Source organism: Lepisma saccharinum, chromosome 14 (assembly GCF_977018435.1).
Source record: "Lepisma saccharinum chromosome 14, izLepSacc3.1, whole genome shotgun sequence".
Classification (NCBI taxonomy): domain Eukaryota; kingdom Metazoa; phylum Arthropoda; class Insecta; order Zygentoma; family Lepismatidae; genus Lepisma; species Lepisma saccharinum.
Window position 1 is genome coordinate 58,954,323 of NC_139242.1, and position 253,046 is coordinate 59,207,368.

Sequence of the window (253,046 nt, forward strand, 5' to 3'; positions counted from 1 at the left end):
GTTAACAGTTCACAGCAAGATATGACGCCAGGGGTCCCGGATTAGAATCCTGTCCTGGGCATGGGTGTTCTTTGTGACTGTCCTTTCATTAATTGAGGATTAAAAGTGGTAAACGTAAGTGCCAAAAGCGAAAGTGTTGGGAAATCGCATCGTTCCGCACATCAGCCCGTAAGAACGTTCACACTAGTGACCTATTTACACGCCCTTTGAACTACTTAGAGGGCTACCAGCCACATTTCACGTTTACCACATTATAAGGCATGGCACATTTCACAGTTTAACGTGGAAAACTGTGTTTGAATTATTGTGGCACTTACAGCGTTTACCAATTTTAGTCTTCAATTTCGTCATATCATGACTCATCCTCATTGTCGAGATTAACCAAAACTGGCAGAAAAGCAACGCAAAATAATCTACGCAATCATTTAATCTACAGTTCCTGTAGAAGAAATTTGAGGGTGGGTAATGCTTAGCAGCGAGAAATAAATGGAAACTACATGTAATGTTGCCACGTCGAACTTAATCCTCACGTGTCTTGTTGGTGTAATAAGCTAGCGTGGTTCAGTGATCGAATTGAGCTGCATGGGCCCGTATGGGGTAACAGTTCCGTATAGTGGAGACGGATTTCTTACTTTTTACAGATAATTTCCGTAAGTACGGTATGCGCCAAAATATACAGTACTGAATTAAAAAGACTAACATTACATTGTTGTCATCTGTCAGTTTATTTATCCTGAAAGAAACACTAACATACATACTATTAGCGAGTTATAACTTCCTTTTTACTACTGAGCTATGCCCCATCGACAACCGCACATGCGCGTTCGAGGTGCGCGAGTTTCAGTACTGTATATTTTGGCGCATACCGTACTTACGGAAATCATTTTCTGTAGCGTTGTTGAGGTTCGGTAATGTAGTTTTTATCCTTTTCAACACCAATACAGGTTTTCTTCTGGGATAGGGTTACCAGATCGCTGTAAGGGAAATGTTAGGACATGCTGTTCCGAAATGTAGGATATTAAGTTAAAATGTAGGACACAAAACATTCTCAATAAATAATACATATTTCTATGGAACACGTTAGAAAGCAGTTACAAAATGACACTTTTCAGTTTAAAAAAAAAATTGATTCTTAATTAATTTATAAATGCAAAATTTCAAAACTTGAAATCATACTAATTACGTAATGCACCTCTTACTACATGATTTAACTGGTGCTTCTCAGAGGAGACAATTTTTATCAACATTTCAGTTTAGTCAAACTATATTTATGTTAGAGTGGACAGTCAAACTCTTAAAATTATAGGGACCAATACCAAACACGAAAAAATAATTTCTCTCGTGAGTCTGTTGTGCTGATGGTAATGAAAGTACTCTCTCAACATTTGAATTATGACCTGTAATGACAAACAAATCTTCAGCAATTACTGTAATTTGAAATGGTTCCAGAAGTTTCATCTTGGGTAGTTTTTACTTCAATAACAGGGTGTATATCAAAATAACATATCCAGAATTCTTGACTTTTTGGACTTTTATAGACTTTTTTTCAGTTTTTCTTAACGTTTATTTATTGGACCCCTACTTAGGTAAAGTTGGAAATTAGTCATTAAGAAAATAAATATTTATTTAACGAAAACCCAAAGGACCATTTAAGATGAAAACTGAAGCTGAATTTAAGAAGAGAATTAGATCTTCTTGTATTAATGCAAGGGGTCCCGGGTTCGATACCCGCTGGAGGCATATAGTGGTTCGGATCCCACTTTCAACTGTAGGTCCAGTCCCGATTAGCCTCACTGTGCAAAAAGTGGACTTGAAACACCAAATCAATCAATCAATCAAAAAATCGTATTAAATGCATACTGAACTGTGTCTGGCAGACAAGCGAGGCTTTGGCGTCTGAACTCCGAGTCAGTATAAAATTATGTGAGGCTTGTGTCGGTTGTGGCTGTCCCTCCATCCATCTTATCTTGCCATCATTCATCCTCATCTTCGCGATTAGCTAAAGAGACAGAAAAAAGTGAAGTAAAATAAACTAAATCAACCAATCAATAGCAAAAATTCTTGACCACAAGAATAATTTATTGTTTTTTACTGACTTCTTGACCTACTTGTTGATTTTTAACTTTCTCTTGACTTCCATGACTTTCTTGATTGGCAGACACCCTGAATAACTTTGTTCTCTATACCCCTGCTTTATAATCAAATTATATTGAATAAGAATGGGCAACACCTTGTTCCATCAGTATAAACTCTAAGGCAAGAAATTCTGCTGAGGCATTGAACAGTGATGTTATCAGAAAGCTGTCCCAAAACTTCGTTCATTAATTGCTTCCGTTGTTCTTCTAGCAGAAACTTTTATTTTATTTTTGGGCAATGACTGAATCAAATTAAATTTCAACATTGAGTTTGGAAGCGCAGTCCAAAGACTTGTAACTTCCATGATTTTTTCCTGTTACCTATTTTCCTAATTAATATTATGTGACGCTCAAAATGTAGGACAATTATGATATTTTTCAAATTCCTCCCGGACGCCGGACATAAGGCTAAAATGTAGGACATGTCCGGGAAAAACCGGACGTCTGGTAACTTTATTCTGGGAAAATATCTCTCCGACACGGAATTGCTGTTGCTGCCATTTGCTTTCTGCACGTGAACACGATGTTACGTGTTTTCGCAAGAGGACGTGTCTAGGATGCGTCGTGAAGTTTTTTAACTATGTTTGCCTAACCTAACCGAACCTAACCTAACCTTACCGAAAATGGTTTGTGGGGCTAACGTCAATGGTTTGTGGGGTTATCGTCGATGGTTTGTGGGGCTAACGAGGTATTAGCATAATATCCAATGCGGCCACGAAATTAGGTATTTTTCGATGAATAAGGTTGAAACACTGCATTCACACTCCAAATCGACAAAACACTGCCACATCGCACGATGAACCAGTACGGTATCGCCATATTGCGTGTTAGAGAACCGACAAAAGGAAGAACAGTAAGTACTCGTAAATGTAAGAAATAGACATTATTTCCGTTAGAAATTCATTATGACACCTAAAGAAATGTTCCGCAATGCAGAATTGTACGTTAGCAATGTAAAAAAGTGCGAAATAAATGATTTCTTGGTGTCTCCACTCTCTCTCGCAGTGGTGGTAAAATAGAGAGAATAAGAATCGGTGCATTATTTAAGTTAATAAACCACACGCAAAAAAATATTGTATCAAAAACAGAACTGTGCAAGGAGCATATCGGCAGTAATTTATTTCCAATTCGGCCACTGAGTAATGCAATCTTATTTTTACTTGAACATAATAAAAATAACTTATGCTTCAAATATAATATAACCTCACTACAAAGCATTATTTTAGAAGTGAAAATTGTGACTTATTGCTGAGATTTTGTTTTACGTAAACCTTCATAATCATTTCACAACAGCGAACACATATTTCATATTTTGACCATTTTCAATTTTCAAAACGTGCCTACATTAGTCATATCTTGGTACCTGACAATCACATGATTATTAAAAGATTATTTTTCAATCATACAGTAAGTACAAATCACAAACTTGGTTGATTCTTATTAGGAGCGGAGCGAGAAGTTCTTTATATATATATATATATATATATATATATATATATATATAACCAAACCTATTTTTTTGCAAATCAATGATTTACCTGAACATTAATACTTTCACAGTCAGCACGTCCTTTACTTTAACTTTTAAAAACATGTTTTACTTGTTCGGCACACTCCTATCGCTGCGATCAGGTTGATCTCCATGCTAACCCCGCCCCCTTTTCCTAGCTACGGCTCTACTTAGAAATCTTTCAAGGGTTATTCGCAGTTTACACCAGGAATATGATTGTTATTAATGCTTGTAATAGTTGTTACTTTAATAAATGTTAATTAGGTTACCTCGCTCTTCTGCCACTTTTGCGTAATCGGGACGATGTGATGAAACTGATGAAGGGGAACGCAACCAAAACCCAGTGCAGATCTGGTCGGGACTGTGATGTTTGCTGTCTTAGGTTATATGATTATGTACATAATTCCTGAATTTAAATCTTCATTGTTAGATTCGAACGAATACGCATGTTTTAAAATGACCAGATTTATGAAATGAGCTAGATACGACATGAACATAGATAAGTTCCAAGGGGGCACTAGTGTACACAGGATTTTTCGGTGGGGGATTTGTAAAGTCTGTCTCTGTGTTCTAGGAAGTGGGGTGTACATTATAAAATATTTCGTAATTACAATTACCATTATTCTTCAAAAACAGAAATGGCAATCGGGGGTCATTTGATTTGATTTTTGTTATTTAGGGTCGCTTTTTTGTACTTTTGTTTAATTGTGACGATGGGGATGAAGGGACACTCGCAAAGAACACCCAGGCTAGGATTCGAACCCGGGACCCCTGACGTAAGAGGTGGGATTGGAGGGAGTACTGTGCATTCCACATTGGTAACATTGCATTGAGATCACCAGGGAATTGTTGTTGACCAACGCGCATAAAATCCTGCAAAATAATGGAGGGTTGGGTCGTGCTCTGTTTGTCTGAGGGCTCGTCCGAAAGGTACAAAGTACAAGTAGATACTTGAAGTATGGTCTTGACGGAAGGGACGTCACCTGGTACAGTTCGAAAGCGCCAAGAACAGAAGTACGCAGCTCGCAGCACAGATGGTTGGTGACTCGGTCACGTGATATCCACACTCTTTGTTCATTTGTTTAAAGTCGCGGAGACAGGAAGCCAGCAACACAGGTTAAATATAAGTTATGGGTCAGCAAGTTGTTGGTTAAAGTGCTTCTAATGTGTGGAAATGTATGTGTAAGAACATTTGATAATGCTATGTGATATCTATGGTGAAAAACAAGTGTTTAAAACGCGAGGAAAACAACGTGTCCTCAGTTTTATCTACTGATCGTATTTGGGTTCTCCAGTTGAAGTGCAATTCGGAAGACTTTCATTTCCAGCCCACGACTTCAAGACCGCACTGCAAGAGCATACTCGGAGGATGCTCGCTTGAAGTATGGTCTTGCACCTTTCGGACACTGCCTGAGTGTCAAGTGAATTTTCATATATTATACATTTAATTTTATTTGAATGACAACTAGTTGCTTAGGGTACCAATCGTTAAGCAGGTCTAAAGTAAGAGCGATAGATTCGTTGTAAGAACGCCAGAATTTCATACTGTTAGGGAGGGAAAAGGTTTTGCTTGTCCCTACGTCAAAATGGCGCGATAATAATAATAATTAAATTGCTTACGGAGGACATAAAGAACTGTTCTCCAATAACAGTTTGTCAATTGTTTTGTTGTGTGTGTGCAAGCACAACAACAATGTTGCGTCTGTTACCAGGGATTTAGTATGTAAAATTCCAGTCAGGAGCTACACGAGTGAATCTGGGTAAGGCATGCAAAGTTTTATTTTCAGTGTTACTATTTTGATGCAAGTATTCGGAAGGAATTACTACGATACGTGTATGCATGTCATTCAAGCATCCGAGTGGAGGGACTGAAGAAAATCCGTACACCGTAGTAATTGAGAGCGTCAGGAGTAACTCGCACGTACTGTGAGCTGCAAAGATAATGCCAGTTGAATTATCCATGACATTTTAATTCTTTTTTTCTCAGTGGAGCAACATAGCAGCACTACCCAAAGAACCGAATCGGAAACAAAGGAAAATAAAAAAGCAGCCTTCATAGCAATGACCCTATAAATAGAATTCAGGAGTGTGTGGCCCTCTATCCTCAAAAGTTAGAAATAGTACCATAAGTGGAGCAAAAAATTAGTACAAATTTCCGGGAAGCGCTGGAATAGTTGGTTACGTGTCCTTCCGTTTCGCCTTATTGCGTTTTCACCTCCCCCAATACAATTTCAAATGATTTATGTGACACGAACTTCCTAAGGCGAAATGGGATGTTCCGTTTCGCCTTACACACAAAAAATTTTCCACCTGGGAATATTATCGACTTGAAGGGTAATTCATAATGGGAGCGCAGAGCTTGTGATGTTCCCTACCTTGGCTCCGCACCAGGAGCACCGACTCGGCCAATCTCCCTCCGTGCGGTTCTCAGTCGGACCAAGGTTAGGTTAGGTTAGGTTCTTAGTATGAGGCCAAGAAAACACGGGATAAATTCACGTTATATCAATGTAGCATGGTGTTTTATTACATTGATAATAATGACCCTTCATGTCGATAATATTCCCTGGTGGGAAATTTTTTGTGTGTAAGGCAAAATCGGATATCCATGTGATAGTGTCACATAAAACACGCGAAATTGTATTGGTTAGCACAGCGGATTTGTAGTAAATCACAGGTCTGTTGTAGGTTTTATTCTCGCACCGGCAAAAATAAATTTGTTCACCTGAAGAACGTAGGCTAGTGTTAGAATAAGTATAGTTAAAAGCACTAGGCAATGGATAATATCCAATTAACATTAACATTCCATGCTAATGTAGAACCATTGGTCTGGAAAACTTATTCCCGCGTCTCTACTGCAATAGTTCCAAGTGAAAAACAGTAAGGCATGTCGAAAACGTTAATTCTAGAAATAATAGTTCCTCCATTCTTCGTGATCGAAAGTTTTTGCTACTTTTTATGGCTTACCAAAGTCTAATGGTGCTGTTTGCCGAGCAGACAGTTGAAGGGCGAAGGAAGCTGCTTGATATGGATAATAACGTACTCCAGATAACAGCTGTGGTGGAACTCTTGCTGATCTGTGTGGCCTTCAATCATAACTTTGTAAGCAAGGGAAACACTCGCCACTCAGCCGCTACACGGCTACGCGTTGCAATGGCATAATAACCAAATGAAAACCGAAGCGATAATGAAACTACATATCATAAAGCAGTGCCTATCTGTAGCTTGATGGATGTCATTTTAGTTCACCTAGGCAATGCTCCACGTGGAATAGAAGGATAGCATTAACGAACTTAAAAGACCACGGATCACAGCACACCCTAGCGGTTGAATGGGTAAGCTAACCTGATTACTTACACTACCACAGCGAAAAGTAAAGTAGTTGGACATACATTTGGATTACCCTGTGTGTGTTTGTGCGTGTGTGCCCTGATTTGGGCTATCGTTCCGGTAACTTCCGTCACGCCCAACCCCTGCCAAGAAGTAAGACTCCTACTTTGAATCGATTCCGAAAAGACGGGGGAAGAAAATCTTATTTGGAGCGAACAGGATGTTCGACTAATTTCCATTTCCGCTCGAGCCTCCGTCCACCTTGGGAACGTCATGGGAGACGAACAACGGAAGCTGAAGGCGAGTTCACTCCTCTCTCTCTCCCTTTGGACACGATCTATCTCAAGCAGAGACTAGATCCTGTTGTTACCTTGTAAACCAGGGGACACAGGTTCGATTCCAAGTGCTTCGTTGGTTCGGTTGATCTGATTGATTTGGATTTTCCTCGCTTTTATGCCACTTTTGGCTAATCGCGACGATGTCGATGAATAGTGATTAGATGAAGGGACAATCATAACACACATGGCACAGCGCGCTACGGCGCCAGAGGTCCTGAGTTCGAATCCCAAGCCTGGGCATGGGTGTTTTGTGTGTGTCCCTTTCGTCAATTTCTCGTCACTCATTGCCATTGGCGCGATTAACCAAAAGGTGCAGGAAAGCTAAGTAAACAAACTAAATCAATCAATCAATAACCCAACCAGGCGGATGAACTATATTCTCAACGTTTTGTTCGCAGATTACTTTCTTTTTAACTTCCCCCTTCGTGGCGAAACGCGTTGACACATGTTCTCATCACTCAAGTTGTAGGTGAATGTTCCTTCATTAATTTCATCATCACTCTTCAAATACCGATTAGCCTGCACAGGCAGAAAAGCGACGTAGAGAAGTAATAAAAATAAGTTACAAATCCTTTTATATACGGTGGTCACCCACTGTGTTCGTCGGAGATTTGGTTTTGGTTTTAGACGTGTAGGATTCTGGCCCTCCCGATTAGTTATCGCTGAGGAGCTTCGGTTGGAGAAAATTGCACGGTGTTTCGGATCCCACTTGAAACTACAGTGGCGTAAGTATTACCAGTCCATCACCATGGTCATGCTCTTTGCTTTGCCCAATAAGAGATTAAATACGTAATTGAAACATCGTCAAACAAGCTGTTGACAGGCTCTGCATCAGTATACATAAAAAAAATCTCTTCCTTAAAAGCACGTAAGATACAAGAGGAAAACTAATGAAAATAGTCGTGGACAATTTGCCGAGAAATACGTGTGCATCCCACTGTACGTTTAGTCCTGGTTTGCCCATGCAAGCATAAGAATGGACCTACAATAAGCTCAGTGGCGTATTCTTAGTCCAAACCCTGGCTATCTCACTATGACACGTGGTCCCAAGATATGGAGGAAGAGAGAAGACACGGCTCGCATGAACCTCCGAAGTTGTTAGACACACTAATTTTGCTCGCTGTTTACTCCTTCAAGGAATCTACATTGCCATCCGAACGGCAACCAGGTTGCCAACTCCTAAGAATTCAGGTTGCCAACTCCTAAGAATTCGGGTTGCCAACTGCTAAGAATTCAGGTTGCCAACGCCTAAGAATTCAGGCTGCCAACTCCTCAGAATTCAGATTGCCAACTCCTAAGAATTCAGATTGCCAACTCCTAAGAATTCAGGTTGCCAACTCCTCAGAATTCAGATTGCCAACTCCTAAGAATTCAGATTGCCAACGCCTAAGAATTCACGTTGCCAACGCCTAAGAATTCACGTTGCCAACGCCTAAGAATTCAGGCTGCCAACGCCTAAGAATTCAGGTTGCCAACTCCTAAGAATTCAGGTTAAGAAACCCTGGCTATCTCACTATGACACGTGGTCCCAAGATGTGGAGGAAGAGAGAAGACACGGCTCGCATGAACCCCCGAAGTTGTTAGACACACCAATTTTGCTCGATGTTTACTCCTTCAAGGAATCTACATTGCCATCCGAACGGCAACCAGGTTGCCAACTCCTAAGAATTCAGGTTGCCAACTCCTAAGAATTCGGGTTGCCAACTGCTAAGAATTCAGGTTGCCAACGCCTAAGAATTCAGGCTGCCAACGCCTAAGAATTCAGGCTGCCAACGCCTAAGAATTCAGGCTGCCAACGCCTAAGAATTCAGGCTGCCAACTCCTAAGAATTCGGATTGCCAACTCCTAAGAATTCAGGTTGCCAACGCCTAAGAATTCAGGTTGCCAACGCCTAAGAATTCAGGTTGCCAACGCCTAAGTATTCAGGTTGCCAACGCCTAAGTATTCAGGTTGCCAACGCCTAAGAATTCAAGCTGCCAACGCCTAAGAATTCAGGCTGCCAACGCCTAAGAATTCGGGTTTACAACTCCTGAGAATTCACGTTGCCAACGCCTAAGAATTCACGTTGACAACGCCTAAGAATTCAGGCTGCCAACGCCTAAGAATTCAGGTTGCCAACTCCTAAGAATTCAGGTTGCCAACGCCTAAGAAACCCTGGCTATCTCACTATGACACGTGGTCCCAAGATATGGAGGAAGAGAGAAGACACGGCTCGCACGAACCTCCGAAGTTGTTAGACATACCAATTTTGCTCGCTGTTTACTCCTTCAAGGAATCTACATTGCCATCCGAACGGCAACCAGGTTGCCAACTCCTAAGAATTCAGGTTGCCAACTCCTAAGAATTCGGGTTGCCAACTGCTAAGAATTCAGGTTGCCAACGCCTAACAATTCAGGCTGCCAACTCCTCAGAATTCAGATTGCCAACTCCTAAGAATTCAGGTTGCCAACTCCTAAGAATTCAGGTTGCCAACGCCTAAGAATTCAGGTTGCCAACGCCTAAGAATTCAGGCTGCCAACGCCTAAGAATTCAGGCTGCCAACGCCTAAGAATTCAGGCTGCCAACGCCTAAGAATTCAGGCTGCCATCGCCTAAGAATTCGGGTTGCCAACGCCTGAGAATTCACGTTGCCAACACTTAAGAATTCACGTTGTCAACGCCTAAGAATTCAGGCTGCCAACGCCTAAGAATTCAGGTTGCCAACTCCTAAGAATTCAGGTTGCCAACGCCTAAAAAACCCTGGCTATCTCACTATGACACGTGGTCCCAAGATATGGAGGAAGAGAGAAGACACGGCTCGCATGAACCCCCGAAGTTGTTAGACACACCAATTTTGCTCGCTGTTTACTCCTTCAAGGAATCTACATTGCCATCCGAACGGCAACCAGGTTGCCAACTCCTAAGAATTCAGGTTGCCAACTCCAAAGAATTCGGGTTGCCAACTGCTAAGAATTCAGGTTGCCAACGCCTAAGAATTCAGGTTACCAACGCCTAAGAATTCAGGCTGCCAACTCCTAAGAATTCAGGTTGCCAACGCCTAAGAATTCAGGCTGCCAACGCCTAAGAATTCAGGCTGCCAACGCCTAAGAATTCAGGCTGCCAACGCCTAAGAATTCAGGTTGCCAACGCCTAAGAATTCAGGCTGCCAACTCCTAAGAATTCGGGTTGCCAACTGCTAAGAATTCAGGTTGCCAACGCCTAACAATTCAGTCTGCCAACTCCTCAGAATTCAGATTGCCAACTCCTAAGAATTCAGATTGCCAACTCCTAAGAATTCAGATTGCCAACTCCTAAGAATTCAGGTTGCCAACTCCTAAGAATTCAGGTTGCCAACGCCTAAGAATTCAGGTTGCCAACGCCTAAGAATTCAGGCTGCCAACGCCTAAGAATTCAGGCTGCCAACGCCTAAGAATTCAGGCTGCCAACGCCTAAGAATTCGGGTTGCCAACGCCTGAGAATTCACGTTGCCAACGCCTAAGAATTCACGTTGCCAACGCCTAAGAATTCAGGCTGCCAACGCCTAAGAATTCAGGTTGCCAACTCCTAAGAATTCAGGTTGCCAACGCCTAAAAAACCCTGGCTATCTCACTATGACACGTGGTCTCAAGATATGGAGGAAGAGAGAAGACACGGCTCGTATGAACCCCCGAAGTTGTTAGACACACCAATTTTGCTCGCTGTTTACTCCTTCAAGGAATCTACATTGCCATCCGAACGGCAACCAGGTTGCCAACTCCTAAGAATTCAGGTTGCCAACTCCTAAGAATTCGGGTTGCCAACTGCTAAGAATTCAGGTTGCCAACGCCTAAGAATTCAGGTTACCAACGCCTAAGAATTCAGGCTGCCAACTCCTAAGAATTCAGGTTGCCAACGCCTAAGAATTCAGGCTGCCAACGCCTAAGAATTCAGGCTGCCAACGCCTAAGAATTCAGGCTGCCAACGCCTAAGAATTCAGGTTGCCAACGCCTAAGAATTCAGGCTGCCAACTCCTAAGAATTCGGATTGCCAACTCCTAAGAATTCGGATTGCCAACTCCTAAGAATTCAGGTTGCCAACGCCTAAGAATTCAGGTTGCCAACGCCTAAGAATTCAGGTTGCCAACGCCTAAGAATTCAGGTTGCCAACGCCTAAGAATTCAGGCTGCCAACGCCTAAGAATTCAGGCTGCCAACGCCTAAGAATTCGGGTTTACAACTCCTGAGAATTCACGTTGCCAACGCCTAAGAATTCACGTTGCCAACGCCTAAGAATTCAGGCTGCCAACGCCTAAGAATTCAGGTTGCCAACTCCTAAGAATTCAGGTTGCCAACGCCTAAGAAACCCTGGCTATCTCACTATGACACGTGGTCCCAAGATATGGAGGAATTGAGAAGACACGGCTCGCATGAACCTCCGAAGTTGTTAGACATACCAATTTTGCTCGCTGTTTACTCCTTCAAGGAATCTACATTGCCATCCGAACGGCAACCAGGTTGCCAACTCCTAAGAATTCAGGTTGCCAACTCCTAAGAATTCGGGTTGCCAACTGCTAGAATTCAGGTTGCCAACGCCTAACAATTCAGGCTGCCAACTCCTCAGAATTCAGATTGCCAACTCCTAAGAATTCAGATTGCCAACTCCTAAGAATTCAGATTGCCAACTCCTAAGAATTCAGGTTGCCAACTCCTAAGAATTCAGGTTGCCAACTCCTAAGAATTCAGGTTGCCAACTCCTAAGAATTCAGGTTGCCAACGCCTAAGAATTCAGGTTTGCCAACGCCTAAGAATTCAGGCTGCCAACGCCTAAGAATTCAGGCTGCCAACGCCTAAGAATTCGGGTTTACAACTCCTGAGAATTCACGTTGCCAACGCCTAAGAATTCACGTTGCCAACGCCTAAGAATTCAGGCTGCCAACGCCTAAGAATTCAGGTTGCCAACTCCTAAGAATTCAGGTTGCCAACGCCTAAGAAACCCTGGCTATCTCACTATGACACGTGGTCCCAAGATATGGAGGAATTGAGAAGACACGGCTCGCATGAACCTCCGAAGTTGTTAGACATACCAATTTTGCTCGCTGTTTACTCCTTCAAGGAATCTACATTGCCATCCGGACGACAACCAGGTTGCCAACTCCTAAGAATTCAGGTTGCCAACTCCTAAGAATTCGGGTTGCCAACTGCTAGAATTCAGGTTGCCAACGCCTAACAATTCAGGCTGCCAACTCCTCAGAATTCAGATTGCCAACTCCTAAGAATTCAGATTGCCAACTCCTAAGAATTCAGATTGCCAACTCCTAAGAATTCAGGTTGCCAACTCCTAAGAATTCAGGTTGCCAACTCCTAAGAATTCAGGTTGCCAACTCCTAAGAATTCAGGTTGCCAACGCCTAAGAATTCAGGTTTGCCAACGCCTAAGAATTCAGGCTGCCAACGCCTAAGAATTCAGGCTGCCAACGCCTAAGAATTCAGGCTGCCAACGCCTAAGAATTCAGGCTGCCAACGCCTAAGAATTCAGGCTGCCAACGCCTGAGAATTCACGTTGCCAACGCCTAAGAATTCACGTTGCCAACGCCTAAGAATTCAGGCTGCCAACGCCTAAGAATTCAGGTTGCCAACTCCTAAGAATTCAGGTTGCCAACGCCTAAGAAACCCTGGCTATCTCACTATGACACGTGGTCCCAAGATATGGAGGAAGAGAGAAGACACGGCTCGCATGAACCCCCGAAGTTGTTAGACACACCAATTTTGCTCGCTGTTTACTCCTTCAAGGAATCTACATTGCCATCCGAACGGCAACCAGGTTGCCAACTCCTAAGAATTCAGGTTGCCAACTCCTAAGAATTCGGGTTGCCAACTGCTAAGAATTCAGGCTACCAACGCCTAAGAATTCAGGCTGCCAACTCCTAAGAATTCAGGCTGCCAACGCCTAAGAATTCAGGCTGCCAACGCCTAAGAATTCAGGCTGCCAACGCCTAAGAATTCAGGCTGCCAACGCCTAAGAATTCAGGTTGCCAACGCCTAAGAATTCAGGTTGCCAACGCCTAAGAATTCGGATTGCCAACGCCTAAGAATTCTGATTGCCAACGCCTAAGAATTCGGATTGCCAACGCCTAGAATTCAGGCTGCCAACTCCTAAGAATTCAGGCTGCCAACTCCTAAGAATTCAGGCTGCCAACTTCTAAGAATTCAGATTGCCAACTCCTAAGAATTCATGTTGCCAACTTCAGAATCGTCAGTATTATCTTATTGAAATGAGTAAATTTGTTCAAAGTTTCTAATCGATTTTTCTTCTGTATGTTACACTCTAGGCTTCAGGCTTCACAGATACCCTAACTAGCCTGGAATATACGCTCCTGAATAAGCTTCAATTTTTTTTTTGAACCGATCGATACTCTCACCGATTCCCACCGCTATAATTAAAAAGTTGTTTAAAATATTTATTGATTGCACTCGAATTATGTGCATATTACATAAAATTGTTAAAATACATGTTATGTTATGACAAAATTCTGTTTTTAAACAAAACTGGTGCAAAATAAAAAGAAATTTCGAATTCAGCATCTGCGAAAGTGTCGCGCGACATTTTTGCAGAGTCCATAAAATACCAAAATGCAGAAAAAGTATCGGTCCGTATCGGTAAACAAATTCCAGCCATGGACATCCGCAGGATTTTTTTCAGGGAGGGGTAAGCCAATGGCGGATCTACGTGCCACACCTCATCGAGGATCAATTCTTACTTCCACTGCTCTATGCAAACTGTATACTGTTAATAGGAACCAAACTGACTTCCATGCTCCGGAGATTAGAGTATTGAAATATAACTCTAACATCCCTTTGATATGGTACAGTGCGATCCATTAGTATTGCCGTGCAAATTGTCCATGACTATTTTCATTAATTACATCCTGTGTGTTTTTAAGCGATGGATTTTTATGTATGCTGGAGCAGAAGTTGTCAAGAGCTTTTTCTTTAGTTTTCTTTTAATTTGAAGCTTTATTGGGTCAAATAAATTGCACGAACATGGTGATGGGCAATTTGCACGGTAATACTCATGGATCCCACTGTGCATTGAACGATGAGATATGAGGAGTAAAGTAAATTAAACAAAGAAAACAAAACTCAATTCTCTCAAGGGGTCTTGGGGGGGTTTGATCCCCTTTTGAAGTATATTGCCCAATGGTTCGGATCCAAATTTAAACTGTAGGGCCAGTTCCGATTAACGTATCATGAGCATAAAGTGGACCTGAACCAAAGTCCTAAAAATATTCTCGGGCCTGTTAAACTCGTGATAAAAGTCAAATCCTTTGAGTCTTCAAAGGTTAGTTAGACCCAAAAACCTGGCAGTCGGGAGGGGTGATCGCCCCTGTCGCCCTCCCCGTAGATCCGCGCCTAGGGCCAGCAAGGCATTTTTTACAAGGGAGGGCAAACAAGGCACAATTTCCCCCATAATTGTGGTGTTCCCTCATAAACATTGCTTCAATTTGAATTTATCATGTTTTGAACAATAATTAACATATATTATTGTGGCTGAAATCAAATTGTGCGTGAAATATGCAATTTTTGGTTGACTTTCATTTTCCAGGGGGGCGCCCCCCATTGCCTCCCTTCCGGACGTCCAGGATTCCAACGGATACATTCCGCTACTTATACATCGCCATTGCCCTACATTTTTAAAGTAAAAATTTGGAACTTCAGTGAGTACATATTGTAAGGGCCAGAAGAATTGTGTTTATGAAAAGCGTGAAAACGTTCAAAATCGTGATTAACAGGATTTGTCCAGTTTCCTTTAGAAAAAGTGGATATCAAGTTCCTATTTTGGAGGAGACTTTCAAAGAAGAAAGCGCCCCCTTTCTTAATATGCCTGAAGTTAAGGTAGGTCGGAGACGCAAGGTGGGAACATGGCCTCGAAATGGCGCACTGGGGTTGATGACGTAGAGAAGAAAAAATCGATTGCGTTGCACGCCGGTCTGACGTCACGGACACCTACGCGCGGGTGCGGACGTAGTTGCCCTAGGATGCAAGCCGTGTACTCTTTCAGTGACGTAATTTCTCGCATATTAGTGGTGCAATACATAAAGCTAGCAGCCCAGCTAACACTTGTGTAGGGACTTTTCGTGTGGCGTGGGTTGGAAACCCTAACGAAATTGCACAACACAACAATCTATCGTTATGAAACCAACACTTCAACAATTTTAAACTTCAACACAACCACAAAATCATCGGAAACCAACTAATGAATGGAGAATATGTAATAGCTGTATTTTAAAACATGCCATTAAGATCAGTTTTCACTGTTGCTCCATACAGTGTGAGGTTTCTACCCCTTATAAGTGTTGAGCAGGCCCGGATTTGGTGGAGCGGGGGCTATAGCCCCAGGCTTCTATCTGCATACGGTGCTTCTGCTGGGGAAAAATTACTTTGGAAAGGGTCACTAAGGAAATAAAATAAGATATTTGAAATGTGGTAAAAATATTTAAAATACAGCTGTACAATGCGATGCACAAGTATTACCTACAAGTTGTTCATCACCCTGTTTATTCTCTTTCCTTTACGCAATAAGATTTTCAGGAATTTAAACAAAAAGCAAAGCAAGCTGATGACAACTTCTACACCAGCATACCTCTACATAAAAAAGATGTCCTTAAATCTATATAGGATTCAAGAGGTAATTTAACTGCCGAGCGGTACTTGTGTATCCCACTGTAACACGAAGAGAAAAACCTTCGGATGTTGATATGCACTCGATCGCCGGGAGAGTGAATGACGCATTCAGCCGCTTGCATTGTTAACCTCCCCCTGCGTTGCCAAAACGTCTAGTGCTGACATATGCTCTTGCCTTCATCTTTATCTAGTATAAATATACGCATATTAAATATGTATAAATAAATAAAGCAAATGTTAGTTGTACTTGAATGCAAAACACGAGACGATATCCCGTTCTTCGACATATCGAAAGCAAATGAATGTAGCAACATAGGTACGAGCGAAGGAGAAAACAAATGACTGTCCAGTTTAGTTCGCCAGTTTGCCACGGTTCTGCTCATCTTGCTTAATCATCATCCAACACAGCTTCGCCTAAAAGTTGTAACTAAAATTGTTTGAGGGGAGAGGGGGTTCACATACGACGCATATGAGTATTTACCTCTGTAGACCCAGTTCTGGGTTATTAGCGCTGGAACATGTTTACACTTCCCGCGTCACACAAAGAGGTCGAAAGTGTGCCTGAAAATTCGCATCACCATAAGGTTCAGAGGCGTCTCGTGAACGCATGCGTCAATTGTGGGAAAAAGGACATCTTGCTCTGCGACGACATTCATGAGCATTTCTACATTCTAATTTCTTCATATAGGAGAAGTATTTATTTTACACGAGAGCGCTCAACTAAGCTTATATTACATTTCTTGGATCTGAAGTGACGCATGCATCAATTGTGGGAAAATAATTATTACTTTCTTTCACTTCAGATCCAAGAAATGTAATATAAGCTTAGTTCAGCGCTCTCGTGTACAATAAATACTTCTATATGAATTAGAATGTAGAAATGCTCATGAATGTCATCGCAGAGCAGGCTGGCCTTTTTCCCACAATTGACGCATGCGCAGCATGCACCGCATGCGTTCACGAGACATGATCGTTGATGATATGAAAATCTCGAGACTTTTTCAAAGCCCTCGTAACCTTAATGGTGGCTGAGTGTTTTGAGGTGTCGACTCACGAACGCTCCGAAATCGAGTCCCGACATTTCTTCGGGACTGTTACTTCATCAATTCTCATCGTCGCAACTAGCCAAGAGGTGAAGAAAAGCGACGTCAAGTAAGAAAAACATGAATGAAGAGAATTTCAGTGTCGATATGAAATTGTAGAAGATAAAAATTTCTGTGTTTTGACAGTCATTTTAAAAGATAATTTGAACTTGGAGTGTTTGTTAGCCATTGATTGTCCCACCCAAAGCCTTTCTCTATATTCCACCCACGTCGCTTTTCTATCTATTGGGTTAATCGCGACTATGAAGTTGAATGACGGATCAGGGGACAAACACATTGTTACATTTATGCATTATTAACAAATGAAAATTATATTAAAGAGGAAATAAAAAGTAGGCTTAATTCAGGAAATGCATGTTACTTCTCTCTTCATAAACTTTTGTCTTCTCGTTTAATATCTAAGAAACTAAAAGTTATAATATACAAAACAGTAATTTTGCCTGTAGTATTATATGGATGTGAAACTTGGTCCCTTACATTGAAAGAGGAACATAAATTGAGAGTATTTGAAAACAAGATCCTTAGGAAAATCTTTGGACCTAAAAGGGATGAGGAGACAGGTGAGTGGAGAAGGTTACATAATTTAGAAGTACATAATTTGTATTCATGTCCAGATGTTATTAGAATAATTAAATCAAGAAGACTTAGGTGGGCAGGCCATGTGGCACGAATGGGAGAGGAAAGAGGAGTTTACAGTATTCTTGTTGGGAAACCTGATGGTAAGAGACCTGTAGGAAGGCCAAGACGAAGATGGCGGGACAACGTTGAGATGGACCTAAAGGAAATCGGTAGGGATGGAAAAGAGTATATAGATCTTGCTCAAGATAGGGACAGATGGAAGGCCTGCGTTGCTGCAGCCATGAACCTTCGGGTTTAAGAAGGCTAAAGAGTTAGGTAGTTAGTTAGTTATGCATTAACCAGAGTTCGAACCTGAGAACCCTGGCTTCGTAGCGCGTTACATTAGCCACTCCGAGCGATTTTTAAATTATGGCTGCGTTTTAATTGATGACAGCTTCTAAGAGGTCCTCCCCGACGGCGTAGTGGCAACGTCGTCGCCTTGTAATCAAGAGGTCCCGGGTTCGATACCCTGTGGAGTGGTTCGGATCCTACTTTAAACTGCAGGTCCAGTCCCGATTAGCCTTACTGTGCATAAAGTGGACATAAAACACCAAATTAATCAATCAATGATAGCTTCTTAATTAAGCAAATTAATAAACAAAGAAAAACGTTAAAATTTCCCTGCAATTTGAATATTTTCCATAACATTTCAGCTTTTCTTCTTCAACTAACTTCCTTGCACTCAGGGATATTTTCGTCCATGTAGCAGTGTGCATAGATCAGTTCCAAGCAACTCGTCTGGCACTTGTTTTCGCAAGTTCTGGCTTGGAAGTTTCTTTGTGTCCATTACCCAGGTAGTAAATCCCGTGGAACGGGTCTTTCGTCTGCGGATGACGTCGTAACAGATGCTGGCCGACAGAAGCTCCGGAAAGGCAGCCATAAACTGTGATCGTCGGGAAATGAAGAAGGTGGAGTCGCCCACATAATCTTGCATGCTCGCCCGCTGATTTTTTTAACGGCTTTGGATAAGTTGGAATTTGAGGTTCGATTATACTGGGAAGTGTTCGTTGATCGACGATCAATTGGTCGGTTTATTTATTGAACGTCGTTTATTTGTGCCATTTCTTGGAAAATGCGACCGCTGTTGAAAGAAAGGAACTAGGAAATCGGAATTTCCCACAAGAAGAGAACAGTTTTCTTTGAATTGTCTAAACACGGGGCAACGGCAGTGGCGTGCCGAGGATTTTCGAAAGGGAGGGGTTATGTATACCTTTTCTTGGTAATCAGCCCTCATTTTGACATATTTTCCTACCTTTGACGTTCTTTTTTTTGTAGGAATGCTGGGCGAAAGGGGGGGAAATAACCCCCATCAACCCCCTCTTGGGCACGCTACTGGGCAACGGCAAACAAGAAATATACACTGTATAATCAATCTCTGGAGCAGACGAACGAAAATAAGTATCTGCGCAGATAGTGACGCGAGACGGCTCCACCAATGAACACGAGAGGAACGGGATGGCTTGGAGGGGGTAAAGCGACTGCGGTTATAGTCGACGCGCTAGCTACATTAACGACCGGCTGTCTTTGAAGTCCACGGAGCGCGCCCACCAGCTGCAACAATGGAGTCCATTAGTGGTGACGTCACAAGCAGACGACGAGCTGGAACTGAGTCTTCACAACGAGAGAACGTGTTTTCTTCCTATCCAATTCAATTTTTCTTCGGAAGGGGTAGCTTTAATTATTGTGACAACAGTTATGAAACAAAATTATGATGCGTATCGTACATCGGTGTAAAGATGAGATTTCGGAGAATAAGACTACACATCACACATACCTTACAGAGGATAAGGTAAAGAATAACCGGAGTAAGAAAATCATGCAGTTTCAAAACATTCCACTTCCGAGCACAGCCGAAGCCGACCCGAAGCTCACCCGATCTGAAGTTGGCCACGCTGCCGCTATGGATGATGGGAAACCAGCAGCCTCAGGCGAATGAACCGACGACGCCCATTGGCTGAGATTTCTTTTGGAGCATTCGCTTCACTCGACTTCCTACTCCATTTATTCTTTACATTCTCATCTGTAAGGTATATGTTATATATAGATGTATTCTCCGAAATCTCATCTTTACATTGATGTACGATACGCATCACAATTTTGTTTCATAACTGCTGTCACAATAATTAAAGCTACCCCTTCCGAAGGAATATAGCATTGAATTGGATAGGAAGGAAACACGTTCTCTCGTTGTGTAGACTCAGTCCCAGCGCGTCGTCTGCTGTGACGTCACACTATTGGACTCATCACATTCAACGCACAGTGTTGCCACACAACTACTCTCCACATCCACTCTACGCTACCTTGTACGTACCTCCGCACACAAGCACCTTCCTACAGTCTCCACATTGAAGTTGCAAACTACGGCAACAGCGTATCCATAAACATGTAACTGAGACTCCACGTGGAGTAGACGAGCAGAATGACAGCTGAGCCCATTGGCTGAAGGTTGAGTGTGATTGAACGAAAACAACTCGCCCGCTATTTATCCCCACCCACGTTTGTGGCGGCGGATTTCTTTAGTCTTGGACGTTAACGAAGGCAACGCGTGGACTATACCAGCCTTCCCAGCAGCGTGTACTGCTTCGCTCTGTCCACTCGATCCCCACCCCTTCTCTGCCGCTATGCGCGGCCTTGCTCCAGAGATAGGTGGGACAGGGTATAGTAGCCTTTATTTATTTCATTGATTGATTTGCTTTATTTTACTTCGCTTCTTTTGCCACTTTTGGCTAATTTGCGAAGATGGTATGGGTGATGATATGATGAAATTGATGAATAGACACAAACATCCATGCCCAGGCCAGGATTCGAACCTGGTGTAGGCTACCTGTCGTCGTGGCGCGATGTGCTAACAACTCCGCCACGGGGGCGTTTAATAAATTTTGCACGTCTAATCAAATGTGCAGAATTACTAAAAGAATACTAAAATTAGTAAAACAATTTGTTCCTGGTGAACAATACTTTGTGTGCAAATATTTTGTTACGAGAAAACTTTTTTTTTGTTCTTCCAAGCACCCTTTTCTCTGTTCGTGGCCTTGGTTAAAGGTAGTCTTAGTATTCGTCTAGAATGTCTCCTGACTTCTAACGCGTCTCTCCTATGGTGTAGTGATAACCTCGTCTCCTTGTAATCAAGGGGTCCCTGGTTCGATCCTTGGTGTAGATACACTCATCGGCAATAAAAATGCGACCCACTAGATCCTGAAATATTCGCTTCCCTACAAGGTGTTGTGTGTTGCCTAACTCTACGGCGGTGGCAGAAGTTGCAATGGAAAATTTGCTATTGAAATCAATTTATCCTGTAGAGTTAGGCAACACACAACGGCAGGGAAGCGAGTATTTGTGGATCTAGGTGTACCATTTTTTGCCGGTGAGTGTACATAGTGGTTCGACTCCCATTTTAAACTGTAGGTCCAGACCCGATTATCCTATCTGTGTACAAAAGTGGACTTAAAACTCAAACTTGTGACTTTTTCAAAGTAATTTTAACTTTCAAACTGTAGTGTTGACGCTTGGATGGTTGGTTAAACTAGGATAATGCCCCTCACCCCACACGGGTGTCGATAGCGGAGGATATTTCCCAATAATCTAGAAAAATGCATTATCCATAAGTAAGATATTGATATATTATACAGCACTCCATCAAGAAAACAAAATAAACAACGCTTATGCAATGCACGCGGGCCATCGCCGCACAACGACGAAATATTTTTAGAACGTGTAGAAGACACGAAAAGCCAAGGCGTCATTTAGAACTTACGCGCACTCCGAGAAAGGCAATTTTTAAGCTGTACTCATGCAACGATCCAACGAAACATTTACCCACAACCACAAGCGCATGCGGGAGAAGGAGCCAAGGACTACAGTCCCTCTCGAAATTGAAAAAATCAAAGTTTTCAAATGGAAACAGTATAAAAAAAAAAAAAAAAAATTAAAAAACCGATGGAAATTGCAAACCTGACCTAAAATGATGGAGGTTGAAAATGATAATTACGAAATAGTTTATAGTGTATCCACCCATACCTCTAGAACGCAGCTATGTTACAATTCCAACCCCCGAACAAAAATCCTGCGTACGCTTATGTCCACAACAAATGTATATAAGTAGACTGTAATTATTCTTTCTACTAAAACGTTCAAAGTAGGAACGCTAAAATTTTCATTATTCTTTACGTGAAACAAGTAACAGGATTGCAGTTACCGTTATTCAAAATGGTAACTGTTGTTTACAAAACTGGTAAATTTTCAATTTCTGAGAAAAAAGTGGATTTTTTATTGCTACATAGTAATCGAATTTCTACCCCTCCAAATTCCTCAAGAGTGGCATATATACGCAGTATATTTAATGTCATCGTCTTGCGCCCCCTCCCAAATAAATTGAGGTGGTTGTTGTAGTGACTAGTGTTGCTCACGGGACGGGACATGTCCCGTCTCGTCTCGTGTCGGAATGCCTTTCTCGTCTCGTTTTCGAGACGAGACACGAGACGGGACGGGACGGGACGGGTTTTGAAAAGTCTCGTCTCGTCTCGAATGTCTCGAAAAAATAAAAGCAAAATTTTTGATCAGTTGCAAATACTTGTTTGCTTGGAATAAAATATTTCAATTAGAAACGTTGATAAGCGTGTATTAAGTCAAAATAAGAAGACTATTCTAGAGAGAGGCATGAATGAATACCTAAACTTATTTCCTATATTCTTTCGAAACACAGCGTTACTCCCCATTTTTTTTTTTTTTTTAAATATTCCAGATTAATAACTTTATGTTACGATAGTACTCCAGATACTAATACAATTCTGAATAACATCAAGTAAAAGGGCAGGTAGAGAAGATGGAAGGAGGGGCCAAAGGATCGTGGAATGTCTGCGTCCGAGGTTTATCTTGTGAAAATAATCTCAGCTCTATAGGTTGGAAAGATAAACGGACCGACGGATATGGTTTATTTTTAATTTAATTTTTACATCAAAGGGTGTACAGAAGTGATTGTTATTAGGAAGTAGGAAAAGCATTGTAGGAAACATGGCAGTACAAATTGATAAGGAGTTGTTGGGAAAGTTATTAAGGAGTCCAATATATAAGCAAGACTAAGAAAAGGAGATAATTAGGGACAAATAATCTAGCATTATCCCACTCCGAACAGCTGAGAGCTAAAGAGGAGGAGAAAATACGGGAAATATGGAAAGAAATGATTTGGTGATTTTAGTGTTTACAGGGAACCACGACAAGATTTTATCACATGATTATTTGCACGGGTTGCGAAATTATTAGAATGTTATGGAAATTTCGGATATGTCTTTGTTGAGAAAATTCTTGTTGTTTCCCTCAGGCATTCTGCAGGTGGTTAAATTCGATTTTTTTACGTCCGTTTGAAGATTATTTCCATTTTTTTTATTTCTTTATTTCTTATTTAAGGAGAATACTATTCCTTGGATTGTAATAACGAAATACTGAGGCTGATATAGAATAGATTACAAATGAAGGAATTGCACCTAGTTCTGTATAATCGTCGTAGAAGGAAACTTTGTTCTATGAGGGGACTCGCCGGGTACAGTGGTAGCATCGTCGCCTTGTAATCAAGGGGTCCCGGGTTCGATACCCGGTGAAGGCAAATTGTGATTTGAACCCCATTTTAAACTGTGGGTCCAGTCCCGATTAGTCTTTCTGTAAATCAGATGAAGGAATGTTGTAGCTGTTCTTTTCATTCTGTAAATTTAGCCTTCAAGTTTATGAGCAAAGTACATGTAGTAACATTTTCACTCGTTATTAAACACATTTCACAAAGTAGTTTTATCGAACTTCAGAGGGAAGCTGACAGCAATGTCAGGGTGGTGGGAGCTTGTTTACGACCAGGGTGTATTCCGAGACTATTTTTCGCCGTTCCCCACTGACAAAGGTTTCGCTTTGAACAATGGACACCGTTGCTTCAGGGGGCAAACACCAAACATAGGGCGAGGTTGACCTGCAGTAGCGGGTACGTGCCATAAATCCAGGCCTAAAGTAGGAATGAAAGTTGATGCAAGGGAGGGGCAATAAAAATTCTGTAATTTGGTTTGCTTGCTGGCAGGAAGTTTTGCAGGAAAAGCTGAAAAGGAAAACGGCAGACTTTGAATGAAAGAGGGACAGTGAACACAGGTCCTTTGTATTATTCGCCGACACACAAGCTTCCATTTCGAAGGTGAGGCTATCAGCAGCGAAGATATTAGAGGGTTGGAAGCAGTGACGACGCCAGAGGGAGCAGGGGGACGCCCCATGTCAGACACTTCGCCCCCCCCCCCGGGCCTCCCAACTGAAGTTAATTAAATATCGAATAATAAGAGAGTTCATTTATAAGAGTATGACGATTTTCACCTTTTCAAAGTGGTGTATTCTGCATGATATCACTTTCCTGCTTATAATACCAACTTGATTAACAAATATTAATTTGCTTCGTCCAAGATTCGAGCGCCGACCTGGGCATAGGTGATTTCTCATTCATTTATGTCCTGTAATAGCCGAGATTAACCTAAGTTTTAACCAGTCTTAAGAACTGGGAAAAAGTGTTGAATGTGGATGATTTTAAAACATCACGAATATTTTCAGGACCACAAGACATCATCTGTAGTACGGGCAAATTATTCTAATCGTGGTCGTTAGTGACAACGCTAAGTATTAAAAGACATTCAAAGTTGATCCAAGATTTGGTTGGTTGGTTGATTTGGCGTTTGAAGTCCACTTATGCACAGTAAGGCTAATCGGGACTGGACTTATAGTTTAAAGTGCCTCCACTGGGTATCGAACCCAGGACCAAAGGTGATTGGAGAAAAACCGACACTACATGTCAGTTATTGTGGATTCATCGCGGTTTCTTACTATTCAGGGACTTGAATTTCGAGATGATGAGTCTGAGGTAAACCTTAACAAAGGGGATTTCTTCGATACTCTTGAAGCTAATGAGGGGATATTATTTGGAAATGTATTGAACGTGAACCTTAAAATGCAAATTACACTTAAAATTCGATTCAAAACATATCGCGGCCAGGTAAAAGAACGCTTATTAGGATTTGCCACTCTTCAATCATTAGATGCAGGTTCGCTCTTTCTCGTACATGTCAAAATCGAAGAACTTCTTCCCACGAACTCCATAGATGCCTGTAATTGTGTAGCATAAACATACGATGGAGTGGTAGAGTGAGAGTAAGTATTGCCAGGGTCAGAATATTTCTTGAATTCTGAAATAACTGTAACCTTTGTCTGATTTTTTATCCTGTGATAACATTTCCCTGAAAGGTGAAACACAAATCTTGCCCAAAACTCTTCAGCGTTACGAAGATGGTTGTCCTTAAAATCTTTGAAAAGGCTTGCTCGAAACAGGATGCTGGATGCAAACTGCCTCATTTGCCTGTTCTTACCATTGAGAAGAAATGTCAAGTCCTGGACGTACCAAAGGTGCGCAATGTGTTCTCCAAAGCACATTGAGCAGAATTCTCCTACAGGAGAAGTGCCTCACATTGTTTCTAATACTTAAGAAGATTCATTTCTTCCAACGTCACGTTTATTTTGCAAGAAAATTAAACTCTTCGAAGCATTATTTTCATCATTTATATTATTATCTTATAACTTAAATATTTATATCAGTAGTTTCATCTGAAGAAAGGCGATGAATTATAAAATTATGAATGTCTTTCAATACTGAAATAGGCCACTGGAGACAACGCAACTTACCAATAAAAAAGAATTAATGTCTTTATTAAAACGAATCATGTGGAGATAAACTCGTAATGAAGAAGTAAATTTAGGCTGTAAAAGTCCACTCTAAATAAAAGACACACACAAAACACCATACATGAATATAATAATAATTCTAATAATAATAATAATTATTATTATATAAGTATATATATGTGTAGTGTTTTCGGGCATTTTAATGTGACTACCCCCTTACAATATTTTGTTGCCCCTTTCCGCCCTCCCCCCCCCCCCCGTCACATTTCCCTGGCGCCGTCACTGGTTGGAAGTATATGTATTAGGACGAGGAAAGTAACATTAGCTGTTGACAGTGTTGCACCAAAGGACGTGATATGTGCTACTGTTTGTATAAATGATAGGAAATTTAAGCAAAAATTTATAATTGTTGAGACTTGAGAGTTGTTTCCTTCATTTGATCTTAGGAAGAGGTTTTCTGAGACAGAGTGGGATTATTTTACACATACATGGGAAAGGGTGGTTGTTTAAAGATAGAGACGTATTTTGCACATTTTTTTAAAGTTCAGATAAAACGAGAATTTAGCCTTACTGTTATGAAAAGAAATAACGCAGTACGGGGAAATAATAACTTCACATTTTTCGCACCTTGTGGGATGCTACACAAGAGTATTGCAGGAAGTCTATGAACGAGGATGAAGAAGGATATGTGAAATTTGACTTACCTGCGGGTGAATAGTTTATTCTAATATTCTTAAGGTTGATATTGTTTTTTTTTTTTAAGTCCACTTGATTCGCAAATAGGCTAAATCGCGAACCGACCTACAGTTTAAAGTGCGATCCGATCCACTTTGTGCCTCCATTGAGTATCGACGCGAGGACCCTTCATTACAAGACCTCGACGTTATTACTACGCCATCGGGGAGGCACCCAATCTACACAAATATGTTGATTCCAATAACACGTTATATGCATAATCTGATAATGATGCACTTTGGGTCCATCTAAACATATTTTTTTCAACTATAGCATGTCTAAAAGAATCATTGAAGTTGGGATTTTTATAACTTCAGGAGGCACGGTTCTCTAAATGTGCGACATAAAATTAATGCAGGTTTGCCTTCCATACATGGTGGTTTTGTCACGTTTCTTCGCTTCGTAAAACATACACTTTTGCAGGAAAGGCTTCTTGCATTCTCCTGGGGCCTTGCTCTAGCTAAACAAAAAATATATTTGTTTAGCATAATCGAGGGTTACATATTCCTGCCGAACTTACTAGAAAACAAGGTTTCTATTGGGATCATACTGCTTTGAATGACAGTATCAATGAAGTTTTATGTACCCTACTACTTATAATAATGAGCATAAAATATTAATCAGGAACTTTATTTTTCGTCAACTGGATGTAACATCTTTTTTTTTTAATCAGCAAATATTCAATTCATCACCTTTTTTGACATTAATTTTCTTGCCAGGACAGCTGTTTTTATGCAGATTTTGACGATCTTAACTACACGTAAGCTAGATATTAGCTAATATTTGTGCTGTTATATTACTATTCTTCTACCATCTTTGTAACATGTCATGCAATAACAATAATAGAATTGATTAATTTACATATTCAAGTGAATAGACCTATGAATTATATTAATGCATTAATTTAAACATTTGCTTAATTCTTGTATAAATGTACGATGGATAGACAGTTGTATGAAGCGAGAAAAGCCACAAGGTAGATTTCATAAGATACCCAGCAATCAGTAACCAACAAACTGCATTTTTAATATTAATGTCCTCATGATTAACGAACCTTATTTATTCTCACCACGCAATGGGTAAAATATTTGGATCATTATCCCACTTTCCGGAAAAATATTGTGTTTCTGCTACTTTTGACTTTTGTTGGCATGATATCCCGGATCACTTTTACGAGACGAGACGGGACAAAACGGGACGAGACGAGACGAGACAGAACCCTTCGAGACGGGACACGAGACGGGACAAACGAATATTTTCGAGACGAGACACGAGACGAGACAGCATTTTCACGAGACGGGACGGGACAGACCAAAGTCTCGTCCCGTCTCGTCTCGTGGGCAACACTAGTAGTGACGTCAGTCGATTGAAAATAGTAAATTCGTACCGACATGCTCTTAGTGTTACCGGACTTGTTTAATGTTATCTTCTTAAATGACTGATATTAATGGCTCGATTTAACAATGAATGATATGCACATCCAAAAAAAGAGATTCGGTTGTTTAGAAATAGCCTTGCTGTTTCATTAGGATTTTCTGCTGGCGTCTTTAAGATTGAAGGGTGTGAAGATAAACGCGAAACAAGATATAGTAGCGAAAGAAAAAGAGATAGAAACGGCATTAATGAAAAATGAGAAGAATTTGGCAAGTAGACTGAAGGAGGATCGAGGGGCTAATTTATTATCCTCTGGTTCCTGCCCTTCCCTTCTGTTTGTTAATATTTATTACTTGGGGAGACTTATTTATTTATACATAATATCTGGATCCTTCAAGAGGAGTTACTAGAATTTCGCTCACTGGAAATTTCTTATTTATAATATTTACACAAATTTTCCAAATAATGGACATTTTTACACATTTAATCATGCTTTTAATAAAAAGCACATTTTTCTTGTCGTTTCTACCTTATCTTCACCTTGTATCTCCATTTTTTATCTGTTGACAAGAGTTAAAGCACATTCATACAGTACATAAAGATTTAAATTTGATTTGCTTTATTTCGCTTTTTGTGCCACTTTTGGCTAATTTGCGAAGATGGGGATGAGTGATGACATGATGAAATAGATGAAAGGACACACAACATCCATGCCAAGGTCGGGATTCGAACCCAGGACTCCTGGCGTCGTAGCGCGATGTGCTAACCACTCCGCCACGGGGGCCGGCATAAAGACTTAAAGAATGAAAGCCCATACATTTTGTTCTAAACTCCAGAGAGAAATAATACAAGGATCAAAACACATCTGGATTGGGAAAGAAATCGCTAAATCGAGAGAAATGCTGAGGTTTTTCAAATATGCCCCGAATTCCGTGGCGGAATGGTTAGCGACGATGCCAGAGGTGCCGGGTTTAAATCCCCAAAAGTATTTTCCCATTCAAAGTAATTACTTAAATTACCCAAAATTGTAAGAAGATACTTTTGTTGGTGCCTGTACACGGGGACCCCAAATTTGCTTCTTGCGAGGGCCCGTAGACGATTTTGTTACGCCACTGTACAAAAGAGCGAAAAATGCTTTAGGTTATTTTTGCTGCTTACTACTTTTACACATCCTAGTGTTCACTTACGCACACATCTCCAAAACGTAAACGTAAACACGCCGATGGTTTCACTACTAGACAATAAAAACCTACATTGAAGGCAATTTTTTTTAAGACTTGGTGTGTCGGGGAACAAACTTTTACCAGCCTGGTCAAGCTGAGACTCTGTCCTTTAAATTTCTCTCTGTGTTAATCAGGAAACTGGGAAAGACAGATATTTCTTTATCGTAGCAGGAGGAAGTGTGTGAAAACGAGGCAGTTGGTGCAACGCCGCACGGCCTGGAAGCGAGTCGTAACGCAGCCAGGTCCAGCCAGCCAATTACCGCTGATCCAAAGTAAACTGAACGAAACGGAATATTATTTTCTGTTATTTACTCTTCCCTCTCTCTCGGCTGTTGCATGTGACCTCTGGTTAAGGAAGTCATGAAGATTAACGTCATGGATATCTTCGAACGTCCTTTATTTCAATTCGGAAGTCGGGGACTACGTTAAAAATGAACCAACGACCCATTAATACAACCGCAAACAACATTCTCCCTAAAGTTTTTGCACAAATGCCCAATTTTTGGTCATTTTGGAACTAAATTCCTCCGTATATCGCTATAAAAATGACCATACACTACCCAAAATTCAATGTATGGCGTATATGAATGTCCAATATGTAGAGGCATGCAAATTTCGTTTTTGACGAAAACACGAAATATGAAATAACATGCTGTAATGTTCATTTTTCATGTTTCTGAAAGATGTGAGGCGCATTTTTCTACTCTCTTTTGTCACGAAATAATGCGAAATGAACTGCAAAATGCGAAATAGACTCTTAAACACGAAATTTACCGTTTATGTACAGACGCGACACTTTCTGAAGTCGAAGTATCCTGTGAGTTATGCAATTCACGGAAAATTGATTAATTCTGCTGTAAATATTTGAGAAGCAAAAATGGAGCCCTTCATACAGGGATAAACTTAATATTCTGGTAACTAGATAAATGTGCTATTAGAAGGGGTAAGTTTATTTTGTGCAATAACTGCAGTTTTTAAATCAAATTTAGGATTATATTCACAATTTTAAAACCAAAATGTCATTTTATATAGCACTTTTGATGTGATTGTTCACCGCTATAACACCGAAATTTTATTTTATTTACCGCTTTTGAACCCGAAATCGACTCTGTTTTTGTACCGAAATTTTGCTCTTTTATTTACCAAAAATATGTGCCTCTACCAATATGGCATTCCTGCTGCGTTGCACTGTGGGTTGTATGTCATCCTCATCGTCGCGATTAACACAAAATATTGTTTATGTATTCATTTATATACATGGGCGTCCAGAAGGGGGGCAAGGGGGCCGTGCCCCCCCCCCCCCTGGAAAATGAAAGTCAACCAAAACTTATGTATTTCACACATATAATTTCATTTTAGCCACAATAATATGTGTTAATTATTGCATTAAGACGTTAAATTCAAATTTTAGCAATGTTTTTTTTTAGGGAACTACACTCTTTTGGGGGAAAATATGACTTGTTTGCCCACTGGAAAAAAATCCCTTCCTTGCCCCTCCCTGGAAAAAAACCCTGCGGACGTCCATGTTTATATAGGAACAAAACTAGGATTAGGTGCTGCACGCCCACAGTGTTCTGACAGAAAAGGTTCCGGTATTCTTCACAAGTCAACTTACCATGGCGACACCAACAATACCCATCTAACATTAATCATATAGCCTGTTAAAGAGGTACCAATACGGTGTATCGTTGTGTAGGAAGAAAATACCACACACATACACACCTACAAAGGTAAGAATAAAATAAGTCAGGAAAGCTGTAGTCAAATGTGTAAGCCAGCTTTCAGACCGACGTGACAGTCTTTAGAATAGCATTCACTGCGCATGCGCTGCCAACAGACCGAAGCGACACGGTCCATTATATTGAGAAACTTCCCAGTCCGAGCGACAAGCAAGAACACATGCAGCTTGCGTCACTTCGGAACGAAAGGTTGAATTTACTCCTGAACGTTGGTTCCAAGTGGCGTGTCGCTTCGCTGTGAAAGCTCGCCAAGTTTGAAGCAGTCAAGGAAAAAAATATTGACAAATTTGATCAGGTGAAAAACGTTTGCCACTACTATACTGTTGTTTTCATAAATTTTACACTGAAGGAGAGCAACAGATAATTGAGTAGACTGAAGGAGAGCAACAGATAATTGAGTAGACTGGAAAACTGTCCCAAGTTTCCGTTTCGCAATCATTATCTAGACAAAGGGAGAAGAAAATTATGCGAGGTCCTTTAAGCAAGGCATTACCTCGCCTTTGGAAGCAAATGGGGCAACAATTGTGGCTACAATACAAATGTGTCTGATAACGGCTTTTCTGCGATGCAGGTTAATTCACCAGGCAAGGGAAAGTCTGAAATTTCGAAAGCGAGTTTCCCCCCGACGCTCGTTCCATGTTTAGAGGAAGCCTCTAATTCGATCGCAATCTCCCCTTAGCCGATAAATCGCCATCGTGTTTTGTAACGCCGGGGCGAAATTGACAAAGGATCCGGTAAAGGATTTGCCAACCGAAGCTAAAATGTAATGGAGAAGCTGGAACATAGGGTAATAGTTTTGACGAAGGACACTGTGTGGGCGAGGATAGGTTCTCACCCACTCAAATACCCTACATACAATCAGGTCAAGAATAGTAGAGCATTTACAGCACACAGAAAGAGATAAAGAGGAAGAAAGATAGATGGGTAGAGAAACGGAGGAAGAAAAAGTAGGGTAACGGAGGAAGAAAAAAGAAAAGGTAGGGTAACGGAGGATAAAGAAAAGGTAGGGTAACGGAGGATAAAGAAAAGGTAGGATAACGGAGGATAAAGAAAAGGTAGGGTAACGGAGGATAAAGAAAAGGTAGGGTAACGGAGGATAAAGAAAAGATAGGATAACGGAGGAAGAAACTAACAGTAGGGTAACGGAGGATAAAGAAAAGGTAGGCTAAAGGAGGAAGAAACAAATAGTAGGGTAACGGAGGACGATAGAAAAAGTAGGGTAACGGAGGAAGAAAAAAGAAAAGGTAGGGTAATGGAGGATAAAGAAAAGGTAGGGTAACGGAGGATAAAGAAAAGGTAGGATAACGGAGGAAGAAACTAACAGTAGGGTAACGGAGGACGATAGAAAAAGTAGGGTAACGGAGGAAGGAAAGGTAAGGCAACGGAGGAAAAAAAGAAAAGGTGGGGTAACGGAGGAAGAAAAAAGAAAAGGTAGGGTAACGGAGGAAGAAAACAGAAAAAGTAGGGTAACTGAGGAAGAAAAAAAAGTAGGGTAACTGAGGAAGAAAAAAAAGTAGGGTAACTGAGGAAGAAAAAAAAAGTAGGGTAACTGAGGAAGAAAAAAGAAAAGGTAGGGTAACTGAGGAAGAAAAAGAAAAAGTAGGGTAACGGAGGAAGAAAAAGAAAAAGTAGGGTAACGGAGGATAAAGAAAAGGTAGGGTAACGGAGGATAAAGAAAAGGTAGGGTAACGGAGGATAAAGAAAAGGTAGGGTAACGGAGGAAGAAAAAAGAAAAGGTAGGGTAACGGAGGAAGAAAACAGAAAAAGTAGGGTAACTGAGGAAGAAAAAAAAGTAGGGTAACTGAGGAAGAAAAAAAAGTAGGGTAACTGAGGAAGAAAAAAGAAAAGGTAGGGTAACTGAGGAAGAAAAAGAAAAAGTAGGGTAACGGAGGAAGAAAAAGAAAAAGTAGGGTAACGGAGGATAAAGAAAAGGTAGGGTAACGGAGGAAGATAAAAGAAAAGGTAGGGTAACGGAGGAAGAAAAAAGAAAAAGTAGGGTAACAGAGGAAGAAAAAAGAAAAGGTAGGGTAATGGAGGATAAAGAAATGGTAGGGTAACGGAGGATAAAGAAATGGTAGGGTAACGGAGGAAGAAACAAATGGTAGGGTAACGGAGGCAGATACAAAAGGTAGGGTATCGGAGGAAGGAAAAATAAAAGATAAAGTAACGGAGGATGAAAGAAATAGTAGGATAATGGAGGATGAAAGAAAAGGTAGGGAAACGGAGAAAGAAAGAAAAGGTAGTTAAAGTGAAGAAGACGAAAGATAGAAAGGAAAATAAACAAAGAACGAGAATGATAGAAAAATATGTAGAAACAGAAAGGACGAAAGAGAGAAGGCGCATAAGAAATGGAAGCAATTCGAGAAGAGAGAATATCAGTAACCATGGTCATAGACCATTTAAACTAACTTCTCTGACCAGGCGAGTGAGTAGTATAATTAATGCTATAGCAAGGACAACAAATGATGAGCCCCCTCAGACAGATTTGACTACACTTAAAACAATGGCAAATCGGGCATATGCCCCAATCGGCCAAGTGTGGAACCCTGTCTAATCCAAGATTTTTGTAAAAATGCCCTGAATCTACAGTGTACAAATGATGAGCCCCCTCAGATTGATTTGCCCACACTTACAAAAGTTGCATCAGCCAGATTTTTGTCCATAAGCTTGTTAAAAATATGCTCTTCTTGATATTGTTTTGGATACACCTGAAATTAAGCCAAAAACCCACACCCACAAATATTTACTTCCGGTTTAAGTTCAATTGGATACCAGGTTCAATTTGTTTATCTAATATTAAAACAATGTAATATGCAGAGACCCTCTAGAATTGCTCTGTGACCCTCTCATTTCTTACATCATAAACATATGATTTTTCACCTATGAGAATAACACTACATATGGTGTCATCAGGTAATGCCTCATGGAATTCACAGATAATTTTAATGTTTGTCCTGTCATTAACCACAACTTGTTTTCTTTTTGAAGTATTGATTACAAACATAGGTCTCTGTGCTTTGAATTCATCTGGTGTGTAATACATGTCAGTATTGCCAGTAGTGACCCTTTTGAAGGATGTAAATGCTTCATATAATTTGAGGAAATCATCCTTGGACATGTCTAAATTATAATTTTCTCTAGGAAATACCTCATTTCTGCCATTTTTAAGATATATGTTCTTGATGTTGCAGCTATCAAATTTACTTGAATTTTTTTCCTGATTGTTGTGTCTTCCAGTCTGAAACAATAGCACCACAAAATCCGGCATGTCATATTGTATACTCGAGAATGAATTTGTAGCATCAAACTCATAATAGGTACCAGTTGCGGGCTTCTGTACACATTGATATGTATAAAATTGTAAAGGAACCTGTGGATTTTTTATTATATCAGCTTTGTATTTAAGAGCATAACTGGCCTCATATTCAACAACAGGGATTCTTAGCTCCATAGTCTGAATAATGCACTTGCCCTCATCAGGTAGGTTATTAGGCAGAGCTTCCCCTGTAGAGTTTATTGCACTGTACCTCATCAAAGCATTATTATTATTTGCAGCTCTTCTAAATGTGATTCTTAAACCACCTTCCACATAATATCTTTGTAATCTGAGAAGAATCCTGGCAACAGGCGCATGGGGAACAGTACAGTGTGGTTTTTAGATAATATCTTATCACCAGCCTCAAATCCACCTATTTTGTAGTAAGAAGCCTCGGTTTTGGATAATTTTAGTGTGGCCAAAGCTGTGGAGGTAATGCCGGGATAATCCACTCTGTTTATAACAACACCATGTTTTCTGACCTCAATTTCAGAGAATAGATGTGGCACAAAATTGTCCACCAATCTTATATTTGAATTTGCCGGATAATCTGTTCCATCGAGCTTTACAACATCAAATTTGATATATAGATCTGCTCTGTGGGGGTGTATAAAGCCATCCCCTACATCAAGATCAACCTCAATCTCTGTGTTGGGTTGATTTAAATTTGCAAATGTCCTCCTGTTTGGGGGGAATGATTGTAGCCCATAACTCTCAATATTTTCCATTTTTTTCTTGTATGTATTTTTATTTAAATATTAATCTCTATGATTGCAGTTGTTGTGGCTCCAGCAAAATCAACTAATTCTTCTTTTTCATTAGTGACCATCAATTCAATATAATCTATTCTATTATGGCACACAGGAAAATATAATGTTGGGGATGGATTGTAGATGATTGGCTCCATAAATTCAGAATTAGGTTTGAATGTTGCAATGATGCCAGTTTGTTTGTGAGTGCCTATGCCATTTGATTTGGTGATCATACCCTCTGCCACATTACAGTGAATATTTAGAGTCTCTATGGCTAAGAATTTAGGTATATTAATAGCAGTGTGTTTAATGGCGGGTTCAAGTTTTGTGTTGTTCTCAAATCCTAACAGCTCTCCTATAGTACCCAGATCCACTGTTTCTGTAGCAGATGCAATCTCTACTCTGTGAGTGACAGAATTTTGACTTAAAACTACACCTCTGGGTAATTGAGCATTTAAAGTAGACAGATTATACTGCCCTGGAGTGATGACAATTTTTTCATCACCAACTGCAATTTTGTTGTTGTGGTGTGTAATATTAGGGATCAAGTACATGCCGTAAAATGCTCTGAGAGCTATTGTTTTGGGATACACTATGTCATCATGTAATTTGAGTTTCAATATTGAATTTTGGCTGGTGAGATGGAATACCCCCATGATGTTTCAGATACCACAGGGCCTTTTGAAAATTGATGGTTTATTTATTTGAGACATATATCTAAGAACAGATAAACACAAATGTCCACAATTAACATCTTTGAAATTTTGAACACGGGCATTATTGTAATAAAGATTAGTTGATTTTAAATATTTTATTAAATTTTCAGGTGGAACACCTCCAAATGAATCAAACACAAATGCCTCATCTTTTAAATATTTAAGATAACAGATCCAGTGAGTGCCCTGATTTTTGAACTTATCCAAATTAACAATGCCACACTCTTTGTTGAGTGGTTGTTCTGGTAAAGAATCAGACATGTACACACCTCTAAAATTTTTGATGCCCAGTGGCTTGATTAAAGCTTCAATATCTTGGTTTGTAAGCGGCTCTTGTTTTTTTAAACTTATTCATGGCTCTCTTAACACCTTTGCCTTGTTTCTCAATGGCCAGGTTATGGCGCCTCTGCTAATCTAATTCTGCCTTATTTTTTTTTGGCATCTATTACTGTTTTTGCTATGGCAGCTGATCCCCCGGCCAAGCTCCCAACAGCCCCGAGAGCAGCTAAGATGGCAGGGATGGTAAATATAAATCCCCCCACATGTGATTTTTTTCTTGATTGCTGTAATTTTTTTAATTGGGGGGTGCTAAGCAACAATTTCATACCATGACCCTTGGCAATACAAGAATTTTTTTTCTTGCGCTGCTTTTTGGTTAGAAGATTATCAATAGTTTTAAGAGATTTGAGACCAGCATAAGGTATTTGATACATAACACCCTTGGCCTTCATTGTAGGTTTATTATATATATATTCACAACCCCCACCCCAATTTTTGTTTGGTGTTCATAGCTATGGTGGTTCCCAATGCTGCTATTTTTTCACTCAAAGAAGCATCTTTGCTTACAAATCTAGCAAATGCAGCCTCTTCTAATTTCTTGTCTGCAACATGTCTCTTGTCAAGATCAGAATGTGTGTTGTATGCTATGTCATGGTCTCTACAAGCAGCATCTAGGGGATTAACACCAGGATCACCTCTGTTTAATCTATGGTCCAATTTTGTGCCTGGACCACAATACTGATAACCTGGAATGTGTAGTTCAAATGGCAGCTTGTTTATAATGTCATTAACCAGCCCCCTACCCTCAGAAATATTCCAAAATTTAGGTGGTAGAGTATTAATTATTTTTATAAGATATCCAATCCCCTTAGTGTCATTTACTATAAAATTAGACAATTTTGTGCTTATCATGTCCATAATTCCAACTTTTTCATTGTAAAAATTGTGGTTGCCAGCATTTTCCTCCCCAGCTATCACCAATAACCTATCTACAAGTTTCCTGACATCATCAACCCACACAAATTCTTTAGGCAGGGTGTTGTATTGTTTGATTCCACTGCCAGTCTTGATCTGTGACCATATGGGCTTGATTAAATTATTGTATTTTGCTCCACTGCTAGACTTGACTCTTTTTTGTGTGGGATCATTGTTCTGGTATAGAGCATCTGATTTTATTAATATTTCTTTGTAATATTCATAATCTTGATCTGTATAGCTGCCAGGCCTTTTCCTAGTCATCAGTTCCCACAATCCAGGTGTGCCGGGGTACTTAACAAAAGCACCTTTTTCTCCAAGACGAGATTCTGAATATACAATCAGATCATCCCCCATAAATGTTACTCTGAAATTGCCAATTCTATGTATGATGCTACCATCACGCTCTGTGTCAGCATATAAGCCAAAAACCTCATCTTTGTTGTCTTTAGATGTGCTTAAATATTTTTGAGCAAGAAGACCCAATTCAATAGGATCCTGAGTAGCTTCAATTCTTCTAGGAGCAATAGGACTAGGTGTATGAATACTGGAAAGTGGGGTGAATGGATAATCTAATATGTTCCTAGCAGCTACAGGTACAAGCTCTGTGATTAAATTTTGATTTTGCTCTGTAACAGTTTTGATATTTTTACCTAATTCACCAATAGCATCAATTATGGGCTGTTCTGTTTGTTTGTGTTTTTCATAAATTCCTCGGTTCTCTGATTTCCATCCCTTAAATCTTTTTACAAGATAATCTCTTAATTTAAGATCATCAATGATTGGCCTTTTCATGTTTATTTATATATGTTTCAATGTCTAGAAAATTGTTGATTTTATTTCTATATTTGCCACTATTGGGTGTTCTTGTCATATCAATTGTGACAAACCCATAACTGTCCTGGTTCCAGCACCTGCTGCAAAACTTAGAAAAATCATTGTAGCTCAAGTCCCCACCTACATATTCATCATGTATGTGTTTGAGGTTGGTATGGTCTTCATGAAACACACATATAAAATTGCTGTTGTCTCGGATCAGTTGCTTCGGAATTTTTGAAAAAGTCTGTGCCAGGTAGAAGCAATCAATGTTTTTGTGTCGGCCCTGTGTAAAGAAATTTCTAACCTTGTTTTGATTATCCAGTATAATGTCATCAAACACAACAACAGAATTATCGAGACATTCATGAAGTGGCTTAACATCTGGTTCAAAAATGGCAATATCCAATCCATCATATAGCTTCATCAGCTGTTGATATTTTAATTGTTCCAAGCTCTTAGAAAAAACATACAAGTGCCTGTTTTTCCAGTCTAACCAGTTGGGTGCCAATAAAAAATTATCAACCATTAGTGTAGTTTTACCACAAGCAGATGGCCCAACAATAAGACATCTAATATTATCAGGCAGCAAGTTTCCATTTCTCTTATTCTGCTGTTCAGGTTCTGGCAGCCTCTTTATAACATCCCAGGTGTTCATATTATTATTTTGTTTGCATCGATCCAGCTGTGTTCTGGAAGTCCTAGCCATTTGACAAGTAACTTGTTGCCTTTTCTGCGGATGATTTTTTCTATGAGATATGTGTCAGGCTGTTTAGTTTTGCTGAGCTCTTCTTCATAGAATCGGCCTTTGAGAATTTCTCCTCGGTGATCTTTTATTATATATGTGTTATGGGTCTCAGGTTTAACTTGAACCACTGTAAATAATTCAGTGCTCCAGTTTCTTGTAAAGCCTCTTTTGAATAAGTGCTTATATTTACTGATTCTTACTTGATCACCCACCCTGTATTTGGCTTTTCTTGTTGTTGGCTGGTATCTAGGATAATAAGCAGTGCTGATCAATTTTTGCTCATCAGATGAAGTTACTTCAGAGGGTTTCATGTTGATTGTGGAATGGACCGAGTTGTTATATTTATGTAGAAGTTCTGGAAGAATATTAATCCATTTATAATTACCTTGGAGGGTAAATTGCTTATACATAAGATTTTTTAGGGTTCTGTTGAATCTCTCTACAATTGAGGCCTTGAGATCACTGTAACTCGAATAATGTTGTATTGCCTGGCTTTTAATAAATTGTTGAAACACTGAATTATAAAATTCTTTGCCATTATCTGTTTGCAAATAGCGCGGTGATCTTCCACTCTGATTGATGATTGTCCTAAAAGCTTCTGTAACGCATTTTCCAGTCTTGGATTTGAGTGGCACAGCCCAGGCAAATTTTGAAAATGTGTCTATTACAGTGAGTAGATACTTGTAGCCCTTGTTGATTTTGTCTAAGTTTTTCAGCTGTCCACTTGCCATCTCAATCAAGTCGCTCTGCCATAAATCATCTATGCCCTTTGTGACTACTGCCAGTCTCTTAAAATTATGTCTGGCTTGTCTGTGTAATTCATCAACAATAATTTGTCTAGACATAATATGTAAACAAGAATATTGCAACTATAGGGTGTTCAGCAGCTGATACTACAGGATTTTCTAAATATAATTTGTCCCCTATTTGTATATGAAATTCCAGAGAGCCATCATCTTCAACATAGGATGTTTCTAATGTATTGGGGTCTGTAAAATCCTCTAACTCTACACTGGTGATTTTTGCTTTGTTATCAGCATTTGTTATTGATAAGGTGGGGTAGTGGTGTGCCTGTGGTTGAAGCCAATATTTGATCTTGATTGGTCTCAATGTGCCCCCAACAAAAAATTGGTAATAAAATTGTGCAGGGGACATTATATATATTTTGCCTCCTGGTGTAAATGGAGAATCATATTCTTTGTTGGGGATGCTGTACAATTCAAGAATTACTGTATGTTTTGGATTCTCAATTATGCCTGTTATTTCTTTTTCTGCTGTGAGCAATCTACTTGTTACAGATTCAAGGTGCTCATTGATAGTCCTAACAACATCATCGTGGCCTGGCTTGATTTTTATGTCCACAACAAGTTTCTTGTATTGTTGCACAATTTCTTGTAGCTGGGTGGCAAAAACAGACAGAGCATTTGCTTGATTGGATTCCATGGTCCCTAGCTGTTGCTTGATATTAGCAACAATTTGCTGTAAATTTTCAACAACTGCCAATTTTGAATTTTGAGCAGTAAGATCATGGACCTGTCTTCTGATATCCTCAAACAGGGCATGCAGTTCATTAATATGTTGATTGGTTGGTAGAGTGGCCACTGTCTGTGTGAGTTGTTTGATCTCTGCCTGGATATTCTTGATATCTTCTGATTTCAATATGCGATTCACTGCTCTCTTAATATTTTTAAGTTCCTGTGATGTAGGCAGATTTGATACTGTATTTTGCAAAAATTCAAGTGCCAATTTTACATTGTTTAATTCAGAAGCATCAGCCACATTTTGCATAGCATTTTGGAGCAGGGCTATATCTGCCTGAGAGGGTGTTGATTGTTGTAAAATTTCAAGTTTTGTTTGGATATCATCAATCAAATGATGAAAATGAGATAGCTCAGATTCAGTGTTGAGGTTTTCAAGCTTTGTAATTTGTTGCTGGACACTGGCAAGGGTATCTACAATACCGGGCAGGCGGGATTCTAGAGATTCTTGTACATTTGTCAAATCACTTTGCACTGCTGCTATGGTACCTTCAAGATGGGTTATGGTACTTTGAATTTTTCCAAAATCTTCATATGTTTCAAGTTGCAGCTTAATGTTGGCAACACTCCGAGTTATTGCACTCAAAGCATCAGAAGATGGCAAGTTGTTCATAAAATTTTCAAGTGTCTCAATTTTTTCTTTAACCTCGGCTATGGCATTGTTCAGAGGGCCCAGATTAGGTATTTGGAGTGACTGAATCTGTTCCTTTAGAGTGGAAATCACGAGATCAAAATCTTCTTGTGATTTTATGCTTTTGACAATTGTTTGGAACTGTGTCTGGACATTATTTATCTGCTCTTCCAATTGTTGTTTCAATTGCTCAGAGTTGGTGGCCTGGGTCTTAAATTTGGCTTGAAGAGCTGCTACAGCTTCTTCTAAACTTTGAAAATTATCCAATGTGGCCAAATCAGTATATTTCTGAAGCAATAATTTAAGTTCAGAATCAATTTTAAGAAGAGGGTCCATGCATTGTGATTGCAAATTTGTAATTTCTAATTGAAGACTGGCATTCAGTGTGGTTTGTAAAGCTTGTAAATCACTTCTTAATTTCTTTACTCTGACATCAAGCATCAAAATCTCATCACTGTGATCTTCATGCCTTGTATGGCCAAATATATCATTAGGCATTTTTGATTTAGTAGTTATTTATTATTGAATATCTGATTCTTAATTCTATAAAAAAGGGTATAAGCTTGTCATATGATCCCGGGACCTCAATATATAAGCAGTCACCAGCAGAAACAGTATAAACAGTGCCAGAAATCATGTTTGAGTGCTTAATTCTATAAATATTTTTCCCTATTAAAATCTTGACATCACCCTCAGGAGTTGTAATAAATTGTAATTGCCCACCTACAGGTAATTGGTAATGATTTAAATTATTGTTAAATATGTACAATATTTTACCTGTTTTATCATCAACATCTGTAAGTATGCTGTTCAGATGAATAATTAACAAAGCACTTAGTTTAGATATTATATCAGAAGAGGCTTGTGGTGTTGGCAGGTCCATAATAGCTTGTTTTTTAAACCCAAATAAGTTCATAGGCATGTTTATTTATTTCAAATCATGCTTTGTAATTGGGCATTGATTGCCATTTTTCAAATCACAATGACCCCATGGTAAAGTATGTATGCCACATGATAAAATGCATCTCTTATCATCATGTGGGTCCAGAGCCACTTTTCTTACAATATTTGTAGTCAATAAGTGATCCACACTCTGAATTCTGGATTCTGATGTTCTGATTAAATTCTGGGATTTGAGGCAATCTTCATAATCTTTAAATTCAAGCTCTTTGTCAACAGTCACTTTGCCAATGCCCTTGGTTTTTTTGGCAACAACACCACTACATGTTTCAAAACTGTACATCTTGGCCCTTAACCCAGCAAATGCCACAATAACATCACCAAGTGTCTCATCTTTTAACTTGCCAGACACCTTTTTGTTGTGGGGTTGAATCTTTGTATGTTCACTGGTATCAAAATATTCAAGCAATGCAGGCTGTGCTATATCTTGATAAACATCTTCTGTTTGAATATCAAGAACAAAACTATCTGTGTCCATGTACATCAATTTTACACAATTACCATAAAAAGGCTTCAACACATCATAATACAATTTTAACATGTGTAATTTGGCCAATGCCAATATCACAGCCCCTACATAAATAGGTTTATCAAACTTAATCTTTGTTTTTTTCATGTTGAAAAGTGCCATATTTTCATCATAAATTCTTCTATAATTGAAATTAGGCTTTGCTATCAATTTTTTGCTCAGGCTGGGGTCAGTAATTATTTTAACATCGGTATGTTTTCTGACATTTTCAATAGTTTTGCCATACACAGAATTGACCATCAATTTAAACAAAGATTTATCAAATTAGCTTTTTGCAGATGTTCGAAGCTCTGTGTTTGTATTAATATATGACTTCAACCATTTTAAGTGCCTGAACCTCAAAACTTTGCCAACTTTGCTCACTTGGACACCATGATGCATCAGGAACTGGAGGTTTTTGTAATATATGACATAACCCTGTTTTGGCTCCAGTGTCATCATGAGCTTCTTCTGTTTAGAGCCAGGTGAGCACTTAACCTCAGGAATTGGGGGCAGATCAGAAAATTTGTTGTGTAAATTATCTGGAATTGTCAGATCAACCTCTAAGAAGAGGCCATAGTTACTGTCATCAAAATCCTTAAGATCTTCAATATTGAAATCTTCAACCCATTCAAGCCCTGAATATGGCAATTTATCCATCATAGCGTAACCATAGAGGCTATTGGCATCTACATACAGTATATAATTTGATGGCAGTGCTGGATCATAATCGGGAATATATTTATTATTTGCTCTGGCATATCTCTGAGAGCATTGCACCATGCCTCCTCTTATACATTGCTCCATAAACAGATACATGTCCTGATCTTGGATCAGATCCAATTTTATTTTAGTGTTTAAAAACATTGCAGCCCATGCTAGGCCTGGGGCACTGTAAAAATACACTGGGTCCAGCTCATAATTTTGCATTGATGATTTTCTGAATGCCTGCAGTATATCAGCTAAGAGAGTGACATCAAGTTTTAAATATGCCATGTGATAATCACCAAATGTCTGGCATTTTAAATTGTTCCACATCAATTGGGCATGGTGATAATCATCATCAGTGATTCCAGATCCTCTGATTTTGCTGTAAAACTCATGTTGTGGTGGCAGAGAACACTCATCAAATTTAGAAAAATCTGTAACGTAATCATATGGATATACACCCTTCCGCCTAATTAATTTCAGGTCCTGATTTGGAAACAAGGCACATGTGATTTTGAATTGATCATCAGATAATTGAGTGGCCAGTGTAGCCAGGCTAGCAGATAAAATTCTGTAGGAATCAAGAAATCTTAAGTGAATAGGAACACCATTAACTTTAATTATTTTGCTAATAGCAATATATTTCTCATCATTTTCAGCTAAAATATTTAAATTCTGTTTGTCAAACCCCTCGTACCTGATCAAATGATGAAAATCATAATTGGATGCCCCATGGCAAAATATGGGGACAAATTTTGGTCTCTGGATCTTAATATTACAGCTATTACACAGGGCCATTTTGAATTTACCATCTGTATGAGAATGGTGTTTCACCTTGATTTTTGTATCTGAAAATTCAGAATCACATTCCGGGCATTTTTCTGCATTGTTGAAATCTTCAATCTATTTCTCTGTTAAAGGCAACATAGGTTTTGATTTTAATAAGATATTAGATGCTATGTCACGGCACTCAATTTCTATTCTATGTGCAAATTTTTTGATGGCATCTGGTCCCATGTGTGAATATTCTTTACTAACAACACCATCCTGTACAACAACATAATAAAAACTAGAAGGTTCATGTAGCTGGTACGGTGTAATTGAAGATTCTTCAGGATCTGGATTGCAGAATGCAAGAGGTTTGAGATTTGATTCAAAATCACAGACTATATATGCTGGGTGTTCCAACAAGGCTTCAAACTTTTTGAATTTGCAATTTTCACTTGGCATTGGCATCACCATATGAACAGGTTTATAGTTGCCACAGTATTTCAGATGCTCAATTAACTTCTTTTTAGCAATTTCTGCATTTTTTTCCCGAACCCCATTCACCATTTTTTGACCATCAAATACAGTTAAACATCTTCTGCACAACTTAAATATTCTATTAGATTTGTCTAGTTGTGTTCTGACTAAAGCTTCAAGATTATGTATCAGAGTATAATGATATGTGCCATCCCCTTCAATTAAGAGCAAATCAATTGGAATAGCAGATTCATCATCAAGTGTACTGATTCTGAGAGGTGCTATCAAACAATTGCCACGGCCAGTAGAACAAATAAATACATTAATAGATAATTGTTTGCCATTGATATGCCTGGCCTTTTTTTCAAATTTATCAATATTCTGAACAGACATTGGATATTCTAAGCCCTTCATTGCTTCATTAAAAATATGTTCATGCTGTTTATAATAACTTATTCTCTCAGGATGCCTTAAAACTGGATACAAAGCAGCTAAAATACACCACAAAAAGCATTTATCATCATTATTTTCTATGTTAACCACGGCTCTTTTGTTTTTAATATTAGCAGGTAATGGCAGATATGTAGATCCTTGTAATGGGCTGAATTCAGAAATATTAACATATAACTTGTGTGGAGATCCGCATAGGCTCCATCCAGACTCTTTTGCCGCAAATTCAGAGTGTTTAATATTCAATTGATCTATCAAACTGCTTATTATTTTGTCTGAATTTGCATTTGAATATACAGGTACAGTTTCTGTTATGTGGGGCTGTGTAAATTTTGTGCCATTTGGTTTCTTATATTGTGTAAACAATTTGAGGGACAGCTTATAAGAGCCATTTTGTGCATTTAGAATTGCCTGCGCATCAGGATTTACACTGTTCAAAAAATTCTTAATACCACATCTTGGCTCTGATACAAACCGATAATCTCTTAATTGGCCATTAAAACTGCTATGGATAGGTGGTTCATAGCGTGGCTGCTTTGCAGGTCCAGCATTAACAGGTGCTTCATGCTTTCTTTTCAGACCAGATGTAGATGGTTGTGGGGGCAATGTTGATGACTGTACAGAACAAGAGCCCACATGTCTATTGAAATATGCCTTGCTAAATATTTTATTGCATTTATGACATATTTTAGTGGGAGTTCTGCATTTGTCTAGAAGACAATTCCTTTGGTGCCTGGCCCAATTGGGGGCTGGATATATTTTTTTTGCATTGATTACAATGTTTTTGATTTGGCATTTTTATTATTAGTTTATTATATAAAATTTCTTGGGTTTCAAATCAAAATTCTATGCTTAATAAAAAATATCAGTTGGGTTCAGCACTGTGCTTTGTATATTTTGTATGTGTGTATGTGTGTATGTGTGTTAATATTTTTGGCTTTGGTATTTATATAAAATTTCTTGGGGTTCAAATCAAAATTCTATGCTTAATAAAAAATATCAGTTGGGTTCAGCAGTGTGATTTGTGTGTGTGTGTGTGTGTGTGTGTATGTGTGTTAATATTTTTGGCTTTGGTATTTATATAAAATTTCTTGGGGTTCAAATCAAAACTCTATACTTAATAAACCTATGACAGGTTGTCAAAAATTCTGTATATTAAATCAAATAGATTTGTAATTCAATTTATACAAATCTGCAATATTTTTGTGTTTAAAAAATATGAGCAGCACTGCAACAACACACCCTTTCTCTTCAACAGCTCTCACAATACTGGCTGATATGCAATGCAAAATCTCTTTATATAGCCTAAACACGGACCGCATTGAAAATATCTGAAACAATAAGCCAATCAGAATATAACACATCATCACATTATGTCATAACCAACCAATCAGAAAACAACACGTGTCTAATAATTTATTGCATAATATTGGATAATAATTTGTTGCACAGCATGATGCAATATAAATAAACCAGAAATAGGCCACAACTTGGCCACAAGTGGACCAGAAGTAGGCAAACCGGAAGTGAACCGGAAGTGGACCGGAAGTGGACCGGAAGTGGACCGGAAGTAAATATGTGTGGGTGTGTGTGTATGTATGTGTGTGTGTGTGGGTGGGTGTAGGTGTGTATGTGGGTGGGTGTATCGTGGCCTAGTTTTAAGTGTGGCCAAAAAAAATATCAAGAGGGGCATATTTTTAACAAATTTATGGACAACAATCTCACAGAAGTGCCTTTTATAAGTGTAGGCAAATCAATCTGATAGGGCTCATCATTTGTACACTGTAGTTTCAGGGCATTTTTACAAAAATCTTGGATTAGACAGGGTTCCACACTTGGCCGATTGGGGCATATGCCCGATTTGCCATTGTTTTAAGTGTAGTCAAATCTGTCTGAGGGGGCTCATCATTTGTTGTCCTTGCTATAGCATTAATTATACTACTCGAGTGAATAGAAATGGGAATGTGGTAAATATTTAATCACCACCTAGAGTAACACTTGTAGAACGTTCGTTGATACATAAGAAACTATTCTCCGTCCAATGTAATTACGAAGGCAATACAAACGAGAGCACGTGAGTTGTGAGCGTCCGTGTTTGCTGATTCTTAACTAGTTCATATTAAGTTCTCACCAAATGTTAATTATAGTAGTATAGTTCAATTGTTTATCATACGTAATACATTCCTATCCGCAAGATCCAATGCTTCCCATAGCATTTGTCAACGACTTCATTCTCAGAATAGTTGACGTAGAAAATATTTGGAAATTGAAGTTACGTAAACAGTACAGAACCTAATGTGCGTTGCAAAATTATAAGAACGGTACCGCAGATAGCGAAATGGGGAAAACAAAAAGCAAACGGAAAATAAAAACGATGGCCACGGACACAGATAGACGTGTGTATTATACGAAAGCAGTTACTGTTCGCGCAGACGGGTATATGTACGAGCAAGTACGAAAACATGGCACATGAGGTCGGCCGAGTGTTGCAAAATGATAAGAACGGAGCCAGGTAACGTCTTTCCCGTCACACCAGAGGCAGCGAATGAACACGTGTCAGCACGCACCAACGGCAGACAGTTGTTAACAGTGATTTGCCCAGGAAAGGTGGCGAGGAAGTCGTGCGGGCAAGTGTAGTAGAATTGGCCGTGGAAAAGCGTTGTCAGAACGTGAAAAGGCCAGATATTGGCTTATAAAGAAGAGTGAGTGGTTGTGAATGTGATCGCACGTCGGCTTGGGCGGAGTGCGTGTGTGGTGAACAATTATCTGCGATTAAGGGAACAATATGGTATAAAGAAAGCGCCGGGAAGGCCGCGAAAATTAACGCCGCGGCAGGAACGTTCTGTTGTGAGGAAGTTGGCAGCTGGGAACACATCACTTGGACAGTTGTCTCGCGATCCGAATATGCGTGTACATAAATCCACGCTCTGCAGGACTGTCAAACGGTGCAATCGTCTTCTCTATCGCAAAGCCAAGGTACAGCAGCGACTCACTGCACAACATAAAGATCGGCGAGTCGACTGGGCCAGGACTTACGTGACGTGGAAGGAGGAATGGCGGCGTGTCATCTTCGGCGACGAGAAAAAATTCAATTTAGACGGTCCAGATGGCTGGCGGTATTATTGGCACGATCTACGCAAAGAGGAACGGATCTTCTCCAAGCGACAGCAAGGAGGGCAGTCTCTAATGGTGTGGGGTGGCTTCGGATATCATGGCACCACCAACCTAGCATTTCCTACGGGTCGTCTGAATGCACCAGCATACCAAACCATACTGGACGACAACCTATTGCCTTTTGCTGCACACATAGCTGACACCCCATGGGTGTTCCAACAAGACAACGCCACAATACACACGGCTGAATCCACTGTAATGTGGTTTCTGGAGAAGAACGTCTTTGCAATGGCTTGGCCTGCTAATTCTCCAGACGTTAATCCTATGGAGAACCTTTGGGGTATTCTTTGCCGAGCTGTATACGCCAATGGTACCCAGTATGACAACATCCACGATCTACGACATGCTATTGTTGCTGCATGGAACGATCTCGATGTTACTCTGTTGCAAACACTCGTGGATAACATGTGTGATAGAGTTTTCCGTATTGTGCACCGACAAGGTTCCTTTATTGGCTAATAAGTGATAGTGTTCGTATCATTTTGCAACGGTCGGAGTGGCCTGTTTTGTCTTTTTTTCTAAACTGTACATATTGCCCTTGTTGTCACATGCCTGTTACTTTTCAGAACCATTTGTGTGCTCTTTCTGTAATAATATAACCATTGATTATATGTTCGTACTCTTATTTTCGTTACTTTGTACACTTTCCCACAGCGTTCTTATCATTTTGCAACGCACCTTAGAAATACCGCATTATATTTGACATTTTCCTATTTTGCGTCTCATTTCTCCCAATTTGGTCTAATCGCGACGATGTAGATAAAATAATGATCACATGCAAAGAAACACCCATAGTCAAATCCGGACTAGAACCTGGAATATTCTAAGCGATGCTCCATCGTCAAGATCTGTAAATTAAATAGCATGCTATCTGAGAACTTACAAGTCTTCCATTTATCAAAAAAGTTAAAGTCCGTTTTATACTCAGATGGGTTAATCGGAACTAAATCTACAGTTTAAAGTGAGACACGAACCACTATTGAATGTGCCTCCACTGAATACTGAAACCTGAACCCCTTGATTACAAAGCGACAGTGTCGCCACTACACCAAAGAGGCCCAAGCTTTCTTTTTCGAACTTTCAGATTTGTTATTCGTAATGGCCACAACTGTATAGCTAGATTTAAAACCTCTTCGGATGAAGTCAGCAAATTTTGTAACTGAGAAACGTTCATCCGAGGATTTTGCAAGTACAATTACATAAATCATTCTGTCTGCTTTACCAAAACAAATTAACACCACAAAATAGATAGTGCGGGGTGTAAACACAGACATTTTATTGCACGAAGATTGAAAACAAGGCCCTTGATGTGCGCCCTGTTGCCAAATCTTCCTTTCTCATCCCCGAGAGGGGGTGGACTCTTGAGCTTGACCCAGTTTCGCTGACTGCGCGGGGAAGGGAACAAAACAGACACTCTGCACCTGACGAACCCCCGTTCTACTTCTCCTACCCTCTGAACCGCCAACACCATCTGGTGGTGCCTTTTCTTGCTGGATTTGTACTTTTGTAACTGGCACAGGTGGCGGTTGCATATGTGATGCATGCGTGTTGACAAACAAGGTTCGACCTCTCCTTGTTTTTCTCTTTCTTCCCTCCTCCCTCGTAGCTGACAGAGCGCTGCGCGAACCGGCAACATCGACCGATCAGCGTTGCCAACCTATTAACATGTCAAAACCATAAATTCGTGTCAAAATAACCTATCTTAATGTCGTTAAGCCAAAACTATTGCACGAATCCCTGATTGATTGATATCGTTTATTTTACTTCGCTTCTCTGACACTTTTCACTAATCGCGAAGATTATAATCAGGGCCAGGCTTTCTTGTTATTAGCGATAAACTTGAAATGTAACTGAGCTGACTGATTTACGGTTGTAATTTTGTCGCGAGTTTTAGCAAAAAAACATCGTTTCTGCGAACATTTTCATTTTTACGATATAAACGAAAAAATGGCATTTTTTACAAATTTCTTTTTAAGAAATATATTCGGTTTGAAGATGTTGGCTGCAATGGAATGAGAAATCATTTGGAGAGGCACATTAACCCGAAACTTACATTCCACTTTTTCTAAAATATAAATATAACTGAGTAAGACTGATTTTCAGGTGAAGTTTATTATTTACTATTTTTAAGCTTATTTTCCATAAATGTTGCAAATAATATGCCTTGTATAAAATCATTCATTGATTTAGTAACATTATGTATAAGTGCATGGCATTAATAATTACCACGAAATATCACGAAATTACTGCTGTATTTTTAACTACCGGTATATTTCAATTTCAATTTCAATTTCAATTTCAATTTAAACCATATACATTGGTATTTGGAGGGTTCAGTACAGTTCACATAAAAAAAAAATATAATTACAAAATTTCTATAATTTACAATCTAGATATTCACTAACGCTATAATATTCCTTATTAACTAATAGTTTCTTTAATTTGTTTTTGAAACTTGTCATACTTTCTGCTTTTATATCATTTGGTAAATGGTTGAATATTTTAATTGCCATCTGTTGGGTCCTTCTTGAACTAATGTTAGCCTGGTGAAGTAAGGCTTCAAGAGCTGTTTATTTCGGGTGTTATATGTGTGTTCTATTGAACTTGAAGGGAGGGTTAATATTTTGAATTTCTTAAACAACGTTTTGCACGATTCCCTAGGCTTCATACCTGCTATAATTCTAATAGCTTGCTTTTGTTTTCTAAATGCTTCTAAACTTGCCGGTGAGTTCCCCCAAAATTCTATTGCATAATTTATTAGTGAATGAAACATTGCATAATATACCTAAATTAGTGAATTTGTTTGAAGTGTTTGTTTTAATATCCTCAGTGCAAATATTTTGGAATTCAGTTTTTTAACAAGTATTTTTACGTGGTTTGAGCAATTTAGATTTTCATTTATAGTAACTCCTAAAAATTTTGTTTTATATATTTTTCACGAATTTTTTGAAAAATTAACACAAAAAACCCGGCCCTGATTATAATGAATGGTGTTAAGATGAAATTGGTGAAAGGGACTATACTGGCCCCATGGGCGGACGATGGCTTAATTGTAGACGTCACATGGCAGATGCATAGTAATTTATTGATGTTAACTGACAATTTATTGTTGGTATTGGAGGCAGCGCTTGAAGTGAATAATGGTAGCTGGGGGAATGTTTGGTCGAACCTTGGAGTTAGCTGGGTCATGCTCCTATGGTTTAACATGGGGACAATGAGACAGCTGGGGGGATGCTTTGCGAAAATGTTGTTAGCTATAGAGCGACCACAAGGAGAAGAAGCTTCGGCGAAAAGTCTCTGCGCACCTTCCCCTTCTTCCGTTCAGCTCGGGCCATAAGGAAGCATGCTCCACTCTGCCCCTCCCCTCCACGCGGGAGTACGATGCACAGGAGTCACGGGTCTGTGCAGGTTCTCAGGGTAGTTTAACTAAATTCAGAATCCTTTTTGAGAACAGCTTCTGCGTTCAGGACGGGAGAGATTTCCATCCTGAACTCGGGGAGAAGAAAACTCTCGCACGAGTAGCGTGTGAGACCTGCCTAACAGTAAGTACCCAATGCAGACCTGCTTGATCCACCGCAAGAAATGGACTTCCGTTTTTGTGTGTGTTTGATTACTTTAAACCGTTTTTCTGTTTCTACGTGCTAATCGCTACGATGGAACGAATAATGAGTTGATGATAGAGGTGAGGAAAAAGCAGAATTCAACGTTCAAGATTTACCCACGATTCTAACCTAGAACCCCTTGCTGTTAGGCAACCGGTGCGTCAAAATGGCTATTTTAAATTGACCTCGGGATGTAAGGTGTGATCTTTTCTAAAGGTACTCTAGTGTCAACCTTAGCACATCCTAGACTGCTATCTTGCACAGTAAGGATCTCAGACTCCGTGTCGTCACTATTCATCCTTTTCTTTGTTATTCGTCAAAGGTTGCAGAAATGCAACATGTTAATCAACAACAAATTCATATCTTTTGGCAATCTTGAAAATCAGCAGTGCAATGTCACTTTGTTGGTAGAAATGCACCAGTATTAATTGTAAAATATACATTCGGTTCCGGGAATCTGTGAACCAACAATGCCGCCCATTACGGTGGAGGAGGGGAGAAAACTAGTGTGCGGAGCAAAGCAGTGCGCGCTTCTGGAAACGGCTGGTAGCTGCAGCCGCGTTTTCCCCTCCATGCATTAATTTCCCCTCTCGTGCGTTCATTGGTCGATCCCACTTTAAACTATAGGTCCAGTCCCAATTAGCCTTACTGTGCATAAAGTGGACTTAAAACACCAAATAAATAAATCGATACCTCTCGAATCCTACTTGCGCAGAAGACTTGTGTTCGTTCGCTTGCTCCAGAGGTTTCCTGGACAGGGCGTAGGAGCTTGTAATCCCTGTTTACCAGTATACATTCAGTGTTTATCTAGTGTACTTAATTGTATAAAGGCTTTGTCCGAAAGGTACAAAGTACAGACTTGAAGTATAGTCTTGACGGAAGTGTCGTCACCTAGTACAGTTCGAAAGCGCCAAGAAGACAAGTACGCAAGTTCACAGCTCGCAGTACAGATGGTTGCTGACTAGGTCACGTGATTTTCGCACTCGTTGTTCGTTTGTTTAAAATCATGGAGCTAGAAAGCCAGCAAGTTGTTGGTTCTTCTAATGTGTGGAAATGTATGTGTACGAACATTTGAAAATGCTATGTGATTTCTATGGTGAAGAACAAGTGTTTAAAATGCTGGGAAAACAACGAGTACTCAGTTTTATCTACTGATCGTATTTGGCGCTGCAGTCGAAGTGCAATTCGAAAGACTTTCACTTCCAGTCCACGACTGCAAGACCATACTCGGAGGATGCTCGCTTCAAGTACGGTCTTGCACCTTTCGGACACGGCCAAAGTTAGAATATGCGTGGGAATTGACGACAAATGTTACATATAAACCAGAGCTCTGCTCACTTCCGCGTAGTACACCGCGGTAACTACTACTTGCAGGCGAACGAAGCTCTGGCGTCTGGATCTACTGCCAATATAATCCTCTGCAGGGCTCTGTTATCCATTTTGTGTCGAGCTCCCCTTTACAGCCTCCGTGTCTAAATATGTACAGAGCGATCACAAGGAGAAGAACCTTCAGCGAAAAGTCACCGCGCAACTTCCGTTCAAGGCGGGCCATAAGGAAGCGTGCCCCACTCTGCCCCTTCCCTCCACGCAGGAGTACGGTGCAGAGGAGTCGCGGGTCTGCGCAGGCTTTTTACCTTGTGGTTCCACTATAAGGAGGATTTAGTCCTCTGAGAGAGAGATTTTGATTTTAGTTATGATAAAGGGGCTGAACACCGTATAATGTGACTGGTGCAAATAACCCAAGTGTTGATGCCATAGGCACAGACTCCATGGGGCTTGGGGGAGCTCGCCCCCCCCAATGTTAATGATGTGGGTGCAGAGCCCCTCAAATAATTTTGCTTAAGAGGATCTAATGTATTATTTTGCTTCTCTTGTAAAGTTTACTCTGAATTGTGCAACATGAACTTAACTTTAAATACACATTTGAAATGTTGTAGACCATCAAATTTGGGGGGTTGAGACCGCTAAACCATTGACTTTGGGGGCGGGGGGCTATGAACGGAGACAGCATAACGAGGTGATGTGACAATTATGCCAGTATGTTGTATAGTGAATTCTGAACAATTTGAAGTCGTAAACACGACTTTCAGGCAATATTGATATGTACGATATTTAGTTATCCTCGAAATCTCTTCCTCTAGTCCAAAGAATAGGGGGAAATAATTCTAAAGTCTTTGAGTTTATTTAACACTGGCTTGCAGTAAAGTAAGCAAGGAAAGCTTATGAAAAGTCTGTATTGCGAAAGCGGGAACGGCTATGATCAAAGGCATTATTGCTAAAGCACGGCTTACTATGTGTTTATTTATTATTGCAAAATTAAATTTAAAAAGTAAAATATTGTATCAAGAACAAAAAAGAAACTATTTGTCTGCGATTTGTGTTAGCATTTCTGTAAATAATTAAATAAAACTGTTAAATATTATAAATATTCGCTATTTTTATGGGTACGTCAACACTAAGGTTCTTTGCACCCGTCAAATGTTCTTTCTTTACAAGTCTGTTGCGGACATTAAAACACACCCATGCCCTCGCCGGGACTCGAACCTGAGACCTCCGGATCAAAGCGAGTTGAGCCGACCACCCAACACGCTCGGCTACCGTTATGTTGGCCTCTAAATGTAAATACATAGCCTACTTTTAAATAAAAATGTTAATTGTTATCTAAAAAACAAATGAGCAGACACACGTTTTTCATGTTACATTTCATTTGCATGAGGTATATAATAGCTGCTTAAAAACTGCTATACGAAAAAAGGGAGGGAGTGAGTTATTCATTCATTTATTTCAGTGATCAGAGCCGCCCCCCCCCCAATAATTTTGACAAGTCGGCGCCCCTGGTGATGCACTCCAAAGAAAATGTCAATCATTTCAGAGCTCTGGTAGTTATTGTGCACGTACGATAATGGTAGTGCAGTTGGCAACACTGCTGCCGATCCTCCCTCCGTTGCGCGATTCCTGCAACCCCCGTACGACCGTGAGCGCGCGTTCGCTTATCTCCATCCAAGCTGTTAGGTGCTCCTTACAGTTCCAAAGGCTCGGTTGCACCGGTATGCGAGTCCCCGCCACACTTTCCGTTCTCGAGGGATAACAAGTGTGTGTGACCTCGACGTTCACTTGCTTCTTGCCACGATTCCGACAGGATTTGAGAAAAACTTCTCGATTCTATCTTTTCTTTCTCTCTCTGTCTCTATCTTTCCCCCCCCGTTTCTGCAATTTGCTATGTCAGTGCCCCGTAACAAGGAAAGCGAAGAGCAAGATGTGGTTGGAGACCTCAAAGGTAAGTGTGCGACTGTAGTTCGTTTATCCACCCCGTTCGTTGTAGGTTCTGTTACGTCATCGCGTGAACGGCGGTTCAATCACCGCCATCTCTGACTACAAGATGCATTGTCGACAATTCCGTTGGGTATTGTTCGTATGACGCGGATATGAAAAATCAACAATCAGTTTAAAAAAAGAAAAAAAGACTATGCGATGTGTTTCCACCTCCTAGTTTAACCACAGGAGACTTATTTTAGAGATCGAGTGTTGAGGGCCGAGCTCCGTTGTGAAGTGGTTAGCACAGCGGTCCCGAGTTAGAATCCCAGCTTGGACATGTGTTCTTTGTGAGTGTTCTTTCATCAGTTTCATCACAACTCATCCTCATCGTCACGATTATCCAAAAGTGGCTGAAAAGCGACGCTAAATAAAAAATATATAAAAAATCGGATATTGAGGATAACCCCTTGAGCACCAATTCTCAATAATAATAGCAATAATTATCAAGGGGTTCCGGTTCGATCCCGGCGAAGACATGTTGCACTGTGGTTTAAACTGTAGGCAGTTCCGATTAGTCTATCTGTACACAAACAGCACTAGTGACTTATTAATTATTTAAATTGGCTTGAATTTCCAGTCGTGTGTTTTCAACCTACAAACTACATTGCTTACATAAATATTACTCCCTTCACCTTTACACATCATTTGTCACTTCTTGCCTAATTACTCAGAGCTCATTACATGACCTAAGGCAATTCGAAATGGGGTAAATGTTGTGCTGTAGTAATTGTACTGAATTATGAAGAAACCTGTCAATCTTGAGCATACATTATTTAATTGCCTAGAGTTTTGAGAGAGTACTTCTTCTCTCGTTTCTAGATGAACCATTTCTTTTTTTCCGGTGGTGGGGATCGAAACTACGACAGGCTTCTTAATTCACTACGAATCCGTTGCGTTAACCAACTACGCCACGCCGCAACATCGAATTCATAGTAAAATCACGGGTCTGTCGTAGGTTCGATTCCCAGCACCGGTGAAAACGAGAGAAGAGGTGCTCCACTCTCTCGAAACGAAGTGTTAGAATTTCTATAAAAGCGGATAATGTCCAATCAACATAGCATGCTCACAATGAACCATTGTTACTAACATTCAAAGAATTTTCCAGACGGGACCCGTCATTTTGACCCTATTTTTATTGAAATTTTGGCAATGTTAATTTTGCTCCACAGCTTCCATGTTCTGTGACTTTTAGGAACTATTAGTGCTCTAGTCTTGTGTAAAAAGTTAAACTTTTATCTCACGTGTGAAGGCTACTACATTGGATTACTACTATAAGTACGATGAGCCGTCATTTTGACGGGTACAGTTTTTATAGGTAGATACATCTGTTAGCAATAACGTATTCTAAGTTTGAGTGAACCTTATTTCATCTTTGTTCATTGTTGTTCGTCTAAGGGACGCATTTTCAAGTTGAATGTTACTTCAGGTGTTACTTCTAACTGTGAACATCGCAATTGTCCGACTACCATTGTACCCGCCCGAACATGACTTACTGGATCGTGATATAGCTCATTATCTCAGTGATTTGTCAGATGTCGAATCTGAGGGAGAAAACAATATTTATGAATATGATGAGTGCGAGTAGATAATGACAATGCCGGAAGAGATGTTCGTTACATACTAACGAACTTGTCTACATTTATTCTTCAGATGTGCAAGATGATGGCAATACATCTGCGTGTCGGCAGATTGGTGTTTTCTCCTTTATTGATTTTTATTGTTTTTGTTTATTTGACTTTGCTTTTGTGCAACTTTGGGCTGATTGCGAAGAGGAAGATGAGTGATCATATGATGAAATTGATGAATGGACACTCACAAACATCCATGCCCAGGCTGGGATTCGAACCTGGAACCCTTGGCGTCGTAGCGCGATGTGCTAACCGCTACGTCACGGGGGCCGGCGTCTCCTCCTTTCCAAGTGAGTGCTCGTGTATTTCTAATTTTTGTGATAGAATAACGTAATTATATTTTTGAAAAGCTCCCACGAATGAAAAGAGCATACGTAGTCTAAATAGTAAGAAAAAAATGTTTCTACAAACACAGAAACTTAAAAATAAATAATAATACACCACAAGTAAATAAATAAAATACACTCATAAATAAATAAATGAATAAATGGAATAAATACAAGAATACACATACACACCATGATGTTGACAGGCGCTTTATTTATATATTTATGTACAGAATATATTTAATTATAATTTTGACAATGTTAATTTAACTCCACGTATTCCATGATTGAACTGAATATGAATAACATGGTCCTTCTGACCAGACAATTTGTTCTTTTTGTGACCCTCTATTAGCCGCTGCAGGAGGCAGAATTTGTAATGACTGTTTATAATGATGTGAAAATAAAAGAAATAGAGAAACGCAGGAGTTGTTTCATGCTCAGAATAAAAGCAGTGAATAATATTCCATGAAAAAACTGTACCAGTCAAATGACCGTCCTCCTAGTGTTAACATTGTCGAGTAAGTAAGTGAGTTTTTACATAGAAAATAACGAAATGTGATGTTTGTGAACATTGCCTTGGTGTACGCAATCGTATAAAGTAGCCCTATTCAGAAGCGATAACTGAGATAGTTATTGTCATGTCGTTGCAGAAATGATTGTTCTAACATTACCCTCTCGAATTTGTGGCCTTTCAAAAAAAAAAAAAAAAACAAGAACGATACCAGATCTTTAGAAACTGAACTGAGAAAGAAGGAATCGTCTTTTAAATCAAGGAGAGCGTCCCTTGTTCATAGATAGGTTATGTTTTGCTCGTCGCAATTCGAAAATTAATCCATCAGTCGCAACTATGGGGCTGTATAGCGTGGTTACATACATTCATGATAAAATTAAGTTTTCAGAGAGTTCGTTGCATCGAAACGAGACATCAAAGAGAAAAAGTTTGTTAAAATTGTTTGTCTTAATGACATGTATACTCGTGAAAATTATTGCGGCGACAAGCTACACTATATTATATCTCTAAACTCGAGACAAAATCGAGACGTTCTCTGTGATACCAAGACGCTAACGAGACAGGTGTTTATAAATCGACACGAGAACGACATTTAACGTTACAAACGAGACCGAGAACGAAGTACTTACACACGAGAAGAGACTGCAAATCTCGCCCGTTCACGATAAGTGGCAAAAAAGCGAAGTATAATGACGATAAGCTATTTATGTAAGCTCAGTTACGTACGATTAGAATAATTAAATCAAGAAAACTTAGGTGGGCAGGCCATGTGGCACGAATGGGAGAGGAAAGAGGAGTTTACAGGATCCTTGTTGGGAAACCTGATGGTAAGAGACCTGTAGGAAGGCCAAGACGAAGATGGAGGGACAACGTTGAGATGGACCTAAAGGAAATCAGTAGGGATGGAAAAGAGTATATAGATCTTGCTCAAGATAGGGACAGATGGAAGGCCTGTGTTGCTGCAGCCATGAACCTTCGGGTTTAAGATGGCTAGAGAGTTAGTTAGTTAGTTCAGTTACGTACGAGCACAATGTCTTTGACCTTCGTTAAAAAAAATGCGTGACTGCATGGAGGAGTGGTTGCAGAGCACCACGGAGGCAGAGTTCCTAGGTTCAAATACTGGATAGAGAATTTTCTATCCTTGCGTTCCTTCCTCTCTTTCACCCATTCATCGTTCGTTTCGATCAGCGTAAAGGAGCAAAACCCTCCCCGGTGGTGTAATGGCAACGTCGTCGCCTTGCAAGCAACGGGTCCCGCGTTCGATACCCGGTGGAGGCACGTATGGTGGTTCGGATCCCACTTTAACATGTAGGTCCAGTTCCGATTAGCCTTTGTGTGCATAAAATGGGCTGTCAACAAAAACTCAAAAAAGCAAACTTGAGTAAAGGAGTGGAAAAATAATGAAAAATAGTGAATCTTAGAAGTACAAAGAAAAAAAATTGTGACACGCAAAAAAAAAGTATGTTTTCATTTCACTTTACATTAAGATACACCTTGAGCAGTCACCGTGAAATTTACAACACGCTCTAACACTCTGCCAGATAAATTACAAAAACAGTACGCAACCTTTTATTTTGTTCAAATGTTAATATTTTATCACAGATAACTATAGATAATGATTATAAATTACAGTTATGGGCACAATAAATATATTTTTAAAAAACTAATTCATTAAAATTACATTTATTAGGGTAACTATATAATATATTCGAACACAGTCATGATAATTTTTTTACGGTGGTTGGATGGCAGCGGATATTGACGGTTTTAATAACCGACCACCGGTGGTTATCGCAGCACACTAATAAGCCAGGGATCCCGGATTCGAATATCGGCCTGGACATGGGTGTTCATATCAGTTTCATCACATCATCTTCGCGATAGCCCAAAGGCGGCAGAAAAGCGAAGTAAATAAAACCTCAATAAATCGGCGGTCTCAAATCGTCATTGTTTGTCAATGCTTCTTAGGTCAACAGTTTACAGTGTAAGCTAATCGGGACTGCATCTACAGTTTAAAGTTAGAATGGAACCGTTACGCAGTTTGGTCCTACCGGAAATCAGGCCGGTACTCCTTGGCCACAAGACATTAGAGTTGTCACTACGTCATCGAGGAATCCCAAATTAACTATACTACTTTCTTTTCATACTACTTAATTTATGTGATATTCGTGGGTAGATTCGTTTAACGATATTTCTCCTTTTACTATCGCCGACCTCGGCGCTACGACGGCAGGGATCCCGGGTTGAAATTCCGGCCTGGCATATGAGTTCTTCGTGAGTGTCCCTTCATCAATTTCATCACGTCATCACCAATTTTCATCTTCGATTAGCCAAAAGGGGCAGAAAAGCAACGTAAGATAAACAAAATCAGTCAATCTATCAATACTTTTGCTACCACGAGAGTATCGGTGATCTGAAATTTATTGTTGATACTATTTTCAATACAGAAATATGTACATAAATCGTGCAAAGGTAAAGGGTACGTATGATTTACGCTTTGCAGATTTATAAGGGTGACAGGTTTGTCAGTCGATTCTTTGATGAAATGTTAACAAGAAGTCTTCAATTAACACGAGAGTAAATGCCGATCGCCAGTGGCTTTCATATCTAAGGAGTATTCGCCTTCTCTTGACATCCAAAAATATGGAGATCCGTCGTTGAGATGTTTAATACTAATAATAATCGTTCAGTAAGCCATTGCAAGCGACAGCTTGAAAGAAAATTATCCACCCCTGGAAGAAACATTCATTGATCCACCACTGGTGTTACATCTTGCAAAATCAGTTTGCGGTCAACACGCAACGATATTATGGATATCTATTTAGTCTCCGGAAAGCCGATACTAAACAAAAGAAAAATAAATCAGGTCTCCGTTGTCGATTAATTTTTGCCATGGTTGTGGTTCTCGCAACCGTCATATCAAATCCCCTACCGTTCGTTTTGTCACGGAGCATCTTGCATCTTTTTCAGTTTGAAAGAGAGCTAGAAAAACTTCCCCCAAGAATGGAGCTACTTTCACACATTTGAAAATACATAGCGAGTTTCCACGTTTTGTAGATAGTATTTCTTATGACAATTACTTTGTTTCATGTAATGAAATTATTCGTTTTCGGGGCAATAAAAAAAATTATGTCGCGTAAAACTTCAGTTTACTTAGAGCTAAATCTTCATATTTGCTAGTTTCTAAGATTGGCAAATCACTTTAGATCAGTGTTTCTCAATTGCCGGGCCGCGTCCCGGTACCGGGCCCAGGTGTTAATTATACCGGGCCGCGAAAAGTGTTCCTGAAGTTTGCGACCAGCTGGAAGATGACCTTTTTCGTTCACCAGCTATAAGAGGAAATTCTTTCTCTCCAGCGATCGCGAGAAATCGAAGCCGCTGAGAAGAGACTGTCACCCGTGCAGTCCCCAAATATGAATTACAACCGTTGGGTCTTTCTCGAGTTAGGACCAGAAGGGTGAAGCTACTTGCAACCCGACCTGGAAATGACCTTTCCTAAGGGGTTCACCAGCGATAAGAGGATTAGTCGTTGTATATTCTGTGATTATGCCATAGTTTATTAATTAATATTACATTTCAAGGGTACATATTAATTAACGTGTAAAGTTAAAAAGAATTGAAAATGATATAGGAAAAAAATTGTTGTGATCTGAGCAGACTTTTAAAAAAACGAATTTATCGGGCCGGGCTCACGAAGGTTGTGAACCACTGCTTTAGATTGACTGTCTCTCGCAGCCAGACACGTAGATCGAGTTAACTTATGTAGCCTTGATTTATTATTTGGTAGGCATATCAGTCCATTACAATTTGTATTAGTAGGCTTGTAGTTACAGAGATACCCATATTTTGGACAGGGACGAATGGACAAAGCCTAAGGCTTTGCTGATAAGTGCCTTTAAAGAGTCGTTGCTTTTGCCAGTACGCTGGTGATGATCAATGTCAAGTTGAGACGTGAGACTGAGAATTATTCTGCATTGTACTGGAAAATTATTGTTGTTATTGCTTCTCGACATATTAATCTGCCCCACCGCCTATGATTGGGATGCAATCCACATGAACATTTCGAAAATTGTACGGAATTCTTTCGGTTTAAAGAAAACTTTGTAATGAGAAGAAAGTCTTGGCGTGAAGTGGCCTTCAAAATTAAGAAAATATAAAATCGAATAATAATAACCCGCAGCGCAACAGCCCGTGAGAGCCTTGGCTTACCTACCGACTGCTGGTCTCCCTCCCACACTGTTCCTCCGTCACCTGTTGTAGCGTGGAGATCGTAGACCAGTATTGGGGTGACGGGTGGTCAGCCCGACGAACCCCCAGCCAATATAGGTCTTCTCGACCGGATTACCGCTCACTCATTCGGAGCTTCCCAATTTCCTCACGATGGTGGGTTGCCACCGGCCCTATACGTAGGCCGAATAAATTCCGACCAGAGCCGGATTCGAACCTACGCCGTCCCGCAGCGAACGATCTTAAGACGAGTGAACGCCTTAACCCGCTCGGCTACGGAGGAGGACATAAAATCGAATCATCCATGCAAAAGTTAGATTATAACCGCTTGTGGTCTACATGCAGAAATAATAATACTATTATTGGCCATTATTATTATTATTAACCTCAACTAGACGAAAACTTTAATAGAAAAAAACTATAAATTTATGTTGCTATTGTTTTAAGTTCACTTATGCACAGATAGGCTAATCAGGACTCGACCTGCAGTTTAAAGTGGGATCCGAACCACTATGGGCCTCCACTGAAGATCGAACGCGAGACCCTTTGATTACAAGGCGACGACGTTACCACTACGCCACCGGGAGGCCCAACTACAAATTAATGATCAGACCCAATATCTGTTCCAAGGATTCAGTGTTCTATCGATTTCTGTATTGAATTTTTAGTTTTCGCGAATTATCACGTTTTTGCAAGACCTACGTAGGATGAATCGTTTCTCATTGTACACAAAATGTACCTACTGTTTTAGATCTAGAAAACAACATCATAAACTAATATTCGTGCCAAGCATTTAATGAGAATGACGAGACTAGAAGCATTGCAATGGTATACCTGTTCTGATTTTATGAACTTTTTTCATTATATTTATTAATGTATGTTACTCTTTTTTTTTAGCTAACAAAACATTTAAATATTGTTGCCAACCTTTGTGGCGAAGTGGTTAGCACAGGACTCTACGAGGCGAGGGTTCCGGGGTTTCATATCCCTACATAGGTGTTCTTTCTGAGTGTCCCTTAATCATCATCTTCGCGATTAGCCCAAAGAGGCAGAAAAGCGAAGTATTTAAACCAAATCAATCAATCAATTTAAATATTGTTAAGTGTTGATTCATTGATGAATTTGCTATATTTTACTTAGCTTCTTGTGCCAATTTTGGCTAATTTGCGAAGATGGGGATGAGTTATGATATGATGGAATTGATGAATGGACACTGTCAAACATCCATGCCCAGGCCGGGATTCGAACCCGGGACCCCTGGCGTCGTAGCGCAATGTGCTAACCACTCCGCTACGGGGGCCGACTGTTATGTGTTGAGACTGCAATCGTACGTTATCGATTTCACTGATGACATATTTGTATCATACTTACAAGTTTTCATTTTAAACGGGAATTGATATATTTGTTCTACAGTATTGAATATGACATTGTAAAGTGGAATAAAATCTTCCCTCTCTGTTGCCTGGTCTCGGGTTCGATACCCGGTGAAGGCGCATAGTGGTTCGGATTACTTTAAACTGTAGGTCCAGTTTCGATGAGTCTTTCTGTGCATAAAGTGTACTTAAAATGAAAACCCAAACCCTATTTTTTACCAGGGGTGCTAGGGTGTATTGGAGGTAGGGAGGAATTTTGTGACATACCTGCTTTTTTAATTCGCACCCTGCTTGTCGCTTACGCAGCACACTAGCACGTGCCTCGGAACTTTTTGAACGTCCCTTATCAGAAATTGGCTTCGGTGCAAACGGCGTGTCCTTAATTACTCCGAAACGTGAATGGGACTCTTCATCCCAAAGAAAAAAAATCCGCGGGCAACCAGTCACGTTCCATCTAGCGATTTCTCTCTCTCTCTCTCTCTCGTGCATTTGGTTCTAATAGCGCATCCGTCTTTCCCCGCCATTTCAGATTTTGGCAGCACGGACCGATTCTTCTTGGAAGGTTTGGATTCGACGCGGCCTCAAACCATTTGGAGTCCTTCCATATCTCTTCAAATAGACACGCGGAATCATATCCGATGGGATCTGCACGGTTACCACCCAGAGGGAAGCACTTGCGCCATTCCAAGGTCGCATCGCATCAACTGTTTTCCAGTTTCCGAAATTAGGTCCTCCATCGTGATGGCGGAGGACTGGTAAAATCTTGCACATTTACTTCAGAGCTAAAGTTTAATTCATTTTACGTTTTATGGCTTTCAATCCTCGTAAGGCAATTACAAAACATTTGATTCTTCTAGCTTTCGAACTTAGTTCCTCTTTGTTCGTCTTTACTTCCTCTCTTCTTTTACTGTTTTTTTCCCTCTCATTTTCTGTCTGTTTATTCTCTCCTTACGGATCTTCTTCTGTTCTTCTTCCTTATCTCATCTTGCCTGAGTCTATTGAATTCTTTCTCTCTCTCTCATCTCTGTCACATACTTTCCGCCCTCTCTCTTGATTTCCCAATTCTTTTTTTTTTCTCCTCGCTTTCCTATTTCTTCTTATCTTCCTCTTGCTTTAATACCCCTTTCTACAGTGTGTCCGAAAAGTCACGCAACCTGGTGTTTACGACCGTATAACGGAATAACGAAACTGAATGAGAAGAAACGCTTTCTGCCAAGAGAATGCCCTGTATATTGGAAAATTTAGAGACAAATATATTTAAGAACATGCATGTTTTAATAACAAATAAGCAAATTGTTGCCAAAGCCGTTTTTTTTTTTTTTTTGCAAATCGTGTGTATTGATGCACAGAACTCACTGAGGTAAATTATTGCAACATTTTACAATACCAATGAACAATTTGGATGGCCATCTATTGAATTTGACAGAAAAATAACTTTGACGAAGTTTCTATTTCTGCATCTCTCTCTATCTCTCTCACACACTGGTTAGCTAAACTCCACCGCCCCTTGCAGCATTGACGCTTGTCTGCCACTAATTCCTGTTTGCAGGAGAATGCTTGAAACAGATACTGCGTCGGATGGTTATGGCCCGTTTCGCCTTATCCCGTTTCGCCTTATTGCGTTTTCACCTTCCCCAATACACTTTCTAAGGCGAAACGGGACATCCCATTTCGCCTTACACACAAAACATTTCCCACCAGGGAAATGAAGGGTCATTATTATTAATGTATTATTAACCTAACCTAACCGACAGGTCAATGGGAGCCCAGGTAGGCAACATTACAAGCTCTGCGCTCCTATTATGAATTACCCTTCAAGTCGATAATATTCGCAGGTAGGAATTCTTTTGTGTGTAAGGCGAAAGGATAAGGCTAAATAGGATGTCCCGTTTCGCCTTAGAAAGTTCGTGTCACATAAATCATTTGAAATTATATTGGGGGAGGTGAAAACGCAATAAGGCGAAATGGGATAAGGCGAAACGGGAGGACACGCGTCGGATATCCGGTTTAAGTTGGAAGCGACCAACACGCATATCTCTTTTCTTAACTCTTCATTCATTCATTCGCTTAATTAAGAATTTGTTCATCGCAGGACAGATGTTCCACACAAGGTGGGTTGATTTGAATCAGGTTGATGTTTTTTTTTTTAAATCTCTGATTTAAGTCACTTGAAAAAAATAATTTATAGAATAATGTACATAAGGATTTTGTAGATATCAGAAATACTTTTGATGAAAGTGCATTAATCTTGTAATCATTTAATGGTGTTCATTAGGCTCTAAGAAAGGAAACAAAAATATATGTACTGATGGGGTGAAGCTCATACGAAAGGAAACTGTAACTGTAATATGTAAATTGTCTTGATTTAAAATTCAATAATTCTCATAGGCAAAAATTGCAAACAATTTGTGTATAATAATGTACAAAATACTAATCATGTTAAACAGTAAATAATGCCATTATCATTAAACTGTAAATAAACATGACAGCTTATATTTTGCAAACTATCTTTAAAAAATCGCCAAAATTCAGCTACAAAGAATATAAAAATATTTTAAGTTACAAGTATAGTGCATCTAGAATGTTATATTTTTATTAGAAGAAGAGCTACTGAAAACACTCAACAAACGTTTCCATAGTAAATTCATACGTACAGTATCAGAAACAGAAAAATCAGGAGCGTATATTCTAGGCTATGTGCGAAGCCTGAAGCGTAGAGTGTAAAATACAGAAGAAAAATCGATTAGAAACTTTGAACAAATTTACTCATTTCAATAAGATAATGCTGACGATTCTGAAGTTGGCAACCTGAATTCTTAGGAGTTGGCAACCTGAATTCTTAGGAGTTGGCAACCTGAATTGTTAGAAGTTGGCAACCTTAATTGTTAGAAGTTGGTAACATGAATTCTTAGAAGTTGGCAACCTGGCTGCCGTTGGGATGGCAACGCGGATTCCTTGAAGGAGTAAACAGCGGGCAAAATTGGTGTGTCTAACACGGGAGTTCATGCGAGCCTAGTCTTCTCTCTTCCTCCATAGCTTAGGACCACATGTCATAGTGAGATAGCCAGGGTTTGGACTAAGAATACGCCACTGAGAAAAATATATATTTACATATTTTTTTTATTTATTTTAATCAAACTGTTCAAATATTTTACAGGGCCGTTTACCAGAAATAGCCTTTCTATTTAAATAAATTTCTATATATATGCTGCCAAAAACCATTCAATCTATTTTAAGCGTGTTTTTAAAAAAATATTTAAAAAATCGATTTAAATAAAAAAATCATCAAAAATGTTTTTTTTAAAAAAATAAAAATCACGATTTTTATTCACCCTGGTTCACACGTAATACAGTTAAAAAATACTGAGCCACTGTATATACACAATTGAAACATGGTTTTCGGTCTGATTCAATAAAAAATTCAACCTGTACCAAAGTTAACACTAAAGGAATATGCCCATGTCATTTAATGATGCCATTTCATTGAGATATTCAGGTGTAAGGAGTGGCCTTTCCAGAAGCCGCTCAACATCACTATCATGTATTGTTGCAGACTAACGAGGCTCTGGCAGCTGGACTCACAAATGTGTCCATGTGTGTTTGTGACTGTCCTTTCATCAATTTCACATTATTATTTTTCATCCTTTTCTTCGGGATTAGTCAAGCATGACAGAAGAAAAAAGTAAAATACAATTCAATTGATCAGTCATTCATTAAAATATTATTGCAATTTTATAATTGAAGAGTTTCTATGTATTGTACGTTAAATCTGGAGAATATCATGTAAAACGGTGTGTTATCCCTTGTTGAAAAAATGCATCACTTTCCATGTGCAGAAACAGGGCTTCCCAAATGCAAGCATCATAGGAAAAAATCTAATTGATATATACGTTTCACAATAATAGCACAACAAACCTATCCATAAGCAGTAACTTTCTAAAATCATACTCCCCTCTTGGCCTTCTACGCCGTTGTTATCTTCTTGCAACTTTTGAGCGAAAGAATTACTTTTCAAGGTGCTAGACACACGTTTTCACCTTGAATGTTTACGAACTTTTGAATGGTCCAGACTATTGGCTGACAGCGCATCTGCAGGGCTGTCACCGACTACCACTGCTGTCAACTCCTTACAATTTCTTCGCTTTGCCAGGAAATTCGTGATGTTCAAATGTCTGCCTTATGGTCAGACGTCACTGCTGATTCACCAGCTGTAACATTTCGAATCACGTCAGGCGATCTTGTAAACAAAATATCCATATCCTTCTCAAGTCACACACATGCTCTCCCTCTTGCTATTCCTTGCCTTCGCTTTTTCAACTCTGTTTCTTTTACTTTCCTAGCCCTTACAGCGCAAGAGGAAGAGATAAGTAGAGGAAAATGTCTAAATATGGGCCCCCCTTTTTATGTTGTCATTTTCGGAGGAAAAAAAATATATCAAGCACCTGCCTTTAAAATGCATAGAAGGTCTCCATTTTTTTTTAAAAAAAAGAAGCAATTTCCAAAAAATGGTAAAATGATGTATTTCAAAATTGTGGTCTAAATATGGGCTACTAGTAGCAATATCACAAAAAGCAATTAAAATTTAGAAAAACAGTCAGTTATCGCTAAAACATTATAAAATTCATATTTATGAATAGTCTGTTGTTTTGAATATCACGCGGAATGGGAAAAATCGAAATTAAGAAAAACATCCAAATATTTGTTGAAAATGTGATCTCAACATTAGACCTCATGTCCTAGCCCATATTTAGACCACCACGCTATTTTTCTTCTTCAATTTATTTTCGCTCTCTGTGGTACATATTTCGCAAACAAATCATGGCATTATAAAAGCCCATATTTGTTTTATGTACCGCTAATATCATTACCTATACAAAGCAGATGTGAATTCAGAAAACGCTGAGTTAAAACATACCTGCAAAAAGTTTTCGGAGGTCGCAATTCTATAACAGCGTCCAAGGCCGAAACTAACCACCACAGATAACCAGTTCCAATAGCCTCTGCCAGGCTGCAGCACTCGGGAGCGCTGATAACTCCAAAACCCATATTTAAACCTTCGCCCATATTTAGACCTTCTCCTCTACAGCTCAACCAAGGCGGGAAGAACCATGGACTAAAGTGGACAGTCATTTCGCTTCCTCCTCTAGTTTTCCCCTTTGCTTGTGCCTGAATGCCCCCGTGTTGCCACTTTTGTAGCTTCCCCACCGTCAAGAAATGAAACAGCGTTAAATATTACGTCTCTAATGTCGCTACTTACGGTATCCCCCTTGATGACGCTACGGACACTAAGAATCGAACAATGATGATGAGTTGAAGAACACCGCACATTTTCGCAACCCAAGGGCAGGATTGCATCGCCCGCTTTTGTTTCGCTCGTTTGTGTCACAAGGGTTTTCTTACCTTGATTAGGCTGTAAGGGATAAAGTCTAGAGACCTTGAAGGCCATCTCGACGGTCGAACCATTTGTTGCAGAATTTCCGATCCAAAATCTCTGCAACAACTTTTTTTTAAAAAAATCGCTTATTCATGAAATCAAATAGAAAGAAGCAATATATTAGAATATACAATTATTCAGTGACAAACACACACAATAACCCCTTCAATAAAAAAATTCAATGAAAGTGTGATATTTTTTTTGGTTCACCCCGTATAATATATACATTGCAGATTAATTTTTGGTCACCCCGTATCTATATACATTTGAGATTTAACAATTTCCCCTTTACCATTTTTTTTTTTATCTTTCGGCTTGACATCCATGTACGCAAGGCATATTGGGTACGCCGTGCCATGCTTACGACGCCAGTTTTACAACCGCCTCGTATATCTCAGTTTTTCGCCCCACTCCTCGAAGAAAGAAAGACGTATTGGCTTCCTTTGCCTTTTCTTTTTCTTTCCGCTCTCTTGACTCGAGAGCGAAGCCGGAACGTGTTTATCGACTCCATAAACCTGAAAATGAACCACTTAGGCCTATCAGATCGCCTCGAGTGTCTCTACCCTTGTTTAACGTATTCAGCAGCGACTGTTTGGAGGAAAGGCCACCAGGCGGCAGCAGCGGCGTTTGAAGAGATTCGCCAAGGAATGGGATTAATTTATGCAGAGACGGACGCCTCTGCTTTGCTTCAACGGAATTTTTTGACTCTGGTAAAATTATCGAAGGAATTTCACGATTTGACAGCCCGCGAACTCTGGCAGGTATGAAAATATCCCTTGCATCATTGACGACACTGGAGAGATGGTGGTAAAAGGGGAAGGACATCTTCCTGTCGACCAATTTTACTTTTTAGCTTCGACCCTAGCAAGCATATCTTGTATTATTGCTGAGTGTATTACTTTATTTTTCATATCTTTTCTTCCGCTTTTTGCTATTGAAAATGAGTAATGTTGAAATTGATTAAGGGAGAACACCCATGCCCTGACTTGGGTTCGAACCTGGAACCCCTGGCGTCGTAGCGCCTTCAGCGCACTCAGCCACGGAGGTAGTTTTGCATGGTATATAGGGGTATATTGACTGTGACTACTGTCCACTTCCCCAGTCATATGTTCCCAGCGTATCGTACCCAAGGTATTGGGTAGAAGGGACAAGTCCTGCATAGCAGGAAACAGAGACGAATGCGGAATAAGCAATTAGGCAAACGTTTGGTTATTGACTTGAGAGACGGGTATGGAATGAGCGTTGGAATCGACAGGGAGCGAGGATACGAGACAGAGTAAAGATCGCGGATGGTGAGAGAGAATGGAAGTGGGGAACAATTATTGGACAGGGCAGATTCTTACAGGGAGGTCAGACATGTGACAATTGAGAGAACAAGTGTGGAAATAACCTTCATCTAATTATGAGGCAAGTACGCGTAATATCCTTTTCTAGATAAATCCATATCGGTTCAGTCATGGAGAGTACAGAAATCTAATTATTGTACATGTAAGTTCTTTTGCCATAACTTTGAATGTAACTTCTTGCATTTATCACATTTAGGCCAAGCGAATGATAACCATCTGAAAGATGAATGATGAATAACTACATCACTCAATACAATCTAAAGGTCTCTAGTTCGATCCCAACGCAGTATTAGCATTGCGTTACGCTAGTGTCGCTGCTGTTTTGCGTACAAAAAGCAATGTGTATCACCATGAACATAGGCACCGACATTACTATCCACAAAACTCCTCAAAAGAGGAGTTTTTGCTCTTCCAATATTGACGCCAATGAATGTGTGTGTAAAATATAATAGTCTTCATTTACTAGGTACGTCAATTTTGCTTCAAGTTTATTTCATATCTTGAGTTTGGGTTTTTAAGTCCACTAAGGGAGGTTGGACCTACAGTTTAAATTGGGAAGCAACCTCCATATGACTTCACTGGGGATCGAACGTTGCACCCATTGATTTCAAGGAGACGACGTTACCACCACGCCATCGGGAAGTCCCTCATTTGAAGTCAATTTGATGATCATTAACCATATCTAACATATGATACTACCAAGATTTAAGGTCATATTTTCACAGGATAACGCCCTACATTATCAGATGTCACTGCCAACTATGAAACTGCTGTGTCCTAATGCTAACAGAATTCTGGGGAACATGGCGGGCTTCAGCCGCAAGTCTACATCTGCAAGAAATGGGCCACAAACTAGAAAAAGAGATATTTGAAATGTAAAAACATTGTAAAAAATACTAACAATCTGGCATAACTCGACCTAGAAGTTAGAACTGAAACTTTACACTGTACGGAAGGCCTCACGATGTTGTTAGTCTCGGGCCTACACCGTGTGAAAGTTTGCCAGTCTTATACGGTGACATCCTGTATATTAGTGCCGAACACTTATAGATGTTAGCTGGCGTTTGGAACCTCCCCCTACGCTTGAATCTGCGTGTGCGACCTTTCAACTGGCAGCTAACTTCGTAAAACGTCAAAGCTTCGTCTTTGTTTTTAAGGTGATTCAATTGTTTTCTCCATCTGGAGGGAAAGCCATAAACTAATTTCCCTGCTGCTGCGCACAATGGAAGGAGCGAGGTGTGTTTATCATTAGCACCAAAGCCAAGGCTTGCGATCCATCATTTCTGTAAAAACCGAAGGAGAAAATAAAAAGGGAGGCTTGAAAAGTATGGCGTCTGTGATGCGCTTTCAGGCATAGCTTCAGACCAAGGGGCGTAGCCACTGGTTGGGCGGGTGAGGGTAGGCTTTAACTCCCTCCGAAAAAAGTATTTCATATCCTCCTGGGCCCTCCAATAGCCCACTTCAAAGTTTTTAGTAACAGCAGAACAATGGTCAAACGCATGTAAAGGGGTAAAGAGATAGGCATTGAGGAAAAGAAATTGAATTAGGGAAATAGAGAATAGGCTATATTAAGAAACAGAAATAGAGGAAGTACAACGTAGAGATAGAAAGGAGAGGAAATCAGAAAGAGCTGAAGAAAGAACAGGGCTGGAGAAAGGAGAAAGAAAGAAGACAGAGCTGGAGAAAAGAGAATGAATGAAGATAGAGTTGGAGATAAGAGAATGAAAAACAGGGCTGGAGAAAAGAGAAAGAAGGATAGAGTAGGAGAAAAGGAAAGGAAAGAAATAACTTGAGAAAAGAGAAGCTGAAGAAAAGAGAATGAATGAAGACAGGTTTGAGTTGCTGTTTTAAGTCCACTTTATGCACAGTAAGGCTAATCGGGACTGGACCTACAGTTTAAAGTGGGATCCGAACCACTTGTGCCTCCACCGGGTATCGAACCCGGGACTCCTTGATTACAAGGCAATGACGCTACCACTGCGCCATGGGGAATGAAGACAGGGCTGGAGAAAAGAGAAAGAAGAGCTTGAGAAAAGAGAAAGAAGAGCTTGAGAAAAGAGAAAGAAGAGCTTGAGAAAAGAGAATGATTGAAGACAGAGTTTGAGAAAAGGGGAAGAATACGCTGGAGAAAAGAGAAAGACAAAAGACAGGGCTGGAAAAAAGAGAGGAAAGAATAGGAGAAAAGAAAAATAAAGAACTTGAGGAAAGAGAAAGGAATGAAGGAGAGCTGGATAAAAGAGAAAGAAAAAACTTGAGAATGAATGAGCTGGAGAAAAGGAAATAAGGAAGAGCATTTTATGTTTATGCAAATAGAAAATAGCTATACAGAAGCAGATCCGTGCCTCGAATAGTTGTCCGACAGAAGTAGTAACAGACAGTGGCAACCATGAATATGAACTTTGCGGTTGCACACTTACAGGATAAAATGTAGTTTCCAAGGGCTCTTAGCTTCGAACGTGCAAACACTTTTGACCCGTGGCATGGAAACTTTCTGCACTCGCGAGAAAGTCTTCTGGACCAAGAAGCAAGGGCGTTTCTTTTAACGAGAGACTGACAACCAGCGACGGCAACTCCCCCTTGCGGCGGCGTCTGGAAACTGAAAGCGGATCTCCGCGGCATCGTCGCTGTCACCGATGTATCTACGAGCGTTCTTGGAGCCACGAGGCACAGCCCCCCCCCCCTTCCTCCTCCACATCGATTTACATCCCAAAGCGGGTTATTTACATCGGGCCTTCGAACTTGATGGTTCCCGCTGAAAACAATATGGGCACGCCCATAATGACGTGGATGGTGCTTGGGATATAACTCAAATTTCCTCCCAAGAATAAACTGACCGCGTCGGAAATTCTCTCTCCATTCCTACAGACTTCTATAAGAATACCTTACGTTTTTTGAAACTTAGATGCTGTTTTCATATCATTCAATCTTTGCAAGTATTGTCACATTATTTAGTGAAATGAAGACACCTTTAAAGATGCAGTGGCGCAACAGCCTTATAAAGGCCAAAGCATGCCAAGAGGCTTTTTTCACTAGGTGACGCATGATCATTCCATCGCCGCTGTTATCTGGCTTTCTAGGCCGGACTCTGCTACTTCCTCAAGCAGCTCCTTAAGGGCAGGAGGAACAGTTTGTGTCCAGCCCACCACAGACCTTTCCAGACTTCGGATTGCACGGAAAAACACATGAGATGAAAGATGACACGTTAAAGATTTGATTGGCGGGCGGAAAAGTCGAAACTTGAAGTTGTTGCGTTTTTTTCTCTTCGTAAGGAATACATGACATTCTGAAAATTCTTATATTTTTCAAGCATCGTATCTATAGCTTAATAATAAACTTTAAAAGACGCTTCCACTTGCAACATGTACTCCATTGAGCAGTGCCCCTTCCAACGTTATTGAAATAAAACAGGTGATGCGAGACTCACTCTTCGCCTTAATGGTTCTCACGATTCTGTGTAGCACTGAACACGGTTGGATGTATCGTGCTGAAGAAAGATTTATATTCGCTTCTGTGTAATTTCCTAAGGTGATAAGTGATAAACCGACAAGTTGTTGATGCATTACAGTCCCGTGCGAATTAATCGGAACAAGATATTTTTATGCATTATAAGTCTCAAACTTGACTATAGTTTCATGATGATGAATCTATGACAAATTGTGTAATACAAATTATATAACAGAAAGAAGAACATATTACCTATTAAGAAATATTACGAATATGTAATTTATTGTTTCTGAATAGTGTAATTGATGAATTAGGGTATAAGTACAAAAAATACATAACGTGTGTAGTTGTTGTATTTCAATTAATTCGCACGGGACTGTAGACTTCATTTCTGATTGGCCTACTTTATTTGAAATATTTTCTCAACTTTCATACATTTATTAGTGGGCGAATTCACACACACGTACAGTTCCGTGCGAATGAATTGAAATACGACAATATCTACACACGTTATGTATTTTTTGTACTTATGCCCTAATTCATCAATTACACTATTCAGAAACAATAAATTACATATTCGTAATATTTTTTAATAGCTAATATGTTCTTCTTTCTGTTATATAATTTGCATTACACGATTTGTCATAGATTCATTATTATGAAACTATAGTCAAGTTTGAGACTCTCTCATGCATAACAATTTCTTGTTACGATAATTCGCACGGGACTGTATTACTATTGTTGTAATCCTACAACATGAGTACAGTTTAGAACAAACAGTTTTACGTACGATTCTTAGGTGGAAATAATCTCGTGCAGAAGTGTAAGGGGCCGATTTTTAAATTAACTTTTTCAAAAGATGTAAAATATGTGTCACAGTGCAAGAAAATATTTCCAATTTATACTGCTATAAAAGTACGTGATTACTTTACTTGCAGTTGTGAAATATTTTAATTTAAATAAATTATGCCCTTGAATTGAGGGATTTTGCCCATCCGTTTTTCGCCGGCAAGCTGCATGGTTTCAGCCTTTGCACGGACACACGTTCGGATGGTACAATAACCAAATGAAGGCACTGTATTATATTTATTTAAAATGCTATCGTGTCATACGTTTCGAGAGACTTCTACTGTAGGGTTATAGGGTAAGAGCCCCGTAGCCAGAATTTTATTTCGGAAAATGCTTATCCCTTATCAGCAGTCGGCATCTAAAGGCGAAAAAGTTTTGAGGTAGAAACCCTCAAGATGAATTTCTCAGTATATTACAAATTATTATACAAGATGTTTAATCATGTTAAGGAGGTAAAATTAATTACCGCTATGCACTATTTATATTAAATATTTGTAGGATTTCAGGGGGGTTTCACCCCCCGAGCCCTCCCCCTTGCTACGTACCTGTAGGGATCTAGTGTCCCTGCTTCTAATGTACAGATGTGTGCCGTGTGACAAAAGGGTGGATGTATTGAACAATTACAATGACGGTAAAAGTCATGGAAAGTTGGTCTTTCACGGTGTATGATCCATTACATGGAACTAAATCCTTTTGTTCTACCGTTCTTTTATATAATTACCATATATACGTGTCTGAATACATGACATAGTTATTATTAGGTCTAGGATTTTGATGTTCTTAAAATTGCCAAAAAAATGACCTTTAAAAAATGCATTTATGACCTAATACTTTCAAGAAAATAAACTTAGAAAAATGACCTAAAAATTCTGGAAGATTTGTAAAACAAATTTATAAACAACTACCAAGATAAATTCAAATTACAAATTAACGTTACAGTATGGTAGTACAAGTAAGAAAGTTCACTTTTTGTCATCTTTTACACTTTAAGTACCAAGTTGCAGTACACAACGAAAATCATACGAAAATTTTCAAAAGTGAATGATTGTCGGTTTTCGGACAAGAGAGCCTTGTACACGGAAAAATGTCTCTCGCCTTCCACCGACACAAGAGGAGCGTACTTGAAATGAACAATAGCACTTGCTGTTAAGTCACTTTTAATTCCATAGAGTGCAAATTGCTTTCCTGACAAAATGTCCGATACAGAGCACAAAACTTTGTACCCGTTGTTTCTTTTTAACAATAATCCTTCTGGCGACAATGTATTTACTGATAGAGGGGGAAATCACATTGTTTGAGCTGAATTGTAACACAACAGCTTGTGTCAACAATACTGCACAGAATTTCTTTGTTCCTTCAAACACAGTCATTCACAACTGCGCTGAAGGCAATGAGACGAGAGTCGGGAATCTCTCTCCTTCAAAGGGTTACATTTGCATGTAAAATGCCCCTTCCTTCCCAAAATGTAGAAATATGCATAAAATGACTTTTAAAAGGCCGAAAAATGACTTAAACGGTTTAAAAAGTTTAAAAAATTAACTTTACTCCAAAAAGGGTCAAAAAATGCAAAAAAATGCCCCAACAAAGGCATCCCAATTAATTCACTTACGTGTAAAACACATTTCTATCTACTTATGCAATGTTTCTGCCTTACCAAAAAAATATGCATTTGCATCAACATCCTAGACCTAGTTGTTATTGTTTACAAATGTTTCGAACGAGATAGACTCGAGCATTAAATCGCGTTATCATCTCGTTTCGGCCTCGGTAACAATATAATTCTACGCAATGAATCTGTCAACTTTCACGCGCGGATTTGAGTACCCAAATCACACACAAGTTGACAGTTCGAAATCCAGATACCGCATTTTATCAGGCTCTGTGCACTCCCCTCGTCCTCTCGTGAGGCCTTGCAGCACCAGACCAAATGCTTCATTCAAATCGACGAACCTTGTCAATTCATTAACGCCGCTCTGCTCCCGAAATTTTACGCTGACTCAAAAACTTTTCAGCAGCTGCTCTCCTCGCCCATCCTTCGCAGACGGCACGAAGCGTGGCCGAAATCCAGAACATTCCTTCCTCCGAACCTTTTTGCATGTTTCAGTTGATTAAAGGAGGAAAAAATTATGTGAAAAAATAGAAAAAAACTGATCCGGATTTCAAAGAACCGCACCGCCGGCACATCGGGTCCCCAGATGGCGCAGGTTTCGAACCGGAAATAATGCACCGATTGATTTCGCACGACAGGACGTGGCTGTTAACATCGGCTTGATTGCAGACGAGTTTTTGCAAGCTCTCTCTTTTTTCTAGCACTGAGGTGCATTATATGTACGAGGATCTAACGATTTTGTAACCGGAACACACAATTTACTCAGTCAGTTGCTTCATTGTAGCCTAGGGGGAAAATCAGGTGGTTAACCAAAGTTCAACTGTTTTCGCAACACAGACACAATTTGGTGTTTCATGCTTTTTCATTAGTATCATTGTTTCGAGGCTATTTTGTCGGGTTGAACCCACTGTACTGTTGTGTGTGCCCTTTGCTTTTGCTTTTGTGTACGAGTCCTCCATGGTCTATTCTTGCCGACCTCGTGGCGGAGGTGTTAGCTCAGCGCGCACTCTATTCTTGCATTTCTTTTACTTTGCTTCAAGTCGTTCGTGTTCGTGCTAATTTACTCTTCCCACTTTGCATTCTCAGTCTGCCTGTCTGTCTCCCTTTCACTGTTTTTCCAATTTGATTTCTTTCCTCTCTGTCCTTCTCTTTTCACTTTGCTTTCTCTATCTCCTTTTATATTTCCATTTCTTTTTCTCTCTCCATATTTCCACTTCACTTTCTCTCTCGTTCCAATTTGTTTTCTCTCTCTCCCTTTGCTTTCACTTTCTCTCTTTCCAATCTACTTTCTCTTACTTTTTCACATTCTCCATTTTGCTTTCTCTCTCTTCCTTTCTCTGTTTCTCAAACTTCCCTTCTTTCTTTCTCGATAATCCTTTCTTTCTTCTCAGTTTCTCTGTGAACCATCTCTTCCTTCCTATGCTTCTCCATCATTCTCCCTTCTCTGTTTCTTTCTATTGCTCTCTCTTCTTTTGATTCCTTCTTTTGTTTCCCTGTATTTTCTAGCACATTTTCTATTTATTTCGTTCTCTAAAAAGAACTGAGGCACGAGTACCCGGCTATTCCCTTAAGAGTCGTCTATATCCTCCTGGAGTTGACTATCTCTGACCTCAACGGTTATGAAGATACAGTGACCGTGAATGTCCACCTAACTCAGAAGCTAAGATAAGGATGAAAACATACAACAAATACATGTTCTCCTGAAAAACCAAGAAAACTGAGATAACCCCTTTATATCGGTAAGGGAGCTTCTCTGATGTTGTGGTAACTCTGTAGCATTATAATCAAGGATTCCTGGGTTCGATCGCCGGTGAAGGCACATAGCAATGCGATTCTTAGTTGAAACTGTAGCCAAAGCTCTATTAGACTAATACGCATAAAGTGGACTCATACTTTGACACATTTGTCTCTGTATCGACGAAATCATTATTCGCCAGCTCAAATATTTGTTCAGATATTATAACAATTTAGTAAACGGTATCAGGCATTTTTGTTTGTGGTTGTCAAGAAAGCAATGCAGGTTTTCTTTATATGTGTAATTCAAACATTCTACTATTTCAATGAAGACAAATTGTTCATTGTCATATTTATTATTTTATTTTACTCCCTGTGCATTTGTGACGAACGGGAGTGATACTGGATGATATCTGCTTTGATGGAGCATTTCTTTCAATTCCCGAACCACACATTGCATAATATAAAGCCAACAATGTGATAGACAATTTGCTTACCATTACACTTGCCACCGGTTGAACGCCTTCTGATTGGTTTACAAGCTCGAAATATAGCCCGTAGAGTACCAATCTCCTATCGCCCGTTATGTTATAAAATTCATTTTTGATTTCGCCTGCCAGCATTGCTATATCTACAGACGGTAAAACTATCAAAGCCGGGAAACGGATTTCTTCAAATTTACAGAAGAAAGTACTTACGGAATTGAGTTTCTGTGTAATTTCGGAAGGTCGTAGAAGTGTTTTCTCGCATTTTTCAATGTATTTGGCCGCTAATTCATGTATTTTTCTATAATAATGTCCGTCCGATGCACGAGAGCTGTTGCTTGCATTTCCATCCATGTACTTGAACCGGATGTTGCGAGCATCTGATGACGTAATCCCCGGTAAACACACAGTTTTTTCACTATATTGCCCAACCTAAAGCAACCTAACCTAACCTTACCGTGATGGTGCGTGGGGCTATCGTGAATGGTTTTTGGTGCTATTCGTGGATCGTTATACGATCCATAATTCTTTTTGGGGCTATGTGTGAATGGTTTTTGTGGCTAAGTGTGAATGGTTTTTGGGGCTATGCGGGAATGGTTTTTGAGGCTATGCGGGAATTTTTCTGTTAAAAAGGTTGAAACACTGCTTTGCCATTTGAAACACAACGCTAGTCAAGATTTGCCCGCCATTTTGCGTGTTCAGGAAGCGAGAAAAGAGCGAACAATAATTACTCGATATGTCGACAATAGATACAAATTTCGTTAAAAAAAAGCGAAATCCCTTGTTAAACAATCTTTCGCATTGCACAATAGGTAAGTACGAATGTCAACAATTACAGAATAAACGAGTTACAGACATTTCCCGGCTTTGATAGTTTTACCCTAAAGACATTTCATATAAGGATGGTACCGAGGCGGCATTACAAGAATCGAGATGAGACCGACAAGGTCTTGCTAGGATCTAGACGAGACCTATATTTTTCATCTTTTCATATATCAGCTTTACTTATGAAAGACTCGTCTCGCTTCGATATTAGCAGTAATTTCGTAAGAGCACCGTGTTGTATTTTTCATCTTTCCACATATCAGCATTTACTTAAAGGAATTTTTGGTCAAATTCTCTCAACACACTGATCTAGATCATATATATATATATATATATATATATATATATATATATATATATATATATATATATATATATATATATATATATCCGTAGAAACTCCAACGAGAATTTACATCCTGTTGGATCCACTTTTGACATTCCACTGTAATTGTTTAATTTTGTCCGTCAGAGCGTTTTGACATTTCCACTCTTAATTTCCTCCCGATTCTTCTGCTGTCGCAAACTGTCAACTTGCCGTCAGGGTTTTCAACGGACGCGGCTGTTGATTGCGCTGGCAGAATTGTCATCCGCTGGAAAAAAAACAACTCCCTTTCAATTTCATTTTCTCCTCCGGGGTTGAAAACTGTGGCTGGCTGCAACACTGCTTCGAACAAAAGGCTCCGTGCTTGGTGCAAAATTTATGAGCCGCGTCGACCGTACAGTTTGGTGTTGTCGCCGGGGTCAAAAGCATTGCGGCAGCGGCATACGAACAGGTAATCCAATTTTAATGATGCAATGCGTTAGATAAAGGGGAGCATTCGCTCAGTTCGTGAAAGACCCTCAGATTGCAGCCAGATAAGGAGATGGGTGGTGTGCTGTTTTCGTACTTTATCCACACACCCCAAACTCCCTCCAAATGTTTCCAACACTCTTTCAAATTGTTTTACAAAATCCCAATTCATGGTCATTTTGGGGCCAAGACGGGCCTAGAAACTATATTACTTACGCCTGTACCACGGCAAGAACAGGGCATTTTCTTTCTTTCGTTTTGCAAGCGGAAATCTATTAATGTACTATGAGCACATTTCTAACAACACTGCACAGAGTTATACAAAGGTGACCACACATAACAATTCCATTATAAGTTGTGTGTGTGTGAGATACATTTTTCCGGATTATTTGGAGCAACGCACCCTTCCATCCTTCTACTAACGACTTTCATGTACGTAGGGCGTCTCCATCTTCATAATGAACTAACGGACAATAAATTGAACGAAACGTCAAGAAAACGCATGGAACAAGTCGAGAAGTGTTATTTTGAACTTATGTGGGTCACTGCTGGAGAGCAACTTTTCTGTCCCACACGCGGGTAAGTTAGGTGAGATCGGCTAAGTTACTCAGTATTGCCACCTTAAGTTTTAAGCCGAATAAACATCATTTTTCTTCCAAGGAAAGAAAGTTGCATGAGCAGGTTAGGCCAGTGACTGTTCTAGACAAAATGGATTTTAGGGGGGGCTGTCACATCTAATATATGAACTACATTCGATCGAAATGTGCATTTTTGAACAAAATAACATGTATTCATGTAGTTTTTCTTGGTTACTTGGATCGAATGTAAGTTATTTCAGTAGTTCCTTCTTCAAGCCGATAGCACATTTCGTGCAGCTCCACGAAATGTGCGAAAATTAAGCGCGACAACTTAAGCACTATAATTTTCGCTTCGAAATTTGAGCACAATTACTGTTTACCGCGCCATGAAAAAGACACTCACCTCTTTCAACGTGGAAACATTAACATCTACCCATTTTCAAACTTTCACGCTCTTTCCTCAACCACTCTTACACTTTGCTGAAACCGCTCAGCAAACAAAAATGTCCGAGTATACGTACTATTTTAATATCACTTTCAGATCTCTCAGCCTTTGTCGATTAGCATTGTATCAACACTGTACGTAGATTTTGTTGGGCAACGAACCATGATTGTAGCTATCTCACGCATTCTTGATCGGGTATTCAATTGAGGAAAGAGAACAGTGTAAGCAAATCTCCGTGCTTGTATCCATGGTAACGACCCCTGATTTAAAAGTTTGAAGCACTGAGCAAATTTCATTGGTTGCGTCGTCGAAGGAGATTGTGTTTTGCATGGTCTGAGGAAAGTTGCTCTGAAGCCACGCTGTTGGAGCACGAAATGCCGTGGCATCCCTTCAGTTATTAATGTAGAAGTTGCCTTATTGCTCTGCTGAAAACATGAGAAGAGGAGGCAAGCTTTCTTAAGCACAATGAGGAGAGATGACAAAAGTCAGGAAGATGACGAGACCTTTCCTTCTCGGTTGGACGCTCGTCGCAGAGACCGGTGCCTCTCAAGGGTAGGGCCACTAGTCGTCGAGATCGGTGCCTCTCGGTGGTTCGTCGATGAGATCGGTGTCCATTCGGCGAAAGGAGCGCTAGTCGTCAAGACCGGTGCCTCAGGTGAAAGGGGCTCTCGTCGTTAAGACCGGTGCCCTCTTGTGGTAGGGGCTCTCGTCGTCAAGACCGGTGCCTCTTGTGGAAGGGGCTCTCGTCGTCAAGACCGGTGCCTCTTGTGGTAGGGGCTCTCGTCGTTAAGACCGGTGCCCTCTTGTGGTAGGGGCTCTCGTCGTCAAGACCGGTGCCTCTTGTGGAAGGGGCTCTCGTCGTCAAGACCGGTGCCCTCTTGTGGAAGGGGCTCTCGTCGTCAAGACCGGTGCCCTCTTGTGGAAGGGGCTCTCGTCGTCAAGACCGGTGCCCTCTTGTGGTAGGGGCTCTCGTCGTTAAGACCGGTGCCTCTTGTGGAAGGGGCTCTCGTCGTCAAGACCGGTGCCTCTTGTGGAAGGGGCTCTCGTCGTCAAGACCGGTGCCTCTTGCGGTAGGGGCTCTCGTCGTTAAGACCGGTGCCCTCTTGTGGTAGGGGCTCTCGTCGTCAAGACCGGTGCCTCTCGAGGGTAGGGACAATATTCGTTGAGACCGGTGCGTCTCGACAGTATTTGTACTATTCGTCGAGACCGTTGCTCTCTCGGGGAAGGGGCGCTCGTCGTCGAGACCGGTGCCTCTCGAGGGTGGGGGCACTATTCGTTGAGACAGGTGCCTCTCGGCGGGTCTCGTTGTCGAGACCCATGCCCTATCGGGGAGGGGCGCTCGTCGAGATCTGTGCCCTCTTGGGGGAAGGGGCGCTTGTCGACGAGGCAGGTGCCTCTCGGTAGTAGGACGTTCGTAGTCTAGAGCGGTCCCTCTCAGGAACTGTCAACACAGAGACCAAGACAGACGTCTGAAAATTCGGAATAAGTCAAATAATTACTGTCTGAATCTCTCTGGAATATTGTTGGAATGTGAAAAAGAATTGAAGTATGATGGGACTGAAGTAAATGTCTTCAAGAATAATGAAAGAAAATAAGAATATTCTTTAGAAAGTAAAAGAAAAAATGTTTAGAAATTTATGTTACGTTGGGCTTAACAAAAAAAATGAATATTGACTATTTTAATTCCAAGTCAGCCGTGGGTTGAGAACATCATTTCCCTCAGCTCCACGAGTATAAGGAAATTATTTACCCAAAATTCCCGTGACCGGGTAGCGTTAAAGCAGCTTCGGGTTCCTCTGTCCCCCTCCCTTTTTCTTAGCGTCCAATGTGTGCGTGACGCGCTCTCTCGTGTTTCCAATCCTGTCGCGACAAGCTGTTCGATTTTCTTGCAAAGCCGATATCTCGGTTAAGTATTTCCGGCACGTGGATGAATGAAAGAACCTTTTGGACCTAAAAGAAGCAGAACTTTTGTGCAGTCAAAGCAGACAGAGACGTTTTAGGAGCTAAAACGTCTATTCCTTACAGGCTCATGGGGAGGGGGGAAGAGCCTGAAACACCGATCGCGCAAGAGGGCGTGAGATCCTTCGTTGATCAATTTCGTCCGGCAAGCTCTCAACAGACACGACAATCTGGGACAGTAAGAATTAAATTTTTGACTTATGTTATTGCCCTCCGAGAAAATGTTCCTCGGGAATGTTAGCCTCTGATGTTGAATTGTAGGTCAAATCATCAGGTCACTATACGTTGTATAAAGTAGTTGGTGGCAACTCGCTGAAGGCACTATAGTCGCCCAGGGACACAATGAAGCAACCGACAGCAATTCATTGGAAATAACCTTCCCAAACTGGCTGATTTTTCTTCTCTTAAGTTTCGCTGTGGAGTATCGTTTCCGGTAACACTTTCATATAGTGGTGACGGATTTCTTACTTTTTACAGGAGAAAGTACTTACGCAAATCATTTTCTGTAGCGTTGTGGAAGTTCGTGAATGTAGTTTTGATCCATTTTAATGCGAATGCATGTTGTTTTCTGCGAAAATCTCTGTCCGACACGCTGTTTCTGCTGCCGCCATTTGCTTTCTGCACGAGAGCACAATGTTCCGTGTGTTAGATGACGTAAACCCCGTAGCCAGTGTTTCAAACTCGCCGTGTTTTCACTAGAACATGACGTGTCGAGTATTTTTTTTAACTATGCTTGCCTAACCTAACCTAACCTTACGGAAAATGGTTTTTGGGGCTAACGTCAATGGTTTTTGGGGCTAACGTGAATGGTTTGTGAGGCTAACGTCAATGGTTTGCCATATATTAGCATAATTTCAAATCCGGGCACGAAAGTACGTATTTTCCGGTGAACAAGGTTGCAACACTGCATAAATCGACAAAACACTCTCACAACGCGCAATGAACCAGTACGCTACCACTATAATGTGTGTTACAGAATCGAAATAACGAGTAACAGTAAGTACTCGTAAATTTAAGAAATATACATTATTTTGGTTAGAAATGCATTATTTCACCTAAAGAAATGTTCCGCATTCCAGAATAGTACGTTAGCAATGTAAAAAAGTGCGAAATACATTATTTGTTTGTGTCACCTCCATAGTAAAGTAGTACCAATATCGCGTTTCCTTGCACTTAATTATTTTGCTTCAGTCTTGAAGTGGTTACTGCTTGTTCCACCTTGTCCAGTTGTCACGGGCTGCTAATTTAATAACTAACTAATTAACTCAATTAACTCAACTGAACTGAGCTTAGCAACGCAACAACGAAGAATCTCTCGCCTCACCTGCTGGGCGAATTAAACATTACATGAAATATAATACGGTCAGGATAAGTGCCTAACAGTCGGAGTTACCGAGAATAAACCTAGGAGGATTTGATTTTAAATACCTGAAATGACGTTACATAATACTACGGTGTTTCTGAATATACATATATATTAAAGCACAGATAAATACACATTACATCTTGCCCTCTTTCACTCGATCTCACATTCATTCTCTCATTCTATGGCATATTGCGACAATATGAAAAATACAAAGGTTAGATTATTTACTACTTTGACCATACTCTTGCTATGTCTTGGCTACATTGCCTTTTACAATTTATCGTTTAGGATTTTAAGTATAAAGTGAATAATTGTTCCTTGTGCGAACCCCTTCTATCTTTTCTGAAGGTATAAATATATTCAATAAACTATTGTTTGCTGTTAACATAAACTCTCATCTTTAACATTTGATTACTCCGCCGGAAAACAGATGTCTAGGGTTGCCATAGCACTGATTTAAGTTAAGCAATGATTTAATTTACGCAGATTCGCGGTAGATAGTCGTCATCTTTCTCACACACGCACATGGTTGGATCTTACCTTCGCTACATTCCCTCTGACCTGGGTTGGGTGAAAGTGGTCCTACAGTTCTGGAAGACATCTGCACTCCAGGGTTGCACTTCGCGGTTATCCTGGTTGACGAAAGTGGATCAGTCGGCGGCTCCATCTGGCCTCATCGGATCCTGGCTTCACTCGTTCACTGTCGACTCCATACGACAACTTGCGCAATAATAGGTCAGTTCTTCGCGGTCACTCGTAAGTACAGATACGTGACTTGGGCGATGAGACGAACATACGCGATGAGCCATTCGCGGTTTCACATGGATATCAAATGTTATTAACTTTCACTACTTTGGACGTTGTTTCGGACGATTGACACAGGTGGACGTGTCTGGCGTTATTCTCACATAACCACACGTATGTGCACGGATGCGTTGACGGCAAGGGGAGGACGACCCCCTGGTTCTATATTCTGCTCTACTCCATGGCTCTGAAACACTCACTCGTGGAAAAACAAATCCAGACCTCGAGTCTGCTTGCAACTCGCAGCTCGGTCGCGCTTAGCTCACACTCCGGTGGCGATTGTAGGCAAAACTGTGCAAAACTGTTCCAAATCATCCCTTTTATTCCAGATTTGAACGTAGTGACGCTGTACCCTCTATGATCAGGTGCTTGTTTATTGTTTCTGGTGCTTTGACCGTTGTCCTCCTATCCTGGCCAATGCTCACTCAGGTCCTTAACCCCTGGCAGCAGCCCCTCGCGCAGAGATTAGGCTAACTCTTCCTCTTTTGTATTCAGTCACGAAAAGCCAGAACAACTCGGTAGGGTAGCTTCTCCCTTTCAATTCAGTTATGAATCTTTAATAATTCATAACTCCCGTAGTTCTGTTCTGATTAGGCTCAAATCTTGAAATCAGTACTTTCATGATGTGGTCTTCCGCTGGTTAAAATCTCATCCAATTCGGTCCATTGGTTTAGAAGTTGCCTTTTTCTTGCTATTCCCATAAGAATGCATGTAACTCCGAATTCGGGCGGAAAACGGTGGTTGAGCAGGTTAGTGCTGGCTAAGGCAGTTCGCTAGACACCTGTATTCGCGACGGATATTAATATTACAAATTGCAATTAATTCCTACTAACGGGCAATTAGATTAATTACTTGTCACTCAATATTTGACCGTTATACAGTTGTCGCTTGAAGTGCTTGTCGGTCTAGTTTTGGTCCTGAAAAGTATAACACCTTAGTTCTTATCTCTGGAACGGGTACAACTTACAGGGTTTCACTGATCTCTTCATCCGGAACTCAGATGAACGATGCCTATTAACCTACGATACTAAACCTTCCCAAAGTTAAAGGTAATAATTCAGTTATTTTTATCTAAATATGCGTTGGAAAGGCACTGGATGACTGCAGGGTGTGTACCATTCAAGAAGTAAAGAAATCAAGTAGGCCAAGAAGTCAATAAAAAAAATCAAGGAATTATACTTGTAATCAAGATTTTTTGCTATCACAATGACTGATTAAGTTTATTTTACTTCAGTTTTCTACCCCTTTTGGCAAATCGCGAAGACGAGGATGAATTGTGGTAAGATAAGATGGATGAAGGGCCAATCACAAAGATATAGGGAAGACAACACGAGCCCCACATAAGATTACACTGGCTGCGAGTCCAGACGCCAGAGCCTCGCTAGTCTGCCAAATACATTCCAGGATGCGTTAATAGAAAAAGCAAGTCTAATTCTCTTCGTAAATACAGCTTCAGTTTTCATCTTAACTGGCCTTTTGGTAGGAGATTTTCATTCAAGAAATATTTATTTTCTTAATTTCTAATTTCCACCTTTACCTAAGTAGGGGTCAAATATATAATGGTTAAGAAAAGTGAAAAAAAAGGTAAAAAAATGTCATGAAAAAGTCAAGAATTTTGGTAGACAATCTATTAATTAATCTCACCAAAATATTAGAATAATTTACATATTGATATACATTCATTTTATAACTAACCACAATAATACTCATCAAATAACATTAATAATAGCATTAATTACAACGTGACAAGTGACCCTCTCTTTTGCTAATTTATTCATTGGGTTGAATTAATAATCCTGATTTGTCCTTTTAATATAATGGAAATTATCAATTCTTTGTGTCTGTGTTATAGTCCCCCCCCCTTTTTGTCTGAATTCACGATCATTCGGACGATACTTAAGAGGGAAGGCAATATGCTAATACTGCTTCTAGCAAAGGAAACTAGAAGTAGTGCTGATCTATTAACTACGAGACATAAATCAAACAATCACCATACGTGCAGATAATTCCTGTTCCTTGTTGACCACGCCTGTCACGACAGGTTTCCACTTAAACAGGTAGCAACGTGTAGGGAAGCTGGAAGTGGAGTAAGTGATTCAGAATACCTTACACTCTAACCTGTCTGGATGGATGACGTAAGAACCAAACCGCCATTTGTCGACTTTTACCGACACTAAACCTTTATAAGACGAGAGGCTAACGACGGCCGTAGCAACTTGGGAGATATATGCTAACATATAATTGCAGAAATGAGTTAATTTACGTTTTGTTTAATTAAGCTATTATATGCATGCGTTACATTATTTTTATGTATTTTTTGTTATTTAGCCTCGCTTTTATGCCACTTTCGGCTAATCTCTGTGATGAGAATCTTCTTCTTTTTAACTGTCCCTGTCAGCATTATCTTGTCAACTTTGGACATCTTTATTGTTTTGGATTTGTTTTAATATTTTCTTCTAAGATTGATAGTTAGTCTCTCAAATTAAGCAGATCACAAACATAAAACAATTATTATGAATAATTAATTTTTTTTGTCCTTTTGCTGTGCGTCCATTTCGATCTGCAGCCGAGAGATCGGGAGAAACGTGGCGGGCGGCGCTGACGGAGGTGCCGACATTTGCGGCCTGTAATGCCCGCATATTTTTATGGACATATGCAGACATTTATATAAATATTGCAAAACTAGCACCAACCTGTGTTATAAGAGTTGTTCAAAGTGATGTCCACCTACATTCACACATTCCTGGCATCGTTTGATGAAATTTTGATTCACACGCAAAAGTTCTTCTTCCGTAATTCTTCCTAGTTCTGCCCTTATATTGTCTTTTAGTTCGTCGATGCTATGAGGGTTATTTTGGTAGACTCTATTTTTCAAGGTTCCCCACAAATAATAGTCACATACGGTAAGATCTGGCGAACGTGAAGGCCATAAACCTCTTGAAATTATTCTGTCATCAAACACCTCCCTTATAGCGTCCAAAGAATCAGCGGCGGTATGGGCTGTGGCCGAATCTTGTTGAAAATACCCATATTGTCTCTCATTATCTGATAACAACTGAAAAAACGGCGCGAGTATTTGTGTGCGGTACCTCTCTGAATTTATTGTGTCTTCAAAAAATATAGGCCCTATTATTCTTTTGGCACTTACAGCACACCACACACCAATTTTTGCATCGTGTAACGGAACTTCGTGTATTATTCGGGGATTTTCAGTGCTCCAGTATCTATTGTTCTGTGAACAAACATGACCACGCAAGTGAAACCATGCCTCATCCGAAAAAAATATTAACTGTGGATCAACAATACCATCTACAATATTCTGCAAAACCCAATTACAGAAATTTACTCTACTTACGTTGTCAGGGGGCCGTAATTCTTGCACTATAGAAACTCTGTACGGTTTTAATTTTAGTAGCTTAGTGGCTGTATGTGCTGATGATTTTGACACGCCCATCTCCTGTGAAACACGGCGTAGAGGTTTGTTTGGAGAACGTTCTAACGCTGCACCAATTTCATCGAGTTTTGCTTCGGTTAGAATCCGTCGTTTTTGCTTAGGTGTTTTAAAATTTAACGATCCAGTTTTTCGTAATTTAAGGACAAGACGTCTAACCGTATCTCTATGTGGAGGTGAAACGCCTGGGAATTTCTGTACAAATTGCCTACACACGTCTCGACACGAGTCTGTTTTCACGTAAGTGTCATACATAAAAATTCTTTGTTCTAACGTGAACCTTGCGGCTGGCATTCCAATCGTCTGATTGACACAACACACATACACACTGCAATAACACAAACAAGTAACGGCAAGTAACCAAGAATAACACTCTTACGCACAGTACGAAATTAACACGCTCTTGGTTTACATCTGCCTGCCACTATATTCACAGCTCTGTAGTCGCGAAGGAACAAAAAAACTTGAGCTAGGAGATTTCGGATTGCAAGGAAGCTCACGAACACCATTAGCTTTTAACGGTTCGTCTGCAGCGTAATCTTGATACAGTGTTGCACATTCGAAACCTCCAAACGATCCCCATCGACACAAAACTCTTTCAAGGATATAAACTTAAGCAGGACGTTACTGGTCAAAACTATGATTAAAATGTTTTACAGAGTATTATCTGTGGCTCTTAATATAATTTCTAAAGCGTATTTATTTGTGTATATAAGGGTGGAACTTGGAAGAATTACAGAAGAACTTTTGCGTGTTATAACACAGGTTAGTGCTCGTTTTGCAAGATGTCCACAAAAATAAGCGGGCATTACAGGCCTCAAATGTCGGCATCTCCGTCAGCGCCGCCCGCCACGTTTCTCCCGATCTCTCGGCTGCAGATCGAAATGGACGCACGGTGTATATATATATATATATATATATATATCACTTTATATTTCCAGTCTACATTTCCGAGCATATGCATACAGCATCCATATTAATGAAGGGGATAAATCTGTTAGAATGGATGAGAGTGATATTGAAAATGGAATTTTTAAACGTTGTAAACCTTTGTAAAGTATGATTTGTTGATCTGAAAAAATTGGACATTCTAGAAATAAATGTTGAGCATCAGGATTATTATTGCCACATTTACAATTTTCTTGAGTTTTAGTATTTATTTTTGCTAAATGTGCTGGAGTACGTACATGTCCTGTTCTTAATCTATTAATAAAAACTATGACTTGCCGTGGGAGTGTGTATGAATTGAACCAAGGGACCTTGGATCTAAATTCTGCAATCCATCTATATATATATTGCCCACAAACTTAAATTGATCCTTGCACCATTCGTTCCATTGTTCCATAATTTTGATTTTCACTCGTGGTAATAAATCCGTACACATTAATCTATTGAGACTTATGAGTTGTAAATCTCTGGCCTGTTTCGCATATAAGTCCACTCGATCATTTCCTACGTTAATATTATGTGCTTTAACATAACTGAATTGTATGTCAATGTTCCTTTTGCAAGCAAATCGAACTTGTTGAATAATTAAAATAATAAGATATGATTGATGACATAATTTGGGATAGGATGTAGATAATGCTTGAAGATCACTCATCAATGATGAGGATGATTTGATGGAATTTTATGAAGGGAAACTCGCAAGAAAAACCTATTGCCACACCGGGATTCGAACCTGGAACCCCTGGCGTTGTAGAGCGCTGAGATAATCACTCGGCCACTAAGGTCAGCTACATCGATGGCGAACCTCGAGTTCTTCAGCATATTTTATTAAATAATAAATTGTATTTTGCTAAGACAGGCTTCCTTCACTGAAATCGAGAGTAACTTTTGGGACATCCTGTTATTTCATCTGCGCATCGTCGTCATCACGGTTAACGTAGAGTAACCAGCAAAATAAAACCTCTAATATGGAACTGAATGAAAGGCATATATTGACTCCATGAAGACTTGAACCATAATGACTGAACTGACCAATTTCTGGCAACATTACACTCCTCAAAGTTAACTCCCGCCCACTACTTCTGGTAGCTAAGCGGCGTCCGGTGCTCGCGGTTTGTTACAGTTTGTTTGTTATCTATCGCTGGCGCGCGGCCAGGAACCCAGCGCGCAGTGTATCTGCAAGTCACGTGACCGAATAAAGCTCTTTTTGTTGGTGGAAGTGCCCGACGTCCTCTCGTTTATTCCAGAAGGCTGCGAAATGTCACGGAAGTTTGCTTTCTTTCTTGTCAAAGCTAAATTCCAGCGCCGGTTTAATGTGACAGATATACGATTATTATTCGCGTGAACAGTGGCGTACTCCTGGCCTTTTATTGGGATGGTGGAGCATCCTTTGTCTTGCTACGAGCTGATAAAAAAAGAAGCGAGTTTACGATCGGACTGCCATGTTTCTGAAACGGATTCCCGGAACGATTCAAATAGTACCATTGCATGTGAATGTATTGGCCCTTTTTTGTACATTTTCTCTGATAGACTGAGACTGTAGTAGCTTGGTACGAGCCAAGTGACAGGTTCCGTGTTCTTTGCACACACTGGCTCATCCCCAACCATCCTGGAACACCAGGGCCGTATCAAGGTTTGTGGAGGCCCCTGGGCAAAATGTTTTGTGGGGGCCCCCCATTTTTTATTATTTTTTACTAGGAGCTTTATTAGCTCAATATGTTAACCACCAATTTTCAGCAGTTGAAATGGTAGACCTGATTTTAGAATCAGTAGTCATTCACAATCGAACATATCGCAGATAGGTTTGCAGGGAGAATAGCGCAGTAAAATAAAGTTACAGGACGAAAATTGTAGCGCTATAGCAGCAGTAAAATTCTGCGTCTAAATGTGGCTGTTTGTCGTTCGTATGCTTCAAGCCAACTCTTCCATTCGAGTCCTTGTACTCATATCTCCTGAGCGACAGGTACATGTAAAATTGTAATACTGATCTCTCTTTCCTAGAACTTCCCAATAAAACACTTTAAAATAGTCACAAAATCTCTTACCGAACTACTAGAGAAAGAGGTATCAACATTTACACAAAATTTTCATGCAACATTTCAACATATACCCTGTAGCTAAGTGTAGCTTAAAGTTACGTGTCCTGTAGTTCACTGATGCACCGAGAGAGAGCTCTAGTATCTACACATGTTTTTCCCCTAGAAAAACTCACAGTTCTAATACGATGTTATTAACGAAATAAAGTTATGTACTTCGGAGGATTATTTATTATCTTAATCGTATCTAAGAATTGATTGTTTGAATAAGTTTGCCTTATTTCCACATCACAGCCAAATCAATCCATGGTATAAAGTATACTGAGCTTCAGATATCTACAAACAAATCGACTGACAGCTGTGTTACAATTGGATCCAGAAGAGTGTAGATATACGACAATATTGAAGTTTTTATTTTATTTTTAAAATACAACTTCTTATGTATTTTTTCACAAGCATTGTCACCTCGTTAAAAGGATTTTTTGGCGGAGGCTCTTCACAACTTCCCTTTGGTGGAGGCCCCGGGGCAATTGCCCCAGTTGCCCATAAGTTAATCCGGCCCTGTGCAACACCACCCTGCCTTGACGAGGATTTGAATTTACACTCTCTGCCACGAAATTAGTCGGATGGTAGAATTGCACTGTTGCCACATCTTCGCTCGCAACTGGGTTTGTTCAGACCTGTAGGACGATATAATATTGTTGTGCAATGAGTCGTTGCAAGAAGAAACTGGCAAACTGCACCATCATTTGTTGGAAAGTGTCGGAGACGACAAGTGGCAACGATCTGTTCGGACTAGATGTCGCATGGTAAACGTTGCCACATCGTGTGCACGAACGGCCGATTCTTTACCATCGCACTCCTGCTTAGTCGTGTAATCCCATGGGCGCTGGTTTAGCAGCGCGGTACTCTAACATTCCGCCGCGTTGGCAGAAGAAAAGGAGGGAGGGAGGGATTTGACTTCCACATATTTTTGGCAACATCCAGCATGTTGTAAATTCTAACGTAGCTAAATTGATCACTTGCTATCAAGATAGTTATGAAGGCTTTTACAATAACTAGCTCGGTGGTAATACATCTACGGCCATTTGTTTTTCGGTGCCATCCTTATGATCTACGGAAGTTACTAAAATGTTTACCACCGGTCTTCTTGGCAAGGTGGTTAACACAGCGCGTTACAACGCCAGGGAATCCCTTCATTGATTTCATCATATCATCACTCATCCTCATCATCGATAAGCCAAAGGTGGTAGAAAAGCGACGCCCAGTAACAATAATCAATCAATCAAATGTCAACCTCTATCATCCACTCTCAAAACTGCAGGTGCGAGGCTCGGTCGTCTGGATCCACAATCCTCTGCATGTTTTCTGTTCTGGGTCCTGACATTTTCTGATTCATCCATTTCATCCAATCAGCATTCACCCACATCGGCGTGATTAACCAATAGTGGAAGAAAAGAGACCTATTTAAGTGCCTAATTATTCCAAATTTTGCCGACCTTCGTGACGGAGTGGTTAGCACATGGCTCTACGACGCCAGAAGGCTCGGATTCGAATCCCGACCTGGGCATCACATCATCACTCATTCTCATCATCACGATTAAGCAAAAGTGGCAGAAAGGAGAATTAAAATAAACCAACTCAATCAATCATTTCAACTTTGATCATACAATTTAATTTGAGAGTCTTTTCCGTAAACTTTCAAGAGTTTTTATTTCAACGAGAATAGCCTGTCCGCACTCTTAAACCTTGATTTGAAAAAAAAATGACGTAACAGTGACGTAGACGAAAAATATTATGGCAGAGTTACGTGGACGTCTCGGAAAGTTTTGCTGGCTTTGTGCTGTCAACCGACCTCGCAACACGGGAAGTGTTTTAACGAATTTGTGCTGTGGTGCTTAGAGCGATGCTTCTCAATCTTATTTCTGCCTCCTTCTCGTAAACATTTACCCCTTCTCTTCCTTGTCAGTCCCAAACCTTCACAGACAGTGCAAGGTGCAGTTTGGCATAAGGACAGCTCACAAATCGCATTATCTACGGCGTGTATCCAAAGTTGGTTTTAGTACACATTCCATACAATTATGCTTTTTCATGGAGGGGGCAATATGTAACATTGTAGTAAGGAAGGTACAGGGGTACATTGCACTCCCTCAAAGTTTTAGGAGAGGGTACAGCACACTCCCTAAGGCCATCAATCCATACTGTAGCCCTGAAAATTTGTCTGGCAAGTGCAAATACTTGCATTTGGTAGAATTATATTTTTAGTAATATAAAACATGTTTTTCGTGCTAATATTATCTCCAAAAAGTACACAATTCCTTTTAGGAAATAGTGTTCACATAAATGAAATCTTGTCATGATTTTTGTGAATGACATTTGAAGACATTTCAATTTCAGAAACTCGTGAAACTGAACACGATCTCAGCTCATTTGAAAGCTAAGGAAATGGAAAATTCAAATGAACCGAGGTTATGCTCTCTCGCTTCAATTTCTTCAGAGGATATACCGGTATTTTGAAAAAAAAATAGCAATTTTCAAAATGTGTATAGTGTTTTGCTAGTGAAGTCACATAGATTTCGCAAATTTCATAAAAATCCAAAGGATTTGACGTTCAATCGTACACCGATTCCTTATTCTCTTTTCCCCCCTCCCTCCCTCCGCCTCTCTCTCTACCTCTCTTTCACACACATGCTCACACACACAAGAGTTCTGAAGTGAACTTAATGCCCACCCCAAAAAAACATTCATCTCTCTCTCTCTCTCTCTCTCTCTTTTAAAATTTCTCAGCACTCCACTATTCCCACTCATTTTGCCTTGACATTTCAGGTTGTTACATTTTGACAAACTAATAAATGACAATATATTCATATGAACCAATTTGATACAATCTGAACTAAATGAATAATGTTAAATAAAAACAGTAACTAAAAAGACCAGGGTAAGGCAGAAATATAAAAGTTTTCATTCTCTGATCCTGAAAAGTTCAGAAGACGCATTTAATAATTCTGAATTCTTTAAATTATTTAAAATGTCCTAACTTCTGCATTGTTTAACTCCAAGGTTGATTCCCCTTAACTTCCCAGCATTCAATTTCTTTCAAATCTTTAACTTAACAATTTTCATGATAAGAACTTTGTTTTTACATTTGCCTTAGTGAATAAGGATTTGAATTAACTGTCTACCGTTACAATAATTTGAAACACTGTCACATTACTATCTCGCACGCTAACATATCGTTAAAATTGTATGTTGTTCTTTTAAGTCCACTTCATGCACAGACAGGCTAATAGGGACTGTACCTACAGTTAAAGTTGGATCCGATCCATTTTGGGCCCAACGGGTATCGAACCAGGGGTTAGAAGGCGACGGTATTTCCACTAACCTAACGGGGAGGTGTGCACACTTTTTGAGTGGCCTATTTTATGATTTAAAAAAAAGCGAAGGAACTAAATGCAAGGTAAACGATTGGAGCTATTTAAAAAGCAGCAGCTATGCATTCTGGCAGTAATGCGTCACACGTTGGAGAAGAAATGACAGGGACGAAGTTTCACCAGGTGTCGCTAGTTGCCTGTGTGGGTGGCAGAGTTGCCATTTCGTGGCATGTAAAAAAAATGACACTCGTGAACATTGATAATTACCAACAGCCTCTGACGTCTTCGATGTAACTAACGGCGACGTGGGTGCTGGTTGCTTTAGTAATTTTACAAGATGATAAGATACTTGCAGTTCCCGTCGGCTTTTGTTTAATTTTGTCAAAGAGTGTCGTATAGCACAAGACTTTAACCCTGAAGAGATGTCTCTCCTTCTCCTTTTTTGTTTTTGTATCACTATCTCTTCTTCCCTTCTTTGTTTTTGTATCTCTGTCCTCTCTCTTCTTTGTTTTCGTATCTTCCTCTCCTCTCCCTTTGTTTCTGTATCTCTCCCTCCTCTTTCTCTATCTTTTTGTATCTCTCTCTACTCCCCTTCCTTCTCTTCTCTTCTCTCTCTCTCTCTCTCTCTCTCTCTCTTTCTCTCTCTCTCCAATCCCCTTCTTTGTTTTTTTCTCTTTCCACTACCCTTCTTTGTTTTTCTCTCTCTCCACTCCCCTTCTTCTCTCTCTCTCTCTCTCCACTCCCTTCTTTCTTTTTCTCTCTCCACTACCCTTCTTTGTTTTTCTCTCTCTCCACTCCCCTTCTTTGTTTTTATCTCTCTCTACTTCCCTTCTTTGTTTTTATCTCTCTCCACTCCACTTCTTTGTAATTGTCTATCTTTGTTTTCATATATATATATATATCCTCTTCCCTTGTTTGTTTCTGTACACCCTCTCCCTTTCTGTGTTTTTGTATCTTTCTCTCATCTCCTTTCTTTTGTTTGCATCTCTCTCCCCTTCTCTGCTTTTAAATTTCCCTCTTCTTTGTTTTTAGTTTTCTTTCCCTCCGCCCTCTTTGATTCCATATCTCTTTCTCCTCTCCCTTTTTAGCTCCTGTATCTCTCTCCTCTCCTCTCCCCTAACCCCTCTTCCCTTTCTTCGTTTGTAAGTCTCCCTCGTCTCTTATTTTTGTTTCCATGCCATACTTTGTGTTTGATTCTCTCCTTCCCTTTCTTGTTTCTTATATTTCTCTAATTCTTCAAAACCGAGACAAGAACGGGGCAAGTCTTCCCAATTCACGAACACGAGATTGCCATCTCTTGTCTAATCGCCATCCCTAGATGAAATATTAATAGAAGTCTAAACAAAAGCACATCAATCCTCCGACCGACTGGATTCCAGAGCCTTCGAACTCCAGATTGCTAGACCAAACGTCAACGCTCTTCAAAATCGTGTTCTGAATCGGAACCTGAGCTCTAAGCACTTCATCACATAGACAACAATTCATTTGCTGGTGTTCGTCGTTATGGGACACGTTGACGGAATCATGTAGTAGACATTGAACAATGCAGTTTCTGAGTGGTTATTTGATCAGTCAGGTTCACCCAGTCGCAAAAGAAATACCTAGGTAGTATGCGAATTGTCCATCACCATTTTCATTCAGTCAGTCTGTTTTCCACAATGTGATGATCATGGATTGAAATAGAAGCGTCAATAAGCAAAGGACAACATCTGTTTTACATCAACAGAATTCCATAGTTTAAAACAACACAGGAAGTGGAATTAAAAAAGGATGAAGAGTTAGTGATGGACAATTTGCCTATCATTATTCAGCTTTATGATTGTTACCCTAAAAATAATTAACATTATCTTCTTTCAACCAAGATGTCCTGCTGCACGTTTCTGTGATTTGGATCCATTTTTTTAAAAAAATCCTCGATACCCGGTGGAGGCACATAGTGGTTCGGATCCCACTTTAAACTGTAGGTCCAGTCCGGATTAGCCTTACTGTGCATGACTTAAAAACTCCAACTCAATCAATCAATCAACAACACGATTAGCCAAACAATACAAAAAGTGGACTTAAAAGACTTTCCCAAAATTTCCCTCGTCGCGATTAACCTAAATGGGAACAAGAGCTACGTAAAATACAGAACTGGATTCCGGCTATTCACACCGTAACACAAACTTGGAACGCAACTCCGCCCTCTTTCGCGACCGCAATTTCCGGGACAGCGGGTCTGAAATTTCAGTCGCTTTCTGAAGCAGCTCCTCCAGACATGGAATTCCAGGAGGCCGCCTCCATTCCGCGGCGGAGGTGAGCGAAGGAAGGCCCGATTGTTTCCGCAAGGGAAATCCAACGAAGAGCTTCTCGGCCGGGCGGACAATTTGCGACGGGAGAGCGCGGTCGAGAAGGCTGCCAAGGGAGGCTGTCGGGCGGGATATAGTCACCGATAAAGGCTACTGAAGCCGCAGGAAAGAAATCCATTGGAGCCTGACAAAAAAGTAAAGTTTTCTCTCTCACACTCTTCTTCCCTGCTTCCCCCTTCCTCTTCTTGTTTTTGTAACACTCTCGCATCCACTTCTTTCTGTTTTGTATCTCTCTCCTCCTCTTTGTTTTGGATCTCTCCTTTCCTTTAATGTTTTGTCTTTCTTTCCCTTTTTCGTTTTGTCTCTCTCCTCTCTTCCTTTGTTTTGTCTCTCCTTCCTTCTCCTTTGTTTTGTCTCTCCTTCCTTCTCCTTTGTTTTGTCTCTCTTTCCCTCTCCTTTGTTTTGTCTCTCCTTCCTTCTCCTTTGTTTTGTCTCTACTTCCTTCTCCTTTGTTTTGTCTCTACTTCCTTCTCCTTTGTTTTCTCTCCTTCTTTCTCCTTTGTTTTGTCTCTCCTTCCTTCTCCTTTGTTTTGTCTCTCCTTCCTTCTCCTTTGTTTTGTCTTTCCTTTCTTCTCCTTTGTTTTGTATTTCCTTCCTTCGCCTTTGTTTTGTCACTCCTTCCTTCTCTTTCGTTTTGTCACTCCTTCCTTCGTTTTGTCACTCCTTACATCTTCGTTTTGTCACTCCTTCCTTCTTCGTTTTGTCACTCCTTCCTTCTCCTTTGTTTTGTCTCTCCTTCCTTCTCCTTTGTTTTGTCTTTCCTTCCTTCTCCTTTGTTTTGCCTCTCCTTCCTTCTCCTTTGTTTTGTCTTTCCTTCCTTCTCCTTTGTTTTGTTTCTCCACCCTCTCTTTCTTTCTGTCTCTCTCTTTCTCCTTCCATTCTTTGATTTACGTCCCTCTTGTCTCCTTTGTTCTGTGCATATATCCTCCCCTCTTTTGTTTCTCTTCTTTGTTTTGTCTCCTCTAATTTGTTTTTGTCTCTCCTCCTTTTGTTTGTTTTATATCTCTTCTCTCAGTTTCTTCTTATCTCCCTCCCTCGTTTGTCTTGTATATCTTCGCCTTCTAGATTCTTATATCTTCTATCTATTCGTCTCCCTTTCTCCCTCTTAATCAAAATACCAAATCTATCTACACACATTTATATTGTTGAAGTAAGTTATTGTTAATGATACATCCGTTCCTTGATTCATCCAGCCAAATCATCGCAAGTTTCTCCTCCATTTGACTTACGCTGGATTGCTTTCTTCAGTATATCTTCCACCCTGCTTCTTTCCACCACCCCTCTCATTGCAATTTTTGTCCTCCCAAATTATATACTCTCTTCTTTCGTGCGTACATTCTCATCTGAAGTATCTTTATCTTCAGTTTCCTATCTCTTCAAATAGCCTATCCAGAATTACCTGTTCAAAAATTAATTTGGGCTCCACACAGTAGTGCAGCTGCTGTAGTCCAGTTGGTGTGACGTCTGACTGCCACATGGGAGATCTGGGTTCGATTTCCGGTGAGGGTGCTGCTCAAGTGGGAATTCTTCGGACAATGTCCCTGGGCTCTTGGGTTCACGCAGCTTCCAATCAACCCGGAGCTTGGTGCTCGTCACACAACTTCAGTATAGCCGATATTAAGAATGTGTGGAACTCCACCTCCACAACCTCGTATGTGCATTCATGTCACCGTGCAGTGAACATTGTGAGTTGAATATTTAACATATTTGGTTCTTTTTTTTTTAAAGAAAAACACTCATATTGCGGTTTCAATTCCTGAGGGCTTTTGGGTAGGCGTAAATTATGACGTACAGAGGGAACAGAACGTTGTAAGTGCACCGGAAAGAAGGAGACTTCGTCGATCACGTTCCTGTAGTGTGCATACGAGTATGGGAGTTCTTTCTGGCATTCAGAAGTGTAAGCAAGTTGCTCAAACTTGTCCTACAATAATGCTTCTTACCTCATACGAATGTTAATTTTATTGATAAATACTTATCTAAGAAGAATGCCGGCCCCTCTGGCGGAGTGGTTATCACAGCGCGCTACGATGCCAGGGGTCCCGGGTTCGAATATCGGCCTGCGCATGGATGTTCTTCGTGAGTACGCAAGGGGGGGGGGAGAGCTTTTGAAATATTATGAAAAATGCTGTGGAGAAAATTGAAAATGGCCAATTTATCACAGATCTACGACAATACTACTACTAATACTACTAATACTACTAATAATAATAATTTGAATTATTATTCCCATGCAGCATGGAGTAAAGCAGAACATTCCAAACACACGCGTCTTCAGAGTGAATGCCTTGAAAATAAACACGAATTCTTGAAAATAAAATATGAGGGCACCTATGATTTGAAAGAGAAAAAAATGTTTTTTTTTTATCTCAGCTGCATCAATGTTCAATGAACATGTCTTTTTTTGTGTGTGTGTGAACAATGAGCATTAACTAATGAAAGTTCTTGGTTCATTGTAAGCAGGTAATGTATAGACAAAAGCTAGGCGGACAAGAAAACACAGCCACCAGTCCACCTTCCCATTGTTTACACCGGCACGTTCTAATTTCTGAATTCAAACGACAAAAAGCTTAACTACTGTAAAATGTTTTGTTGGTAAAAACAGCGAAACAATCCAGATATGAAATATCGTAGACATTTATGCGGGGACAAGAGCTGAAAAATTCCAACCAATTCCGGGAATCGAACCCTGATCTCCCGCGTGGTTGTCAGACACCCAACCGACCAGAACACCGCAGCTCCTTCGATGACTTCCATACTTTGATTATTTCAATTTATTTTAATATATTTTCTTCTTTTTATGGATTTTCTTCACACTTTCACCTCGTTGAGTAGACAATTATTTCGTAACAAGGAAACAAAAAAAAATGCTCCTAGAATTTGTCAAAATCGAATGACTAGAAACTAATTTCATTCTATTGCTTTCATATATACTATATTTATGTAGATCTCTACTACTTAATAGTAGTAGTGGTATTAGTAGTATTATTAGTAGTAATTCAACTAATTAATAAATAATAAATATTATTAATTAATTATGATTATTATTTAATTAAAATATTTAAAAAAACATAATGGTAATATGAATTAGGATAAAGCTTTAGAAATAACCGCCCCCTTGATGAAATCCTGCGTACGCTACTGCATCGTATCATCATCGTCGCGATTAGACAAAAGATGTAGAAAAGCGACGCTAAATAATAAAAATCAAATGATCAAATTATCTAAGAAGAATTTTCACATATGCGATACCAATGGGGATATAAGCCAATATGTTAGGTTATGTTGCACGGACGCCAACTCGTAGAAATAGACTTCACCACGGTTTTCTCCAGAAACGTGCTGTGCAGTTGTTTCCGGATTCAATCCTACAATGCATACAATACGAAGCGTGATTCGCATTGTTCTGCCTTTATCGCTTTGTAAGCCATGGAATATGCAGATCGCGGTCTTGACTCCGCGCTGAATGTATATTTGTACGGCATTGTTTCGCAAAATTGCACAGTCGGGTATTTAAACAAGCGATGACGTCATTTCCTGTTGTCAGGTGCTGCTGATGACGTTCCTCTTTAAGCCCTATTAGCTGTGTATGTATGACATTGTTGATAACGTCTCGTACATTGTTCCTGAAATAGGTTGTTTTTACAGAGCTTCAGGAAGTAAACGTATTTTGCACCAAACGCCGCGATCCAGAAATGTGTTTCATTACACGTTATATTATTAATATCCTAGTGAGAAGGCTATTTTACGGAATCCAATGGGGTATGAGCCCCTCGTCCCCTCCACAAGAGCAATACCAGGCTCAGTGGCCTAGTGCGTTAAATTGTCGATTCTCGATCTTGCCATTGAAGTTCGAGTCTACACTTAGAGAACTAAATGCATCATACCGATTGATGCACCAGAATGCATCGATTGATGCACTAAAGTGTGTTTTATGGCTTCTTCAAAGAATCCGATTCACATTTGATGCATTTGGGTGCATTTTTGTATGTCGTGAAAGAAACACCAAAGTGCATCATTTGATTCAAGTGAGGATTTATTTCAGTCGAGATGCACTTCAATGCATCAGTTGATGCGTTTTGATGCACCAGAATGCATCTTCTTTGATGATGCACTTAAACGTTTCGTCTGAGCTACACAAACTCTGTAATGAGAGAGAGAAAGAAAGAGTGAGCGAGAGAGAAAGAAAGAGTGAGCGAGAGAGAGAGAAAGAAAGAAAGAGTGAGCGAGAGAGAGAAAGAGTGAGAGAGAGAAAGAAAGAATGGCAGAGAGAGAGAAAGAGAGCGAGAAAGAGAGAGAGAGAAAGAAAGAGAGAGAGAAAGAGAGAGGGAGAGAAAGAAAGAGAGAAAGAGTGACAGAGAGAGAGAGAGAGAGAGAGAGAGAGAGAGAGAGAGAGAGAGAGAGAGAGAGAGAGAGAGAGAGAGAGAGAGAGAGTTCTTCTCCCTTTTCATTCTTTTCCATCTATTTTCTCTTTCTCTTCCTTTCTTTCTGGAAGAAAGATAAAAGAAACAGAGAGAGAGAGAGAGAGGAAGATCCCTTCCCTCATTTCTCTCTCTCTCGCTTCTTATTTAGAGAGAGGGGCGATGAACAAAGAAGGAAGGAGGAAGAGTGGGGAGGAAGAAGTAGTGGTTTCTTTTCTCATTTCTTTCTTTATCTTTCCCTTTTCTTCTTGTCTTGTTTCTTTTCTTCCATATTTCTTTGTTTTCTCTCCATTATTTTCCTTCCTTGTCTCTTTCTCTCTCTATTAGTTTAATCACGCCTCCTCATCATAGTGATTACTTTAATGGTTAGAGAGGCAACTGATAATGGAGCACTGTTAGAACACCACCAATGCCCACGACATGACTCGAACCTGGGATCATTTGATTCAGACACGGCGACCTTACCTTGCACCATCAATCCATTGCCTTGTCCAAGTTTACGTTTCGCGAAAACGATCATTCGAGATGAATTTCCTGGGAAACGACCCTCTTGTTTGCTCTTGCGGCTCCGATCCCAGGATACTAAACGCGCAACACGCAATAAGCGTAAGTGAAGGGGAAAAGCTGGTGTTAATGTCCTCCGCTTTATTACACGCGAGCGTGACCTTTTGGGTTTTCATTGAGACCCTCTGCCTTCGATTCCACGTACAACGAAAGCAGGAGGCCGGTGCGTGGGCGGTCGAGCAGGGGAGTGGGTGTTCTCTCCCTCGTCGCTGTCGGAGCCCGGGTCAGACATGACGCAACCGGGCGAAAGCGTGTCTGGCTGGGGTCCAAGGGAAAATAGGAAAACAGGGATTCTCTCGTACGGATTATTATGGATTTCAACAATGGTGATATCTTCAGGGTGGAGGAATGGTGTGTGGGAGGAACGGAATTACCAACAGCGAAATCTCCCTCCAGAGTGAGGGCGAAATGAAACAAACTTCAAGTGGAAACTCGATATACGTACCAGCCAAAGCAGGTGGAAACAGAAAGCCTTGCCCATTGAGATGAGGTGGAAACTGCCTGACTTGACCCCTGAAGAAGAAGGGGGAAGCTGCCTGATTTGTCTTCTGGAGAGGAAGTGGAAGCTGCCTGATTTGTCTCTTGGAGAGAAAGGGGAAGCTGCCTGACTTGTCTCCTGGAGAGGAATGGGAAGCTGCCTGAGTGGAGAGGAAGGGAAAGCTGCCTGACTTGCCTCCTGGAGAGGAAGAAGGGGAAGCTGCCTGACTTGTCTCCTGGAGAGGAAGTGGAAGCTGCCTGACTTGTCTCCTGGAGAGGAAGAAGCTGCCTGACTTGTCTCCTGGAGAGGAAGGAGAAGCTGCCTGATTTGTTTCCTGGAGAGGAAGGGGAAGCTGCCTGACTTGTCTCCTGGAGAGGAAGGGGAAGCTGCCTGACTTGTCTCCTAGAGAAAGGAAGGGGAAGCTGCCTGACTTGTCTCCTGTAGATAAAGGGAGAAGCTGACTGACTTGTCTCCTAGAGAAAGGAAGGAGAAGCTGCCTGACTTGTCTCCTGGAGAGGAAGCGGGAAGCTGACTCACTTGGCCCCTGGAGAGAATGGAGGAAGCTGCCTGACTTGGTCCCTGGATAGGAAGGGTAATTTGCCTAACTTGGCCCCTGGAGAGGAAGCGGGAAGCTGACTCACTTGTCCCCTGGAGAGAATGGAGGAAGCTGCCTGACTTGGTCCCTGGATAGGAAGGGTAATTTACCTAACTTGCCCCTGGAGAGGAAGCGGGAAGCGGTCTGGCTTGGCCAGCGGCCACTGAAATGAAAAAAAAAACTAACTAGTAGACGATGTATATTGTTTCATTATATCTTGACTTGGATCCCTGGAGAGGAACGGGGAACGATATCTTTGATCAGGAATCTGAAATTAGAAAAAGGATGTAAAGGCACCGCTTTCCGAAGACACCCAAATGTCAACGCCCCTTCCAAGTAGTACACCCTGGACTGCAATTTACAGAATAGCGAGGCTCTGGCGTCTGAACTCTCGGCCAGTATAATCCTCCATGGGGCTCGTGTTATGTTCTGTCCTTGTGTGTTTGTGATAGTCCTTTCATCTTATCACTTCTCATCCTCATCTTCACGATTAGCCAAGAGTGAAAGATATGCGAAGGAAAATAAAGCAATTCAATCAGAAAATTAGAAAACATGTAAACCTGACACCCTATCTTACGCACTAAATATTAACATATGTGAACCAAGGAAAAATATTTGAAAATCCGGAAAAAGCTTAGGAAAAATTATTTCAATCCCGAGCACATTGTGATGGAAGGACCAGTCAGTGAAAAACACAAAAATCCGCAGCATAGTTCGTTAAGAAAATGAAGTTAGGTGTCTTACCTCAATAGGTACGGAAAGTCCTAAATAAAGAAGGGAATTAGCCCAAAATCCTATTACTGGAAAAACGTTCCTCCCAGTATGATATGATGCATAAACGACCAATAATTTTACCAAGTAACATTAATGGCTCATAAAACTTCACTAGTGCCTATTCCAGGAAATTAATCGCGCAGTAATGACTCGTATGTAATCAAATTTCGTTAATTAGCGTACCCCTCCCGTGGAGAATTTTCACAGCGCATATTTCGGAATCTAGGTTAGTTGAGTTGAACTTGAGGATTCGTAGATTTGATTAAGAAACTCGAAAATCGTAGAATGTGATTTTTCGTTTGAAACAATTGCTACGGAAGGCTGGTTCCTGTGCTTTCGGTTTCTTCTAGGGGTCATTCCATGTCAAATCAACCGACAAAAGTTGTTTTTTAACCTTTAGGATTCAGATCTTTTAAATTTTTTCTTTATACGTACATTGTACTTGTGAAGAGGACAAAAACTGCCAAATTTCAGATTTCTTCGGTTCTTACTTTTGAGCAAAAATTCCAAAATTTGACGACATTTTGAAATCTTTAATCAGCTGTAGATCAAAAACTATTTGGCCTAGAGAGATCAAATTAGTGCCATTCTCTTCTGCTTTTAATCAGCTTTAATTTGAAATGCAACATGACTGTGGTATTTGAATTTTGTGTTCTTTAAAAAAACTTGAAAGAAAAGTAGCTATTTTTTAAAAATCTCAAAAACACCATTTTTAATTTTTTTAAAATAATATATCGTCGGTAGGATGACAACGACGTATCTAAATTATTATTTTTTTAATTGAGTTATTGGCATATTTGGGGTCGTGCCGGTGTCTTGCATCACCTGACGAAGCGGCGTAGCTCAAATCCAACTAATAAGGAAGTTATGGATATTTTTTAATTTGGCGTATCTCAATTTGTTAAATTGATTGATTGATTGATTTGTTGTTTTAAGTCCACTTTATGCACAGTAAGGCTAATCGGGACTGGACCTACAGTTTAAAGTGGGATCCGAACCACTATGTGCCTCCACCGGGTATTGAACCCGGGACCCCTTGATTACAAGGCGACGACGCTACCACTGCGCTATCAGGGAGGCCCTCAATTTGTTAAAGAATTTGGTACGATATAGCGGCGTTTCTTGGGTTAGGTCGTTATGACACACAAACAAAATCCTAAACTGTATCACAAGTTGGCGTATCTCGTTTTGTTTTCAGTAGCAAAATGAAACAATAGGAGAAAGTACTCACATAAAGAGAAAAAGAGTGATGCAGAAATGTATATTTCAATGTTTACAAATCGGCGAAGTTAAAATCTAACAATAGCTGCACAGTCTGACAAAGGATAACGAAAGCAAGAGGTAAAATGAACATTGACGCCTTTTGTTGAAGGAATGTCAGATGTTTCCTAATACAGAAATATATTGGACTGTTCGTAAGTTGGAAATATCACAATTCAACAATAGCGACACAGTTCTCCGAAGAAGCATAAAAGCTATATGTTAAATAAACTTGTTTGTAGGCTCTATTAGGCAATATCCGACAGTCAAACAATTCTCAAAGCTTTCAACTTGACTCCGATCATTTTGCGATCGGCCACCTTAAGAAGATGGACGTCTTAGTACTCTGGGAAGATGGTTCATGAAATATTGTTTCGTCAATAGAACGCATGCGCTTGGAAAGAAAAAGATCATCGAAGCTGGGATATCTGTAAAATTTTACTACCCTCCAGAAAGGAAGTGGTACAAAGGGACTGTTATTCAAACAGTTAGTGAAGAATCTGCTGTATCATCTGTCTCAGCTGCTGGGTACGTGGAAGGTATATCATCCCCTACGCAAGAACAGGGCGAGAGTGACTGATATCGACAGTGAATTATTTGAAGATGTCTGTGATCTGGATGATTCTGATTATGTGACAGGAAAATCGCAACATTGTGAATCAAGAGGATGTAAGGATGCAGTCTTCTCCTCGTGTTCCAGGTGTCACATCCTGCTTTGCTGGGACCATTTCTTCAAGATAGTGATTGTACATTTCACAAGAAAAGGGTGCTTATTGACAATACGAAATGCGAGGTAAACAAAATGCATGACAATTCTTTAATACCTGAGAGCATTGCCATCACTACAGACCACATTGCAACAAATCCTGAAAATTTTGATGTCGACGGTTGTAACGTGGCTATGAATACATCAGTTCAGCTACAGTTTTGTAGGATTCTTTTCTCTGCATTGATGTGTAATATTAACAGCCGAGAATATAAAAGAAATTGTGCTGAGATATTTTGCTGTTGCTGTTTCTTGATAGGGGCAGGTGGAAGGCTTGTGTTGCTACAGCCATTGACCTTCGGGTTTAAGAAGGCTTGAGAATTAGTTCATTTGTTAGCTGAGATTTTTTGATCCACATCATGAGCAATACGAGTTATACTCTGACCACAGTGTCGTCTCCAGATCGCTAAAGCAAGTAGGATAAATCTTTGTCCCATCTCAGCTTGTATCCGTCATCCAACTGGCACGAATAATCCGTCCTTACATCGTGCACACAATGCAGATGGAAGATTTTCTAGATTTTAAGGCACTTGATGAAGATCTGAGGCTTTTCCAGCTTAATAAGACTGATGATGGTGTTATGTTTACTTGGAAATATATTCCTGAACTACGATTTGAGATAAGCAAGCCGAACACTATCTACATGAAATCAAGTTTACTGCAAGAGGATATCTGCGAGTATGCCACCTCAATTGAACGAAAGACCTGTGAGTATGTGGAATTAATCGTTAATGTGTGCTGGTCCTTTTTTATCATAGTTTGATAGTGACTGCTAATTTCATGTACACAAATTATCTCTCAATTTTGTGATATTGTGTTTTTTGTTTTTTACTTGTACTTAGTAGTGAAAAGTTTTGTAACTTGTCTATTGTATTTGAAACGTAAATCTAAAGAACTTTAAAATAAAAATAGCCATTCACTTTGAAAAGAATGATAAAACAAATATTAAAAAAGATCAACCACTCAACTTAAATTATGGTTTTAACATGGAAGTCAACAAATTTAGCAAATTTCGCGCATATTACAATACAAGAAAACAATTTCCATAGGAATCCACTGCCGTCCTATTATGAAATCTTGCTCACAAATAGTCAAATGGTGTCTTCAAACATATATTAGTATTTTCAAAAAAAATTAAAAATGGTGTTTTTGAGATTTCCAAGTCTTTTAAAAATTACAAAATTCAAATACCACAGTCATGTTGCATTTCAATTTAAAGATCATTAAAAGCAGAAGAGAATGACACCAATTTGAGCTCTCGAGGTCAAATAGTGTTTGATCTGCGGCTGTTTAAATATTTCAAAATGTCATCAAATTTTCGGATTTTTGCTTTCTTGAAAGGCAATAACTCAAAAACTAAGAGCGGAAAAAAACTTAAATTTGGTAGTTTTAATCAACTCTACTGGTACTACCACTGCACCAAAAATTATCAATTTCTTAGATGTCAAAGTTCAGACCGTGGTTTATTTGGCATGGAATGACCCCTAGTCATAAATCCTACGGATTTTTCTTCGTGCAGCTTTTCATCTGCACTTATCCTTCTGAGACTTCGCTTGGTAGCTTTTTTTGACGTCTTGAGCGACTTGTTCCATGTACTCCTTCCAATCTCTTGCGTTTCTGCTATGGATGCAAAACTCTAGGCCAATGGTTCTTCACCCGTGGCCCGCGGACTTCCAAGTGGTCCGCCAAGGCTTGAAGAAACGTTACTGGTTTTTATACTTGTCAAGGTTGGAGGAAAATACACTCTCAATTATTAAATAAACCAATTAAAAATTAAATGCTTTGCTGGGGGAAAGACTGGAACAATATTTTCATGTATTTTTATTAATATTAGATACTTTGACAATACAAAACTTCATATACAAAATATAATTATTATAAAAGCCAAATTTTTAGATCGTCAATGGTGACCTCCCCGATGGCGTAGTGGTAACGTCGTCGCCTTGTAATCAAGGGGACCCGGGTTCAATACCCGGTGGAGACACATAGTGGTTCGGATCCCACTTTAAACTGTAGGTCCCGTCCCGATTAGCATTACTATGCATAAAGTTGACTTAAAACAACAATTCAATTATTCAATTCAATCTACAACTTGTAGATCGCCAATAACCCCAGTGCATTGCTTGTCGTTAGTTGTGTTGAGTATTGTATAATTGTAGTAAAAACAGCTTGATAAGCAATATTTGATGCAGTTTAAGATTTCAAATATTAAGTACTTGCGGTTCGAAGCCATAAAATGTTTCCAAAGGCTGGTGAAAAGTTAAGAACTGCTGCCATTGGTCGCACGAAAAGTTCCCCAGAGGTGGCATACAAATCTATTAAACGAGTGGTTTCTGTTGTATAGCTCGACCACAAGGAAAAAAACCTTCCGTCCAAAGCGTTCGCGCAACTTCCCTGCCGTTATCGGTGTTCGGGGCAGTGTTGCCAGGTCAGATTTGAAAAATTCGGGAGATTGTTCCTTGGAAACCAGAAGTTCTGCTACAAAATCCGATGATCTAATAGAAGAGGATGAACGACGTTCTTGGGGGGAAGGGCGGCATAGTTGTGCGCACTGGGGGGGGGGGAAGGGGGAGTGGCGCGCATTGTTTACGGTGTAAACGTCACAAATACGTTTGTAACAATGGTGCTAAACCCAGCACCCTGTGTTTGGCGAAAATATACCGAAGATCTCCATTTCAGGAGTGGACATGTTTCAAACAAAAGAAAGTAAACAGCCCGAAGGAACCGACCAACATCTTTCATCTCTTCCGCATTTTCCGGTTAGAGGGTGCGTGGAAAACACCCTCAAATTTGCCCTTTCTCAGCATCGACACAAGGGGTTGGGATGCCTCTATTATCGCGAAGAATTTTTATGACAGGAAATGGTAGAAAGTTGTGTTCACAGATGAAGCTAACGTGCCGCCTTTCGTTGTCGGCGATTTTCCACAATCTTTCAAGTCGAATGCTAACAATAACAAATCAATTTGCCTTCTGATGGTGTTCGTGTGCAGCTATCGATAGGGGTGGGCACGCGTCCTGCACCATAATGAAAAAATGCATTACGTATGTGAAATATATTTGGTGAATTAGACAGCATGTCTTCCTCAATAATTCAAGATAGCAACGCTTATGCTAGGGTGCCACCCATCCTCCCCAAATGCTAGAAATACACACACACACCCACAAACACATACATGTATAACATAATTTGCCCACGCTACGAAGTCAGTGTTTATACCTCGTAAGGCAAGGACGTTTCACTGTGTTTGTGTCACTTCATCCATTTCATCAGTTTTTCATTCATCCATATTGTCGTACTTACCCGTAGAGGCACAAAAGCGACGTAAAATAACTAAAATAAAAATAGAGTTTAGGGTGGGATAAAATACAGCCATCTAAAAATAGTAATGTAGTAAAAGTAATTAAATAATGTCCTAGCACAATTGAGTAGCGTTTGACATAATTTCACAGTTCAAACAGCACTTTTCAGGACTGAGTGGAGTTCCACTCCACATCTCCCCTCCATGTTCAAGTAAAGATGAGCAGGAAACGTGTTTTTGAGCTGGCCGTCGGAGGTGCCATAGCAATAGTTTATTATGGAATCCTACCGAGAAATCAATAGGTCTGGCAACACTGACGTTGGCGACTCTGAAGGCTTCTTACTCCTGTCTTTTTCCCCCACCTGCCAGCGCGATGGGGTCTGCGCAGGTTTCTTTCCTTGTGGTTCCACTATAATAGGCAAGGCTGTTATATGTTTTTACATTAACATGGTTAATGAATGAATTAATTTATTAAAATTTGATGGGTTCATCAGCACACATGGCAATTTTTCACCCTTACACGAGAAAAGACCCGTGATAAAGTTAAAAGTGCAAGGATGTAAAAGGACCTGCACAGAACACTTTAAGAAAAAGATGAGACACTACAAAACTTTCTCACGAGACAGTATAAAAGTCCGTGGTTCTAAGAAAGCTGAAACCGTTAATTAAAAATTGTAGTAATCTCCCAACATGGCATGACAAGGAGCCAGGAAGGGGAAGGAAAGTTTGAGAACATTATAATTTGCACATTCAATACTGAATCATGAATCTGAGCGCACGATTGGGGTTTATATATGCGAAAAATTGCTGCAAACCTAACCTGTCGTGGGGCTTAGAATTGTATAGTTATTCATGCTGTTATCAGTTGAGCTTTTAAAAGGTAACTCAGGTGCAAGAATGAATTACTTTTAAACCAATTTTGTATTAATTAAGAAATTAAATATTTTAAGGTCATATTTCAAAATGTGTAGTTTTATCTTAGTTGCGTTCGTGGCTTTCTTAGATCATGCGGTATGCGCCAAAATATACAGTACTGAAACTCGCGCATCTCGAACACGTGGTTGCGTTTGTCGACGGGGCATAGCTCCAGCTCCACGTGTTTCCAGTAGTGAAAAGGAAGTTGTGTTGTGCGCAGTTGTTGTTGGAAATGGGTCTCTCGACGGAGGAAAAAGTATTCATAGTTGAGCATTATTTCCGCTCATACGGAAGCGGTCGTTAAGGTGGGCCGAGTTTGACAAAGGTGACTGGTCTGTATGCAACCCAAATGACAATCGTCCACTCCACATGCCCTAACCTAACCTTAGGTTTCCTGACAGTTATGCAACCCAAAAGGCACGATTGTTATTTGGGTTGCATATAGACCAGTCACTATATTGTAACATGTCTTATACTTTTCTTCATCTTTTCATTTCAGTACTGTATATTTTGGCGCATACTGTATTTGCAAGCAAAAAAAAGTGCCTCCTGAGAGAAAGGGGCGTTGTCTGAATTAGTTTGTTCTTTCTGCCCATGGCATTAAGTAAGTGAAAATATTAAATTTATTAATACCTTATAACATCATTAAGCCTTGTTTCCATGATATGAAAAACTCAATATGCTGACCAAGGCAGTAATTTATTTTATTATTAGCCTATGGAAACAGCGGGAAAAGAATGGTTATGAGAAGGGGGAAGACCACAGAAAAGATATGCAAAGTGCTTAGGAAAGCGGGCATTAAAACTTACAGGAAGGGAGGAAGAAGCATCTTTAGAATAGCGAAGAATGCAAACAAGAAAAAGGAAAACAGAGAAGAGGAAGGGATTATCTACGAAGTGAAATGTAAATTGTCAGTGTGTGTGTACATAGGAGAAATGAAAAAGAGGCTGAAAGACAGGTTGAAACAACATAGGGATGATGTACGACTTAAGAGAGAGAGAGAAATGCAATATTTAAACACACGAGAGAAACAGGACATGACATAGAGTGGGATGAGGCTAAGCAGATAAGAAAGGAGAAGAGATTGCTAGTGAGAAAATGGAAAGAGGCCAAGGAAATAGAGAAGAAAGGCGAAGAAGACGCAATGAACTGGAATGGGGGACTGAAGATGAACAAAGAATGGAAGAAGGTGTTAGAAAGAATGGAAAGGACAAGAGAGAAAGAGGAGAGAAGAAGGAAGAATAATGAAGGAAAAAGAGCGTGAGATAAAGAGTACAATCACATTCTAGATGGAAGTAAATATGTTTAGCCTTTTAGGTGAAAGTACAAATGACAAGGGAAAGTCACCTGCTAGAATATTCCAGAACAACTTTCTAATAGTCTGGTGGGGAGTAATGTTTGTGTATATATATCGTCCTGTTTTGTACCTTGTTACATTTGTACTTGGTGCAGAGTCTGAAGAAGACCTTGCTAGAAGGTTGAAACCTTACGTTTAGTTCATGTTTTATAATAAAATAAATTACTGCCTTGGTCAGCATATTTAGTTTTTCATATTAATACCTGTGTAGTTAAACGTGATTGGCCGACCGGTTCTGATGACAACCACACGTAACAACGTATATCCTAACATGCAGCAGTCTACGGCCTTGAACAATCCCTGCGCCTCGAATTTACTGAACATGTTTCTGAAAATGTGGTTAACTATTGAAATGTAATTACTGAAGTTGCTTCTAAATACTGACTCGAAATCTTCGTTACGCCAGCTTGAGGATGCTTATTAGTGGAGACCTGAAGCGTGGGATTAGGGCATCGTTTTGCGAGAGGAACGTGGAGAATTCTGCGTATGCGGAGACGGGCGCTGTTTTGTTATTCCCGGAATGAATCGCGCGTGATGACGCTTCACGGCAGAACGCGTAGGAATCCACCAATGCAGATATTCCGTGAATCGAGAAGGGAACTTATTCATCACAAACCAAATATGCCATTTCGTAAACCATATTCTTACAAATATCACACGTTTATGATCACGTACTTGCGTATAGGATAACGGTACGTGTCGCCTTGAAATCAAGGGGTCCCAGGTTCGATTTCTGGAGGAAGCACATTGCACACACAGTCCCGATTAGCCTATCTGAGCATGAGAGTGAGGAATTTAAAGCGAACTTTCGCGACAACTAAATAGATTACCACAGCTGGTGATAAAAATGCTACCATTGGACGTTTAACCTGGGAAAATGGACACATAGGGATTCCACATTTTCTGAATCGTACGAAGATATTTTCTTCGAAATTTCTGTGTCATGGCCAATATTGCTTGGATGAAAAATATTTGCATGTCAAAAAGAAAGTAAAAAAAAAGTGCTCCCCTGTGCATAGCACCACGCCATGAAGGCGTATAGGGGTGTTGGGGTAACACCCCACACTTTCTTGATCCGGTCGTGAGTGGAGGTGATCTGTACAGCATCACGCCCCTGACCGCCTTTACCCCCCAGGGTTTCCCCCAGGTACCCATGTTATTCGACGCTGGGTGGGCGCCGGGGCCGCTTCCATCGTTAGAAAAGTTGTTAATTTAAAGTCACTTTTCTACATTTAGGTCCAGGCAACTTGAACCTACAATATTACTAAACCATGAGTGGGACAATATTTTCGTTCAGCCATCGACAAACGCTGTCAAAAAGGATCATAAAGGTAAAGTGCTCCCCTGTGCTTTGCACCACACCATGAAGGCGTGGAGTTAGTGGCCCCCACTTTCTTTGCCTCGGCCGAAGCTGGGGGTGATGTGATCAGCACCACGTCCCTGGCCGCCTTTACCCCTCAGAGTTTCCTCCAGGTACCCACTTTATACGACGCTGGGTGGGCGCCGGAGCTGCTTGAACAGGCGGCAAGAAGGATCATATAAAACAAGAACAAAATAATATTTCTGATGAAGTTTGTTTTAGGTCCACTATACGCTCACATAGGCTGATGTGGAATGGACGTGGAGTTTGAGGTAGGATACAAAACACTGTGCAGAGGTCTGCCGGGAACCGAACAGTGAACCTCTGCATTTCAAGTCCACACTACACTAGCGAGAACCCCCTAGTAATAATAATTGGAATTTTCTCAACATATTATTATTACTAATACGTAGGAATTTATTATTATATTATTTATAATTTAAAAAATAATGTGGCACGTGTCGATGATAAAGTTTTAAAAAATGCCGAGTGAAAATTGTCGCAGACTGTCTCAAACTCGAAACATTGATGTTTCGTTCCAATCCTGTAACCTAACCTTCAGTACAAATCTTAGCTACGTACTGGATTGACAGTTTAAATTGATATTCGAACCACTGAAATATAACTCTTTCATTGACAGAACACGAGAGTACAAGCTAAATAATTATCAATAAGTGTCCATAGTGAAAAAGGCTCAGTCTTCTCTTCTCTAGAAATTCCGTATTATTGATCCGAAATACGAGAATCGGCAAATTTGTACATTTGTTTTCTGCTCATTCTGTTGAGTACATTGCTCCTAAATTGTGAGGTTCATACAAATGGTCATAATGTAACGACAAGGTTATTGTAACATCTAAAGCTTTCCAAGTGCCTTCTTAACATTGATCTTTCGGAATTTTCTTGTCATTGTGGAACGATGTTATCGTTGTACTGTTAATCCTTTTTGTCAGGCAACCCAACCATCACTGTTCTCAGTTGGGTTGCATAGTGCACAGGTGGGAATGCATTCTTTTCTACACAAATGCTTTGTTTTAGAAATATGATTTTGTCCACTTCATGCACAGAAAGACTAATCCTGACTGGACCTACAGCTTGAAGTGTGATCCAAGTCTCCATCAGTTATTGAACCCCGTAACTCTTGATCACATGGCGAAGGTGTATTGACTGGGAAATATAAAAGAGCGTCTCTCTGTCTCACTTTACTCTTTGTTCTGTTTCTCCCTCCCACTTTCCTTCCTGGGCCTCTCCGGTGGCGCAGTGGTATCGTCGTTGCCTTGTAATCAAGGGGTCCCGGGTTCGATACCCGGTGGTGGTTCATAGTGGTTCGGATCCTACTTTAAACTGTAGGTCCAGTCCCGATTAGCCTTACTGTGCATAAAATGGACTTAAAACATCAACTCAGACTCACTTTCCTTCATCCTCATTTCCATCTCATCCATTTTTCTGCGAGCCTAATTACGGTATTCATTCTCTTTCTCTGTCAGACTGTCCTTCTGTCTCTTTTCTGTCTCTCTCTTGTCTTTCCCTCTCTCTCTTTCTCCTTTCTTTCTCTCTGTCTTTCACTCACTTGTCTGTTTCCCTCTCTCCCTCCCCCTTCTCTCCGACCATCTCACTGTCATTCTTTCTCTCACTTTTCTCTTTCTCTCACACCCCCTACATGCACAAGTTCTCTCCGTCCCCACTAATTCTCTCTACGTATGTTTCTCTCTCCGTGTGTCTCAATTTTCTCTTCGTCACATCTCTCTCCCTATTTTACCTTGTCCCCCTCTGTTATTTTTTAGCCTTCCTCTCTTTCACGCCCCTTTAACACCACCGAAAATCCAACTGCACGCAAGTAAAGGTAGTGCATGCATCTGCTACTATATCGGTCGTGCATTGAGAATTCCAGTAAATAGCTTGACTGTGCAAACGAGAAAGAAAACTGCAACTTCCAAGCTGTAGGATACGATCAGTGAACAGTAGTGCTTGGGATGGACATTAGAGTTTCCCGTGGACCATTGTTTAGATGTTGAGGAACGATCACTCTTTAGTTCACAGAGATGTCCGGATGCCTGAACGCTTACATGAACATTTCTTCTGGACCGTCCCGACTTGGATCGGTGCCAAGGAACACTCTGAAATCGAAGCTGGGGGTTAAGAAAGCTGCTCCAACCGCAGCTGCAAAAAAAAAGGTCTTCTTTCAAATAAAAAAGAAAGTTTCAATCCAGTTCCGTAAAAGAAAATGGCTGGACGCGTGTCAGCGTTCGTAATGGAAATCCATTTCAGCGGAGTGGAGAGGGGAGATTTATCAGATGGGTTCTCGGGGAGGGGAGAGTTATTTCTACTGGGGGCCAAATAGAGCAAGCCTTCAAAACGTTGCGTGCGTGAGCCAGAGCACTTGTTGATGGAAGCAGTAAACGTCCGGCGTGCTCGTTAGATTTCAGTCACTTGAGGAAAGTTTTACTAGATTCAGCAGTCCGTCCACTTTAAGAAGGAAGAAGTTGTAAACAAATGCACGTGACAAATCGCTTCTTTCCTATTGGTTGATTCCGATGGCAACTCCTGCGCAGGCTCTTTTTTCTCTCAAGTCTCTCTGCTACAAATGTTCATCTTTTACAGTAGATACAATTTTGATGCATTTAAATAAAACGTAGGCCCTTATCGTGAAGACAACAATAGAACTCTTGTAAATTGTCAAAACATCTAACACTGTCGCATCTAATTGCTTTTCTCTTCGTTCTCATCTGTTTCGTGTCTCATACCGTCATATATGGACTACAAGTGTCAGGGGCGCTGGGAATATACGTATTCTTCATTTACTTTTTAATTATTTTTATCCACTTGGTTCGTATATTTTGTCCATTTATAATCAATATCCGCTTATTTCTTCATAAACGTTATATCTCCTACCATATATACCCATTGTATAAATTAGGTAATTTTGGTGCTTAACATTTGATGTCTTACACCTCTCTCTTCTGAAAGCCCTTCACCTCTGGCCCACAATGTAAATGAAATTTGTATACTAATATACTCTTTTTATCAGATATTTGTAGATTAAACGCCGGATTACTGTACAGTGAAAGACCATTGCCAGCAAAACGCAACAAAGCTGTCAACACGATTTTTTAAGTCTGCTGAAACTGATGTGGCATCTTAAGTGTATCTGCCACCATCATGAATTAGTTTCTTCCCATCTCTAAGACACATTCAGCATATACAGTCACTGAAAGTGAATCAGGGGGCAGAGGTATGCAAATGAGAAAACTGATAGAAAAATATCTAGCACCAAGATGTCCGGCACCAAAATGTCCGACTTTCTTCTTTGATGCTATTGAAATATTCTCTCTCTTATTTTACAGTTTTTCCTTTCTCTTCAATATATTCTTTTTCATTAACGTCTTATGGTCTGGTATTATGCGTGGGTATCCCCAGGAAATTTGAAATTTTAGAGATGCGTCATGTTGTTAATACAAAATTAACTACGCAATAACAATAATATTAAACAATAATTATTATAAAATTATTACTGTTATTGTATATTTCTCCAGAATTTATTCTTTTCTGCTATTCCTTTTCCTGTATAATGTATGAAATTTTCATAAACGTTACTTTCTTCATTCTTCCACTTTACCTTTAATATTGATTTTCTTCTCCTGCTTTTCCTTCTCTACTCCTTTGTTTTTCTCGTATCCTCCTTCCATTTATTCTCTTGAATCGATTGTTTTGTCATATTCATTATTCTTCACGTCTATTCTTTTTCTGCGTCATCAATGCATATTGACGAAAACGTTTCTAATGCACCCAACCATGTACTGATATGATGTTCTGATTTTGCATGAATATAATTCGCTCCTTCTGGCGGTTCCCTATATATCGAAAATTTCATTCTGTTTATTGCACAGGTTCAATTTACTACGTAGGTCTGAATGGTTGATTTCATTATTATTGACACATTTCTTACCTAACGTGTGTGCTTGTATGAATTTGCCAACCTGTTTTGCATGCAGAACAACCATGAAACTATTGTTGTAAGCCAAGAAGGTTCTAGCCCTTCGTTGGGCCTCCCAGATGGCTCAGTGGCTTTGTCGCTTTGTAATCAAGGGGTCCCGGGTTCGATACCCGGTGGAGGCACATAGTGGTTCGGATCCCACTTTAAACTGTAGGTCCAGTCCCGATTAACCTTACTGTGCATAAAGTGGACTTAAAACACCAAATCAAACCAATCAAATCAAATCCAGCCCTTCGTGAGTGTAATGCTCTGTGGGTGAGGGGAGGTTTTATCCATGTTTGTTAGTCATAATCACTTTCATCTATTTCATATAATCATCATCATCGCCGCGATTAGCCAAAAGTGATAAAATATCGACCTAAAATGAAACAAATGAAGTATTTTTTTTAGTAATGCTTGTGTGGCCACTTAGGATACCTCCGGGATAGAAGAGATGAACTGAAATCGCTTTTCTATAGGTCGACACAAAATTGTTCGGGTCAAACGATTGGCTGGAGAAAAACAATGAATTAAATGGGCAGTTGGAAAAGTACAAATTGTCGTACAGTGATATCTGATCATTCCATCGAGTCTCATTCCTTTCTAGACCGGGATTGCTAATTCTTTCGGACTCATTACCAGAGACCAGGTGAAGACTGGCGCGATTAATCTAAACAGACCGATTAACGAGACGAAATAGGCTATATATAGTTTAACAGCGAACTATTACAGTTATTAAAGTTTCTCAAATTTTCACGAATACTCTAGACTTTTCGAGAAAGTCACTTGCAATGATCTAGAATATTAAAGTTTTTGCATTGAGACGCGGCTGGACCATTGACCGACGCCAGGGCAGCTTATTTTATTTATTATTATTATTATTTTCCCAAATATCATATCCTTGCGTAAACTCGTTACGATATTCTAAAATCTGAAAAATTACATCTGTTTAGAATTCCGTCTAGATATTCTCAATAGCGTTGTAATCAAGGGGTTCCGGGTTCGATGCCCGGTGGAGGCACATAGTGGTTCGGATCCCACTGTAAACTGTAGGTCCAGTCCCGATTAGCCTTACTGTGCATAAAGTGGACTTAAAACACCAACTCAGTGCATCAATCAAAAGATATTCTCAGTAGTTTCGTGGCTGCGTAATTCACGTGAATGTTCTAGACGGAATTTCCAAGCAGATGTAATCTTTCAGATTTTGGAATATCATAATGAGTTTTCGCAAGGATATGAAATTTCAAAAAATAAAAGTTGCCCTGGCGTCGGCCATAGGTCCAGCCGAGCTTCAATGCGCTGACGTTCCAAAGTGATATATTTTCAGAATACGAAATTGATTTATCATCTGCGTTCATGAGTGTGGTGCTAGCGTGAAAACTAAATTTCGCGGCTGAATGTTGAAATTTCAGTTGTATCAACTAAATCGGAACGTTTTGTAATATTTTGTCCATCATAATTTTCACCATTTGCCTACATGCTGCTTTTCAATCGGTTTTCTCGACCTTCATTGCAAGGTCTACGCCGCGAAGCCTCTGTGGATCAAAATCGCACTTTGATTTCGCAGCGCAACTTCACCGACAAGCACGCTCGCAAATTCTAGGTCACCGGAACTGATTTCTTGCTCCTGAGGGGATGGAGGGAAGCCCGCTATGGAAATGGGGACTTGTTTTTGTATCGCGATTCTCTGCTCGGTTTTGCCCCCCTTGGCATTTCCAGAACTCATAAAATAACGCCTCGGCGTTGCAGTACACGGCTCCACCTCGGAGTGAGCGCTGGATGGAGTAAGAAAAACTGGTCCTGTCGGATGCTGCAGGTGAGAGAACATATATTCTCATCTCCGGGTCTTTGGAGCCTCATGCTGTATCAGTTCGTTACGTACACCGACCCGCTCACATACCGCGGGGTTCCCTGTTTTCTCGATCGATTTTCAATGGAGCAGGAGCATCGAGGGGTGGCCGTGTCGTGCGCATGCGCGGTGTCGCTTCTCATCAAGGAACACTCTTTCTCTCTCGCTCATCTTTCAGCGCTCTCGTTCCACATTGCCAAGGCGGATGCGACGAGGAGCTCGAGATAATTCCCAAGAGATGGCAGCACTCGTGACGAGATGAGAAGGAAAGGGGGAGGGTGAACGTAACTGTTTGGTCGTTAATTTGTCGGCAGTTAATAATTTACACAGGCCGTCGAGTACGGATCAAGTTTCTGCCTAGGATCTGCACTTCTTTTCCTTCATCACCGTGGCGGATATACTGGACGCTGAAAATTTATGTGCGGAAATTTATGCAAGAATCTGTTGACGAACTACATAGCAGAGACTACCGCGATTATCGCAGATTTGTCGTGTTATCCTCTCGAGTTGCAAATTCAAATCTCGATATTCATTTTCATCTGAAAGGAAAATACCCAGTCTACAATATAATACATGCAATATGGTGATGATTCTTAATGAATTGATTAAGTTTGTTTTAAATCCACTTTCTGCACAGTAAGGCTAATTGGGACTGGATCCGAACCACTGTGGGCCTCCATCATGATCCTTAATAAAACACACTGAATATGTTTTACAATAAAGACACACAGCCTCTCTGTAAATAACAGAGATCTGAAGATCGAGACTTGCTGTCTGTCAGTGTCTCGTCTCGTTCGAGATTTTACTACATCAATAACATAAATTTTAATGGAAACTTACACTATAATAAAAATTATAGATATTGTACAACTTGCAAAAGCAACTGTTTTTACTTTATTTGAATAAATGTTATGCGCGCGCGCTCCTACACACAAACACACACACATATACATATATGAGGTCACTGAAAACTTCTCGTCCAGACTCCCCTTACCAAAATATATATGTAATGTTGTTATTGTTGCTTTATAGAGTTGTTTCATAGGGTAATGTTTCAGTTCGCAGGATCGTAACATTTTTTTCATTGAAGGAATTCTGACGGGATGTGGAAAGTATTCTGCTTTTGCAGGACAATGCTCCCCCCCCCCCCAATGCTATTTTGAAGGGTTTAGGGTTTCAGTTCATAGACCATCCACTCTACTCACCAGATCTTGTTTCAGGTAGTACGAAAATTTAGCAGGGATTCAGATGACGGCAGCCACAGGGACCAAACAAAATAATTTATTTGGAAGGGTTAGAGAAACTTGAGCCACAATGCGCCAATTGTGTTGAACGTCGGAGTGAATATGTGGAATAGCGGGAAAGTTTTCATGGTTCTCAATGATTTCCTTCCTGGCCTCGCCGAGAACGTGTGTGTGTGTGTGTGTGTGTGTGTGTGTGTGTGTGTGTGTGTGTGTGTGTGGGTGTGTGTGTGTGTGTGTGTGTGTAATTATTTCAAGACCAGTCCAGGTCGGGACTTTGCCCTCCCGGTTCTGGGTGCAGGTCGGGACTTTGCCCTCCAAGTTCCGGGTGCAGGTCGAAACTTTAGCATGCAAGTTCGAGGTCTGTGCTTTCTCTTCATTATGATGCCGAGAACAAGACGGGTCTCCTTCTTCACGAGACGAGAAAAGATTGTAACATTCTGTTCTCTCAGCATCCCCTATAACCATGATCATCATTCACTACGGAAATAACCAAACATCTAGAAACCATGTGTAGCCCAAGCGGCGCCTATGTCTAAACAAATATAGGATACTCTCTGATGGTTTCAGACAATGCGACACGGTCTAAACGCAGTGGCAACATAACCGTAACGCAGCTGTCTTGGCTCCAATCGACGTTTAGTTACAAATCAATTGTCTGCAGTGCATCTGTTTCCTTGTGTTTCCAAGGGTTTCCCTAATGGAAATCGACGTGCAGTTTGGGCTATTTGTTGAATCCATACCAGTGTTGCCACATGAAGGGAAATTCGGACCAATATTTTGCCAATATTTTCTCTTTTGCAGGGAAATTCGGACCAATATTTTGCCAAAAGGGAAAAGGGAATTTCGATGAAAAATACCACAATTTCAGGAAAATTTTAAGACATCTGACTAAATTATTACAGTATTTAATGTTAAGTTTCAGTTCCATATTCACATTTTCTGTTTTTTTCTGCTCTCTTGAATATAGCCTGAATCGATTTATATTTCTGTTAAGTACGTGGCTTTTCTGCACCTTCGGATAATAGTAACGATGAGGATTAACGATTAAATGGATTCCTGACCAAGATCCAAACCTGGGACATCTGGTCAGGAAGCGATAAAAGTGACATATATGTGAAAAATTTAACATTTTGTATTCACACGGACATGGACTAACGGAAATGCTGCTTCCACCACCACTAATAATAATAATTACAGCTACTGCTACTACCACTACTAATATTTATTATTATTGTATGATTTGCTTAGGTGAATGGAAAAATTGGTCCAAAAAGGGAAATTTTGCCCCTTGGGAAGGGAAATTGTGCCCTCATACTGTGGCAACACTGATCCATGCCGTTAATAAAGTCTTGCGTAAAGTTGTCATGTCAGAGATTTGAAGCAAGGAGTGCCTTGTGTGGATGAACCTTCAACTCACTACAGTTCAGAGCATTTGTGGCTATGAACGGGTGAAAGCCTCGTTGATAATCTAGCCACATCGACAAAGGAAGACAGTCAGATAGCTGTAACCAAAGCAACGTTGTCGAGTGCCTTTTGTTATCTGTCGCCATTATTGTCCCACCTGTCACTAACATATGTAGTGGGCTGGAAGAGGATTAACATGACATACTGATTGTGCGTGCATGATTAGGTGTGTCACTACAGGTACAAAACGCTCGCAAGTCCATATGTTCAAGCGGATAAATTTTTCATTGCTCCAGCGTTTACGTCATTAATGTGAAAACATTTTGTTTGTTGAAGTAAATATATGACATAGTTTCTTCCTTGCTGTCTTTTAATTTGTGCGTAACAGATTGGATTATTGTGAAAGTGTACAAAGATTCACAGTTTAAAATAAAAATAACACTTTTCTTTCTTGCGACAGTCACTGTCTTCGATTCAGTGGCGGATTACGGATTTCCCTCTGGGGGAGGGGGCCGCTTGGCTTCTTTTAACTGTCGTCGGTTAGCTTTATTGGATTTTTTTGCTTTGAAAGTCGCCTCCGAGTGATGAATGAAATTGTCGAAAGAACACCCGCAAAGGAATACTCCTGCCTAGGCTGGGACCTGAAACCCGCAAACTTTGATGATGCGTGAGGAGATCACTCACGCACACAATCATTGAAGCGTGTATCTTGTGTCCAACGTGTGTGTGATATGATTGGTTAAGTCTCGGTAATTATAAGCATACTTTGTTCAAAATGTTTACATTGTTTTTCCATGAACGGGATACATATTTATTTTTGGGATTATCAGAGTCTAATTGTCCTACATTAGCTCCAACCAGTGCTCGAAGTGAAGGGTGGGGGGACGTTCTATCAGCCCAGTTAAGAAAAACTTCTTTAAACTTCCCCCAGCTAGTATAATGTTCATAACCCCCCCCCCCCGACTTACTGCATTTGTCTCCATGTTGATACAAGAATCCCCCCACCTGTTCCAAAATTCAGCCAAGCACCTCCACAGCTTGGAAGTTCCAATTGGAGCACTGGTTTAAACTGTAGCGAACTTGCGTTAAAAAATAAAGTTGGGTATGTGTGATATAGGAGCTTGTACATGGATGTACGCAGTATTTTTTTCCAGGGGGGGCAAAGGAGGCATATTTTTCCACATTATAGTGATGATCCCTCACAAAACACTGCTTCAGTCTGAAAAATTATCATGTCCCCTCAACTCGCTTATACTAATTAACATAAATTACTGTGACTGAAATTAAATTATGTCTGTAATTTTTAGGTGGAAATTCATTTTTCAGGGGGGGGGGCCGCGGCCCCCTCTTGCTTCCCCCTCCGGAAGCCCATGGTGATATACGTATGTACACACACATCACTCTTCTCATGGGCGCCCGGAGAGGTTGTCGGGCGTAAAATGAATATCAGCCTAAAATTATCTTTTAACCCATACTTCCATTTCAGTCCCTGTAAATTGCGTTAATTAAAAAAGACTGCCGGCCCCCGTGGCGGAGTGGTTAGCAGTTCGCGCTACGACGCCAGGGGGGTTCGAATCCCGGCTTGGGCATGGATGTTTGTGACTGTCCATTCACCAATTTCATCATATCATCACTCATCCCCATCTTCGCAAATTAGCCAAAAATGGCACAAGAAGCGAAGTAAAATAAAGCAAATCAATCAATCAATTAAAAGGCCTGATAATTGCAAGTAATACTATTACATATTGTTGCAGGAACACGATAACCTTAAACTGAATCAGTGTTGTGGGGATATAATTCCTTGGCCCCTTTGGGGAAAATCCTGCAAACGTCCTTGCTCCCCCTCCCCTATCTTTCTCTATCACACACACACACACACAGTAAGTAAACGCGATAACAGAAAATTTACAGTGATATCCCTGTTCCACTTGGCTAGGTCTCCTGTCAGAAATAAAAGCTTGAAAAGAGCTGGAATTAAAGCATACACTGTTCTTTGAAGTCTGAAAATAGTTTCAAAACTGCCTTTTTGCAGGCGTGTTTCACGTGCAAGTGCGAAGATAAACTCTTTCTGCCGCTCTTGTGTCACGCAACGTACCCTTCGGTTTCAACCACGCCCTCCCGACGGAAATCTGACCAGGAGCCACGAACGACAGCGATTAATTCAGTTTCCGAACAACAGGTGGCAGGATGGAAGCTTGTAACTTTCAAGAACGTCCCGCGCGGCTCATTTAGCAGGAATTCCTTAGCGTTTTGGGATCTGAAAGTCTGCCTTCTTTCTCGCAGCCGAAAGGGAGTATGGGAACAGGGTTTCCTTTGATCGCCAGAATGTGATTTCTCCTCGTCAGCGCTCGGCGGATATAATTTCCTGACAATTCACCTGATGTTTCTATATAGGTCAGTGTCAGGTGTGGAACTTTTTACTCCACTTCGGTAAGGAGAAAGGAATTCGGTGGTTTCGCAGTCAAGTGAATTAAATCGTAGGGAAGCTGACGTGAAATTACGTACCACCAAAATACAGTTAAATCTCGTCAATCCAGAATTCAACATAGCCAGAACTATTGAATACTAACAAAATTTTCAAGGTCAAGTTCTGTTCGTTAAGAGGGATTTGGAATTTGGCGAAGGACACCTTGAAAAATGGTTAAATTTAACATTGACCTTTTTTTTCTGCTTGTTGAATACATGGTTCTAGGATAAAAAAATTGTAAAACTAACGTGAATGTCGCAGTGCTTTATGAATGTTTCATTACAGACACATTTATGTAATGTCAGTTTGGCAAATATGCCAGAATTGCAAAAATTTAAATTTTCCATAAGGAAACATGTAAACAAAGAATGAGAAAGTGATTTGTGGGTAGCATAAACAAGGATAGCCTTTATGATCCGTATTAACGTAATGCTAAATGCTTTTATGACATGGCTAGAAAGGGTGGTTCTTTCAAACGTCAATTGCACAGTCAAAGATTGTTATTTTTTTAAAAAAAAAGAAACACACAAATCCCGGCAAAAATTAGGACTACAGCAGCCGAATTTCGTACAAGTATATATAGTTCGCCACTTGGCCACTAGATGCCTCTTTCGGAAAATTGCCTCGGGCAATTTCGATTGAAAACGATCACCATTTAAGGTTTCGGGTTCGACTACCGTCCTGGGTCCTATTCATCGGTTCAATTTGTTACATTTTAATATTGGCGATCAGTCATAATAGGAAGAAAAGAAATAGAGCATTTCTTAAATTTAATTTGATTTGTTATTTAGTGTCGCTTTTCTGCCACTTCTGGCTAATCGCAACGATGAGGATGATGTGATGAAGTTGATGGACACTCACAAAGAACACCCATGCTAAGGCCAAATTAATTTACGAGTGTGACTAAATAGTTCGCAAATGTGTTAAATTAAATCGCAAAGACAATACATTTTTTAGACAGAAATCAATGTAGGTATTTGTTGGACTGGGTCGAGTGAGCTGCACTTTTTTATCATAATATGTAACTTCGTTCCGGTGGTGCAATGTAATATTAAGCAAAACAGAAATCCGGAAAGAATTAGTATTAGTTAGAAGGATAATGCCCACTTGTAGTTCCAAAATACATGTGGGTAAGTTAATTTAAGTCAGTTGATATTTTTGCAGCCACTCTGTTTTTGCTTCCCCGACCCGCAAGTATTCTGCGAACTTTACGACCACCCCTCGTGCAGTGAACCGGTAACGAAGCGTTATCATCCTCTGCCTTGGGAGTTGAATTCAAGGAATTGTAAATGAGAGATTTTTTTTAAGTAACAAACCAACTCCATTACAGCTTCTATTGGAACTTTGATGTCACCGACGTTTCCGTAATTGGGACACGAGAGCTGCACCTGACAGGTGGCGCCACAATTCGATTAAGCGCTTGGCATCATGGGAAGCGAATGACGTCTCCAAGACCGTCTCTCTTTCGCATTGTACCAAAACGCCATGTCCCCGTGGCGAAACTGCTTCGGTACACTTCGAAACAATGGAAGATTGCTCGATGATGTAATTTAGAGGTGAGCGTGGCAGCTGTTAGCTCAGTGGGGAGATCATAGCGTAACCCGCCAGGCTTGCAGTTGATCTTGTAGCTTTTCCTTCAATTTGCGGTTCACGAAAGGGGCTACAAGCTGCAGTCAGTACAAATACAGCTACATTTGTAGTCAATTCTTGGACCCTCCAAAGTGCAAAATGTCTATGTTCTTCGATAGAAGTTGCCAACATGGACGCACCCAGGAATTTTCTATGAGGTAGGGTGGTCCAACTAATGAAAAACATGAAAATAAAATGGTGTGGTTCCTATTCTCAAGCAAGAATTTTGGTAAGGGATGAATTGAAAGTACTACAAAAGGGTACAAAATTGATAAATGCTGCTGTACCGTTCCAAACAGCGATTCCTGTTATTTTAAAATAAATACAAGAATGAAATTTTCCATTATAAATTTGTGGAAAAAAAGTAATTTTCTGTGTAGCAAGATGTACCAAGGTGGGTCTGATCCCCATAACCCTTCTCTTCGGTGAGCCCATTAATGGCACGTTGTACGTTTAGTTGTAGTTCGTCAGTCGATCTCTGTAAACGGTTTCGTGAATCGCACTTGACTAATATTACAGACTGCAAAATAAAGCTACACCATAGTATACATTGATAGTTTCTACGTCATCTTTTGACGTGGTCGTGGCCTAATTGTAAGGAGCATACTCATTGGCCGAAAATTTGGCCACGCCCACGTCAAAAGATGACGTGGAAACCATCAAACTATACTACTCATAGTAGCATTGATTTTGTAGCCATTTTTCATGAATCTTACTTCAGACAGATTGTTTTTTATATTCCATTTACTTATTTCGCCTTATTTTCCATGGAGAAGGCTGTGAGAGCCTTCTCTGCCACTAAACCATGGTTACATGTTACATCTACAGTATCTTCATTGGAATAAGTATATGTATATACAGAATGAAAACATAACGACAAGGAAATTCCACACAAGATAGTACAAAATAATTTCATACATGGGAAAATAAAAGTACACACAAAAAATCTAAACCTAGACAAAGATACACACACGTGCGTCTCATTTCGGAAATATTCGATTAAATATTGCAGTTTAGAGTGCCATCACAAATAGTTGACGGATTTCAGTGTCCTTTTCTTCAATTTGTATGAATATTAGATATAAAGTAATTGGATATTGCTTGATAGGAAATACCTTACTTGGCTCTTAAAAATAGACAATCGGGGACACATTCCGGATCTCTAGGTGCAGTTGTTCCACAAACGGACAGTGAACACCGTGAAAGATTTTGTCTAGAAATTCGAGTTGTGAAGAGAAATGAACAGCTGAGATCCCACGTGTGATCTGGTGTTGAGGTCAGAAAGGACGGGAATCTGCTTGAGATATAGATAGGCGGGTTCTTTAAGGTCTTTACTTTATAGAGTATAGTATGATTGTGTAGATTCGATCAAAGTAAGTTGAGTTGTTCATAGAAGGAGAATAAGCAATCTCTGTATTTCAGGTCGAACATAAACTAAACTCAGGCGTTCACGAAACTCACGCATGGGCCAAACCCCAACATGGGGTATTCTCATCGTGGTCAGTCAATATGAAAACTTGAGAAATATCCTTCGGACTAAATTTCATTTTGAAGTTTCTAGAAATGAAAAGTAAAAATATGAACGAGTGAACATAAGACTGTCAAATTACATTCTCGCCTTACTGAAACGCTACAGGCCCGACTTGCATATGCATATCCCAAAAAAATATACAGATTAGGTTTGTGTGAGAAATCAGCACGAAATTTGCTTCTTGTAACGCAACAAAATTAATGTTATTATTTCAGAAACTATATTCAGGCTTATTGGCAATTAGCAATAAAAATGTGTGTTTATATAAAAATCATTATGGAATCCTCACTTTAGTGAAATATATTGCATTTAAGCGTGTTTTTGTAGTAAAGTAAGTAATTTCCTTCTGCTTCCTTTCAGCTTTCCACCACCGGGATTTGAACTCGAGGTCCGGAGCGAGAAGCCAAAGTCCCGGAAGGAGCCTGGAGGCCCGAAACCACAGCCCCGTCAGGGAATGGAAGAAACAGGTGGTCATAGACCACGGGGACAGCCAGCTGCTGGATGGCGTCTGTAAGTACATCTCTCTACACTAACACGTGATTTTCATTGGCTCTGCTGGATCTTTTGTCGACCTCAACGAGACAGTTTTCCAAATTCCGTCTCCTTTCAAAATTCCTCTGATATTCCAAATTGCTTAGAATTCTTTCTAGAGTTATTTACCTGAATCTTCATGGGGTTTGATTTCGTTCTTGTCTAGATATTTGCCATAGTATGCTTACTTAACCATTGCGAATATCTAGAAAACAGCGGAAGCAAACTCCATGATAATTCACGTGAAGACGAAATTCTAAGCATATATATATATGTATATATTAAAAATGTAATATCATAGCGCATTTTCGAAAGGAGAGGGACTTTCTCTCGCGTCGGTCAAAGGTCCAGATGACCCTTAATGAAAATTATTAAAGCACCGTAAAATAATTGCAGCACGTAGAATACATCAAGACGAACTACTTTTCTTATTAATATATGTATTTGCATAATCCTTTTGGTAACATGCGTATCTACAGTTCAAAAATGCCGTTTTTTTCGATGGAATCATAACATCGAAACGAGGCCTCACCGAACAAGACGTTATAAAGAAAATATTCTTGCCTTGATGTTCTCTACTCTTTCCGACAGTGTGTTCGTGTTGTACTGCGACACCGTATATATGACATTTCCTTCAAATTCCTAAAAAATATATATTCTAAATAGTCATTCTTACATAAGTTGGTGTCCAGGAATTTTGTCGAGGTGTATACTGACTGTATAGAGGGAAGGGTTACGAATTGTTAGTTTTTCTTTTCTTTTCAGTAGTTAACACAATAGGTGTGTTTCACCTACGTCACAAAGTGTTGCTTTGTGGCTTCGAGCAGCCATGGTTGAGGCCAGTTCTTGCAAGCATTCGGAATTCAAGCGGGTGGACGGGAGATACTCATACTAACACAGACATTCGCAAGTTAAAACAAACGTGCAGTTGGTGCAGATGTAGATAGACATTACCTTGCAAACGACAAATAAAATTGGCCGCAAACATGGCGACTGTGCGCATCCTGGCGTCACAGGAAACCCACCTATATTTTATCATAGTCGTCACATATCTGACCTTTTCTTTTTTTAATGGAACTAAAATTTTCAAGACAGATCTTGCACTGACACATTCTTTAGTCAAAAGATCATGATTTAACTAGAAGAGCAAATAATAAGTTCACATGAAAGACTCGAAAGCATTTGCATGATGCCTCTCAGGGTATGGGGTAATATCTCTCTGTTAGTTTGTCAAATAAAAATCAAAGTTAAGTTTGCACTAAGAAAAAGGAAGTCTATTTTACTTCTTTGCAACGAAATACTTATATGCGTAACATATAATCCATTTCACTCAAAGAAATTAAACTTCTTATAATTCAACTTGATCACTCTATTCAAAAACAGAGCCCGAACTTTCAAAGTCAAGACAAAACACAGTCGTAATTGCCATGGCAACAGCTCTTAACAAGATAAGTATATACAGGTTAGTCACTATCCTGACATTATCAGTGATAGGTAAATTACAGAAATTAAGATTAAAGAACAATAAACATTTGTACAAGAGAAAAGATAATTAATATCAATAAATATTAGTGCAATGGAAAAGGACGTGTCAACTGATAGAATTGTAAAAATTTGCAATTTTGTTTTTGGATTTTCTGGAATAAAATTGTTAACTATCTCAATTCTGGAGTCAATCTAGAAGTCTTCACATAGGCTTCTTGGGACATCCCGATAACGCTATCGTCTTGCAATCAAGGTGTCACGGGTTTGATACCCGTTGGAGTCATATAGGGTTCGGATCCCACTTTAAACTGTGGCCCAGTCCCTATTAGCCTATCTGAGCATCACGTTGGCTTAAACTTCGACAAACTTTACTGTGATCACATATTTTGCTGCGAAATACACATCAAAGTTCTTCCGTAGATAAAGTTAAATATTACGTACCCCGCCAAAGCAACGGCATAAATTAGCCAGCAAATCAAGGAGCGATAGATGCAAGAGAGAAAGTGGGGAATTATTAAGGAATTTCTTTGTGCTCTGAAAACTCTAAGATGATGACGTGAATGCAGCCTTAAATTATTCCCGTCTCCAATACAACGAACGCTCTGCCCTGGGATGATTCGGGGCTTAACTTCCCCTTCCGGCCCGAGACAGAAGGAGAAATTCCAGACGAGACTCTTCCTCTGTCCATTGTCTTCTCCTCCTATCAGCACTCCGATCCCGTCGCAACAGAGAGACAATCTCCTCAAAGAGCTGGCCGCATTGTTCTCTATCTTCTTCCGTCATCACTCATCTTCCCATAATTCCAAGCGCGTCACAGAGCGTACAAATTATATTCCCACCCCCGCCTGTCTTTTTTTCTTTCTTTTCATTGAATGCAATTCAGGTCTGGAGTTTGCAACACTGATTTACTGTCAGCTGATCCTCTTAGTAACGTTTGAGAACTTGAACTTAAATTATAACTCTAAATAAGGTTATGAAAATGTATTTTGCATCGCTTTTCTCTCTTGCTAGATAAGTAGTAACATGCTTAATGGTACTAGAGCATTCACTGACATTCGCTACGAGACTCGGCGTCAGAGCTCGTCTTTCCAGGTGAACGGGGTCCGCGACAGTCGCTAGAGTCGGCTATTAAAATTAGTTTTCATATTGTGTACTAACCTTGACTACAGAAGTTCCTGAAAATGATGTCCCTCTGCTGCAACACATTCCTGGCATCTCCGAAGGAAATTGGCATTTACACGTGCAAGTTCGTCTACTGTAATTCTCCCGATTTCTCGTACAATAGTCTCTCTTAACTCACGGTTGGTGTGCGGATTGTCTTTGTATACTTTATTTTTTAGATTTCCCCATAAATAAAAATCGCAGGCTGACAAATCGGGGGACCTAGAGGGTTTTTGAAACACCCGTTTCTTGTGAGAGGCGGCGGATAGATTTCCGAGGAGACTGTTCTAACCTTTGTCCTATCTCATCGAGTTTTTCCTCAGTAAGTAGACGTGGGTTTTTCTTTCCACTTTTATTCAGAACTGACCCTGTTACTCTAAACTTTTTTACGAGGTTTAATATAGTGGTCCTATGTGGAACGGGAACACCAGGAAATTTCGTTGCAAAACGTCGTCGCACTTGTCCACAATTCCTCTTTCCGAAGTAACACTCGACAAGATAAATCCTTTGTTGTAATGTAAACTTTTGTGGTGCCATATTAAGCCACAATCTTCAACACACGGACACGACAGAACACAACTTCCGAGGGAGGATTATACTGGCGTCACTTCAACGTCAACAGAAAGGGAAAGAGAGCGAAGGCAGGGAGAGCGAGAAAAACACTGTAGCGTGCGACTGTCGCGGACCCCGTGCACCGGGAAAGACAAGCGCTGACGCCGGGCCGCTTGCCGCCGAGTCTCGTAGCGAACGTCAGGTAATGCTCTGTAGTATTACACCCAAGACCACTCGAACCAGGAACCTTTGATTGCCAGAGCATTTTGCAACGATTTAAGCGGGTGATAGATGGAACGCAAACAAAAATCTGTGCCTTCCGCAGAAATATAACTATAGGGCTTGAAAGTTTATGACCTAAAGAATCTCAAAAAATGACCTAGAAATAACTTTCGCTCTGAAAATGAAAGGTTAATTTTTCATCAATTACAAGAGAGTAGTTGAATAATTCGATAAAACTAGTTGTTTGATGGTTTAAACTACTGAAGCAAAGGAATAAAAGCGATTAATTGCTAATGTAGTTTTCTTCATTTTTACTTCAAGGTTACATAAAGCACACCGCAAGGTTTTTCCTGTATAAGTCATTCACCTATCAGAGTGGACGTTACACGACACAGTAGTCAGCCAGCATCTGAAAATACGGTTATATTTCGCGTACATCAGATTATATTTTGTTTATATTGTGATTAATTTTACTTTTAAGACCACAGATTAAAGCGATAATATAGAGGCCAGCAAATGAACCTCAAAGTAGGCATCACCCGAAGTTTGCTGCAGAAGAGAAACAAATTTACCACAATTAGTGATTTAATGCATTGCCAAATATTTCAGTTAAAAATAATATTCTGTTTATCCATTGACTTTATATTTGATTAATGGTAAATTTGCTAAAAGGACCATGTCAGGAAATTTAAATATGTAAGTTATGCTAGCAAATGCGTTTAAAATTCACGAAGCAACAGGGAGGGAGAAAAATGAGCCTCAACAATGAAGGAAAATGCAACAAAAACGGACAAAAATAATGAACAATGACCTAAAAGCCAAAACAGGCCGAAAAATGCAAAATAAAAACAAAGTTTTCTGGTTCTAACTGAAGAAAAACGGACTGATATCAGGTTTAGCATTCTTTTCAAAGCCCAGAAAAAAGGATTTTTCATCAATTTTCGAGCCCTAATCACCGAAGTGCGATATAGCCCTTTTCGCCTTAGTAGCGACCATCGAAGCAAATGCGCATGCGCTGGCTGGACGAGTCCAGTGACAAAGTAGGGGTGGAACGGATAAGGGAAACAGATTGCTTTAAAATAACGTTACGAGTTATAAAAGCCATAAGAAACACATTAGCGAGCGATAATAAATAGAATAAAAGAACTTATACAAATGAAATACTGATCTGAAACGTACAGCGTTATTTCGTTCGTGTCTGCCTACTTCCCTATTGCATATAGATTCGTCCTCTCGAGCTAGGCCCGTCTTCCTCGTTCGGACAGTACATATGGCCACTACATCATCCCATGGTTGTCGAGAGGGGGGTCGAACTGGTCCGTCTACCCCCCCCCCTGGAATGGGCATCGTCCATTTCAAGTTACAAAAAAGCGGAAAGCTTCTTATTTTTATTGTTAATAACAGAAAGGAAGTCCATTTTGTTAGTATTCTAATAGAATAACCGAAGTAAAATGAAGTAAAATCTGTCTTAGATCGAAAAAATTGAATAAAAAATACAGGAACCAGGTTGTATTACCATATTCAGCAAAGTAATCCAAAAAAAATTAATGGTTCCACTGTTTTGAAAATTCCAAAAATTATAGTTATTAGGTCACACAACATGTGTTGATTAACAGCAGCAAAAAGGATCTGATAAATGATGAAAGATCTTTAAGAGGCCCAAATATTGACTCTGACCATATATTGGTGCGAGTAATCCTAAAACAGACTATCCGTGCAATGTATAAGATAAAATCCTCACAAAATAGCAAATGGGATAAATCAAACCTGCAAAAGCCGAAAAAAAATGAAGGAATATGGAGCAGTATTACATAGAAAATTGAAAAATCTCCAAAAAAGCAAAGATGTTAATGAAGAATGGGGTAACATACAAACTACGATAAATGAAACAGCTAAAGAAGTTATACAGAAAGAAAAAAAAATCCCCAAAAAATGAATGGTGGAACGAAGATTGCAGAAGGGTTATTCAAGAAAAGAAGAAAGCAAGAGAGAGAGCAATGTATATAAAGACCAAGGCCAGCCAAGAAATATATAATGTAAAAAGGAAAGAAGCTAATAAAATGTGTAGAGATAAGAAAAAGAAATGGTTGACTGATAAAATAAGACAAATTGAAATGAATTTTAAGAAAAATGAGACAAGAATTTTTTTCAAAGAGATACAATCCTTTAAACAACAGCAAACAGTATCGCCAATGATGTGTAAAGATACAGAAGGTAACATCATCTCAGAAAAAGCACTAGTCCAAAATAGATGGAAGGAATACTTTAGAAAGATTCTTAATAATAATGTAACAAGAAGTATGCAGGCACCAATAGAACAGGATGACAATAATCAACATGAACTACATCCTCCATCTTGGAAAGAAATAAGCCACATAATACAAAATCTAAAAACAAATAAAGCTGGAGGATCAGACAACATCCCTCCAGAATTAATTAAAAATGGAGGGAGAACATTGAAACAGAAGTTGCACAAGCTGATATTAAGTGTATCGAATGACGATAAGTTACCAACTCAATGGAATGAAGGTATAGTGTTCCCTATTTTCAAAAAGGGAGATAGATTAAATTGTGATAATTACAGGCCAATTACACTTTTAAACATTGCATATAAAATATTGGCTATAATACTAAATAAAAGGCTAATGGAAAGCACTGAATACAAATTTGACGAATATCAAATGGGATTCCGAGCCAACAGATCAACTATAGATAATATATTCATAGTAAGACAGATTTTTGAAAAAAGCTATGAACATAATATTGGACTCTATAACTTGTTTATAGATTTTACCCATGCATTTGACTCGGTGCACAGAAATAAAGTAATAGATGCTTTAAAATCATATGAAATACCATCTAAACTAATTAGACTAATTATGTTAACCTTAACCAACAATAAAGGAAGAGTCAAAATAAACAGGGAACTGAGTGAAGAAGTAGAATGTGGAGTCAAGCAAGGTGATCCCTTATCTGCAACTCTGTTTAGTATAGTGATAGACTCTGTATTGAAACAGATGAAATTGAGAGGAAACATATCAACAAGATTAAAACAATGTATTGCGTATGCCGATGACATCCTTATAACAGCAAGGACAAAAAAGACATTAATAGAAACATTTGAAGAACTAAAAAGTGAAGCTTTGAAAATGGGTCTCGTAACCAATATGCAGAAAACGAAATATCTCAGATGTATAAAAGGTAAAAGCAGATTACCAGACCTAATTATAAACGAAGAGAGAATAGAAGAAGTGAGATCTTTCAAATATCTTGGATCAGTTGTAAATAGCGACAACACAATTGAAGAAGAAATTAGAGAGAGAGAATTATTCTGGGTAATAAAGCATATTTCGACAACTTACCTCTATTTAAGAGCATTCTAATATCTAAATCTGCGAAATTCAGACTGTATCATAGCATAATAAGACCCGTAACTACATATGCATGCGAAACTTGGACCCTCAAAGATTCCTGTAAACAGAAACTCTCAATATTTGAAAGGAAAATCTTAAGAAGAATTTATGGACCTCTTAAAGAACCTGATGGAAATTGGAGAATACGAACTAACGAAGAACTCAACAAGTTAATCAGGAATGAAAATATCGTAAATTTAATAAAATCACAAAGACTAAGATGGTTGGAATGTCTGATGAAAGATTAGTAAAAGAAATACATAAATGGAAACCACTCGGAACACGAGCCTTAGGTAGGCCAAAGGAACGATGGAAAGATGAAATAATTAAAGATTTGAAAGACATGAAGGTAGAGAATTAGACGAAGAGCATCCAGGATAGGAAAAAGTGGAGAGATATTGTTGAGAAGGCCAAAACTTTCAATTCATGAAGTTGTAGCGCCTCAAGAAATAGGTCACACAACATAAATCTTATGAGTAAAATTTTCCCCAAACTTTTACAGCCTATTCTTAATGAGGTATGCACTAGTTAATAACAAAATACAACGACTGTGAATTTCAGTACACTAACTGCATGAAATGTAAAAGAAAAATAATAATAAAAGTTGTACTGTCATCTTTTGGATCAAGTACTTAAGTTTCCCCTCTATATAATAATAAAAATAATAATTTGGAATAAAATTTGTCTATTTTTATTTATTTATATTATTTATTATTGTATAAAAGCAATTATATTTTAATTTTTATGTACTTTTTATTATTGTTGTTATTAATTCTACTATTTAAGTTTTATCACTGGCCCTACCCCCCCTGTAAACATTTAATCGAAAGTGCTCTAAAATGTTTTAAAATAATGCTGTAAATGTACAGTGGGATCCATAAGTAACACCAAACAAATTGTCCATCACCATATTCACTCACTTTGTTTTACATAACGAGAGTTTAAATACGAATTGAAACAAAACACGAATACAAGCTGCTGACAACAACTGTACCAGCATACATAAAAACAAATTTCTTAAACGCCTAGGATACACGAGCAACAATCAATGAGAATAGTCGTGGACAATTTGCCGAGCAACACTTGTGCATCCCACTGTACTAGTTTGCATTGAATTCAATTCTTTATTATTGACCTTTCATTTTAAAAAGTTATATCCCTTACAATGCTAAGCAAATTAGTTTTGTTCAAATTTATTGTAGTTTTATTCTTAATAATGGGAAGACGCTTAAGATGCAGAGTTAGAATAAGGGAGAAGGCAGCAACAGAAAGCAGAAAGGAGGTTAGCAGAGACAAAAAATCGAAGTAGTGCATTGGGATGGGAGAAGTCACCTGGAAGATTGATCTCTGAGAAGAAAATGGAGGTTTCTATTCGACGGGAAAAATCCTCGGGAAACTTTTCTGCCAGTCAAGAGAAAGCTAGATCATTCTCACCGTGAGTCTCCTGCCTTTATGCCCGGCTTCACACTGACACGGACTTCCCCAAAAATCCAGAAACTTTCTTTTATGCGGCGCGAGCCTGGTTCCAATGAAGGGGATGGCAGATTTTTGAAAGTTCCGGAGACAATACAAGGGGCTTATATTCCTATTCATTGAGGCTATTGAAATGACAGGACGCTTCTTTTGAAGGATAGGGAGGAATCAATAGCGAAATAAATTACCCCCCCCCCCCTTAGCACCAAAACCCAGGAGATCATGTTTTTTTTTCCTTTCTCAATTATCAAGCAAGTGCATCCTATTTTGTTGTTCTACATTTTCCTCTTCCATTCTAACACTCTCTCTCTCTCTTTCTTTCTCCCGTGTTTTTCTCTTTCCTTCTCTGTCTCCCTCACTTTCTCTTTTTCTCTCTTCTTGTCCTCATTCTTCTCTCTCTCTCTCTCTCTCTCTCTCTCTCTCTCTCTCTCTCTCTCTCTCTCTCTCCACTATATGGCTATATGTTCATAGAAATTACAAGTAAAACGATAAATATTATCAATCTCTTAACACTTCGCAAATATAGAAAGTAAAAACAATTGTTCCCTGTTTTTCGAATAACCTTATTTGATTGATTGATTGAGTTGGTCTTTTAAGTCCACTTTATGCACAGTAAGGCTAATCGGAACTGGACCTACAGTTTAAAGTGGGATCCGCATCACTATGTGCCTCCATCAGGTATGGAACCCGGGACCCCTTGATTACAAGGCGACGAAGATACTACTGCGCCATCGGGGAGGCACCTAACCTTATTTGAATACAACAAAACAAACTTAGAAGGCTAGATCCGAAATTAAAAAGGAATCTCCATTGTGGAGAATGTGCACCAGTTACAATAACTTGCTAATCAAGAAAAACACCATTGACATCTTTTCTATGAACCTAAGGTACTTCAGTAAACCCACTATTAACACAATGGCTTAAGCTTAAACACATAAGTTCGTATTTAAATTGTAAAATAAATATTTTTAATATATTTATATATATATATGGCTATATATATACATATAATTTCTACTATATTACAGAAATATATGTAATTGTAATGATTATGTATCCTTCATATGGGCTCTGTAATTAGGTATGTACCTGTTGAGTTCAATAAATAAATAAATAAATAAATTATAATGTGATAGTTAAAGTGTTGTAAATTTAAAGGAACAATAAAAGGACAAGGAAATGAGGCTCGTTTGGCGACACCTTGGTCAATCACTGCTTGAAGTTAATCATATACACTCTCGCAGAAAAAGCTGTTACACTGAGGCCTTAGTAAAACATTTTGAGAGGAGAAAAAAGAAAACAAGGAACGAGAGTCATTGAGAAACTAATTACAAAAGAAGCCGTGCTAAAACCTGTCTGGACAGGACAGCGTGTGACGTCATTGTATTTCCCCGTGATTCTTCAGCAGAATTTCGGCGCCTCCGAGAGGAAAAAAAGCTCAGGTTTTCGCAAAGATCTCGGATGACGCATCTATAGTGTAAATCACCAACCCTGAGACCTTCTGTAAACAAACCGTCTCACCGATTCGATGTATCACCGAACACTGAGACCTTTCCGTACGCATTGAATTCACCATGTTGAAAGTGGCACTACTTGCTGTTCACATGATTATTTTTAGAAAATAACTAATGTTATAAAATATCATTATGTACACAAATCTCTAAGCTCATTGAAAGTTACAATGCATATTCCTACAAAATTTTCACACTTATCTTGCCTTGATATTTCACCAAGTTATTTTACGAAGTGCACTATATTTGGCGGAACAAAAATCGTTATTAGGATGCTTGTCAAAGTTTCCAACCGCAATAAATTTACGAACTTTCTTTGTCTTGTTTTGATCATCATCATCAATATATTTATTGGACTTACAGCATTGCATATGGCTGTTTATGCCCATTATATATTTTATTTACATAAGATACAATTTACATAAAATCTACAAACAAATTTCAAATACACTCCTATCTATATCAAACCTTAGAAATATACATTACCATGTTATATCATTTTGTCAAAAAAAAAAAATGCAAGTAAAATATATTCAATTCGCATGCAATTTATGGGAAATGATTACTGGTGCAAAGAGTTAACCATAAAGGTGAAGCAATAAGTACAAAAGAAAGAGCATTGGGTTTAAAGTGAGACGTCATTTGCGGCAGCGTATCCCATACTACAAATTGGTCGTTGTTTTACCTTACGTAATGAATCCTGTAACAACGCTGGATTTTCGTGTGGATTATTTTACTCTATGAGTTTGCAATGCTTTCTGCATGCACGTGGTTTGTTTACAGAAGGTCTCAGGGTTGGTGATTTGAACTTTAGGTTGCTGCTTTCACTTTGTGTACTACTCGCAGAGATTCCGAATAGGCAGGTCGATCATCTAGATATAGGTCGCGTTATTTTTAAGTATCATACTCTTCCCGCTCGCTGGCGGGTTTCAAGGGCAAGCGACCTCGTAGGTGGCAGCTTCGCGCCTTGAACTTCAGCTTAAACGAGCTCGCTGTTTTGATTTTAAACTTGGGACGAGGCAAAGATAGCCATTTAAAAATCAAGACAACAACGAGACAGTCATCTGTAAAAATCTAAACGATATAGAGGATCTCTTGTACTCCTACACTTTAGCAAATCAGAATTAAAGTGTATTAAAATTCTCTCTCATGACATTTCATGCTCAAGGTCCCGGGTTCGATCCCCGGTCGGTTCAAATCCGGGAAATTTTCTAACGTTGGAAGCGGCCCCGGCGCCCACCCAGCGTCGAATAACATGGGTACCTGGGGAAACCCCTGGGGGGTAAAGGCGGTCAGGGGCGTGATGCTGATCACATCACCCCCACTCACGACCGGATCAAGAAAGTGTGGGGCGTTACCCCCACACCCCCTATACGCCTTCATGTCGTGGTGCTATGCACAGGGGAGCACTTTACCTTTTTTTGCCATTTCCCTCACTTTCTCTCTCTCCTCTCAGAATTAGCTTTTCTGCAGACTAAGGCGTTTGGTTAACTCATTATTTATATATATATATATATATATATATATATATATATATATATATATATATATGTATGTATGTATTTCAGTAGCGTATACTGAATTCAAGATCTGGGCTATCTCACTATGTCACGTAGTCCTAGGCTATGAATAGAAATAAATTTACCAACTTCTAAGAGATCAAGTTGCCAACTCATAAGAAATTAGGTTGTCAACTCGTAAGAAATCAGGTTGCCAACTCATAGGAAATCAGGTTGCCAACTCATAGGAAATCAGGTTGCCAACTCATAAGAAATCAGGTTACCAACTTCAGAATCACCATTATCATCTCACTTATATGAATAATTTTATTTACAATTTCTGATCGATTTTTCTCCTGTATTTTATTCTCTACCCTTCAGACTTCTGACCGCGGTGGCTCAGTCGGTAACGCGTCTGACTACCATGCTAAATGTCCCGGGTTCGATCCCCGGTCGGTTCAAATCCGGGAACTTTTCTAACGATGGAAGCGGCCCCGGCGTCCACCCAGCGTCGAATAACATGGGTACCTGGGGGAAACCCTGGGGGGTAAAGGTGGTCAGGGGCGTGATGCTGATCACATCACCCCACTCACGACCGGATCAAGAAAGTGTGGGGCGTTACTCCCACTGCCCCTATACGCCTTCATGGCGTGGTGCTATGCACAGGGGAACACTTTACTTTTTTTTTTACGCTTCAGACTTCGCCTAGATATCCTAGAATATACGCTCCTGATATATTTATATGTACGAGATGAAAAGACTTTGTTGGATTTTCTCTTCAAGACCAACAATCAACCTCACCTTCACTCTATTGCGTCGTAAATAATGAGAAATATTACGACACTCGTTTATCGAGTGTTTATATGACAGAAAGACTGGCATATTTAAAGGAGGTGTGAGAGATTTTAGGAATTTGATGTCCTGCTGTGTTTTATGTTTATCATCCTACTCTTTCTAAGTAGTAGTATTTTTTTTAGCAAAAATGAAGAAAACAACATGTCATTCATTCCTAATAATTAAGAAATTATGCTGCTCGTGAACAATAGCTTGTCGCCTACTTAAGCAAATATTGGACTTCTCCCATGGTGTTGCGGCTAACTCTGTCGCCTTGTAATCAAGGAGCTCCAGGTTCGAATCTACGTTGAGTAGTGGCTCGCGAGACCTTTGGCCCGCGGCAGTACAGTCTATTTCGAAATGTCCTCTCCTTTTGAAAAACAGCTTTGATATTGCAAGTTTTGGAGCCTATTGATAACGTCGTCGCCTTGTAACAAAATGTCTCAGGTTCAATACCCGGTGAAGACTTTACTGTACGTCAAGTCCCAATTAACCCATCTGCGAAGAAGTGTACTTAAAACAAACTTTTGATATTGAAAATTCTGAAAAATTGTATGTTTAGTTTTTCTTTAAGTAAATTTTTAAGTTGTTTTGCTTTCGCAGTTGTATCGACATCTGAAACAGAAATTAGTGTTGGGGTGCCAGGATACTTTAACAGATGGATGTACACTCGCTTCACTTAGTACTCCGGCAGTTTGTTTCTTTATACAGCATATTTGCAGAAGATACAATTCAATCTACATTCTACATGTGTGTCAATATACGCTGTATAAAACACAATTTATTACTAACTTCGGCAACCGTACAACAACAACAGTAAACCACACGAAGATTCACTTGGAAGCTTCAGAAGGAATTCTCAACATATGTATTTTATCAGAATTTGGAATATCATATCGGGTTTTCGATTACAGATGAATTTTCGAAAAAAGACTTCGCTAACTGAGGCTAAAGCCAGCTAAGCATGAACTTAACAAGCTTGGTCAAATATTATAATTCTGTTTTACCTGCTTAAAGGTAAATGTTTTTTTTTTTACACTGTCCCTGTAATCCATGGAGTAAGGCCACGCGTAACGTTAGAAAGGAGGAGAGAGCGAATAGGCGGAGCAAAGCAGTGCGCGCTGCTGCAAACGGTAGGTAACTAAAGCCGCGTTTTCCCCTCCACTACAGTGACTGGAATCTCGTGAGGAAGCGAACGAAAGCAAGACTCTGCGCTAGTAGAGACTCGAGAGCGCTCAACCAATGAACGCACGAGAGGAGAAGTGAGTGCATGGAGGGGAAAACGTGGCTGCAGCTGCCAGCCGTTTGCAGCGACGTGCACTAATTTGCTCCGGCCACTAGTTTTCTCTTCTTCTCCGTCATGCGCGGCCTTGCTCCACAGATTGACACAATGTGTGTGTCTTCTGGCCTATACAGTGGGTGCCCAGAGCGGTTTCCCGTTCGCGCTTTCCTTTCGCCCCTCGTAGTAATCTGCACGATTCATATTAAGTGTACAACATTAGAAGATGTCATATAGATGATAACTGAATCGTTGTATTTATTCTCTTTTCAGCTAGAGTGACGTCGCCCCCGCGTGCCCCACGGACCCCCCGAGGCGGGTCCCTTCGGGAGCGCGAGCGCACCAGGTCGGTGGAGCGGCAGCGGAGATTCTCGGCACACATCGTCGCCCGACGTGAATCCGTGTACGGAGGCATCGATGCGGCCATCCGTCGGCCGTCGCTGGCGTCCGTGGCGGAGAGGGGCAACTGGGGCAGTCGCTGGGAGTTCCTGCTCTCCTGCGTAGGCCTCTCCGTGGGCATCGGCAACGTCTGGCGCTTCCCCTACCTCGCCTACCAGAACGGCGGCGGTAAGTACACTCACTTTCGATGCATGACGTCACGAAAACAATGTTCTATCATGGATATCCTGGAAAAGGCAGGGAATTTAAATTTTCAGGAAAATTCAGGGAAAGTTACTGTGTTTCTGAAAAAAAATCAACATTGTAGTAGTGTATTAAAAGTAGGGCTTTTAACACAAGAAAAGAGTGTACACAAAACATTTTTAATTTGTACCAGTACTTACAGTAGAAATTATATATTAAATACTCAGGTACCACCGTGAATGGCCAGCATTATTTGGGAGTGATAATGTTTGTATGCCCGCATGCTAAGTGTCAAGAATGAACTCAACAATAGCAACTAGCTTCTCTTGCATAATAACACAGCCTTGCACCTTGCACTGCCTGTGAAGCAGTTGACCTTGAAGGGGATCTGTGTGATGGAACAACCTCCATATTCGCCAGATTTGACCCCAGTACAATATTCCTTTTCCCAAAACCCAAGTGTGCTATGAAAGGTGTACGTTACAACGCCATGACTGGTATTAAAAGTGTAGGACTTCCATTGCGTGGAGTCAAAGGGAGAGTACTTTGATTAACATAAGTTGAATTTCCATACACTGCTGTTTGTTTTCACATACTGACTGCAGTTTCATTACTTATCGGGTAGACTCCGTATAGTTAAGGAATCACATGTTAGAGTTAAGTGTAGTGGAATATCAGATTACGTTATGCATTTAAAACAAATTTTGTCTTCTGGTTCACCGCAGTTGTTGGTGAGCATTGCAGAGAGTATTCTAAATTGTGCATCTTAAATACGATTTGAACTTGTGCACTATTTTTGTAATAAATGAAAACGCGCTAGTGTCAATGTTTAACATGTGAGTTATGGAACAATGTACATTTTCTGATTTAGTGTTTCTTGCTGAGTGACTTGGAGCTAGATGATAAACGCCGTAGTTCGGAATGCTCACTCGACGGAACCTATCTGTTCGAATTCAGGGGCAGTCAAACCCTCATCTTCTCCCCAACATGATTTGTTCAACTCCGTGGGCGTGCGTATTGCTACGCAATAAAGGACCCGGGTTCTTCAGAGTTAATGGTTATCATTTGTTGTTGCCGTGAAATCGCCAACAATGTGGAATGAAGTGTGAGCTCTTTACGATCTTGATCTAATTGGAAAGTATTTGTTCTGGGAAAATCTCTATCATACCTGCTCGAGCGTGGGCATTTATGTCGAAACAAGAACCGGATGTCATAGTGCTTGTTTTACGGTGGTGTCTTTCATTATTGGATTGCAGGGTAAAGAGTATGCATGCAAGGAAATGTATTCCTCTTTTGAAGGCAGATACACACATTGTTGACAACAATAATAAAAAGTAGAAGAAAACTTTCAATAATATAACACCACACATGAGAAATATATTTCCCACTCTTCACAGTTCCCAATCAAGACGAGAACTTTGAAGACGAGGTCGAGACAATTGGTCTTGTTCGAGACTTTTATATTACTTGTTTGTGTTAATTATAAAATCAAAACTTGTGTCACGTGGTTTCATAGGGCTTTTAGCGTTGAAACGAGACATCACACAGAGAAACTTTAGTAAAAGAAAAGTTGATTGCCGTATGATCTTTATAAGCTGTGAAAGTTTGTACGATGACTGGCTTTATATATGTTCTTATAATAGATATTTCTTGTCGAGACGAGAATGAGACAGGTAATTACAACTCGAGGCAGAACCGAGACTTCACCAAGTCTCGTCTTCATACCATCCCTAATTACCTTAGCGCAACACTGCATAGATTTTCGTGGGTAAGTTCACCTTACGGCCAGATTGCTTAATGTTTACCAACCTTGTAGTTCCAATAAGCGTACACATTTTCTGTACATTACAGTTCAGTGATACTTTTCCGATGACATAAGAAGCAGAATATCACATTGTCTTTCGGGCTGGACCTACGTGTATTATTACCGACCTTTCAACTCTGCAGCTAGACGCAAGCAACTTTGTTTTTTGCCACAATGTCGATACTTTCGCTCCACTGATTTTCTAGCAACGGAGTGACGGGAAGATTGAGTACTTCCGCCTAGGCACGACGCTCGCATAACGATTTGAGAACATAAATCACGAAGATGATTGGTTCGCGTCTCCGGTTAAGGAAACACGATTCCTACCACCAGCTAACGGTTTAATTCCAGGTTCATGTCACCGGGTCGGTTATTTACACCTCCGGCGGTAAGCCACGTCGTGCATAAAGTGGTGCTGTTATTCATTTATAGCAATAATAATAATAATAATTGTGGTAATAATAGAAAACTATAACCCTTCTGGTCAATGGAGACAAGCTTTACAGCTTCAAACTCAGGACTGAAACCAAAAATATCGACCATACGAGGATATACATCTATACATATATATAAATGAATCAAGAACACCTGTAGGATAACGAATATATATACGTGTATTCGGTAAAAATAAACACAACAATGATAATATAACACATTACTTGTACATATCCCCTCGCTCTCATTCCATCATGCACACACACACACACACTGCAGGGGTGAACACAATATACCATTACATGATAAAATATCTAACCGCCTCTTTGGTTTATTTCCCGTGTACCTTCGAATTTGAGATTTCTATTAGCCCCTTAGGCTTGCTTTCAATGTAAATAAGCGCGGCTAGCGCTCTGTCACGTATGAGACGCGATTAGCTAGGCGTCATAATTACCAAAAGTGAATAATAATTCTATGCCATTAGGAAGGCTTGCTTGCTCAGTCTAATTTCTAATGAGTTCTGCCTGAGAAGTGATTTCATAGAATCCATACAAGGGGGACCCAAAAGAAACCAGAATAGTTCTCTGGTGGGCATGCCCATTGTAGTACATGCTTCCGCTGCTTGATGCCTCTTGCATCAGTCTGCCGATAGGCATCGTCGAGTGAAGTCGTGGTACCACAGAGTAAATGTTTTTGTTAAGCGCCTCTTGCTTGTTCATCAATTTTTGTGATGGCTGAAAGTTTTAACAATGTTCGGCAGCTGTGAATTTTTTTTCTGTTAGGGAAAACAGCAGGGGAAATGGTTGTAAAGCTTGAAACAGCTTACAAGGGAGCTGCTCTGAGGAAAACACAAGTTCACAAGTAGTTTTCCTGTTTTAGGAATGGTGAATAGTCACTTGCAGACCAAACTTCCTCAGGCGACATGTTAAGATGATGCTGATTTCTTTCTTTCTTTCTTTTTTTTTTATGCAAACAGCATTGCAACTTGTGTAGTAGTTGTGGTGCGTAGTGTGTTTGTGTTTATTTTGTGTAGTAGTTATGCTGTCTAATGTGTTTCAGTTTGTCTTGTGTAGTATCGGTGGTGTGTATGTATGTGTCTTGTGTTGTAGTTGTGCTGTCTAGTATGTTTGTGTAGTAGTTGTGCTGTCTAATTTGTTTGTGTTTGTCTTGTGTAGTAGTTGTGGTGTGTTTGTGTTTATATTTTGTTATAGTTGAGATGTGTTTATGTGTGTCTTGTGTAGTAGCCGTGCTGTCTAATGTGTTTGTGTTCGTCTTGTGTAGTAATTGTGCTGTCTAATGTGTTTGTGTTTGTCTGGTGTAGTAGTTCCTCCATTCATATTGGGGGTTAGGCGTAGAGCTGACAACTCTGCACTGTAAAAAGACATGTCAAGAAACAACAATATAAGGCCATGGATGTTCCCAAGGTAAAATATTCCGGAGGTAAAATAGTCCCCCGTTCGGATCTCCGGGTGGGGACTACTTTGGGAGGTCTCTGGACTAAGGATAAGATCTACATTAGGAATAAGGATATTAAATTAGGCACCTGGAATGTTCTGAGCCTTTACCGGCCTGGGGCATTTCAGTGTACAGTTAATGAGATAGTTAAGTATAAATTAGATGTAGTAGCTGTCCAGGAAGTTAGGTGGCCAGGAGAAGGGAATTCTAAAACTAAAAATTATACTTTTTTCTATGGTGGTACTGAAAATCATAATTTTGGAACAGGCTTTTTTATAAATAATAGAATTATCTCGGCTCTTAAAACAGTAGAATTTATTAATGATAGGATATCATATGCAGTTTTACAGGGTAGGTGGTGTAAAATTATTTTAATAAACATACATGCACCAACGGAAGATAAAGATGATAATATTAAAGATGATTTTTATACAGAGTTAGAACAGGTCTTTGATAAATTTTCTCAGTATGATATGAAAATTCTGTTAGGTGACTGTAATGCACAGATTGGCAAAGAAGAGACATTTAAACCCACGATTGGTAAAGAAAGTCTTCATCAATTAAGTAATGATAATGGTATAAGATTGATTACTTTTGCAACCTCAAAGAATTTAATTGTGAAAAGTACCACTTTTAAACATAAAGATATCCATAAATATACCTGGTTTTCTCCAGATGGTAAAACTCATAATCAGATAGATCATATTCTCATTGATAAGAGAAGGCATACTAGTATAATTGACGTTCGTACACATAGAGGTGCTGACTGTGCCAGTGACCATTATTTAGTAATTGCTAAATTAAGAGAAAGACTCTCAGTGATAAATCATAAGCAACAAAATCTAAAAGTTCTAAAATTTGATACAGGAAAGTTTACTGATGAAAGAATTAAGAAAGATTACCAAATTAAACTGTCAAATAGATTTGATGTGTTGCAGGATTTAAGTGATGATGAAAATATAAATGAAACAGACGTAAATAAGAATTGGGAGCACATACGTAATGCAATAGAATCAGCAGCTAAAGAAAGTATAGGATACCATAAACCAAGAAAAAGTAAGCCATGGTTTGATAACGAATGTCATAATTTAATAGAAATAAGAAATCAGGCTAGACTTAGGTGGTTAAATAACTCTGATGATACAAATCTAAACAATTATAATAGAATAAAGCGAGAAGTTAACCGCACATTTAGAAGTAAAAAAAGAGATTACTTGAAAAGCAAAATTAACGAAATTGAAACAAACAGCAAAAATAAAAATATCAGAGATTTATATAAAGGTGTAAATGAGTTTAGAAAAGGGTGGCAACCTAAAGTAAACTTGATAAAAGATAAAGACGGTGATTTTCTAGCTGACCCAAGCGATATTCTAAATAGATGGAAGAACTACTTTAATGACCTTTTAAATGTCCATGTAGGAGATAAATCAGAAGTAAATGAAGTCCACACAGCAGAACCTTTAGTTCCAGAACCTAACTTGACTGAAGTTAAAGATGCTACTAAAAGGCTAAAGAATAACAAAGCACCTGGCATTGATTTAATACCAGCTGAGTTAATTAAATATGGTGGAAATTCATTAATATGTCAAATTCATAAATTAATTTGTTTAATATGGAATAAAGAAGAAATCCCTCAACAGTGGAAAGAATCCATAATTGTTCCTGTGTTTAAAAAAGGTGATAAAATGAACTGCAATAATTACCGTGGAATTTCTCTACTCTCAACAACATATAAAATATTATCTAACATTCTTTTAACAAGACTAACCCCATATGCTAATGAAATTATAGGTGATTATCAATGTGGATTTAAACGTAACAGATCAACTACAGATCAAATTTTTCACATCAGACAGACACTTGAAAAAAAGTGGGAATATAATCAAAATGTCCATCAGCTATTCATTGATTTCAAAAAAGCATATGATTCGGTCAAAAGAGATAAACTATATAATATATTAGTAGAGTTTGGAATACCTAAGAAGCTTGTTAGTATGATAAAAGTATGCACCAGTGAAACAGAAAGTAAAATTCGTGTGGGTATTAATATGTCTGACAAATTTACAATTCATGATGGGTTAAAACAAGGAGATGCATTATCTCCATTGCTCTTTAATTTTGCCTTAGAATATGCTGTTAGGAAGGTAAAAGAAACTAAAGAAGGACTAAAATTAAATGGTGTGACTCAGTTGTTAGCATATGCAGATGATGTAGACTTACTGGGGGATGATGTGAATACAATTAAGAATAATGCTAAAATATTTTTCAAAACTGCTAAAGAGATAGGTTTGGAAGTTAACAAAGAGAAAACTAAATATATGCTTACAGGCCGAAACCAAGTGTTAGGTAATAATCAAAATCTAATTATTGATAACAACTCATTTGAAACAGTTTCCAAATTCAAATACTTAGGAGTAATATTAACAAATGAAAATTATATTAAAGAGGAAATAAAAAGTAGGCTTAATTCAGGAAATGCATGTTACTTCTCTCTTCATAAACTTTTATCTTCTCGTTTAATATCTAAGAAACTAAAAGTTAAAATATACAAAACCGTAATTTTGCCTGTAGTATTATATGGATGTGAAACTTGGTCCCTTACATTGAAAGAGGAACATAAATTGAGAGTATTTGAAAATAAGATCCTTAGGAAAATCTTTGGACCTAAAAGGGATGAGGAGACAGGCGAGTGGAGAAGGTTACATAATTTAGAACTACATAATTTGTATTCATGTCCAGATATTATTAGAATAATTAAATCAAGAAGACTTAGGTGGGCAGGCCATGTGTCACGAATGGGAGAGGAAAGAGGAGTTTACAGGATTCTTGTTGGGAAACCTGATGGTAAGAGACCTGTAGGAAGGCCAAGACGAAGATGGAGGGACAACGTCGAGATGGACCTAAAGGAAATCGGTAGGGATTTAAAAGAGTATATAGATCTTGCTCAAGATAGGGAAACATGGAAGGCCTGTGTTGCTGCAGCCATGAACCTTCGGGTTTAAGAAGGCTAGAGAGTTAGTTAGTTAGTTAAATCACGAAGATGCGTTTCTACAATGACGTACGCCTCCGACACCATGCTAGGGATATAAAGAGAATTGCTTGTCACGAGAACACTGTTTTGCGAAATGATATGCATTAAGGGAACGCGTGTAGTTTATTTTGAATTATAATTTCTATAATTGAAATCGACTAGTTTGTGTCTTCATTAGTGTAGGTCACCGTTCTATATCTGTACTAATCGTTATGGTTATGGATGGCACGTGAATGGGTTAATATGCTGATAAGGAAACAATAATAAAGATCAGGCCCTTAGCGAGGGGTATTCTAGGCTGAAGCCAAGGGCGACATTGAAAGCTTTCTTTTTTTAAATACAACGAAGCCAGAATATGCGACGAAGAAATTTTCAATTGGCAGAGGTAAGCGGAGATAGAAAACATACCAGGTGTTACTCGACCCTTGTTCCCATTCAAGATTTTTCAAGCGATGAAGTGAGGGTCACCACGTGAAAATATGTCACTATTCAATTCGGTACATGGCGCTCCCTGTTCGACCGCGTCACGAAAAGATCTCTATCATGAATCCTTTGGATTTATGAGGTTGATGCTAAGTTACAGACTTACCCCGTATATAGATATATATTTTGCATTATGCCTACTGACATTCTAAACTTGCCGCGAAATTGTATTATTTTAATTATTATTCTCAACTTTTTTCTTGTAGTCTTATATTCTGATAACACACTGCTGTAATTTTCTGTTTCCCAAAGTAGTAGAAACAGTATGTTTTTAAGGATGCTCTTCAGATACTAACTGAAATATTCTTAAATATGTTAAATTTTTCTTTTTTTAATCAGAATGCGAAATACAAATCTTTAAATATAATCTGCCGATTATACAGTGCCTTTCACGGCCGAGTCTTCGGCGTAGCGGCGGCTATTACACCGGGCAGCGAGAGCGCGTCTGCCGGCAAACTGGATGCAACATCCGCGTAAATGGAACCACTAGCTATGTAATGAAATAAGCTCATACAATTACATTGACAGTCACAATTAAAATGAGCACGTACATTGTTACAAGAGGTGTTGGAAATGTTGTAATCCTGCTTTCACACATTTACGGCATTGTTCAAGGAAATTTTCACTAACACGTATCAGTTCCTCTTCCGAAATTGCTTCAATTTCTCTCCTGATATTTTCTTTCAGTTCTTCTAATGTACGGCTTCAGGTTTAAAAGCTTGGTTGCTCCCCATGCAGAAGTTATGAAAATGTCTTGTTTCTTGTGCAAGGCGCCGGAGGGATTTTTGATCATACTTCAAGGTCGTCTACTTTCTCCTCATTAAGCACACGCCATTTTACCCTTATCTTCTTATCAAGAACAGACCCTGATTGCGTAAATTTGTTCACAAGTATCCGAACACTGTCTGTGTGTGAAACTGTAACATCTGGGAATTCTGCTGCAAAACGTTTTCTAACTTCCTTACAAGAATCCTGCATTAAAATGAGTTGTTTTTTTTTTCAAATTGTACGCATAGCGTCGTATTATTGGATTGCAGAATAACCCCAGCAATACGTAAAATAAAACAAAACAATCTAAAACACTTGTTAACATCTTAACACTTCACAAACACGTACAAACTGGATAATGAAGCACTGACGCGTCCATTAGCAAGGTCAGCGTACAGCTGTGGGTGTAAATGCCGGCAGACGTCCTCCCACCGCCCGGCGTGTTAGCAGCCGCTTCACGGAAGACTCGACAGTGAAAGGCACTGTATTTAAATTTATTTTATATTATATATTTATATTATATTCTATAATTTTATATTAAAATATTATTTTCAATTTGTTCTTTGTTTCCTCATTTCGAAATTTGTATCATGTAAATATCACAAAAAATGGTAGAATCGGAAAATATTGAGGACCCACATAAAATGTCGGGGAGGGGGGGCGCCAAACTACAATCCTGCCAAGGGCGCTAAAATGTTTAGTTACGGGGCTGTTAAAGATGCAGTAGCACTGATGAACACAACACTAACAACAGTTCGATGGCGTGCCCAGGAGAATTGTGGGATACACTTCTGGGCCGTGGAGTTTGTGTAGAAAATATTTATACGTATGCAAACGAGTTTTTTTCTTGGCAGTGTCAAATTTCTAGTGTTATATACAGTAGTATTTAACAAGGGTTTCCCAATATCCACTTGGGGTGTAAGGGGTGAGTGACCGTTTGTGAAGACGCTCAAATGTCAACCTCTCTTTTCCACTTACTACATCCTGGAATGCATTTAGCAGACTAGCAAGGCACTGGCGTCTCGACCCACAACCGGTATAATCCTCTGTGGGGTTCGTGATGTATCGTTCATGTATGTTTGTGATCACTGGCGTGCGCAGAGGGGAGCTGTCTTCAAAATTTTTAGATGAAAGCAGTTAAGTCTATTGTGTATCCCACCCCCTCTACAAAGCAGGTATGTTATATCCACTTTTTACAATTGCAGCTCCCACCGAAAAACATTTCTGCGTAGACTAGTGTTTGTCCCTTCATCGATTTCATCTTATCATTCATCTCCATCGTCGCGATTAGCCAATACTGGAAGAAATACGAAGTTAAATAAGTTAATCCACTGTATCCACAATGTTCAAATCGTGGTTAAATAATGCACTGACTCAGGGTGAGAAATCATTGAAGATTGGTGGGGGGAAGGGAGATCTTAATCTACACACATACACACACATATTTATATATATAAAAGGTAAAAAAAAAAGTAAAGTGTTCCCCTGTGCATAGCACCACGCCATGAAGGCGTATAGGGGGTGTGGGGGTAACGCCCCACACTTTCTTGATCCAATCGTGAGTGGGGGTGATGTGATCAGCATCACGCCCTGACCGCCTTTACCCCCCAGGGTTTCCCCCAGGTACCCATGTTATTCGACGCTGGGTAGGCGCCGGGGCCGCTTCCACCGTTAGACAAGTTCCCGGATTTGAACCGGCCGGGGATCGAACCCGGGACCTTGAGCATGGTAGTCAGACGTGTTACCGACTGAGCCATATATATAATACATATTTATAATAATAAATATACAAGTAAATTAAAATTTAAAAATATTGTTATTAGAATAATTATTATTATTAAGTATATATATAAATCAGATATTTAAAAAGTAGCAACCAAATTCCTATACTGACTGGTTAAGGATGTCAATAAATTACAAAATAGTTTAAGTATTTTTATTATCTTTTAAGTTTTTGTTTAGTTTTTGCTTTCTATTAGTATAAATCAATTAGATTTCATAGTTATATTTGTCTTGCATTGTTATTTTACATTTTTTATGAATATATTAGAACATTTGTTATTGGTGTAAGATCTGTAAACGGTCTCTTGAATGAGGGAGAGAGAAAGTATGTAACACTCACTAAAACACATTACTTTGTGTGTGTTTTCGATACTATCCTTAGTAAAGGATATTTGAAGTAAAAAATAATTGCTCACCTTTTGTTTTTATAACAAACACTCTCCCCCGGGAAAGTTTGGTGGGGGGATTTTTGAAGCCAAGACTGTTGTAGGGGGAAATTCCCCCTGCCCCCCCCCCCCCCCCAGGATTTCGTACCCTGCACTGACTACTTGGAAAGGATGTCGAAACCAATTTGCCTACAGTTGTAAGAGACTACGATGATGATGATAATCAAATTATTTTTTCTTTCCTTTTCTCTCTTTTCAATGATTGGAATTTTGTTGCTGGAACAGATGTTGATTTGTTGTTTTAAGTCAACTTTATGCACAGAAAGGCTAATCGCGACTGGACCTACAGTTTAAAGTGGGATCCGAACTACTGTCCCATGTACCTCCACCCGGGACTCCTTGATTACATACCACTATGCCATCGGGGAGGCCACATATATATTTTTTAAATTTTTATTTATTTATTATTATTTTTTTTTTATTTCAAGTCTTGAACTTCACGGGGAAAATCAGATTGCATGGGCATGGAGAACTTTCCTACTACTATATTTGTCATTGGTTGTACAGCGGGATCCATGAGTATTACCGTGCAAATTGTCCAGGACTATTTTCACTAATTTTTCCCTTACATCCTGTGTGTTTTTAAGCGATGTATTTTTCGGTATGCTGGTGCAGAAGTTGTCAACAGCTTGTTCTGAGTTTTCTTTTAATTCTTGAAGCTCTTATTGGGTCAGATAAAGTGCACCAACGTGGTGATGGATAATTTGCACGGTAATTCTCACGGATCCCACTGTACAGTCACGGACACTTCTGAGTTGTTCCCATTGAAAGTCAATGGGGTTGTTACATCCCAGAAGTACCCATGACTGTATCATGTCAAATTCGGTTCATCATCTACCTTTCCACAGTCCTCTTCATTGGTATGTTCTCTAGCCGCATAGGAATTGGTTAATAAATGTAGCGAGCAGTTGCCAGTTCACGGCACTTGGAAATCTAGAACGTACAAACCGCGCTCACTACACGTTCCTTGCCCCGCCCCCCACGAACCACCACAGAATGCCATCGCTGACAGCGTCAGCTAAATCACCTACAAAAGCCCCCCCTCTCTCTTGTATTCAGCTAATAGGCATGACGTCATCACCTCGTGTTGCCATAGAGATGGCCACAGTGGTTTCCGACAGCACCAGCGTGTTGTTTTCTTCCTCACTCCCCCCCCCCCTACTCTTTTACGAGGTCCAAATTTATCCTCCTAATCTTACTTCTCTTCGTCCATTTTTATTTGCGTTTGTCTGCGAAACGATTCTCGCTCGCAAGAGTTTCCATTGAATCCCGACATGTTCGGTGGAGGCAGGTTTGAAGGTTCGCTGGGCTGAAACAACCAATTTGAGCCTGTGGACGGTGACAAGTTTTTCTCCTCGTTCGTTCCTGAATTCCATTGCTTCGCGAGAACGAGCTCGTACCTTTTCCTGTGACGTGGCTAACGAAGTATCGAGTAACGTAAATTCGCACAAGCGTGCCTAGTTTTGTTCAAATTAAGTGCCTGTACCTGAAATTCCAGTGTTTCCAACTTCAAGCTAACTAAACTACGTAGATGAAAAAATTATTTCTACCCAATTACCTCTCCCCCGATTTCTCACCACATTTTAGAAAAATGCACATTAACAATAATATTGATCAATATAATTTACTGAGATAACGTTAGAGTGATTTTGGACAACAGAACACAAAACGTCATATTGGATATGACTTGCATTGCATAAACTTGAATTGCATAAGCAAGCGATAGTACACTGTTATTGTCTACCCTAATAACTTTTTTCTAATTCATTACATTATTGTTCTCCCGTTATATGATTTTTATCTTCATCAGTGCTCACCTTTGCATTGTTTTGTTTAGGTAACGAACACATTTGTTTTTCGTGTGATATACAGTGAAACCCCGATTTTACGTTTCCGGATCATTCAGTCTTCATGGTCCCAATAAAGAAACATGCCGTAACATTTCCCAGCTTTCTCTTTTTCCCTCATTTTAAGTTTTCGAACGCATTGAACTATTTCATTGTTTCAATATGGTTTCATTTTTATTTTTGTGATAAGTATTAGCCGAAACACGTCTAGTAAGTAAATACCTTTCTATCCTTTCTTCTTCACTCTTTGGCTTACTTCTAGTTGTATATCTACTTACCTTCTCATAGTCCCACATGCCTCCACGTAACGTCATTATTCGTAAACCAATGATCGTTCACTATCCTCGATGGTCCAACTTATATTTATCCAACCTTGGTTACAGATTATATAATTAACTTTATATATACGTCGGGAAAGGAATTCTGACAGCGTGGTTCATTCCCAGAAGCGTCTAAAGAAAGAGAAACACGAGAAGAGTAGAAGTTTCTCGTCGTGCAGGATCAGTCACCGCCTCTTCAGATATTAATCTCGTCTGAGAGTAGCAAAACGTACTCTGCTACTTTGTACACCAGTGTTCGAAGTGAAGAGTGGCAAGAAATTTCCTCTCCTAGAGTTCTATATTTCTAAATTAGTTTCAATCCTGGAAAGGAAAATCCCTCCCCCCTTTCTGAGTGTTCATGTACAATCTTTGTTTTTTTTTAGTATTCATCAATACTTTTCATTTTTGTAGTGTAAAAGTGATAATTATACCGTACGACTGTCAAATATTTCTGAAAAAAAAAACAAAAAAAAAACTGAAATCTTGGAACTGTAATGTACCCTTATGTAAAATTGTAATTTTAAAACAAAGATGTACTACCTTAAATAGTAACTTTATTTGCTATTGTTTTTCAGAGTAGCTACTCACCGGGAATTCATTGAATTCCTAGAATTATGCGTGAATTTTTCTCTGTAGACTTGAAAATTTGCAACTTTTATTAATCCAAATCCCATTGAATTGGCCTGAGACAAGTTTTTCACAGTTTACTTTTGACTTTTATGGAGGAAGGAAAATAAAACTAGAAAATACAACAGAATTCTCTCAATCTGTTTGCTTTGTTAGTGTCCCTTGCAGAACAATCTGTCTGACAGACGGATAAGATAATTTGAAGTTGATTAGGTAAATTTTAGTTTGAAATTCTTGTATAATTAACGATTTTTCTTAGGTTAGTATATCCCGTAACACGTATGACTTGTTTGTAGATGTACTTTAATTCGTTTAATTGAATTAGAATTTTTGTATACTTGTGTAGGTGTGGGTGGTGTAAGATACATACAGATCTTTTAGAAGGTGGTACAATTCATGATTGTACTTCATCTCCCTGTCTTTCCTTCTCTTAGTGGTCCCATATTATTCCTAAATTTGCTTCTCTCAAATACGTCCAGATCTATCTCCAATTTCTTCAGCTTTCACCTTCATAATATGAGGGGTGCATTAAATATAAAATGAATGTCATCATTAAAAAAACAAAAATCATTGCTTTCAAAAATGGCTACATATTTAGCAGACAGGAGACATGGACATACGGGGGGGGGGATCTAATCGAGCGGGTTAAAAACTTCACATACCTGGGGGAAACACTCTCCATGACAGGGAGCTAGACACACCACATAAGAGCAAGAAAAGCTAAAACAAAATTTACAATAGAACAAGTCATAAGGACAATAAATAAGGCACCTCAAATGCCTTTCTCGGTCATTCAAAACCTCTATTCATCAATAGTATTAGGTACATTAAACTATGGAGTAGAACTGTGGGGGTTAAGGGGGGACAACACAATAATTGGCATACAAACCGAAATTTATAAGAGAGTAATGGGCGTAAGCAGAGGCACGGCCAACTGTGGGATTCTCAAGGAATTGGGACTGAACAGAGACGCGGTACAAGCACGGAATAGGGTTGTTAAATATTGGATGCGATTATCAAAAGAGGGCCAAAATACGCTAAGGGGACAATGTTTAGAAATACAGACAAGGGAGGAAAACGTTTACAGCTGGGGTCTGGAAGTGAAAAATCTCTTATATAATAGCGGAATGGGTTGGGATGCCCCCCCCCTTCCTATAAGCAACAGAAAATCAAATCAGATACAGATTACTGGACATAGACAGACAAGAAATAATAGCAGACTGCCAAACAAAGAGCTCAATCAGGGAACAGATAAGAGTAAGAGAATGGGGGAAAGCGAAATATATCAAGGTTGTGGAAAAAATTAGAGGGGCGCTGGCATGGTTCAGATTAGGGGAATGGAAACAACTAAGAAAGATAAACGAAGCAGAGGAAACGATATGTTCTTTGTGCGATGGGGAGGAGACGGACGAGCATATCCTACTGAACTACCCTTCTACACGTGACCTAAGGGACAAATGGATGAAAAACTTAACAGGGAGGGAGGTGATAGAAGTGGTAGACGACAGAAAGGAAGCGGGGCAGCAAGTGGGGAAATACCTGTGAGAAGTAAGAGAATGGTGGGGGAAAGCTATTAGAGAAGGCAGCGAAATGAGTGATCATGTTCCAGACGAGCCATCTTTATAGTGTAAGTGTGTGTAAAGTAAAATGTATGAGTTTTTTGGTGAGAGTGCAGAAAAAAAGAGAAGGGGCGAGGAAGAAAGACTGGAAGAAGAACTGTTGAGGGAGGGGAAGAATGTGTATATAGGGGACAAAGTAAGAGACAGCTTAAAAGAAAACTAAATGTAACAAAATATTGTAGAAAAACTCAAAACTATGTAGTGCGTACAGCCCATGGCTCGAACAAAAAGAAAAGAAAATATTCTATTCTAAAAAAAAGAAGAAAAATAATATATATATACGGGCTGCTTCAAAATAATATGAACGATTTCAACTCCTTATATTTTCTTATTTTTTGTGCAAATTGCTTTAAATTTTACATGTAATTCCTAAAACTGTCCAAGTTTTTTTGATAAAATTTTGAACACAGTATCTCTCAAATGTTCTATGTGAGCCCCCTTGTTACCCTGCAAACATCAATTCGGTAATCCAATTGCGCCCAGATCTGTTTCAACATGTCTGCATCAACAGTTTGCACTGCCGTAGTAATGTGCTTTTTCAATTCATTGACATCTGCGGGTAGAGGTGGTTTGTACACAATGTCTTTTAAATGTCCCCGCAGAAAAAAAAAATCACAGGGGGTTAAATCCGGGGAATTTGGTGGCCAACGTAGTAACTGTTGATCATTTTGAGTAGATCGCCCAATCCAGCGGTCTGGCAGTCTGTTATTAAAGTAATTTGTAGTAAGCATATGTAGGAATGTTTGTTTAGTGACAGTTTCTTCGTGAAAGAAGTACGGACTGTACACTTTGGTAGATGAAATGGCGCAAAACACATTAGTCTTCAGTGAATCACGCACAATCTTCAACGATTTGACGAGGATTCTCAGTCCCCCAGATGCGAACATTTTGCTTGTTCACTCTTTCTGTCACATGGAACGTAGCCTCATCACTGAAACAAAGTTTGTCAATAAAATCATCACCACCACTGCATAACTCTAGAAATGACTCACAAAAATTTTTGCGGGACGTGTGATCATTTGGTTTTAAATTTTTTAACAACTGCACTCGATAGGGATACATCTTTAAACGCCTAGTACTACGCGCCAAACAGTTGCTCGAGGCATTGTTAGCTCTTGACTCACTTTCCTTATAGACTTTTGGGGTCTGTGTTGAAAACTAGCTCGAACTCTCTCGACATCTGCCTCAGACGTGGACGGTCTATAACCACCATTTTTGGGGGGGATCCCACCCTCCCTGCAAGGCAGCGCGAAAGGTGCTTATTTAATGGCAGCACTTCCTCGTCATGTCGCAGTGTTGTTCACGGACTCTTCTGGGTTTTTATGACGATGGCGCTTCCAGAGACCATCCTCCCTAGGCCCTGGTAACACTGCTGTTCCAGTCCGGGATTGCTTATTTGAATTTGCCTTATTCGCAGTTAACCATCATACCTGATGGCCGTTCGTCATCCACCGTCTACGACCCGCCCGGTAACTGACGTTGACTCTGGGGTAGGAAATTTATATTTGTATAAAACTATCATATTTAGAAGATCCTTCAATCAATAATAAAAAAAATCCCCCTCAATCGTATATGTACAGTCACAGGCAAAAGAGGGGGACATCAAGATCCTGAAATACTCACTTCCTGCAAGGCGTTGTGTGTGTTGCCTAACTCTACGGCGATAAGTAACATCGTCATAGAGTTAGAAAGTACTCATAACGTCCTACAGGGGAGTGCGTGTTTCAGGATCAAGGTGTCTCACTTTTATTGCCGGTGACTGTACACACCAAAAAGTTGACTAGTCAAATGACGATCTGAGACAGTCATATCCGCTGCCATGCAACTGCTGTAAAAAATGACCATAACTGTTTATAAAGAATCTACTGCAATTACATAGTCATAATTAATGTAATTTTAATGATTGTTTTTTTTTAAATATACAGGGTTATTCAAAACGAATGGTACAAAAGTAAAGTTAATTTATTTTTAAGTGAAAAGAGATACAAAAGCAATTCTGGTTGGAAAGAAAAAAGGATGGTTGTAAATTTACCTGGGCAATTACAAATGTTGGATATGAGCTCCCTGGGTAACACGGCAGATATCAAAACGATAATCCATTTCTTGCCAGAAGCGTTCCAACATATCCTCGGTTATCAGCTCCACTGCTTTAAATTATCCAGGTCCTGCGGTAATGCAGTGTCTATGTGGTGGTCGTTTCTTGAATTTCGCACGAAAGTGTGTCTGAACTGCAAATTCCATTACGCAATATGCTTGCTCTTTAACCTTCCTTTCTTCTATCCCACCAGAATTGCTTTTGTATCTCTTTTCACTTAAAAATAAATTAACATTACTTTTGTACCATTCTTTTTGAATAACGCCGTATATTTATGTTGCACCGAACTCTAAGATAGATTCATTATTTACTTTTATGCATGATAAAATATTCAAATTTAAATAGAAATGGTTGCGTCCTGTCTCTTTAAATTAACAGGCATACTGTTAGAAGTTAACGGTAGAAAAGTGTAAATTTTACGGTAACTTCTAACACTAGTGGTGCGTAAGAAGCAGGTTCCCAAAAGGAGAGTCGAACATCTAGTGCGCTCCTCAATTTTCATTGGTTGTTTCAGGAACTCCAGAATGTTATTTAAGAACAGCTTGTTATTCCGTCCTGTCAAGGATGGAATTAAGAGCGGGAAAACTTTCCTTCCTGATTTCACACGATCCTGAAGTAAGAAAGCTGGAGTTTTAATCCTGAATTCAGGACTGAAGTAAGTACAAACCAAACACGCGGATCACTTTGTTCACTCAACGCTCGGATATAGTACCTCAAGGAACGAGTTCTTTCCTGTGCTTACACCATAGGCATCCAATTACAAGATCTAGAATCAATTCATAAAATACATTTATTTGGTAGTTTGTGTCTCTTTGGGAACCTGAACTACACTAATGGCAGCATACGGGGTCAGGCGCATAATTGCTTGTCATTCGATAACTGGTGTTGACAGGTGAGTTGACGCAGCTCCCTGCCTGTCATTGGTACCGAGACATCCATACAGTTGCACGAGAATTTTCGCCATCGGTTTTCCTAACTGAGAGTGTGAATGAGAAAGTTTACTGGAAAACTATACAATGGACAAACACGGAACTTGGTCTTGAATCAGAATATCCTGGAGTCAGTTGCAGTATACTTCAGTGGGCTGCTAAGCCAACTTTTTCATGTATGTAGATATTGATGCAAATTTTGAAGTTGTCGGACCTCTGTTCCTGTTTTACTTGCATGCCTGCATTCGTAATTTATTTCTATTATATCTAATTTATACGCTCCTCACAAAAATTTGGAATATTGTTATACGAGGGGTGGTCAACAAAGAGTGACACTGATTTTTTCTTCTTGCCCAGCGTCCTGTATCGTTACATGTTTGTAATGTGCATATTGAACAATTGTGGAGTTTCATACATAATACCTAGAGATTGAAGCACCATAGTATCCATTGTTTCGCAGCAACGCTTTTTGTTCTACGGCCTGTATTTCGAAAAACACACATTGGAGGCGAGGAACCGTATACAGCAATCAAGTTCACACATATCTCTTTGGTGATGGAGGGGAAGATTTTCTGGAATCAGTTATTCCCACCACGACAAACACCAGCACCACTACGACCCAGAAGGAAAACAAGCCAGCACGGTATGGAAATTGCTAGGGCCTCCAACATCGAAAATGCGAAACTTGTTCCATCTGCAGGTAAGGTGATCATCACTTTTCTTTGGCTGTAAGGAAATGGTGTACCAGCACACAGTTCGCCCGCACACTACCGTTAGAGCAGAATACTACACGTCAGTGTTGGTGACGCTGAGGAGACACATTGCAAAGAACGATCACAACTTCATCGGAATGGGTGGCAACTTCATCATGACAATGCACGACCTCATGTGGCAAATCACGTCAAAGCTAGGTGACCATCGTTTTGCGGACACTCAAGCAGTGCTGAAAATGTGAGGCGATTCTCAAGGAGTCTCAGTCTTTGGTGATCACCAGCCTTCGTATTAGGCACAAGTTTGGAATATTGTTATATTAGGTAACAGGCGATAGGCACGGTGGCATATGTTGTTGAAAACACAAAAACGTCCAGCAGACAGACAGATACCATGGTTTGTTGCATTCCAAAACTGTGCCTATCACCTAATGCCTAATATAACAATATTCCAACCTTTTGTGAGGAGTGTACATGAAAAATACATACAATAAATAAGAATTATTGCTGTAAACCAGGCCAAATTTTCAGAATACGCCATTGGTATACTTCTAGCCCAGTCAATGATGGAGGAAAAGCGACAAATGTTGGGAATAATTTCGTAAAAGCTGAATTTTATGGCGACAATAAAACTTGTATCGTTTTAAAGCTTATAAATTAGGTTACAAATTTTATTCCAAACAATTTCCTGTCACTTAATTATCCAAAAGTCGCAATGTTAAAACTAAAAAAATAACTTTTTTAATATCTTTTAAAAAATTACGGCAAAATCACTGAAACTAGAGAAAAATCTAAATCTTTTTTTGTAGTGCATCTAATGAGGATCAAGGCTAAAAAGTATTATCTGCTTATGAGTTATGACCATTACTTATGGAGATATTGGTTGAGGAGGGGTGGGATTTTGCACTCCTAGTAGTGGTCTAGCAACTGACCAAAATTCAACTTCTACCTACGGAATTATTCCAAACATGAAACCTTTATTAACTGGGCTATTCGTATTCCTGTAAACTTTTGGTCCCAAAGTTCCTCTGCTCTTCACTGCATGTTTTTCAAACGCCATTGGTTTATCAACTTTTTCGTTTTTATTCTTCTCGTTCTGCCAAGTGCTTTTATCATCAGGAAGGGGAAAAACAGCGAAAGCAGAGGAGTAATATTTAACATTCTATAATTTTTTGACAGAGAAGCAAGGGATGGAAGTTATTCATATGGCAACACGGGGGAACTCGGGCACAATCAAAGGGGAAACGAGAGGAGAAAACAAATGACTGTCCACTTTAGTTTGCGAGTGTACCGAGGTTTTCCTCATCTTCATGAAGCTGTGAAAGGGCGCCAGCCTGCTAATTTTCCACACACAATTCAACATTTTTATGTTTTCATAAATGTTCTTTCTAAAATGAATATTTAATTTTCAGTGGCGCATTCTGAAAATTTGATCTGGTTTATCGGAACAAGCTTTATTTATTATATGTTTATTATACACCTCCTATACTAGATGAGTTAAACACAATACAAATAAAACTCCAATGCAGGAATACAAGTAAAACATAAAGAGAAGTACCTCAACTTCAAACTGTCTGACAAACTGAAAGACAGGTTGAAACAACATAGGGATGATGTACGACTTAAGAGAGAGAGAAATGCGATATTTAAACACACATGAGAAACAGGACATGACATAGAGTGGGATGAGGCTAAGCAGATAGGAAGGGAGAAGAGAATGCTAGTCAGAAAATGGAAGGAGGCCAAGGAAATAGAGAAGAAAGGTGAAGAAAACACAATGAACTGGAATGGGGGACTGAAGATAAACAAAGAATGGAAGAAGGTGTTAGAAAGAGTGGAAAGGAAAAGAGTCCAACCACATTCTAGATGGAAGGAAATATGTTTAGCCTTTTAGGTGAAAGTACAGTTGACAAGGAAAAGCCACCTGCTAGAATGTTCCAGAACAACTTTCTAATAGTCTGGAGGGGAGTAATGTTTGTGTGTATACGCGTATATCGTCCTGTTTTGTACCTTGTTACATTTGTACTTGGTGCAGAATCTGAAGAAGACCTTGCTAGAAGGTTGAAACGTTACGTTTAGTTTGTTTTATAATAAAATAAATTTCTGCCTGGTCATCATATTGAGTTCTTCATATCATGGAAACAAGGCTTAATGATGGTGTTATATTTTTTATAAAAAAAATATCCCTCTTTTAACTAAAATTGAATCTAGATTTCCCTGCATCAAGGCAATCTCCCTTCATGTAGCAACACTACCTCTGCCAAACGTGGTACAGCAAGCAGGAAGGAACAAGCGGTTTTCCCCTGCCAACGCTGTTTGCAGCTGTTGACCTGACCCCTCGCCTTACAATTGGGGAGCAAACCCGGTCAGAAGGGTGCAATGGGGAATGATCAGTGGCGTATATAAACCAGTTTTTAAGTTATTTAAATAATTTGCTTCAATTCTGGTTTAGAAGCTTGTTTTAATAGTTTTCATAATGAGCAATTACCAATACTTATATAAAATGTGTAAATATATGTGAAAAAGTTAGTTTACCGGCGGTAAACGTGCTAACACGGAGAATACTGCCAATGTTCATTTGCTACGGCGCTTTTTTTTTTTTGCCGGTAAACATTGTCGCCGCTGAAAATGTCATCAAACACGCAGTGGATCAATCATTGAACACAAAACTTCTCTGTTCTTTGTGTCCTAGCAGAAATGCAATTAAAACAAAGGCCTTATCTTCGACAAGCGGCAGCAGGCGGCAAGCGCTTACAGGCAGGCAAGAACGTTCTGAACATTTCCTGCGCTTGCACAGAGGGCCTGACAGACAAATATCTAGTACGAGGGTAGTTCTTCAGGGAGGCTTGGCTGCCGGTGCCAGTCAGGGCCAGACTTAGGCCTTGGCCCAGTAAGCACGAATTTCGGGCGGCAGAATTAGCCTTCCGTATATTTTATTTTCGGTTCAGATCTTCGAGATTAGTGACCGTGAAATTTATTTCAAGTGGAAATTATAAGTTGAAGAAACAGGACGAGATTTGGAAATTGTTTCGGTCCCTTCTCGAATTGTAAACGCTTGTCTCGTTCTCGGTCTCGTCTCGAGATATAGTCTCCATTCATAAACATTCGTCATATCTCGATTTTCACAAGGTCGTGTCGACCTCAATCCCCAGTTCAAAGGCAAGCTTCTGGAACACTTCCATTCCCAGAGATAGCCACACCTCTGTCCAGTAGAGTTAAGATAGTTTCTCATATCGTCGCACCAATGCCAAAACCACGATTGTGCTAAATCTTACTTTTGAAACAAAAGCGTTTTAATAATTAAGATCCCGGATAAAACTGGTTTAACATTTGAGTAAAGTTTGTCATCAGTAAAAGATATACCGTAACGTTCCTCAAGGGAACTGGTTCAATATTTGAGGATTATTACGATACATACTTATGACTAGGATTAGGATTTTCAAGACTTAGCATATTTGTTTTGGCAAAGATGATGTACAAATTCATATTATGAGAAAACTAATTATATCAGGGTGCTTCTTAAGGGCATGTTTTGGCATATTTAGCCATTTCTGCGTGATAGAGCATATTTTGATGGATTTTCGGTCATATTTAGCATATTTTCGCTTTTTCAAGAAATATGCAGTCATTTTCGAAGTGGATTCGTTCTTACTCCCAGGCTCACTCGAGGGTTTTTTTTTTGGGGGGGGGGACTGCAGCAAAATCTTTTTAATTTTCATTTGAAAATTTACAAAAAGTATTCATTGTGCATTGCAACTCAGGCCCCATAAAGTGAACTAAACATTGTATGTATGTGAAAATATCTCAACATTTATATATTAATGTTTGAAACAGTCCAGTTATAACGACATATTTTTAAAATTATAGTGCATATTTTGTACAATTTTAGGTCATAAGACCATATTTTATTTTGCATATTTTGGTGATTTTAGGTCATAAAAATCCTAGCCCTATTTATGACTATTCATGTAAGTTAGCACAGGAATCTATCAACAAAAAGTAGTCAGAAACTGAACTAAGTGAAAAAGTCGAAATTTGCACATTCGTGTTTTTTGGCATTGGTACGACGATTGATAAACTTTGAGTCAGAGCAGATAGGCTAAGCGGGACAGGACATACAGTTTAAAGTGGAAACCGCCGGGAATCGTATCCGAAACACCTTGATTACAAGGTGACAACATTATCCACTGCGCTATCGAGATGGCCGTTTACAGAATTCACTGAAATTTTTATTAAAAAACTTTGTTCATATATTTTTTTTCTTAATTTTATGGTACATTTTCCACACAGTAATGTTTGTGTAAAGTTTTTTTTTAAAATTCTGTGGATAACTCTCCAGACACCCAGAAGTAGCGCATGTTGCCCTTATCTAGGAGGTGGGTGTTCAGTTTGTGAGTCAAACACCAAACGCACTCGCCAAAGTGACAGAGAAGGGACGTAAATTAACAAATACAATACAGAAACTTGTCCCGCTCTTTGGGGTGCAAGGGGTGAAAAGTCAACCTCACTTCCACGTAGTGTAACCCGGTAACTGCTTCTTGCAGGGCAACGAGGCTCTGGCGCCTGGGTCCACGGCCAGTTGTGTTTGTCCTTGTGTGAACCGAGTGCCCCTTTGCAGCCTCTGTTTTTAATTGATTGATTTTGGTGTATTTTACTTCGCTTTTCTGCCACTTTTGGCTAATCGCGAAGATGAGGATGAGTGATGATGCAATGAAATTGATGAAGGGACACTCACAAACAACCATGCCCAGGCCTGGATTCGAACCCAGGACCCCTGGCGTCGTATCGAGCTGTGCTAACCACTTCGCCACGGGGGCCGGCTCTGTTTTAATATGTAAGGATATTTCACTTCTCAGAGGCAGTATAATTTTAGTTGTTTTAAAGGCGTTCAATCAATAAATAGTTTTAAGGATTGTGTTAGGAAGTTTTTAAAAGACTTATCTTATTTTCTTGTTAGAGGCCTGTCCCCAATTTGTTTAAGGGGCTTATCCCCTTATTGGGTGAGTGGCAAAAATAGCCTGTGTGCTCAAATGCCAATACTATAAAAATCAACCAATCATTGTTCCGTTCTTGCGTAACATACCCCATCGGTACGAGTAGAATCCTGTCCAGACTTGTCAGAACTTGCTTCTAGATTTTGTTGAGAAAGAGGTTTTTACGCAGGATTCTACTCGTACCGATAGAGTATGTTACGTTTGGTCTAGTTTGTTTCTCAAAAGGTGTCAGTACTGTCTCTAATGTAAATATTTGCATTTCTCAATTTTACATTTAAATTTGTATCTCTTTTCTCTAGTTTCTCGTTAAAATTCTCCTCGCGTTTTCCCAAAGCTCTTTGGGAGAGGAGGAGGTTAACCTTGTTATACATCTGGCTCACATTTTCTTCCGGTTAAGCTTTCCTCTTCTTTTCACCGTTGCCCATTTACCAGCCGAAGGAAGAAGCTTATACCTCGGACGTTTACGTATGCAAGTACCTGCGAACACGCTTTCCGTTTGCATTCCGCCAGCATCGCTTGGAGGAAATAATTCACGCGCGCAAGCAGCCCTCCCTCCCTTCCTCGTTCCACCCCTTCTTCGCTTGGAGCCCGGCCAAACTCAAGGGCGAATTTTATTGATCCGAGCGATTGTGGGTGGATTTCAGCTGCGATTCAAGCAACCGCACGCATATTTCGCGGAAGATGGATCATTCCTCGATGTCCTCCAAATATGGTTGTCGCGATCAGTAGCTCGGAACTGTCTTAAACTCGTGTAAGAAATCAAAAAAGGTCTTGTGCCCGGAAGGTAAGAGAGGGGTTTATGTTAGTAGGTCACGGGGTCAAAGAGTGTTGAGCGAGCGAGAAGTTGAACGCACTGAGGTGGCATCTGCAAGTTAGGGTAACTGACTCTCGCATATTTCCCGGAAACTCCAGTATTGTAGTTAATTTTTTTGGATCCTCACGTATATTTCTTTAACAATCAAGATGGCAAATTTGAATTCCGATACATAATACTCGTCTGGCGAGGCATACAAAACTTTAGTTGCAAGATCTTGCACGTTTAGCGTTCGGTGAGCGGAAGTAACGTCATATCTTGAAGTGGTTGATTGATGCTCGATGCTTACCACACTTGATTGGTTGAGTTGGTGTTTTAAATTCACTTTATGCACAGAAAGGCTAATCGGGACTGGACCTACAGTTTAAAGTGGAATCCGAACCACTGTCCCCTGTGCCTCCACCGGGTATCGAACCCGGTACCCCTTGATTACAAGTCAACAACTAGATACTTACTGAAGTATCAGTGGGCAAATAGATAGAGATTAGGATTAGGAAACTCAAATTTGTATTTTCTTTATTCTGTATCGTGACCTATCTTCTATATATATAAAAATAGATGTATGTGCGTGTGTGTGTGGGTGTGTATATTTGTTTGTTCCGGCATAACTCTCGAACGCCTGGAGCAATTTCAACCAAACTTGGTATACGTATCAATTGCAATCTGGAAATAATATTTTGGGGTAAGACACCCCTGGCACCCATAGGGGTGGGTTGGGAAGGGGTGACGTAACAATAATCGAGAACCACCGATATTAAATTCCGCGCAGACATCCGTGAGTCTATGCAATCCGCACAACGATAGTGTTTCTCGGGTTGTCTAACATTCAAGCTGTATTGCGAATGCAATCCATAGTTTTCATGGCACTCCCATTGATGTTCAACTCCAAGCTCATCACCTATCGGCATGGTGGGTGAGAGGGGGTGAAAAATAAAATGCCACAAATGACCTAGATTAGTGTCGAATCCATAGTTTTCGTAGTCGCTAAGCTAATTGATGACATTCATGAGCACATTTAAAATTAGTTACATTTTACACTATAGTTAGAATTCATTATTTTCCTGTCTAACACAAGATTGGGGTAAAAAAATACCCGGGCAACACCGGGTAATCAGCCAGTATATTATATAAAATGTAAATTAATTATTTTTACTAAATATTTTCCATTGATGATGTAACGCCGCGCTGCTAAAAATGCGCAAAACTTGTAGCTACTAAGTCTCCTTTAAATTCACGGCTGAAAATTTGTCAGCCTACCACACGTCCACTTTTCACAACCTTCGTTTTGTTTCGGAAGGTTTTTTTTTATAGCAGTATCGAGGAACGTGAGTTTTTAAGCCCATGATTACATCACTTGTACCCAGTGTGTAAATTAACGTTTCGCTTGGGGATTACGATTCACATTTATATTCATTGATTTGATTTGTCTACATCACGTTTCTTCCATTTTTGGATAATCGCGAAGGTAAGGATGAGAGGTGATGAGATGAAATGGTGAAATGACAATAACAAGCGCACACGGATGGGACACAACACCGCACCACAGAGGATCATACTGGCTGTGTGGGTTCAGACGCCAGAGTCTCGTTAGTCTCCAAAGAGTACTACGTTGAAGAGAAGTTCACATTGAGGTTGTCTTTAGACAGGGTCACCCCTTACCCCTCCCTCGCCCCCCAATTTTGAATTCAGGTGAATTTACAACAGGGGTGCCCACAGGGGGGATTAAGGGGCAGGCTGCACCATAATCAAATACTATAAAATTCAACATTTATATATTTTTCCAAAATATATGAAGGGCCAGGGGGAAAAACGATGAATGTTCATTCGAGACGATTTGCCAGGAAATCAAAAACAAGTATTTCTCTTTCATAAATACGTCAATATATGCCAAAATAATAATGCGTTTTTCAGGCACTTCTCACCGTTTCCCAACCAAGGCCGTTCTCATTCTTATAGTACAGCTTTTGAGCTATCAGATAGCACTGCGATCTCAAAATGGGCGAAAAATCGACATTCATCGTTTTTCCCCCTGGGTCTTCATATGTAAAGAATTTTACACCTTAAATGCACCATATTTAATCCATTAGATGAAGAAAATAAAGTGTCTAAGGGTATTATCGAAGGGGAGGGGAGAAATATCCAACTCTTACATATTGGGCTTTAATTGACACGTGGGTTGGGGGGCATGAACATTGGGGGGAAACAGTATCCAACTCTAGGTCTTAGATTATGGCGGGTATTTTAGTTAAGGGGGATTGAGAATTAAATTAAAGAGGGTATCCAATTCTTGTGTATTACTATTGTCTTAGACTGTTGCGGAAATTCTGGTGTGGAGACTGAAAATTAATTTTTTGGAGGAGGCAACATCCACTCTTCAATATCAATATTAAGTCTAAAATTGGCATGGACATTTTGGTGGTAGGATTGAGAATTAAATGGAGCTCTTGATGAAGTGTTGAATCTTAGATTGTGAAGGGATTTTTGTAGTGGAGAGAGAGAGTTCGAACATTAATTTTTGGAGACTGTATTTTGCGATGTGGTAACCACACGTTTTCGACCCCGAACGTGCCAAAAGAGAAGCTGTAAAGACTAAATATCTCGGGATCCTAAGAATGTATTGACCAAAGAAATTAATTTAAAAAATTTCTTGGTCGCTTCGCTCGTAATTGTGTGTTGCGAGCATGTGTGCTTGGCGCTTTACTAACGTGAAAGTGAAGTTTTATAGAACAGCTGCATTACAAGACGTAAGCGATATTCTCGATATTCATTACTAACACGCCTTCTTAAAATATAATGCTTAGTGTTGGTATACTGCTTAATTTAAAGCAAGTTCATCATTTGGAACCAAAAAATATTATATCGAATCCGCATTTCTAACTTCTTGTCACAGGAAAATTTACTTTAACAAGTTAAATTTGCACTGAAGATAAAATTCACGTAATTATTGTTATGCATTACTAAAATAATTATATTTACCCCCAAGAAAACGGGGGGGGGGTGTTCTTTGAAAGAGGAACCGTATTATTTTATCGCCCTGAGTTTAAGATTCTAGCTAGGGTTCTGTAATGTCTCGTGAAACAATAATTAAATCGGTCATACGGCTGGAGCATGTTATTTGGTTTGCCAAGGTTGAATTTTCTACCTTTATCTTAAGTTGTGTAACAATTTGTGTTAAATACTCAAATTATAATTTTTAGAAACTCACTCACAAGACACTGTTTATATGCAAATTTACATATTTTAATTTACTACGTTTAACCAAACAATGTGCTAGCTTTAAGTTTTTTTCGAAAATCGAACAATTAAAAAATATGGACAGTTTAACATGGTATTTCATTCAAATAAACATAAATTATTACGTATCATCCAAACTACTTTGGGGGATTATGATGAACGATTTTAGGGGAGGTCTTGAGTGATGAGCACCTCTGTTTAGGGGGAGGAGGGGCGGATCAAGTATAGTGTTCAGTAAAGCTAAGAAAAAGTTACTTTCGGTAGACACGCTGTCGTAATTAAATACTTTATGCGAATTATATGATTTGGGGAGATGAGCCATTGGCCTGGGGGGGGGGGGCACCCTGCGTGGGCCAACCATTTTCAATACGGTTGAAAGAGATGGTGAAATATAAACTGGAGGTTTTGCTCGATATTGCAAAGCCTTTACTTAGCTCAATGAGCGATCGCCCCCATGGTCCCCTTCTGGATTTGCTCCTGATATAATAAAAACTAAACCAAGAGTCACTAATTTTCCCCCAAAATTATATTTTCCGAGCTTTCACTACACCACTATTCTCTACTGGTTATTAATTTTCACGAATTGTTGTTGCAATTATCCGTTTATGTAGAACCAATTAAATTTACATTTATCTTTATAAATAGATAACCGACATCGCTTCATCTATTCTATCTTCTTGTGTATGGTTTTATGTGAGAATGATGAAATGGGGAACCTTGAAATGTAGATTTTCCCACCTCATAAAACGTTATTTCTTTAAGTTTAATAATATACAGTGGAACCCCGATTTTACGTTCCTGGACTTTACATTTTCCAGCATTACAGAGTCCATTTTACGTTTTTCAGGGGACTAAGCCGAAAAAACTTAAAATGCGGGAAAATGTAACACCCGGGAATGTAAAATCGGGGTAACACTGTACAGCCATACTTCATGGTCCAATGGAAAAAATATTATAAATTTTTTCCGGATTTAACTTTTTCATCATATCATCACTCATCTTGATCTTTGTGATTAACCAAAAGCGAAGTAAAATAACCAAATCAATCAATCCAAGCCATTGACAGCAAATTGATGTTAGCAGAACAATTAACACTTTCTACTCTAAGCTGCTGTAATTTATTCACATATTTTCTTTTCATTCTAGGAGCATTTTTGATTCCCTACCTCATAATGCTTGCACTAGCTGGAAAACCAATGTACTTTCTGGAGCTTGCGATTGGTCAATTTGGAGGCGTTGGGCCAATTGCCTTGTGGAATTGTTGTCCGATAGCCAAAGGTATGTAAACTGTATAACTACTCTTTGAGGTTCATGAACCCAGTGAATTATTGGAGATGTAGATGAGTGATAAAATAATATAATTTATGAGAAAACCTACATGATTTATTGATAGTAAACTCCTCCTTTCTGTTTCAACCCATCACATAATTATATTTTGTAATTAAATATATTTCTTTTATTCGAAATTTTTTTACAAACTTTTCAGATGCAGTAAAGAAATTAGTTTCTATGTTGTTGCAAGAATTTTTGCTTTGGTATTATTTTCTGAAAAGAGTTGTTTTACAAAACATCATGCAGCAGTATGATAATCATCGCTTTGCTCATTGGGGGATGTGGGGGATGCTATCGCCCCATCTAAGAAAATTCTAGCAAAGCATCCCCCAGCTATTCCCAAACTCGATCAGGTATCTCGCAGCTAAGAATTTCCACATTGAACACTGCCTTTGGAGGAAATACTAGAGTTTAACTTACCACAGGTTGGAATACTCAGATTAGCCCTGAAATTGCAAAAGGGGCAGTAGATAAAATGATTTGATTTGATTCATTTCCATCCACTTGATCATACAAGTACAAATTGCACTATGATGTGGGATAGGTCAATCACATTAATGTCTAATTTCGAATATAAAGGAATTAACACATACTTATATCTATTAAAGTATTAGAACAATATCATAGAGAAATGTAAAAACCATAATTCTTAGGCAAAGTTACAAGGTAATGTAATACTAAAAAAAGGGGGGGAAAGTTTTAAAGGAAATTTCCATTAATGGAAAATGTTATGTAAGTAATCTTCTGTACTATAAAACAAAAGTTTCATTAGCAAAGTTCTTTCCTTTCATTTTAAATTTAATTGGATTGTGATTCTTGTCTTTCTCTGGCAACTTGTTATATAGCTTTACACCTTGAAATCCTAGACCACTTTGTGTTTTGGATGTGTGGACAGTTGAAAGGTGGAGGGAGTTATGCATCCGAGTGCTGTAATTGTGTATATTCATAAATTTTTTAGAACATTTCAGAATTTCTATGAATATAACACAATGTTTCTAGTATGTACACACATGAAAGAGGTAATATTTGAAATTCACTGAAAGATCGTTTTGTTGAGCTTGAGAGGGATTTTTCTTCATTATTTTAATATCCGTTTTTGCCAAATAAAAACAATGCTAGCAACCTTTGACCTATCTAGTTACTGATAATTAGGATTCTGCAGTTAACAAGAACCAGAAAATGATTTTGAAATGGTTCTCCTGCTTAGTCTTGGTATTTCACTGGTTCAGAATGCTTCCTTTCCACAGGTTTGAGCCCTCTTATGGTCAAAGTTGTTTGAAATATAACCTTTATTTAAAATTAATGTTTTTTTCTCTTCTTACAGGTGTTGGCTGCGCTATGGTGACAGTTTCATTGATCGTGTGCATCTATTACAATGTAATTATGTCATACACAGTTTTCTACATGGTCGCTTCCTTCGCTTCCGAAGTACCTTGGAGCAAATGCGACCCCAGCTGGGCAGACATGGAGACATGCTACGTCCGTGGGGGCACCTCAGTAAGTAGTTAAATACCAGGTATTTACTTATTTGCTCAAAATAATGTACAGGTGACTCAGCTTGCGGGGCATGATCAGTTCATTGTTCCTTTTGCTGACATTTCAGATGAGACTTGACTTTCTTTTTCTTTTGTTTGTTTATAAAGCAGTTGCTCCCTAGTTTTTTCAATCAAACTCTGAATCAAATTCAGAATTTCCTTTAACAAATTTTGACAAATATATGTATTTCTTTCTATCTTTAAAATCCTTAAAATATAGTGCAGTGACAGAAAATAAGCTAAAAGTAGCAATATTTTGTCAGTTATAATGTCAGCTTCATTAGGGAGAGGAGGAAATGAAAGGAGAAAACAGTTTGCACCTTTGCACATGTTGCGACAATTCATCAAGTGAGAAAACTGTGTTACCAGTGTTCTTTTTCAAAACTCTGTTTTCACACCCTTCACAACACATTAAAAAACTAATGTGGACATGTTTGTTTTCTTACTTATGTCTCTCAGGCATTTAGATGAACAAGCTGTAAAGAAATGGGTGATTTTTCCATTTCTACTGCTGCCTTGGAATGTGTCAGAGGCGCAACCACGAATTTTTGTCTGGGGGGGGGGGGGGAAGTACCAGGATAAACGTACCAATAATAATAATAATAGTAATAATAATTTTAATAATAATAATAATAATGTTAATAATAATGCTACTAAAAATGTTATATTATTATTATTGTTTTTGTTATTATTGATTTGCTTTATTTTACTTTGCTTCTTGTGCCACTTTTGGCTAATTTGTGAAGATGGGGATGAGTGATGGCATGATGAAAATAATGAATGGATCCATGCCCAAGCCGGGATTTGAACCCAGGACCAACATTATTATTACTATTAGTAGTGGTAGTATCAAAGACGTTATTATCTCGTAAATTACGCAAAAAGGGGGTACGAGTTTGTGCTAAAGCATTTGCTTTATTTGAATTATTTTCGTAACACGTTCAATTTCACATTAATAACTGAAAACAAGCACATAAACTATTTTTGAAGGCCAGAAAATGCTTGATAAATGCATTCCAGATATAATTCGTTTTTACATGAGAAAGTTCTGCAATGTTGAAAGTGACTTTGTCGGAAATGTGTTTTAGGGGGGGAAGGGGAGGCAAACATTGACGGCCAAGTGTACCTGCAGGGGGCAATTACCACCCAGAACTTCAAATTTTATGCAAATAAAAATACTTTTCTCATTTACTTGTACATGCATGAGATTGATTGAACCATAGTTGATTTTTATGAATGTCCTTGTGCTTTTCCACTGTGTGTGCTGAATTCCACTCCCCTGCTTCTAAAAGTGTATATGTAAAGGCCACCAATGTTTATATCCTGCCAAACTGTTACTGTTCTTAGCATAGCTGTTGACTTTGGGGATAGCACTGTCTTTCCCCCTCTCTCCATTCTAATACTGAATGAAATTTATTTTTCAAAATATGCACAGTCCCTGAGAGAGTATTATGTTCTAGAGTTTTTAACCCTGGCAGGGAATTGGGTGGTTTGCATCCTTCACAAAATTATATTCTCTATGCACTTATATACCAATGATCAGTTTGAAAATAAACTATTAGTTTATATATGAAGTAAACGTTAAGGCACCATGGACATTCTGCCTCTGCTAGCAAAGACTTTTACAAAGTTCTTCTCTTTTGAAGAAACTGATATGATGTTCCAAATTATTAGAAATTACATTGCTTAGTTAGTATTCCTTTAGGACATTCATGTGATTCACTTTCGCTGGTCTACATCTATGATAACAAAATAGGCTTAAGATTTCTAGACAACAGTATACATGCTACAAGGAATACAGATGTAATTTTTCAGAAATCAGGGGTGCAAGGGGTTCCTTCCACGTAGGCGCCCAAAAGTCAACCTCACTTCCACGTAGTGCACCCTGGACTAAAGACTCATGAGGCTCTGGCGATTGGCACTATGGCCAGTATAATTTTGTGTTTTGTCTTGTTTTTTGTCCTTTTGTGTGCTGAGTGCCCGTTTGCAGCCTCAGCTTTTAACAGAAGTTTAGTTAAACAATGTTAGAGTTGTTATTTGTAATGATAAGGGGCTGGCCCCCGTATAATGTGACGGGAGCAAAATAGCCTAAGTGCTGACGCTCCCAAAATTTTAAATTCAATCAATCAATCAATCAGAAATCAGAATATCTTAGTGGTTTCTCAAAAGGAGAGAAATTTTGAAATAGTCCTTGCTAGTACAGGCCAAAAGTTCAGTGCTGCCTTAAAAGTATCGGACATAATTGTAAGGCAACTGCCAAAAAATTGCAGTTTCCAAGTAAATGTGGTTAAGATCTTGTTTGATTGATTTATACTAATACACATTCAAGCTTAGTTTCCTAATTTCTGTCATTCTTACAGCAGCACAATGTTAGTGGATCAAACAGCACAATTGTTGGTGGAAGAAACAGTTCAGCAGGAAACATTACTATCAGACAAACTGCAAGTTTACAATATTGGGAGTAAGTATTTGCAATTGCATGCTTACAGCTGATGTTAACTTTAACACCAGGATATTAAAATGACTTAGTTCTATCAGCAGATAACCAAGACTCTCACTTCAAATAAGTATAGTTCATTAATAAAAGCAGACTAACCTTTGTTTCATGTAATTCAATTTTTTCTCTCAAATCTTGTATTTCTATGTGCACTTAAATTCATGAAAATTGAAAGTGTTGCATGCTTATAATTTGAAATATAATTAACAGAAGGTTCAGTTGTGTAAAAATATATAAAATTTGTGTTTGTTTTTAAGTCCACTTTATGCACAGAAAGCCTAATTGGGACTGAACCACTGTGTGTCTCCCCAAGGTTCAAACCCAGGAACCCTTGATTACAAGGCATTGGCATTACCACTATGTCATCTGGAGGCTATATATATATATATATATATATATATATATATATATATATATATATATATATATATATATATATATATATATATATATATATATATATAAAATGAAGTAAAAGAGGAGAGAGGAAACACTCACCAGATGCAGAAAAACTTCAAACTTTTGCGGTAGCTACTGCATCATCAGGAGTAGAAAAAATACTTGTTAGAGAACAGCCAGTCTGAAAAGCTTGGTGGCAGAGGCTGGACAGTTTGTGAAGGTGTTCGTTGCTATGGTCGTTTGTGATGGAATGGGCTGCATGCCAGAAAGATTCAATTTTCTGGTAGCAGTCACCTGGAGTCAACACAGGGATTTTTGTTAGGCATTGGATGGACAGGGACAGTTCCTGGGTGTGATTAAGCTGGGATTGGAACATGGTATGGGTTAGCTCAATAGCAATGTCTTGCTAGTGGGAAGATCGTGGGTTTTATACTTGGGTGCATAGCGGAAAATAGTAGTTTGGGTGTGAGGCTTTTAGGTGTTAGGCCTAATATCAAGCATGAGTGCAGGAAACGTGCATGGGACATGGCTTTGGCATGGGAAACAATGAGGGATCGCAGGCAGTTCAGTTGAAGTGAGTCGTACTCGAAAGGATTCATTCCAAAATCCCTAACAAAAATCCTTTTGTTGACCCCAGGTGACCGATTGCTACCAGAAAATTGAATCTTTCTGGTATGCAGCCTATTCCATCACAAATGACCTTAGCAACAAACACCTTCACAAACTGTTCAACCTCTGCCACCAAGCTTTTCAGGCTGGCTGCTCTCTATCAAGTCTTTTTTCTACTCCTTTTGATGCGGTAACTACCACGAAAGTTTGAAGTTTTTCTGCATCTGATGAGTGTTTCCTCTCTCCTCTTTCATATATAAAAGCCATCAATATTTTGTTTGAACCTTTAACTAACTCTCTAGCCTTCTTAAATCCAAAGGTTTATTCTTGCAGCAACAGAAGTCTTCCATCTGTTTCTATCCTGGGCAAAACCAATCCAATCTTTTCCATTGTTACCAATTTCCTTTTGGTGCAACTCAATGTTATCCATCTTCATCTTGGCCTTCCTACAGGTCTCCTATCATTAGGTTTCCCAACAAGAATCCATAAAATATTATTTCCTCTCCCATTCGTGCCACATGGCCTACCCACCTAAGTATTTTTGATTTAATTATTCTAATAATATCTGGACATGAATACAAATTATGCAGTTCTAAATTATGTAACCTTCTCCACTCACCTGTCTCCTCATTCCTTTTAGGTCCAAATATTTTTCTAAGGATTTTTATTTTCAAATGCTCTTAATTTACGTTCCTCTTTAAATGTAAGAGACCATGTTTCACATCCATATAATACTACAGGCAAAATTACTGTTTTGTATATTTTAGCTTTAGTTTCTTAGATAGTATGCAAGAAGATTAAAGTTTATGAAGAGAAAAGTAACACACATATCCTGAATTAAGTCTGCTTTTTATTTCCTCTTTAATATCATTTTTATTTGATAGTATTACTCCTAAGTTGAAAACTGATTCAAACAAGTTGTTATCATTAATTAAATTTTGATTATTTAGTTCTTGAACCTTTTTATCTACTATTATTGCAAGAAGCCTAGATTATTATTTTATTGTACTTTATTGTATTGTCAAGTTTGGTTTCTTAATTAGAAGATATCCTCCAGGTACATGCATTTTCTTTTCCAGAAAGTATGTTTTAAACCTGACGGATGGCATTGAAAATGTTGGAACAGTAAAATGGGACCTAGCCCTTTGCCTTTTATTTTCATGGGTAGTTGTTGTTCTGTGCCTTGTAAAAGGCATCAAAACATCAGGAAAGGTAAGTATACTGTTTTTCAAGTGTTTTAAATTTTTACACACCCGTTTGAAATGATACTTAGCCGAGTTTCAGAAAGTAAAACCCAGACTAAAGTTGAATAGCTCTCAGGTTATACTTATACCAGCAATGATGTGCCCAGCAATTCTGTGATGGTGAAGAATATAATCATAAAAGGGGTATGCCTTTTTTTTTACTTTGTAATATATTTTACTATGATAAGAGAATATTACCATTGTGATAGTATCATGAAAAACACCCTAAATTTCCTCATATATATATATATATATGAAGCAGAGAAGCAAGTAATGAGGAAAGAAGAATGAAAGCTTGGTTTTTATTATAGAGTTTAAGTTGTAGGAATTTCAATGTGCTTCTTCACAAGTCTCGAACTGTACTGCCCTTTTCCTTTAATAAAGGAAAATTGAAATTGAAATTGAAATTGAAAATATCAGATGTTATTTTTTCTTTTTAGGAAAGCTACATTCAAGGGGGGTGGGATCCCATTAACCTGGGCATGTCAGTGCATACTAGGGAAAGAAACATATTCATCTCTTAAAAAAGAAATGAATATGTATTTGCAAAGGGAGTGTTACTTTTTTTTTTTAAAAAAAAAAAAAAAGATTTCTAAATTTTTAAATAATGAAAACTTTAAATTGTATTTGTTGTATAGTTTGTAAAGTTAGTAATGAGAAAGTGCAGCTTTAAATCGAACTTGGAATCTCTAAACATTTTGACTGTAAATGTATCAGTTAATAGCAAATAATTGAAAGGAAATATACTATATTCATTAACAATGAATGATAACAACTAACTTACCCTTCTGCATTGTTGATTCCTCAATTTTATTATTATTATTTATTTTCAGGTTGTGTATTTTGCAGCAACATTTCCATATATTATTCTGTTCACACTGTTAATAACTGGCCTTCTGCAAGAAGGCGCAATGACGGGTATTTTATATTTCATCACACCATCATGGGAGAGGCTTTTAGATATTCAGGTAAGCCTTAAATATAGTTTCATACAACTGTACTTAATGTTTGTTTATTTCGCACTTAGAGCGATAGTGCTGAGAAGGGAGAAGTTTGAATCACTTAAACTGAAGGGGTTGAATAGATTTCAACCAAATTAAAGGACCTGTGAAAATTTTGCAGTGTACATGCTGGACAATATCGTGATACAGCAACAATAATAATTAGTGCACAAATTTTATGAAGGCAATAGTTTTTCCACATTGTAATTTATATTTTGCATTATATTTCACAGTATATTAAACATATTAGTGTCAAAATAAAAAAAATACATATTTTGTGTAATTTCATAGTTGAAAAATTCCTAGAAATTGCATAGGTAATTAAATTACAATTATTTGAAATTATTTTCTTGAATCATTCAACATTAAGAAGAAATCACAAACAACAATTTCTTTACAATTTATCTTCCAGGTATGGCGAGCAGCTGCAGGTCAGATGTTCTTCTCGTTAAGCGTATCAATGGGAGGTCTAATTATGTACAGCAGCTATAATGACTTCCGGAACAATGTCTACAGGTACTTGTTTTCTTCTGATCCCAGTAGTTGTCTAACAGGTAGGTGAAGGAGCAGAGGTGTTCATCTCTGTTTACGGTCCTTCACAGCCAACTTTCCTGCCTCCCACAGTTTCTCAAATTGCTTTCTTCTTTTTCCCTGCTTCTCAAATTCTAACCAATGAAAATGCTATTTTAAAGTCATATTTCATTCACAGATTAAATCTTGGATTATAGATCAGTATATCACTTCAAATTAAATATTTGTTCCATTACTAATGAGAAAGAAGCACTTAAATCTTTACACCTTTCATCTGTGTTGCCATAATAACCACAATTAAACTAGTTTAGTATAATCATTAAGTAATTGTTCTCAGCATATCGACCATGTGATTTCTGGATAGAGTTTGTAGTTTTTGAGAGTCAATGTCATACTCATCTTCAGATACTGAAGTGGTATTAGGTTCCAATGTTATGATGCCTATCATACTTGCCCAAGCAAGTATCTTCATGATTTGTTACTAGGAAAGCTTCAGCATGTAATTTTAAATAATGTTCTATATTTCTATATTACACAGGAATGCTAGCAAATTGCTGAATAAAATAGTATAGTAATTACTTTACTCTTATTTTTGTTGTAGCTTTATCTAATTATGTCTAAAATTTGTTACTACTTAAAAATACCATACTGTTACTTATAATGAAGTCTAAAAGGCATTGAGCTGACAACTTCTGCTCTTATTTGTGTATTGTTGTATTTTTCATTTTAAGTACTGTATTTTTATATATAGGGTGACCAACATTCCTGTATTTCCCGGAATCTACCACATTAGAACTATTTTTTTTGGATCCTCCCGGCTACCGTATTGGCATTCTATTTCTCCCATAATTAAGGCTCGGGTGGACCTTTGGCTGCCGCCAGGGCAGATTGTTTCAAATTTTCCTCTCCTTTGAAAAAAACGCTGTGATATTTTAAAATCTGAAAAATTATGTCAGCTTAGAATTCCTTCTGGAGCACTGACGTGAATTTCCCTGTAGTTTGCTTTCACTGTTGCGTAGATATTATCAATAGTTTCGTGTCTACGTAAGTCTATTAAACTATTGATAATATCTAGATAACAGTGAAAGCAAACCACAGGAAAATTCACATCAGTGCTCTAGAAAGAATTCTAAGCTGATGTAATTTTTCAGATTTTAAAGTATCACAGCATTTTTTCCAAATGAGAGGAAAATTTGAAACAATCTGCCCTGGCAGCGGCCATAGGTCCACCCGAGCCTTAACTACCAAGATCGAGAAATTTCAACTCATACCGAGTTTGGCAAGCCATACTAAACTTCAAGTTGATTGCGAGTTCTTGCATGTTTAACCTTTGGCTGGCAGAAGTGACAACATATTGTGATCTGTATATTACATAAAATGTAAATTAATTCTTTTGTTTAATATTATTCATTCCGTAAACATTTGCTGGAGTGATGCCTCACCACTAAAAATATGCAAAATTTGTTGCAACTAAATCTCCCATAAATTCAATGCCGTAAGTTTGAAATCTCCCTTAAATTCATGGCCAAAATTATGACCTAATTATATACTCAGAGCAGGCATGTATCCAGAGGGGGGGCTTGAGCCCCCTCCGAAATTTTTCGATTTACACTAGATAAAATGAGGTTTTTGGCTTGTGTGTGTGTGAAATAAAATATTGTGATTATAATTTAAGGAGAAATATAATTATCGAGGAAAGGCGGAGAATGTTCTAGAACCCTGAAGGATAACCCTGTTATTGATAATATTGTATGTAAAATTTTCTTGCTCTTTCGGTGTTGTCGCAACGAACTTGATCATTATTTAAAGATTTGTCAGCATTTGGAAGTTGCACAACAAAGCACTGTTGAAGGTAGTGCCATGAATCAGGCGATTTGTTGCATTACTACAAAAAAAACGTTCGGAACATTCTAGACTATAATATGGATATAAATACGCGTATTCAATTTCACAGTTGGTCTGTACAACAGAATAATTCAATAAGACTTCACGAGTAAGTGTGACAGTCGATTAGTGATCAGTCAGTGTCCATTGACAGTTTTATAATATGTAGATATTTGGGGAGAGGAAGAGGACTATTGACATTTTCTTGGAAAGTGCTGAAGTCTACCACTATTAGTACAAGTTCGGGTCCAAAGCTGAAGACATTGCCGACAGTGTAGTGCTAGTTTCGGGTCATGAGCCGAAGAGATCGAAGGTCTCTAAAGTAAATATTTCAGCAGTAATGGGCTTTGGAGCATCATTTTTTTTTTAAAAAAAAAAAAAGGAAATAAGCTGCACAGATCGACTGAAAATCTAAGTTTTGAGTGACGATTTATTAGTGACCGGACCAAGTTTCGTGTATGCAATCAAAGAGTTTCGTGGGTTAAGAAAGGACTTTTAAGTCAACTGATTTGGAAAAACACTCAAACACTAACTACCACAAAGGGGCAGCCATGAAGGCCGAAAATTTTATGAATGTCGAGAAGAGAAAGCAAGATGTTGCATATGAGGAAATTTTAGTGGAAAAAGCAAGCTCGACCATGACTCGAAAATCAGGGTCTCTGGCATATACCGTGCCATTCTTTGTTCTACCAAGTGAGCTACCGAGTCACCCTTGGCTTCGTTTGATCTTTTGCTGTCGCTCTAGAGCAATGGCATGGTATGCCTGGTGGAGTTAACATTTTCCGCTAAAATTTCTGCATAGCACATCTCTTGTGTATGCCCAACCGTAAGATGTTGCCTGTTTAATTAACAAGCACAGAATAAGGAGATTTAATAAAACTAAGGAACATTCCCACCAGTTGACAAGATATTTTCCTTCTGTGGTCAACACGAGCTGCCGTTTCAAGGTGACAATGAGATTGACCCACCAGGTTTCACACCGAAGCTACAAGCTATACGTGTCGCTTGAGGATTTCACAAATCGAACACAGGCTTGTGCAGCCTATCGTACCGCTACGGTGTGAAAAGTTTCTGTTGATTGGGTCACTCATTGCAAACGACGTGTGTGTGCCTTCGGTCTGAATTCTTCCTAAATCTTGAAGATCCAAGTCACAAGGATAGAAAATTAGGATTTTTGTTAAGGTTACGTTTCTAAGGCAGGCGACAACACTATAAAGGATCATATCCAGACCTGGGAGAACACATTCGAATGGATTGTCCATTGCATAACAGCTTCGTGAAACACACACACACACACATACTGAGATCGTTTCGGCACAAACACAACCTTCGTACATTGCAACAGAGGAGTCGAGTGATAAAAAATGTCCCGATATCACGTTCTGAAAGGGAAAAAAAAGAAAAAAGAAAAAACAGCAGCTTAAACAGTGGCAGATTTAGGAGACAGTTGCTCTCCTTTTTTGGCCCCACACTATGGCTTTGTCTACTAAGAGAAAGTAAACTTTTCTTGCCTCCCCCCCCCCCACCGTTTTGGAACTGAATCGCCACCATCGACCTTAAACCTTGTGAGGTTCTATCTATACCCCTGTAAAAAAAATGATGTTCAGCCCCCCCCAAAAAAAAAGAATTTCTGGATACATGCCTGACTCGGAGAACAATTGGTAACTCATGATCGACAGTTTGGTAATCTCTGGTATATACAGTGGCACCTCAATTTTCACATTTTTCAGGGGATCAAGGTGATAAAGCTTGAAATGTAGGAAAATGTAAAAATCAGAAAACTTTTATATTATATTTCTTTATCGAGATCCTGATGTTTGAATGTATAATGTGGGAGAATATAAAATCCATGAATGTAAAATTGGAGATCCACTGTACAAATGTAAAAATGAACATTACTGTAAATTACTTATTGATTGATTGACAGCCTCCCACTTCATCACAAGGTTATATGATAATTATGGCTGTGTTCATATAGGTTATATCATAGACCTAGTTCAGTTAGTTAAATTCAGTTAAGTTAAATTGAGAATACTATTTTGATATCAGCAAGTGTACGTAACTATAGGAAAGCTGATCTTATAGTATTATATATCTTATGGTAAATATTGTATATCTTGTGTATGCAAGCTTGTTTATGCATGGTTTAGATATTTAAAACTCAGAAAATATTACTTGCTTGTATTTAATTTTTCAGTCAACTTAATCTTTAATTAAAAAATAAATGTTACTCCCTCTGTCCCATAATTATAGTCCGGTATGCCAAAATGGTAGTACAGGAATGACAGACAAAGAGGCAGATGGAAAGCACAATTTGTACTGATCCTTGAGTAATAACGTTGTATGACTCATTCCCGTGTTTCATGTTCTTCTTCTGTATACACCAATGTCACAGTTTGAATATCGGGCAATTATTATGAGACAACAAACAAAGGTGTACCAGACAATAATTATGGGACAGAGGGAGTATTAAATTTAATGCACAGGATAATAGTAGAGTATTAGAGACAAGGTATTCTGATACATGATATAAGTAAATGAAAACAATGAGGACTATTATAATCTTAATTTTTCTGTTCTTTATAAGCTTATTCCAGTATAATTTTCTTTATACACTGTGAATACAAATTTACTAATTATTATTTTTACTAATTAATTAAAAGTTATTTTGTATAATGTAAAACCACAAAAAATATCCATCTTGTTGTTCATGAAATCTGAGATATTAAAAGCAGTGGTGAGCATGTTAAGCTGTCAACTTACGATATCACCATTACAGGTTTCAGGTTTGTGTTCTGGCCTTAGCATGGGTGTTTCTATGCAAGGCTCCATTTATCAGTTTCATATAATTTAATAGCAAAATATAAGCAGTGAGAGATCCAGATTTTATATCAGTTTTTTTTTATTATTTGTGCAAGTGTATACCTTGGACAACACTAACTGTGATCAGTGCTTGAAATCAGGAGGGACGACAAGGAAGGGGGTGTTATCACCCACAATTATGAAAAATTTTAAAAAATGCCCTAGCAAGAATAATATGCATAAGCACTCCCCTTCCCTTACTGCATTGTTTCCATGTTGATCCATACAAGCATCCTGCTTCCTATCTCAAAATTCAACCAAGCAACCCCCTCCCCCCATCTAGGAATTTCTACTTCGAGCATTGTGATATTATTGTTGTGGCCACTATAAATTAATGTGCAATATGTTATGATAGCTGTAGTTTATTGTGTAATGGCATTTTTTTAAAATCATTCCAGAGATGCCTTGGTGGTAAGTGTGTTGGACACAATCACAAGTATTATATCAGGCATGGTCACGTTTTCTATTCTTGGTGCAATGGCTCATGATCTTAATGTTAAGATCGATGATGTTGTCAAGGAAGGGCCTGGATTAGCATTTGTTGCTTACCCGGAAGCACTGCTTCGTTTGCCTGTGCCACAGTTATGGTCCGTTATGTTCTTCCTCATGTTGTTTGTCCTGGGATTGGATAGTGAGGTGAGTAGTTCAGTGTGCATGTGTTAAACTAACCTTTGAAAAACATAGCATAACTCTGCCTAGTGAAAAACTTGAACTTAACCAATTGAAAAGCTTATCATAGTTGTTCGAAAACTTGACACAAATAATATTCCGATACAAGAAAATGTCTTAAGTCTTATGCTGAAAAGTATACTAATATTCACAATGATTATTTTATAACAGGTAATGTTTTACAAACTTTTGATTTACGAGTACATCATCAAACCTAATGAAATTGAAAGAAAAAAATATTTTTGATTTCATTGTTTGCTGGTCAGTTCCGAGATGGTTGTGTGTTTTATCAACAACAAACAATCTCACAGTTGCCAGGTCTTTTGTTTTGATATCCAAATTCTATCATTATCACTAGATCTTACAACCAAGATTATGTATTTTCTTGATTGTTGTGTTTTGGTCAAATAAAGATTCCCCCCTTCTCTCTCCCCCCCATATATGCATGCATGGGCATGCACACACACACACACACACACACATAATCATTATTTTAATGTGATTCTCTAATATTCCTCTGCAGGGCTGGAAAATTTGTCCACATTTCATACTCATTGTGTGCATGTTCAAATGTATATTCTCACACCTTTGATGGACCTAACCATACTTCTTTTAATTTCAGTTTGCTTTGCTGGAAAACGTGTTGACGAGCGTTTCTGATGAGTTTACAGTGCTTCGAAATCAGAAGTTGGCCTTCTGTGTTGTTACGTCAATTATATGTTATTTCATAGGATTACCATGTGTAACATATGTAAGTACAAACAATGCATATTAGTTTTGCAGAATTCATCTGAGATTCTAAGCTCTCATTATGCATAGTGATTAAAAATTATCAGTTTCTGTGGCCTATAATTTTCAAACTGGAAACAACAAAACAAAACTATCCAAAGAATATAAAAGTAAATAAAAAAAATTATTGGCAAAACTGTCGCATTTGTATCACATATATTTTTGACATCATATTTCAAAACTTCAACATGTTTCAAGAGCAAGGGATTTTTCCAAATGAAATCTGTTAACACAGTGCAGTGTCATTACTAGGGCCCGGATTTATAAGCACAATCAAACCGTAAAATGAGCAAGTTAATAAGCACAAAAAATGAAAAAAATAAGCACCAAAATAAGCATAAACAAATACAGGAAAATCTGAAAAAACATTAGTTTATTAGATATCTTATCTTATTCAAAGCTGTTACAGTATGTAAGGAAGGTCATCCTGAGATTTTCTTGTGTGAAGCTCCTGTTTCTGTCAGTGAAGAATGATTTGTACAGTGAAAATGTTCTTTCCATGTAGCAACATCACAGGCACATGTGAAAAACACCACAGTTCTTCTTCGGTGAATTCCTCTTCAATGCCTGTTTCTTCACCAGAAATATTTTTATAAATTTGACACAAGTGTTTTGTAACCGGTATTTTTCAGTAATGCCTGACTGAGCTTGTCGGACACAATTTTAGTGACACCGTGAGTTTCTGAAGACAACGTTACCGAAATTTCATCTATGACAGAAAGCGAATGTTGCAATGGACTATTCCGAGCTTTCAACTGTGTTATAATATCAGGTAATTTGGAAAAATGATTTTGGATGTACTGTATCTTTTCTTGGATGCCGTTTCTCCCATGCGGCAATTTAGAAGCATTGATCTCGTCATCCCAATGCCGTCGTGTGATTGAAATATGACAGATTTGGGTAAAATATGTTATTTTAAACCAAAATCATAAAATAAGCAAGCATAACAGTTTCCTCCAGAAATAAGCATTTATAAGCACTTTCAACCTTAGTTAAATAGCTCATCAAGGTATGTAATACGAAGTATAACCTTGCTCCTTACCATTAGAAGTCTGGAAAAGAATATGCATTTCGTTACAAATCCAGGCTCTAGTCATTATACTGAATTCATGTCCACTTTCGGATAATGTTATCTGACATTAGATACAAATAATGGGGAATGATCTGAAAACTTATAGGCCCCAGAAAGCCTGATATTAATCTTGAGGCACTATGTATTTCTGAAACATTTGTGCTGTTTTCCACATAATTTCTCAACAACAAAAGCACATAAGCACTTTGTACCATGCTTTACATAGTTAAAAATAAAGTTTCTTTAAAATGAGTTTAACAATTGTATCTGTGATTTTGCTTTGTTGCAATGGCATTTGTTTCACTCTTTAGCAAAGCCAACACAATATCATGATAGTAGATTCCATTTATTTTATTTTCTAAATGCAAAATATCTACTTGAGCAAGCACAAGGTGTATAAATTTTGATTTTCTTTTAAACTTGGAAATGTTTTTTTTTTTTCATTTCAGGGTGGTAATTATGTCTTGACCTTAATGGATGTTTATGGAGGAAGCATTGCTGTATTGTTTATAGCTGTTGCTGAATGCATAGGATTGATGTGGATTTATGGTAAGAGGCAATCTGAACTATGGTTTCCAAACATTTAATATCCTCCCTAAACTAGGTAACTTAAAGCCGATTTTTCTCCCAATACATTTTCTGATTTTCATACATATTTGTATCTGTAATTGAGAAAATATTATTTTTCCTGCTTTTCCCATGGCACCATGTTTATTATACTGTTCAAAATACACATACAGGGAAATTGAAAATGATTCATCCAGTTTCAAATGGACATGTATTTTGAGTTTGCATCAGAGTGGTGAGTGAGTGGTACATCAATGTACAGGGAAACCACATGTGTCTTGTGCATTGTTTGCTGAGGGTTCATATCACACACATTCAGTTTCTGAAAACAAGTTGGGGAGGGGGAGAAAGTATGTTTGCCGAAACGGAATATGAGAGAAATTTCACTTATGTGCTCTTTGTGACTTCCTTCAGTGATGCCAGCAACACTGAAGCCATCTCAAGTGCCTGCAAAGCACCAAGGGGATCCACCAATACCAATCCAATGTTGCATTGAAAAAATTGTGAATAGCAACAAGACGTTCAGGTGAAACCTTATTTTACTGGAAAGGTAGTCAGCAGAATCTTTGTTTCCATAATCTTTAGACTCTGTGAAAGTGTCATGTGGCGTTTTTGCAGACAGAGACAATCTGACTCCGGAAAAGTATTACTTTGTATTGGTGATAAAATTTGAACTGATAATTTTGAATGCCAATACAACTGGTATTGGATGATATTAATACATTGATATTGGTATTGAGTCAGCTCTATATGAAATTTTGTTGGTTTTCATTTATTTTAATACCTATATCATTCACAACTTTGAATTGAATTATCCTGTGCACCATTTTGTTACTGCTTTCATTAATCTAATAAGAATGACCCATGGTGCAACAGCCCTGGAGGGCCTACCTACTGACTGCCAGCCTCAATCCCACATGGGTCAGCAGAGGTGAGTGATCATCCAACCATTTACGAGGGGACATGTGGTCAGCACAACAAACCCCCCTTCATTGTTGTAGGTTTCCATGACCAGGTTAAGCTACTCGTTCGTAGCTCCTCAATTTCCTCACGATGCTGGATGGACCCCGGTCCCATACACTGGCCGAAATCTCAGGAGAAGAGTTGTTACACTTCCCCCTGGAGACTCGATCCAGAATGCATCCCATAGCTGAGCCCAAAGACTGCTGCCTTAGACTGCACGTGACTTTCATTAATATAAAAGGATTAATTTGTATGCCATGGTTTTTAATTTCTAATATTCAGCTTCTATATCTAAGGTAAAACCTATCCAATTCATATGTTAACTAAGGAGATGAATACATAATTCCAGCTTTTCATGAAATATTTGCTATTTTATGTTGGATCAGTAAAATATAATTACTAGTTCCAGTAAATTTTAGATTGATAGTTTATTGGTAAACATTTCACATTGATCAATCCTTAATACATAAGAATAGGCTACTTGTGAGATGTTCAAATTAATGTTATTCCTACTAAATACATGGGTTGGAAATTTAATAGTGGCAACTATTTATTCTCAAATGATAAAAAAGATATACTTCTGTGAAACTTTTACAGCCCTTCGATGTGGTCATCGGCATTGTGTACAACCATTGCCAGCGATGTGGAAGTCGTAGTATTTCTGTAGCAGTGCCTGTTCTGTTGCTGGTTTGAATGGAGTGGTCTATTGCCTGAAGAATCTCTGGAACAGTTCGGAAGCTTCATCTTAGGGATCAAATCAAAGCCACAGGGGCTGGTAGAGCATCTGCCAGCCCCATCGAGCTATCAAATCAACCCGAGCATTGTCCTGCAAAATGATGGGAGGATTAAGCAGAAAGTGTCCCCTCTTCTTTCGCAACACAGGTCGTAGGTTATGTTCCAAAAATGAACAGTAATACTGCGCATTGACGGTCTGTCCTGGAGGTACAGCAAGAATCACAAGAACTTTCACATTAGTGGGATTCTGGCTACAAATTTTAGACCGCCAACTCCAGCGATACTCTATTCCTCTAGTCACTGCTCATGTGCCTAGTGTTGGAAGGAAGAGTCCATTTACTGGTAGGTAGCTTAGGTATCAAACTAACATGTGGTATAAGCGAGAAGCACCGGTTCAGTTTCATGGCGTATATACAGCAATGTTGCCACTATTAAATTTCCAACCCACGTATTTAACTCTGTACAGGCAGTCTTATAGGATTGTACAATTTGTTTTCAGGACTTCAAAGAGTCTGTGATGACATGGAGTTTATGCTTGGTTCAAGACCTGGATGTTATTGGAGAATTACTTGGGGATTCTTTGCCCCTGTCATTCTGGCTGTAAGTATTTGAAGTTCACAAACATTAAGAATTCCATGTTGATGACCTGTCTCAGCAATTTTTATGTTGATGATTCTCGTTAATTATGCACATTGCACATTGTCTGCTGGTTCTCGCTAATAAACAAAATTACAGAACTTTGAATAAATGGAAGAGCTGGAGTGGACTAGTCAGTAGGGTGTCTGACCGTTAAGAGACTTAGTTTGATTGCTGGAATGGAATCCTAGATGGGAATTTGTGTGAATGTCCCTGCTTAAGCAGCTCTGGGGCTTACTCAGCCTCTTATCAAATTGATATTACCTGAGGTGAGGTTATCCACATGACCTCAAGAATGGCATGGTGACATGCACAGGGAATAACATTACATTCCTGAAGATTGCATTGTTCCATTGATTTTGAGGCTAAAGGATCTAAAGGATTCAAGCATAAGATCAATTACACAGTCTTCATCTATGGTTTTGATTGAGAAACTTTGTACCCTACCTTTAAATCACATACCATGACATGGTACGAGATATAAGAGTCAAGTCGGTTCCTTTCTACATCCTCAGCAAGTGATGCAATAATGCAATATAAACATTTAGCAAAGATTATTATTTTTGCAAAAAAAAACCCTGTCATTTGGCTACAAATGGAGATAAATGTTTGTACTTGGTTTTCATATTCTTATCATAGTATATGTATTTCCTTGAAATCATTTTCCCAAGCAGGTAAGAACTACAAACCAAATGAATGCTGAAGGGGTACAGGAGGTTCACCCCCCTCTCCCGAAAAATATAGTCGAAAAATTAGTACTGAAAATAAAGGATATGCCATAAAACCAGGCTTGAATCCCTGGTTGAGCCTCAAATTTGTACTAAATTATCATTAAGTTAACATTAACCTTGTGTAACTAATTGAGTTTCAAAACATTTCAAGTTTATAGCAAATGGTTTGTGAATGAAAAGTTATATATTTAATTACTTTCTTTCATTTGCAGGTAATATTTGTTTATTCGTTAGCAACGCATGCACCTCTTAAGTATGAAGATTATGATTATCCAGACTGGGCAGATGGAATAGGTTGGGGATTGGCCTGTTTATCAATGTTGCAAATACCTATATTCGCTATCATCATAGTGTTCCAACAGAAAGCACCAACTTTAAAAGAGGTGAGTTTTCTAAAGTAATACACTATCATTATTTGTATATTGTGTTTTTGTTCAATTTAGCACAGTTTTCATATCTCTCTGGGTTAATAGCAACAATGTTTAAATGAAATTTGATAAAGAACACTCAAACCCAGAATCATCTGTGAGATATCCGAGTACTAAATGCAGTTGCATTGTCATTTGTATTTGGTAATAAAGTATCATGTTTTCTGTTACACTGCACATGTATACACAAGGGGAAATATCAATAGCTTTCAATTTTGCTGTTATGTTGCTAAACTGATTAAAAGAATGGAAGTAGTGTAATTTAATTAATTAAATACAATAACCTATCCTGGTCAAATCTGCAAGGGATATCAATAGGACATCCTTTGCATATCCAGATCAGATATTGATATTATGGATATTCATGTGATATCTGGTTTTCTGGTTTATGTCTACAGATTATACAAAAAATTGACATTAATGCTTTGATATCCTTGGAAAAATCTAGTCATTCAGCAAATCCCATCATGCGTAGGCTCATTGTCTGACCCAGTGAGTCACGCATGAATGTTATACAAGATAAATGTTCCTTTTCTAAGAGTCTTTCCAAAATATAATATTTTACAATTCAAGTACTTGTTAAGATTGAACATGTCTAGTGATGTGAAATTGTTTTCAATTTATTCCATGCAGTTTCATTTTATTTACATTTATGATTTTGTAAATATATAATTGGGAAGGCAAAGATCCTACATTTGACATGAAGCGAGGGGAAAAGTAAGTAAAAAAGTAAACACATACAAGAGTCATTCAGAAAGTAACTTCCGTTTGGATATGAAAGAAACACCAGGACATTGTGAGAGTTTTTATTATATACAACTGAAAGAGACAACTCTAAGCTATTTTTCTACATAAGCACCGTTTCTGTTGAGACACTTATCATATCAGCGAACAAGGTTTACAATACCCATGTCAAAGACATCTGCCGCCTGTGCATTCACAATCTTCTGGTGTTTCTTTTATACCCAAACGGAAGTTACTTTCCGAATGGCCCTCGTAAATAATAGTCTTCCGTGAGAAATGCTTCATTAACATTAAGTTAATGACTTAATCTGCAAGATTTATGATTTATCTAAATACATTAGTTTCCTAATAATACAATGGATAAATAATGTTTGAAGTAATCTTGATAGCTTCATTACAATCAAGATGGTATCAATTTTATTTATGTTTTACCTGATGAATATTGAAACACTGAACTCTTCTATATTATTTCGCGCAGAAAATTCTTTTATCAATTCAACCAACTGAAGACTGGGGCCCATCTGACTTGAATCTCAGGGACAGCTGGCTGGAGATGGTGGAGAGAAGACAACCCAATGTGAGGCTCAACTCATTGAGGACACAAAGCGGTAGGTTTCCGTTAAAGGTGATCTGTAACAACAGGTCTCGTTGAAACCAGCCCTTTGCTAAAAACAAGCATATTAGTTTTTTGTAATTTCATTTCAATATCTGCTGTAGACATAACATGGTTGTTTTATTATTATTATTATTATTATTATTATTATTATTATTATTATTATTATTATTATTATTATTATTATTATTATTATTATTATTATTAACATATCAGTATGTAGAAACTGTAAGTGAAGTTATCAACAACTGATTGCGAAAAAAGATAAATTTGAACATATACATTTTCCCTTATTTATGTATTGCATAAAGTTTTGTTAATTAATTGTAACAACTTAAACATTGATAATCTTTGAAGAAACCACACCATTGTAAATTCATTTAGTCTGGTGAAACAGTACTACTAAAATCTTCTTTGTTTACTTCATTTGTAATGTTTTATCAGTATTAGGCAAAAAAACAAATTGTTAGTCAAAATCTAAAGAAAAAAAAGCAAACAAAGTAACAGCATATATTAAGTGGTGATGGGGAACAGAACTCCTCCTTTCCTTCTGGAGTTCATTTACCTAAAACAAATATGGTGACATAATTAAGTTGATATAGTTTTGTATTCATAATTGCTTTAATTTTTTCTCAGCAGCTGACACCCACCTGAGAAATTTCTGTGAGACAGATAGTCATGAAATCAATAGCCAACTCAAATATTTTCGTTAATAACACAGAGCTGGGTTTTTTTCCAGCGTTATTCAAAAAGAATGGTACAAAAGTAAAGTTAATTAATTTTTAAGTGAAAAGAGATACAAAAGCAATTCTGGTGGGAAAGAAGAAAGGAAGGTTGTAAATTTATAGCCTGTGGTTGTAGTTGACGTAAAATCTGCTAGAGGCGCTACTTGTTGTTGATAGCTAAAATGGCAACAACGGAAGGTAGAGCAAGCATATTGCATAATGGAATTTGCACGAACAGGGGCAGTTGTTACAGTTCAGTGACACTTTCGTGCGATATTCAAGAAACGACCACCACATAGACACTGCATTACCACAGGACCTGGATAATTGTGGAGCTGATAACCGAGGATATGTTGGAACTTGTCTGGCAAGAAATGGATTATCGTTTTGACATCTGCTGTGTTACCCAGGGTGCTCATATCCAACATTTGTAATTGCCCAGGTAAATTTACAACCTTGCTTTCTTCTTTCCAACCAGAATTGCTTTCGTATCTCTTTTCACTTAAAAATAAATTAACTTTACTTTTGTACCATTCTTTTTGAATAACCCTGTATTAGAGAAATTTACGTATGTGTTTTTAGACCAGTATACCAAGACAAACCTATAAATGATTCTTCAAAATTAAACCATGGAACATAATATTAGCTTCTCCATTATAACATAAAATTAACTATTTTAAATATATATTTTCCAGGAACATGTATTTTCTAAGCTCTATGTTTCAGATCAGTTTGACGTGCAGTTCGAGATGCAGAATTTTAAAACTGAAATGACAACACAATAATGGTGTCAACAAGTCACTGAAATTGACAAGTAATGTGGTATTTTTATTATATTTTGTGTTCTGCACAAAGAAGTCAATGTTCATCTGTATTTATTCCACAAATATAAAAAAGTTAATTTTCTTCAATAACGTGTAGTTTGTATATGGTAGTGTGGAAGAAAAAGTATCTAAATCTTAAATTTCTTTCTTCTGTTAGAATTGGACGATGTGTTTGAAGACAAACCTTCCAATAAGAATGCAGGTGATGCTTTGTGATATGAGGAGAACAAAATATCAGCAGTGTAACCAACCGTTAAGACTGTACGAAATAATCACGGTAGAAACTGTAAATAGAAGAATATCTCTAGCGTAACAAATGAAGATAAAAAAAGTTCCTGAGCGCCTTCATAGATGACGAGTACATTGAAAGTGTACGGAGTTTTCCCATGCAATATAACCTTAATAATATACGGACATAGAGAGCAGAATGTAGCAGATGTCGTAAGAAAAGGAAGTGATGAAAGACTGTAGGTGGAATGTGCAATATGGAAGGGAAGTGGAAACTATTCTCAGGGATACATATATTATTATTGAACATCAGCTTTTCCAATGAGTTTCTCATGTGAGTGTTACGTTAAATTTTTTGAGGAATGTATGTAGTAATGGTGGTGGGTTTTGGTAGATTTTAACCAGTTTGGTTATTGGAGGAGAGATCTTACGATGAAACTAGAATTGAATTGATAAACACACTACTCGCTTGGTATGCAGTATTAAGTGTTCATTTAAATCTGATATCCTTTCCAACTCATGATAGCCTAGTGAGGTCCAAAAAATATAGCACTAAGAGCAAATATTGATTTCACTTAGAATAAATTGATTGATACTGGGAAAAGAGCATGGCACATTGGCAATAAGAGTGTAAACTAACATCCACATTCTATCATTTATCCACATGATTTTCAAGTTCATTATAGATTACAGAAACCTATAATTGTTTGCTCACAGAAGATGCATCTAACATATGTGGCCAAATTCAAACACGAAAACGAAATATGAGGTGAAACTGCACTGTGATCAATATTTTGCTTGCATATTTTTGTTTGTTATTATCACTCCATTTTTATTAATGTGATGTTACTATGTTGAAACTTTAGTTTTCTGTCAGTAACATACGGAAACTGATTCTACATCTGCATTCCACTTGTAGATGGGAAACTATTGGTCTAAGCACTGGACTCGTTCAGTTAGCTCTGTGCACTTGTATCAATGTTCACATAATGCAGATGGAGTGTAATATCTACATTTTTGGTATTGGCCAGTACTAATTGCTTTCTGAACCAGTAAACCAGTGTTTGTATAGATTGCCCATGACTGGATGCTTTTGCCGTTTCATTTTTTGTTCTCACTAATATCATCAGTCATGGTTCCATTCATTAATTAAAGAGACGAATGTGTCATTCAAATTTTTTATAAAATGTTGGCTATTTTTTGTAGATCAGTACACTATCAGTTAATGATATCACTCAATTTTACATTAGTACATTCCCATCAAACGTAGAAATTTCAAGATCTACATGAAAATTCATGATGGAATTAAATATGTTCCTGCATGAATTATAATTGATTGATTTGATTTGTTTTATTTTACTTCGTGTTTCTGTCAGTATGAAATATGAATTAGGTTGGATGTGCATTATTTCATTCGGGATATAGACTACCCAAATGTTATTCCTACCTAGGTATGTATGACAAGATTATTTTATCCCCAAAAGATTATCCACAGTAGTCCATGTCACCGAGCTTCTTATCAGATAATAACAGATGGAATTAGTATGTACTGTACATTGATTGAAAAGGGTGAGAGTATATTTTGACAGCTATATACCATCTTGAAATAGTTACAACAAAAGAACTACTGTATTCAATTTAATGTTAGTAAAACTGAGAATAACATTAAAAATAAGATTCCACACATGCACACTAGTTTCTTATATCTGTCCAAGCCTACGATTTCAGTGTTTTATGCAATATTATGCAGATGGCAACACTAGTGTGATTGATTTCAATAAGCATCTTCGTGACATTAATGCAACTTCACACTTTATTACATTCCATTTCTAATTTATTTATTGAGAAAAGAATCTGACAAAAATATACAGGTACAACAATGAAATAAAAATGTGTGAAATTCTTTCTTAAGATAATAAAAATACTAAAATGTAAAGATATGAAACACCCATATTTTGACTGCCATATTGGTTTCCTTAAAATTCACATTATTTTTGACAATTACACTATGTATTTTTTAACTAAGTTCATTGGAAAATCATGATGGCCATTCTAGGGCCATAATAAAATACAAGTATAATTCCTGGTTTCAAAATTAAAGGTTCCAACCTTACGTATTACCGCCTCTCACCACCCACACATATACATATATTGACAATATAAAAGGTCTGTTTGATTCTAATGTATCCAAAATTCTAATTCAATTCAATTAAAAGTTATATATACCATAGACATCTAGCGCAAGATTGGAAAACTAGGTTGATAATGCACAACCTTCTTGAGGGAGCGTAAGCATAGCAAAGAGCTAACTCATAGTTCATAGTTTGTTTGGATTCAAGGGAAGCGTTGATGGAAACCACAAACCACTAGGGGAAAACTAGGCGTATTTAATGTGCTTGTTTCCCTATTCATTTGGTGAGGGGGTAATAATGACAATACAGATGATTAGATGAAATTCAAGTATGAGGCTAGCAAAGGAATATCCATTCAGCACTCCAAACCAGGACCCTTCATAGCAAGATTGTGCAACCACTTAATGCACCAAGGCAGCGCAGCATGTATATAATGTCACTTAGGAGCCAAGAAATGAAGTGAAGCATATGTGCCCTCCATAAAAAGGTACAATCCTGGCTTTCACCTAGATCAACTAACAGGGAAGGGGGGGGGGGGGGGGCTTGAGAGCCTCCCCGATGGCCTAGTGTTAACGTCGTTGCCTTGTAATCAAGAGGTGGGTTAAATAGCTGGTAGAGCCTCATTGTGCAGTAGCTCGGATCACACTTTAAATCATAGGTCCAGTCTCGATTAGCATATCTGTGCATAAAATTGACTTAAAACATCAATACAAACAAAAAAAAAAAAAAAAAAAAGAAAGAAACAACCTTGATTCGGAATTTTAACCCACAATCTACCACATACAATTCAGTCATCTGAAACATTCACTTATTCACTAGAAAGGAATTGGATTGAGTGATTTGGTTAATTTTTACTTTGCTTTTTTGCTACTTTTGGCTAATTGCAAAGAGGAGGATGAGTGATGATATGATGATGAAGGAAGTACACCCATGCCGAGTCTGGGGTTCAAGCATGGGACTCCTGGTGTCACAGGATGCTGTGCTAACCACTCCAACATGAAGGTTGGCAGCAAGAAATTGGAATTAACAGAGTAGTACACTCGGTGGCCATGTGGTTAAATTAGTGTTTTCTGGGTTCAAGTTGACCATTGTTGACAGAAAATATATATAATATGTGATACTAAACCACCACCACATAGAACTGAATTTCATTACACTTTGTTTAAACCAACAGTATGATATTTAATGTTACTGTTTTATTTATATTTAAAACATAACTGAAACTAGCACAATTAATATTTGAACACAGCAACAGAGAGCAATTTGATACAACTCTTGTAACATACAAGAGAAACTTATTGGAAAAGTGTTGCATTTTTTAGTTCAGAAGTTTGTTGTCTACCCAAATGAGTGACACTAGATGTTTTACATTTCTTAGTGGTTGTGAGTATTAATGTGTCGAAATGTTCCACGGTGTTGTGGGGGGGAAAATGTTGAAGTGGTTAATTGTTTTTATTTTTTAGTATGTGTGCTAAGGAATGTTATTTCTTTTTTATATACCAAGGTGTTTGTCTCTAACAGTTCATTGGCTGAGTAAAAAAAAAACTAATAAATGTTGAAATGTTGCTGTTTTCGAAAGAAAGAGTTTCAAATAGGGTGTAGAAAAAATGTATATAGTTAATACGTTAGTTTATGATGCTGGATATAAAATGTATTTTAGAAGTGAATTGATACCAGCATCAAGTGTGTTGAATAATTATATAATATTGTGCATTAGATTTATACGTCCATGTCTGAATATTACCAGTATGGTATAGGGATACAAAGGAGTTATTGGTTTAGTAATTTTTGTTTTAATTAATAACTTATTTTTTATATTTACAAGTTACATGCTAAGATTCAAAGTCTTATTGAAAAGGAGTAATGACATGCTAAAAATATCAGGGTGTATTCATATTGCATGTGCAATTAATCAAAGTTTGCATTAAAGTTTCTTGCAAAATGCCTTTAAAATGTTATTGTTAAGGTGAAAAATGTCCCAATCAAGGTAAATTCGTATAGGGGGATCCATCACAGTTCATGGATAGTCATTGGTGTAGTTGTAATGACAGCAACTGAGAAACATGGGTTGATTTATATAGAACTACATGCCCTATTTGTGCATGAAAGTGGACTTAAAACTCAAACGAACCAACCAATTGTCAAGGCATATAACATCATACATATCACAAAACACTTTTTCTTACCATCGCTTGTGCATGTATACCTAAAGAAATTAACTTGACAGTTGTGTGAAGGGAGATCATCAATTCTTACAACTTTACTCATATTTCAATTTTATTTATTGTGAAATTGTACCAAAATAATATCTTGATTCTAATGTAAAATAATAACTCTCTCTGAATAATTAAGAAGATGTTGTGCAAATTTTTTTGTAAATCAAAGTTTAACAATGCATTGAGAACAAAGGCCTGCCAGGTCACTTTACATTTCGTGGTGATATATAGTCAGTGAACTAGTCCCATTGCTGGCTTTATCTTTCTGCTACTGTTCCATTAAGTAGGTCATCGGCAAACACTAGGGCAACATCAAAATTTTGGAGTTCCCACCAGGTATAAAAACCTGAGACCACTCATATTAAGGGCAAGAACTTTAGCCATACAGGACCCCCATGAGTGAAGTACAGAGAATTAATTTTGCATGTGTTTACTACTTGATGTGAACCGAAATGGAGATTTGTGAAGCTTAATTACAGTTTTATCATTTATTTGCACTCTTTGTCAATATTTTAAAGGTATTTCATTGTCATTTTTTGATTCTAATGCAAAATAAGAACATTCTCTGAATACTTAAGACCTCAGCTTGCATAAGTACACTGTTCTGCAACTTCTTAATATAAACTAAAGCTTACACATGCCACATTATTCTCGTTTCCCCTACCATTTACCATAGCTTGTATAGCAGGTATGCATGCAAACCATTAGTTACACCTCTATTAAAAGGGTGACCATAATATTTTGACCCAAAAATGGGACCTCTCCCTCCCCCTCTGGAAAAATTGGTTAGGCCTAATTATAAAATTATTGTTATAATTAATGTATTATTATTATTTATTAAAGGATGGATCGCATAAATGATGCATCACAAACAATAAGTGAAATATGATCTGCCATTGTCAAAAGGTATTAATTATTATAATCTCGGTGTGACTTATGTACACAGTGTTTCTGCTCCCTTCTGATCGACCTTTGATGTTGGTTCTATGCTAAAATTGAGTAATACCAGAAGTATTTAGCAGAAGAACCAATCTTCTTGAGAGCAGCTTTATTTTTCAACAACCATTTAAAATCTGCCCGAAAACCTTACTCCACATACCAGACACACAACACGAGATTTGTCTTTTGAGTTTGACAAGACTTAGGAATTTAAACTCTTGTTGCAGGTCCGTATTGCAACTACATGTATGCTTCTTGGCCATCCTTATTCACTGCTCTACTGTGGAACACAAACAAAAATAATACAATCTTTTTTAGCATGAAATCTTTCTCAAATTTAGACTTTGTTTTCGAGATACTCCTAGACTTTTACAAAATGGGACAAATGGTGGATTTTTAATAATATTGATGGGACGACTGGGATATGCCTCTGAAAGGGGACTGTTCCGGTCAAAATGGGACGTATGGTCACCCTATCTATCAAGTAATTAAACAATACTGTACTGTGACAGAGTTCTGATATCACTTTCTTGGTATATGACCCTGATACATTACACTGTGAGGAACACCCAGAGATTTCTTGAACCTCTGAACCCTTTCGGTCAGTACATGCTCAGTTATATTTTAGCATTTTATAGTGTTAGAAAAATACAAGTGCATAAATATTGATTTGGGGCTTTTAAACTGTTGACAGAGCAGAAACTGGACGAGAAGCTGCTCTTAAGCTGAGAAGACAGTGTGAAGTTGAATTGAGACCAAAAAATATGCCCATATCAGGAACTTAACTTGCTGGAAATTCATAGCCACTCTACATTATAGTCAAGTGGTACAATAGACTCATAAGAACACATTTCAATTCATTCAGATCCTACTTGTATTAAATAAACATTTGCCTATACCCATAAAAAGTGAAACTAAAACAATAAAAAAGTCACAATTACCTGATTGGAAGGTTTCCCTGTAATGAAGCAGTCCTGTGTTCAAATCCAAGTAGGAACACAGTGATTTGGATTCCATTGTAAACTGTGGGCCCAGCTCGAAATAGCCTATCTGTGCATAAAGTTAACTTAAAAAGACTCATACGTACCGAGAGGATGCAGCCTGCCTTGTCTATTTGTGCTGCCTTGCACATAGCATACTCAGATGTTTTTCATAAACAATGTCCATACATAATGGGTGAAGTATAGAAGTACAGGTTCATGTATGTTGAGGTCTATCTGTATTTACTTTCCCAAGAGATAACAAATGGCACATTGTGGTACAGTCACGGACACTGCCAGCTTGTAGGCCTCCCCGATGGTGCAGTGGTAGCGTCGTCACCTTGTAATCAAGGGGTCCCAGGTTCGATACATGGTGGAGGCACAAGTGGTTCGGATCCCACTTTAAACTGTAGGTCCAGTCTCGATTAGCCTTACTGTGCATAAAGTGGACTTAAAACACCAAATCAATCAATCAGCTGCCAGCTTGTAATGAATACTGACATTCAATATATTCATTACAACCCGGCAGTGTCCGTGACTGTACAAAGAAACTCAAAAGTATGATCTATATGTATCACAGTAAATTATTTACTTTTCTGCACTATGAGGCTAGAAAATGAAAACCTTTAATACGTACTTCAGCTCCATCCGTGTTACATTTTCATAACACATGAATAAAGTTCAAATTCTCTGTACATATCTTAGTGTATGACTACATAAGTAACATATTTTTTAAAATGAACATCAAAATTTCTGATCTTTTGAAAAAATTAAATTATTTCCTTTTAATGTGAAATATGCCTCAAAAAATTACCTCACAGTAGGACCAAAATATGTCTCTGAAATATATTGATAATTGTAAGTGAAGTTTAATGAATAATATCCTTGATTGATTTAAACACTGATCGAAAAAATTCTCAAGTTTAACTTGAGAATAATCTATCACCATTAACAACATCATATCAAGAGAAAGATTTCCAAGTCACAATTACATAAATTTACAAAAGATATAAGTTATTGTTATCACAAAACTGTATTGACAGGATGACAAAAATATCTTGTAAAAAGTTAATAAAATCAATACTGAAACACAGTTAAGTGACAGAAGACATGAATGTGTCATATAAATATCTGTAACTAATGCCTCTTGCAATGCATATGCAGGCAATATTTGTAGAAGTGAAAAAAATAACAGTTAAATTTGTGCCTTTTGTCAGAAACTGTAATATTCAGTTAGCTCATTGTTTACAACTGCAGGAGGATGTTTAAAAGAAAGTTGAACTTAGTCTCGTTTAGTGTCTGTATATCCCAGTAAAATATGCGCACAATTTCTCAACACGTATATGCAACTGGATGAGAGTACATTATATGAAATGTTAGCAACAACTGTATAATGTTTGCTGTATCTAACGTTTTAGATTTTAACATCAGAATACTGTAGATGTAAATTATGAAAAAAAAATGTTACACACGTTCTGTTCTGTAAGTCCCTATACCTCTTGAAAATAAGCACGGAAGAGTGAAACAATGAAACTGGTAATAGTAAATAAAATGGTTTATTAGGCCTATAACATAATGCCTTTAAAATATTAAGAAATATAATTGATTGCTCAAAGCAAATCAACCCCAACATCAGTGTGGGCACCATCATTCTCTGGGCATAGGTTGATACATTACCAAGTATGATGATTCATTCATCATAACATCTGTGGTGTGATGTTGCCAAATACACTGTTTGCATTTGTTCTGGCTCACTCTCTGCTTTGCTATGCCCCTAGTGGTATAGGGACAGCCTGATCAGTTTGAGTCATGTTTATCACATTTTACTTGTAAACAGGCCTGTAGCCAGAATTTTATTTCTGGAAGGGCTCATACCTTATCAGCAGCCACCATTTAAAAGCGAAAAAGTGAGGGGTAGAAGCCCTGAAGATGAATTTCTCGGTATATTACAACTTATTATATTACAAGATGTTTAATCCTGTTCAGGAAGTGAAATTAATTACCTCTATATATTATTTAAATTAGATCTTTGTAGGATATCTGGGAGGGGTTTCAGCCCTGCCCCCCAAGCCCTCCCATTGGCTGTGTGCCTGCTTGTAAATCACAAATGTTGTGCAGAATCATAATACAAACATATTTCTAGACTATCTGAGATCTTAATGAATTGAATCAGTAACAGTACTACTTCCAATGATAGTTTTGCAATATTTCCTTTCAATAACCAAACTTCCGATTGCCAAAAAAAAAAAATCTTGTTAAAATACATAGAATGATTATGTGCAACCTTATGCAAATAAGTGGAACATTAAGTTTTTACCAAGGCACATCTATTTTAAGTTAGGATATTAGATATTTATATTATGTTAGTTTGAGTGTAATGTTAGAGATAATCTTATCTAGTTTACAAGAAAATATTGCGAATATTTATTGAAAATGTATTTTACTATAAATGAGTGTCAACTTCAAACATTACTTTTTTTTTCAAATAACTTTCAGTTTCATAAAATTGTACATAAACACTGGCTGCATTTCAATTATTATTTCAAAAAAGCCAGTGTAATGGTTTTACAACAGATTTTTGTTAGTAATTCATTAAAAATACTTTGTTACAGGTGTTTGTGTGTAGGAACTATCATTAATAAAATTAAACTATTGACCTTCATGTGGAAGATGAAACATAAGAAATGAAAATGAAACAAACAATGCACGCTAGTAATAAATATATTCATCTACTCTTATTTAGTTTTATGCAACTAATACCGAACACACAATTTTACTGTAGAATAATATTATGTTCAATTTTATAATGCTGTTTGCACTATTCTGCGAGAGAGAAATTACGTAAAATTAAGAAGACTCTAGGGTAATTCAAATATTGCACTGCTCTAACTTTTATGAAATACGAAAAGAGTAGAAAATAACATCAAGGTTATGGGAATAATTTAAATTTGTTTTCATTGCTGGCACTCCACACATAAATATCTATAATTTAATTAATCAGCAAAAATTTTCCCAGAATGACAAAATTATAAGGAATTATATTTTTAAAAAATACATCACATAAAATAAAAGTGTTGTAACTTTGGTAATGTTCAGTTAAGAGTTGCTTGTAGGTGTAGAGGATGAACCAAGAATTATGAAATTCTGAATCAGTAGTGAACATGAGAGTAAATAAGCACTGGCAAAAAAAGAAAAATCACAACATTGAAAATAAAAAAGACAAAGTGCAATGATGAATGTTATATTTGCTTTTATGTGAATTTAAATCAATTTGCCTAATATAATTAGAAAATTGGCAAAATCAACGTATAGAACATTATTTGCTTTGGAAGTACAAGATTAATATCTGTCATCTTGTATCTCATCTTAATATCTTAATCTACATCAATCCTTCTAATGTGTATTAAAAAGTGGACAATAATATTAAAAACACTTTGTATTTTAAAAGTGTACTCTAATTGTTAAGAATATCAGAACATTTGATAAATGCATTTTTCATCTTATTGACTATCCTTGGGTTGAAACAACCAATTGCTCAGTAAATAAAATTTTGTGAGAAGACAAAACAAAGAGAACAGTTATACACATACGTTAAAATATATATGATTGTCTAAACCTCATGTGAAATAAAATTATTTTTATCAGAACAGACATACTCATCTGTTCCCATTTGAATACTGTAATGTATCCGGTCAAAACAAAATATTTTGTTCGATGAGATAAAGAACGGTTTGATGAAGACTTTACACATATATCAGATTGCGCCTTGTTCACAAAGTGAAACATGTCGGAACACGACAGTTGATCATTGAAGGTTAAAAATTTGTTCAATTCTCAATCAAATTTTAGAAGAGTTGTTTTATGAAACAAACTAATCTGTGCCTGCTTGAGCTTTTCCTTTCAGCTGCCAAGCATGTGACTTAGTTTTTGTGCATTGTTTACACTGAAAGAGGGATACAGGGTGTACTTACTCAAATTTCTGGGAGCAAATACAATACCCCTAAAGGTATCAATCAAAAATTCGTGTTTCTCCCTTCTTTAGTTTATTACAAAATGACACAGGCAAAACATGTGATAAAGCTTGTTTTGAAGCATAATAAGGCTAATTTGGACTGGACATGCAGTTTATAATCTGTATCCTTCCTGTTTTATTGAAATTATTTGACATTGCTTTACTACCCGAGTTAACCGCAACAATGAGGATCAATGATGAACTTGTTAAATGGGATATGGGACAAACATAATGATACATCCATGCCTTATCCAGGGTTCAAACCTTTGGTCTCTGGCTTTGTAGCACATTAAACTGACCAGCATAGAGACTGGCCATAGAGTTGGATCCGAACAAAAATATGCCTCCACTGGAAATCAAACCTAGTATCTCCTGATTCCAAACATTAATTAATCATTAGACTGGAGGAGAGAAGGTTACATAGCAAACAGAAAATCTGACTAGTCTAGAAGGCGGAATGGGGGTTATATGTGCTGACCACACATTACCCTCTCACAAAGTCGCTTGACAGGCCTTGTCCCTCATTGGGCTGTTGAGTTTGGTTTATAGAAAATTGGAAATAAACCACTGACAATAACATAATAATTTCTATTCTCAGTCTCATGATATAAATGCACTGCATATATTGAATTTTATAGTTATGAGTAAAATACGATGATACTCCTCATTGTTATTCTCATTAACAACCATATTGGAGGACAGAACATTTATCATAAATTTAACATGAATCTTACTAACAAAATAGCCTCCCAATTTGAGTGCTAGTCAAGAATGAAAGAGTGAAATTTGGGCATTGTATTTGCACTACAGTCAAGAGCAAATGTAGGTACAACAAGCTCTATTAAACGTGACTATGAAAACAATTGCTTTTACCATATGAGTGGTCACATATCAACCTACAGTAACACATTATTAATGATGGAAAATGTTAATTGCATATTATAATAAATAATGTCAAAGTGTTTAAGAAATAGAACAAAGGTATTCGAAATGGTGATGAACAATGTTATATTTAAACAAAGCTTGATAAATATAGTATTTTTTTTACAGATAATATTCTGGTAGTAATGCATTAAAGTGATATATTTTGGACTCAACCCTTTCAGTATATGTTAGGATGTTTTACAAGTTACTGGACATAAGTAATAATGAAGAACATTAAGAGAAAAAAGTTGTGAAATGAGAGAATTGTATGTATATAAATATTATTGTGTAAATATAGTGTTATATTTGAGGGTCTGCAAGATTAGTTTTGGAACATGTACAAATAAATTTAACAAGATGACTCAATAAAAACTGTTACAAAATATAATACATCAATTGTTTTTTTTTAAACTTAGTGAAAATGCAAATGTAATAAGCACTTTTTTCACAATAATTAGTTGTTCTTTTACAAATAGTTACATGCTTCTGCATGGAAACTCAAGTCTTAGACATGTAATTATGGATAAATTTACAAAACTAGTAAGAAAACTGATGTCCCATGTAGTTTATAAAACCAGCTATTTCGTCACTTTGGGGATGATTGTTGCAGTGTTTTATTACTGGAAGTGGGAGGCCACTCAGACAGCTGTTCTTTCATAAAATGATAGTTATTTTAATTGCATAGTGAAATCAATTATAGACACAGTGCTCTCCTACCTCAATTATTTTGTGTTTTTGAAACGTGCTGTTCGGAATTGCCAAATTAATTTCAGGTCTATCTTGGAATGTCCCATTCTCAATGGCAGGGGAGGATTCTCGTAATCTCAGCAGGGAAGGGGGGGACTATAAACCACTGACATGTGGTTTATAGTCCCCCCTTTATAGACATGACCCTGTAATGATAAAATTGCAATGAGGGGGGAGGGCATTACATAGGTTGCTTTAATTTAGCATCAGTGGTAACTTCCTCTTTACTCACGATAGTTCCAATACTTTTGGATACATCATCACAACGTTGAGCTCTCCTCCTAATTTTTGTAGCTTCTTTCCAGAAGCCCAGTAAAAAATGAGCCCTTTCCTTCCATTAAACATGGAATCCAGCCCTTTCCATTAGTTTTACCTGCCCTATGATTTGGGAGGGGATCGCATTAAGTTGCCTCTCTCCCACTCACCATTTTTGTAGGCTGAATATCATAATAGGGTTGATCCTAATACAAAATAATGAATAGTTCATTTGTTTCAGCAGCTCTTTCATTTCGAGATTGGGGATGAGCATCAAGTTGTAGCCCTTACTTTTTGAAACTGAATATTTCGAAAATGGTTTGATTGATTGATGAAATTGTTGGGTGCATTGGCACATATGGCCATTTTGCACTCTTCAATGCATACGGGGCAATATACCCTTATCTAAAATTCTTACTTAAAAGTTTAAAGCAAGGGGTGTAAGAAGCACCTTCAGAAAGGTTAGAAGTGGCCAATCAAAAATAAGCATTAGCTCACTTCAGTGTGCAGTCTTTTTTCCACTAAGTTCATTGATGGTTTTCGAGAGTTGGCTTAAAATTACGCAATCTCGCTTTAAATCATGTTCACACTTGTATCTATATTGATATGCTACTCTGATATACAGAGCATTCCCTGACATTTGCTACGAGACTCAGCGGCAAGCTGCCAGGCGTCAGTCAGCGCTTGTCTTTCCTGGTAAACTGGGTCTGCGACATTCGCACGCTACAGTCTGTTTCTTTCACTCTCCCTGCCTTCACTCTCTTTCCCTTTCTGTTGACGTTGCAGACTGACGCCAGTATAATCCTCCCTCGGAAGTTGTGTTGTGTCGTGTCCCTGTGTTGAAGATTGTGGCTTAATATGGCACCACAAAAGTTTACATTACAACAAAGGATTTATCTTATAGAGTCTTACTTCAAAAAGAGGAATTGTGGAGAAGTGTGACGACATTTTGCAACGAAATTTCCTGGTGTTCCCGTTCCACATAGGACCACTATATTAAACCTCGTAAAAAAGTTTAGAGTAACAGGGTCAGTTCTGAATGAAAGTGGAAAGAAAAATGGGGAAATCTAAAATATAAAGTATACAAAGACAATCCGCACACCATCCGTGAGTTAAAAGAGAGTATTGTACGAGAAATCGGGAGAATTACAGTAGACGAACTTGTACTTGTAAATGCCAATTTCCTTCAGAGATGCCAGGATTGTGTTGCAGCAGAGGGACATCATTTTCAACACCTTCTGTAGTCAAGGTTAGTACACAATATGAAAACTGTAATTTTAATAGCTGACTCTAGCGACTGTCGTGGACCCTGTTCACCGGGAAAGACCAGTGCTGATGCCGGGCCGCTTGCCACCGAGTCTCGTAGCGAATGTCAGGGAATGCTCTGTAGATTTTAGTATCCATATCTCATATCAGCATAACATATCCCTATTAATTTCGAAGATCCACTGTCTTCATTCACAAAAGGGTACGGCGTACCCTTTTGTGAATGAAGACAGTGGATCTTCGAAATTAATAGAATTGAACCATTAAATTGTGCAACGCGGAAGTACGAAATCTTCTAAATTTCACGTAAGTAATTTTAAACCGCGTTTACCACAACCACCATGAATATCCCTATATTTTTAAGCAGACTTCCATGGTGGAGTGGTTAGCACAGGATGCTGCTATGCCAGGAGTCCCAGGTTTGATTTCCCGCCTGGGCATGGGTGTTCTTTGTCAATGTCTCTTTATGAATTTTTCATCATTATGCCTCATCTTTGCAATTAGTCAAAAGTGGCAGAAAAGCAAAAATAAACCAAATCAATTAAAAATCCACAACATATCTTTTTAAGTTATCCACCAAACACACCCATACCTTTCAATTACACATTCCCTATTGAAGACAGTACAAATATATATATATATATATATATATATATACTGGGTGACTTTCTTAACCTGAGTCATTTGAATATCTCAAAAAAAAAAATCATCCTACAAAAAAATGTTCCAAATAAAAAGTTGATAGTTTGGAGGGGGAAGTTTAGTGGTGCAACAAAAGAACACCACCTGTAGGTGGGGCAGGGGGCAACTTTGAAATTTCAAATAGAAACCCCTATTTTTTATTAGAGATTCGGATTTTACGGAAAAAAATACATAAGTTTTGTCTGAAACATTTTTTTCGATTCGTGATAGATGGTGCTATAATTGACAAATTTTCATTTCTTGAATGTTTACACTTTAAAACCAATGTATTTCATTTCACAATTCATTTAAATTCAAAAAATAAAACATTCTCATGCATGAACTTTGTACTAATTCTTGACAAATCTTTTGAGATTTCATTAAGCTGGTAATTCGCCTATTTACATTTAAAAGTTAGATTCGATATTTGTTTTATTATTTTTATTGTTGTGTCAAAGATGCTTAACAAAGCTACAACAGAAAAAAAAATAAAAACAAATGTCAAGAAACAGTTCCTTTTTAGACTTTTCCTGTTAAATCATTGTTTGTTTTTCATTGTTTTTTAGATCACAAGAATGCTCCGAGCGATTAATTTGACTAAGCTGTTGATACTTTTTAATATCAATGGATGTATTAACTGTAGAAGAGAAAATTGAAATGGTTCTCGTGTATGGAGAATCTGGCAGGAATCTCCGTCAAGTTGTCGTTGTTTATGCTCAGCGTTTTCCAGACAGGGTGCGTTCTTTTGCTTCGTTTCAACGTACAGTCAATCAATTTACTACTGAAGGAAGTGTTAAACCTAAACAAAGGACCCGTTGAAGAACAGTTACTGGAGAAGAAAATGAAATTAATGTGTTAGCTGCTGTGGCCCATGATACTCATGTCAGCTCGCAAGAAGTAGCTCGAAATTCCGGATTGTCCCAGAGCAGTGTTTTGAAGATTTTACATCCATATCATGTGTCATTGCATCAAGAACTTCATGGCGATGATTTTCAAAATCAAGTGACGTATTGTCAAATAAACCCAAATTTCTTTCGTCTGGTATTGTTCTCTGATGAGTCATCTTTTACAAACCACGGAACGGTCATCAATCGGCATAATATGCATTACTGGAGTGTTGAAAATCCGCACTGGCTGTGCCAAGTTGAGCATCAGCATCCATGGACTGTAAACGTGTGGTGTGGAATTATTGATGACAAACTCATCGATCCCTACAACATTCTTCAAAATGAACTGCCAATATTACTTGAAGATTTTAACTTGGAACTGAGACAGAACATTTGGTTTCAGCAGGATGGATGTCCAGCGCACTATTCGAGAGCAGCACGTGAACTACTCAACCATGACTTCAATGGGATAGAGCGAATCCAAAACGCTTGTGCCATAATTGAACCAGAGGTACTTTTGAGTTGTGTACATTCATTCGAAGCGCGGATCAATAAATGTATTGAAGTTGAAGGTCACCATTTTGAACACTTAATGTAATTGAGAAGTGAATGTAGTTTACTAGCCATCGAGATATCTAGAGTTAAGAATTGTCGAGTAATTTTGTATTTTCAAAATAAATTTGTTTGTTTTACAACAATTTCTAGTTCTGGAACAAAAATGTTTTATTTTTTGAATTTAAATGAATTGCGAAATGAAATACATTGGTTTTAAAGTGTAAACATTCAAGAAATGAAAATTTGTCAATTATAGCGCCATCTATCACGCATCGAAAAAAATGTTTCAGACAAAACTTATGTATTTTTTTCCATATAATCCGAATCTAATAAAAAATAGTGGTTTGTATTTGAAATTTCAAAGTTGCCCCCTGCCCCACCTACAAGAGGGGGAGGGGGTGTTCTTTTGTTGCACCACTAAACTTCCCCCTCCAAACTATCAACTTTTTATTTGGAACATTTTTTTGTAGGATGATTTTTTTTCAAGATATTCAAATGATTCAGGTTAAAAAATCACCCAGTATATATTGCACAGATTTTGGAAAGAAATGTGCAACAGGACCTGTTAGGACTTTGAATTAGAAAAGTATTGGATTGATGCATATGTTCGTACCGATCTTCACCATGGCAAAAGTTTTTTATTTGATACTCATTTCAGATGAACAAAAGACAGAAATTAATCAGTAGCATATTTTCCTTCAATGTCTATGGCTGTCTGCCAATGCTGGGGCAGTTTCTTTATTCCACGCCTGAAGAAATCAGCTGATTTGGGGTTAAATATGTCGTCAATCCAAGTTTGAAGAGCATTTTGTTACCAAAGGAGTTTCCTTGAAGATTGGTGGATTGATAGCTGAAAAGGTGGAAATCCGAGGGTGCAAGATCAAGGGTGTAAAGAGGATGTGGAATAACATGTCAACCAAGCTCCTGGATAGCAGCTTTTGTCATGTTAGCAGTCATTATCGTGTTGCAGCAGTCTTCCTGGCCTACTCGCTGAATTGTGTTGTTTTCACTTAAAGCACACGGTATCCTAAACCTTACCCAATGCAAATGTTGCACGATGGTTGAATGGTCACAGTCCAGGTTTTTTCGAAAAACCCAACCCAGGTGGGTTTTTAAGATAAAACCCGTGCAAAACAGTTTTTTTTCAGAAACCCGTGCAAAACAGTTTTTTTTCAGGTTATGTTTATAAATATAGTGTAAAATGGCCACCTGTGCTGTATCTGAAATTTTCTCAAATAAATAAATAAATATTTTAAAAATAAAATACATTTTCCCCTGATAGCATTATATATTGGAACATTCAATTTGTATTGTTTTAGTTCACTGAATCAAAAACTATTTAATATTTTCTGTTAACATAGTTAAGAATTGACAATCAAGATCTCTCACCTTTGAAATGATCAAACTAGAAACATAAAACAACCTGTGCAGCAGCAGACTATTGAGGGGCCAGGCCTACCTACTGACTGCCGGCCGCGTTCCCACCTGGTCCTACTCTGAGGTGGGAGATCATTCAACCAGTTACGGGGTGACGTGTGGTCAGCACGACAAAGCCCCCGTCGTAATCGTAGGTTTTCATCACCGGATTACGCTACTCATTCGTAGCTCCCCAATTTAATCATGATGGTGAGTGTTCACCAGTCTCATACACAGGCCGAAATCTCAGGAGACTCAAACCTGCACACGTCCCATAGCCAGAGCCCAAAGCATGACCGCGCAGCCACAGTGCGGGACAAATGATTAAATTATCTAAAATACTATGTTCTGAAAAATTTGATTCTACTCTTGCTGGATGGCATAACAGTTAATAGATCTATGATCAGTTCCCAGTGTTGTGCACTTGCAATACTATACTAATACTTGATAGCTGTGGTGGTTTAGTCAACCTCCGTGGCAGAGTGGTTAGCACAGCATGCTGTAATGCCAGGGCTCCCGGGTTCGAATCCTGGTTCGGATGTGGATGTTTGTGTTTGTCCCAGTGATAATACAGAAAATTGATGTGTGAAAATAGAGAGAACGGCTTAGGGGTATTACTTTTATTACAAATGTAAAAAAAAAAACTTGACAGGTTGACTGACTGCCATGCAGAAGACCCGGGTTTGAATCTATGGGTGGGTGATCTAAGGTCGGTATTTTTCCGGTCTTGTCCCTGCATAAAGCAGCTCTGAAACTCAACCAGCCTCAAATCAATGGGTCCTGAAGGTAAAGGTAGCCGGAGTTTGGTTGTGATCACATCACCTTTAAAATGGCAGAGATCAAGAATATGTCGGGACCTACCCCCCATATCCTCTGAATGTGCCTTCATGGCACGATGCTATATGCACGTTGAACTTTACCTTTACCTACTATACAACATACGGTAGCTGCACACACACACTTTTAAATCTGCTTCAATACAGTTTGTTCACAGTTGTTTTTTTCCCATTATTTTTGAGGATGTTTCAAGTTTAAATATCTCCTCTGTGTATTAACCATACCAAAATTATAAGGCTGACATATTTAATTGTCTTGACTGATTTCATCCAAATGGAATACCGTATATTTCCTCCAAAATATCTGGTTGCTATGAAACTAACAGTTCCCTTGGACAAAACATTAGTGGCCCCCTTTTGGATCCCAAACATACATATTCACTATATTGTTAAAGAAAATATTTGTCAATCCATAGCTTAAGAAATACCCTAAAATATTTCTCTCTTTTCTTAATGTACAAAAATGTAGTTTAGGCAGATATTTGAAAGTGGCATCAGAATTTGGAGCTACCTCAGAATGTGAAAAATCAATTTTTCATCCACCATCTTGAAATCTTTTCAACAAATGCAAGTGCAAAACAGAATCATTCCCTGGATGTACATTACCTATTTGCAACATGAATTTCAGCTTAAAAACTCTAAATTTGCTACAGATTAGTGATGGGTCGTTCCGGAACGAATCGTTCCCAAGGAACGAAACCAGCAAGTGAACGAATTGTTCCGATTCCGGAAGTCAGCTGGAATCGAATCCGGTTTTGTTTTTAGCTACTGCGCCTGCGTCGTTGTCAACACATGCGAGAAACTTCTACAAGCGGCTTCTCTTGCCCCTTTGTTCCCTTACTTTCCCGTTATCTGCCTCAGCATTGAAAAGGCACTCCGAGGAGAGGGAAGGGGGGGGGGGTAGGAGGAAAGTTGTATTTTGCCCATTCCGAGTGGTCTGGGCTAAACAGCAGGGACATTGTGAATTCTGCAAAATTCTCCCTGGCTCGGAGAAAAATTTCCCTTTCGACTTGAAAATTCCTGGTCTTCCACAACCAAGAAATACAACAATAAAATAGAAAATAAATTATCCATACTTTCACGATTTATCCAGAACTTCTAATCTAGGAGGGTGTAAATGATGTAAAGGCAAATTTAACACCAAATCAGACTGATTGATTGATTTGCTTTATTTTACTTCGCTTTTTGTGCCACTTTTGGCTAATTTGCAAAGATTGAGATAAGTGATGAATGGACAATAATAAACATCCATGGATTCGAATCCGGGACCCCCTAGTGTTAGTGCGAAGTGCTAACCCCTCCGCCACGGGAGTCGGCTACCAAATTAGATGATTGTGAATAAATTTAAAGGGGGTCTGTTGCGAAAAAAATATAGCCGTGATATGTAGAGGTGGATACATCACTGAGTATGTACTTCATTTATTTTCTTCATGTTGGACAAAATCTGCTTTATTGGAGTCGTTATTGTTAATTAATATTTTTACTTGAATGTTGATTGATTGATTTAGTTTATTTTACTTTGCGTTTTGTGCCTCCTGGCTAATTTGCGAAGATGGGGATGAGTGATGAAATGATGAAATTGATGAATGGACATTCACAAACAACCAAACCCGAGCGGGATTCGAACCCGGGAACCTTGGCGTCGCAGCGCGATGTGCTAACCACTCAGCCACAAGCTTTACTTGAATGTTGTTACACTTTTTAACTCAATCACGATTAACTTCGATCAACTGAGTTCGAACTGAAAGAAAATACATTTCAGGTGTTTATACGTCACCAAAGGAAAAATATAAGTATTATTTAATGCAAGACGTCTAATTCCACAGTTTCTTGCACATTTTAGACGTTTCACCCTTTTCCCTTCCTTGGCTCCAAAATTTCCCGTTTTTAGGAAAGTTTCCTGCTGGGTTCATCGCGATTAAACTCCTCTCCCTCCTTCACCCGCTATTGAGGTCAGAAGGAACCAACCAAGAAGCCAAATATAATGGAGGGCGTTACTACAGTTTTTAACTCGCTCCAAGCTCCCCAATAGGGTGACTGTACGTTTGAAGGACTAGTCAGTGAGCCTTGGTACGAGTTTTTGGAATCGGAACGAGAATTTGGAGTCGGAATGATTCGTTCCGACCAAACAGCCTGGAGAGAGGCAAGGGTGCGGGTGTGTTTGAGATACACCTGCACTTCGTAAAATCAAATGTTCGCTGAAATCTGAATCATAAGAACATCGAATTCTAAAAAGAAAGGGACGTAACTATATATTTGAAGTTAATAAAAATACATTTACATTGAGAGAAGAGCGCAGTAATCGTTTGGCATCCATGACAATTTAATTTATTAATTACATTCGACGGTTCATTTTTCTCCCCCTTTCCCTCCCATTACACAACCTTTATTAAGAATATATACAAGGTAAAAAGAAAATATCAGTTATGAACCATTCCTGTTGTCGACATAAAAGAAATGTATATTTCTAAAAACCCGGTATTGATATATTTACGTCGAATCAATTACACGCAATCAGCCTTTTTGAGAGATTTTGTTTTACCACATGGCATATTTTTCTTAGCTTTATTTCCATCGCTTTTAGTGTGATTACTATTTGTTATAGCTAATATCAGTAATAAATGGGAAAAAATGCATGATGATAATTTTCTCCTTTCAAAGTAAAGTAATTACTTGTAATTTCACATTGTTTAGCAGTGCACCCGCGAAGTGTAAAACGGTGCAAAATAACATTGAATGGGCCCACCCTTTAGCCGCGTGTAATTAACACACACACATATTACCAGGTCCACAAAACTCCATCCTAAATTATTTTCAATTTCCCCCACCTCCTCTCCTGGCAAGGAGGAACGAAACATGAGCCTCGTTCCTCGGAACGAGAGGAAATGATTTCAGGAATCATGATTCCGAAAAGGAACGAGTGAACGAAATCATGGTGGAACTGGAACGAGACGGCCGGAGTCGGACCGACTTGCAGTGGAACGAAAGGAACGAAGGAACGAGTTGGAGGAATCGATTCCTTTAGGTGAGCGGAACGAAAGGAATCGAATCCGCAAAAGGAACGACTTTTCCCATCACTACTACAGATATCATGGTCTCAAAATTGGTGACTTTCCCCCACCCTTCCTAAACCACACACTATATTGCAGAGTTTTTATTAAAAACTTCAACCTCAAGTAATGTCCTAATGTAGCTGAGACTTGATTTTCTTAATCTACGAAAATCTAATCTCATATATTCGCATAACTTAAAGGTCTCGCCAGGCATGTTAAATCGTTCATCATCTTTAAACATGCTGACAATTTTTTCTCAAAAACAATATGACAACAATCCTTTAAGTTTTCTTGTAACTCTAAAAATTGCAACTCAAAAGCTTTACATTTATAGCAAAATGTATGTTTGCGATTTTACCACCACTCCTCTCCTAAACCATGAAATTTAATTCTAAAATTTTTACTGCAAAATTACGGACCGACGAATTATCAACAATGACTGAGTTTAGTTCCTTATACTCCGAATATTCATTGTAAACAGTTTTGGAGAAAAAGAGAGCATGGTATAGAGCGTATGTCCAACATGAGGAAAATCAGGTTTTCATTCACCATCTTGAAAAACATTGTTCAATTTCACTCACATGTAATACCATTGCAGTCTGTCAAGTTTTCTAGCTGCAGAAACATATTATCATGGTCACTAAATAGATGACTTGTCTTTCTATGCTCATCCACCCCACCCATGCTCCTCCTAAATCGTGCATTATGTTTTGATAAGTTTATTGTGAATTTACAGTGCAAATAAGTCACAAAGCTCCTGAAAGTTGCATGCACAACACTCAAAATTGTAGGCTTGAAAATGTCAAAAATGGTCAGAATATGAAAGTATACGTATGCATTGTATTTACTTGGGTACCCCACACACCCTATTTTTAAGAAAAAAATTAAATTGTGGTAAATTATGCGAGTGCTCGACTTCTTGGTTATAGAGCTCCTAACCACAAATAACATTTATCCTATAGTGGAAGCAGAAGCAAAACAACCTGCGCAGACCCGCGACTCCTGTCCACCATATCCCGCAAGGAGGGGAGAGTGGACCATGCTTCTTGGCAAGCAACCCATTATCTTCAATCGATGCACTGAACTGGAGGGAGAGAGGGATCATTGTCTCAGTGCAAAGCATCGGAAAGAAAACCAAACATTTGCACAAATACTAAATTTTGAGAAATCAAATGAATCATTTGAAAAGGGTTTGATTTAATTATTCCATAGTTAACTTTATTCTACTTTCACAACATTTCAATAAAATGTACTCAATTCTCCTTTGTAATGTTTCATACATGGAAAAAGTTGGTGTGAACGTTGATCGTCACAGGTGAAAGTATGTGGCTTGCCCATGTACGGAAGTGACATGTCTAAAATGCTAATATATTTCAAAATTATAAGCTTTGTTTGTTCAATGTTTTATCTAAACATTTCAGACCCTCTTGATTTTTGTTTCTTGGATATATGTTCATATTATTTCTGCTAAGTCTATTTCTAGCATGATTTGAGAAAAATATCCTGAAAAAACCCACTGTGACTTGTACCACATTAATTATTTTGAGTACTATAAGCTTGGCTAAGCCTTTATTTTACAAGTTTTCTCAACCTGGCTATGAGAAGGAGGATAGACTGGACATAAACAGAAGAAGGAAGAAAAGTGGTAGGGGAGAATTGGAAGAAAAAGAGGAAGAGAAAGAAAGAGGAGGTTTGGAATAAGGAGTATGGGTAAGACCACAGAAAAGATATGCAAAGTGCTTAGGAAAGCGGGCATTAAAACTTACAGGAAGGGAGGGAGAAGCATCTTAAGAATAGCGAAGAATGCAAACAAGAAAAAGGAAAACAGGAAAGAGGAAGGGATTATCTACGAAGTGAAATGTAAAGAATGCCAGTGTGTGTACATAGGAGAAACGAAAAAGAGGCTGAAAGACAGGTTGAAACAACATAGGGATGATGTATGACTTAAGAGAGAGAGAGAAATGAGATATTTAAACACACGAGAGAAACAGGACATGACATAGAGTGGGATGAGGCTAAGCAGATAGGAAGGGGAAAGAGAATACTAGTGAGAAAATGGAAGGAGGCCAAGGAAATAGAAAAGAAAGGTGAAGAAAACACAATGAACTGGAATGGGGGACTGAAGGTAAAGAATGGAAGAAGGTGTTAGAAAGAGTGGAAAGGATAAGAGAGAGAGAGGAGAGAAGAAGGAAGAAGAATGAAGGAAAAAGAGCGTGAGATAAAGAGTCCAACCACATTCTAGATGGAAGTAAATATGTTTAGCCTTTTAAGTAAAAGTACAGTTGACAAGGGAAAGCCACCTGCTAGAATGTTCCATAACAACTTTCTAATAGACTGGAGGGGAGTAATGTTTGTGTATATATATCGTCCTGTTTTGTACCTTGTTACATTTGTACTTGGTGCAGAGTCTGAAGAAGACCTTGCTAGAAGGTTGGAACGTTACATTTGTTTATGTTTTATAACAAAATAAATTTCTGCCTTGGTCAGCATATTGAGTTTTTCATATCATGGAAACAAGGCTTAATGGTGTTACGCTAGAATGAATAAAATCTCTATGTAGTACTACACATTTTATTTGACAATAATTTCACTTTTCTACACATCAAGACAAATTGTATTACTCCATGCCTTTGCATTTACAAGTTTCATAACTGCCTTCAAAGACTGTCCCGGGCCACATTCAAAAGTCCTTGGAAAGTTTTCCCCAGCAGATCTTTCATACAAAACATGAAGAGTCTGCTCCCACTTCACAGGCTTGTAAATCTGCTTCGGCAGCTGCCGCCTGATTTGATCAACATTCTTGTATCTCTTTCCGTCTATGTTGGAGTGCACAGATATCAGCGGCTCGGTGATATTCACTCTCCTCAAGGCTTCGCGGAATGGCTCCACGGCAGGCTGCATTAAATCTGTGTGGAAGGCTCCAGAAACTGGTAGCCTCTTCATGCGCCGCAAGTTGAAATGCTTGTAGTTTTCTTCCAGAAACTTTAACGCCTACAAAATAATATAATTATTGTTGAGTACAAGGAAATATCAGTACAAGCTGAAATCAGTATTAGCAAATTGTATTTGCAACGTAAATCATCTAAGCTGACCTCTGTTAGCACAGATAACTACGACAGCAGAGGTCAAGGGTTTGAATTCCAGCCTCGGGATGGATGTTCTCTGCGAGTGTCCCATCATGAATTTCATCAACTCTTCCCCATCACCATAATTAGTCAAAAGTGGCAGAAAGGTGACAATAAATAAAAATAAAATTATTGAAAGGTGTTGTTTTTCTATAATAATAATAATAATAATAATAGTAATAGAAATTCTCAGATAATGGTTTCTGCTTTCACCTTTCATGCAACTAGTCTTGGTTTTGTTCACTAAAATGAAGGTTCACCACAGTGTCAGAATGACAATTGAAATGAAGAGGGTTTGTGTCTTGAAGGCTAGATAATGGCAATGGGAGTCTTGTACATCCCCTAATGAAAAGACACATTTCGAGGCTCAATAATGTTGCAGCCAGGAGTTTAGTGATAATTGTACATGTTAATCTAAAAATATTTTGCACTAGTTCTCTACTGCATCCACAGTAAATATATATGCTGCTGATACACAACAGCGCTGACGTTAGTAGGAACTTGTAAGAATAAAGGTTTCACCACACATTTTCGGTGCTGGTTCAACATCGTTTAATTTCCTGACCATGCTTGAAACTGAAACACAATTTCCACATCATTCCAGACCATGGATGGTGCACAAACGATCACTAGCACTCTATGTATATTATCTCGGGACATTGCACAACCTAGAAATCATACCATTAATACCAGGTAACCAAGAAAGTTCATGCGGTTTTTACAACTGCCCGTAGTTTTCGTGGGGTAGTACGCAGTTCAGCCGCCAGGGGTACATGTATGTGTGATTGGCGGAAAGCTCATTCCTTGGCACGTCGGCTAACGTAGATAACAGGTCGCAGTCGATAGTTCGGGAGCAAGTATTCGCAGTGAACCATGGCTGTGTCGAATGCAGTAATCAGGGCGTGTTTACTGTATGAGTACAAGTTGGGCACAAAAGGAGCGGAAGCAGCAAGAAAAATATGTGCAGCGTTTGGAGAAGGTACAATTAGTGAACGGACAGTGCAAAAGTGGTTTCAGACCTTCTCGAGTGGCGATGAGACACTGGCAGACAAACCTCGATCGGGCAGACCGAAATCTCTCGATGTGGACCAACTGAAGGCAGCAATTGAAGAGGATTCAAGTCAAACGTGTCAAGAACTCGCTCATCGATTTGCAGTAAGTGCTGAAACAATTCGTGTGCACTTGCATGAGCTTGGCAAATCATGGAAACTGAGTAAGTGGGTCCCACACGAGCTGACTGCTGCGAACCGTCTCCAACAACTGAACATTTGCGCTTCCTTGCTCACTAGGAACAACAACTGTCCAATTTTGGACCGCATTTTGACGTGTGATGAAAAGTGGGTAATGTACGATAACAAGAAACGCTCATACCATTGGCTATCGTCAAATGACACCATACCTTTAACTGCAAAACCTGCTCTTCATCAGCGGAAGGTGCTGCTGTGTTTCTGGTGGACTACGGCTGGGATTGTGCATTATGAGTTCTTGGAAAGTGGTAAAACCATCAACAAAGAGGTGTACTCCGCGCAATTGCAAAGAGTGGCCGAACAGCTTGCAAAAAAACAACCTGCATTAGTGAATAGGAAGCGTGTTTTTTTCCACCAAGACAACGCTAAACCGCATACAGCAAAGATGACCCTGAACGTGATTTCTTCTCTCGGCTGGGAACTTCTGCCACATCCAGCGTATTCACCCGACATCGCTCCATCAGACTACCATCTTTTTTTGTGTATGGACAACCATATGCTCAATCGACATTTCCAAACTCACGAGGAGGTTGAAAACGCGGTGGTGCAGTTTTTTGCGGCCCTAAACAAAGACTTTTTCAAACATGGCATCTACAGGCTTGTACAAAGATGGGAGAAGGTTCTAGAAGCGGATGGCGGATATTTTGCAGAATAAATATAAGGTAAACACATTTGTTTTGGACTTTTTCTTCTTTGTACTAAAACCGCATGAACTTTCTTGGTTACCTGGTTCTAACAAAAATGAATGAATGGATACCCTCTCGCGTAATATTTAGATAAGTTACAACACATTTATTTGTACATAAATATTAAAATAAATGTATTAAGTAGACTATGTTACACTTAAAGAGTTGATTGGTTTGTTTTGATTTGGTGTTTTAAGTCCACTTTATGCACAGTAAGGCTAATCGGGACTGGACCTACAGTTTAAAGTGGGATCCGAACCACTATGTGCCTCCACCGGGTATCGAACCCAGGACCCCTTGATTACAAGGTGATGACGCAACCACTGTTAAAGAATTGAATGCTAATTCAATCTCACTTAAATGTAGTATCCTTCACTCTAGAACAGTAGTTCTCAAAGGGTGTGTCATGAACTTCCATAGGCTGCCCCCCGTGGCAGAGGGGTTAACACATTGCACTAAGAAGCCAGGGGTCCCAGGTTCGAATCCTGGGCATGGATGTTTGTGAGTGTCCATTCATCAATATCATCACTCATCCCCATCTTTGCAAATTAGCCAACAGTGGAACAAAAAGTGAAGTAAAATAAAGAAATCAATCAATAAACTTAAATGTGCGTGGCATGAAAATCCACACACACACACACAAGAAAGGGACAATATGCACATATACAAAACAAGCATATGTATGAACAACCACCGCTCCTCCACCCAGAACCTGGACTTCACCGTCCATACCAACCATCACAACACATCTTTCAATGACTACTTCCAGGTGGTGATCATCCACCCCCTTTACCCCAATCTGCCAACACCTCAGTGCACAAAAGATGGGAAAGAGCCTACATATCAACCACAACCTCTGGCCACAAAGTCATCTCCACCCTCACCCCCAATCCTAAAATAAATTAAAGTATATGAAACGAATCATACCTCAAGATGACCAGCAAGAACCTTGCACTGGGGATACAGGTAGTTTGCTACAGCACACACTGGATTCTCGATCCCCCTCTCCCTGCACCAGTCCTTCGCACGTAGGCACGCATAACCTAACTTACCATCTGGAGCACCTAGAACCGTTGCCATACCACTAGGGATAATTTCTGAGGCCAGCTGCATGGCCTCTGCTCGAACTTGTACAATCTGTAATGCTGAAAATAATGTAGCAAGAACGTAACATCCATTCATTCTAAACACATTTAATAATATGATTTAGTAAGGATAAAAGTAGCAACACACACACTAATATTTTTATGCCAACAAGATAGTTATCCTTGGACTTCCTTAGGAGGTGCAGATACATTAGAATTTAGAAGATTATACTTTGCTGCATAAAAAAAAAAATAAGTCCTAGTTAATCACATCAAGAAGACTGGAACAGTCAATATACTATGTAAAACAAGTGCCACAACAGTGTTATGATACATTATTTTATCTTTTTAAGTATAGTTGACAAGGTCAAATGAAAATTTCTATCAATGCATAAATATTCACAGGAAAAAGCAACATGAAAATAAATAATAAAAATATTTCCAAATCGCTCAAACACACACACAATACTTATGATGAAAAATGAATGATGGGAGAAACAAATATACACACAGGATTAAAACTTGACTCTTGGTTTTGTAACATGCTTTGCTTACAGGTAATGGACAAAATAATATGAACACCAATGCAATTGCAGAAAACTTGTATTAGTAGAGGGTTGGGCCCCCCTTGCCTGAATGACAGCTTGTATCCTACGTGGGATAGACAAATAAAGGTCCTGTACAGTGTGAACTGGAATACGTAGCCACTCCTTGCACAAAACAGTCTCAAGTTCCGAAAGTGTCATTGGAGGTGGAAACCGATTACGCACTTTGGCCTCCAAAATACCCCACAAAGGCTCAATGATGTTAAGATCGGGGGACTGTGGACACCAGATGAGATGTTCTACCTCATCACTGTGCTCGTCAAACCATGCATCAACACACCTAGCAGTGTGAATAGGGGCGTTATCATCTTGGAAGATGGGGCATGCATCGGGAAACAAAGTCTGAACCATGGGATGGAGGTGGTCACCCAGGATGGTGCAGTACTTCTCTGCGTTGATTCTCCCATGCAGGACAACAAGTGGGCCAACACCATTCCAAGATATAGCCCCCCAAACCATCACAGACCCCCCACCATGTTTCACGGTAGGCACTAAGCAGTCAATATCAAATGCTTCAGCAGAAGTTCTCCACACATAAACACCTCCTATGGTCTGAAATAATGTGAAAGACGATTCGTCTGACCATATCACATGTTCCCATTGCTGCTGTGTCTAATTCTTGTGCTCTTGGCACCACCTTCTTCGTGTCACTGCATTAAGTGGAGTCACCAACGGTTTGGGGATGGCAACTCTGCCATGAATGTTCACAGAATGCAGCTCCCTTTGAATGGTTTTCGTTGATACAGGGTCCTGGAGGTGATTGTTCATCTCTGCGGTTATCTGGGACAGTGTTGCCTTGTGCTTTCGAGTAACTATTAGCTTCAACACACTTCGATCCCTGTTGGATAACTTTGTTTTTCGCCCACTATTCTCCTTTGCAGACGTTGTCTTTCCATGTTGTCTGTAGGCTGTCAGAACAGTTGACACTGTGCTCCATGCTACACCAACAAGTGTAGCTGTTTTTGTCGCAGATGCTCCAGCCAGGCGGACTCCTATGATCATGCCTCTTTTGAAGTCTGAAAGGTCGGACATACCTGCATTTGACGGATAGCTGACTGCTCGCATTCAACTCTCACACCAGCTTCTGATAGACTGATATGTTTGCTTTCATCGCCACTAGATGGTTGAAATCTCTGCTGAATGTTGTTCCTTTTCCACGACGGCGTATATAGGCCTTTGCAAACCAAGGTGTTCATATTATTTTGTCCATTACCTGTATAAGCTTAGGCTTGTACAGCACATTTTTTTTAATACTGCATTTCAAATTTGCCTTGCCTATTGTGATTTCATTCTTTCTTTCTCTGTTTAAAAAAAAGCTGTATTTGCGTCAAATACTGAGAAAATTCCAAATGACTAGAAGCAGTTAACTTTCAGTTTTGTTGCTAATATAATAAATAGGGAACTGTTTTTAAGGTGCAGCATGTTTCCAAAAATGTAGCTATTTTCATACCAATAGTTTTAGATATGTATTTTAGGACATGAAGTCAAGTAAAATGAACACACTTTGTTGCACCTTTTCGTCAGATTAGCACGTTTATCCCCTTTTTACTCCTCTTCAATGCTTCAGCATCTTTCCCTTCCTTTTTTATCATGTTTTGTTAAAAAATTGGACAGAAAAATAAATATTTTCACTCTTCTTGAGCATCTACATAAAATCCTATAGTCTCATTTTGTAGAGCAGAACGAGAGCTATAAAATGATATAATATAATTGTTGCAGCCCCAATAGTTCCCAAGATAATGTAGCAAAACCCGTGAGAGAAAACACAAACTTCAACAAAACCTATTGGGCAGAACCTCAGTTCTCTATGCAGTCTGCATGCATAATATACAGAAGGCACAGAAAAAGATAGCATTGAATAAAGGTATTTTATCAGCACCTTTTTAAAATATTTTCAGAACCTTTTTTACCCTTTCCTGACCATAATTTTTCACCTTAACATCCTTTTCCTAATATAAACTAATGCCTGTCAATGTATGTACCTTGAGAACATCCTTACAAACACCACAAATGCAATAGTTGAACTTGACACAGCAATCACACTCTCATGGCACAAAAGGATTGGATAAAAAGTCGTGGCAACACTGTTGTCACCTGATGGTCATGAGTCATATTGTCATAAGGTTTGTGGAACTGATAACAGAATAAGACTAGACAGTACCAGCAAGTGTACAATGGCATGTTTACAAAACTGGAACAATGCCTCTGGATAAAAATTAAAAGTTGTACTAGCCCATTTTGTCAAGGACTGCGTGAAGCATGTGACAATGCAACATTGTCATATCATACAGTGGCAAACTTGCTTGAAACATTTTGCTTCCCTGCTGGATGTTGATCACCGATGGACTGCACATAACTTAGCCGTGACGGTAGTGGGTATGCCACAAAACCATGCTCCACATTCTGCATGGCATTCTTTGATACTGCAAAATTGCAGGATGATGAACTCACTGAGGTGCAACATTGGTACTTTATGCAATTGCACAGGACTTCCTTGGAAGGATGATCCCTGTGAATGAAACCTGGGCTCCCTCATATGAACCACACTTGAAGCGGGAATCAAATTAATAAAAGCATCCTGGTTCTCCTCGTAAGACGAAAGTGCATCCTACACCAGGTGATGTGATGGCAATGTTCATTGTAGCAAATGGTGTCACGCTGTACCTAAACAGCAGGCAGTAGATACTGCAATTTCCTGGAACACCACCTTTACCCAGCATTCAAGAGAAAGCGACGACACTTGTTGGAAATTAATCCCATCATGCTTCATGACATTCCGAGGAGTCACACTGCTAACACTGTGACGGATCTCCATCACGACTGGCGATGGGAGGTACTGGAACATTTTCTATACTCAACTGATGTGAATCAGTGCAATTAGAATCTCTTCGCCAAAACTGAAAAACCACTTCAAGGGTAGCATTACAACACAAAGAAATGTGATTATCCATGTCACAGGGCGGTTACTTTGGAACATCATCAGAGATGGAAGTGCTCGTGCTGATGGTGAACCTCATCTTCCACAAGTGTGGAAAAATGTACAGAGGCCTCCAGGATGATGTAGCGGTTTGACTCCTGGGTTCGATACCTGGTGGAGGCATACAGTGGTTCAGATCCCGCTTTAAACTGTAGATCCAGTTCTGATTGCCCTTTTGGTATATAAAGTGGACTTTAAAACATAATCAAGCATAGGGAAAGGTTACCTTCAACAAATGTGCATGTTTTGACTCTGGTAATTGTCATTTCACAATTATACAAGTGCTGCCATTAATTTTTATCCAACCCTTGCAAATTAAAAAAAAAGAATTAATAAAAAAAAGTTATGAACTCACCATTTTCAAACTTTAATGCGCCAGCAAACACTAACGCTGCTATCTCCCCTACGCTAAACCCAGCAGTCGCAAAACAGTCCATTACAGCATTAGGTCTCTCTTCCTTCAATTTCTCAACAGCAGCCAGAGACGTCACAAAAATTGCTGGCTGACAGTAAACTGTCATATCGAGTTTCTCTTTAGGTCCCTTAAGGCACAGATCTAGCAGATCGTATCCCAAGATCTCCCTCGCCACCCTGTACAGCTCTCTCGCCATAGGAAACTTCTGAAGGTTCTTCCCCATGCCAACAAACTGCGCCCCTTGACCAGGAAAAAGCAGGATCGACGTGTCCCTTGGATCTACTTTTGGCTTCATGGCGTGTCTGGATTGGTTTCTTTTCCAATCTGCACCCTGGGGGTAAGGTAAGGTGGCCCACTGCTCTTCATCAGTCTTAGGCTTTATGACTTCGTACGTTGCTGCATTATCTAATAGTTCTCTTACATTTTCCTTGCCGATGTTTTGTGTACTGTTCAGCTTTTCTTCCTCATCGGGAAAATCAGTCCTTGCTAAACGGACACGCCTTACGTAAGTCCTACACAAATACGACTTACTTTGATTAGTGCCTGGGACAATCAAAGTTTTCTTGAATAAACATTGGGCACAATGTAAAGGAGTTCTGTAAATGCACTGATTCATTTTTTCTTCAGTTTTCTATTCATCAAAAACTTCACTAAAACTAACAAAAAAAGTATATATTAGTAAAACTGTTAAGATGCGTAAACAATAAATAAATATTAATGTACATATCAAATCAATGGAAAAATGAACAAAATTTGACCAAATTTGCAGCAATTGCTCCTTTAGGTCCCCCCTCCTCCTATGTTGATCATCTTTTTTCTTCATCTGTTTCTACTTTCTCCCCTCATGCACTGGAGAGCCAACATAGAGAGAATGTATGTACTATAAATTTCATATTACAAGCTAGTCGGCAATGTTTCCAAATGTTTAATGATTTTACAAGTTTTACAGGAGTATTAGGAAATGCTTTAGAATACTGGAAACGATTGTGGAAGCTTCGAGAAACTAATTAGCACAGTTAAAATAAATCATTAATTCAAAAGTAGCTTCTGCAAACTTTGCCGAGAGCACCCATTCTTGGTACGTGGTAGTCTCAGACATGCAGTTCCACCTCATGTGCAGCCTGAAGGGGATTTTACACTTGAGACCAGGAGTTGAAGCATTTATGGGGCATTTTAAGGTTAAGAGCTCTAAGCCTGACACACCTAACCTAACAGAAAAGCATTAGAGGTGTTTGTGTTTTATTAATGCTTCAAGCTCTAAACCTGACCTGTCTAACTAACGGTACCCTTGACCCTTTGTATCCCCTAGAGAAAGTGAAATACCTTACATGGTTTACGAAGATTTTGTTGTTTATGAACGTTTTCAGCTTATTTTAGCTCTCGGAAATTTATTACTGTGAAGTAAAATACGTCTGTTACCTTAACATGTAGCAAAACAGCCCAAAGGCTTCGCGCAAGTGAATATAGCACCCAAAAAGACTTTCCACAACAGTAGCTATAATTTTACGTAGTTAGGTTTCCTACTGATAGTTATTTTCGGCGTGTTTTCCTTTCACTATTATAGTGTACATACAAACAGTTGTTACTAACAAAAAGCTGCGAAAGTACTCCGAGATTGCAGGTTTTAACTTACGTGGGCCATACTTTGGGATCAAATATCTCCGACATTTGGGCTTTCCTAAACCTGGAACCACTTTTATATTATGTAAAACATTGAAATCTGTATATTAAAAAAAATAGACTTAATTCTCGAGGGGGTACAGTGGATAAATGTCTATCCCCTAACTAACATTTATTGAAATAATACCCCTTAGTACATGGAAGCAGCAGTCCGTATCCAACACAGTATACGAATGGCTGCTTGTAAACATGCAGGAGTACGTTGAAAGGAAAATTTCTTCTCCAGAAAACACAAAGTAAGTAATCACTAAGACTGAAGTATGGGCCCAAGTTCCTTTTGTTTTATTGCAATTTCATCACGCTACGAATGCAATTTTAACATGGTTCGATTTCGATTGTTATGTTAATACATACTGCGGAGTTTTAGCGATTACTTAAGATGTTGTTCAACATATGCTTGCATAGTTAGGTTAGGCAGGCCGGTTTGGTTCTCTTAGCATTAAAATAAAGTCTCTGAATGCATTCTTCTAAGGTTCCGATTTACTTGTGCATTAATCCCCACTAGTCTACGATACTTACAGTCGATTGCCAATGAAAAATACAATGTCCATGGGAAGCGCGCATGCTTGCGTAAGACAGTTTTTAAGTTGTTGTTTTTTTCAACATAATTAACTTTTTCGCAAATCTAAACAGTGCTCATTACTTCAAGGAATGTTGTAATTTCGTGTGACAATGATTGTCAAAATGTTACGATAATTAGTTTTCCTGCTAGGAAATTTTGTTTTAAAAAAATGTAAGAAAAAATACTAATGATGAATGGTGCATGTTTCTGTTTTAGTATTTATTTAATTGAAAGCAATTTGTGTGCTGACATTGGAGACCAATTGGAATACTTTCATATTTATTTAAAACTCAATAACGTAATAACTTACCAATTACAATAGTCACTATTTATGTTGTTATACCATGCAAACTTGTTCATAATATTTTTCAGGAGAAAAACAAATGACACACTAATATACACAATGTTGCCAGCATGCATCCCAACAAATAGGCAGTGACGGTGCGCGGTTAGTCCCTGTAAATCGGTCTAGCTTGTTTGCTGGTCCTTTATTGGCCTTCACCTTGGCTTGGGGCATAGATAATACACGATACACAGCCTTGCATTGTCAGTGATATAATAATACCACAAAGAAATACCACTTTGATACAACATAGAACACAGATTAGTTAACATAAAACCAGTAGCGGTGGCGGCTCGCAATGTTGGTGGTTGCAGTGAAAAAAAATGTGTGGACTTAAGAGCCCGTATCACGCTGGTGACGATACCTAAAAAATAGGTTCTTGCGTCGACGTTCTGTGCTCGAACAGTCAAGTGTGTGGCATTTAAATTTTACTGAGTTAAAGATCAAATATGAAGTTAGTTATGTCGCGCAGCCTTTTTTTAAATACATTATTTATTACGTAGTTTTCCTGATCGCAATTTCGTAAAATAACTTAAATCAACATTTTAAAGCGCAAGAAAGCTTCAATTGTTCTTCTACAGCAAAGAAATGAAACTGATCTTACATAATTTTCTTTAGAATGTCTGTAGTTTGTCGACGTACAGAGCAATGTATGTAAATTTTAATTTCGACTTTTCTTTGGTCGCGCTAGCCCTTTCCCCCTCTGTACCGCTCGCGCTCAACCCCGCCCCCCCCCCCCTCCACACTCCTTCGCCGCCCCTTTTTTCTTTCACAATCGGCCAGTCTTCCAAGAAAACCGCATGCTGAGAGCTAGGAAAAGAAAAAAGAAGGCAGGGAAAGGTTTTGGGGGAGAATCAATGGTTTGGGCGATGCTTGTAAACAGTTCTTCACTACGCTATATCCTAATACTAAATCACGATGGGGTTGTAGTGCAATGACAACAGTGAAGGACGGGGGATTTTTCCAGTATATTGTTCACAAATGGGAAGGACTGGTTGCACAGACTCAAGTACACCTTTACAAGAGGTTTTTGCCTGCAAAAGAAAAATTGTGCCAAATTATAACTTTTTTTTGTGAGAACACGAAAGTCCATTACCAAGGGATATTTTTTAGGGGGAAGGTGACTTTACTCAAAGTTTTTAGGTAAATATTGTGTAAATTCTATCTGGTGGTGGATTATCAACCAGCCACGCAAATGAATGACTTTTTAGCTGTCGATCATAAATAAGTTCAATGAACGTTCATTGTCAGTTTGAGATATTTCTGACGGTCAATGGTAAAAAATACTTGATGATATGTTATGGAAATAGTGCTATTTCTAAACATTTTGAACGTCCGTTCAACTAATTTCGAATTTGGCTCCTTTCATGATTTGTAAGTAGGGGGGATAAAATATATTTACTTAATACTTTACTGCGTTATTTTATCACCAATTACATATATATATATATATATATATATATATATATATATATATATATATACAGGGTAATTAGATGTATTCCCTGAAAGGGGTTAAAGTAGAGACAATTTGCAATAAATTTGACCATATGATACCCCGTCCGAAAATTAGTAGTTTTCGAGATAATCGAATTTCAATTGTTTTTTTAAAAAATTACAATTTTCCACATAAAAAGATGAATGGAGAAAAAACTGCTCATTGCATGGAACTTATTTCAGCGTTTTCTGATAGCTAACAAATATGTGGTTTGTTGAAAAAAAAAGTTTTTCCCAAATATCAATCACATGTAAGTAACGGCTGGGTCTAAACTTACAAGTGATGATAAAAAATGCACCCTTAGTTTACTTGGCAACGTATTAATAACAAAAATGGTATGACACGAAGCGTACAAATTACTTAAATTACTTCCTTGTGACATCTGCTATCCAACAAGGTACAAATGTTGCTAACATTCACATTTGTGTACAAGAAATAATACTTTGTTCATCTGCATGTGAATGGAATCAATGAACAATACAATTAAAGAACATTACACGTCTTGCTCAAGTCCCGGGTTCGACACCCGGTGGAGGTACAAGTGGTTCGGATCCCACTTTAAACTGTAGGTCCAGTCCCGATTAGCCTTACTGTGCATAAAGTGGACTTAAAACACCAAATCAACCAACCAGCGTCTTGCTCAAAGTGGGCTCCTCCGTTACGAATGCAGGCACGGAGGTTTTTACGGACATTTGGTCTCTTAACTCGTGATGTGATGGTGTCCTTGATGTGTTTACCAGCTGTTAAGATCCTCTCCCTGAGCTCTTCTTGCGAGTTTACCTGTGTCTTGTCATATGGCTCCAAATGTAAAAGTCGCAAGTCGTCAAATCGATCGGGGGATCGAACTGGGCAGTCATCATGCTGATAAATCATGTCACGTCTTGTAGCTAGAAGCACATCCTCCAACAACATTGCCATCCCGTTCCTCAAAAAATGTTCATAAGTGATGCCATTTAAGATTTGGGGCAGGAAAAATGGCTCAATTAAATGATTGTTGATGACGCCCATCCATATCCCATCCTAGGCGTGCGACAGTGGCTGGATGAAAATTACCCAAAGAAATGGATTGGCCGAGGCGGCCCGGTTCCATAGCTCGATCCCCCGATTTGTAGCCTTGCGACTTTTACATTTGGAGCCATATGACAAGACATAGGTAAACTCGCAAGAAGAGCTCAGGGAGAGGATCTTAACAGCTGGTCAACACATCAAGGACACCATCACATCACGAGTTAAGAGACCAATGTCCGTAAAAACCTGCGTGCCTGCATTCGTAACGGACGTGCCCACTTTGAGCAAGACGTGTAATGTTCTTTAATTGTATTGTTCATTGATTCCATTCACATGCAGATGAACAAAGTATTATTTCTTGTACACAAATGTGAATGTTAGCAACATTTGTACCTTGTTGGATAGCAGATGTCACAAGGAAGTAATTTAAGTAATTTGTACGCTTCGTGTCATACCATTTTTGTTATTAATACGTTGCCAAGTAAACTAAGGGTGCATTTTTTATCATCACTTGTAAGTTTAGACCCAGCCGTTACTTACATGTGATTGATATTTGGGAAAAACTTTTTTTTTCAACAAACCACATATTTGTTAGCTATCAGAAAACGCTGAAATAAGTTCCATGCAATGAGAAGTTTTTTCTCCATTCATCTTTTTATGTGGAAAATTGTAATTTTTTAAAAAAACAATTGAAATTCGATTATCTCGAAAACTACTAATTTTCGGACGGGGTATCATATGGTCAAATTTATTGCAAATTGTCTCTACTTTAACCCCTTTCAGGGAATACATCTAATTACCAGTCACCCTGTATATATATATATATATATATATATATATTTTACAGTCAGACCCAAAGAAGTCACAACATAAGATAGTTCTGTGTCATCATATACAAAAATACTTTTAGGCGTAGGTCTTATGTAAAATAAAATACATTAATTATATGTTGTTTTTTCTTTTCCAAAGACATTATTTAGTGGAATAATATGACAAAATCATCTCACCTAGGATAATCCACCAACTGCAGAAAATACAAAAGAATGTCTTCCGCCTGTTCTGCACTTGTGTCGCAACAGGGTGAATAGCTATGCACTACTACAAAACATCGTCATTATTTCCCTAGTTTACAGCACCATACAGGAGAGATATCCTGCTACTCGATGTTATAAACTATTCCATATATGTTGGTCAGAGGCGTGCGCACGGGAGGGGGGAGGATTGCCCCCTAATCACGGACGTTCGCAGATTTTTCCACAAAGGGAAAAGAAAGGTATTTTTTTCATGGGGCATACTACCCCGATACTAGTGCTGTCCCCTCAAAAAACACCACTTGAATTTGAAATTATCGCATTCCTGCGTCCCCATTACATAATAATTAATGTAAATTACTATGACTGAAATCTAATTATACTTGTGAAATATATACTTTTAGGTTCACCTTCGTTTTCGAGGTGTGGTCATCCTTGCCCCCCCTTCCAGACGTTCCATGCCCCTATATTATTATACTTTCACCTAGAAATTTAGTGGAGAGCAATATTGTCGCTGTTATTAAACAATATTATACTCTAAAAGGAAATGGCGCAACCACAATGGGACTGGGGGGCATTGCCTTATACCTTTTTCCAGCCTTGGACGGAAATCATTGAAGTAAAAGAAAGCAAGACTAGCAGAATCAACTAGTAGCAGGACAAAAGGATACTCAAGACGGAATTAGTTTTCACGTCCATCTTGCATTATTTCTTCCAGACGGTCAGGATCACTTGCAGGGGGTTACAGAGGGACAATTGTCCCCTCGACTTTAAATTTTATACAAATAAAAATACATTTCGTAAAATTTTCTTTCTCGCTTCGCTCGGGGTACCTGCTTTTCTTGCAGTCTTGTCAACTTCCGAGCCGTAGCTAGGAAGTAGCGGGAGTTGGCCCTGTGGGCCGAACAATCTGATTGAGAAAAATTGTAAAAGAGAATGCCATGCCGTTACATGAAATTTTTTGCGCCCTATTAAATCAATACTGTTTTCAACTTTCAAAAATTTGGATCGAAAAATTTTCTTGCTCGCTTCGCTCGCAGTTTCTTTTCTCCAATACATTAAAAATTACCAGAAAGAAAGTAAGAACGAATAAGTAATTCAGACAGTTGCTGCTATAACAGTTTGGTTTGGAGGAAAACGAGCGCTCACATTTCAGAGACAATCTATATAATTTTTGCTGTTGGTTTGTTAAGGGGCGGATGAATAGATTACGTAATGTATTTAAATAATATGTTAATACCTAGGTATATATATATAGGTATATATATATATATATATATATATATATATATATAATATACACACGCGCTCGCGCGCGAACACACACATATATATATATATATCACTTCATTGCAAAAAACTAAAACAGTGAGATAAAATGAGGTTTTCTTTCCCGATCTGACTGAATTTTCAAGGCTTTTGCCCCCCCCCCTTATCAGAGAGTCTGCGCACGCCTATGATGTTGGTACCCTCTTCTAATAATAAAAACAAATTAAAATAACTGTAATATTAAATTAATAATTAAAATATTAATTAATATTGTTATTACATGAATGGGAAAAAGACGGCATATGAATAGTAATATAACCGCACATATTCATTATCTAGCTCATGAATAGTTCAGATCGCTTCAATTTGTATAAAAACAACTGCCCTGGCAAGGTGATTGTGAAACAGATAAGGAATTGAATATTGTTTGAATAACGAAAAAGGATGTTAGATCCATTTGACGAAATGAAAAGCTCTTAATTTAATATTTAATCATATTACTTAAGCAGTGGTGTGCATAAATCTTATTTGATACAGTCATCCAAAGTTGTTTGACCCCAATGTAATCCTTCCCTTAGAATATGTTTGACGGAAATACACGTCTCTCGATTATACGACAGATGCTAAACAAAACAAGCATATTTACATTATTTAATTTTAGTACTTCGTAAGTCTCTCGTAGAAGATTCGGACTCCCTGGACACCCCGCCTTCCCTAAATAGTCCTTGGCTCTCAGTTGTATTGCGATGTTCGTCAATGTGTGTTTTTCTCGTCTATGGTTTTTCTTCTTTCAGACACTCGGAAAGAGTTTTGTCTTGTAACAGGAAACCTGTTATGGTCAGACTCTTGAGCGGGGGGAGATTAGCGGAAAGGGAACCTTGTGATCTGCTTCTTTCGACAGAGCAACCCCTCCCTCCAGCAAAGTCTCAATGCAATGGATTTGCCTTCGAAGGGGGAAATGGAATCAATATTGGTAAGACTAGGAAGAATAAATGACATCTGGCCGCTGCTTTTTTCGAGCGACGCTGATACGGGCTCTTAATTCTAAATTCTAAATTCTAATTTTGTCGGGAACCGAATAACAGAAAGCTCTCACACGATCGTTAAGTAACGAAGCTAGAAGTCGATGGCAAAGTGAGGACCTACCTAACTGCCGTGTGAGACTGGCTTTAGATTTTATGGATTTAAATTAGAAATCTGATGTTTCTATCTGTCGGTTTATTTCAAAACTTACAAAATTTCTAAAGCCCAGGGAATCTGAATTGTATGCACGGAAAGGCTAATCGTGACTGGACCTACAGTCTAAAATTTGGATCTAAACCACTGTGACATCGAGTATCGAACCCGGGACCCCTTGATTACAAGGCGATGACGTTACAATACGCCATCGGGGAGGTTAATAGTCCAAGGAATCCACAATTATTACATCTAATTTACTTTATACAACATTTACGTTTTTCATGTGTATTTCCACAAACAAATCCATTGCCTTGACATTTTTGGTGCTTCATTAATTGTGCTTTTTTTCAGCCTGACTAAAGTTAGGCTATGCTGTATTTGACCCTACCTGTGACGTCTTCGAAACAGAGGTCGTCTTCTAAGCTAAAATTGATCAAAAATTACTTGAAGCACAATGACAAGAGTGAGAAAGAGTGGACTGGTGCTGTTAAACATCGAAAGCGGTCGAGCTCGAAAACTAGACTTGACCAAACTAGCAAAAGAATTTGCTTCCATCAAAAAACACAGTGTACTTGATCACAATATCGTAATTTTTGTAGTAACAGCGTATTTTCATAAATAATTATAAAAAAATATTTTTTTACAGTTTGTCTGTTGTCATAAGCTATCGTACCAGTTTTTATGTTGATTCGTATTCATGTATGTATTTTCATATTTGTATGTACTTAATAAATGTAGGCGTAAATTAATATTTTAGAAAATAAATATTTTTTTTTTTATATGAGTAGGGTCGCACAACTAAAAGTTGCAGGGTTCGCAGAGCCTATTACTTACCCTACAGACCTTTATCCACATTAAACGGTTCCAGAATCTGTCCTTGGATCCCGTACATCGTCGCGAAATTGCTATATTACCAATCACGGTAATATAATAACTTATGCGGGTTCGATTTCATGTAAAGTAGCAATTTAATCCATAACTCAAAATACAACACACTACTAACACAGCTACTAACTCCATGCTTGACAACCAAACAATTGAATATCTACGTACAGCATGGCCGTAGGCAGGAAAAATTTTCGGGGGGGGGTTCATTCATAATTGTTCCCATGGGCGTCGCCAGAAATTTGAATCATAAAAATAATAACAATAATTGTACAATAATAATTAAAATTTCATAATAATAAAACAATTTTATTCCATAATAATACTAATAATAATTATTATTATATTATTGTTATATCCTTGAGGGGGCTTACTCAATCCAGCAGATGAGTGAATATCCAGCACAAGTTTCTTTTTGTTTTTTCACGTTTCACACAGTGTGTACTGAAATGCACAATTATTATATTAATACTTCGTCATTAAACTTTAGATGCCTTCAAGAAAAAGCTTTAAAAGTTAGATGGAAATTTTAATCATAAAGTTTTTGTTGTTTAACTTTAAAATTACATTTTTGGAATTTTGAAAAGTGCGGAAGCAGTTATTATTTTTAAAAACTTAGCCTTGTGCATGGATTGTAACCTCAATCGCGAACGTAATACGCTACGAAACTGGAGATCCTAGGTTTGAACTCCTATCAAGGGGGATTTTCGACTTTATCGGACAGGAAATTTAAAAGCTGGAAAGGGAATTTTGGGACAATCATAAGGGAATCTTCAGTCTATATTCCTTGTGACGCAGGAACAACACTGGAAAGATAACAGCAGAAGTGAAAATGGAGGGGTCGCGGGTGGGCTACGATTCTGAGAATAAATTCCTTTCAGAATTCCAAATGTATGACAATTCTAGCTCGATGGTTTCAACATGCTTCGAAAAAAAAATTGAAAATTTGTTACAGATTTTGGTTTCTGAACTTCCATTAATCCAACATGTCGGAAGTTTCGGGGGGGGGTTGAACCCTAGAAACCCCCCCCTCTAAATACGGCCATGACGTACAGAGACATTATAACATTGTAGATGTTTTACATTCTATCTACTGTATTCGCCTCATTCGAATAATTATGTTCACTTTGGCAATGACCTTTTGTAAGTAATAGGAACACCTTGGCAAATCATTATTATCTTCTTTTTTATTCGACCTTGATTAGGGAGACGAATTTAGGCACGCTATTTTGGTTTTGCGATATGTGAATGTGAGTACTTTTGACAATAATAATTGTTTTGGTAATAACAATTGATTATACATGCGCTTTGTCTTAGTTTCCAGTAAATAGATAGTAGTTGACCAAGGTAATATAACAATTTGGAGCTCTTAAGTAATTTGATATGCGGTTCTAGGTACGTACACAAAAATGACCAGGAGACGATATTTGCCCCCCCTTTATTTATACATGTATACATTCATAGATACATACATACATGCACACACACACTCTAATAATTATATATGCTTTAAGCACATGCTGTGCCCCTCCCAGAAAAAAATTCTGGATCCGCCTGTCTGTGTATGTGTGTGTGTAGAGAGAGAGATGAGAATAAAATAGAGAGAAAAGAGAATGATAGAAACAGAGGGTAAGAGAGGGAGACGGAGAGAAAGAAATAGAAAACAAAATAGGAAGAGAAAGATAGAAACAAGGTGAGAGAGAAAAGAGACAGAGGAAAGAAGAAAGGGAAACGAGAGTAGGGGAGAGAGAAAAAACAGAATCAATAGAGGAAGAAGAAAAAAAGAGAGCTTTCGTAGCAGAATCTGTAGTGGCAGAAGCCGCCTGAAAATGTCCACTCAAGAGCCTGAACGTAGAAAGTTATCTTGCAATGTCACTGGTTATTACCACCTGAAACAACTTTGAAGTATTTTATTCAGAATTTCACGTGAGAAGACAAAAACCATTCAGATGAAAATGTCATTCGAGAAGAGAGAATAACTTAGACATTATACTAACTTTGGTTTCAAATATTAGTAGTGCATTCAAATCCTCAATCACGCCCTCGTGTATGTAGTGTGTAATTCTAAGCACATCTATAACCACTTATTAGTATTTATTACCTACATTTTGTTTCATTATTAGGTCTATTAGTCTATACAGATAAAATATTTTAGACTACCATCATAATAATTGTAAGAGAAAACTCTGCATCTAAGGATGATAAACCCTTAATTTACTGCATGTACTGAAGTAAAGTACTTCCGCCTCGTCTCCACTCACAACAATGGATCATTCTTTCCGTCACATGAAGCTGAAAAACCTACAATTTAGTTTATGCAAGAGTAAGAGTTACGTCAACATTGGCAACCAAATGGCACCTGTTGCCAATTTAGCTCCTTTGGAGCCAGATCTGGCTCTTTCTCACAACTCGTTTGGCTCCTAAAATTTTGAAATGCTTCAAGGTATGTTCTAGCTCTACGAGGGTAAATTTGGCTCCAAATCTAGCCCTTTTAGTATTATACAGGGTGTACATAAAATAATATAGCAGTTTAAACATTTTTTAAATTTCTCGTATGAGACCAAATGTTGCATTGGATGAAAGAAGAACTGTCCAAATTTGTGCTTGTTCAATGTGCGATCCCTTGGTGGCACTGCATACATCAGTCGGACGTCCATTTCCTGCCACACTCGTATCAGCATGTTTGATTTGATTGACTGAATGTCTGAAACAATCCGGTTTCTCAATCCAGGCAGATCGGTCGGTAGTGGTGGCACATAAACATGCTCTTTCACTAATTCCAAAAGGAAGAAATCACATGGGGTGCAGTTGGGAGAACGGTAGACAAGCAGAATGTTTTGTGATGAGGAGTCCCCATTTCTCTACAGTGGCGTCGCCCGCGGCAGTGAGGGAAAGTACAAGTTCGTGGGTATGTTTTTTTAAAAAAAATATTTCACAGTTTGCAACGTGCCACCACTCCAGGTTGTCCAGGGTATGGAGATCCGAATTGGCAACACACCGCTTCTTGCTCCGGCTGGTCAGTTGGGAGCACCAGTTCTCATCCAGGGATCGAGATTAAGACGATCCACCCTTCGTCCAGGAAGGAAACCACCAAATTGCTACACGTGATAGTAAATAAAATAATTCAAATACTTTATATTTAAAATGTCCAAAATCTTTAATCACGAATCGCGCGCGTACATACTGATTCGCACAAGTTAAAAGTTATAATTTGTTGGGTCATGCACGCTCGCAGGCAGTGATAAGCAATTTATTTAACACTAGAGTCCGCGCACCGCCTTCACAGTTAATAGCAAGACCTCAACTGCTACCTCAAGCGCAAGGCGCAGCATAACAGATTGTTCTAACTTACAATACAAACTGATAACATAAAATAACACAAGAAAAACTGATAATTTATATAACACATCAATGTTAATTAGCGATAGTAAGCTAAAGTTCAGGTTGGCAACAATTAAAAATGCCAACGTGGAAGTTTTTACATCACCAAGAACACGAAGCGTGGTTCCCCCACTCCTAACATAAACAGCCAATAGGAATACGATATTTTATTGAAAACGAGGGAGAAATACTTTGCTATAATATTACAATATTAAACTATATAGAAATAACTAAACTGATTTTATCAAATAAATCATATTTGCCCTTGCACATAAAAATGATTAAATAAAGATTTAGTTTATAACGAAGACAAATTACTTCAATCTTGTACATTGTTGAACAAAAATCGATATTAAGAAGAAATGTATTTAACTTGTGCTTGAGAAACAATGAAAACGTTGCATATATTATTTGGGATAATCATTAGCCTATAAATTCTGAATAAATGTTGCAAAAATACGCGAATAATATTATAACATAAAATAAAACGTAAATATATTCATGAATTATGAAAACAATTAAGTATAAATAATTTAATCCAAGTTCTTAACTTGAAAGTATACGAATAAGATAAATGCCAATATACAACTGAAATCTGCCTAACATGGCGGTCGTTACAAGTTCTTCTTTCATTCAATGTAACATTTGTTCTCACACCCCGTCGCTACGAGGGGGGAAACTTGAAACTGCTATATTATTTTATGTACGCCCTGTACTGTCAATAAATTCGAATTCACAGTATGTTCTTCATGATATCTAACAGTTTTCGTTAGGAGGTGCGAACTTAGGAAGTAAGAATCACAAGGGTCTGACGGGTTAATTGCCGAGCTCTGTGTTGTAGTGAAGTGGGCTCTAACAAAGGGGTTTGATGCCAGCCTGAGATGGAGAAAGCATGCGACAGGCTTCTCTGCATCGTCTTTTACCATCCAGGTTTAACCCTTTTTAACCTTTTAAATCTAGCTCCTTGAAAGTTATTTTTAGCTCCATTTAAAATGTTACATAGGTCTTTGATGTGCATCCTGTTTGGCAACACTGCAGATGCCCGAGCTTAGTCATAGTGTTGTGCTAAGGAACATCATTTGATAACCAAGTTCCGAAACCAAACAATTCAGTTCCAAAAGCAAGCAGGTCTAATAATCCGTTGAGAAAAAGTGGTGTGCAAATTGCAGAGAGAGGGAATTTCCCAGACTCTAAATTCGTATTCACTGAGGATGAAAACTCCTCACCTTCAAGAATATACGTTACATGAGTTATTTTTTGTTACTATTACTTATGATTAAATTTCCGTGTTTGAACTAATTTTTAAGGTCGAAAAGTGAGTTGCATCGTGGTTCAGATTGAACTTTAAACTGTAGGTCCAGTCTCGATTATGCTACCTGAGATAGCCTTTTAAAAATCGAGACGAGAACAATAGAGACCTCTATAAAATCGAGGCAAAAAGTCAGCAGGAAAGTCAGCGAAGGTGGATTTTATGAATGCAAGAGAAGCGATATTTTTTATACAGGGTGGAGCATTTTCGACTACCTATTTTATAATGAAGACAGATGATTTGCTGATTACATTTACTTTCATTATTCATGAGTTGGTTTGGTTTTGAGTTGGTGTTTTAAGTCCACTTTATGCACAGTAAGGCTAATCGGGACTGGACCTACAGTTTAAAGTGGGATCCGAACCACTTGTGCCTCCACCGGGTATCGAACCCGGGACCCCTTGATTACAAGGCAATGACGCTACCACTGCGCCATGGGGGAGGCCTTTCATTATTCATTTCTAGAACAAACATCGTACCTTTGGATTACAGAAAATGTATACATTACATGAACAATGTGCACACAATTATTTCTTGAAAATAACATCTTTCGAATGACGTCCCTGGCAGGCTACACATTGTGCAAGACGGTCTTGAAAGCTACGCATGACCCATGTTCTCTGGTGTTCTGACTGTTCTTTTTCTCCCATGCGGTTTATTTTGAACACTTTCAACTTCACGCCATTGTTTCCACCATTCATTGATTGTTTTCCTGTTAGGAACTCGTCTACGGCATTGTTGATCACCATACTCCCTGCGAAATGCAAGCTGCACCGCTACAATTGACTTCGCCAACACGAACTGCTCCACACAAAATATACGTCGCTGTAGAGGCCAACGTTCCATTCCTACTGAAATCCAAAATCACAGTGTACACGAGGCAGGAGGAAACCGCCCTCCCAATGCATCTATTTTGCAGTGTTGCCAACCTCAAACTGTGTAGTCGAAAATGCTCCACCCTGTATTATGTAGAGCATTCCTCGCCGTCGAGATGCAAGCAGCTTCGCTACTGTCAAATTTGTCCAGAACACTTTTTATTTCCTGATAATGTTCAGCGTAGTAGAGTGCAGATGACAACCAAGTTCCCCAGCGATTGATGATTGAGTCTGAAGGAAGAGGTATTTCTGGTAGCAACTCTTTGAATGTCTGAATGCGACTTGGTGATTTCAGGAAAACTTTCCTGACAGAAGAAGCAATATCATTTACTCCTGGGAAAATGTTTATTTCTTCTGCATACCGATGTAAACCATGGGCTAGGCACGTCAGGTGGATCATATTCACATAGAAACTTGACAGAACCTCTCCTGCTTTAATCATATAGGCGGCACTACCACTAAGCAGGAGGAGAAACTTTTCATCTCGATTCTCTGTAGGTCACAAGATACGTAGGGCTTCTCTAACAACACAAGCTATAGTGCTGTGATTTGCTTTCTCTAGTTCGTTGCATAGGACTAGATGCAGTTTTCCAGGTTCGACAGAATCGAGCTTCCCGATGACAACATTGGCAATGCAACGGCCGCAGCTATCCGTGGTCTCATCAACACAAAGCCACTTGTAATGGTCACCTATGTCGGCTCTTATGGTATCTAGTGTCTTCTCATAGAGGGGCCTCAAATAGTTCTTCGGCAAGGTAGACTCATCTGGAATTTTGCGACCACTAATATCTTCAAGGAAACTGTGTAAAACCTTGTTCTTCAACATATTCCATGGCACGTTTGCTGATACAAATGTCACACATCACCGCATATTATTCACCGTAGAACTTGTCGCAGATGAAGAAATAAACGGTTGAATCAATGTTTTCTGCTTTCTTGTGATATTGTTTTTGTAGGTTGTCGACTCCTTATGTTGCTCAAAATGTGATTTTTTTGTCACAACTTAATTGTTTTTGACACACTTGACAAAAGATGACCTTACCATCTGTTGAAAAATGGGAATCGTTAACAATCCATTGTCGAAGTAAATTACTTTTTGCGGGTTTCACTTTATGTTGGAGCAGGAATAATTTGGACTAGCTCTGTTCTCTTCTCTATTCTAAACTGTAACTGCTTTTCTTACGTTTACAATCTTAAACGGGAATCTGTTGGATCACAACAACAATGAAATTTCAGAAAAATTTAAAACATGTTATTTTTATGCTATTTCTTTTGTAATGCCAACTTTGCTTCCCTTTTCTCCCCTCTCATTTCCATTTCCCCTTCTCTGTGTGTGTGGGGGGATGTGTGTGTGTGTGTGTGTGTGTGTGTGTGTGTGTGTGAGAGAGAGAGAGAGAGAGAGAGAGAGAGAGAGAGAGAGAGAGAGAGAGAGAGAGAGAGAGAGAGAGGAGAGAATACGTTTTCATATTGCCGTACAGTTAACAATGTGTTCACTCTGATGAAACAAAACAAGGTTTCAGGATTTTTAATTTTTTTTTACATTTATTTAGCTGAAAAGTTCAATTTAGCCTTTTTTAGGATCTGAACGCCTTTTATTCGTTTTTAGGACCTATAGGATTCATGTATTTCATTAAGAAATGACTAAAATAAAAATATATGTTAGAATAGTGACGTTACCAAGTAAGGAATAAAATAGGTTAAAACCTGAGAATCCGGGCGCTCAGTGACGTGCACTGAGGAGTAGCTAGTCTAGCAGAGATAGATCAATCAATCTCAAATCTCTAATTATTTTCAAATCATAATATTTATTGTTTTGTTGAAGCCACAGTTCATATGCAACACTTTTTATCACGCGCTTCTCGACCCTCGGTGCGTTCAGCGGCCTAGCTCGCTCTTTCTCTGCCTCACAGTTCCAGGTAGAAACGGGTTTTCGAAGGGAAAGGAAAGATTTCTGCCTCTACCTCCCTTGCCCCCTCTTCCCCCGCTCCAATAGTTGAAAGCCCGTGCTTTCAGGTCCTCCAGTCTATCTCCTATAGGACATATAGGGGATTGGATTCCCTTCGCTTCCTTTGTAAATCCTCTAAAGAACTAAGGGGAAATTTTTCTGCAGTACTTCTGTCCTCTGTATTTACACTAGTTCTTACACGCTGTACAATATGTATGTATAATATGGGATGTACTTTTATTATTTATGCAATTGGAACGTCTTATGTGCAGACAAAAATTTTATGATTTTTTTTAAAAATATGGAATATATAATGATTAAATAACAAATATTTGCTCACGCTCTCTCTTGCTCTCGTTTTAGTAGTGTTTCATATATAAAGATGATATTTAAAAAATTCAATTGAAAATTACTACTTAGGAAAAATGCAGTTTGCTTTACCGATACCCACGTATCCGAATGGTTAGCGCCTTCCTCACATGTTTGTTGTCGGACGACCTCCGTGGGGGAGTGCAAGTGGTCCCGGATCTGTACCCGATGGAGGTATATAGCGGTTCGGATCCCACATTAAACTATAGGTCTAGTTCCGATTAGCCTTTCTGTGTATAAAATGGACTTAAAACGTCAAATCAACCATCAAATCAACCAACCGTGGGGGAATGGTTACCACAGCGCGCTACAACACCAGGAGTTCCTTGTTCGAACCCCTACCTGGACATGGGTGTTCTTTGTGTTTGTCCCTTCATTAATTTTGTCGTATCATCTTCGCGATTAACCTAATGTATAAAAAAGCGAATCAAATAAAATCATTCATTGATTGATTGTTTGATTTGGTTTATTTTATTTCGCTTTCCGCCATATTTGGATAATCGCGAAGACGATATGATAAAATTGATGAAGGGCAAGGGACACACAAAGATCACCCATTGTCAAGCCGAGATTCAAACCCGGCATCTCTGGCTCAGTAGTCAAATCAAATCGTTTTTGATTTTCGAAAGTGGGTGGAAGTTATGTGTACAATTTTTTGTAGTCATTCCTAACTTTGCAATTTTTCCTGTATTTGACGTTCATCTTTTAGGAATACTGGGCCCTAAAAGAGGGGGGGGGGATTATGACCCGTTGGGCATGCCACTCATTGCTACCCTAAGTGTCGACGTCACCGCACGTCACTGCGGGCGCTAGTGATAATCATAATGCGAAGCAAAATAGTGTTATCTCGCCCTACCCCCCAATACACGTAAATACACGAAAAATGCATCAGTCGGCGATAAGGAATCTTTGATCGAGGATTTCAAAGCGAGATATGCATGTAACAAAATAAAGGAAACGTTATCAATCCTGATAAGTTGGGTGCTTTATCGATAGACAATGAAGCGAATTCCTTGCTCAAACGATCATGCAAGATTGAACTCGTGTCGTGTTGTTTCTGTATGCGAACGATAGTCGTTTGTTTCTACGGACTCTGTGCATAAGTTATTCGTCTTTCGTGGCCTTCATGGAACTACATTTTACGCAAGTTGCTTCCCGCGTACATAACGTCCAGTGTCGGTGTTCTCTCGTAAGCCTAATTGCTGAGAATCCTCCACGGTAGTGAGTTTTAAGCCCCTCGTACAGTTGACAGTGTTGTTCCGAGTGCTCGACGATGAAGTGGAAGAAGGCAGGAGAGGATGCAATTCAGGTAGGACATTTTATATTTGCGTACATAGAGTACTGTTGATTTATCTGACGCGTTGAAGATTAAAGCGTGAGACAAAGTCCACGAGCATTTTCTTTTCGTTGACAGTTGAAATGGAAGCTGTCTATTTTCTACAATCTGTCACACAACTATTAAGCGAAGATAGATGAAATTTTGTAAACAAAAATTATCACCTAACGTAGTGAAATAGTCACAGCAGTGCAATGTGATCTTGAGAGTTCTAGATTTGAATGTTGCGTGAAGAATGGGGCGGAAGGGGGACACTCTCTATCCCCAAAAGCACTTCAGAGGGGTCACAGTACCTTCACCCCGCAACATCCACTCTCGGTTCTTTGAGCTTCTGTTTTAAGTCCAGCTATATGCGCAATTAGGCTAATCGGAACTGGGCCTACAGTTTGAAGTTGGGTCCAAAACAGTTTGGGCCTTCACCGTGTATATTCACACTCTTTAGTACATTAGCGAGTTCATTCAGTGAAATTATTCATACTAACACTGGCGTGTGCAGAGGGGGCTGATGGGGCTACAGCCCCCTCCGAAATTTTCAGAATCAACATTTTCAAATAAAAGCCGTAAAAAAAACAGAGTGGTAAATTCACTACCGATCCTTAAGATTACTCCTCATTGCCACTTTTGGAACTGGAAAGTTCTAAGTATATGAAATATCTTATTGTGTATGCCGCCCCTAGAAATAATCTAATTAATCCTCCCGAAAAAATATCCTGCGTACGCCTGTGCATACAAATTGTTGAGTCGGCGAAACTCCATCTATTTAATAACTTCACCATTCATTCTTATCGTAACGATTAACATACCAAGGAAGAAAAGCGACGTAAAATAACCAAATTACAGAAATATAGTTAAATAAAAGTGTTTAACAGTATTAAAAACAGAAACAGTCGCAACCGATGGCAAAGATAATTGCGGGCAAATTATTCATCGTCATGTTAATTCACTTTGATTTGAACAACGTTAACTTCGGAGATTGAGATAAAAACGCAAGATACTCCCGCATCTGTAGAATTCCATTGGATACATTCATAAGGAATGAACAGTACAACGGGAAAAAATAAAATCGAATTTGAACGCCGATTGAACACAGTTTGAGCCACGAATCCAGGGATACGTGTGCGTGTGTTTCAAGTACCTCTTTAAGTTCCCACTTAATCCCCCCCCCCCCAGCTTATTAAAGCGGGATCGAATCCGGGATTCCTTAATTACAAGGCGACAGAGTAACCATATACTCCATCGGGGAGGCTCTCCTGTGTTTAAATTTCGGGCAGGTGAAGATGTTTCTGGCGTGTTTATAACTTTTCAATCTTATCACTTCGTCGTTCGTTGCTCTTGGTTTACGAAACCCGAGCGTGAAGAAGGGTATTCTAGAGTTAGAGCTTTTAGACACCGTGGTAACTTTGTCGTTCTTTTTGCGTTTCCGTTTCCTGTGCAGCCCCAGCCTGACACCTGAGATTTCTTCTGTTCTATATATCTGTTAAGTCTCAAGTTCACACCTGATGATACATTCTTGTTCAGACTCGAGCATGAGATTGTCAGAACTAAAGCAATAGAACGATCGTTTCTTTCTCTCTCTCATTCTTATCTCTTGTCCCACCTTTCATGGCATCCTTCTCTCTTTCTTCATGGTCTCTCCTCTCTTCCGTATATATTTATTTAACTGTTCGTTAATCTCTCTGCCTTACTCTTTCTTATTCTTCTTTCTGCCCATTTCTTTATTTGCCTTTGTCCCTCCCCCTCTTTCTTTACCTGGACAGCGGTTCTTAACCTGTGATCTGCTGACCGAAACAGGCTGCCGTGTCCTCGTAGAGGGTTCGCGAAAATTTGAAGCAATGTTACGAAGATTTGAGGAGTTTAAAATTAAATATGCCCTGCTAGAGTTAATAATGTGAAAATATTTTATATATTTTTATTAATGTTACAGACTGTTTATAATACAAAACTTATTAACTTGTAGATCATTATTATCACAACAGAAATACGAATTTTGTAATACATTGTGTTGTATCATTGTAATAAGAGAACATTGTGTGCAACTTTAAATATATATTTGATGCACTTCAGGACTTCAGATATTATTAAGTCCTGGTAAAAAGAGGGGGGTAATAAATGTCTGGACGTCCCCCCCCCCCCTCTCTTGCTCGCGCTGTGTCTATTGCCGCATTTCTTTCCCTTGGATAACGATGAAAATAAGAGATGCGTGGTGATGAAACGTAGAAAGGAACAGAAATATCTATACTGTGCGGAATAATGTTTTGCATAATAGATTGATTTGGTGTTTTAAGTCTACTTTATTCACAGTGAAACTAGTCGGGACTAGACCTGCAGTTTAAAGTGGGATGCGAACCACTAATGTGCCTCCACCGGGAATCGAACCCGGGACCCCTTGATTACAAGGCGACGACGCTACCACTGCGCCATCGGGAAGGCACAATGTTTTGCATAACGACGTATGAATGAAGAAGTATATATTTCTTGCCTCTCAGAAACTGCACAGTATGTTTATCATCATACTACTAGTTAGAATGGCACTACATGGTGAGTTATACCGGGTTGAGAAAATTACTGAACAAGAATGATCAGAGTAAACATGATTAAAGTATGTTGAATAGTTCTCACGATACCTTTCGCCGTCATAGAGCTTCTACTGTTGTGACGAAATCTTATAAAACGAAACGAAACTGGGCAAAGAAAACTGCCCAAAATTTACATTTTGTCTTGAAAGATCTTGATCTTTTTTTTTATTGTAGATGGCAGCACGGAGAAACCTTTTATGTTGTAGACAGACTTATGGTCTCGAAGGTTTTAAGTGTATAATGCTTATTAAGTAATTTAATAGTTATTTTACTCTAGAAGAAGTTTTGATAAATGTTTTCTTTTAATAAATATATACATTAGAAAATCTGGTATGAATGAAGAATATAGAGAATGTCTCTAATTACGTTAATATTTGGTATACTAACTAAATTTGGCCTTCTAATCACGAATGTGTTGTTAAAATGCCGCGGACGCGTGTAAAAATTCACGGGTAGCCCCACAAACCATTCACGGATAGCCCCACGAACCGTTTCCGGCAAGGTTAGGTTAGGTTAGGTTAGGCAAGCATAGTTAAAATTTTGTTCGTAAAACCGCGAAAAAGCTTTTTTTAAAAAAAATGTTACATCAGCTTTTTTCACGATTTCCAGACGTGTCCGCAGCATTTTAACAACAGATTCGTGATTAGAAGGCCAAATTTAGTTAGTATACCAAATATTAACGTAATTAGAGACATTCTCTATATTCTACATTCGCTCCGAAAATCTTAGTAATAATCTAAACTGAGTCAGGTGAAGATGTACGTTGTATATGGACATTTCGTAAAATAATAGTTCGATATTGCAGCCATCATAATGCATTTGTTTTCCTTATTCTGTTTACAATATTTTCCCACGTTTGTATCTATTATTTTTTTTAAAGGAGTTGTCGTACTCATAGTGTTCTCTACTCGCAATACTTCTTGATATACCCTCGCATATCGGAACGCGATGACGTTTGCCATTAAGTATTCTGCAAGGAGCAAGCTAATGTTAAAACGCGTGAGTTCTTGTTGCTGACTGTTTGAGCGAATAGACGTTGATAAGGAGTGTAGGTGGTGCTTCCTGGGTTTCTCCTTGCTGCGCAACCTACTACGGTATTAAGACAGGATGTAGAGGCTCTTGTGGTTGTTTCTAGGTGATGGACCATTGAGTGTGCCAGAGGGATTCCTTACTTATAAACTTTTATATTTCCAAATTAAAAAAATATATAGGAGGTAAATCTTGCGTGTTGGTCTCTAATGTTCACAGAAATAATTCATTTTTTAAATTAAATTTCTCACAGCCTCATTAGGTTTTACATTTAATATTTTAAGAACTGTACTCCTTTGTATTACAATTTATGTAGACAATTAAACTCATGAACAAGCATCGAAATCAAATTTCCAACATTTATATTGATAGAATATTACATTGAAAATGTATTAGTGCGTGTGTGTTTTTTTTTTCAGGTATTTCATTTATTCTAAACCATTTTGTTTAATACGTTACACATGTAATCATACTTTGTAATACTTAGTCCTGAGTTAGGTCGTAGAGCAGCCCTAGGCTCAATCTCGCTCAGTAGAAAATAAAAATACTATTCTATTCTATTCTATTCTAAAAGTAGGTGTGAAGCAGGAGGGGGCAGATTTGAGAGATTGCTATCATAACATTGGAGAATGCCCATTGAACTGATTTAAACGAACATACTAGTGCAAGAATGCAGTTGTCTATTTAAACTTATAAAGACATCTGGATGACGGTTCGGTATCAGATTCCTAAGTATCAGTATTGGTTTGTGTTGAGTTGATGGGGATAAATATTTAAATTACGTATACAAATTTCCCATGTAATTTCACCAAACGAGACACGAAACTTTCTTCCACTTTCCTGCTTCCAAACATGCTTTTCAGCCATTATTCACTAAAGGAATATTGACCATTACAATTACAATGTGTTTCGTAATAATCAGTAATATGCAGTAACGTAATTATGGGGGGTCCGGGCCCCCTGGACCCCTTGAAAGAGTTGACAATGATCTGAAGTGGCCTCCCCGATGGCGCAGTGGTAACGTCGTCGCATTGGAATCAAGGGGCCCCGGGTTCGATACCCGGTGGAGGCACAGTGGTTCGGATCCCACTTTAAACCGTAGGTCCAGTCCCGATTAGCCATAGAGCATAAAATGAAGTTAATAACACCAACTCAAGACAATGAACTAAAATTAATTACAAAAAGTACTTGCATACCTTTCATTTGACCGAACTTAGAAGACGATAAGATTGATTGAGATAAATCATTTTTGTGTTGACACCGTCTACAAAAATTAATGGACAATATTAATAATCATAATATTAATACAATCAGTGTCTTGTCTTCGTTTTTTATCGGCATGAAATTACAGTTGTTATGTTTTCTTATAAACCGTGAATGTTTCCATTTATTTTGCATTATTTTCCCTCGTTGAATAGCTTTTTTATACAAATTTTCGAGATCTTACCTAGAAATAAACTAGATAATGAATATATCGCCTTATATCTCTATTTATGCGCCATCTTTTTACTTTTCATGTCTTAATAATAAAATTACACTTAATAATAGCAATCATTACATAAGAAAAAATATTACAAATAATAGCATACACATTTTCCATGTTTATTACTGTTATTGGTATTGTCGTTGTATGCGAGACAGCGTGCAAGGCCCCCTCCACTCCTCATAGATAAGGTTTATTCAGGTGAAGCTCTGCAAGTAAATTGTCTAGGAATACCTTTATTGTTTTACTACTGATAGATTAGAAATGGCGTTTCAATTCTTGATCTCGAACTCAACTTCTTCACCGATTATTTCCTTGCCCCATCTATTGAGCAACTATGTTATCTGCTTTCTCGCCATGTAATGATATTGCGGATTATAGACAAGTTATTGAAATCTACAGTCACGTGTGTTACGTGGGAAAATGAAAAACAAACATAAGAAAAAAACGTATTTTGTAAATTTTTTCACGTGATCACTCAACGCGTATAGAAGGGTAAGACCAGTGGAACTGCTGAAATCGATCGTCTTTTGCTGAGGCTAATTGATTACCTAACTACGTATTTTTGTATCGTGCAATCAGATAGCCTAATTCCGACGCGTAGCCAGAGAGGGCGTAGTTTTGTGAAGAGATCACGTGTTTCTTTTCCCGCTAAAAGCAGGTTCCATCACGGTTGGTAGTAAGCAGTGATGTGCCGTAGAGTATAAGTTTACGTCTACATGCGTTGTCTACGCGTAGATTACATTGGGTTGTAGTTTACATAGACTACGTAGACAATCTAAAGTGCATTAAAATTAATTTTCAAGGGTTTCATGAAAAGAGAGTGATAATTTCAACTATATTGGTTCCTAACGAAATGAAAAGAATCCTATTTACAACAAAATTTCTCTTCTCTTCTATCATCAACTATGGAAGAAGATAAATAGTATGCAAAAAACAACAACAGATGGCAGTCGTGAGGCAAGAGTGGTCTTTTCCCCATAAAATACTAGAATATTTCCTATATTAGATTTCTTCCTAGGTGAGAAATTGTTCTAATTTGGAAGAAAGAGTATAAAAAGTTCTCTTCACACATCAGCAACTGATACGCAGTACAATTTTCTTTTAATTCCACGGCGCCCTTTGCTAAGTTATCACCTTTCGCCATGTTGTTTAAATAGTTATTTTATCTACGTGTATAAAATAGTCTACGTGCAGAATGTAGACTATCGTTGTTTACGCGTAGACGCAAATCACTGGTAGTAAGTCGCAACTTCGCGTTTAGTTTTAGAAATGGTAACAAGACAAGCCTTTACACAGTCTGTTTCTTCTTGGACTTGTCACAAGTCTCGGATATATGGCCTATGGCCAATAAATGTCGACAAAATTTCGACCTGCTGGTGTTGCCAGCTAAGATAATATGCCCCTAAAATGGCACTTTTCACTTAAGCCATATAATCACCTGTCCCAAACACATCAAATGCTGCACATAACCCATATTGGTCGCAAATGGCAGATTAACATGGCATCAGTCATCAGATCACAAATTATGACACTTCGATACTTTCTTTTATATATTTTTCTCACTGAAAAGGTAATTTCTGGAAAAAATTTGACTCTGTATTCCGCCAGTTATTAATTCATAGAATGTTCTGTATGGATTAAATAATAATGTTAAACATTGGAAAATATCTCAATGGGTGAGGCTTTACAATGCTGAAAAATCGGTGTAAATATCACTTACGGTTTTCATGTTACAGTGGATCAAGTTTTGGGTTGCGCGACATTTGCAACACTCTGTATAACCAGATGCAATCATTAATGGAGATGAATCATACTACTTGTGTTTCTTTAATATTGCTGCTAATGGAGACTGTTTTATCTTCTGGTGGAGTTTGATGGAAATTTCTGAAAATAGAATTATCTTACAAATGATGTATTTACTCATATGAACGTTACGATTCACTAACACAATAATTAATATTAAAGATCCAATGCATCTGGTAAAGGTGTGTTGAGTTCAACGAAAGAATGATTGCCCACAATAATATATTACAGTGACAGTGTTAGAACTACAACTATATATTCTATTATTTCTGCAAATTTTGTTTGTTTTTATGTTCTTTCCGGAACTGAAATTGATAAACAAATTATCTCGTCAATAGTGTACTCAATTGTTATTTTCTTGGCCAAACATAAATTAGTATGGAAAAATATTAATATACATACAGTGGTGTGCCCAAGGGGGAGGGGGGGTTGGTGGGGGTCATAGCCCCTTCCTTTGGCCCAGTATTCCTAAAAAGAGAACATCTAAGATAGGAAAAGATGGCAAAATGAGGGCAGACTACCAGAAAAAGTGTACATAACCCCTCCCTTTCGAAAATCCTGGGCACGCCAAAAAGTTATTTACTCAATATGACAGCTTAATTAATTCTCATTTATTATTTTATTGTATTTCCCCTGCATTTTCTCTTAAATTACTAATTGTTTTAAAAATTGCAAATTAGAAATTGCTCTTAAATTGCCTAATCGCGAAGACGATTATGAAATTGATGAAAGGGCGCTTACAAAGAACACCCTTACGCAGGCTGTGATTCAAACCCAGGATCCTTGGCATCGTAGCCCGCTGTGCTAACCATTACGACACGGAGGTCGGATGTTTTACTTTGCCATTCGAAGACTCATCTGTTACAATCAAATTATAGCTATCTTTTTTTTTTAAGTGGGCATTGGTAACCAAACCGTTTTTTTGGGGGGGGAGTTCAGCACATGAAATTCGCTATAAAAAGCAACATTCGTGATAATCCGGCATTCTGGTCATATTTCGCATTCAGGATGCCATTTCGCGATTGTTTTCTAAACAGATTATAAGTCAATACCTCCTAGTTCATGAACATTAAATAATATCAAGTGTTTATCTGCCATGTTGTGATAATTGCGATCTCCAAAATTACCTATGTCTGAGTGTAAGTAACATTGACAGCGTACAGAGCTCATTAAAGCAACTCACTTTTCTCGTTACCGTTTTCCTGTTTGGCGCCTTCCCTATGGAGTATTGGAAACGCTGCTGCCTTGTAATCAAAGGGTCCCGGGTTCGATCCCGAGGGAAGCACGTAGTGGTTCAGCACTTTAAATAAACTGTAGGTCAAGTCCGAATTGGCGTATCTGTGCACAAAGTGGGCTTAAAACAAACCTTTGGCTCGTTTGGCGTCTCGTATTGACGCTACGATTGATTCATTGACTTTCTTTATTTCACTTCGCTTTTTGCGCCACTTTTAGCTAATTTGCGAAGATGGGGATGTCTGACGATATGACGAAATTGATGAATGGGACACTAACAATCATCCAAAGCCAGGCCAGGGTTCGAACCCGGGATCCCTGACGTCGTAGCGCGAAGTGCTAACCACTCCGCCACGGGAGCCGGCTTGACGCTACGAGCAATTGAAACTTTGAATTTTATCCTGATTACACACAACCGCGCTGTACAGCTTCACCGTTGCCACAACTTTGCAATAACGATAATTAAATATTGGTATATAAAGAAGTCGAATAGTAAAGTCAATTTGGCTTATGTAAACTTTTGTTTTTACACTGTGCTATACAAATAAAGTAATTTTCTATGCACGGTTTTTCTATAAGTGGCTCTTCAGTTCTTACTGTAGGACCGGCCCTACCTGTGCCATTGGCCGGTTTGACGCATGCGCATTTCCGGCCTTGGAAGTAGTGTACAGAATGTTCTGTACTAAAGCACAATTGAATCAAAACAGAAGGTTTCGTATAGGAACATTTCTGTTAATGATGCACGCAAGGGTAATAATTTCAAAGTTATTCCCACGTCCTTGCTATTCCACATTTCCCACAAAGAACCTTTGCCTTTCCCTACAAACCGAAACAAGTCAGAATGATAAAGGTAAAGCTTACGACAAAATAAGCACTTCCACGGTAAGTATTATTACGTAACGACTAATGAAGAAACTTGGTATGGTATTGACAAGAAATCTACAAGCTTGTGGCTAAAGAATGTTCCCCTATGCCGTGAATAAAAATCTATCTATTCGCGCAATGTTTGGTTCATCGTTTTTAGCTCCATGAAAATATTGTTAAATTTTGAACCTATTATATAAAAAGCCGTAAGCCCTCCCTTTTATAGGCATTATTATATATTTGAAATAGTATTGAAAAAATTGCAGATCATGTAATTGTGATTGAACACTTGAACGAACATACAGGCAGACATACTGATAACGATTCTCCGTACTTTTAGATGTCTTATGAACATGCGCATAGTAGATTTCAAGCCGAAGTGACAAGCGACAGTTGTCGCTTGAAAAGGAACCAATCAACGTAATCGTTTCACACCGTAGCGACATTTTACAAGGCCGCATTAGACGGTGAAATCCTCAGGTGACACGCGGCACGTGTCGCTTCTGTGTGAAGGAACCCTAAGGAAGAACACATGATCGCTTCCCCTCGTCCTTTCGCTTAAGACAAGCAATAAATTCAATAAACATATTGAGAGGGTTACTGCTAGTAACCATCTCCCGTTGTCCCAGAGAGAAAGACGTTAACCCGCCACTGAACTATCATGCATGTATCTAGTATTATGCGGTAGGTCCTTAGATATGAATAGATTGTCTCGCACAGACATAGAAGGACAGGGACAGAGAGGGGAAAATTCGTATAAGGTTGTTTTAAGTTCACTTCATGCTTAGATATAGGCCCTACCAATAGCTACCAGGACTTGAAGGTTTTAGACCGAAGCAACACGGGCTCTTAAGGCTATAAGAAAGCATTAACTTGGCATGCGCGAACAACAGACCGAAATTTTGTTGATTTGGCTTATTTTACTTCGCTTGTCTTCCCCTTCGGGCTAATCGCGAAGATTAGGATGAGTAAATGATATACTGAAATTAATAAAGGGAAGCCGGCCCCCGTGGTGGAGCACTTCGCGCTACGCCGCTAGGGGTCCCGGGTTCGAATCTCAGCCTGGGCATGGATGTTTGTGAGTATTCATTCATCAATTTCATTACATCATCACTCATCCTCATCCTCGCAAATTAGCCGAAAGTGGCACAAAAAGCGAAGTAAAAATATAGCAAATCAATCAATTAATAAAGGGAAAAGAACACCATGCCCAGGCCGGGATTCGAACTCAGGGCTCCTGGCGTCGAAGCACGCTATGGTGACCATTCCGCCACGGAGGTCGGCTAGAGGCGACACGTTCAGCTTGTCGTGTAGCATCGATTCGAAAAGTTAAATTTATTTCTGATGATTGGTTCCCAAATGACACGTGTTGCTTGTAGCTTCTGTTCTTTTTGAGTTTTCCTTTATCAATTTCAGCTAATCATCATTTATCCTTATCGTCGCGATTAGCCTCAACAGCCAGAAAAGCGACGTAAAATAAGAAAAATTCGTATAATAGTGCATTAAAAAAATCAAGACCCACATTTCCATATTATTTTGCGAACGCTGGAAATAATCAGTCTTCCCTCAGTCTGGCTACGAATTATCTTTTATCAATCGTCAGCTGTTTTCGTTTGGAAATACACACACACCGAATCACGTTGATCTATATCTTGCATGGCATGACACATACACGTGAGTGTATGACCTTGGTTGGGATGGGGAAAAATAGACCATACAGTGCAATAAAGATCTTTTCAACAATTTATATCCTCCATATGACACTGCTGTTATCATTTACTTGGGACCTCGTGAATAATCAGTCTGCCAACGCTGGTGCAGCAACCAGTTTTCTGTTCGCCTGAAAATCCAACTGTGCGTTATTACATGTCGCGCGTTTTCTTTACGCATGCTTTAGCATAAATGTGCGTAAATGTACTCTAAATAGATGCTGTGCAGTTATTCTGATATCGTAAATGCAAATTCGAGCACATTTGGAGAATAGTACCGTTTTTCAGACGTGACCTAAATGGTGTCGAGAAGAGTGTTTCTTCTTCCTTCTTTGCAGAAAATTGTGACGTATATTTTTATTTTTGCACTTGATTTATGTCTTCAATTTTGTATTTATATTTTTTTACCAACATTAAGGTTCAGTTCGCGTCGATATTTTTTTAATCCTGTATTTGCGAGGCTAATAGGATGCCAGAGCATACTTTTGGCGCAGTTTTATCTGTCATTCTACAGACCGAGACATTTGGATTTCTGATCAGATGTCTGAGTATATCCTGAAAAAACAGCAATTTTACACATGTCACAGTTATTTTTTTCTGACAAGTAACACGTTTTGGATTCTGTGTGCTGGACCCTTGGTTCAGGGTGAGAAATCATTGAAACTGGCGGGTGGGGGGAAGGAAGATCTAAATCTACAAACACACACACAAATATATATATATATATATATATATATATATATATACATTATTATGATAAACATATTTATAATGTTATTGAATGTAAAAATCAATTGCTGAATAATTAAAAATACATTACTGTATTATCATTATTATTGTCAAATACATAAAGAGGAATTATAATATTTTATTTTTATATATATATCAAATATTTACAAAATAGCGAACTAATTCCTTTACTAACTGATTAAAGATGTAAATAAATAATGAAATATTGAAATGGTTTTTATTATGTATAAGTTTTCTTTAGTTTTGCTTTATATTAATATAAATCAATTAGATTTCATATCTATTTTTGTCTTGCATTCTTGTGTTATTTTTATTGTGCCTATATTTTTATTGGTGTAATCTTGAAACAGAAAGAGAAATAATTCAACACTCACAACCACACTACTTTGTGTGTGTTT

The 253,046-nt window shown here is 38.7% G+C and overlaps 3 protein-coding genes across 3 annotated transcripts in view; 2 read left to right on the forward strand and 1 right to left on the reverse strand.

The window, feature by feature from the left end:
* Positions 1-54,052: 54,052 nt before the first annotated feature.
* On the forward strand, positions 54,053-191,518 carry LOC145998377 (sodium-dependent proline transporter-like). The gene is made up of 16 exons (XM_083134783.1): positions 54,053-54,125; positions 126,297-126,446; positions 140,170-140,463; positions 169,018-169,149; positions 170,528-170,700; positions 173,099-173,199; positions 175,323-175,455; positions 176,321-176,455; positions 176,901-177,004; positions 182,164-182,401; positions 183,057-183,185; positions 184,745-184,844; positions 187,060-187,160; positions 188,140-188,310; positions 189,578-189,707; positions 191,419-191,518. The coding sequence occupies exons 1-16, from the start codon at positions 54,068-54,070 to the stop codon at positions 191,475-191,477; spliced, it is 2,208 nt and encodes a 735-aa protein (XP_082990909.1). The 5' UTR covers positions 54,053-54,067; the 3' UTR covers positions 191,478-191,518.
* A 23,441-nt stretch (positions 191,519-214,959) lies between these two features.
* Positions 214,960-225,193, reverse strand: beg (malonyl-CoA-acyl carrier protein transacylase beg). The gene is made up of 4 exons (XM_083135717.1): positions 225,081-225,193; positions 222,469-223,184; positions 218,374-218,591; positions 214,960-215,379 (listed from the first exon to the last, which is right to left on the reverse strand). The coding sequence occupies exons 2-4, from the start codon at positions 223,142-223,144 to the stop codon at positions 214,984-214,986; spliced, it is 1,290 nt and encodes a 429-aa protein (XP_082991843.1). The 5' UTR covers positions 223,145-223,184; positions 225,081-225,193; the 3' UTR covers positions 214,960-214,983.
* A 15,817-nt stretch (positions 225,194-241,010) lies between these two features.
* LOC145998927 (sodium-dependent nutrient amino acid transporter 1-like) overlaps positions 241,011-253,046 on the forward strand; it is a 137,734-nt gene continuing 125,698 nt past the window's right edge. Inside the window, exon 1 of the mRNA XM_083135718.1 lies at positions 241,011-241,171. Within this exon, the coding sequence (XP_082991844.1) occupies positions 241,136-241,171 (36 nt within the window). The 5' untranslated portion in view covers positions 241,011-241,135. The remainder of the gene's footprint in view (positions 241,172-253,046) is intronic.

Excerpts from the sequence above, each read along its gene's own strand:
- LOC145998377 (XM_083134783.1), top strand. The coding sequence starts at position 54,068 with ATGTCAGTGCCCCGTAACAAGGAAAGCGAAGAGCAAGATGTGGTTGGA. Across the intron at positions 54,126-126,296 it reads TGTGGTTGGAGACCTCAAAG|CTTTCCACCACCGGGATTTG; the intron begins GTAAGTGTGCGA and ends GCTTCCTTTCAG. Across the intron at positions 183,186-184,744 it reads GATTACCATGTGTAACATAT|GGTGGTAATTATGTCTTGAC; the intron begins GTAAGTACAAAC and ends TTTTCATTTCAG.
- beg (XM_083135717.1), bottom strand. The coding sequence starts at position 223,144 with ATGAATCAGTGCATTTACAGAACTCCTTTACATTGTGCCCAATGTTTA. Across the intron at positions 218,592-222,468 it reads CGCATTAAAGTTTGAAAATG|CATTACAGATTGTACAAGTT; the intron begins GTGAGTTCATAA and ends CATTATTTTCAG. Across the intron at positions 215,380-218,373 it reads TTCTTGCTGGTCATCTTGAG|GCGTTAAAGTTTCTGGAAGA; the intron begins GTATGATTCGTT and ends ATTATTTTGTAG.